Source organism: Gymnoscopelus microlampas (assembly GCF_963454915.1).
Source record: "Gymnoscopelus microlampas genome assembly, chromosome: 22".
NCBI classification, from domain to species: Eukaryota; Metazoa; Chordata; class Actinopteri; order Myctophiformes; family Myctophidae; genus Gymnoscopelus; species Gymnoscopelus microlampas.
In genome coordinates, this window is record NC_139959.1 from 45,168,983 (window position 1) to 45,457,340 (window position 288,358).

At 40.3% G+C, this 288,358-nt stretch overlaps 3 protein-coding genes and 1 pseudogene across 4 annotated transcripts; all 4 read left to right on the plus strand.

The window, feature by feature from the left end:
* Positions 1-13,832: 13,832 nt before the first annotated feature.
* Positions 13,833-67,247, plus strand: LOC311038673 (NACHT, LRR and PYD domains-containing protein 3-like; the record flags this gene model as incomplete). Its single annotated transcript, XM_084048243.1, has 12 exons — positions 13,833-13,896; positions 19,698-19,802; positions 40,410-40,523; positions 41,372-41,485; positions 42,385-42,503; positions 42,601-42,703; positions 44,155-44,252; positions 44,413-46,204; positions 47,888-48,064; positions 48,473-48,622; positions 53,967-54,016; positions 66,712-67,247. The coding sequence occupies exons 1-12, from the start codon at positions 13,871-13,873 to the stop codon at positions 67,245-67,247; spliced, it is 3,384 nt and encodes a 1,127-aa protein (XP_083904369.1). The 5' UTR covers positions 13,833-13,870.
* Positions 67,248-86,290: 19,043 nt separating this feature from the next.
* On the plus strand, positions 86,291-96,417 carry LOC311038674 (H-2 class II histocompatibility antigen, E-S beta chain-like). Its single transcript, XM_084048244.1, has 9 exons — positions 86,291-86,416; positions 86,480-86,563; positions 88,725-88,979; positions 90,110-90,382; positions 92,310-92,526; positions 93,799-93,866; positions 94,545-94,658; positions 95,243-95,299; positions 96,137-96,417. The coding sequence occupies exons 2-8, from the start codon at positions 86,497-86,499 to the stop codon at positions 95,278-95,280; spliced, it is 1,032 nt and encodes a 343-aa protein (XP_083904370.1). The 5' UTR covers positions 86,291-86,416; positions 86,480-86,496; the 3' UTR covers positions 95,281-95,299; positions 96,137-96,417.
* Positions 96,418-98,362: 1,945 nt separating this feature from the next.
* LOC311038675 (zinc finger RNA-binding protein-like) lies at positions 98,363-155,513 on the plus strand (annotated as a pseudogene). Its single transcript has 12 exons — positions 98,363-98,432; positions 99,981-100,118; positions 107,068-107,288; positions 108,307-108,395; positions 112,874-113,056; positions 149,362-149,571; positions 151,400-151,723; positions 153,019-153,203; positions 153,737-153,856; positions 154,125-154,280; positions 154,553-154,712; positions 155,287-155,513. The product of its transcript is annotated as a zinc finger RNA-binding protein-like (transcript).
* Positions 155,514-155,943: 430 nt separating this feature from the next.
* On the plus strand, positions 155,944-206,305 carry LOC311038677 (uncharacterized protein; the record flags this gene model as incomplete). Its single annotated transcript, XM_084048246.1, has 7 exons — positions 155,944-156,031; positions 156,538-156,690; positions 156,956-157,098; positions 157,283-157,419; positions 157,677-157,770; positions 157,864-157,891; positions 206,103-206,305. The coding sequence occupies 7 exons, from the start codon at positions 155,944-155,946 to the stop codon at positions 206,303-206,305; spliced, it is 846 nt and encodes a 281-aa protein (XP_083904372.1).
* Between the last annotated feature and the right edge of the window lie 82,053 nt (positions 206,306-288,358).

Consider the following 288,358-nt stretch of genomic DNA (forward strand, 5'->3'; position numbering starts at 1 on the left):
TACTGGGGTAATGCACAGTGCTACCCCCTACTGGGGGTACTGGGGTAATGCACAGTGCTACCCCCTACTGGGGGTACTGGGGTAATGCACAGTGCTACCCCCTACTGGGGGTACTGGGGTAATGCACAGCGCTACCCCCTACTGGGGGTACTGGGGTAATGCACAGTACTACCCCCTACTGGGGGTACTGGGGTAATGCACAGTGCTACCCCCTACTGGGGGTACTGGGGTAATGCACAGTGCTACCCCCTACTGGGGGTACTGGGGTAAAGCACAGTGCTACCCCCTACTGGGGGTGCTGGGGTAATGCACAGTGCTACCCCCTACTGGGGGTACTGGGGTAATGCACAGCGCTACCCCCTTGATGGGTTTATGTGGTAAAGGAAAGCCCAGAGGGGTCTGAGACTTATAAAGACAGGTATGTGTCTATAAGGGCTGATAGTCAAGTAGAGGAGATTGACTATAAGGAAACATTTTCAAAATGTACATATGATATGTTTGGAGAGTCTTGTGATTTGCCAGGTCCAATTAAAATGCCAGAGGGGAAAAGACAAGAAAAGTGTAAGATGTGTTGTTCTAGGGAGCTATGAACATGTGTTTGAGTGGAGGGTGTTGAGTATTGAACATAATGATGTGTTGTTCTAGGGAGCTATGAACATGTGTTTGAGTGGAGGGTGTTGAGTATTGAACATAATGATGTGTTGTTCTAGGGAGCTATGAACATGTGTTTGAGTGGAGGGTGTTGAGTATTGAACATAATGATGTGTTGTTCTAGGAGCTATGAACATGTGTTTGAGTGGTGGAGGGTGTTGAGTATTGAACATAATGATGTGTTGTTCTAGGGAGCTATGAACATGTGTTTGAGTGGTGGAGGGTGTTGAGTATTGAACATAATGATGTGTTGTTCTAGGGAACTATGAACATGTGTGTGAGTGGAGGGTGTTGAGTATTGAACATAATGATGTGTTGTTCTAGGGAGCTATGAACATGTGTTTGAGTGGAGGGTGTTGAGTATTGAACATAAAGATGTGTTGTTCTAGGGAGCTATGAACATGTGTTTGAGTGGAGGGTGTTGAGTATTGAACATAATGATGCATAAAGCCATGTTATTGTTCGTTGGCTGTCCAAAAATAGCAGATCTCCAAACTCATAGCTATGAGCTTGTGGATCTGCTATTTTGGAAAAAAAAGCTTGTGAAAATGTGTGCCAATCTTTGAATATAATATATATATATACATTTTTAACTCAAATCTTTGCTTCTGTGGGTCCCTGGAACAAAATATTTTCAGATGGGGGTCCGAGGCCAAATACATTATTTTGGGGGTCCTTGACATGAAAAAGTTTGAGAACCATTGATATATATAGTAGCCTAACATAAGTAAAATAATAATTTAAAACAAACTGTTTAGAAGACATTTGTAGAATCCCCCCAAAGCAAAGATTTGAGTAAAAAATGTCCGCTTTAAAAAAATATATGTATTCAAAGATTTGCAAATATTCGCGATTTTTCAAAAATAGCAGATCCACAAGCTCATAGCGCGGCACTCGGTGCCGCGCTATGAGCTTGTAGATCTGCTATTGTTGGATAGCCCAAAGAAATGTGAAAAAGCCAGAGATGTGTTCCTGGTGTAAATGGTTCAGGGATGAATGTTAGTTCCATTCAGATTGAAACAGTGAAGTGTGTCAGTTGTCTGGCACAGAGCCAACTCAATGACTCTGGACTGACAGAGTAAACAGAGACTATAGTTAAAGGCAGAGCAACACTTCATGTATTTACACACTGTATTTACTGGACAATATTCATCTATAAATGTCTAGCATGTAAAACCAGCTACATGCATTATATTCACAATGCTCTGTAAGCATTTCTGAAACAATAACAACAGAAAATAAATGTATGTTGATAATACACGGTAAGTGTCCTTGTATTTATTTCTATGGAGTTTGGGTGAGTTTTTCAAGATGCTCTGAGGTACAGACCATCAGATATTTATTATTATTATCATTATTATTATCATAATAATTATTACCCTTATCATCATGATTATTATTATCAACTCTTGATTTCATTGTATTCACAGCAGAATCAGAGGCGACACGTTGTGATCTTAATGTAGAATGTTTGTTTTGGCTTGTTTTCTCCTAGAATGATTAGGACACACCCACTACATAAATGTCCATACTGATGTCATACTGATGTCATTGAAAAGGTTAAATAATGTCTGATACATGGATCAGGCTCTGGATGATTCTAGCGTACTTTGAGGATGAGAAATACAATGAAAATGAAATGAAATGAAATGACATTAATTCATTAAATTAAGTTGATGTAATTATAGAATACATAATTATTTATTTTTATCATGTTGTTGCTTGATGTTAATGTTTGCTTATGCAAATACAGTATATGTATTGTGTCAGAGACATTTTCCAAACACAGCCTACCGTAGGAGTCTATAAATAATTCCAGTCATAAAACATTGTCATCATCATACAGCAGTTTATTGTTTATTATGTAAAATACATTTGATTTGCATGCATGGGTCTGTTTATAGCAGCTCCTCCTGTGTGTGTGTGTGTGTGTGTGTGTGTGTGTGTGTGTGTGTGTGTGTGTGTGTGTGTGTGTGTGTGTGTGTGTGTGTGTGTGTGTGTGTGTGTGTGTGTGTGTGTGTGTGTCAAATATCATGTTTTATATTTGTGGTGTGTGTATTATCCTCGCCTACTTGCTCTTCAAGGATGTGTCTGTGATGTCAGTAGTGAAGTGGGGATTCTAGGGAAGTGTTTCTTGCCATATGAAGTTGGTGACTCATCCTTGTTCACTCTACCTTGTGACTGTATGAGGGTGCTGACCCATCCTTGTTCACTCTACCTTGTGACACTGCCACATAAAGTGTGTAAAATAATGTATTTCCTGTCCAGGTATGATGAGTATTGAAAGAAAAAATATACACAAGAAACATAACATACTTGGTGATAACAGGGGAATATATTGGTTAAAATATGGTTGAATATTTAACACCTAAATGTAGTGTACGGAAAAAAATGTTTTGTTTTGTGTAATAGTGGAGCGGCTAAATGCTTTTTATTGGCAGAATCTTTCAGTTGATGATAAAAGCGTGAAAATTGGCATGAGCAGTCTCCATGGGTCACTTGACAAGAAAATTGTCCGAGGCAGTTGTAATTTCAAGATGGCGGCCATTTTTCAAGATGGCCGATACCTTAGTGAGCAGTTAAGTGATATGATGGTTTATTTGGTGATACAAGCATGAAAATTGGCATGAATAGTCTCTGTGGGTCACTTGACAATAGGCCACCCACAGCTACTTCACATTTCAACATGGCGGCCATTTTTCAAGATGGCCAACACTTTAGTGGAGCATTTAAGTTATATAATGGTTCATTTGGTGATACAAGCATGAACATTGGCATGAGCAGTCTCTGTGGGTCACTTGACAATAAGCCACCCACAGCTACTTGAAATTTCAAGATGGCGGCCATTTTTCAAGATGGCCACCACCTTAGTGGAGCAGTTAAGCTTAAGATACAAGCATGAAAATTGCCATGAGCCGTCTCAAAAGGTCATTTGACAAGAAACCCCACAACCACCGCTTGAAATTTCAAGATGACTGCCGCCCGCCATGTGGATCTTTAAATGATACCTTTTCTCATAGAAATGTATTGGGTTCCTCAAAAAGCTCTGTCAAGAGAGGTTGTTTGACTGTGTTTTGTCTGACTACTCGCCCACGACCAGTCCAGTTTGGTAAAACCTGTCAGGAGTTGCCTCCCACCGGCATAGCTCTCAGGGTTCACTGAGGTACACAAGCTCCCTTACCACGACAAGGGCGGATTTATTTTTTATTTTTTAACTAACAGCCATTACATGTGTCAAATAAATACTAAGAAATGGGGAAACAAAAAATATGACTAATAAATGAGCACAGTTGTGGTGCTGATTAGCACAGTTGTGGTGCTGAACGGACAGTGCTCCAAAATTATAATTGAGCAATGGCTAATACTGAATGGCAGTAGCCACGGAACCATGACAAACTATACTAAGGAACTAAACTGAAAATATGCTTCACCGTTACGTATGGCAGTGGAAGGCAGTGGAAGCAATGTTACAAAGTAACAACTGAAAATTACACACTAATAGACTGGTGACAAAGTAAAACATGATGCACTGATGTGGCGAGGGGAAGCCGAGCCATAGGCTTACACTTGAAAACACAGAGGACAACGGGGAATAACTCTGGCAAAATAAACATGCAAATAGGTTTTAGCAGGGGCAACTATATAGGCATGTGCAACTGAGTCCATATCTGAAGCACTTACTGTACACCTTCCAGTACATGCCTTGGTGCACCCACATTTGGTCAACTCCCAACAACTCTCCGCAATAGGTGGAAGTGGAGTCCAGAAGACTTTCCACTTCTCGTCCTGTTCCACCCATCCCCAGTCAGATGGGCTTGGCATTTGTGGATGTCGCTTCAATGCCTGTCCCCACACGTATCCAGCCTCATAAGAAGCACGTTTGGCATGCTCTTTGAGTGCTGCTTGAGTTGGTGGGATCAAGTCATAATGTCTTTGCTTTCTGGCAAAGAGATCAAGATGTAGATGCTCTCTTTTGGGCCCTTTCCAGCTCTGTGATGTTGAACCTAAGTTTACAGCTTAAATTATATTTTGCTCTGTTTCTTGTCAATGTGCTTTCTATGCCATCACCTTCATCTAGTCGGGTTAGACTAAGTAAGATAGGTAGAGCATTGATCTTATGAAATAATGGAACATTTCTTGCAATGGTATCATAACCAGTACGATCGTGCTCTCTGTTGAATAAACTCGGCTGAATGAGTTTTTCCTTGGTGACCTGCTGACAAATGAAACATCTGTCCCAGTTAGTTTTCTCAACTGTTATGATGGCTTCTGCCATGTCTGCAGCATAGGCAGAGGCCGAGGGTTTATCCTTTTACCACCTTTTACCAAGCACTTTGATGTATGGGATACAACTAAGTTCGTGCCTTAACCCTACACCTAGTCCGATCGTTCATCCAATGCCATTTAAATCCTGTGCGATCTGTACACCATCCGGTTAACTAAAACCCCATTAACCTTGGCTCGGCTCTCCCGCGCTGGCACAACCTGTCAATTCAGGTGCGGCTATCTAATTGTTTTGGGGTAAATTAGACAGCATTTGGGGTACTAACTTTCAATTAGCTGACATTGAACCCCACTCTGAGTTTAACAGCAGTGATATATCACCAGTGTGCCCTGGTAGTGCGGATATTCACTCTTATCTAATCTATCTATGATCAACAAATCAACACAACTGTATTGTGATGTGTTAAAAGTTGTTCTTTAGCATAATAACAATAATCGTATAATTGTCCTTAATGAAAAAAAACATACATTTCTATGAGAAAATGTATCTTTTGAGGATCCAGGGGGCGGCCATCTTGAAAATAGAAATTTCAAGTGGATGTGAGTGTTTTCTTGTCAAGCAACCCTTAGAAACTGCTCATGCCAATTGTAATGCCTGTATCAACAAATAAACCATTATATAACTTAATTGCTCCACTAAAGTGTTGGCCATCTTGACAAATGGCCGCCATCTTGAAATTTCAAGTAGCTGTGGGTGGCCTATTGTCAAGTGACCCACAGAGACTGCTCATGCCAATTTTCATGCTTGTATCACCAAATAAACCATTATATAACTTAATTGCTCCACTAAAGTGTTGGCCATCTTGAAAAATGGCCGCCATCTTGGAAATTCAAGTAGCTGTGGGTGGTCTATTGTCAAGTGACCCACAGAGACTGCTCATGCCAATTTTCATGCTTGTATCACCAAATAAACCATCATATCACTTAACTGCCCACTAAGGTGTCGGCCATCTTGAAAAATGGCCGCCATCTTGAAATTACAACTGCCTCGGACAATTTTCTTGTCAAGTGACCCGTGGAGACTGCTCATGCCAATTTTCACGCTTTTATCATAAATTGAAAGATCGTAGCACTTAGCTGCTCCGCTATAAGGTGATTATGGCCTTATGATTCATTTTCTGTTGACATGGTTCACCCATAGGGGGAGCTGTGGGGAAAAAGGAACAGGAAGTGAGGTATCAGGAACAGTATAAAAATACAGGAAGTGAGGCGGCCGGGGGTCCCATTTTAGGTATTAAAAAGAGTGTTTGGTGGTGTTTGAGAAAGAGACTCTTGTAAACCTTTAATCAGGAATGAATAAACCAGTGAGCAGTGTGACCGGAGAACTTATGGATCTGAAGGAGAGAAGTTTGGTGGAGGAACATTTCTGAGGGTTTAGCTCTGAAGACAGTCAGAGCTTTTGGACAAAGGAACCCATGTGACCTCCTGACTTGAAGGTTGGGTGAGGATTATATTTTTCCTTTTTATGCAATGCTTTGCCTTTTTATCTGATGACTTTATGGATTATTGGATTCTTGGAAAATAGAAGATCTACAATACTTTTGGATTACTTTTGTGGAACTTTACTTTTTGGAGACATTTTAAAAGAACTTTGTGTTGTGGGACTAAAGATCAGAATTTGATCATTCTTCATTTGTATGTTGAAGTGTACTGATCGTTTAATTTAATTATTATTTTTGTTTGATTAATACTGGGTCAGATAAAATACTGTGTTTAATTTCAAAAGCAACAGTTTTGTTTTATTTGTGGTCTGAAATACAGTTTGTTTACAGTATAAATAATTACTGTAGCAGGTACAGGACCTTTATGTCTTTAATATAACTCAGACTTACAATGTTATGGTTCTGATTGTTTTAGCGTTGCTCATTCCACCATCTTTACAAGTTATACCTCCTTGTAAAGATAACTAATGTTACAGACAGACAGACTAAATAGGGCTTAAGTGGTTAAAGTGAGCTTTAAATTTCTCTAAATATTATAAACTCTCAGGATAGCCTAAGTAGGCCTACAAATATAATTTATGAAAAGGCTACTATAGGCTACAGTGAAGTCGGACTGAATGACTGAAACGTTTTTTCTTTTTTAATTCTCTTGGTGATTATCTGGCACAGTAGTTATGAATTATTAGCAAACTGCACATTTAGACTGAATGTTTCCTTTATCCTCATCTTGCTCTAATGCACGCAACTGTTTCACCAGGTTTTTGTTGTTTCTCATAAGCGTGCATCCGTTGTCTGTCAACAACACAGTATTCTGTGCCTTGACTTCAGTGCACTAACTCTCCCCCACCCGGCCCCCACCCCCTTGCGCTTAAACTACATGCAAAAAGGCTGTTCGCGTGTATCTTTCTCTTCTTGGACGGTGGTTGCTGTGTGCAGATAGGATACTGGCAGCAGCCCTACTGAAGCCAAGCTGTGTTGTTACCATGTATTCTATAGATGTATATACAGATAGGATACTGACAGCCCTACTGAAGCCAAGCTGTGTTGTTACCATGTATTCTATAGATGTATATACAGATAGGATACTGACAGCAGTCCTACTGAAGCCAAGCTGTGTTGTTACCATGTATTCTATAGATGTATATACAGATAGGATACTGACAGCAGTCCTACTGAAGCCAAGCTGTGTTGTTACCATGTATTCTATAGATGTATATACAGATAGGATACTGACAGTCATACTGAAGACAACAAGCTGTGTTTCTTACTGTGTATTGTTACGACCCTGGGGTCTTTGTACCATATATGGACATAGGAACGTAGGTCTGTATTATCTTCTTTTCCCTGGTGTGAGGTGATCTGCTGACAGTGATGTGTGACAGGTGTGTGAGCTGAGGGAGTGGGTACAAACACACTTGTCCGTTTGCTGGCGGAAAACGGGTCGCTACGAAACGGAAGCTCTTGTTCCGGATCCGGCAATTTTGTTATGTATACAAATGTGTTGCGGAAACAGGATGTGCTTTTTCCGGACCGGATCGCGTCCGTTTTATCCGTTTTTTTTTAACATGGGAGTGGATGGGACTTCCGGCCGTTCGTTCCGTCGCGAACGGACATGTCTGTTTGTACCCAGTGAGTGAGTGAATGAGTGAATGAGTGAGAAAGTAGGCGGGGACCAGGATGTGATTGGTCCCAGGCTGGTGTGGGAGGAGGATAAAAGGTCAGCTCTGCTCAGTGCCAGGTGTCCCTCCTCTTCACTCCCAGGACCATAGACATATACAGGTAGACGCCTCCTACGGCTCTGAGGCATTGGTATCACGGGGGCCATTTTAGCGTAGGAAGGCTTCCCTGAAGCTTCCGCGTGTGTCACAGAAGGGGGCGTTCGGTAGGCCAATCAGAGGCAAGTGGGGGCGGGACAACTAGATTCTGACAGGTCTTAGAAAAGACGCACTGTGATTGGCCAGTAGTCAACACGCTGTGAGCGCTGTGATTGGCCAGTAGTCACTTTGAGCGTCTGTTTTCCTACGCTAGAATGGCGGCCGCGATACCAATTGCTCCAACGAACTGCAGAGGCCAATGAGGTATCTAGGTTTCTAATCTCTATGCCCAGGACTGCCAGCAACCAACACCACACACTTTATGTTCTGTGTGTTTCATCCCTGAACGTATGATGTGATTTAAACAACCAACACCTCACACTTTATGTCCTCTGTGTGTTTCATCCCTGAACATATGATGTGACTTAAACAACCAACACCTCACACTTTATGTTCTCTGTGTTTCATCCCTGAACGTATGATGTGATTTAAACAACCAACACCACACACTTTATGTTCTCTGTGTTTCATCCCTGAACATATGATGTGATTGAAACAACCAACACCACACACTTTATGTTCTCTGTGTTTCATCCCTGAACGTATGATGATGTGATTGAAACAGCCGGGTTGTGGTAAGGGTGGGGGGGGGGGTCATTGTTTTGGGTTCCCTTTTTGCTTGTGTTTTGAGGAGTAGAAGTTAGGTTAGTGATTGTGTTTGTCTTTGTTACGTTGGGTAGTTCTAGTTAAGGGTTTATTGTTTAGTTTATTATATCGTAACAATTCACCCACCCTGAAGAAATACAATAAAAAACCCATTGTATGGCTGAAGCCTTGCTTGCTGGTGGTTCCTTAGGACATTTCTTCTCAAAGTGGGGTCCGGGGACCCCCAGGGGTACTTGAGGGGGTTCCAGGGGGTCCCCAGCTATATAATGGACAGGAACTAAATGGACCCTTATGGGTCTGTAACTCTGAGAGTGTACAAATGGAACCAAATGGACCCTATCGGGTCCATTTGTACACTCTCAGAACACAGTTAAATGAAAATTGATTTTACAATATGAATTGGGGTCCCAGAGGTATAAATGCCATTAAATGGGGGTCCGTAGCCCTAATGCATGTCAAACTGGGGGTCCTTGAAATTGAAATGGTTGAGAATCACTGCCAGAGTCCCGTAAAAACCTTTTCTTATTGGAGAACTTATATTTTTCAAATGGGGGTCCGCGGGGTAATAAGTGTCAATTTGGGGGTCCTTGACATGAAAAAGTTTGAGGACAACTGCCTTAGGAGGTTTGAAGAGGGGTTTCATGTCATCATGTTGAACCTCAGTTCCTCTAGACTGAGGCCGTAACAGTAAGTGAGGAGTGAGGATGCATTTTGTACATTCACTTGTAAACCTGTTCTGTAAAGTAGACATGTGGGTACTTGAATCATGAATTGAGGGGGGGGGGGGGGGGGTGCATGGACAGCTGTACTGTACCTGTGTGTGTGTGAAAAATAATACTGTGGTGTCTCGTGAAGCCACCAGTGCATCCCTGGTTATAGCTATAATGTCCAAATAGAGAATATATCTATCCACACCTGAACAATGCTTATAGGTTACTTTGATCCACGTAGAGACTGAAGTGTTCTAATCTGCTGATTGCTGCTTAAAGGATGACTTCACCCATTTTCAACCTATCTTCATATAATAGGTCCTCACTAATGCTCAAGATAAAATGTTTTTAAAGAAAAATCTACTCGGTCTGTGTCTTCAGAATCCCGTCTACCAGTGACATCATCGATGGGGAATCCAAGCTAATAGAAACAGCTGGCTCTCTATTCCTGGAAAGTTGCAATGCAATAATAGAAGCCATTGTTCTCGCGTTAATACAAATCTATATAGAAAATGTGAAATCTTGCCCAACGATGTCACTGGTAGACAGGTTTCTGTCCACAGCCCTCCTATGAGACACAGACCAAGTAGAAAAATTAGTGAGGACCAATTATATGAAGATAGGTACAAAATGGGTGAAGTCGTCCTTTAAGCAGCAGAGCACTCCTGTTGCTGTGCACAAACTGCTGTCATTGCATGCTATATTAACACATTTTGCTGGAACCCCCGGGGTGTCAGCGCCATCTAAGCTTGCACATTCCTGCCTCTGTTTTTGATGGAAAGAGCGCTTTGAAGGAGCCATGCTTCGTCTTGTGGTTTTGTATAACATTATATTCCTTACAAGCGGGCAGCCAACACTTTATAGCACGACAACACAACAGCTTTTCATTGACACACAGGTTAGATGTAAGATGAACACATCATTTCCTCTCCATTCCTCTTTAACATTGAACCAATACACTCAGTAAGTCACATTTTAACACAAACATCATTTTACCACCATATGTCTCCCTACTGACTGTTTATTCTATTCTCTGAGAACATGTTCTATTCCTACTGATTCATGTACAGTGACACTGAAAGGCAGAGACTGTAATATAACTCAGATTAACAACAGTGTGTTTTTATATTCCTGTAATTATTAACCTCATGCCATGCAGCCTTCATTTTATTACACAAGAATGTTAACACAGTCCTAAAGCTATATAGGTGTCTGTCAACAACGTCATTATTTTAACTAGAAAATAAGAACCCTTTGGACGTTTGGCCTCTAGCTGTGAAACTGGTTCTTTTAACCCTTTAAGACCGGGAACGCATCTGTGTGTCATTTTTAGATTTCAGCTATAGCCATTATCTTATACTTTGGGATATGCAAAAATAGCAGATCTCGAGCTTGTAGATCTGCTATTTTTTGGGAAAATGTGTGGAAATCTTTGAATATCTATTTTTTAAAGCGAACATTTGTAACTGTCAAATGTCTTGATTTTTCTGATAAAAGGATTGTTTCTACATCAGTGGTTCTCAAACTTTTTCACGTCAAAATGATATGAATTTTGCCGCGGACCCCCATCTCAAAATATGTTGTTCCAGGGACCCCCACCAGAAGAAAGACTTAAACATGTTCGTTTTAAAAAATATCTATATATATATTCAAAGATTTGCACAAATTGTCCATGATTTACAAAAAATAGCAGATCTACAAGCTCGTAGCGTGGCACCGAGTGCCACGCTACGAGCTTGTAGATCTGCTATTTTTTGTAGATCTGCTATTTTTGAATAGCCACATAAATCTAAAGATGACACCTGACAGATGCGTTCCCGGTCTTAAACGGTTAAATATTCAATGACTCTCAAATAAGACTTTTTTAAAAATCATATTAAATTATTTTATTGCTTCTACTACTGGACCTAATGTTATACTTTTATCAGAACTGTGTGGTTAAAACATGGAGATGGTGACAACATGATGATGCTCTTCCTGTTGATGTTCTGGTCAGTCCAGTTTAAGAGGTTGTGTTTATTTTAACAGTGGTGGAAAGTCCCCTCCTGACTTTAATATGTACTTTAGTTTTTATCCAAGCACATGACTTCCACTCTGCTACATTTTAATATTGTACTTTTGACTCCAATACTTTACTAGAAAGGGACTCTTTGGACCCAATTACTAAATATACATGAAACACTTGAGCCCTATTTCAAATATAGTGAAAATAGACAATCTACAAGCTCACAAGGTGTCAGAGTGTGACACGTTGTGAGATTGTAGATCTGCTATTTTCACTTTTTTTAAATAATTTTCAATACTGCATTTATATTAAAAAGAGAAAGTCCTTCATAATTTGTACTTTTGAATACTTTGAGTATTTGCTTGAACTGTGTATACTTTGTCCACCAGTGTTTTTTAATAAGCATTTTAAATGCTTAGTCATTACTATGAGTGACGTTGTGTTTAGAGCTATTTCTTCACAACAAAATCACTTCATTGTACAGAACGCTGCACTTAGGCTTTATAAACTAAAACCAGTAGAAGAGAACATGAACTGTGTTTGGTGGTGTGTTATATTGAGATAGTTTTTAATCCCTATTTTTAATTGTATTCCCTGTTTCTTTCTTTTTTTCTCTCAGTATAATTATATCAGAAATGTGAATTCTGTGACCGGGGTGGTTTACCAGGCTAGCATAATGTGTTTTCCATCACATGTTCACAACACTTTTTAATTCAAACTTTATTCCACAACTGATGTATTTGATCATTTTATACTCTCAAGAATATAAAACAAATAGCAGAAATAGCAGATGTAGTGTTGAATCACGATACCTTGTGAGCTTGTAGATCTCTGCTATTTTTCGATTTAGAAAAAATATAATGATGTTTCAATATGGAAACGGTTATGATGATTATGCCAAATAATTGTGATTAGGTGATGATCTAATAATTGTGATTAGGTGATGATCTAATAATTGTGATTAGGTGATGATCTAATAATTGTGATTAGGTGATGATCTAATAATTGTGATTAGGTGATGATCTAATAATTGTGATTAGGTGATGATCTAATAATTGTGATTAGGTGATGATCTAATAATTGTAACAAGCCTAGGTGTGAGATGACTTTCTGAGAAAGTCCAGAGTACAAGAACGTACAGGGAATTGTCCTGGGAATCAGAAACTAGATCCTCTTTAAAGAGTATTAAGTGTCACAATGGTGGACTACCAGTTTAAGGACTCTGATTATGAAACACATAACATGATCTCTCTCTCTCTCTCTCTCTCTCTCTCTCTCTCTCTCTCTCTCTCTCTCTCTCTCTCTCTCTCTCTCTCTCTCTCTCTCTCTCTCTCTCTCTCTCTCTCTCTCTCTGGGTCAGTGGTTCTCAAACGTATTCATGTCAAGGACCACCAAATAAATATGTATTTGGTCAGACCCCCATTTGAAAACATTTTGTACCAGGGACCCCCATAAGAGAAGGTTTGTGTTACACATTTTACACATTTGACAAAATGTGACAAGATTTTCAAGACGTATCTGAACATTTCAAAAATGTCAGATCTACAAGCTCACACATCACATTGTGACACGATGTGAACTTGTAGATCTGCTATTTTCAAATAGCTGAAGTAGAAAATAGGGTTAAAGGGGTTATGCTTATTTTGCTGCTATAGGGGACCCCTTGGAACCCCCTCAATGACCTCTGGGGGTCCCTGGACCCCACTTTGAGAACCACTGCTTTAGGAAAACAAAAGTAAGATACAGCAGCAATAGCAGGTTTTACCGATTTGTTCACGACTTAGATTTTGATGTAAAATTGTCCTTTTGTCTGTGTCTGAACTCAGTTATGACAGTGAGGTCACATGACTGTCAGTGTGTTTCAATGTCTCTGAGGAGACAATACACTAAGTGAACGTGAACCTTTACTCACAACAAACCGTTTGACAGAGTTATCACACAATAAATCAAACAATCATAAAGGTTTACAACTACTTAGATTACACTCCTACGCTCTCTCTCTCTCTCTCTCTCTCTCTCTCTCTCTCTCTCTCTCTCTCTCTCTCTCTCTCTCTCTCTCGTCATTCAGTTCTTACGTACGCATCAGAAGGTTGACTGAGTCTTTGTTAAAGTTAAAGTATAGAGAACAAACCTTCACCTTGGTGTCAGATTATATTCAACATGGAGAGGTATTGCTACTTAACTATTTACTTGACAATCTACTACAGTCTATTATTACAATTACTATTAACAATGTTGTCATTCAACAGACGCTGTTATCCAGAGTGATCTATAAAGTACAAGATCCCAGTAAGCAGCATGGATCCTAGTCAACCAACAACTGGGTAAGTGGACCATGAAATAAAGTGATAATAAAACTAGAAAAAGTGCTCCTCGGAGCACAGGTCTCCGCCAGGTCAGGTAGGTTATTGTGGCCTCCTGGTGGCGCTATAATAGGCCAATGTGAAAAGGGTGGCATTTCTTCTTAGGCCTTTCAATGGGACACTGCATTCATGATTTGAGGCATTTTGTTCCAAAAATGTGTTTTGCTAAATTAGACCTGCTGGTGGCGCTATAGAGGCCAATGTGAATGTGAAAAGGGGGGCATTTCTTCCTCGGCCTAGTGGGAATTTGCATGCAAACTTTCACGGAAATTGCACACTGCATTCATGTTTTGAGGCATTTTGTTTAAAACTGACCAATCCTGCAAACTTTGGAAGCCACTGTAAGCCAAATAGGATGGAATATGAAATATCGGACAGATCCATCAGAATCACATGACTATGGAGATGCAGTGTACCAATTTGCGTGTTTTTTGGACAGAATCTGAAGGAATAATCACCTAAAATGTATTTTACATAAGTCGGCCCCCTGGTGGCGCTGTAAAAAGCAGATGTGAAAAATGCAGTCCAATGTTTTTCCTTGGCCTCTAGGGAGTGTGCGTGCAAAGTTTTACGCAGATCGGTGCAGTTATAGTTAAAAATGCAAATCGGCCAGTTATAGCGCCACCATGAGGCTGATTTGAAAATGTTCAAGTGGCATTTCTTCCTCGGCCTAGTGGGAATGTGCGTGTGCAATTTTATGGAAATGGCAAGCTGCGTTCATGATTGGAGGCAGTTTGTTCAAAACGGACCAATCCTGCAAACTTTGGAAGCCAACCTTAGCCAATGAGGATGCATTATGGGAAATCGGACAGATCCGGGTTGATCACATGACTATAGAGATACTGTGTACCGATTTGCATGACTTTTGGTTAAAAGCTGTAGGTGTAATGGGAAAAAATGGGTTTTGCACAAATCGGCCTCCTGGTGGCGCTATAACAGGCTCATGTGAAAAATGTGGGGCAGAGGTTCTGAATTGGCATCCAGGGAGTGTGTGTGCACAGTTTCGCAGCGACCGGGCCAACGGTGCCGGAGATTAGCTGGTAACACACAGACAGGACACACGGACACACACACGGACGGAAGGACGGACGGAGGGTAAAATATACTCTCTCGCCATGCCTTTCGGCCTGGCGGAGACAATAAGTGTGTGCTACAAAGTCATTTACTATACAGATATAAAACTAGAGTACGTTTGAAGCTGATGTACCTGTAATCAGTGCAGCATCTTAAATGAGCCTGTTGTCTGTTTCTGAATCAGGGGTTGGAGACACACACTAGAAGAAAAATATTAATTAATCAAATGAATTCATACATTCATAAATGTATTACATTATTATCATTATTATTATTAATATTTTTGTATTTGGACCCCCACAATTATATGTATTTGGCCGTGGACCCACATCTCAAAAATATTTTGTCCCCCCCCAGAAGCAAAGATTTGAGTTACAAATGTACGCTTTAAAAATATATACAGTATATTCAAAGATTTTTACACATTTTAAAGATTTTTCAAAAATAGCAGATCTACAAGCTCATAGCGCGGCACAGCCCAAGTATTACATAATGGTTCAAGTGGTTACACAGATGTGTTCCCGGTCTTAATGGGTTAAACAACACATGTAGCCCCTTATCACTAAAAATAATACATGTCGATGGAGACATGTTTTCAATATGTAGTTAAATGATTTGACCTCTTGTCTAGCATCAGGGTCTTGAGCTCTGCAGTGTTGTTAGTGGACAACACTGAGAGATCTCAAGACCCTGATGCTAGACAGGAGGGTACAGAGGACAGTTATTCAGCTGTTGGTGTTGTCTAGTCTGCTCTCTCACATCACATTGCACCTCTTGAAACAAGGACTAACATTAAATGTTAGCTCTCAAACCCTTTTCATGTCAACAACCCCCAAATGAATACGCATGTGGACACAGACCCCCTTCTGAAGATATTTTGTGCCAGGGACACGATACAAGATTTGTGTTGTTAAAATGTTTCAAAAATATTTATAATTTTTCATGATTTTGTGAAAATAGCTGATGTATATATATATAGGGATAAAGTGGTTAAACTGACTGATGCCGCATTAACTACTTTTGCCGGGGACCCCCTGGAACCTTCTTGAGGACCCCTGGGGGTCCCCGGACCCCACCTTGAGAACCACTGGTCTATAGGAACACAGTTGGCTGAGTTCAGAGGACAGAAGCCAGGCAGGGAGGATGATGTGTGTTGCTTTACTGCTCTAGTGACTCCTACTGGATGGAGAGGCTCTTGAGCCAGTAGATACAACAGCAGTGGAAACACAGACATGTGTGAGGAAGTTAACTGATATAGTGACACAACTAAAGAGTTAAAACATAATCAGTGTTAAGTTTGAATGTGTCATATGTGTAGAGTATATTCATCGTTGATTTGGTTAACATAAACTTAACCCCCCCTCCCTCCCCAGGTTGTAAGCATGTCTAAAGAGGACAGGGGGAGTGTTTCTCTGCAGTTTATTGTAGATTATAATGCTAGTTAATGTACAACATTTAATAGACACTAAAACCACCTGACCTCTAATGTCTCTGTCATTAAGTTGTATTGTCCTGATATCATTCTGATGTTGTTAGACTTTGATACTGAATGTTTAAACAGCTCATAAAATCATAAAGTCTAGCTGTGTAATTTAACAAAACACTTTATTCTTACTATTACACATTACAGTACATCTGAAAACAAAGTTACTTACACCCTCAGACACAGCATATGTAACCAATGTGCTGACTGACATTATGTTCCCCTAAGACAGTGGTTCTCAAAGTGGGGGTCCCCAGGGGTCCTTGAGGGGGTTCCAGGGGTCCTTGAGGGGGTTCCAGGGGATGCTTGGCTAAATTAATGAGCATGCATAACAATTGTTGTAACCACTTTAACCATATATACTGTACATAGACCGATCTACTGTTTGCCAGACCCGGCTTACATGAGGCTTTGTACCTGTTTTCTCCATACATGGGCAAAAAACAGGTTTTGCCCCCTTTGCCCTTAGGCCCCAGCCATAAAAGTCTGTCCCCCTTCCGTCCATACATGGGCATACACCGTGACGTAGTGCTGGGTCTGGCAGAACCAGGTCTCCTGGTCTTGTTTCAAAAGATCATGAAAATGTTTTAAACCGATTTATTTAAAAATAAACATGTTTTTTATTAACATTTTTGCATAACAACACAAATATTGTATGGGCTGAAATATCATCTTTTCAGATGGGGGTTCACGGCCAAATACATATTAAATTGTGGGTCCTTGACATGAAAAGGTTTGAGAACCACTGCCAACAACAATAATAATAATGAGAATAAGAAGAATAAGAAATATAACTTTATTTATAGCACCTTCCAGAAACAAGTTAAACAGTGCTTTACAGTAAACAGATATAAAAGTGAGTAAAATCACAGGTTAAGATAAACAATAAAAGTTACAACAAGTCATCAGTTAAGAAAAAGCTATACGATAGAAGTGAGTTTTAAGAAGAGATGTAAAAGAGGACTTCTGCCTGAGATCCTCAGACAGGGAGTTCCACAGCAGAGGAGACCACACAGCAAACACCCTTTAGTGACAAGCTGAGACTTTGAACCATCAGTAAGGTCTGCTGGAGGATCTCAGACAGCAGCCACTAGGCTCATAGGGACTTAAAAGATCACTGATATGGCAAGAACCTGACCATTGAAAACAAGCAGTAAAATCTTAAAAATCTATTCTAAAACTCACAGGTAACCAGTGAAGGGCAGGAAGGGCTGGTGTAATGTAAATGGTAAAATGGTGCATTTATATAGCGCTTCTATCCGAAGCGCTTTACATTGATTGTGCCATTAACCCATTCACACACACATTCATACACCGATGGCGGAGGAAACCATGCAAGGCACCAACCTGCTCATCGGGAGCAATTAGGGGTTCAGCGTCTTAATCGTAATGTGTTCAGTTATCTTAGTGTGTGTCAAAAGCCTGGCAGCAGCGTTTGTATCAGTTGCAGTGTGTATGTCACTTATTGATACCAGAATAAAGTGCAGGACAATAGTCAAGTCTGGAGGAGATAAAAACATGGATGATAAGGAATGGTCTGACGTTGGCTAGCTGTCTCCTTTGGGCAAAGCAGGATTAAAATAGAATGGATATAATGCTATATAATCATAATATTTCCTTGGTAATATGTCCTTGGTATTATGTAGAATGTGAAGAATGTATACATATATATATCCGTTAACCGTTTAAACCTTACATACTGAGGACCCTCAGGGGTCTGTCCTTGACCCCCTCATGTTGTCCCTCCACACTAAATCTCTTTGGTGAAAACAGCAGATCTGCTATAGCCCAATGTTCACCTATTATAACATGTTCAGAATAGGGATGTTACTGTGTATGTATATGGTTAAGTTGGGTATCAGAACACTGCAGTTGTTTCTTTGTCCTGACTAAATAATCTTTAATTGTATGAATTATGTTCTTAGTTATTTGACCTCAGCTCAAATAACTAAATAACGGCCAATAACACGTTTTCATCTTAAAACAAGCTGTTCAAATGCGAACAGCTTGTTTTAAGATTAAAACGTGTTATTGGCCGTTATTTAGTTTTTATTATACAACCTATAAACTGCCTTTGTGTACCAGTTTGTTTTGTTTTTTAATCGTCCTCCTGGTGGGGGCTCCTCACTGGCAGGTGAGCCAATAGGATACAACAGCAGTCACAGAAATGTGTGAGGAATGTATTGAAATAATGACACAATTGTTTTGTTTAAGAGTAAAAATAAATATTGTCCAAGAATAAAACAGTGGGTTAATAAAGTGTGAATGTACGTGTAGAGCAGAGGAGGACAGACTGATGATGGAGAGGACCACTAAATGTCCACCCTCCCTCCAGGGACCACATTGTGTATTATGTTCACTGTCACTCACTGTCAACACCATCATTCACCCATAATAGTCACAATGTAGAGATATTAACACATTTGATTATTATTATTTTTTCAAATCACACATAAATATGGAGCAGCTAAACATGATACATGTTCAATATAAATTAAGTTAATTGATAAAGTGACAAAACTAAGGATTAAAATAAAATAAACAATGGGCCAAAAACAGAAAGTTTGAATGTGTCATATTTATACAGTACATTACATTACACATTGATAAGGTTACGGTAACCCCCCATGTTGAATGTTCATTATAAATGCATATTTATTCTATGTAAACATGTCTAAAAAGGACAGGCAGTGTTTCTCTGTAGTTTACTGTAGATTATAATAGTTAATGTACAACATTTAATAGACACTAAAACCACCTGACCTCTATGTCTCTGTCTTTGTGTTGTGTTGACCTGATATGATCCTGAATGACGTTGTTAGACTTTGATACTGAACAACATGTTTAAACAGCTCATAAAATCATAAAGTGTAACCTTTAGTTGTACAATTTTAAAAACCTACAGTTAACCTTTTAAACCCTAAATACTTCTAGGACCAGGCATCCATAGGGGTCTGTCCTTGACCCACTCATTTCCCCCTCCTCACCATATTTGTAGGAGTAGTGAAAACGTTGTTTTGAAGAAAATACAAAATGGAGGAACATTTAGTTAGGTAGAAATCTGTGTGCGACAGTACGTCTGAAATCAAATATGACTAATGATAATTCATTTAACAACCTACTGTACATGTTGTGTATCCTACAGTATTTTAAATATAACTGGATCCATAAATATAATGTTTCATCTTGCTTATCATCCTGTCAGGGTTCATCAGCAGAGACCAGAGTCTCCTGTACCCAGCTGTGTGTCCACCAAGTCCAACGATGGACAGATTGACTTCAAAGATGGACACCACTCTACTGATCACAGGTCTGACTATTCATTATGATGCATTGTTTCTCTCTCAAAACATCACATCTAATAACCAGAGCTGTGTGTGTGTGTGTGTGTGTGTGTGTGTGTGTGTGTGTGTGTGTGTGTGTGTGTGTGTGTGTGTGTGTGTGTGTGTGTGTGTGTGTGTGTGTGTGTGTGTGTGTGTGTGTGTGTGTGTGTGTGTGTGTGTGTGTGTGTGTGTGTTAAATCATTTTATTGATCTCCTGCATGTCATTCATTCTGTTATGTCCCGTCTTTTATCTGTGTGAAATAGTTTGAATTAAAAGAAGTGTTGTGAACACTTGATGGAGGATGCATTGTAACATGGTGTGAGCTTGTAGATCTTGTAGATCTGCTCTAGCATAATGTTCATTTATCACATGCCCAGAATAGGGATGCTATGCTATGTGGTTAAGTTGGATAGCAGAACAGCTCAGTTGTTTGTCCTCCTGACTCCTAATCTCATATTATGAATTCTGTTCTTAATTATTTGACCAACAGCTTGTTGAAGGGACATGAAACCCCAGGCTGATGTTGTTGTTTGTTTTCCACCTCAGGTTAAACACTACAGCAGGGTCAAAACATTAAAAACATGGCATAACACTGACCTTATAGCACAGTGATGTAAGCACACAGCTGAAATTAGTTTGGTGCAGCTGTGTTGCTTACTAGTCTGCCATGTTTTTAATCTACTGTACTGTAACCTTAACTGGGTTTCATGCCCCTTTAAATTGAATATTTATTATATATTGTTATTTAGTTTATCCACCTATAAATTGCCTTTGTTTGCCAGTTTGTTTTATTTTTGAAACTTATCAAAAAAATCACACCCTGTGTGAAGGTAGCGGCGCCTTAGATACATTTTATCATCGATATGTGTTTATAATGTGTTTATAGCCATGTGTCACGTGAAGCTTGACCAATCACTTTGTTGACGGGTCTGACCAATCAGAGGGTTGACGGGTCTGACCAATCAGAGCGTTGACGGGTCTGACCAATCAGAGCGTTGACGGGTCTGACCAATCAGAGCGTTGACGGTGAACACGGACAAAGTCCGGTATAGAGCAGGATCCTGCTTTTAGCGCCGCTAAAAATAAAAGCCCTGTTTTTACAACATGGCCGTAGGCTAAACAGTGTAGAACAGGCTTTGTCTGGCGCTTCGTCCTCCTGGTGGGGGCTCCTCACTGGCAGGTGAGCCAATAGGATACAACAGCAATGCAGCGCAGAAATGTGTGGGGAATGTATTGACATTATGCCAACATTTCTTTTATAATAAAACAATGGGTTAAGACAGAGTGTATGAGTAGAGCAGAGGAGGACAAACTGTGATGATGGAGAGGGTCACTAAATGTCCTCCCTCACTACAGAGACCATATTGAGTATCTGCACTCTCACCAGTAGTACACTGTAAACCACATTACTCAAATTGCCCAGAATAGTCACAATGTAGGGATATTCAAAAAATATTATTCAGTGTAAGATTTTATTTTTATGTATTCCTTTTTTCAAATTTCATTTAGTAATATTAAATGTATGAACAAATACATTGGACCTAAAAAAAATACAAAGAACTGTAACTGTAACTGTTTGGAATTGAAACAGCTGAAATAATAATATATCAGTATTGACCCGTAGGCATCATTAAGTTAACCCATTAAGACCGGTAAAGTATCTGTGTCATTTTAGATTTGAGCAAAAAAATGTATACTTTGGCTATTCAAAAATAGCAGCTACTGTATACAAGCTCATAGTGCGTCACTTTGTGCCGCGCTACAAGCTTGTAGATCTGCTATTTTTGAAAGATCATGATTATGGTCATATGAGCTGTTTAAACATGATCAGTATCAAAGTCTAACAACATCAGAATGATATCAGGCCAACATTATAGAGGTCAGGTGGTTTTAGTGTCTATTAAACATTAACTATTATTATAATCTACAGTAAACCTCTTTAGACACGTTTACAACCTGTTAGAATAAATACACATTTATAATAACCATTCAACATGTTTTATCTGCTTCATATTTATGTTTATTTTTCATCAATCTTTTTCAATGTGGAATATATTGTCTAAAACCATAGATGGGCAACATGCAGACCCCACCTTAACACTTAACACATGCAGACCCCACCTTAACACTTAACACATGCAGACCCCACCTTAACACTTAACACATGCAGACCCCACCTTAACACTTAACACATGCAGACCCACCTTAACACTTAACACATGCAGACCCCACCTTAACACTTAACACATGCAGACCCCACCTTAACACTTAACACATGCAGACCCACCTTAACACTTAACACATGCAGACCCCACCTTAACACTTAACACATGCAGACCCCACCTTAACACTTAACACATGCAGACCCACCTTAACACTTAACACATGCAGACCCCACCTTAACACTTAACACATGCAGACCCCACCTTAACACTTAACACATGCAGACCCCACCTTAACACTTAACACATGCAGACCCACCTTAACACTTAACACATGCAGACCCCACCTTAACACTTAACACATGCAGACCCCACCTTAACACTTAACACATGCAGACCCCACCTTAACACTTAACACATGCAGACCCCACCTTAACACTTAACACATGCAGACCCCACCTTAACACTTAACACATGCAGACCCCACCTTAACACTTAACACATGCAGACCCCACCTTAACACTTAACACATGCAGACCCCACCTTAACACTTAACACATGCAGACCCACCTTAACACTTAACACATGCAGACCCCACCTTAACACTTAACACATGCAGACCCCACCTTAACACTTAACACATGCAGACCCCACCTTAACACTTAACACTTAACACATGCAGACCCACCTTAACACTTAACACATGCAGACCCCACCTTAACACTTGCGTGACTAAGCGGCCAATCTGACCGATTTTGAGAAACCCGGACATTCTATAGCTCATTGTTAGCTTGTTAGATTGTATAGGCCATCCTACTATCCTACTATAATTCTAGTAACCTCTGTAGTGGTGAGTACGTGAGTGAAGCTACCCGGTTCTCCTCACTGGCTGGACCAATTGCTCTGATTTTGCACACAGCCATTAACCATTACCATCTGAACGCAACTGTGAAGCCCGTTTTTCAATTTCATCAAATCTCAGCTTCTTATTAGCGTTTTTGTGTCAAACACTGTCGCCATGGTTACGGGGCTGCCCAGCTATGGGACGAACTGCCTCCCGGGTTGCCAGATCATGTGCGCATATCCCCCCACGGATGCGCTGCACCGACCGGGTATGGTCTAGTTGTTCTATAGTTAATGGATCATTTGGCCAAGCGACTTCTCTCCTTTAGGCCTAATACTAATAATGACATAAAAATGACATAAATCTAACCTCTAAATGTTGTATTTCATCTGACCAATGTGCTCTGCTTCCCAGCCTCGCTCACTCACAGTGTTGCCATGTCTGCTCATTATAAGCGACTTTGGGCTTGTTTTTCTATGACGTCTTTCTATGAAGACACGTTGTGAGCTTGTAGATCGTCAATTTTCAAGTTGGATGCAGCTCATTTTCTCATCTTTCACCAAAAATAGCAGATCTACAAGCTCACAACACAACATTTGCTTGTAGATCTGCTAAAGCCAAATGTTTGCCTATTATCACATGCCCAGAATGGGGATGTTACATGCTTAAAGGAGAAGTTCACCCCCCAAAAATACCTATTTTCTATCAATTGCACACCCCATGAAGCCTTGAATTAATTAATAAATATTAATTTTAGTTTCTGTGGCATTCCTAAGCCAAGAACTTGATACCCGGGTGTATTTCCGGTAGGAGACACAAATAATCTACTTTGTGTCTCCTACCGGATACATTAGCCGGTAGGAGACGGGAATTCAATTATTAGCTTAGGAATGTGACAAAAACTAAAAAGAATCCATGGATTCAAGGCTTCATGGGGTGTGCAATTGATGGAAAATACATTTTTTTGGGTGAACTACTCCTTTAAGTTGGGTACCAGAACAGTATACTGTTGTTTGTCCTTATCTCATTTATGAATGACCTCAGCTGTATTAGAACAGCTTGTTTTAAGTTGAATATTTGTGTTAATAGTTTTTTTAGTTCATATACACCTATAAACTGCCTTTGATTTCAGTTTTTTTTTTTTAAACTTATCAAAACAATAAAACTGCTATTTGTATGACATGGCAGTTGGGCCAAGCAGTCTAGAACTGTGTGTGTGTGTGTGTGTGTGTGTGTGTGTGTGTGTGTGTGTGTGTGTGTGTGTGTGTGTGTGTGTGTGTGTGTGTGTGTGTGTGTGTGTGTGTGTGTGTGTGTGTGTGTGTGTGTGTGTGTGTGTGTGTGTTACGCATAACAACTAATACACACACAGGATTGGAAAATTAATAAGTGTGTATATGTGACCCTGGAACATGAACCCCCGGATTACTGTTTAAAGCAGGGGTCTTCAACAGGGGGTCCGGGACCCCTAGGGGATCCTCAGAGCTACTATAGGGATTTAGTTTTTTTACATTAACCACTTGAACACTAGAATTCATTTTCTGAGGGGAACATTAGCCGAAAATAGCAGATCTACAAGCTCACAACACCTCGCGCTGCGAGGCGTGGAGAGCTTGTAGATCGGCTATTTTTGGCAAAGAGGCTATAGGTGTAGAGGGAAAAAAAGACTAAGTCAAAAAATACTTGAATCTGAAACAATATAAAGTAGGGGGTCCCTGCTCCTGCTTCATCTCTCTCTCAGCTAGGGGGTCCTTGGCCTGAAAACGTTGAAGACCCCTGGTTTAAAGTTCAATGTGTTCATTGTAGCGAGAACTCTGGTCTCAGTTTGAGATCATGTTCAAGAACCACTGAGGCTCTAAAGCAGAGAAATGACATTAAAATACAATACAATGTTGTTATAGTAATACTATTAATTTGATCTGTACTGCTACATCTGTGCTGCCACATCTACTCTAGTTTGATGGTCAAATCAAATGTTTCACGTCAGCAATAATAACATCATTACATGTTTAGACCTCTGATTTTATTGTGTCTGTTTCAATTGTGACAAAAAGGTCCTGTGAATCAACGTCCCGCCCCTCTGGCCCCTCCCCAAACAAAAGCCATGTTCTGCCAGGCAGGGTGGGGCCGAGGATCAGCAGTCTCATCAAGCAACTCACCACAGGTCAGAAGAGCTGTGACTCCACCCCATCCCTCCATGAAGAGGCCTCTCTCCCCTTCAGGCGGTGAGTCAGTTGGTGAAACATGTTAATATGCTGTTGACCAGTCATCAGTTTGTCTAGTATGTGAATCTGGATGTGACCAGAGATGCCACAACACTGTTGTCCGTGCTACCCTGCCAGCCAGCCCTTTATACGGCTGTGTGACAAGCCCACACTGGACCCTGAATGAGGGATGGTCAATGCGGCTCACCCTGCCACTGCTGCCACTAAATTCACTGATGTTTAAAACCTATGTATTTGTTACAGAGCAAGTAAACATACATGAAATGACCATAAAGCCATTAGAAATGCTTAAAATAATATTCAAATAACCTTTTTTTCCTGCATTTCTTTCCCTCTACACCAAATCTTTCACCAAACATAGCAGATCTACAGGCTCACAACACACCGTTTGCTTGTAGATCTGCCTATCACATGCCCAGAATAGGAATGCTACGTGCTTAAGTTGGATAGCAGAACAGTACGGTTGTTTGTCCTAATCTCATTTTATGAGAAGGGAGCCGACTTTGGATCTGGATTCCTCTGTTAGAAAACATGTTGGGGGGATTTCAGAACCCTGTAGGGTTGTTACGAAAACTCAAGCAAAAACTAGAAAAAGTGCTCCTCGGAGCACAGGTCTCCGCCATGTCAGGTATGTTATTGTGGCCTCCTGGTGGCGCTATAATAGGCCAATGTGAGTAGGGTGGCATTTGTTCTTAGGCCTTTCAATCGGACACTGCATTCATGATTTGAGGCATTTTGTTTGAAAAATGTATTTTGCTAAATTAGACCTGCTGGTGGCGCTATAACAGGCCAATGTGAAAAGGGTGTCATTTCTTCCTCTGCCTAGTGGGAATGTGTGCGCAAAATTGGACAGAAATCTTATGCTGCGTTGATGATTTGAGGCATTTTGTTCAAAACAAACCAATCCTGCAAACTTTGGAATCCAATCTTAGCCAATCAGGATGGAAAATGGAAAATCGGACAAGTCTGTGTTGATCACATGACTATGTGTTGTTGCATATTTGGGCTTGCTTCCACATGTTTTATTTCTTATTTAAACCAACAGTGGTTCTCAAATAGTTTCATGTCATGGACCCCTTAGCTCTGGTCCATAGTGTTAGAAGGAGTTCTCCAACTCCTTATAACGCTATGGACCAGAGCTAATGGACCCCAAAGATGCATTGGCTATTTTCAAATAGGCGATGTATAGGTTTAAAGGTATTGTAGGCAACATTAAGCCTAAATTTAAAAAAATATTTATTTATATATATTTTGCATTTTTTCCCCTCTATCAGCCACTATATAATGATGCTGGGGTGTTTTCCTGCATTGAAACACAGCCCTCTTTCTGAAAACCGTATTTTCCCTGTATTGTTTGTTTGTGCAGTTCGTTTGATGCTTCCATAGACTTCCATAGAGTCACACGGACACGCACGGATGCGCACATGCGTGCGTTAATTTACGTCCCGGACAAACATAAACAATAGGGAAAATACGGATTTCAGAAAGAGGCCTGTGTTTCAATGCAGGAAAACACCCCAGCATCATTATATAGTGGCTGACAGAGGGGAAAAAATGCAAACAATATATATATAAATATTTTTTTAAATTTAGGCTTAATGTTGCATACAACACCTTTAAAGTGCTCATGTTGTGGTCTATAGTTGCTTTTCATAGACCCGTTTTCATAGACCCACTTGGTTGCTTATTTCTCTCACAAAAGCTGGCAACACTGACCGTACACTTCAGGGTCTAAATCAGTGGATCTCAACCTGTGGGTTGGGATCCCCAGGGGGGTCCCCACATGTTTTTTGGGTGGTCCCCAGATGACAGTAAAGTGACAGTTTAAGGACTTTTAAGACCTTTAAAAAAAAAAAAGAAGGAAAAGAAAACAGACCATTACTGCATCACAAGTAATCAACAAACTATACTATTAAAAAAATAAAAAAAATAAAAACTATACTATTTAAAACTGCCCAGGACGAATGTCCTGACCCTTCGTGGTGCCCAGTGCTTGGGGGGGGGGCTGATGCAGTGTTTTTTCGCCGTTTATTATTCTTTTTTTACGTTGTTTGGTGCCCCCCCACAAGGTTGGTGCCCTGTCTTTTGGATTACTTTTGGAGAACCCGCAACGCAAAATAGAAAGAAAAAGAGTTTGTTAATGTGTATGTTGTATGTTGAAGTGTACTGCTCGTTTAATTGAATTGAATTATTATTTTGTTTGATTAATATTGGGTCAGATAAAATACTGCATTTAATTTCAAAAGCAACAGTTTTGTGTTTTATTTTTGGTCTGAAATACAGTTTGTTTAAAGTATAAATAATTACTGCTGCAGGTTCTGCATTAATGAGTACTTTTACTTTTGGTACTTTAAGTACATTTTGATGCCAATACTTTTGTACTTTTACTTGTAACAGAGTATGTATACATTGCCGTATTGATACTTTTACTTAAGTAAAAAAAAAACAGAGTACTTTTTTCCACCACTGCATTCATGTCATGAATTAAAATCATTTGAGAAATCAGAGCAAAACATACAGATGACAAACTGCACAAAATACACACAGTTATACATTTACTAACCACTACGGCCATGTTGTCTTTAATGTTAATGATTAATTAAAACCATAACAGTGCTTCAGTCTGTCTGCTGGCTGCTGCTCTGATGTCACAATCACCACTATAACACACACACACACACACACACACACACACACACACGCACACACACACACACACACACACTGAGCAATATCTCTTTATCAGTCCATCTTGTTGGCCATAGTGTTCATGTTGTACAAATACTAAAGAACAGGGAAAACTGTTGAGCCCTTCATTGTCCTTTGGTCAAGGTTGACTGCAGGTGCGTTGGTCTCAAAAACATGAAGGAAAACCGTCAGAAAAATACTCACTCACTGTATAAACATAAAGGAAAACACCTTAGACATACTTAAGACAATATAATGTCTTTATTTTAAATGCTCATAATGCGCTCTGTGCTCATAGTGAGGTCTGAATTTAAATAAGCAAACGTTTCACTCCTGGGACCTTCATCAGTGCTATCTGAAGTCAGTGCACCCTGATAACACTGATGAAGGTCCCAGGAGAGAAACCTTTGCTCACCCTTCACTATGAGCACAGAGCACATTATGATTATTTAAAACTAGAAAATGTGCTCCTCGGAGCACAGGTCTCCGCCAGTACTGTTCCTGATTAATCCTGTCTTACCTATTTATATTACATATTGTCACGTGTCACTTGACCAATGTTAGCTTGGCTGATGGAAGCTCACTTCAAAAAATATAAATGATTTTTTGAAGTGCGTCATCTATTTATAGGTTTTTATTTCATCATGCGTCTCGCTAGCCAATCAATGCATTGGTGACAACATATTGTCACGTGTCACGTGAAGCTTGACCAATGTTAGCTTGGCTGAGACGAACACACACACGGAAGGACGGAGACGAAAACATACTCACCACCACACTGGCGGAGACAATAAATAGGAGTTTTCCTTAATGTGTATGCAGTGAGTGAGTCTTTGTCTGCCAGTTTTCCTTTATGTTGTACAAGTACCAAATACACCCCACCATCTGTGTGTCCATACTGTAGGTGTGGTGGTCTTTAAATGAGGTGTGGTCTGGTGTGTGTCCATACTGTAGGTGTGGTGGTCTTTAAATGAGGTGTGGTCTGGTGTCTGTCCATACTGTAGGTGTGGTGGTCTATAAATGAGGTGTGGTCTGGTGTGTGTTCATAGTGTAGGTGTGGTGGTCTTTAAATGAGGTGTGGTCTGGTGTCTGTCCATACTGTAGGTGTGGTGGTCTTTAAATGAGGTGTGGTCTGGTGTGTGTTCATACTGTAGGTGTGGTGGTCTTTAAATGAGGTGTGGTCTGGTGTGTGTCCATACTGTAGGTGTGGTGGTCTTTAAATGAGGTGTGGTCTGGTGTGTGTCCATACTGTAGGTGTGGTGGTCTTTAAATGAGGTGTGGTCTGGTGTGTGTCCTTACTGTAGGTGTGGTGGTCTTTAAATGAGGTGTGGTCTGGTGTGTGTTCATACTGTAGGTGTGTTGGTCTTTAAATGAGGTGTGGTCTGGTGTGTGTTCATACTGTAGGTGTGTTGGTCTTTAAATGAGGTGTGGTCTGGTGTGTGTTCATACTGTAGGTGTGGTGGTCTTTAAATGAGGTGTGGTCTGGTGTGTGTTCATACTGTAGGTGTGTTGGTCTTTAAATGAGGTGTGGTCTGGTGTGTGTTCATACTGTAGGTGTGGGGGTCTTTAAATGAGGTGTGGTCTGGTGTGTGTTCATACTGTAGGTGTGGGGGTCTTTAAATGAGGTGTGGTCTGGTGTGTGTCCATACTGTAGGTGTGGTGGTCTTTAAATGAGGTGTGGTCTGGTGTGTGTCCATACTGTAGGTGTGGGGGTCTTTAAATGAGGTGTGGTCTGGTGTGTGTTCATACTGTAGGTGTGGTGGTCTTTAAATGAGGTGTGGTCTGGTGTGTGTTCATACTGTAGGTGTGTTGGTCTTTAAATGAGGTGTGGTCTGGTGTGTGTTCATACTGTAGGTGTGGGGGTCTTTAAATGAGGTGTGGTCTGGTGTGTGTTCATACTGTAGGTGTGGGGGTCTTTAAATGAGGTGTGGTCTGGTGTGTGTCCATACTGTAGGTGTGGTGGTCTTTAAATGAGGTGTGGTCTGGTGTGTGTCCATACTGTAGGTGTGGTGGTCTTTAAATGAGGTGTGGTCTGGTGTGTGTTCATACTGTAGGTGTGGGGGTCTTTAAATGAGGTGTGGTCTGGTGTGTGTCCATACTGTAGGTGTGGGGGTCTTTAAATGAGGTGTGGTCTGGTGTCTGTCCATACTGTAGGTGTGGTGGTCTTTAAATGAGGTGTGGTCTGGTGTGTGTTCATACTGTAGGTGTGTTGGTCTTTAAATGAGGTGTGGTCTGGTGTGTGTCCATACTGTAGGTGTGGTGGTCTTTAAATGAGGTGTGGTCTGGTGTGTGTTCATACTGTAGGTGTGTTGGTCTTTAAATGAGGTGTGGTCTGGTGTGTGTTCATACTGTAGGTGTGGTGGTCTTTAAATGAGGTGTGGTCTGGTGTGTGTTCATACTGTAGGTGTGTTGGTCTTTAAATGAGGTGTGGTCTGGTGTGTGTTCATACTGTAGGTGTGGGGGTCTTTAAATGAGGTGTGGTCTGGTGTGTGTTCATACTGTAGGTGTGGGGGTCTTTAAATGAGGTGTGGTCTGGTGTGTGTCCATACTGTAGGTGTGGTGGTCTTTAAATGAGGTGTGGTCTGGTGTGTGTTCATACTGTAGGTGTGGGGGTCTTTAAATGAGGTGTGGTCTGGTGTGTGTCCATACTGTAGGTGTGGGGGTCTTTAAATGAGGTGTGGTCTGGTGTCTGTCCATACTGTAGGTGTGTTGGTCTTTAAATGAGGTGTGGTCTGGTGTGTGTCCATACTGTAGGTGTGGGGGTCTTTAAATGAGGTGTGGTCTGGTGTGTGTCCATACTGTAGGTGTGGTGGTCTTTAAATGAGGTGTGGTCTGGTGTGTGTCCATACTGTAGGTGTGGTGGTCTTTAAATTAGGTGTGGTCTGGTGTGTGTTCATACTGTAGGTGTGTTGGTCTTTAAATGAGGTGTGGTCTGGTGTGTGTTCATACTGTAGGTGTGGGGGTCTTTAAATGAGGTGTGGTCTGGTGTGTGTTCATACTGTAGGTGTGTTGGTCTTTAAATGAGGTGTGGTCTGGTGTGTGTTCATACTGTAGGTGTGGTGGTCTTTAAATGAGGTGTGGTCTGGTGTGTGTTCATACTGTAGGTGTGGTGGTCTTTAAATGAGGTGTGGTCTGGTGTGTGTTCATACTGTAGGTGTGTTGGTCTTTAAATGAGGTGTGGTCTGGTGTGTGTTCATACTGTAGGTGTGGGGGTCTTTAAATGAGGTGTGGTCTGGTGTGTGTTCATACTGTAGGTGTGGGGGTCTTTAAATGAGGTGTGGTCTGGTGTGTGTCCATACTGTAGGTGTGGTGGTCTTTAAATGAGGTGTGGTCTGGTGTGTGTCCATACTGTAGGTGTGGGGGTCTTTAAATGAGGTGTGGTCTGGTGTGTGTTCATACTGTAGGTGTGGGGGTCTTTAAATGAGGTGTGGTCTGGTGTGTGTTCATACTGTAGGTGTGGGGGTCTTTAAATGAGGTGTGGTCTGGTGTGTGTTCATACTGTAGGTGTGGGGGTCTTTAAATGAGGTGTGGTCTGGTGTGTGTTCATACTGTAGGTGTGTTGGTCTTTAAATGAGGTGTGGTCTGGTGTGTGTTCATACTGTAGGTGTGGTGGTCTTTAAATGAGGTGTGGTCTGGTGTGTGTTCATACTGTAGGTGTGGTGGTCTTTAAATGAGGTGTGGTCTGGTGTGTGTTCATACTGTAGGTGTGTTGGTCTTTAAATGAGGTGTGGTCTGGTGTGTGTTCATACTGTAGGTGTGGGGGTCTTTAAATGAGGTGTGGTCTGGTGTGTGTTCATACTGTAGGTGTGGGGGTCTTTAAATGAGGTGTGGTCTGGTGTGTGTCCATACTGTAGGTGTGGTGGTCTTTAAATGAGGTGTGGTCTGGTGTGTGTCCATACTGTAGGTGTGGGGGTCTTTAAATGAGGTGTGGTCTGGTGTGTGTTCATACTGTAGGTGTGGGGGTCTTTAAATGAGGTGTGGTCTGGTGTGTGTTCATACTGTAGGTGTGGGGGTCTTTAAATGAGGTGTGGTCTGGTGTGTGTTCATACTGTAGGTGTGGGGGTCTTTAAATGAGGTGTGGTCTGGTGTGTGTTCATACTGTAGGTGTGGGGATCTTTAAATGAGGTGTGGTCTGGTGTGTGTTCATACTGTAGGTGTGGGGGTCTTTAAATGAGGTGTGGTCTGGTGTGTGTCCATACTGTAGGTGTGGGGATCTTTAAATGAGGTGTGGTCTGGTGTGTGTCCATACTGTAGGTGTGGGGGTCTTTAAATGAGGTGTGGTCTGGTGTGTCCATACTGTAGGTGTGGTGGTCTTTAAATGAGGTGTGGTCTGGTGTGTGTCCATACTGTAGGTGTGGGGGTCTTTAAATGAGGTGTGGTCTGGTGTGTGTTCATACTGTAGGTGTGGGGGTCTTTAAATGAGGTGTGGTCTGGTGTGTGTTCATACTGTAGGTGTGGGGGTCTTTAAATGAGGTGTGGTCTGGTGTGTGTCCATACTGTAGGTGTGGGGGTCTTTAAATGAGGTGTGGTCTGGTACATTGTTGCAGCATTGCTATCTTAAATGGAGTGAGAAAAGTCACAAAGTGATTACACCTTAAAGCAGCTTTTACCTCATCTACAGTCTAGTGCCGTCCCCCAGGACATCATTTCTCTGCTCTGGTGACTGTGACTGTGACTGTGACTATGACTATGACTATGACTATGACTATGACTGTGACTGTGACTGTGACTATGACTATGACTATGACTATGACTATCACTGTGACTGTGACTGTGACTATAGCGTGGGGCAGCAGTGGCTCAGGGGTAGAGTGGCCGGGTAGAGTGAACTGGAAACCACAAGGTTCCCAGTTCGATCCCGGGCTGGAGGGCTACCCCAGAGTTAGTGTAGTAGTGTCCTTGAGCAAGACGCTGAACCCCTAATTGCTCCTGTTGAGCAGGTTGGTGCCTTGCATGGTTTCCTCCTCCATCGGTGTATGAATGTGTGTGTGAAAGGATGTATATGGCCGACTTTAAGGATCTAAGAGTGCATTAGATCAGTGAATCTCAAACGTTTTTGACTCGGACACCCCTGTAAATAACTTTGTTCATCCACACCACCCCTGAATGACGTGGTTAATTTTTAGAACTTTATGTCATATTATGCTACATAAATATGTGAACCTTTCCCCCACGAGGACAACTTGAGAGAATAATCTGTTTCCATTAAGACAGGTTGACGTTTAACTACTTGAACCCCAGCATCCCTATTCTGGGGGGGGGGACATTCGTCAAAAATGGCAGATCTACAAGCTCACAGCTGCTATATTGGCAAAAGAGATTTGATGTAGATGGGGAAAAAAACTTAACAAGTACAGTGCAAGTCAAGTCTGTTTAAGTATCAAGGGTTTAAGTGGTTAAACTGATATTGTAAGTGATACTGATACATTCTAAATATCACAGTATTCTAACATATATGTAAGAATCTGTTGACCAATGACAACATCCTTCAACATGTGATACATAAATCCACAGAATACATTGTCTGTGTTCTACCTAGAGGTGATTTAATACCAAATACAAGTACAGATGTGCCACTTCAAAACTTCACATGTCCTGCCATCGGCAAAACAGTAAATTTTCAGGGGATTCCCAGGGCAATAAGAGGGACAAAAAAGGGCATTTAAAATGCTGAATTATTTTGAAATCTATGATTCCCTTTGCTGCCACAAGGGGTAGCAAGTTTACAAGTTCTCTCTCTCTCTCTATAATGATCATTTTGATCATTTTGTCCTTGTTCCCTTGTATTATTTTTCTTATTCTGAATATGTATTATTATTTAGTGTCAGAGACAGACAGACAGACAGACAGACGCAAGCAGACAGACAGACAGACAGACAGACAGACAGGGGGCAGGCAGGCAGACAGACAGACAGACAGACAGACAGACAGGGCAGACAAGAGGGGGCAGACAGACAGAGGGGTCAGACAGACAGACAGACAGACAGACAGACAGACAGACAGACAGACAGACAGACAGACAGACAGACAGACAGACAGACAGACAGACAGACAGACAGACAGACAGACAGACAGACAGACAGACAGACAGACAGACAGACAGACAAGACAGGGCAGACAGACAGGGCAGGCAGACAGACAAAGAGGGGGGGGGGGGGGGGGTCAGGCTTTCAGACTTTCAGTAGTCAACTCTTTGGGGGGCTTTTGATATGTAAAGTTGCTTCAGCCATTCAGCTCTTGAACAGAGTGTGAATGAGGAAATCAAAATTACCTCTTCATGACACTGGCCACCTAACTGCAAATTGCAACACAAGATTTTTACATTTGTTGAATCTAGGGTTGCAATACCTCCCATAGGCAGCCAATGCAAAAAAAGGGGTTTGCTATCTGATTGTATTAAACAACGTTAAACTCACCAACATTGCGGCTCTATGGAAAGCTTGAATTATCCTCTTTCTATCTGCAAGTGTTTGTTTCCTAAAAATCCACTGTAGAGATTTTATGGGAGGTATTGCAACCCTAGATTCGTCAAATTAAAAAACAATCTAGTGTTGCAATTTGCGGCTACTGGCCACCTATAATATTAGGGAAGTCAGAATCAGTTTTACCTTTTATTTTACAACAAACAGGGCAGAATATACATGTGACTGCTAAGCAGTCACAGGTATTATAACAAACTTACTGTAGCAACATGTAATAATGTTATAAGTCGTTTGGCCAAGGTCCTCCCGAAGATTGTAGAAAATAATGGAGGGCATAGTGGAATGTGAGACCAGAAAGTTGCCTTAAAACATGCCAATGTTCTTTCTCATGACAACACTATACTGATACTGCATAGTTTGAACTGATACTGTTGTTTTAATATTTTGTACATAATATGGTCCATGTAAGGAGGGACAGGAATACTTTTTTTTTTTCACCTGTTAATCATCATTACTGTTGTTGCTGCCCTTACAATACCTGTAACTGCTTTTTTTGTTACAGTACATGTCTATTCTGCCCTGTTTGTTGTAAAATAAAAGGTCAAACTGATTATGACTTGCCTTACTTATGAAAAATGGGATGAAAATGGGAAACTAATGATGAACAATAATAACCTTTGTTTCTTGTTGTTAAAGGGGAATACCACCCATTTTCAACTTTGAACTATGTCATTAATATACCTTAGAGTTGTTGTGTGGAAATAAAAATGTATTGTGGGGTCATCACATCACAGTGACACCATTAAGATGTACTCTGCAAGCCAAAGAGAATCTTCTCCTTATTTTTATTTATTTTTCTTCATTGACAAAACATCAACAATACAAATACAATACAACTCTACACAACTGGTAACATTGTTAAGAGAAATGTACTCTCTTCTCTTTGTTAAGGGACACTAGCTTAGCTGCTGCCAGTAGATCACAAAGGCTGTGCAGGTAGACCAGGTAGCGCGCGCGTGTGTGTGTGTGTGTGTGTGTGTGTGTGTGTGTGTGTGTGTGACAGACAGACTGTAGGGGGGAAGGGAACCTGCTAGCAAAACCGGTTATGTTAATGATATACTGTGTAGCCTACACTACAGTATTCCAAATAAGCTGAGGAACTCTGCTATCAGGTTCCCCTCCCCCCTACAGTACCTCTGTTCCCACCACACGGTGGAACCACACGTTACTGCCGGACCCCTGGCAGTAACTCTGAGGACCCTCTAGGGGTCTCGGACCTCCTGCCGAAGACCCCTGATTTAAGTCATTCTCTCTCTCTCTCTCTCTCTCTCTCTCTCTCTCTCTCTCTCTCTCTCTCTCTCTCTCTCTCTCTCTCTCTCTCTCTCCGCAGCCAATGACAACAGCAGTTGTAGCAATGCAACGTGTTGTGAGCTTGTAGATCTGCCACTATTCTGAGTTTGTTGAATATTGCCCCTGAATACCCTTACAATAATACAAGTAAAATTAACACTGAAACTAATTTCAAAAACCTCAACTAAAACTAGGCCTTTTCACAAACTAAAAACTAAACTAGCAAATCCACTTAAAAATCTAATGAAAACCAACTGCAAAATAAAGGTGTGCTTGGGTGTGTGTGTGGGGGTAGGGCGCAACTCCGCTCCTGAGTCCATTGTGATGACGTGAAGTTTGGCTGGAGACAGACAAAAGACCCTGGCCACGGTGTTAAACCAGTTAATTTGCATGTCAGGAGAAGAACAGTGTTCCTCTCCTCTCCTCTCCTCTTCTCTCCTCTATATCATTGGTTCTCAAAGTGGGGTCCGGGGACCCCCAGGGGTCCTTGAGGGAGTTCCAGGGGGTCCCCAGCTAAATGATAGATTAGGCACCAAATGGACCCTTATGGGTCTGTAACTCTGAGAGTGTACAAATGGAACCAAATGGACCCGTTGGGGTCCATTTGGTTCCATTTGTACACTCTCAGAGTTAAATTGACATAGATTTTACATTATAAATCTAAAAGGTAAATCTCCCCTCTCTGTCTGTCTGTCTGACCCCCCCCCCCCCTCTCTCCCTGTGTCTCCCTTTCTCTCTCAATCCCTGTCTGTCTGTCTGTCTGCCTGTCTGTCTGACCCCCCCCCTCTCTCTCCCTGTGTCTCCCTTTCTCTCTCAATCCCTGTCTGTCTGTCTGTCTGTCTGTCTGTCTGTCTGTCTGTCTGTCTGCCCCCCCCCTCTCTCTGTCTGTCTCCCTTTCTCTCTCAATCCCTGTCTGTCTGTCTGTCTGTCTGTCTGTCTGTCTGTCTGTCTGTCTGTCTGTCTGTCTGTCTGTCTGTCTGTCTGTCTGTCTGCCCCCCCCCCCTCTCTCTGTCTGTCTCCCTTTCTCTCTCAATCCCTGTCTGTCTGTCTGTCTGTCTGTCTGCCCCCCCCCCCCTCTCTCTGTCTGTCTCCCTTTCTCTCTCAATCCCTGTCTGTCTGTCTGTCTGTCTGTCTGTCTGTCTGTCTGTCTGTCTGTCTGTCTGTCTGTCTGTCTGTCTGTCTGTCTGTCTGTCTGTCTCTGTCTGTCTATCTGGTCTGTCCCCACATCTCTCTCTCTCTCTTTTAGTTAGTGTTCACCCATTCTCTGAACATGAGCACCTCTGCTGGTAGTGTCGAGGAGTGACAATGTCTTTTCAGGGGCAAAACAGTGCAGTTTCAAGGGCAAAACAGGGAAGAAACAGGGCACTTTCAGGCCACTTTCAGGGAAAGAACAGTAACGTGTGAAGTTTTGAAGTGGCACATCTGTATGTCAACTTTGATGATTATTACTCGGGCTCCACTTATGTATGTCCACACAAAGGAGAGCATACAAGGACACACATAGTATAGGTGCAGTAAGGTTACATTCACAACATCATGGCATATATCTTCATGATATAATAAGCATGTCACTCAGTACACTATGGGTTTAAGTAACAGTGTCTCCGCCATATGGCGGCTGCCAATTATAGCAGAGACAGAACAATACTTTTCCAGCCTTTTTGCCTCCTTTATGGGCATCCTAAGTTGTTGAAACCCTCTAACAACCAGTCTGTGGGTATAATGTCCTAGGCTGCTGAATATTAAGACAAAGAGTGTGCACCTATAGCCCAGCTCTGAGATGGTATGCATGATTGGTATTTAATGATCTTGGTCATAAAGGTTTCCTCTAGGATAGGGTCAAAGGTTCAGGCTATCTCTAATACAGACTGTCACGGGGCAGCCCGTGCTCTATACATAGACACACTAAGAGGGAAGTGACTATTTGTAGCATGTGATTGTTACCTGTATTCATTCAATGTAGAAATAACACACTGACTTCAGGGCTTCAAACTTTATGTTTTATTAAACACCGTTTATTGGAACCAAGCTGAAATGTTTGTTGGTCACCTGGTCTTTCCTCTGCAGTAGTGGCACCCCTCTGAATCTGACATGGAACTGCCCAAACAGAGCAGGGTCAGTCCATTTGGTTTAAGAAGGCGTGGAACGTGCCAAGTGCTGTAGAGGAGGAGGGGTGTTTGACGATGTTGATGAGCAAAGTGTTTTTATGTCTTTTGAAGTAAATTCAAACCCAAAAATGGTGTTTAGTTTAAAGTACAACATCTATTTATGTGGTAGGTTATTTATTCATCAGATAGTTGTAAGCTTGTAGATAATTGCTAATGTTGAGGTTAATTGTTTCTGTGCTTGTGGTAGATCCACTCCCTGTTTAAGAGAGGCTGTAAGGGACAGTCAGTTAGTTGAACTTGGCAAGCAAAGTGTTAACAGCCTTGAGACAGAGCTGCCAGGGCCCTTAGTTAAGGGATATCCTTTTTGTTCACTCACTGTATGGTGTGTTGTCTTTAGTTGTGCTTTAAGTCTATTTGTCCAAGTCTTATCTTTATTTAATTTAAAAAGTCTTCACTGTTGATTTGCTGCATGGAACTGTTCCTGGAGGTTTGACAAAAATAAAACTCATCAATCGCTGTGGTCAACCTTTACACAGACCCTTCATCAACTACAAGAACATGTGGATTATTAGCTGTCAACGATTTAAAGATGTCAGGGTTCCTGTCCGTGTCACAAAAGTAGCAAAAATTACAGTGTGTCTATGCAGAGTGACCGGTCTAAAGGAATACCTCTTAACTTCAGTAATGAACCTGGACCTCCAGACACAAAGTAAGATCACTGATCTCTGTGAACTTCATCTGGAAAGATACAAAGAATGTCTTGTATCTGCTCACAGATGTAGACTGTAGTAGAGGATCTCACTGTCAGCTGTTATCTTTAATTCAGTGATTTGTAGTTTGTGTTGGATATAGAATAGCCCTAAACCGTACGAAAGTAAAAGTCTTAATGACTTGAGTAGAAGTAAAAGTATCTAGTGAAATAGATACTGATATACAAACCTGATTTAGAGTTATAATAAACTCTATATACTTTCTTCCCCTCTACAACAAATCTCTTTGCCGAAAATAGCCGATCTACAAGCAGAACATGTCATGGCGTGAGCTAGTAGATCTGCTATTTTTGCTGAATGTTCACCCACATGTGGATAAATAATCAGAATGAAATAGAAGCCATTGGTCTTGCATCAATACAAAATAAAATCATGAATTAAAATAATTTGAGAAATCAAAGTAAAACATACAGATGACAAACTGCACAAAATACACACAAAGTTATACATTTACTAACCACTACGGCCATGTTGTCTTTAATGTTAATGATTAATTAAAACCATAACAGTGCTCCAGCCTGTCTGCTGGCTGCTGCTGCTCTGATGTCACAATCACCACTTTATCTCACACACACACACACACACACACACACACACACACACACACACACACACACACACACACACACACACACACACACACACACAGTGTCTATAATGATGATAACATTGTCACGGTGGTCTGTTAGTTCTGTAGATGAAGATTAGTCTTCTCATCATGTCAGTTAGCTCTGGTCCATAGCGTTAGAAGGAGTTCTCCTCAACACTATGTGACTTTTCGGTCATTGCTCGCATATCGTCGGTAGCACAGCCTCTTGACTGGAGTAACAATAAATAAAACACTTCTGCTTGTCAGTAGAACAATTCCATTGACCAGATCTGTAGGGGGCGCAGTGGAGTAACTACAAATTCCGTCCACTGAATTATTTTCTATCTGGCCAAAAAGTGTATTTTAGACGGGATGTGGGGGGCTCAGAGTGTCCCACCAAGGAAAGTAGGTTTTCAACATCTTAAAATCATCTTTGTTTTGGTGTGTAGTGAAAGTGTATTCTTTATTTTTACTACAGTCGAGAGACTGTGCTTCCGGCGGTATGCGGCAATGGCCGAAAAGTCACATAGTGTTGAGGAGAACTCCTTCTAATGCTATAGTTTGTGTGAGTTTTTAATTAGTTGTAATGTGGAGATTAAAAACTCTGGCTAGGCTTGTGTTAGTGATGGGAACTAGTTGTTATCAAACTCCACTGAGCAGAGATCATGTTCTGGTTTTGTAGTATGAACAGGTTATGATGGTTTTAATAGTGTTTATTTTCAGTCATTAATAAACTCATCACACTGTCTAAAGTACATGAGATAGATTTATGTTGATTCAAGGTTGTCAGACTGATTCATTGATAGATAACTAATAGACTTTTAACACATTATTATCTCTAATGTTGTCTCAATGTGACCTCAAAGGTCATAGTTCAAGTTTAGACAGAAGTGAAATATGTGAGGAGTTTAGAGAGACATTATGTTGACTATTTGACCAATGACAACATCCTTTAATATTTAATACATGTATAACTATCTGTGGTTGTGGTAACACACACACACACACACACACACACACACACACACACACACACACACACACACACACACACACACACACACACACACACACACACACACACACACACACACACACACACATACACCTGTTAGTGTCACGCAAAAGTAGGAAGATGGTAGATCTACAAGCTCACAATTTCTTGCATCACAATGCTTTGTGAGCTTGTAGATCTGCTACTTTCTTTTAAAATGTCACACCTATTATGACATGTCCAAATGGAGGCCAGGTTCACAGTGGTTATATATGTCTCTAGATTATATCAATATTTAACCAATAAGAAGAGCACAAATCAATCATCAATCAAATTGAAATAATAATGATGTTCTATTGTCATCCCTACAGTAATGTATCAACACACATCATGGTCAGTGTATGATAATTAAATACATTTTTTTTTTAAAAATTATGATTCCAGAAGTGTTTACCACAGACCAGAGTCTCCAACACACAGCTGTGTATCTATGCAGAGTGACCGGTCTAAAGGAGAAAATCCTAACTTCAGTAATGAACCTGGACCTCCAGACACAAAGTAAGATCACTGATCTCTGTGAACTTCATCTGGAAAGACACAAAGAATGTCTTGTATCTGCTCACAGATGTAGACAGTAGTAGAGGATCTCACTGTCAGCTGTAGTGATCTTTGATTCAGTCATTCTTAGGTTGTCTTGGACATAGAGTAGCCCTAAACTGTACTCAAGTAAAAGTATTGTTACTTTAAAATACTAAAGGCCTGAGTAGATGTAAAAGCATCTAGTGAAAATATACTCAAGTACTGACTTCCTTTATATAAACTGATGTATTGTTTAACATACACTCTATATACTTAGTTGACTGGAGTTCCGCAGGGCTCTCTACTTGGTCCGTACATTTATTCCCCTCTAGACTAAATCACTTTGCCCAAAATAGCCGATCTACAAGCTCTCAACGTCATGGAGTGAGCTTATAGGTCTGCTAATTTTGCTGAATGTTCACACAGATGTGATTTAAATATTCAAGAAGAATGTTTGAAATCTGAACCTTTGAACACCAAACCTTTCAACCGATGATGTCACTGGTAGGCAGGTGTCTGAACTGTCCACAGCCCTCCTCTGTTTATTTATTAACTATTCACAGTTGTTTTCTCTAAACTATATACACATGACATCAAATGAACCATGTTAATTAATGTTCGTCATTAAAACCAAACTCAGTATAGAAAGATGTTTCTGCACCACGATCGCTGCACTTCTGAAATGTTCCCTGTGGACGTTGAAGTGTTTTATACTTCAGAGTGAAGAGTTCATATAAGAGATGTTTGACTAGAAGTGTGTGTGGATTCCACATGGATTGTATGATTATATAATAAAGTAAATGATGTCCATCCTATCTTTCTATCAGGGTTGATCAGCACAGATCAGGGTCTCCTGTACCCAGCTGTGTCTCCATGAAGAGTGACTGGTCCATGTTTAAACCTATTAACTTCAAAGATGAACACCACTCTACTGATCACAGGTCAGAATGTAAAACACACAGAAAACACATGATTTAGTTGTTATCAAACTGTACTGAGCACAGATCATGAGGTATATAATGTTATAGCTCTTAATACTTTAGTTTTGTAGCATGAACAGGTTATGATGGTTTTAATAGAGTTTATTTACAGTTATTAATAAACTCATCACACTCTCCAAAGTACATGAGATAGATTTAATTTGATTCGAGGTTGTCAGACTGATTCATTGATAGCGGATAAGGAATACACGTTCAGCCTATTATTATCTCTAGTGTTGCCTCACTGTGACCTCAAAGGTCATAGTTCAAGTTTAGACAGAAGTGAAATATGTGAGGAGTTTAGAGAGACAATATGTTGATTATTTTACCAATGACAACATCCTTCAATATTTTATAATACATTGTCTGTGTTCTACCTAGAGGTGATTTAATACCAAATAAAGGTTTGTCCACTTCAATGATTATGAGTCAGGCTCCACTAGATAGAACTGTGTCATAATGAACTGTATGTATTACCATCTGTGGTTGATGTAATTATAACACACACACACACACACACACACACACACACACACACACACACACACACACACACACACACACACACACACACACACACACACACACACACACACACACACACACACACACACTCACTCACTCACTCACTCACTCACTCACTCACTCACTCACTCACTCACTCACTCACTCACTCACTCACTCACTCACTCACTCACTCACTCACTCACTCACTCACTCACTATACAAGCAGAAATCCCGCTAGTTACACCTAGTCTATTATAATAATAATGATGTTCTATTGTCAGCCCTACAGTAATGCATCAACACACATCCTGTTCAGTGTTTGATAATTGAATAAACTTTTGTTTTTATTCCAGAAGTGTTTACCACAGACCAGAGTCTCCAACACCCAGCTGTTTGTCTATGCAGAGTGACCGGTCTAAAGGAATGCCGCCTGCCGGCTTCAGTAATGAACCTGGACCTCCAGACACAAAGTAAGATCAATGATCTCTGTGAACCCCCCCCCCCCCCTTGACATGTATGGCCTTCCTTTTGCCCTCAAAATATCAAGCCAGGTGTCCTGTGATTGACAGCGTCGCAGAGCCACGGTGGCCCTGCTGACCGCCTACAAGCCAACACCAAGGCATTCCAATCCCTTCTCTGCAAGATCACCATAGACCCCCCCTCCTCCCCCAAGTGTCATCATTCAACTCAGGTTGTCTTCCACACAAGCTATCATAATGAGCAGAAAATGTTACTTTGCCTGCTCATAACCTAGGTTACCAGGACTCTAAGTCTAAAGTCAGAGGAAGAGAATCCTTGAAAGGAACCTCAACCATCTTTCCTCCAGAGAGGAGCTGGTAGTTCACCTGTCAACTAGACCAGTGGTTCCTCCAGAGAGGAGCTGGTAGTTCACCTGTCAACTAGACCAGTGGTTCCTCCAGAGAGGAGCTGGTAGTTCACCTGTCATCTAGACCAGTGGTTCCTCCAGAGAGGAGCTGGTAGTTCACCTGTCATCTAGACCAGTGGTTCCTCCAGAGAGGAGCTGGTAGTTCACCTGTCATCTAGACCAGTGGTTCCTCCAGAGAGGAGCTGGTAGTTCACCTGTCAGTCAGACCAGTGGTTCCTCCAGAGAGGAGCTGGTAGTTCACCTGTCATCTAGACCAGTGGTTCCTCCAGAGAGGAGCTGGTAGTTCACCTGTCATCTAGACCAGTGGTTCCTCCAGAGAGGAGCTGGTAGTTCACCTGTCAGCTAGACCAGTGGTTCCTCGAGAGAGGAGCTGGTAGTTCACCTGTCAGCTAGACCAGTGGTTCCTCCAGAGAGGAGCTGGTAGTTCACCTGTCATCTAGACCAGTGGTTCCTCCAGAGAGGAGCTGGTAGTTCACCTGTCAGTCAGACCAGTGGTTCCCAAACCTTTTAGCTCAAGACCCAAAAGAGAAATTAGACGTTTGCCCGGGACCCAAACTAGTGGAAATAGCAGATCTACAAGCTCACAATGCATCGCGTTGCGTCACGTCACGAGCTTGTAGATTATTATTATGTTTTGTATTATTTGATTTTCTGGTTTTATTTATGAAATACTTTAGAAAAATGTTGACATTGTTTTTTATTGATGAAAAGTATTGTTTTTGTTTAAACTTTTTAAATCGTTTGAAAAAATATATATTTTAAAAATAGGATATTAACTTGCGACCCATAACATTTGGTCCGTGAACCAAACATGGGTCCTGACCTCTGTTTGGGAAACAGTGAGCTAATGTGACTAATGTGTTACTAATGTGACCACAACAGACCACAACTACTACTTCTGTACTCTCTCTCTCTATGTCCACAAACACAAAACGTCAAGAATTTGGCAGAATTCTAACAATAAGCAATGAAAAGAACAAACAGGGGGACTTAAAATGTCTGGAGATTATAGGATTGTGTTACATTGTTATAACTTACAGACCAATACACAACACTATGTATGTCTTTACATGTCAAACAAAAAGTGCACAATAATATATTGAAGGGAGAATTATGAATGTATAATTCCATGACTGAGTGGACCCTATTATTGTATACTTACCAACAGCAAACAGTACAGAAATATCCTTATTTCAATCAATAATATTGTCCTAATAAATGCTGTTCATCTCCACAGAGAGAGTTGTGTTGTGACTGAGCAGTCCAGGTGTTCAGGAGAGACATTCACAACCACACCTGGACTGAAGACATCCAGTCAAACCAGCAGTGGACAAAGTAAGACTGGACATAATTTATACAATACTATTTTCCTGGCTGTTTATTCATTCCTAAAGGACGATTCAACACATTGATAATTTGAGTACACAGCTGTAAGAATGTAAAGTTATAAATGAAGCTGAATGTTTAAAATGTCTTCATTGTCTTCTCATAACAGATGTCAGTGTGCAGGAGCATTTAAAGGATTATAAGATCAGTTTGAACAGTCTTGATTGTGTGACAGAACACATCACTGAAGAGACAGGAACCTCCCTCACTGACATCTACACAGAGCTCTACGTCACAGTGGGGGAGAGTGAAGGGGTTAATAACCAACATGAGGTGTGGCAGATAGAGACACTTTCCAAGAAGAAGACCCTCCATGACAAACCAATCAACTGCTGTGACATCTTTAAACCCCTCCTCCTTGGCAGAGACACACCCATCAGAAGAGTTCTGACCAAAGGCATCGCTGGCATTGGAAAAACATTCTCTGTGCGTAAGTTCACTCTGGACTGGGCAAAGGGTTTGGAAAATCAAGATGTCATTCTCCTGGTTCCCTTCTCATTCCGGGAGCTGAACTTGGTCAGAGATGAGCAGCACAGTCTTCTCACACTGATCCATGTTTTCCACCCAACATTAAAGAAGGTCACAGCAGAGCAGCTCGCTGTCTGGAAGGTTGGCTTCATCTTTGATGGTCTAGATGAAAGCAGGTTTTCACTGTACTTCCGCAACAATGACATCATTTCTGATGTCACAGTGACATCATCAGTGGACGTGTTGTTGACAAACCTCATCGAGGGGAATCTGCTCCCATTGGCTGTCATCTGGATAACTACCAGACCAGCAGCAGCCAATCAGATCCCTCCTGCATGTGTTGACATGGTGACAGAAGTACGAGGGTTCACAGACCCCCAGAAGGAGAAGTTCTTCATGAAGAGATTCAGTGATGAGAAGCTGGCCAGCAGAATCATCTCACACATGAAGACATCAAAGAGCATCCACATCATGTGTCACATCCCAGTCTTCTGTTGTATCACTGCTACCGTTCTGGAGGACATGTTGAAGACAGACGAGACAGGACAGCTGCCCAAGACCCTGACTCAGATGTACAGCCGCTTCCTGTTGGTCCAGACAAACAGGAAGAAGCAGAAGTATGATGAGTCTCATAAACTGAATCAACAGCAGCTCATGGAGATGGACAGGGAAGTCCTTCTGAAGCTGGGCAGGCTGGCGTTTGAACATCTGCAGAAAAGTAGCATCATGTTCTACCAAGAAGACCTGAAGGAGTGTGGTCTTGATGTGAAAGAAGCCTCGCTGTACTCAGGAGTGTGCACAGAGATCTTCAAGAGAGAGAGTGTGCTCTTCCAGAAAACAGTCTACAGCTTTGTTCATCTGAGCATCCAGGAGTTTCTTGCTGCAGTCTACCTGTTCAACCGTTTCACACAGAAGCACATGGAGGTCCTGAAGACATTCCTGAAAGATGATCATTACAACAGTGACAGTTCCCTCTCTGACTTCCTGAAGGCTGCTATGACACAAACCCTGCAGAGTAAAAGCGGTCACCTGGACCTGTTTGTCCGCTTCCTTCATGGTCTCTCACTGGAGTCCAACCAGAGTCTGTTAGGAGGCCTGCTGGGTCAGACGGAGAACAGTCCAGAGGAGATCCAGAGAGCCATCAACAACCTGAAAGAGATGAATTCTTCGAAATTCTCTCCAGACAGATGTATCAACATCTTCCACTGTCTGATGGAGATGAACGACCCCTCAGTAAGTCAGGGAATCCGACAATACCTGGAGTCAGAGAGCAGATCAGGGAAGAAACTCTCTGAGACCCAGTGTTCAGCTCTGGCCACCATGCTGCTGATGTCAGAGAAGGTTCTGGAGGTGTTGGACCTGGACAAATACAACACAAATGAGAGGGGGCGATGGAGACTGATCCCAGCCGTGAGGAACTGCACAACAGCCAGGTTAGTAGTCATGTGAATATCAACATGTTAGAACAGCTTTCACTTATATACTACATGCATTTGTTCATTCATTCAAAAATAATACAAGGTTATAAACACATGTTTGCACATGCACATGCACATGCACATGCACGCACAAGCACGCACAAGCACACACAAGCACACACACACACACACACACACACACACACACACACACACACACACACACACACACACACACACACACACACACACACACACACACACACACACACACACACACACACACACAAGCACACACACACACACACACACACACACACACACACACACACACACACACACACACACACACACACACAGGCTGCGGACCCCCACCTGAATACATTGTGTGCCAGGGACCCCCACTAAACATTTGTTTTAAAAAAATATTCCAAATCTGATATATTTTTTAAAGATTCTTTGACAATAGCCGATCTACAAGCTCACATGTGTCACATCGTTGCACTTTGTGAGCTTGTAGATGTAGATCTTCTATTTTCAAATAGCTGATGTATATAAGGTTAAAGTGGTTAAACTAATTTTGATGATACATTTATGAACATGAAATACAATGCTGGGGACCTAGGACCCCTGAGGGTCCTCACACCCCACTTTGAGGGGTCTTTTCGTGTGTGTGTGTGTGTGTGTTTGTGTGTGTGTGTGTGTGTGTGTGTGTGTGTGTGTGTGTGTGTGTGTGTGTGTGTGTGTGTGTGTGTGAACACAGACACACAGCGAGGTCGGTGACTTGTAGAATTCCTTTAGATTGTCTCATTGAAACAGTTGACAGTGATTGACATGCCAGTGTGTGTCATGGTGGCAGTGAAAGGTTGACAGGTGTACCAACAGTCAAACCAAGGAGAGCATTAGTGAAGGTGTACAGAGGATGCTCTTTGAAACAATGAGCTTATGGTCATTACTTAGGTTTACTCACTTTAATGACGAATTACCAAGTTCCAAGTGATCTGCTATTTTCACAGTATTTATCTGTGGAACCGGTCAAACTAAATATAAATCCTTAACTTCTACAATTCCAAGTGCTTGTCAGGGTGGGGGTCCTCAGTTCAAATATGGGTGTTTTGTTTTTGGGGGGGTCGCGGCCTGAAAAGTAGAGCAGATATACAAGCTCATAGCGTGGCATCGAGTGCCGCGCTATGAGCTTGTAGATCTGCTATTTTTTGAAAAATTGTGAAAATGTGTGCAAATCTTTGAAAACATACAGTATTTTTTTAAGTGAACATTTGTAACTCAAATCTTTGCTTTTAGGGGATTCTACAAATATCTTCTAAATCCTAACAGTTTTTTGAACAAAAATGTATATTGCTATAGTGGTTCTCAAATCTTTATCATGTCAAGGACCCCCAAAATGATATGTATTTGTATATATGTACAAATACATATAGAAGCAAAGAGTTACAAACGTTTGCTTTAAATATATATATGTTCAAAGATTTGCACACATTTATAAGATTGTTCTAAAATAGCAGATCTACAAGCTCTCAGCGCTGCACTCAGTGCTATTTTTGAATAGCCAATGTATAAATTAATGGTTTAAGTGGTTACACAGATGTGTTCTCGGTCTTAATGGGTTAACTTCCTTGACAGTGAACTTGGCTGATCTGTTTTGATCATTTCTGATTTTACATTAATCTGTCATTACAGACTTGTTGGCTGTGACCTCCAGAAGAGAGAAATTGAAGTTGTGGCTTCAGCTCTCAGTTCTAATCCATCCCATCTAAGACACCTGGACTTAAGTTATATAAGTTATAACCCCTGGCTGAAGCTGGATCTGCTGTGTGATGCACTGAAGAATCCTCATTGTACACTGGAAACTCTACGGTCAGATTAATTTACAAAACTTATTTTCATAATTTATTCATCATGTGAGTATACTATGAATATTGTGGTGATGCTTTATTTGTAGAGTGTGAATAAGGTTGATATCATAGTGACACACTTTGACTAGAATAATGATAAGGTATAGTGACTACAGTACGTGTTACAATTACATTTGAGATACATTCACCCTTTCTTTCTTTCTTTCTTTCGTTCTTTCATTCTTTTGTTTTTTCGTTCTTTCGTTCTTTCGTTCTTTCGTTCTTTCATTCTTTCTTTCTTTCTTTCTTTCTTTCTTTCTTTCTTTCTGATTGGATTTCTACATCCAGACCAGGTCCTTTAATATGTGGCTGTAAGCAGGTTTTATTTATAGCAGACATTCAAACTTCTGGTGTTTTATGTTTCATTTAGACTGATGAACTGCTGGTTGTCAGAGAGAAGCTGTGAAGCTCTGGCCTCAGCTATCAGCTCTAATCCTTCTCATTTGAGAGAACTAGACTTGACCTTCAACCTTCTGCCGGAATCTGTTCTGATGAACTTCTCTGGATTGGAAACTCTCAAGTGAGTAGACTTGGACTGTGTTCATGTTGGTTAGTGCAGCCATTCCATTGTGTCATGTTCAAATGACTGGTAGGCATTCTGAATCCATAACATCCATTGTTCAAGTCTTTTTTATTAAGGCGAGGACAATGGGATCTATTATTGCATTGCAACTTTCCACGAATACAAAGTCTGCAGTTTCTATTAGCTTGGATTCCCCATCGATGATGTCACTGGTAGACGGGTTTCTGAACTGTCTACAGCCCTCCTCTGAGACACAGACTGATTAGAAAAAATTGTACCTTTATATCATGTGCATTAGTATTACTAGAAGTTCGGCCGGCTTCGCCGGCCTCACATCTAGCGTCCACGCCCACGTAGCGTCCACGCCCACGTAGCGCCCACGTCCACGTAGAGACCACTTGGCAGCGCCGATCACTGGCGTAGCGTCATGAGGGCTAGTGGGGCCATGGCCCGGTCAGTGAAGATTTGCCAGGAAAATGAATTCTGCTCCGACAACAATAGACACAGCCGGCGGCCGCCAGTGACGTTACTGAAGTGATACATTGGCTGGGCCATTCACACCTTTTACAAAGCTAAAGCTGGCTACTCCTGCCTATCAATGGTCCAAGTGTGACCTGTAAAGTAGCCTATCGTAGTCTGTAGGACACATAAGCATGTCCTAAGAGGAGTCCAAAAGAGAATGGATCCTGGGAGTCATGAATTAAATTACAGAGGTGAGTAAATAACTACATGTGCTCAAGTACTGCACTTTACTGGATATCTATATATCTATCTATCTATTTATCTATCTATCTATCTATCTATCTGTCTATCTCTCTATCTCTATCTCTATCTCTGTGTATCTCTCTCTCTATATATATATATACATATCTAAATGGCGAAATGGCTGGGGGGAAATGGGCAATATATTGTTATTTAATATTGTTATTTTATTATGAGTATTAATAAGTTATGATGATTAATTATATCATATGATTATAATATTTGATTAAGATATATGATCTTATAATAATCATGGGGCATGTATAATCATTATCGAATAAGCAAATAATAATACAATGAGTCATCATACATTTTTTCGGTGGCGGGTGTTATACAGAAATGTGGGACCCTGTACAGTCTGGTGAAAGTGGCCGCTGTGTGTGTGTGTGTGTTTGCGACGTGCGTGTGTCACACACCTACCAACGGAGACGTTGTGTATTGAAGTAATGTTTCGGTGTTGGTGGCGGGTGTTATAGGGGAATGTGTGACCCTGTAGAATCAGGTCAAAATGGCGGTGTGTTTTTGTGAGGCGCGTGTGTGCGCGCGCGTACACACACACACACACACACACACACACACACACACACACACACACACACACACACACACACACACACACACAGACACACACACAAAGGAATGTGTGTGGAAATGGCGGCTGTTTTTGTGTGTTTGCACAACAGTGCATGTGGACACAGGAATGGTGAGTTGGACGCGTCTTTTAATGATCAGAACACGCACAGTGCTGCACACACACACACACACACACACACACACACACACACACACACACACACACACACACACACACACACACACACAGAGACACACACGCACGTTGAAGTTATTTGCGTGTGCGCGCGCACACACACACACGCACACACACCTACCAACGCAGGCGTCGTGTATTGTAGTGATGTTTCGGTTTGGGTGGAGGGTGTTATGGAAATGTGTGACCCTGTACAATCTGGTGAAAGTGGCGGCCGTGTGTTTTTGCGATGCGTGTGTGTGCGCGCGTACACACACACACACACACACACACACACACACACACACACACACACACACACACACACACACACACACACACACACACACACGCACACACACACAGGAATGTGTGTGGAGATGGGCGCTGTTTGTGTGTGTTTGTGACAACAGTGCGTGTGGACACACGAATGGTGAGGTGGAGGCGTCTTTTAATAATGAGAGCGCACACACACACACACACACACACACACACACACACACACACACACACACACACACACACACACACACACACGTTGAAGTAATGTCTTAGCAAGTGAAAGAAATAACAAAGTAATTACCTGTTGTTGCTGCTGCTGCAGCTGCGCGAGCCACACGAAGTCGCGTAGCGTTGCATGTGCGTTGGGCCAGGTTGTTTTTTTTTGGTCCCATGGCTGCGTGCACAGTTTGGTGTGGTAAAGTTTTGTGTAGACGCGCAAGGCGTTCGTCGCTGCGACTGACTGATGGCTCCAGCCATAGATAGATGTAAACACTACAGCAAGCTCTCTGCGATGCCATTGTCTGGAAACTGCTCTTAGCGTGACAGGACCAATGAGAGTGAGCGCTTTCGTTGTTGCTAAGATACGGTGCATGGCACACGGCGTCTCTACCCCATAGCTCGTAGATCTCTCACACATGATTGGCGTAGGCTGCGTTGCCAGGTCTGACTTTGTGTCTAAGCAATGGTCGGCTTGTTTTTGCGCGCCTTTGGGCTCGTTCGCATAGTGCGCACGGCAGCGCTTGTTTAGCGTACGTCAGCGCGACGTGGCAACGGACGTGGCAACGTGAAAGGTGATTGGCTGGTGAAAAGAAAGACCCGGACGTGAATTTTGTGTTGGCGAAGTGATTTGCATAAGTATTGGAGCATAATGCGTTTGATATTAATTGTACATCCTGCAAGTACAGTGATGGGATGCGAAGCAGCTGGTTTGACAGGCAGAATATTGAGGAATTTTGGGGGAAAATGTGGAGTTAGTTGGGCCATGTGTCTGCTTGGCCATTGAGGCGATACACTCGTGTACACTCCATGACTGTGGCCGTCAATTATGGTAGCAAGATATGAAGAAAATGGGTGAAGTCGTCCTTTAAGCCCTAATATATTCTTCACTTTATGACTGTCCTGTAAAAGCAGTGAAAATGCCTGATGTACAAGACAAGCTCACAACACGTTCCATCACCTATTTACAAACTTAAAATAATAACTATGGATCCATTGGAACACAGGTTATTCTTTACATGTCCTGAAGAGTCACCGTTTTGTGCTAAATCCATCATATTTATTTTATTCATATTTATTCATACATATTTACTATAATCATGTTAAGAGTTCATTAATGCGTAATGTCTGTGCCATATAAAGTGCATCAAGTTTAAACTTCATCATTCTCAGCTCAAAATATATGGTGAGGAAAGTAATTCATAATTTCAATTGATATATGTAGTTAATATGTACACTACAAATGAATAATGGTAGATTTATGGCAGATACTTTTAATTGAACCGTACAATTGTATTTAAGGTATATTCTATCATAATACATGTAAGCTGTAGTTTGGCATCAATTTAAAATATTTAGAGGAGTCAGTACCCTAGTATCCCTCTTCTAGGCGTGTCTTGATATGTGAATATTCTGAGAAGATTGACAACCATTCAGTGAGAATATAGCAGATCTACAAGATCAAATAGCAGATCTATCTGGAGAACACATAGACGGTCCCCTCCCACTCATTTCATGACAGTTGCTCATCCAGCACATACTGCTGCAGTTCCATTTGAATGTCCTCAATTTAACATTGTATGACCACAGCCTGCTGGTCAGTACCATGTGAAGAAATAACATTACTCTATATAAATCTAAAAACAAGAAGTGTTTCTAACTCCTCTCCTCCAAGCCAGGTGGCAGTGAGTTTGTCCAGACGGGCTGCCTGGTGAAGATAATGGTAGCAGAAACACTGTAGTGTCAGGTAGTGGAGACGTTGTGTTAGACCAGGGGTGTCGAACTCATTTTGGGGTCCGGGCCACATTGGTCAAATGGTGACTTGATGTGGGCAGAAACCAGTTGCGGACGCGCATGTGCGCTCACACGCATTCAGTTATACAGCATTGTTTTTCAGTCTGTTGTCTCAGTCACTGCTACTAACTACAGTATATCACCTTTAAAAACATGTTATTATGAAGAAGAATAGCTACTTTAATTATTGACATTAAAAACAAAATGCAATTTGTAAGGAGCATTTAATCCAGAAACGCATGTGTCTTAAAAAAAAAAATATATATATATATATATATATATATATATATATATATATATATAGACATAAAACATTTAGAGAACCACATATTATAGCAGGATTTAGAAGACATTTGTGAAGACTTGCACACATTTCCATGATTTTTCAAAAATAGCAGATCTACAAGCTCATAGTGTGGCACTCAGTGCTGCACTATGAGCTTGTATATCTGCTATTTTTGAATAGCTAAATGAATCTTAAAATGACAGATGCTTTCCCAGATTGAATGTTAAATAGCTCTGAGCTCAAGAGAGAGAGATGAGACACACGCACGCACGCACGCACGCACGCACGCACGCACACACACACACACACACACACACACACACACACACACACACACACACACACACACACACACACACACACACACACACACACAGACAGAGAACATGTCCGTGCTAGGCTGACTTCTGCGTGAGGATCAAAGAGTATAGCCATTACTACTCGACTAGCAGTTGAATAGACTGTTAACGAGCCAATCAGCCAGAACATTCCACAGCTGTGAAGAGACAATAGCGGGCCATCAGAGGTACTCGCTGTAGCGAGTGGTGGAGGGGGGAGAGCTGCTTGGACGCAATTTAAAGTGCGACTCTATGTCTGTTACATGACTGACTCCCTCGCCACTCAACGGTCCTTCTGGTCGATCGACACGGTCACGACTTTTTTCTGTTCTGGCCCCACAGTGGTGGAATGAACTTCCCACTGATGTCAGGACAGCAGAGTCACTGCCCATCTTTCGCCGCAGGCTGAAAACCCACCTCTTCAGGAAACACTATCCTTCCTCTTTGCCTGGCCTACTTGTTGTTAACTAGTTGTACGAACTCTTGTTTTATTTTTGTATTGTTTTATTGGATCTTGTTTAGTCGATTATTTGTTTTAGCTCGTGCTCATTTGATTTTGCCATTTTTGTCTCATCTGTTTAAGAAAGTAGGTAGCTGATATATTGCACTTTTACCTTAGCGCTAGGTATACTCTTGGTTGCTTGTTTTTGCAGGAAATGTACTTAAAACTTCTGGTGATTAGTAGTTTTCGTTCCCTACCTATGTTGAATACACTTATTGTAAGTCGCTTTGGATAAAAGTGTCTGCTAAATGACTGTAATGTAATGTAATGTAGTATCAATTTACTATTTTTAAAAGTATTTTGCGGGCCGCCATGGACCTTTAAGCGGGCCGCAAAACGCCTGCGGGCCGCCAGTTTGACAACCCTGTGTTAGACAGTCAGACATTGATGCATTGTTGTTCTACTTCCTACAGTGTGAAACATGGAGGAGAACTCTGGACAAATCCTCAACTCCTTAAAAGATGTGAGTATCTGTCTGTCTGTGTGTCTGTGTGTCTGTGTGTCTGTGTGTCTGTGTGTCTGTCTGCCTGCCTGCCTGCCTGTCTGTCTGTCTGTCTGTCTGTCTGTCTGTCTGTCTGTCTGTCTGTCTGTCTGTCTGTCTGTCTGTCTGTCTGTGTCAGTATGCCATATTGACATGTTCTACACTGTTTTATACTCTGTTGGCCCCTCCCTCCCTGGATGCTGTCCTGAAAACTCTTCAGTAGAGCTTCTAGTGAATTCAGGTGGTTTCTCTGCTCTTGGTCTGGTCCTTAACACCAGCTGATGCTTGTTTACGAAACACTCCTAGGTCTCCCTACCTGCCACACATTCTGCATGTTTGGGTCTTTTTATGCCTTTATTGATAGTACAGTAGGTAGACAGGAAACGGGGAGAGAGAGATGGGAAGTGACACGCAGCAAAAGGCTCGAATCAGCGACGCGTTGTCAGGCTACATTAGAGCCTAGGTGCCCGGAGCGCTAGGCCAACGGTCCGGTCTGGTTCGATGTGTATTTTTTACATTAACCACTTGAATCCTAGCATCTCTATTGTGGAGAACCTTAGCCAAAAATAGCCGATCTACAAGCTCACAGCGTTGTGAGCTTGTAGATCGGCTATTTTCGGCAAAGAGGTTTGGTGTGTACACTGTTAACCCAGACTTTATTTCAACTAAAAAAAAAAAGTACAATGTACATAGACTATTTAAGTTTTATTGCATTACTAAAAAAAAATAAGTATATTCTACTCAACATTTAATAGTAATGCAATGTGTAAAAAACTTTGAGTTCAAATGCATTAAAACATTTGAGTGTAAAGTCTGTAAAACTTAAATTGACTAAGTTGTCAAGACCACACCCCTTTTTGACGCAATGATTGATGGGAAGAAGACAGCTGGGAAGTTTTTTGGCAGCCATTACACAAACACATGCTGCTTGAGTAGTCAGAGTCTCAGAGAAGTTGGACAGTATAGTTTGTTTTAGACATTTTTTATCTGTTCACAAAGGTTTTATCTGTTTACCTTTCTCACTTGAGGAGGTTTGGGAACACGTTGTGTACCATTTCAACCAAATACAAGCGGGTGCTTTCTAACGTGCGTCAGGGTGCAGGCCAACAAACATCACAGAAGAGCCAGGGGCTGCTACCATATATTCTGGTGAGTACTGTAACTTTAAACACTAAATATTACTACATTTGGCTAATTAAATAATGTACTGGTAGATATCTCAATAAAGATACGATAGTCTGTAGCCTCCCTTAAATAAATGAAAGCATAGGTTTTTATTTAATGCATAGGCTTAATGAAGTGTTTTTAAAAAATGGATTTTTATTAATTCCACCATGCCATTTTTCCATTTTAATTGGGCCAGGGAGCAGATAAAGGCTATTTCCTAATCAACCTTACCTAAAAAGAAAGGAGAAGAAAAATACCATTACTTCATCAAGTAATCAACAAATATATAAAAATAGGTGAAACATTGGCCAAATTGTCAAATAATATGAGAAAGAGGCAATTAAAAAAAAAAAAAGCCAATCTACAAGCTTGTAGATCTGCTATTTTCACAATATTCATCTGTGGAACTGAGTCAAATAAAATTGAATGCCAACATTCCAAGTGCATGTCAGGGTAGGGGGTCCCCAGTTCAAATATGATTATTTTTGGGGTCCTGGCCTGAAAAGCCTACACAAAATTGCCAGGTAGCCTAGCTGAAGTAAGCCTACAGTCAGCTCTTAAAGGAGTAGTTCACCCCAAAAAATATATAATATTTTTTCAATCAATTACACAACACTGAAGCCTTGAATTCATGGAGATGTATTTGTCACATTATGTAAAAGTACTGATTATGCACAATATCCCATTTCACCTGTTTACAAATTAATGTATACAAATCAGTTGAAAATAGCAGATGTACAGTACATGTACTTAGTTACTTTCCACCACTGTTAAATACAGAATAGATATTGTAGTTATTAATTATAGCAGTTCCCTCATTTGTTCTTTTTTTGTGTTGTGTTGCAGGTCACAGGAAGATGCTTTGGAAGTGTAAGTATTGCCCTTTTAACTGTGACAAGAGAGCACAGCTTTTTAAACATTATAGGCTAAAACATGGAAGTTATGCAAGAACCGAACCAATTCCTTGCTTACATCAGGAATGTCTATGTACATTTAAATCACTCAATGCACTAAAAGTGCACTTATCCCGGCTTCACAGCAAACCTCCAGATCAGCAACCATGTTTAGATGTTCCAGTTAAGTTTTCCTGCCTCTCATGTGATTTTTCTGAGTCTTGTTCTGAGACTGAATACTTTGCTCACCTGTATAATGCACACTTAAAAGTTAACCATAAAGTCAGGTGCCCTTATAAGGACTGTGACTATGAATGCAGTGTCCACAGCACTTTCAAAGCACACAAGAGTAGAAAACACAGGGAACAGAACTGGAAGATGTTTAATATAGCCATAATTGGTTGTGATTATGTTAGCAATGACAGTGACGCTGAACAAGATCAGCTGTCAAATGATGATGATGATATGGAGAAATTAGAAGAGGTGAGTGAAGAGGCTAGTGAGAAAGAACTTTGTGATTTAGAAAACCAGCTTACGCACAACCTAGCATCACTTCTGTTAAAGATGCATGCAGTTCTGCACATACCAGAGAGTTCTGTGCAAGAAATAGTACAACAGCTTTGTCAATTCAATAAGCTGTCAGAGCCACTTCTGCATAACAGAGTGAAGGCTGTCTTGAAGACATATTATCCAGACATGGATGAAACCATTGTGAGAGAGGTTACTAGTGCTGTGTCAGAAAGTAACATGATAGCATTGTGTGCTAAAGCAGGACCCCTAGGAACTACTAAAAAGAGAGCAGCCTATGTACGCAGAGAGTTTCCACTGGTAAACCCATTAGAATTTGTTGTGAAAAAAGGGAAAAAAACAGTTGCGTATGTCCCCATTATTCCCATGCTCCAGAAGTTGCTTAACAAAAGTGACGTGTTGAACAAAGCCATGTCAGAAAAAGTCCAAGTGCAAGAGGAATACAGATCATATGAAGATGGCCAGTACTTTAAAGAAAACACTCTTCTTGCAACGGATGAGTTCACAATTGCTCTGGGCCTTTACATTGATGACTTTGAAGTTGCCAATCCTTTAGGGACATCAAGGGTGAAACATAAGATGTGTGCAGTATACTGGGTCATTCTGAACATACCTGCAAAATACAGGTCAACCCTCAACTCAATCCAACTTGCTCTACTGTGTAATACATCCACAGTCAAAGATTGTGGTGGTTATGACAAAGTTCTGCAACCACTTATCTATGATCTAAAGTTATTGGAGCAGGACGGTGTTTACCTGGAGAAACTAGGTGCAAGTGTAAAAGGCACAGTCTTATTTGTTGCTGCTGATAATCTTGGTGCTCACTCTCTTGCAGGATTCTTAGAGAGCTTTTCGAAAGTTGACAAGTTCTGCAGATTCTGTCTGGCAAGCAAGTGTGACGCTCTGGATCATCAACAAGAGGTATGTGATGGATTCTTCACACTCAGAGACAAAGAGTCCCATGATAGGCAGGTGCAGGAGGTTAAAGAGGACCCAGCATTGAGGCAGAGTTATGGTGTGAAAGGAGCATGTCCATTAACTGAGAATTTGGAGCACTTTCATGTGGTCACTGGTTACCCTCCTGACATTTTACACGATCTCTTGGAAGGCATTGTTCCATATGAGCTATCTCTGTGTCTTACAGACCTGATACGCAAGAGGTATTTCACACTAGGAACGCTAAATCAGGCCATCAGGTGCTTTAATTACACATTTACTGACAAAACAGACAGACCTCAGATTATTGCAAAGGGATTTTCCAAAAAAGGGACTATTGGTGGAAATGGCCATGAGAATTGGTGTCTCATAAGGCTCCTTCCATTTTTTATTGGTCACTGTGTCCCTGAGGGTGACAACACTTGGGAAATTCTCATGCTTCTCAAAGACATTGTTGAGCTAGCTGTTACACCAAGGCACACAGAAGAGACAGTGCATTTCCTGGACAGTAAGATCACAGAGCACAGGCAGCTGCTGCAGTCAACGTTTCCTGATTACAAATTAAAGCCAAAGCATCACTTTGTGGAACATTACCCAGAACTTATAAGGAAATTTGGCCCTCTGTCTGAGGTGTGGACGTTTCGTTTCGAAGGGAAACACAAATTTTTCAAAAGGGCAATACGCAATGCTCAAAATTTCAAAAATGTTGCCATGACACTTGCTAACAAGCACCAGAAAGCAGCCAGTTACCATCTTGACTCTAACTCATATTTCAGACCATCAGTTGAGATGACGAAAGTTACCCCGGTTTTGCTTGCCTCATTCCCTTTGAATGTTCAGAGAGTAATTGCTCAAAACATTACAAATCCAGGGTCAGTTCTTGATGTGTCATCTGTCTGTGTAGATGGAGTCAAGTATCAACCAAGTATGATAGTCTCTACTGGCTCATGCGCAGGTCTCCCTGATTTTGTCCAGATTGAAAAGATTGTTGCAGCTAACACAGAAATTATGTTTGTCTGCAAAAAAATGACTGCCTGGTACTTTGAGCATTTAAGATCTTACCAACTTATCGACAGTCATCTGCCCTGTGTAGTGAATATGTCAGAGTTGAATGATGTTTTCCCATTATCTGCATACACGGTCCAACAAGAACTTATGGTAACACTGAGACGATTTGTTATATGCTAAATCACCCTTTTCATGTCAAGGACCCCTACCCAAATGTGTACCAGGGACCCCCAGAAGAGATTTGTGTAATTTATTTTGTAAATGATTGAAATATTTAGATCTATAAGCCAATCTAGAAGCTCAGAATGCAAAATGTGAATATCCTAAATATAAAATGGGGCTAAAATGGTTAAACTGAGTGTGCTGTTATTTTAACTAATTTTGCTAGACTCCACCTTAAGAAACCCTGTGCTAAATTACTTTTTTTTTTCCCCACCGCAGATGGCTGTACAACAGAAATTAACCATGAGGGTCATACTCTCGGCGGGAGATATACGGAAGCTGACAATGACGCCACGACCTGGCACACTTGAAGATTTAATTGGCTGGCTCAAAAACACTCTCCAAGCAAACTACAACTTCTCCTTACTATATGAAGACCCTGATTGGGACAACAAACTGTGTAACCTCAACGATCTCGCTGAGCTCCCAGAGAAGCCAACCATCCAAGTCATCCCTGTAATTGAGCTGGTACCAATACCAACAACCACTGAAGAACCTAACTTAGATACTTCTAGTGACACAATCATCCTGCAGGCAGACACAAGCAGCCAGGAAGACACAAGCAGCCAGGAAGACACAGAGATCCTGTCCAACTCCTCTCTAGGTAGAAGGTCAGACTGGCCAGAGGTATTTGAGATTCCCGATTTTGGTGTTGATGTTGATTATAGACTCAATCAAGGTAACCTGATGTATATGAGGGATCAAACCCACCTCAAAGTGACAAAAGAGCTCAAACATAATATTCTGGATAAACTGGCTCAGACCATGTATGCATTTACTCCATACCCCTCCAAGAGTGATCGTGTGGCCGTTGCTAAAGCCTTAATAGAGAAACACCCGTGTCTTGCCCAACGATCTGCACGCATTGGCTGGAAAGGATGGCAGAGCAGTCTGTTTTGGAAGATGGGAAATTATAGACAGAAAATGCGACAGATGGGTCGACTTGATGTCTCTGTCAATGGTGGTAAACGTGGAAGAGATGGTGATGTTGACCGTGAACCTCCCAACAAAGGCATCAAGAAGGCAAGGAAAGGGGAGCTAAATTTCCTGCCTCAATATCCAGAGGGGTTGGATGACCACAAAATGGAAGAAGCTCGTCAGGCTCTCCTCAATGAAGTGATGAAGACGAAACCAAGTGGACCCTTCGTTAAGAAACAGATGGACCTGACCTTTGCTTTTAGAAGAAAAGAAATAGTCACAGAAACGCCTGCTATCAGCCAGATGGTACAGCGATGGCCAGCTCTTTTCACAGAAAGCCAGGTAAGTTTTGAATATTTACAAAATAGGACTTTGTAGCCTTGTTTTCAAAATTTAATGTTCAATAATGCATTTATGCATGGCACACAATACATTTCTGTTGATAATTATATTTTTTTGCTTGTGCCAATTTACGGATCATCATGTAGCTGAGGGTCACAGTTTTTGATTATTTGACCATGGGCTTATATGATGTTTGCTCTGTTTCAGATTTGGTGCGAGTTCAACAGGGTGGTGGGGAAAAATCTCCGTGACCTTTTCTTTGGAGCGCTTGACCAGTTGTCCCCAAGGCTGATTGACCTTTTCAGGAAGAAGAAAGGTGTCACCGGACAACGTCTGTGTGAGCTTTTACTTCAGACCAAGGTGAGTTGTCTGCACTACTTCCTCTTCCCTTGATCTCTGTTCCTCTACTTTCCCTTTTCATTTGCAAACTTTTTTCTTCTCATGTCATCTATTCTCATATCTCTCTCTATCATTTCCCCCTTTAATTGTTTTTTTATTCATCTGTATCCTTTTCTCATATCCTGTCTTCTCCCGCCGTCTCTGCTTAGCTCTATTCTTGTTTCATCTCTTTGCCTCTATCCTCTGCCTTTCTGACCTACTCATGTACTATCCAGTCCTGAAAATATGCAGTGAATTTGGGGTAAGTTCATATAAACATATTTGAAGGTTAATATACTTGTGTTATATCCGCTGTCTTCCAGACCACAGAGCCAACAGATGTCAGGTCCGTCTGTCTCCGGGGGTTGCCAGTCATCTTAGGGGACGATCCTGCTGTCTTCTTCAAGACTTGCTCCGTAAGTAACTTAATTTGTTTTAAATGTTGCAGGTGTATATATCAGGGTTTCGGCTAGACAATTTGGGGGCCGGCCACCATGGCCGACAGGATTATATTTTATCGGCCAAAGAATACTTTTATCGGCCATCTTATAATTAACGTCGCATGCGTGTTTGCAGATACATGCACCAAATCTGATCATTACACCTCATTACGTTAGCCCTGCACTTCTCGAAAATAAATGACACTGATATAGATTTTCATTATCTGTTCCTTAGATGCCAAGTTATAGAACCATATTTGATGCACAGTTTTGATACAAGTATGGTACTTGTAATGTACAGATCCAAATATGGCATTAATCCTTTTAAGAATTACTTTAGTGCAGGTTTATATTGTGCAATTCTTTACATTATTGCGACCTTAGGTCGCACTTACTACAGAAAGCTGCTCCAGGTGTCCGTCCGTCGCTCCGTCACTCCGTCACACACGTCACACTTTTGCCCTGCTCATATCTCCGCACCCATTGCCCCGATCCATGCCACATTTTGCACACACACTCCTTACCTGCCAAACTACACCCTCCAAGGACCCCCGGAGCTCCAGGGACCCCCAGCTGCCTCGGGGACCCCCAAGTGTAAAAAATGAGCACATGTGGACAAATTACCAAATGACCACCCCAACGGGGCTGCTCACGGGGCATTCCCGGGGACCACCCACTCCTGGTGCTCCAGAACGGATGCAAAAGTGGTGGCGCCCCCAGTGGAAGACCCCCTGCCACTGCAGCTCACATAAAATGCCGTAACTCGGGGGCTTGCCCCCCACAAACAATCCCTCCTTTCCCCTATAAACACACTCTCTCTCCCACACCACACACACACACACCAACAGCTCTTGCCTGCACACCTTTGCTTTTGGTCTGCCATTGCCCACACAACTAGGAACCAATCGCCGTTACAGCCCTCTTCTGTATACATGTGACCTACGGTCGCTTATCTCCCGATTAGGGAGTCTTACTGGTATATTTTCACAGCATTATCTAATGGTATGATTATACCCTGTCCTTGTCCATTTATTTCTTTCTGTGTTAGGATGTAAGTGAGATGTCCCTGTACAGTGAGACACCAGTGGGAATCCTCTGCATCGATCCAGAAAGCCCGCAGCTCAACCCATCCAAAGTCGGGATCATCTTGGAAGGGAGTATGGTGATGGAGGTGGCCAACCTGCCTCAGGCCGTCTGTCTTCTTTTCGGTCTGATTTATGCCCTGCACCTTGACTACCCGAAGCGCATGAAAAATACATGCAACTTCATACAAAAGGTAATGCTCAACTTGGGTAGAAGTGAGCTGCCACCCAAGGTTCGAAGCTTGCAAGATCAGCTGGAAGCATAAAACATGGGTTCAAAACTAACCACTTCATGTCTGTAGCAGTAGAATACTTTTGCACTTTTAGAGCAACATGAAGTGAACTGGCACCCCCGTACATTTGAATCACTCAATGCACTAAAAGTGCACTTATCCCGGCTTCACACCAAACTTCCAGATCAGCAACCATGTTTAGATGTTCCAGTTAAGTTTTCCTACCTCATGTGATTTTTCTGAGTCTTGTTCTGAGACTGAATACTTTGCTCACCTGTATAATGCACACTTAAAAGTTAACCATAAAGTCAGGTGCCCTTATAAGGACTGTGACTATGAATGCAGTGTCCACAGCACTTTCAAAGCACACAAGAGTAGAAAACACAGGGAACAGAACTGGAAGATGTTTAATATATAGCCATAATTGGTTGTGATTATGTTAGCAATGACAGTGACGCTGAACAAGATCAGCTGTCAAATGATGTTGATGATGATATGGAGAAATTAGAAGAGGTGAGTGAAGAGGCTAGTGAGAAAGAACTTTGTGATTTAGAAAACCAGCTTACGCACAACCTAGCATCACTTCTGTTAAAGATGCACGCAGTTCTGCACATACCAGAGAGTTCTGTGCAAGAAATAGTACAACAGCTTTGTCAATTCAATAAGCTGTCAGAGCCACTTCTGCATAACAGAGTGAAGGCTGTCTTGAAGACATATTATCCAGACATGGATGAAACCATTGTGAAAGAGGTTACTAGTCCTGTGTCAGAAAGTAACATGATAGCATTGTGTGCTAAAGCAGGACCCCTAGGAACTACTAAAAAGAGAGCAGCCTATGTATGCAGAGAGTTTCCACTGGTAAACCCACTAGAATTTGTTGTGAAAAAGGGGGAAAAAACAGTTGCGTATGTCCCCATTATTCCCATGCACAAAAGTGACGTGTTGAACAAAGCCATGTCAGAAAAAGTGCAAGAGGAATACAGAAATCAACACTAATCAACTTGAAGAATTGCTCTGATTTAATGTTTTTGTTTTGTTTCCTTAGTTTTCCTTTTGGTGTTTTTCCAATTACCTTCAAAGAGTTATGCAAAGATCAGCTGACAGTATAAAAGGGGTTCAAATAGTTCATAACTAAGCACTTTATCTTCAGCCTTAAGTGTTATTCAAAGATCAGCTGACAATGTAAAGGCTTGTAAATAGTTCTAAACAAAGCACTTTATCTTTAGCAGTAGTATACTGTTAAACTTTTAGAATGTTTGCTGTACTGTTTACGGTGTGCTTTATTTTATATTCTGTATACACAAAGTACACACAAAGTAAATGCTCATACAGTGTGGTACATACACATTGATTAGAGTACAATATGACAATCCAGAATGCATCAAAGTAACCCAAACCAATTTGACATGTTATCCAATAAGTCTGTATGTGTGTGTACTATTTGTGCATGACTTATTCATGTAGGCTGCAGCATACTGTATGTGTATAAAACATTTTTTGTATTTTGTGTACATTTTGCCTTAAGCTTGTTCCATTAATGTTCGTCCATTTGAAGTCACCTGTTCTGTTGAGCACCATTTAAACAGAGTGTAACATATTGCTGCTGTCGGGCAGAAACCTTGTATGCCCATATCATCATCATCTTTAATCACACATCGGCACTGTGAGCTTGTACAGCTATTTTCAATATTTTAAAATGTGCTCTTACTATTTTAAAGTTTTGGACAAATGAGGCTTCCAACCGACAGCAACAATATCAAACCATGGAGTGTGATTCATTGAAATATTGACCATAATACTGTTCAGATGTTTAAGCACTATACGTGCATTTTGTTCAACAGCACAATGATGTCATGTTTTATGTGAAAATGTAATGTCCTAACCCAGGACATGAAGGGCAGATGTTTTTTTGCCATGCACTGTTAAAACGTTAAAAAAAATGCTGGAAGTTGTTGAAGTTGGGGGGAGGGGGTAAGCTGAACATTTTGAAACCAAAGTTCAATGGTTGAAATAAACAAAGTCAATGTCATATTGTGTATTTGCTTATTTTATTTAAGATGCTAAGTGGAGTAATGTTTTGAATAATTAACTTTGCATTCTTAGTTATTAGTACAAAGGTTTTTTAAGTTCAAATAACTTTGCAACTTAGTGCATTGAACTTAACATTCTTAGTTATTAGTACAACGATTTTTAAGTTAAAATAACTTTGCAACTTAGTGCATTGAACTTAACATTCTTAGTTATTAGTACAAAGGTTTTTAAGTTAAAATAACTTTTCAACTTAGTGCATTGAACTTAACATTCTTAGTTATTAGTACAAAGGTTTTTAAGTTAAGTCAACTTGGCATTTAGTTTATACAACTTAAATGCTTCAAGTGCAGGAAACATATTTTTTTTGAGTTGAATATGACTCAAGTTTTTCAATCACATAACTCAACTGTTTTAGATGCAACCAGTTTCCTAAATTTTTTTAAGTTTATTGAACTTCTCCGGGTTAACAGTGTAGAGGGGCAAAAAAGCAGATCAAGTACAGAGCCAAAGGTGTAGTTTACTAAGTGTTGACGGTGTAAGTGGTTAAATGACTGAAAACACACATGAACATGAATCCAACATTGATGGATAAAGCAAGTTTATGAAGATATCTATAATCTATGAACAAGTTTAATCTGCAACACAATGTTATATAATATGTAGTGAGGGGTCCCTGCTTCATCTCTCTCTCAGCTAAGGGGTCCTTAGCCTGAAATGAAAGTGATGTCATAGGTCAGGTGTGATGTCATAGGTCATGTGTGATGTCATAGGTCATGTGTGATGTCATAGGTCATTATGTGCAGAGATGCGTCCTGATTGAAATCATTTTAAGAAAGGACACATCGAACAAACCATTGTTTTGTCCACAGGACACATTCTACTACTTTATCCTGACATGTTCTGAACACATTCAGCTCTTACAATGCAGGAGATTCATTACAACATTTACACTGAATGTTAATAATTCAGCTCCACCCACGTTCAGAGACAATGCCAACAATATTATACTCAGAGCTAAACGTGTGTGTGTGTGTGTGTGTGTGTGTGTGTGTGTGTGTGTGTGTGTGTGTGTGTGTGTGTGTGTGTGTGTGTGTGTGTGTGTGTGTGTGTGTGTGTGTGTGTGTGTGTGTGCGTGCACAGCAAAGCCTAAACTTAATGTAAATTAACTTTCTTCGTCAAAGTTCAATAAATCCCCATAATAACAATGAAGAGTTAATCCTACTTGATGTGATGGTGGATTGCACTGGTTTATACACAGAGCTCACAACGTTGTGTTGTTCAAAAAAATAATTCCAGCGCAACAGCTCAAACAAGTTCCCCATAGAAGCAGGAATTTATAACATATATGATTATTTTGGGGGGCATCCTAGCTGTTCAAATATGATTATTTTGGGTGGTCCCTAGCTTTTCAAATATGATTATTTTGGGGGGTCCCCTAGCTGTTCAAATATGATTATTTTGGGGGGTTCACTAGCTGTTCAAATATGATTATTTTGGGGGGTCCCCTAGCTGTTCAAATATGATTATTTTGGGGGGTCGTGGCTTGAAAACTTTGTGAACCCATGGTGTAAGAGAGGCTTAACCCATTAAGACCAGGAACACATCTGTGTCATTTTAAAATGTCTCTGGCTATTCAAAAATAGCAGATCTACAAGCTTGTAGATCTGCTATTTTTGCTAATCTGTGCTTCTGGGGGTCCCTGGAACAACATATTTTGAGATGGGGGTCCGCGGCCAAATACATATCATTCTGGGGGTCCTTGACATGAAAAGGTTTTGTTCCAGGGACCCCCAGGAGCAAAGATTTGAGTTAAAAATGTAGTTTATAAAGATATATATATTCAAAGATTTGCACACATTTTCAGGTAAAAAAATAAATGCAGATCTACAAGCTCATAGTGCTGCACTCGGTGCCGCGCTATGAGCTTCTAGATCTGCCATTTTTTGGATAGCCAAAGTATAAAATGACACAGATGTGTTCCCGGTCTTAAAGGCTTAAAGGGATAGTTCACCCAAAACATAAGTTATTTTCTATGGATTAGTCACCACATGGAGACTTGAATTCATGGATCCGTTTTAGTTTTTGTCTCATTCCTAAGACAATAATATGATGACGAGCAGTGGGTTCCGGTAGGAGACACAAAGAGTCTCCTTTGTGTCAACTACCGGTTGACTAATCTATAGACATGAAGTCATTGTCAGGAAGAAACCTCCTATCTCCTTATTTATACTTTATATTTTTTTTTGTGGAAATTAATACATCATACTACAAATTCACAAAAAAAGTAGCAAAAGCAGCAGATCTACAAGCTCACAAGGCACCACGTTGTGAGCTTGTAGATCTGCTATTTTTTTGCCTGTGCACGGGTCTTATGAATATTAAACTAATGTAAAGGTCTGTCTGTCTAACTTGTCTGTCGGTCGGTCTCTCTCTCTCTCTCTCTCTCTCTCTCTCTCTCTCTCTCTCTCTCTCTCTCTCTCTCTCTCTCTCATATATCAGATCTCCATCCTCTCACACTGGACCCAAACACAGCAAACAGAAACCTCTGTCTGTCTGAGGACAACAGGAAGGTGACAAAGGGGGAGGAGCTTCAGTCGTACCCTGATCATCCTGACAGATTTGATGATATGTTACAGGTTCTGTGTACAGAGGGTCTGACTGGACGCTATTACTGGGAGGTAGAGTGGAGTGGAAGGGTTAGGATAGGAGTGACTTACAGAGGGATCAACAGGAGAGGAGATAGTAGTGTGCTTGGATTCAATGACAAGTCCTGGTGTCTGCTCTGTTGGGGAGGAGACCGTTACAGAGTCTCACATCACAATAGTAGGCTGACTGAGCTCCCTGTCAGTCCTTCTGGCTGCAACAGAGTAGCAGTGTATCTAGACTGGCCAGCAGGGACTGTGTCTTTCTATCAACAGTCCTCTGACTCACTGACACACATTTACACCATCCAGTCCTCGTTCACTGAACCTCTCTACCCTGGATTTAGGCTTGACTCCTCTTCCTCCTCAGTGTGTCTTTGTGAGGACAGATAATGTCTCTGATGATGAGTTGACTCAACCAATAGGGTTAGGGTGTGTGTGTGTGTGTGTGTGTGTGTGTGTGTGTGTGTGTGTGTGTGTGTGTGTGTGTGTGTGTGTGTGTGTGTGTGTGTGTGTGTGTGTGTGTGTGTGTGTGTGTGTGTGTGTGTGTGTGTGTGTGTGTGTGCGCATATGCGTGCGCGTGCGCGCACTCTGGTGGAAAGTAACTAAGTACATTTACTTAAGTACTGTACTGTTTTTCAATACTTTACATTACACAACACACAACCTGTTTAATGAAAATAGTTTGTATTTATTTATTGTTTACAAATTATTATTCTTTAGTGTTTTTTTCCCTTAAATTAACCCCTACTTGATCATACTACAACGTCACACAAAAGCATCAAAAGCAGCAGATCTACAAGCTAGAAACAGGGCGTGAAGCGACACGTTTCTATCTTGTAGATCTGCTGCTTTTGATGCTTTTGAATGTGAATGGTGAAAAGTAAGAGTTTTGGAACATATGAGGTTTCCACCCGACAGAGACGATATACATTACTTTCTCTGTTTTGTCAATTCAGATTCAAGCAATTCAAGCAGAATCATTTTAATGATACTATTTAGAAAATACTCAAGTATAAGTGTTTGTATGTTTATAATAGCTCTACTGTACTACATACCGTCAGTGGTGTAAAGTAACTAAGTACATTTACTCAAGTACTGTACTTAAGTATAATTTTCAGGTACTTTTACTTTACTGGAATATTTCCTATTTCAGTACTTTTACTTCTACTCCACTACATCTCAGAGGCAAATATTATACTTTTTACTCCACTACAATTATTTGAAAACTTTAGTTACTAGTTACATTATAGATTTTGATTATTATCACAAAACACACATTAACCACTTCAGTCCTATATACATTTGGGCCATTTGAAAATAGCAGATCTACAAGCTCACAATGTGTCGCGATGCGATGAGTTTTTGAAAACTTGAAATGGGACATTCTGCATAATGTGTACTTTCTACTTTTGGTATTTTAAGTACATTTTGATACCAATACTTTTGATCTTGTGCTCAAGTAAATTTGCGGATTTTTACTTGTAATGGAGTATTTATGCATTGCAGTATTGATATTTTTACTTAAGTAAAACATATGAGTACTTTTTCCACCACTGGCTGCATGCGGCTAGCCACGCTGGTGTGTGTGTGTGTGTGTGTGTGTGTGTGTGTGTGTGTGTGTGTGTGTGTGTGTGTGTGTGTGTGTGTGTGTGTGTGTGTGTGTGTGTGTGTGTGTGTGTGTGTGTGTGTGTGTGTGTGTGTGTGTGTGTGTGTGTGTGTGTTTGTGCGCGTACAAGAACAACCATCCAGAGTCAGAGACAGTGTAATGTGAGTGTACAGTATCACAGTGATACTACTATCCAACATGAGGCTAGTCAGTCTAATGAGACCAGAGGACATATTCACGGGGTTCAGGAGGAGAGCGCACAGTGCTACCCCCTACTGGGGGTACTGGGGTAATGCACAGCGCTACCCCCTACTGGGGGTACTGGGGTAATGCACAGCGCTACCCCCTACTGGGGGTACTGGGGTAATGCACAGCGCTACCCCCTACTGGGGGTACTGGGGTAATGCACAGTGCTACCCCCTACTGGGGGTACTGGGGTAATGCACAGTGCTACCCCCTACTGGGGTACTGGGGTAATGCACAGTGCTACCCCAGTAGAGAAATGAAAGCTCCAGGATATTTAAAAGAGTTTCATTACAAAGATAAATGTGAGGAAGAAAATGAGGATGTAGATTATTTCTACAGGGTTGCTCATGGTGTACCAAGAACCCACACAGAGGCTATGGGCTCCAAACAGTCAAAACGTTGGACTGAGACAATGCAGGAGGAGATGAACAAACTGACAGAGAATAAACCAGCAGTGGGGGGGGGGGGGGTTTGTGGTAAAGGAAAGCCCAGAGGGGTCTGAGACTTATATAAAGACACGTATGTGGCTATAAGGGCTAATAGTCAAGTAGAGGGAATTGACTGTTTGGAGAGTCATGTGATTTGCCAGGTCCAATTAAAATGCCAGAGGGGAAAATAGATTATTATTTTTTGTTGTTCTAGGGAGCTATGAACATGTGTTTGAGGGGAGGGTGTTCAGTATTGAACATAATGATGTGTTGTACTAGGGAGCTATGAACATGTGTTTGAGTGGAGGGTGTTGAGTATTGAACATAATGATGTGTTGTTCTAGGGAACTATGAACATGTGTTTGAGTGGAGGGTGTTGAGTATTGAACATAATGATGTGTTGTTCTAGGGAACTATGAACATGTGTTTGAGTGGAGGGTGTTGAGTATTGAACATAATGATGCATAAAGCCATGTTATTGTTCTTTGGCTGTTCAAAAAATAGCAGATCTACAAACTCATAGCTATGAGCTTGTGGATCTGCTATTTTGGAAAAAAAAGCTCGTGAAAATGTGTGCCAATCTTTGAATATAATATATATATATATATATATATATATATATATATATATATATATATATATATATATATATATATATATATATATATATATATATATATATACATATATATATATATATATATATATATATATATATATATATATATATATATATATATATATATATATATATATATATATATATATATATATATATATATATATATATATATATATATATATATGTATATATATATATATGTATATATATATATATATATATATATATATGTATATATATATATATATATATATATATATATATGTATATATATATATATATATACATATATATATATATATATATATATATATATACATATTTAACTCAAATCTTTGCTTTTGTGGGTCCCTGGAGCAAAATATTTTCAGATGGGGGTCCGCAGCCAAATACATTATTTTGGGGGTCCTTGACATGAAGAAGTTTGAGAACCATTGATTTCTCTATATACGATATTACGTACTCTATACGTAATATCGTATATAGAGAAATCTATATATACTATTGTATATCGTATATACTCTATACGATATTGATATAGTAACATGAGTAAAAAATACATTTAAAACAAACTGTTTAGAAGCCATTTGTAGAATCCCCCAAAAGCAAAGATTTGAGTAAAAAAATGTCCGCTTTAAATATATATATATATATTCAAAGATTCGCACATTTTCGCGATTTTTCAAAAATAGCAGATCCACAAGCTCATAGCGCGGCACTCGGTGCCGCGCTATTAGCTTGTAGATCTGCTATTTTTGGATAGCCCAAAGAAATGTCAAAATGCCACAGATTGTGTCCCGGTGTAAATGTGTTCAGGGATGAATGTTAGTTCCATTCAGATTGAAACAGTGAAGTGTGTCAGTTGTCTGGCACAGAGCCAACTCAATGACTCTGGACTGACAGAGTAAACAGAGACTATAGTTAAAGGCAGAGCAACACTTCATGTATTTACACACTGTATTTACTGGACAACATTCATCTATAAATGTCTAGCATGTAAAACCAGCTACATGCATTATATTCACAATGCTCTGTAAGCATTTCTGAAACAATAACAACAGAAAAATATAGCTGCAAGCAGCGATAATATGGGGCCAGGAGAGAGAAAGAGAAATGATAATTCCTTTAACAGGTCAGTTCATGAAAGTCCTTGCGGTCTTGTTTCCAATGAGTGCCTGTGAGCAATTAGGGGTTAAGAGTCTTGCTCAGGGACAAATTTCATTTCATCGACACATTTGCTGACCTGGCCTGGAATCGTACATGGGGCAACCAGAGTCTCTGGCTCCCTAGGCGGGCTCACTAACCACTCAGCTATGGCCACCCCTCAGAGAGAGAGAGAGAGAGAGAGAGAGAGAGAGAGAGAGAGAGAGAGAGAGAGAGAGAGAGAGAGAGAGAGAGAGAGAGAGAGAGAGAGAGAGAGAGAGAGAGAGAGAGAGAGAGAGAGAGAGAGAGAGAGAGAGAGAGAGAGAGAGAGAGAGAGAGAGAGAGAGAGAGAGAGAGAGAGAGAGAGAGAGAGAGAGAGAGAGAGAGAGAGAGAGACAAATGGAATAGATTGAAGAGAGAGACAAATGGAATAGATTGAAGAGACATAGAGAGAGACAAATGGAATAGATTGAAGAGACAGAGAGAGAGAGACATGGAAACGGAATAGATTGAAGAGAAAGACATGGAATAGATTGAAGAGAGAGAGAGAGAGACAAATGGAATAGATTGAAGAGACAGAGAGAGAGAGACATGGAAACGGAATAGATTGAAGAGAAAGACATGGAATAGATTGAAGAGAGAGAGAGAGAGCGCCATGGAAACGGAATAGATTGAGTCATGTTTTTTGCATTTCAACTTAAATGAGTCTGCATCAAGTGAGGCTTGAACCGGCAACCTTACGGTCATGAAGCACTCTTAGGTAGCTGCAACACTACCTATAGTGCTATATCTTTGTCAAGGCTGATATTGTCTGTTGAGGATCACAAACTCTTGCCTTCTGTCATGACCCAAGCCCCTGTTTCACTAACACTAAGATCACTCGTTCACAAACCATTTACCAATGAAGAAATTGTACATCTCCTCAGAACCAAAATTAGTGAAAGTAGCCGATCTACAAGCTCACAAACCATTAAAAGTTGTCAGATTGTACATTGGCTATTTTCACAATGAAGTATGTTATACATTGAAAAAACATACTCTCATTGCTATCTGAAAAGTTGTGAGATTGTAGATCAGCTGTATGTAAAAAACACTCAATTAAGTATTTCATGTTATCTTTAACAATTGCAGATGTATTCATTGATAGTCATGTTGTGTGAAATGCAACTTAGATGAAGTCTGCACCAAGTGAGGCTTGAACTGGTGACCTTCAGGCTGTGGGGCACACATTTAAGCGAGAAGCCACCAACAGACAAGAACCTGTGAACCTGATCACACAGATCATACTAACCTGACGCTACCAGATCCAAACAGCTTGCTCCACACATTGTTTCACAGCTTATTTGGATCTGGGATCTCGGGAGCCAATTCGATGACGGGGCTGTTCCTTTTTTTCAAGATACTTGGTAGATGATTGGATGGGACCGTCTATCTATCACCGTGTGGGCGTGCAAACACAACCAATCATATCGATGTGTCTACGTGACGTATGGTCGTCGCGACACCAGGAAGTCAACACCGTAGTCCAGTATTTCACCACAACAAGAACGCTCAAGAAGTTGCTAAAAAAAGTTATCATGGAGGTCGGAGATTTTTGCCGATTTTGTAACACGAATCTGCGCATAAAAGGTATTTTAACGGGTACAAGGAAGATATTTGATAAGCCTAAGCCTGCAAACGAAACAAGTATTAACGAACGCCTGATAGCGTTAGGTTTAACGCTGTTTAAAGACTCCTCCGTATCGTGTCTGATGTAGGTCATGTCTTCGCTTGTTTCAAAGAATGGAAGACGATTTTTCCATTTTAAGGCGATGGGAAAAAGAGGACAAAGACAGAAGACCTCCAGAAACGGCTACCGCTACAGCAGAAACACCGACGTCACCTGAGGCATCCTGCCTGTGGTCACCAAACTCTCCTCTCAGCGTTAAAGCGTTTTACTCTTGAGTCTGAGTCAGTCAATAATATAGCCTTACAGTCTTTCAACATGTCCACGATACACTTTAGATAACGTATATCTCATTGTGCTATAAAAGTCTGTGCAATAACTGCTGCCAAGTAGTCAAAAATGTTGCAATAATTCACTGTTGCTGTTCATCAATGACTGGACCAAGTGCATCTTTATTTTTCTCATTACTTTCAAACACAGAAAATATGTATCTCGAATTTGCACTGTTTAACAAAGGGTACTTGAAAGGGATATGAGAGTGTACATAGCTGGGACCCTATTGAATATAGGCTATGCATGTTGTATTGTTTTTATAATCCTGTTATATATATATATTATGATTTTCCCCTACCTGAGTATGCGCAACTATAGCATTTAGTTGTTTTTTCTATAAATAAATATTTTAATTTGCCTCACTTGTTCATGTTTACTTTCTAAAACAACATCATAACATGTTTGTACAGTATCAAAGTTGGATCCCATGTGTAAAATGGCAAACTGATCAATGCCTCTAGCCTAATGATTTGAAACAATCAATTTTAACATGGGGGGGGGGGAGCAGGGATTAAGAGTCATCATGCATAGTGAAAAGGGTGACATACAGTACCAGGACAGATGTAAAACAATGATGTACTTATTTTGTGATAAAAGGTTATCAATGTAAAAGTGATATATTTGCATACCTGGAAAAGAAACACCAGATTTTTTGCAGCGACAAACTTTTAATCACTTGCTTATGTTCAAATTACATACAAAACCATTTTAATTATGAGCATTCAGTCAACTAAATATTCCACAGCTTTAATTGACAACCAATGTGAGTCTTATAAGAGCCTTTAATGGCCAACTGCTTATTCGTCAGACGATTCTGAGCTGCTGTGCTGTGTAAGTCCTCATCATCTTCATCAAAATACCCTGTATAATCGATGTCTGGCTCAGTGAAGCTATCCTCTTGAGAAGAAGGCTCTACATCCTCAATGTCAAGACTTTAAGATAGGTGAACACTCTCCCAACTAACTTCAGTGTTAGCAATAGATTATGATGGGAGACATTGATAGACCCTTATCTTTGACCTCCTTTACTACCCAGTCCATACAGTTCAAGTTATCAGCAGGAACCCTGTTTGGGCTAACAGTCACGAGAGTTGCCTCCTCCATATTCAGCATCCTGGTCACACGGCCTCTGTTCTTGTTATCAGCAGATGCTGTCAACGCTAAAACAGGTAAACCTGAAAGACAATAAGTGCACATATATCAGCAAACAAGCATTAATGAAGAACTGTTGTAGGCTACACTTTCTATAGTGGTATAAAGGGGAAATAATTAGGTTATTTATGTTATCGGGTAGCTTCAGGTAAAGACTGACATTTCCACATATCATACTGTATTTTCTTTACATGACAAATAACTACACTTGGACAGCAACACCCAGTCCCCTGGTTGAAAGAAAAATAAATCCTACATTGAGTCTAGGTAGCAGCAATAGTAACGTGCATAGTTGCATTACAACAATACAGTTACAGTAAGATCTGTGTTTAACATTTGGTCTGTTTGTGTGTGTTAGCTTATTGTTTATAATATAATGTTTGACCTAAATAAAACATAAATGTTACAACACTTCGTCTTTGAACTACTGTAACCGTATTTAGAAACACGCTGCTCTGTTTTGTTTTACAGTTTAACATTACAGTGTATGTGTAGTGTAACAATTACACTATACAGCCATTTCACGGCGTTTAGCTTACCATTTGTATGCGACGTGAACTTCATCGACGACAATGCCCAGTAGGTTTTCACGATACACTTGTGAGGAAAGCATATCACGCCATTTATCTTCCAGTAACCACGTCTCCGGGCTACCAAAGACCAGCTGACATCGGCCGTCGAGGATGTCGGTGTGTGCTGCATTATCTACGAGTTGCCCAGCATAGAGTCCCAGATTCGTAGCCTCTTTGATTTGATCTGCTACGAGGGCAGTCAAAGGAGACGATCAATATAGGCTTCGGCTTCGTCCCCAGTTCTATCGCTACCAGTGGAGCTAGTTGGTAAATTAAACTCTTGCCGAAGCCAGTCGGGAGGAGAGCAAAAACATCTTTTCCACGCAGAAAAGCCTTCAGTGCCAAACTTTGCTCTTCTTTCAAAGAAGAAATATTGTCCAGTTGAGAAATAACTAATGTTATTGCAGCATCTATCGTCATATCGGTGTTGCTCATGGTAGCGGCCATGTTGACTAGTGAAGAAACTACAAAACAACAGACGCTTCTATATGGCGTCACATCCGTTTTGACCCAGATCACGCCCTTAGCTCACGCTGATTGGTCCGTACCGGGAGCGGTACGGTGTTAGCTCAACCCCTTGAGCGATCTCAGATGTAGCTGTCTTGAGGAACCTGGTTACTCAATACCGCCACCTCTGGCAGGGTCAGGTTAAGATCATACAGTTTCACGCAAATAGCTGAAAAATCCTGGGTTTAAGTGTTTTTCAAACTGCTCAAGATTGCGGACAATCTAAGGGCGGTGCTTACTGGTCAACGTGATAGATGTGTTCCTCATTAGTCAAGGCACATGTGTAAGCAGGTCTAATGGCTGTCGGCCAAACGAGGCATGACTTTTGCCTGTTTAAAGTTTCAATTTTCAAAAAATTGCTATAGCGCCCCCGTTTGACCAATTGGAGTAAGATTGGTTTCAGTGATATTTGGAATGGCCCTTTACATTTCTGCAAAGTTTCAAAGAATGGTAAGTCTGCATGTATGTGTTAGGGGCAGATGAATAATTGTCATAAAACTGCAATATTCATTGGCTCATTAAAGCTTCATTTTTTCACTTATGGAAGATATTTTGCAAACGTTTTTTGGTATAGGTCCAAAGTTCATGTGTAAAAAGTTTCGTGCAGATTACTCAAAAATCCCAGGAGGAGATAGGTTTTAACTGTTTTTCATATAATTCCAAATGGTGGGAGATCTAAAGGTCAGAGGTCAAAAGTCAGAGGGTGAAAGTTGTTCAGCATGAGGAGACGCATGTGTGCATCGAAGTTTCATGGCTGTAGGTCAAACACGGCATGAGTTGTACCTGTTCAAAGTTGGCATTTTTCAATTGAGTGCTATAGCGCCACCTTTTGACGAAAGATTGTGAGAATTATTTCTTGATCGTTTTTCATGACCATCTATCATATGGCCGAGTTTCATAAAAAGCGACTGCACGGTTCAGCCAGAACTGCCAAAAGTGGCAGAAGAAGAAGAAACGGAATAATGCGAATAACAATATGGGTCCATGCTGGAAGCCTGGCCCCATAATAAATGTATATTGATAATATACAGTAAGTGTCCTTGTATTTATTTCTATGGAGTTTGGGTGAGTTTATCAAGATGCTCTGAGGTACAGACACTCAGCTATTTATTATCATTATCATTATTATTATCATAATAATTATTACCCTTATCATCATAATTATTATTATCAACTCTTGATTTCATTGTATTTACAGCAGAATCAGAGGTGACACGTTGTGATCTTGATGTAGAATGTTTGTTTTGGCTTGTTTTCTCCTAGAATGATTAGGACACACCCACTACATAAATGTCCATACTGATGTCATACTGATGTCATACTGATGTCATTGAAAAGGTTAAATAATGTCTGATACATGGGTCAGGCTCTGGATGATTCTACTGTACTTTAAGGATGACAAATACAATGAGAAACATTTCATTCATTAGTTTGAGATGTGGAAAACATGCATAATGACTTTATTCACTGAGGATGAGGATGAGAAATACAATGAAAATGAAATTAAATTAATTAATTAATTAAATTAAGTTGATGTAATTATACTTTTATCATATTTTTGCTTGATATTAATGTTTGCTTAATGCAAATACAGTATATGTATTGTGTCAGAGACATTTTCCAAACACAGCCTACCTTAAGAGTCTATAAATAATTCCAGTCATAAAACATTGTCATCATCATACAGCAGTTTATTGTTTATTATGTAAAATACATTTGATTTGCATGCATGGGTCTGTTTAGAGCAGCTCCTCCTGTGTGTGTGTGTGTGTGTGTGTGTGTGTGTGTGTGTGTGTGTGTGTGTGTGTGTGTGTGTGTGTGTGTGTGTGTGTGTGTGTGTGTGTGTGTGTGTGTGCGCGTGTGTCAAATATCATGTTTTATATTTGTGTGTGTATTATCCTCGCCTACTTGCTCTTCAAGGATGTGTCCGTGATGTCAGTAGGGAAGTGTTTCCTGCCATATGAAGGTGCTGACTGATCCTTGTTCACTCTACCTTGTGACTCTATGAGGGTGCTGACCCATCCTTTTTCACTATACCTTGTGACTGTATGAGGGTGCTGACCCATCCTTGTTCACTCTACCTTGTGACACTGCCACATAAAGTGTGTGAAATAATGTATTTCCTGTCCAGGTATGATGAGTATTGAAAGAAAAAGATACACAAGAAACATAACATACTTGGTGATAAGAGGGGAATATATTGGTTAAAATATGGTTGAATATTTAACACCTAAATGTAGTGTACGGAAAACATGTTTTGTTTTGTGTAAGGTGATTATGGCCTTATGATTAATTTTCTGTTGACATGGTTCACCCATAGAGGGAGCTGTGGGAAAAAAAGCAGCACATGTAGGAAAAGTTCCACAGGAAGTGAGGTATCAGGAACAGTATAAAAGTACAGGAAGTGAGGCGGCCGGGGTTCCATTTTAGGTATTAAAAAAGAGTGTTTGTTGGTGTTTGAGAAAGAGAGTCTTGTAAACCTTTAATCAGGAATTGATAAACCAGTGAGCAGTGTGACCGGAGAACTTATGGATCTGAAGGAGAGAAGTTTGGTGGAGGAACATTTCTGAGGGTTTAGTTCTGAAGACAGTCAGAGCTTTTGGACAAAGGAACCCATGTGACCTCCTGACTTGAAGGTTGGGTGAGGATTATATTTTTCCTTTTAATGCAATGCTTTGCCTTTTTATCTGATGACTTTATGGATTATTGGATTCTTGGAAAATAGAATATCTACAATACTTTTGGATTACTTTTGGGGAAACTTTACTTTTTGGAGACATTTTAAAATAACTTTGTGTTGTGGGACTAAAGATCAGAGTTTGATCATTCTTCATTTGTATGTTGAAGTTTACTGATCGTTTAATTAAATTATTATTTTTGTTTGATTAATACTGGGTCAGATAAAATACTGCGTTTAATTTCAAAAGCAACAGTTTTGTGTTTTTTTTTGGTCTGAAATACAGTTTGTTTACAGTATAAATAATTACTGTAGCAGGTACAGGACCTTTATTTATTTAATATAACTCAGACATACAATGTTATGGTTCTGATTGTTTTAGTGTTGCTCATTCCACCATCTTTACAAGTTATACCTCCTTGTAAAGATAACTAATGTTACAGACAGACAGACAGACAGAATAGGTCTTAAGTGGTTAAAGTGAACTTCATAACTATATATATTGTTAAATAAAGCTGCTATCTTGACACAGCTTCATGTTACTCACCTGGACGTGTCTTTTATAAGTCATTAAAGCACATTGTGCAATAGAAAAGTCAACAGGTAAATGTATCTTTATGTTTTACCTGAATGAGACACAGATCAGCCTCTAAATAATCTGATGTAAAGGCTTTGATATTTATTACATGTTTTCCTGTCTGTCATCTAAATGATGAAGATCAGACAGACAGTATGTCTGTCATCTAAATGATGAAGATCAGACAGACAGCATGTCTGTCATCTAAATGATGAAGATCAGACAGACAGCATGTCTGTCATCTAAATGATGAAGATCAGACAGACAGTATGTCTGTCATCTAAATGATGAAGATCAGACAGACAGTATGTCTGTCATCTAAATGATGAAGATCAGACAGACAGTATGTCTGTCATCTAAATGATGAAGATCAGACAGACAGTATGTCTGTCATCTAAATGATGAAGATCAGACAGACAGTATGTCTGTCTGATCTAAATGATGAAGATCAGACAGACAGTATGTCTGTCATCTAAATGATGAAGATCAGACAGACAGTATGTCTGTCATCTAAATGATGAAGATCAGACAGACAGTATGTCTGTCTGTTTTGCTTGTGTTTTGAGGAGTAGAAGTTAGGTTAGTGATTGTGTTTGTCTTTGTTACGTTGGGTAGTTCTAGTTAAGGGTTTATTGTTTAGTTTATTATATCGTAACAATTCACCCACCCTGAAGAAATACAATAAAAAGCCCATTGTATGGCTGAGGCCTTGCTTGCTGGTGGTTCCTTATGACATTTGTTCTCAAAGTGGGGTCCGAGGACCCCCAGGGGTACTTGAGGGGGTTCCAGGGGGTCCCCAGCTATATAATGGACAGGAACCAAATGGACCCTTATGGGTCTGTAACTCTGAGAGTGTACAAATGGAACCAAATGGACCCTATCGGGTCCATTTGGTTCCATTTGTACCCTCTCAGAACACAGTTGAATTAACATTGATTTTACAATATGAATTGGGGTCCCAGAGGTATAAATGCCATTAAATGGGGGTCCGTAGCCCTAATGCATGTCAAACTGGGGGTCCTTGAAATTGAAATGGTTGAGAATCACTGCCAGAGAGCCGTAAAAACCTTCTCTTATTGGAGAACTTATATTTTCAAATGGGGGTCCGCGGGGTAATAAGTGTCAATTTGGGGGTCCTTGACATGAAAAAGTTTGAGGACAACTGCCTTAGGAGGTTTGAAGAGGGGTTTCATGTCATCATGTTGAACCTCAGTTCCTCTAGACTGAGGCCGTAACAGTAAGTGAGGAGTGAGGATGCATTTTGCACATTCGCTTGTAAACCTGTTCTGTAAAGTAGACATGTGGGGGGGGGGGGGGGGGGGGTGCATGGACAGCTGTACTGTACCTGTGTGTGAAAAAGAATACTGCGTGGTGTCGCGTGAACGACCAGTACATCCCTGGTTATAGCTATAATGTCCAAATAGAGAATATATCTATCACCACCTGAACAATGCTTATAGGTTACTTTGATCCACGTAGAGAGTGAAGTGTTCTAATCTGCTGATTGCTGCTTAAAGGACGACTTCACCCATTTTCAACCTATCTTCATATAATTGGTCCTCATTAATGCTCATGATAAAATGGTAAAAAAAAAATCTACTGTCTGCGTCTCACACGAGGGCTGTGGACAGTTCAGAATCCCGTCTACCAGTGACATCATCGATGGGGAATCCAAGCTAATAGAAACTGCTGGCTTTCTATTCCTGGAAAGTTGCAATGCAATAATAGAAGCCATTGTTCTCGCGTTGATAAAAAAAAAGTACCATTTTATCATGAGTTTACTAGTGAGGACCAATTATATGAAGATAGGTTGAAAATGGGTGAAGTCATCCTTTAAGCAGCAGAGTGACTCCTGTTGCTGTGCACAAACTGCTGTCGGTGTAATCTAAGCTTGCACATTCCATGAGCGCTTTGAAGGAGCCTTGCTTCGTCTTGTGGTTCTGTATAACGTTATATTCTCACCGGCTTCGAATGCTATCAATGCATTGAATGGGAGATTATCACGTTTTATCAGACCATTGAATGGGCGAGTAGGTGAGGAGTAGGCGATACACAGACCTACACGCGATTTGTCAGACCATTCATTGGGCGTAATCAGGAGCTACTGACCTACTTTGGAGGCGGAGCAGTCCTCACAACAATATTTACGATTTTGTGCCTATCGGTACATAACTCCAACGGCGCTGAGTAGGCTCAGGCGAGCGTCACACTGAGTAGGCTGAGTAGGCTCCAGCTCGCCTGAGACTGCGCGCCTCCGTCATGGTCCCAAACCAAAACAACCAAAACCAAAACCCAAACTGAACTATTTAAGTCATCTCCGTTGGTAGGTCAGTATGTCTTGATAACACCCAATGAATGGTCTGATAAATGGTGGGTAGGTAAGTAGGTCGCCTACTTCGCCCATTCAATGGTCTAATAAAAGGTGATAATGTCCCATTCAATGGTCTAATAAAAGGTGATAATGTCCCATTCAATGGTCTAATAAAAGGTGATAATGTCCCATTCAATGCATTGATAGCATCCCAATCAGGTGCTCTGGCACCGGTCTCCTAGATGTTCCGGAGGCTAGCTCAAAAAGGCATGGGGAAGCAGCTTTTTGCTGCTATGGTCCTAGCCTCTGGAACAGCCTGCCTGAGGCCCTGCGGCTCACCCAATCAGTCCACATTTTTAAAAGAAATCTTAAGACACACCTGTTTAGTATTGCTTTTACCTAGGTGTCTGCATTAATCCAGCTTTCTATGCATGTGTTTGTATATATATGTGTATATATATGTGTATATATATATATGTGTGTACATATATGTGTATGTATATGTATATGTTTTGCTTTGCTTTATTATTATTATTGTTTATTATTTTCTTGTTTTTCTTCTCTAAACGTTTTCTTTTTTTTCTTCCTTTTTTTTGCTGTCTTCCTCCGGGTTTTTAATCTTTATTTTTAAACCTATTCTGTGAAGCACATTGAACTGCACTTGATGTATGAAACGTGCTATATGAATAAACTTTGATTGATTGATTGAAGATCAAGCCACTAACATGTCAGTGATGTGCCTGCTTATGGTGTTATCAGACAGGGGCACTGTATCCAGCTCCTTGGCCAATTTATCACCATGCATAATCCGACTCATAACTATAGCAGAGGGTTTAATAAGGATTTCCCCAATCTTTTTTGTCAATGCAATTAAGTATGCAACCTCATATGATGCCATTTGGGCTTTGGCCGATATTTTAGTTTGTTTTGTCATGGTCTCCTTTTAGCCGAGCAACGCTCGTTCTTTTCGGCGAAATAATTCCACTGGTTTATCAGCATACTCTGCATGATTAGTTGTTAAATGTCGTAGCATTTTTGTAGGCTTCATGCTTTCATGTGCAAGCAAATCATTACAAACTAGAAAATGTGCTCCTCGGAGCACAAGTCTCCGCCAGCAAATATTGGAATTTATTCCAAGATTGGAACTTTGATGATAGTGTGTACGTCAGATGGCACATTGACTGCATTACCGTGGATTGCCTTTTGTCTGCCTCTTGGCAAGCCAACAAGTTTCATGAAGGCAATACGTTGACTTACCAACCTTTCCTCTAACGGGTGCAAATCCTGCAGTTCTCGGGGTATGGCGTCCAGTAATAAGTTGTTAGCCCAAGCCTGTGGAGGGAGTTTCCCCATTTTAATGGAGCGATGACATGTACAGTATCTATTGCAAGGGGCAAGTCTTAGATATTTACGATGAGGCCGACAAAATGGCCAGAGTGGCGCTGTTTTACCCTGCGCCGACCTGCGGTGTCAGAAAGAATTTATTTTAACGCAAGTGAATGGGTTTTTGGACAAACTTTAGACTAGATTGTCTTACTGTAATAAAAATTGTCATAAATTCTATATGCTTCCAGTCGCTAGTTTAAAGTCTCCTTTCAATCATCAGGATATGCGTTTTGCTAAATTATGGTCCTATTTATTATAAAATTGACGATAAAGTAGGCTATTCTCTAGGAGGGGCGGGATGATTTGATTGACAAGCTACACAACCAATAGCATTCATTCCCAGCCCCCCGCTCTTGATTGACAAGCTACCCAACCAATAATGGTCTGGTCTCATTCTGACGCGTATTGAAAGATGGCGGACCTACAGTCTTGGAACAATCGGCTTCATTTTCGGTCTGTAGAAAGCAGCGGAGTGGGTTTGTCCATCTCATTTATACAGTCTATTGTTGCTGTGTACTTTGCAGGTTTTAACGTTCACAGGAGAAACAGACATAATTGGGTCCACTTTCTGACATCTTCTTTAAGAATGCGGCACCAGCTTCATCAGCTTGAACGTCTTCTTGTTCTTTAGCTGTTCTGTAGCATCTCTTCTTATTGGTGGTCTTTGTCTCTGTTTCTTAGCTTTGGCTCTTTGTCTCTGTTTCTTAGCTTTGGCTTTCTGCTGTCGGCATTGCGCCTTTGCTTCTTCATGAGGTTTCAGACGATAATTTCCTGCTTCTTCAGTTTGCGTAATGAGAGTTAGTAGCATTGTGTGATCTCAGCTGTGATCTCAGCTGTAATCTCAGTTTGTACTGGAAAGTGCTGTTCCTGACTGTTCCTGAGCACAAGTCTCCGCCAGCAGCAGAGATTGGAGAGATCTGCTAATATCTCCTGACTAAATGTTAGCTTGGCTGATGGCACTGATGTCACTTCGAAACATGCAATGCAATGTTTCGAAGTGATTCACCTATTTATAGGTATGTATTTTGTCATGCGTCTCGCTACCCAATCAAAGCACACCCTTTCAACATATTGTCACGTGTCACGTGAAGCTTGACCAATGTTAGCTTGGTGGAACCAACGAAAATCAAACGAAAACATACTCTCCACCATGCCTTCGGCCTGGCGGAGACAACTAGAAAAAGTGCTCCTCGGAGCACAGGTCTCCCCCAGGTCAGGTAGATTATTGTGGCCTCCTGGTGGCGCTATAATAGGCCAATGTGAAAAGGGTGGCATTTCTTCTTAGGCCTTGCACGACAATCGGACACTGCATTTGAGGCATTTTGTTCCAAAAATGTGGTTTGCTAAATTAGACCTGCTGGTGGCGCTATAACAGGCCAATGTGAAATGGGTGGCATTTCTTCATGGGCCTAATGGGAATCTCTATGGAAAATGTTATGGAAATCGCATGCTGCGTTCATGATTTGAGGCATTTTGTTCAAAATGAACCAATCCTGCAAACTTTGGAAGCCAATTTTAGCCAATCAGGATGGAAAATGGAAAATCAGACAGATCCGTGTTGATCACATGGCTATAGAGATACTGTGTAAGGATTTGCGGTCTTTTTGGACAAAATCTGTAGGAGTAATAGCAAAAAATGTGTTTTGCAAAAGTCGGCCTCATGGTGGCGCTATGACAGTGGGGCAGAGGTTCTGCTGTGGCATCCAAGGAGTGTGTGTGCACAGTTTCACAGCGACAGGGCCAATGGTGGTGGAAATTTAGCTGCTCGCAGACAGAAGGACGGACACATGGACGGACGGACGGACGGACGGACGGACGGACGGACGGACGGACGGTAAAACATACTCTCTCGCCATGCCTTCGGCCTGGTGGAGACAATAACACATTGGGGCTGTTGTTCTTTTTGGTTGTATGTAAATCCATATGTGATATAGTCCTCTCGATAGACTATTTTCCTCTCTGAGGAAGACTGGACAGGCTGCTGTCCTTTTCTTGTCTTTTTGGAGGAAAGCTTGTCAGGGGGATGCTTCTCCTTTGTTTTATCCACACCCCGGTCTCCTCCCTGGGGTGTGCTCTCTTCTGTTGGGCCCCCGTCAGAGGTTGATGCAGGGCTGGGGCTGTTTGACGGTGGAATTGTTTCGCCACTCTCCTCTTGTGGCTTCTCTTTATCTTTGGCCGGTATTAACCAACGTTTCATTTTTATAACAACTATGCTGGATTAAAGCCTTTTGATTTGTGTTTATTGCACAAAATCACTCCACAACACCACAACGTGAGCTGACCTCCGCCCTCGCTCTCTGTGCCTTGCAGCTGTGGCACAACACCACAACGTGAGCTGACCTCCGCCCTCGCTCTCTGTGCCTTGCAGCTGTGGCACAACACCACAACGTGAGCTGACCTCCGCACTCGCTCTCTGTGCCTTGTAGCTGTGGCACAACACCACAACGTGAGCTGACCTCCGCCCTCGCTCTCTGTGCCTTGTAGCTGTGGCACAACACCACAACGTGAGCTGACCTCCGCCCTCGCTCTCTGTGCCTTGCAGCTGTGGCACAACACCACAACGTGAGCTGACCTCCGCACTCGCTCTCTGTGCCTTGCAGCTGTGGCACAACACCACAACGTGAGCTGACCTCCGCACTCGCTCTCTGTGCCTTGCAGCTGTGGCACAACACCACAACGTGAGCTGACCTCCGCACTCGCTCTCTGTGCCTTGTAGCTGTGGCACAACACCACAACGTGAGCTGACCTCCGCCCTCGCTCTCTGTGCCTTGCAGCTGTGGCACAACACCACAACGTGAGCTGACCTCCGCCCTCGCTCTCTGTGCCTTGCAGCTGTGGCACAACACCACAACGTGAGCTGACCTCCGCCCTCGCTCTCTGTGCCTTGCAGCTGTGGCACAACACCACAACGTGAGCTGACCTCCGCACTCGCTCTCTGTGCCTTGTAGCTGTGGCACAACACCACAACGTGAGCTGACCTCCGCCCTCGCTCTCTGTGCCTTGCAGCTGTGGCACAACACCACAACGTGAGCTGACCTCCGCCCTCGCTCTCTGTGCCTTGCAGCTGTGGCACAACACCACAACGTGAGCTGACCTCCGCCCTCGCTCTCTGTGCCTTGCAGCTGTGGCACAACACTACAACGTGAGCTGACCTCCGCCCTCGCTCTCTGTGCCTTGCAGCTGTGGCCTGTCGCTCCGTAATGACCTCACAGGTTGCGTGCGTGGGCGGAGAGAAAGACAACAGGACTTTTTTTCCTTTCATGTTGATTCCACACATTCTACATTGCATCATTTTAAACCGTACATGCTTTATTTACCCCTTAACAATTATGGTTAAAATATACTATTTCAGTGTAAAATATTTGTAATTACCAAAAATAATTTCGCGACCCCACGGTCGGTGTCCCGCGACCCCAACTTTGGGAACCCCTGCTCTAGTAACTGGTGATGCTTAATAAAATAATTCTGATTGGTTGCTGAGTGAATCAGGATGTGAAATTAAAGTTTGTGGAGTTCCCAGCGAGAAGCTTCACACACACACACACACACACACACACACACACACACACACACACACACACACACACACACACACGCACACCTACCTCTCATGTGACAGTTTGATCACATGACCAGTGTGTTTTTAAAGACATTTGATGGTTTCAGCAGTGAGATGTAATGAGGCTTAAATTGATGTTTAGTGAACATGAACAGCATTTTACACACACACACACACACACACACACACACACACACACACACACACACACACACACACACACACACACACACACACACACACACACAACAAATGACCCCAAAAATATACATAAATCTACATAAATCTACATACATTTACATATTGAAGACAGCATTTTATGTTGATGGTTTTGAGGGAAAGTTATTTAACTTGACTCCAATGAATTAGTATTATTTAATATTTACCATTAGAGTACATATACCTGCAATTCATATTCCATCCATATGTACTCAAATGCAGTGATGGAAAGTTACTAAGTACATTTACTTAAGTACTGTGCTCAAGTACAATTTTGAGGTGTTTTTTACTTTACTGGAGTATTTCCAGTTTTCAGTACTTTTACTTCTACTCCACTACATCTCTTTCTGTCTTTCTTTCTTTCTATCTGTCTGTCTTTCTTTCTTTCTCTCTGTCTTTATTTCATTCTAACATTGTTTTTCTTCAAAATTCACCACCATCGTCTTGCCGGAAACAGATGATGTAACATCATATCTTTAATCTGATTGGCTGATGTGTCTAAACTACAGAACGAGTCCTCCTTCATTCTCTTTCAGACTCCAGAACTTCTCTTGAGGTAAACATCTGTTTATTCTGAGGTGTTTATTCTGATGTCTTTATTCTCATCTATTAAATTCAGTTCAGTTTTGATCAGTGATGATGAAGATTACAGCCACCCTCCTCATCCTCTCCTCTGTACTTCATGTCAAAGCGATCCCAGGAAGTAAGTACATTACATTTATGTTATTATATAATATATACATTTATATCTACTGTTGTTATATAAAACCAAATATGAACAATGCACAATACAAACAAATGACCTGTGACGCACGCACGCACGCACGCACGCACGCACACACACACACACACACACACACACACACACACACACACACACACACACACACACACACACACACACACACACACACACACACACACACACACACCACACACACACTTATACATAAATCTACATAAATATACATAAATATACATCTTAAAGACAGCATTATATATTCATGGTTTTGAGGGAAATTAATTTAACTTGACTCCAATGAATTAGTATTATTTAATATTGACCATTAGAGTACATATACCTGCATTCCATATTCCATCCGTATTATTGTCTCCGCCAGTATGGTGGAGAGTATGTTTTCGTCTCCGTCCGTCCGTGTGTGTGTCCGTCTCAGCCAAGCTAACATTGGTCAAGCTTCACGTGACACTTGACAATATGTTGTCACCAATGCTTTGATTGGTTAGCGAGACGCATGATGAAATAAAAACCTATAAATAGCACCACGCACTTCAAAAAATCATTTATATTTTTTGAAGTGAGCTTCCATCACTGTGATGACCAGTGTTGTTTCTACATATGAATGGGGTGTGATTTTCTGTCTCCGCCAGGAGAGTTTTACCCTCCGTGTGTGTGTCCGTCTCAGCCAAGCTAACATTGGTCAAGTGACACGTGACAATATGTCATATAAATAGGTAAGACAGGATTAATCAGGAACAGTACTGGCGGAGACCTGTGCTCCGAGGAGCACATTTTCTAGTTAAATTATTATTTAATCACTTCAATATGAAGTGATGAACTTAAACATTTAACCTTCTAATCATGTGTCATCTGAAAGCTTTTGATTAATTACAACATTTTACTTTTATAAACATATTTCTGTCTTTCTTTCATTCTAACATTGTTTTTCTTCTAAATTCACCACCATCGTCTTCCCGGAAACAGATGATGTAACATCATATCTTTAATCTGATTGGCTGATTCCTCTAAATAACGAGTCCTCCTTCATTCTCTTTCAGACTCCAGAACTTCTCTTGAGGTAAACATCTGTTTATTCTGATGTGTTTATTCTGATGTGTTTATTCTGATGTGTTTATTCTGATGTGTATATTCTGATGTGTTTATTCTGATGTGTATATTCTGATGTGTTTATTCTGATGTGTTTATTCTGATGTGTTTATTCTGATGTGTTTATTCTGATGTGTTTATTCTGGTGTTTATTCTGATGTATTTATTCTCATCTATTAAATTCAGTTCAGTTTTGATCAGTGTTGATGAAGATTACAGCCACCCTCCTCATCCTCTCCTCTGTACTTCATGTCAAAGCGATCCCAGGAAGTAAGTACATTATATTTATGTAATTATGTTATTATTATATTAATCTACTCTTATTATATAAACAAGACCAGGAGACCTGATTGTGCCAGACCTAAGCCGGTGTTGTGTGAAGTCGTGTGAAGTCTAATTCTGAAATCTTTGTGTCTTACGTTATATACCAACCGTATTTATACTTGTGACATAATAGTGATGTCATCACGACTAGTCTGTGCCTATTTATTCATGCATAAGAAACTTAACCACAACCAGACATACCATGTGGCAAATTGGTGACAAAGGCTCGTGTAGGCCATACCTTTCAGGTCTGGCAAATATGCATTCATAGATGTACACTTGTTATATAAAATACATGCATATTTGTATTGTTATTTTTATATTATTAAAGCGTACAGTATATTTAGAGAGAGAGAGAGGGAGAGGGAGAGAGACAGAAAGAGGGTAGATTATCACTAACTAACACACACACACACACACACACACACACACACACACACACACACACACACACACACACACACACACACACTGCTGATTCTATATGAATCACTTTCGTTATATTATGAATATCCTGACATAAATCATTATGAATGTGTTATAATATTATAAAAACATTTTAATCTGCTGAATAAAATGTTTGACAGGAAGATATTTATAATATTCACCTTTAGAACCAAACATGACTGTTTAACATGATGATGATGATGATGATTGCTGTTTGAATGTATTTTAATCTTTGTTTTATCTACAGTGTTTCATGAACACATTCAACTCACTGGCTGTTCAGACACAGTTAAAGACTCATATAAAGAGTGGATGCAGGGACTGGATGGTGAAGTGATGTTCTATACAGACTACAACAAAGGGAAGGTGATGGAGCCTCAGCCTCCGTTTGTAGATCCAATCACCCGCCGAGGAGTTTATGAAGTAGCTTTGAATGATCAGGCGTGGTGCGAAGGCAACCTGGACAACATCCTCACTGCCTTGAAGAAACCACCAGTGAAAGGTACATGAATACTATGAATACAATAGTTATTAACTAAAACGGTTGAATATATTTAACATGAAGGATGATGTTTAACCCATTCAGTCCAGGAACACATATCTGTCATTTTAGATTTCTTTGGCTGTTCAAAAATAGCAGATCTACAAGCTCATAGCGCGGCACCGAGTGCCGCGCTATGAGCTTGTAGATCTGCTATTTTTAGAAGAAAAAAAAAACATGAAAAAACTTTGAGAACCACTGATATTATAGCAACTTTATTTTTTTAGCAAAAATATATTTTTGAACTGTTAGGATTTAGAAGACATTGTAGAATCCCCAGAAGCAAAGCATTGAGTGCAAATGTTTGCTTTAAAATATGTATATATTCATAGATTTGCGCAAACTTTTATGATTTTTCGGAAATAGCAGATCTACAAGCTCATAGCGCGGCACTGAGTGCTGCGCTATGAGCTTGTAGATCTGCTATTTTTGAAAGGCCAAAGAAATACAAAAATCACACAGATTACTCACAGTGTGTGGGCTGATAGCAGTGGTGGAAAGTAGTAGATTTAATTAAGTACTGTAGGCTACTAAGTACATTCTGAGGTATTTGTACGCTACTTGAGTATTTCCAGTTGTCAATACTTTTACTTCTACTCCACTACATCTCTGATACTACATTCCTTAGTAGATTTTGATTATTATTACAAAACATACATTAACCACTTCAGCCCTATATACATTTTGGCCATTTTAAAATCTACAAGCTAATCAGATCTACAAGCTCACAATGTGTCGTGATGCGACGCATTGTGAGCTTGTAGATCTGCTGCACAATGAGTAGGCTACTTTTACTTTTACTTGTAACAGAGTATTTCCATATTCCAGAATTGATACTTTTACTGAAGTAAGACATTTGAGTACTTTCTCCACCACCACTGCTAGTAACCCCGCCTGCCTCCTATTACTCTGTGGCACACACACACACACACACACACACACACACACACACACACACACACACACACACACACACACACACACACACACACACACACACATTCCGATGGGGGGTAGTTAGCCTAGTGTTGATATTATACAGATGATAATAAAACTGAACATTAATGACATTTTTAATTGTGTATTTCCAGATGGATATGTGTTCTATCAGGCTAACCACTGTGTGTTTAACTCCAGTGAGCTGAAGGACATACAGTACATACAGTCATATAATTTCGATGGTGATGAGCTGGTCAGGTGGGACAGTAGAGTAGATCAGTTTGTTGGATACACTGAGTTTGGTGTGAATAACGCAGAGAGCTGGAATAAAGATCCTGGACAACTGGATGAGGCGAGATCAGCACGAGTGACATTCTGCAAACACAACACTGAGCTCTACTACTCCTCTGTTCTGAACAAGAGAGGTGAGCTGATCTCAGAGCAGCACTCAACACTCATCACCTCATAAACTATAACATGACATCATAATAAATCATTCTATTCAGAGATGATTAATGGTGTTAATATTGATCTGATAATGATTATAAAACATTCCTTAACCCATTCAATCCAGGGACGCATCTGTCATTTTACATTTATTTGGCTATTCAAAAATAGCAGATCTACAAGCTCATAGCGCGGCACCGAATGCCGCGCTATGAGCTTGTAGATATGCTATTTTTGAAGAATCGTGAACATTTGTGCAATCTTTGAATATATATTTTTTAAAGTGAACATTTGTAACTTAAATCTTTGCTTCTGGGGGTCCCTGGATCAAGATAGTAGATTTATTTTTGCTTTAAACTATATATATTTAAAGATTTTCACACATTCTCACGATTTAAAAAAATCACTCATAGTGCAGCACTCGGTGCCGCACTATGAGCGATTGTAGATCTTGTAGATCTGCTATTTTTGAATAGCCAAAGAAATGTAAAATGACACAGATATGTTCCTGTTCCTGGGTTAATATTCTGAGAAACATTTCAGATCCTCTTAACCCTTTAAAACCGGGAACGCATCTGTGTCATTTTAACATTTCTTTGGCTATTAAAAAATAACAGATCTACAAGCTCATTGCACAGCAACGAGTGCCGCGCTATGAGCTTTTGAATATATTCTACAAACAGTTTTTTTAAATTTGCTATATCAGTGGTGCTCCAACTGTTCCATGTCAAATACAGATCAGAGTTAAAAATGTCCGCTTTATAACTTATATATATATTCAAAGATTTGCCCACATTTTCAAGATTGTTCAAAACATAGCAGATCTACAAGATACAAGCTTGTAGATCTGCTATTTTTGAACAGCCAAAGAAATGTAAAAATGACAGAGATGCGTTCCCGGTCTTAATGGGTTAAACACTTAAGCCTGATTTATACTGTATCCTAACACGCTGTCACACAGTGGAAATAGCAGATCTACAAGCTCACAACATGTGGTGTCACCATGGTACAGCCAGTATAAATGAAACATATAGATCTATTTCTATACATATAATGACCTTCCTAAAATAGAGACACCAGGATGAATGTTTTTAAATGAACTTTAAAAAGAACCATGCAGGATAGAACACACCTCTATACACTTCATTTACCCTGGTTTTATATTTAATTATTGTCTTTACTAGTTTGTTTTCTATGTTTTTAATGACTTTAGTCATATTTTACAGGATTATGTGTTTTGTTTGTTTCTACTCTTGTTCATTTGAACTATTTTCATTAAATGATATTGCTTGGTATTGTTGTTTATATAAAGCACTGTGTAACTGTGAATGATTTAATATGTTTAAATGACATTATATAAATGCATTCTATGTTGTAGAAAACTGTAGACTATTGTAGAATCTAGAGTATTCTATGAAACGTTCTCTGGTGCCATCTGGTGGCCAAACACTGACATTTATCAGACGCTCTTAATCCAGAGTGATTTACAGTAAACAAGGAAAACACAAGGTAATACATCAAATACATAGAAATAGTAATCTAGAATCATAGGTAAACCAAGAACCTATCATCAGTCTAAACACTATAATATCAAACAAATACAGAATCTGTAAATGTAAACCAACAAACTACAATGAACATGACATCTGTCTGAATGCTATGGAAGGGGTTGTATCAGGCTTGAAGATATGGGGGGGGGGGGGGGGGGTCATACCTTTGGTTGCTTTGTAGGCAAAACGTGAACATTTTGACTGGTTGAAGATCAAACGTGTTGTGGCTTTCTGGATCATTTGAATCTCATTTATACAATTATTAATGATAATGACATTTTCCTATGACTGGTATATGCTAATAATAATAATAATAATTATTATTATTACACTAATCATCATGTTATTTATCCAGTGGAGCCCAAAGTGAGGCTGAAGTCAGAGACTCCCCCTCGTCGTGGAAAACACACTCACATGCTGAGGTGCAGCAGCTACGACTTCTATCCTAAAGTGATCCTGGTGACCTGGTGGAGAGGTCAAGAACCTTTGACCTCTGGTCTCTCCTATGCCGATGATCTGTCTGATGGAGACTGGTACTACCAGTACCACTCCTACCTGGAGTACACACCCAGGTACACACCTAACAGACACCTATACATAGAAATACACACCTCTACTGGTACTACCAGTACCACTCCTACCTGGAGTACACACCCAGGTACACACCTAACAGACACCTATACATAGAAATACACACCTCTGCTGGTACTACCAGTACCACTCCTACCTGGAGTACACACCCAGGCACACACCTAACAGACACCTATGCATAGAAATACACACCTCTACTGGTACTACCAGTACCACTCCTACCTGGAGTACACACCCAGGTACACACCTAACAGACACCTATGCATAGAAATACACACCTCTACTGGTACTACCAGTACCACTCCTACCTGGAGTACACACCCAGGTACACACCTAACAGACACCTATACATAGAAATACACACCTCTACTGGTACTACCAGTACCACTCCTACCTGGAGTACACACCCAGGTACACACCTAACAGACACCTATACATAGAAATACACACCTAATAGACACCTATACATATTCTTTCAAAATAAAACACGTGTTACTGACTTGCTGAAAATGGCCCATTAATTGGTAGTCTAATGTTAAGTCTCCCCCCCCCCCCCACACACACACACATACCCACACACACACACACACACACACACACACCCACACAGACACACAGTCTGTGTCCACTCCAGACACACACACGCAGCAAGCTCGTCGTCGTGCACGCATGACGAAAGCACAAGGAGACCCGCTATAACATGTGTATCTCGTTACTAAGTTTCTTCTGCCTCTTGCTATTTCCTATTTTCCTGCAATGGGGAGGAAATAGTGGAATACACAATAAACACTAGAGCGGAGGAGAGCCCAGCGGGGCATTCACACTCCTACACAAAAATAGTCCAAAATAGTTCAATGTGTTGAATCGTGGTGTGTTTCAGCGTGTAGATCGTCTACTTTCTCAATCTGTCCTAATGTTAGTGTTAATTAACAGCTGCTCACTCACTGCCAGACCGGACGGGGAGGAGGGGCCGCTTCAGCTCTGAGCAGATCCACATGGACACACATTCTACTTGAGGACGCACGCCATGATTATTTTAGACGGAGAAAATATCAGTATAAGCTTATCTTATTGCCTATAACGTGTGTGTGTGTGTGTGTGTGTGTGGTGTGTGTTGTGTGTTGTGTGTTGTGTGTGTGTGTGTGTGTGTGTGTGTGTGTGTGTGTGTGTGTGTGTGTGTGTGTGTGTGTGTGTGTGTGTGTGTGTGTGTGTGTGTGTGTGTGTGTGTGTGTGTGTGTGTGTGTGTGTTACAGATCAGGAGAGAAGATCACATGCATGGTGGAACATCCCAGCCTGACCGCGCCTATCAAGATGGACTGGGGTCAGTTACTGTAATCTACTGTACTCTACTACAACATAACTAGAAATAAAAATCAATACAAATACATTAAAACATCCTGAAAAAAAAAAAGTAACCATTCTAATAAGAAGGTCATGACAGGATCCTCACCTACTTAGAGCTTAAGTGTGTTGTCTAGATGAGGTCCATCATCTTAGTTTACTAATGTCTGCAGATACAAAGACATTTATAGAATTTACAGAATGTATAGAATGTCCACATCATGGTCAGAAGCTGCTGGAATGAAGGGGCTGAAAGTGACTGTAAAGTATGAGAACAGTCCTGAGAGATGGAACTGGTCTTATATAAATGTTGCATTAATATCAATGGTAATGGTCTAGTGGTTAGAGTGTCTGTCTAAGATGGGGAAATCTGGGTTCGATCCCCGGTTGGGTCGTACCAAAGACTATCAAAGTGGGACCCAATGCCTCCCTGCTTGGTACTACTTGCTTGGGGGGGTAAGTCCCTGTGACTAGAGTCACATCAAGGGTTGGGTTGGGGTGTTTTAATCTACTCTAATGGCATAATATAATTATATTATATATATAAATATATATATATATATATATATATATATATATATATATATATATATATATATAACGTATGTAATGTAATTCATATAATATAATATAATTCATATAATATTTGTGTTGACAGATTTCTCCATGCCAGAGTCAGTGAAGAACAAGGTGGCCATGGGAGCATCAGGTCTGGTTCTGGGTCTGGTCTCGTTCCTGTCTGGATTCATCTACTCCCAGTGGAAGAAACGAGGTGATTAGCATGTTATGTTTAATTAACATGTTTATTACATGTTTAATTAACATGTTTAATCAACATGTTTATCATGTTTCATTAATTATTATACTACCAGTGGAAGAAATGAGGTGATTAACATGTTTAATTAACATGTTTAATTAACATATTTAATCAACATGTTTAATTAACATGTTTAATTAACATATTTAATCAACATGTTTAATGAACATGTTTCGTTAACATGTTTCATTCATTATTATACTACCGGTGGAATAAATGAGGTCATCAGAATATTAACTGGTTTATATTGGTTTAGAACCTGAACCGGTTTAGACCAGTTTAGACGACCTAGTTAGAGGTCAAAGTGTGTTCTATGTTGTCACATTTAGCTTTAATACATCAGTGTTACGTTTAGTCCTAAATAAGAGTCAAATGTTCACATTAGTTCTGATGCAACATGTGACCCTGATGACTGAACCCTAATGTTGTGTTGTTGTGTTATTGTGTGTACATTAATGCATTTTATGGAGAAATACACACAATACACATAGGATTTATTTGTGTGTGTGTTTTAACTGTCTCTCTTCTTCTTCTATCAGGTCGTATTCTGGTGCCGACAACCAATGACGATCTTTAGACTCCTCCCACACACCCAGGTTCACTTCCTCTTTCTTTTAACTATGTTTTTTTGTAAATATAAAACTATAAAACATACACAAAACAACATGCTTGTGTAAGAAGTGAAACAACTAGCCTGGTAAAACATCCCGGTCGCGTGAATTCACATTATCATGTGTCTTCTGCTTCATTTCGTATAAGAATTAATCTAATAATCAAATTGAATAATTAAATGATTTGTTGTATCAGACAACACTGGGGGGGTTTGGAGTTTGGACCATTCAGCCTGCAGGAGTTTAGATCCCATAGCCTGAGAGGACGTTCAGGTGATTCAGTCAGGAAGTGAAGAGACGACACAATGCAGCAAAACTCTGAACCAATCATTTGAACTAAACATTTAACTGAACTGAACCCAATGATTCAGTTCATTGAACACAACATTTCAGTGAACTGAACCCAATGATTCAGTTCATTGAAAACACTGATCATTCCATCATCAGGATCAAAGACAGAACCTTGTGGTCCAAAGGAGAGTGTTCTACCAACTGAGCTGCCCTTCCTACTAAGATACACTATTGACAAAGTATCTGTCAAATGTTGTTTGAATGGACTGAGTTGTTTCTACTGTGATGGTTACTGTAGTTGCAGTTTTAACTAGTTTACTAATAACTTGTTCATGATCTATTAACTATTTATAGCATGGTTTTAAATGATTACACCTTTAACCATTAACAAACATTTAACAAGTCATGCATAACACATTAACTAATCATTTGGGAATTATTTACTATTATAAGAGAAGGTTATTCTAAAGTGTTAACATGTTCACACAGTTAATACATTCTGATTCTTATTGCTTTATTGTCTTTTCACAGAACACCTGGGTGTGTTTTCAGAGAAGCAGAGAGTCATCGCTGCCCCTGGTGGAGAGAGGATGAAATACATGTGTGTCCATTCAGCTTTTAAATACTATAGGTTATATAGTAAAGGGTTAAATGTTAGGTTTATAGACATAGTTTCTGTGAGGTTAAAGGTCAGGGTTTAGGGTTAAGGTTAGGTTTATAGACATAGTGTTTGTGAGGTTAAAGGTCAGGGTTTAGGGTTAAGGTTAGGTTTATAGACATAGTTTCTGTGAGGTTAAAGGTCAGGGTTTAGTCGCCACACCAAAGGAAGAGGGAGTCCTAATTAGTGTGGGCGGTTCATCACATGACTTTGTATAGTTTCTGTTGTCAGAAAACCCAAACATAATAGAGTACAGGAGTCGGGATGTCACTCGTTAATCCCCTGGTTCGTAAAGTCATTTCTCTATGGAGAATAACAATGGGTCATCTTAGAATCGTCTCGTATAAGAATTGTGGTCCAAAAAGAAACAAACTGTCTCGGCGATATTGTCAGGGAGGAGGTTCTGTATCGTTTATGATAGTCAGTCACTTATATTTGATACACACACACACACACACACACACACACACACACACACACACACACACACACACACACACACACACACACACACACACACACACACACACACACATACACACGTTCGGAGTGCAAAAGTTGGTGTTTTCGCCTATTGTAAGCAGTTTAGGGGCAATATTGAAGTGCAGGTGGGTGTGGGGACGCGTTTGTGAGCTTTTAGATCGGCTGTTTTCCAAGAGGCAATGTATATGTGTGAAGGCGCTTCGTTTGGCCTTCTTTTGATAGACCCTGTTGCTTGTAGGGCTCGCTTCGTTGTAGGGCTCGCTTGGTTTGGCCTTGTTTTTATAGACCTTGCTGCTAGTTTCTCGCGCGAAACCTGGCAACCCATTGTCTCCCATTGTTTGACACATAAATGCTAATAATAAGCTGAGATTTGATGAAATTGAAATAAGGGCTTCACAGTTGAGTTAAGATGGTAATGGTCAATGGCTGTGTGCAAATTCAGATCAATTTCTCCAGCCACTGAGGAGAACCGGGCGCAAATGTTTGCTCTCAGAAGTTTGTCAAATTATAGGAGGATATCCATCTGAATGGAAGTCAGTCAGACATGTTTGTGAAAAAGGTTTTATTATTTTATTTTATAATTGACCATAAGTCATTTATTATGTAATAATTTATAATGTGTGATAATTAATGTGTTACGATCATTATGACATCACTGTTTCCCTGTGATGGGTGGACCTGGTCCCTCTAGGTTGGTCTGAGGTGATGGGTGGACCTGGTCCCTCTAGGGTGGTCTGAGGTGATGGGTGGACCTGGTCCGTCTAGGGTGGTCTGAGGTGATGGGTGGACCTGAGAGTCTCTAGGTTGGTCCATGGTTATGTACCAAGGTAAATTAGACAATGGTGGGCTCCCACAGTCTATAGGACATTAATGGGAAACACTGATGACATACAATCATTTATATTAAAGTAATACAATGCAGGTCCACAAATAACGATTTTTAGCAGCCTCTGCTGGTCATTACCGTCACTGCAGGCCGTTCGTTTATTCCTGCATTACCCAGAATTCCATTTGTTTTCACCGGACGACGGAAGCGTTTCAAAAAGTGTTCTTTTAATTGTTTTATACTATCTGTGGATCGTTTCTCTTAGCCAGTGGAGCTTTAGTTACCGTGAGCTGTGTTTTCTTTTGCTGTTGTTTTTCGATCTTCAAATCCTACAATCTCTTAAAAACAGCGTGAGATTCCTATTTGTTATTAGCCCGGCAGTTCCTGGCCAAACAGGAAACTGATGCAATTACGTTTTCCGGCCGGATGATGTCATTTTCGCGGGAATGACTACCCTAGCCACCGTTTCAATATAAAATAGTTTATCAAAGGCTTTCGGGGGTGAAATTCATGGAGTGGGTGTTGTGAAACTTTTGCCACTCACAAAAGATATACAATTTAACTTTAGTTTTGTTGAAAAAGTGACCTAGTATTACTTTAAGTAATGATTTATATGTAATACTTTATATGTAATCATGAGCAGGGGAGCAGATCTCATTACAATTTAGGAGGGAACCACAAACAAGGAATCTTCTCATAATATCACCAACATAGATTAATGCTAGGATTTGAAACAAACTAATAATTAAATATGGATTTTAAATGATATCATTTACTTTATTGGAGGAACATGTCAGACACGTCCCCTCCTTCCCCCCTGGGATCTGAGCCCCTGATCATGAATGGTTTGAAGTTCAGATGTTAGATTTTGGCTTTAATTTGCTTGGTTTGAATGGAATGTCACAATATCAATAAAGGAATAAGGAACATAATTGGGCCTCACGTTTTCTTACATTTCACTCATACAGTATTTTCTCTTAACTGTCTGTTAAGAGAAAATACAAGAGAAGCCAACCTCCACATTCACCACATGTGTTTTCCCCCAGGTGTGCTGAACCATGTGTCCTTTCCATGTCCTACCTGAAGAGGCAGCGTTCAAGATCATTGTCTTTACTGAACTCTCCTGAACTTCAATACAGCGTTTTATGTTGAAACAATTGTCCTCTTAATCATTAAGACCGAGAAAGTATTTTAGATTTTAACCACAAGAACCATTATCTTATACTTTGGCTATTAAAAAATAGCAGATCTACAAGCTCGAGTAATTTTTGGAAAAAACATGAGGATTTGTGCAAATCTTTGAATTCATATTTTTTAAAGCAAACATTTGTAACTCAAATCTTTTCCTCTGAGGATTTTACAAATGTACAAACATTTTCTACAAAATGATATGTATTTGGCCACGGACCCCCATCTCAAAATATGTTGTTCCAGGGACCCCCATCTCAAAATATGTTGTTCCAGGGACCCCCAACTCAAAATATGTTGTTCCAGGGACCCCCATCTCAAAATATGTTGTTCCAGGGACCCCCAAAAGCAAAGATTTGACTTAAAAATGTTAAGAAAATATACATATTCAGAGATTTGCACAAATTTTCAAGATTTTTCAAAAATAGCCAAAGTATAAAATAATGGTTAAAGTGGTTACACAGATAGGTTCCTGGTTTTAATGGGTTAATCCGTGCCGTACGCTGCATCTCTAGTAAAGGCTTGATACTTAGTTGTGTGTGGTGTCACGCAGCGGAAATGGCAGATCTACAAGCTCACAACGTGTCTCAGCACGATGCGCTGTGAGCTTGTAGATCGGCTATTTTCGGTGCACGACACCACGCACAACGAAGCATAATCAAGACAAGACAAACCCGGCTGCACACATGTCCAGACCAGAGGTCCATCTTCATCTGAGAAAACTAAGTATTATATAGACTACTGTTCATTTATATCTTATGTGTCAAGTAGGTGTCTCTCTCTCTCTCTCTCTCTCTCTCTCTCTCTCTCTCTCTTTCTCTTTCTCTTTCTCTTTCTCTTTCTCTTTCTCTTTCTCTCTTTCTCTTTCTCTTTCTTTCTCTCTCTCTCTCTTTTTCTCTCTCTCTCTCTCTCTCTCTCTCTCTCTCTCTCTCTCTCTCTCTCTCTCTCTCTCTCTCTCTCTCTCTCTCTCTCAGGCAGAAGGCCCCCACCCGCCTCTGATCTGATCACAGCAGCAGGTCTGTACATATACATAAACAAGGTCACAGGTCATGAGTAGGGTTCAGATTTCATATGCTAATTAAATGTGGATTAAATGTTATTTTAAAAACACAGTATTTTCTCTCAAATGCATGTTAACACTTACATAATTGCTTTTTTTTTTAACAAATGTGATCAACATGATTATGAATATGTGTGTGTTTTGTGTTTTTATTATTCAGTCAGATCCAGACCCAGTCACCCTGTGTCACCTGGAAACCCCTCCCCCACTGTGTCACCTGGAAACCCCTCCCCCACTGTGTCACCTGGAAACCCCTCCCCCACTGTGTCACCTGGGAACCCCTCCCCCACTGACGTTAGTACAAACACATGTTATTAATGTGTTATTAACACTTATACACATGATATTAACACTATGAACATAAGCATGTTTTATAATATGATATATTATACATAATATATACATTATACTTTATATTAATGAGATTAATGTTGTTCTCAGGTAGCCTATGAGAACTATCCTCCAGACTCCACCTACCAGACTCTCAATCCACACACCATGCATGACAACACAACCTACTCTACTGTTACACCTACACACACACACACACACACACACACACACACACACACACACACACACACACGAACACACACACACACACACACACACACGAACACGAACACGAACACACACACACACACACACACACACACACACACACACACACACACACACACACACACACACACACACACACACGGATTATAATAAAGAAAAACATCACATGGATACAACTGGGACGTATCATCAGTGTTGTAGCCTGGGGTCATCGGGTGTTTCGAGTCTCGCAACAACGTACACCCTCACCCAGGTGACCCAGCCAGGGTTGATCAAGCCCCGACTTACGTCCCAGTAGCACCCACGGTCAGTCCTATAGGGAAAGACAGGGCCACTCAGTCCGCTTCTCCGGAAGTACTCTGCCGTGACTCAGGTTGACATGGGTACCCAAGACATGGAAATGTGTGGAGTGCAGAAAACAAGTAGTATTGCAGTAACGTTTCTAATAGTAAACATGGCCAAACACAATCAATAATCAAAGAATATGTCTGATTTTTACACCTATGTTACCAGCGTGCAAGACGATGACCTGATAACATAACAGAAAAACTGAAAAAAATATATCTACAGAATATTAACCTTCTGTGTACATGAGATTGTTATTGGACTGTCATGACTCATAAATTATTACCAGATTAAATTATTAAAAAGCAAAGAAAAGCCATATATTTCACTGCCACCTGTTTTTTTGTTTTATTAGTTGCACAATGAAACAAATGAACGGCAGCCAATGATACAAAACGACATCATTCAAATGTGTGATGTACATTGCTGTGCTACACAATGTTACTGAAACCCATGCTATTCTGAAGGGACAACAGATGGATAAATGTTGCACAGAGCACAGCAAACTCTGACCATCTTGTCAAGAGATGTAGGCTCTCGCTCTCCTGGAGTTGCAGTCTGGTAGAGATAGAGATGGGTAATGTGCTTTGTAATATGGTGTACTTGTCCCTCACAAGATCAATGACCCGTTCTACATGGATCCGAACTGTTGCTCAGTCCCCTCGTTGTCTCAAGTTCACATTGGGTGCAGTTGCCTTTTCCCTTTAGTGAAGTCAGTTATTTTGAGATGAGCACCGTGTTAAGGCCAGGGAGTGTATCATACCATATCCCACTATGACAATGAATATTAATTTTCATTATGTCTTGTGCTGTCATGCAACAGTTTTGTAAGATCTATCATTGCACAAACTAATATGTCAATACAATGGTAATCATATTGACAGATTGATTGATATAGTGTCTCTATGAAACAATAATGTAATTAAAAAAAACAGACACAGTCACTACTTGAGGTGCATTGCTATGCACAATGATAATGTAACTGATGTTAACCATGACTCCTAATGATTTGTTTCTTAGTTTTACCCATTTTGGGTTATTTATATGGCATTGGGTTATTTTTGGTTATTTTTGTACCCAACAGCATGTATATTATTTGTTTACCTACATTGCCTTTGGGCACAATCCACTTTTACAATGTGTAGTTCATTTGACTGAAAGAAACTACTATAATGGCGGCCGTGAGCGGTGAACGCACGGCGCGTCTGTCTATTGGTTGAACCCTACGTCTGACGTCACTGACTGTATCCGGAAGTGTTTTAGCGCACCTTCCAGCGTAATATTGGCCCAATTCCAAACTCTGCCCTAAGCCCTCAAGCCCTGCACCATCATTAGCTTAAGGTAAGTCAGCTGGAAAGTGTCTGAGTGTGGGAGGGTTTAAGGGCTCCAAAAGGGTACAAAAGCAATGGAACAGCCCTTTGTGACGTCCCACGTTACCTTGATGACAGATGACAACGTTGCCGTGACAACAAAAGATGCGACTGACATTTGCCTCCCTGGGCCGCGACCGGTCTCAGTAGCGGGGGGCGGAGGCGGGGGTGGGGAGACGTCCCCTTTTAACTCTATGGGAGACGTGCATTAAACTTTAAAGGTAACATGCTGTCTAACTATAATAAATATCCAGTTGCCACTACTTTTGCGTTTGAAACTTAGAATTTCTCTAAATATTATAAACTTTTATATTAAAATATTATAAAAAAGAGACATTGTATCATGAGTGCAACAGCTATCGATACAGTAAGTAAATCATTATATGATAGCCTTAGGAGTAACTTTATATTTTTGGGACTTGTTGTTATTTTGCACAACAACTTTGTACAAATATAAAATAGGGTTGATTAAAGTGTTTAATACATTTATTTGATAATACAAATTCTATTACAATTTTTCCTTTAGTAATAAAATAAATAATAAATAAAAATAATCCCTCAAAAACCTGCTTTTTGAAGGTTCTCAAACGTTCAACTGAACTTCTTTTTATTTTTTTATTCTATTTTCCTCACTAATGAACCCTGGCCTGATGCCATGACATGAATCCCCTCACTAGGTGTTGGGCTGCCGACCCTCAGGCTCGAGTTCGATTCCCGCCGTGGTCACGTTTTTCCAACAACTACAGACAACTTCTTTTTGGCTAATAAAGTATAGTTTTGGACCGGACCGTGACGGAGGGGCGCAGTCTCAAGCGAACTTGATATACTTTAGTACCCGGACCCGTTGTGAGCTTGTAGATCTGCTATTTTCTAATGATTTGTATACATTTTACGCATTTGAAAACTTAAAATGTGACATTCTGCCTAATTACTACTTTTACTTCTGGTACTTTAAGTATATTTTGATGCCGATACTTTTGTACTTTTACTCAAGTAAATTTTCATTACCAGACTTGTACTTGTAACAGAGTGTTTCTACAATTGCAGTATTGATATAATTGATTCATTGATATTCATTGTTAAATAAATATTACAATGTATGTCTATTATTATTATTATTATTATTATTATTATTATTATTGCTGTTATATATTTCGCTAACTTCTTCTCTTTAACTTTTAAATTAGTGAAATGACGTTTGCATTGAAAACAAATGTATCTATTTTTGGTTCGTGCGCATGTGCGTGCTTGTAATTGTGTGTGTGTGTGTGTGTGTGTGTGTGTGTGTGTGTGTGTGTGTGTGTGTGTGTGTGTGTGTGTGTGTGTGTGTGTGTGTGTGTGTGTGTGTGTGTGGGGGGGGGGGGGGGGGGGGGGGGGAGGGGGCGGGGCTTGTGTCGTGTTCGTGTCGTGTTTGTGTGTGTACGTCATAGAGTTGTTTGGGTGCGTGCGCATGTGCGTGCGTGTAACAGCGTGTGTGTGTGTGGGCGGGTGGGTCTGTGCTTGCGTACACGCGAGAGGGCATTCCCGGGGATGCCCTCTTGCATGTACGCATGTCTGCTTGTCAGACCAATCACAGCCCTTGTTGTTTTGTCCCTCTCCTTAAATCCACCGTTACCGCAGAGCTCGGCTCATTTCTCAAGGTTTACAGCGGATGCTAGGTCGCTCGATACTAGGTCTCTCCGGTCGATGATAGATTACTATTGGAAACGGTTCTACTTGATTTCGGTTCATATATCACTGATCTACTTTCATTTCGTCTTCTTTTGTCTGAGGTGAGTAATATTACTTGATATATCCTTTTTTCCCGCCTTTATTACTTTATTTTTATTTTCTCCCGCCTTTTTTGGACTACATGAACGTTCAAATTTCAAATATAAAGTTTTTACCCCATGGCCACGGATGTTATAATTATGTACGGGCCCTCAGAAGTAGCCGTATATTCCGTATTGTTCAATAAAAACGCATCGTAATCCGATCGGTGGCCATTTGCTCATAGCTGGCACACTCTATCAGAGTGCAGTACACCTACCAACCGATGGGTAATGCAGTTGAAAGCATGGCGGACATGCTGAGAAAATGGCCACCGATCGGATTAAAATGCTTTTTATTGAACAATACTGAAGATGCAGTTACTTCTGAGGGCTCGAACAGAATTGTCACATCCGTGGCCGTTAGGTGAGAACTTTATATTTGAAATGTGAACGTTTATGTACATGTACGGGCCTTAAATGAATTAAGAGCAAACGCCAGGCTACGTTTGTTTCAGGCCCCAGGACTCTGTTGGTTTGTTTTCATAAACAGCCTCTGAAAACTGGGTTAAAAACAACCTAGGCTAACCAGTGCTAACGGCTATAAACGTATGCCTACAACCGCATGGCAGTGACGTTTTAAATGATTACATTATCAACAGTATTGCTATCATGTTTATGTATTTACCAGGGACACAGTGCACATTAATCAATATGTTGGTTTTCACATCCGTGTAATGAACCAGAGTTAGCCAGAAGCTAGCTTTCATCTGTAGTCCCTGAGCAGGCTGTTAAAAGTGCTGATATAACTCATTGGTTCTCAAAGTGGGGTCCGGGGACCCCCAGGGGTACTTAGTTGAGGGGGTTCCAGGGGGTCCCCAGCTAAATGATGGATAGGAACCAAATGGACCCTTATGGGTCTGTAACTCTGAGAGTGTCCAAATGGACCCTAACGGTTCCATTTGGACACTCTCAGAGTTAAATTAACATTGATTTTACAATATAAATTGGGGTCCCAGAGATATAAATGCCATTAAATGGGGGTCAATAGCCTAATGGATGTCAAACTGGGGGTCCTTTGAAGTTAAAATGGTTGAGAATCACTGCTAGAGAGCCGTAAAAACCTTCTCTTATGGGGGGTCCCTGGCTTATCTTTTCAAATGGGGGTCCGTGGGGTAATAAGCGTCTATTTGGGGGTCCTTGACATGAAAAAGTTTGAGAACCACTGGTATAGAGTAACACGAGTTTAACGCTAGAAGGAGATGCTGTTGTAATGTGACTGTTTTACTAGCAGTAAATAGACATTCATTTGACGCACTGTTTGGTTCAACAAGTGTTTATCTGCACCGAGCATTGTACTGGGTTGACTAATGTTAGAGGACGACGTGGCTTTGCGGTTGTTTTCATTAACCTGGTTGCTTGTTTCTCTGAACCTGGCAGCTGCCATGTCCGCTTATTGTAAGCGGACGGTCGCGCTTCTTTTTGGGGCTTGTTTTGGGGTTGAAAAGGACCGTAATGAGAGTAGACGGTACACGGTCGGTCGTACCGTGTCGGTCGCGCATGCGCGCCACTCTCAATTGTATATTAGGATCATCATATTTATGATTATGTGCCCACGTTTGCCTCTAAATTGTGGAGAAACTGTCGATGCGGAACCAAACTGTCAAGCAATTGTTTCCGCCCAGACGCGTTTCACTGTTGCACAATAACAAAGTTATTGAGCGTGCGAGCAGTGGTGGAAAAAGTAATCAAATTCTTTACTTAAGTAAAAAGTACCAATACTGCAATATAAAAATACTCTGTTACAAGTAAAAGTCCAGAATTCAAAATTGACTTGAGTAAAAGTACAACAGTATTGGCATCAGAATGTACTTAAAGTATCAAAAGTAAAAGTACTAAATATTTGAAAATAGCAGATCTACAAGCTCACAACACGTCGCAGCGTTGTGAGCTTGTAGATCTGCTATTTTCAAATAGACTATGTATAAAATAAGGCTAAAGTGGTTCAGGTATGTTTTATAATATAATAATGTATATCTTAAAAGTAACTAGTAACTAAAGTTTTCAAATAATTGTAGTGGAGTAAAAGTACAATATTTGCCTCTGAGATGTAGTGGAGTAGAAGTAAAAGTATTGTAAATTGGAAATTGACATGCATTAGAGGCTACAGACCCCCATTTAATGGCATTTCTATCACTTGGACCGCAATTTATATTGTAAAATCTATGTCAATTTAACACTCTCAGAGTTACAGACCCATAAGGGTCCATTTGGTGCCTAAGCTATCATTTAGCTGGGGACCCCCTGGAACTCCCTCAATGACCCCTGGGGGTCCCCGGACCCCACTTTGAGAACCAATGCGTTAGAGCAGTGGTTCCCAAACCTTTTAGCTCGAGACCCCAAATAAATCTTATGTCTCCCCGTGACCCAAACTAGTGAAAATAGCCGATCTACAAGCTCACAAGATGCGACATGTTGCGAGCTTGTAGATCTGCTATTTTCACAAATTCTTAAAAGTACTTTTCCCCCTCTAATTAATGGATTTTTAAATGTATTTGTATGCTTTCGAAAACAAGTTTTTTTGTTGGGAATGTTTTGATAATCTTTTGAAATAATAAAAAAAATGAGGAAGTTAGGAAACACAAAATAAACATATTTACTCGCGTGACCCATGGTGAATGGTCATGGTGAAGAAAAGTCCTCCTAGAGTTGTCATCTCCAGTTTGGTGTGCATTAGGCCAGTGGTGCTCAAACTTTTTTGAATTTCAATGACCCCTCATAACTCTGAGAGTGTACAAATGGAACCAAATGGACCCGTACGGGTCCATTTGGTTCCATTTGCACACTCTCAAAAGTTCCAGACCTGTACGTGTCCATTTGGAACCACCTCAAGGAACACTGCATTAGGGTCCATTTGCTTCCATTTGTACAAAAAAAGGTCAATCTATCAGTGTGGTTCTCACAACGCTTGTATACTCGGCTACTTTTGAAAATGTTTCACAATGACCCGACCACAACAAACATTTATTTCTTAAAACATCAAAGAGTCACGGCACACTCATGGCTGCTGATGCCAAACCAGTTTATTAAGGACAAGAGAACAACAAAAACATGTGTTGTTTATATCCCACATGGTTTTTGGATAATGGATATGTTTTGTGTTTTGTGCAACCTTAAAAAAAAAAAGTCATCGTTTTGTACTATTCTCTATTTCCCCACATAGCCCCCAAACCAGCGTACACGCAATGTCTGACGCCGTACACCCAGACCCAGCAGACGCGCCAGGTGACTGCCTTCAAACCGGCCACGCCCAGCCACGCCACCTCCACCTTCTCCATCTACCCGGTGTTGTCCACCGTGCAGCCCGTACCCTCTGCTGGAGCGTCCGTAGTGCCGTCGTACTCCCAGAGTTGACCTACAGCACCAACGCTGTCACATATTCTGGTAAGGAAATGCCCGGCCCGTCACCCACACATACAAGTTACCCACACGCTAAACCCAAACGTAGTCGAGCAATATAGTAGAATGTGAGCTGCAGAAACACATTTAATTGATCTGGGTGCCATCGTTATAATAACCCATTAAAACCGGGAAAGCATCTGTCATTTTAGATTTTAGCTGTATAGCAAAACACGTTTTAAGAACACTTAAAAGATCTCTCAATAAATGTTCAAAAATAGCAGATGTACAATCTCACAGTCATCACTTCGTGCCGCGCTGCGAGCTTGTACATCTGCTATTTTTGAATCATTTGAATAGATGCAACGTGTTCATTACTTTGCAACGTTCCCCATACATAGGCTGTCGCTCGTATTCGCTTGCGCAAAATTCACTTCAGTCGAAACATAATTATTCAACGTACGCGAGTTGTGTCGCATCGGGCGTAGATGCAGAATCTTGTCACTCAAAACACAGTTTAGCAAGACTGCACATTTTAGAATGGAGGAGGAAGCCAAAAGTTCCCATTGTTAAACACTGACGCATTTGATTTCTTTCTGAGATGCTGTGGATTGTAGACTTAGAATACGCTCTATGCACAGCAGCCATATTATCACTTCTTTCATAGGTGTTAGTTACCAATGATACTAATGAAGGCTCTGTTCCATTTAGTGTAGCACAGTGGTTTCCCACGACCCCCATAACTCTGAGAGTGTACACATTTACATACATTTGTACACTCTCAGAGTTACACACCTGCAAGGGGCCATTTGGAAGCCCATGAGGGTCCCTGGACCCCAACTGTAAACCCACAGAGTGTTTCTTGTGAGCCAACATGCACAATATCAGCACCCTGACTCTGTTTGACCAGAATGGAACAGAGCCTTCATTATTTAGTATCATTGGTAACACCTGTGAATGTCTTCCTACTATGGCTGCTGTGAATAGAGCCTATTGGTATCTTTAGAAAATATATTTTATTGAAATGCATTTCTTCATCACTGCCCCTATTCCTGCTCCATAGGTACGTCTTACTCGGGCTACGAGGCTGCCGTGTACTCTGCTGCCTCCACATATTACCAGCAGCAACAGCAGCAGCAACAGAAGCAGGCGGTGGCCGCGGTAGCCGCTACAGCAGCGTGGACGGGCAGCACCTTCACCAAGAAGCCGCCCTTCCAGAGCAAGCAGCTCAGGCCTAAGCAGCCGCCCAAACCCCCTCAGATCCACTACTGTGACGTGTGTAAGATCAGCTGTGCAGGCCCGCAGGTGAGCACACTCACACTTGTCTCTGTAGTCCTTGGTCTTTGAAGCCTAAAGACTGGTGGGGATCACTTTGAACCTCGCCTCCCTATTTTGGGCATGTTGTTATAGACCAAAAACAAACCTGATCTACAAGCTTGTTTGAGTACCTTGAAAAGCTGTATATCAATTCTACATTTACACTGATCAAATTAGTTTAACAAACTTTGCAGGTTTGTCCGACTTAATACGTGATTAGATTTTATGCTGAAACGCCATGCTTGGCTTGCATTATACGTCCTACATTTGAAGCAAATGGTGTCTCAAATGAAGGAATAGTAACCCCCCTTCCTCTCCAACCAGACATACAAGGAGCACCTGGAGGGCCAGAAGCACAAGAAGAAGGAAGCGGCTCTCAAGGTGTCTCAGAGCAGCAGTAGCAGCAGCAGCAGTGGAGGAACCAGCAGCTCTGCCCGCGGCGTCCAGAACCAGCTCCGCTGTGAGCTGTGTGACGTCTCCTGCACCGGAGCCGACGCTTACGCCGCTCATATCCGTGGGGCCAAGCATCAGAAGGTAATGTATTTATTTTATGCTACCATGTATTACCATCATGTGTCACTTGCTCGCATAGATCAGTTCTTTTTGACCCCCGGTTCAAATATTATTTTGGCGGCCCCCCCAGTAAAAATATGATTATTTTGGGGGGGTCGCAGCCTGAAAAGGTTGAGAACCAGTGTATTAGGATATAATGTACTCACACACACTTTCTTTTACACATAGCTTAAAATTTGCCACATTTTGTTTAATGTTCAGATAATTTGAATGTAGCTATAAGTATAACCCTTGGAGATAAACCCTAACCCTAACCCACAATACAAGGTCTACTAAACTACCTAACCTAACCTTACCTAAACCCTAACCCTAACCCACAATACAAGGTCTACTAAACTACCTAACATTACCTAAACCCTAACCCACAATACAAGGTCTACTAAACTACCTAACCTAACCTAAACCCTAACCCTAACCCACAATACAAGGTCTACTAAACTACCTAACCTAACCTTACCTAAACCCTAACCCTAACCCACAATACAAGGTCTACTAAACTACCTAACCTAACCTAAACCCTAACCCTGACCCACAATACAAGGTCTACTAAACTACGTAACCTTACCTTACCTAAACCCTAACCCTAACCCACAATACAAGGTCTACTAAACTACCTAACATTACCTAAACCCTAACCCACAATACAAGGTCTACTAAACTACCTAACCTAACCTAAACCCTAACCCTAACCCACAATACAAGGTCTACTAAACTACCTAACCTAACGTTACCTAAACCCTAACCCTAACCCACAATACAAGGTCTACTAAACTACCTAACCTAACCTAAACCCTAACCCTGACCCACAATACAAGGTCTACTAAACTACCTAACCTTACCTTACCTAAACCCTAACCCTAACCCACAATACAAGGTCTACTAAACTACCTAACCTAACCTTACCTAAACGCTAACCCACAATACAAGGTCTACTAAACTACCTAACCTTACCTTTACCTAAACCCTAACCCACAATACAAGGTCTACTAAACTACCTAACCTAACCTTACCTAAACCCTAACCCACAATACAAGGTCTACTAAACTACCTAACCTTACCTTACCTAAACCCTAACCCACAATACAAGGTCTACTAAACTACCTAACCTTACCTTACCTAAACCCTAACCCACAATACAAGGTCTACTAAACTACCTAACCTTACCTTACCTAAACCCTAACCCACAATACAAGGTCTACTAAACTACCTAACCTTACCTTACCTAAACCCTAACCCACAATACAAGGTCTACTAAACTACCTAACCTTACCTTACCTAAACCCTAACCCACAATACAAGGTCTACTAAACTACCTAACCTTACCTTACCTAAACCCTAACCCACAATACAAGTTCTACTAAACTACCTAACCTTACTTTACCTAAACCCTAACCCACAATACAAGGTCTACTAAACTACCTAACCTTACCTTACCTAAACCCTAACCCACAATACAAGCTCTACTAAACTACCTAACCTAACCTTACCTAAACCCTAACCCACAATACAAGGTCTACTAAACTACCTAACCTTACCTTACCTAAACCCTAACCCACAATACAAGGTCTACTTAACTACCCAACCTAACCTTACCTAAACCCTAACCCTAACCCACAATACAAGGTCTACTAAACTACCTTACCTAAACCCTAACCCTAACCCACAATACAAGGTCTACTAAACTACCTAACCTAACCTAAACCCTAACCCTAACCCACAATACAATGTCTACTAAACTACCTAACCTAACCTTACCTAAACCCTAACCCACAATACAAGGTCTACTAAACTACCTAACCTACCTAAACCCTAACCCACAATACAAGGTCTACTAAACTACCTTACCTTACCTAAACCCTAACCCACAATACAAGGTCTACTAAACTACCTAACCTTACCTTACCTAAACCCTAACCCACAATACAAGGTCTACTAAACTACCTAACCTTACCTAAACCCTAACCCACAATACAAGGTCTACTAAACTACCTAACCTAACCTTACCTAAACCCTAACCCTAACCCACAATACAAGGTCTACTAAACTACCTAACCTAACCTTACCTAAACCCTAACCCATAATACAAGGTCTACTAAACTACCTAACCTTACCTTACCTAAACCCTAACCCACAATACAAGCTCTACTAAACTACCTAACCTAACCTTACCTAAACCCTAACCCTAACCCACAATACAAGGTCTACTAAACTACCTAACCTTACCTTACCTAAACCCTAACCCACAATACAAGGTCTACTAAACTACCTAACCTTACCTTACCTAAACCCTAACCCACAATACAAGCTCTACTAAACTACCTAACCTTACCTTACCTAAACCCTAACCCACAATACAAGGTCTACTAAACTACCTAACCTAACCTTACCTAAACCCTAACCCATAATACAAGGTCTACTAAACTACCTAACCTTACCTTACCTAAACCCTAACCCTAACCCACAATACAAGGTCTACTAAACTACCTAACCTAACCTTACCTAAACCCTAACCCTAACCCACAATACAAGGTCTACTAAACTACCTAACCTTACCTAAACCCTAACCCACAATACAAGGTCTACTAAACTACCTAACCTTACCTTACCTAAACCCTAACCCACAATACAAGGTCTACTCAACTACCTAACCTAACCTTACCTAAACCCTAACCCACAATACAAGGTCTACTAAACTACCTAACCTAACCTTACCTAAACCCTAACCCACAATACAAGGTCTACTAAACTACCTAACCTAACCTTACCTAAACCCTAACCCACAATACAAGGTCTGCTAAACTACCTAACCTTACCTTACCTAAACCCTAACCCACAATACAAAGTCTACTAAACTACCTAACCTAACCTTACCTAAACCCTAACCCACAATACAAGGTCTACTAAACTACCTAACCTTACCTTACCTAAACCCTAACCCACAATACAAGGTCTACTAAACTACCTAACCTTACCTTACCTAAACCCTAACCCACAATACAAGGTCTACTAAACTACCTAACCTTACCTTACCTAAACCCTAACCCACAATACAATGTCTACTAAACTACCTAACCTTACCTTACCTAAACCCTAACCCACAATACAAGGTCTACTAAACTACCTAACCTTACCTTACCTAAACCCTAACCCACAATACAAGGTCTACTAAACTACCTAACCTAACCTTACCTAAACCCTAACCCACAATACAAGGTCTACTAAACTACCTAACCTTACCTTACCTAAACCCTAACCCACAATACAAGGTCTACTAAACTACCTAACCTTACCTTACCTAAACCCTAACCCACAATACAAGGTCTACTAAACTACCTAACCTAACCTTACCTAAACCCTAACCCACAATACAAGGTCTACTAAACTACCTAACCTTACCTTACCTAAACCCTAACCCACAATACAAGGTCTACTAAACTACCTAACCTTACCTTACCTAAACCCTAACCCACAATACAAGGTCTACTAAACTACCTAACCTAACCTTACCTAAACCCTAACCCACAATACAAGGTCTACTAAACTACCTAACCTTACCTTACCTAAACCCTAACCCACAATACAAGGTCTACTAAACTACCTAACCTTACCGGTTATTAGGGTTAGGGTTAGGGTTATATTACCTTGCATTTCTTCATCACTGCCCCTATTCCTGCTCCATAGGTACGTCTTACTCGGGCTACGAGGCTGCCGTGTACTCTGCTGCCTCCACATATTACCAGCAGCAACAGCAGCAGCAACAGAAGCAGGCGGTGGCCGCGGTAGCCGCTACAGCAGCGTGGACGGGCAGCACCTTCACCAAGAAGCCGCCCTTCCAGAGCAAGCAGCTCAGGCCTAAGCAGCCGCCCAAACCCCCTCAGATCCACTACTGTGACGTGTGTAAGATCAGCTGTGCAGGCCCGCAGGTGAGCACACTCACACTTGTCTCTGTAGTCCTTGGTCTTTGAAGCCTAAAGACTGGTGGGGATCACTTTGAACCTCGCCTCCCTATTTTGGGCATGTTGTTATAGACCAAAAACAAACCTGATCTACAAGCTTGTTTGAGTACCTTGAAAAGCTGTATATCAATTCTACATTTACACTGATCAAATTAGTTTAACAAACTTTGCAGGTTTGTCCGACTTAATACGTGATTAGATTTTATGCTGAAACGCCATGCTTGGCTTGCATTATACGTCCTACATTTGAAGCAAATGGTGTCTCAAATGAAGGAATAGTAACCCCCCTTCCTCTCCAACCAGACATACAAGGAGCACCTGGAGGGCCAGAAGCACAAGAAGAAGGAAGCGGCTCTCAAGGTGTCTCAGAGCAGCAGTAGCAGCAGCAGCAGTAGAAGAACCAGCAGCTCTGCCCGCGGCGTCCAGAACCAGCTCCGCTGTGAGCTGTGTGACGTCTCCTGCACCGGAGCCGACGCTTACGCCGCTCATATCCGTGGGGCCAAGCATCAGAAGGTAATGTATTTATTTTATGCTACCATGTATTACCATCATGTGTCACTTGCTCGCATAGATCAGTTCTTTTTGACCCCCGGTTCAAATATTATTTTGGCGGCCCCCCCAGTAAAAATATGATTATTTTGGGGGGGTCGCAGCCTGAAAAGGTTGAGAACCAGTGTATTAGGATATAATGTACTCACACACACTTTCTTTTACACATAGCTTAAAATTTGCCACATTTTGTTTAATGTTCAGATAATTTGAATGTAGCTATAAGTATAACCCTTGGAGATAAACCCTAACCCTAACCCACAATACAAGGTCTACTAAACTACCTAACCTAACCTTACCTAAACCCTAACCCTAACCCACAATACAAGGTCTACTAAACTACCTAACATTACCTAAACCCTAACCCACAATACAAGGTCTACTAAACTACCTAACCTAACCTAAACCCTAACCCTAACCCACAATACAAGGTCTACTAAACTACCTAACCTAACCTTACCTAAACCCTAACCCTAACCCACAATACAAGGTCTACTAAACTACCTAACCTAACCTAAACCCTAACCCTGACCCACAATACAAGGTCTACTAAACTACGTAACCTTACCTTACCTAAACCCTAACCCTAACCCACAATACAAGGTCTACTAAACTACCTAACATTACCTAAACCCTAACCCACAATACAAGGTCTACTAAACTACCTAACCTAACCTAAACCCTAACCCTAACCCACAATACAAGGTCTACTAAACTACCTAACCTAACCTTACCTAAACCCTAACCCTAACCCACAATACAAGGTCTACTAAACTACCTAACCTAACCTAAACCCTAACCCTGACCCACAATACAAGGTCTACTAAACTACCTAACCTAACCTAAACCCTAACCCTAACCCACAATACAAGGTCTACTAAACTACCTAACCTAACCTTACCTAAACCCTAACCCACAATACAAGGTCTACTAAACTACCTAACCTAACCTTACCTAAACCCTAACCCACAATACAAGGTCTACTAAACTACCTAACCTTACCTTACCTAAACCCTAACCCACAATACAAGGTCTACTAAACTACCTAACCTTACCTTACCTAAACCCTAACCCACAATACAAGGTCTACTAAACTACCTAACCTTACCTTACCTAAACCCTAACCCACAATACAAGGTCTACTAAACTACCTAACCTTACCTTACCTAAACCCTAACCCACAATACAAGGTCTACTAAACTACCTAACCTTACCTTACCTAAACCCTAACCCACAATACAAGGTCTACTAAACTACCTAACCTTACCTTACCTAAACCCTAACCCACAATACAAGTTCTACTAAACTACCTAACCTTACTTTACCTAAACCCTAACCCACAATACAAGGTCTACTAAACTACCTAACCTAACCTTACCTAAACCCTAACCCACAATACAAGCTCTACTAAACTACCTAACCTTACCTTACCTAAACCCTAACCCACAATACAAGGTCTACTAAACTACCTAACCTTACCTTACCTAAACCCTAACCCACAATACAAGCTCTACTAAACTACCTAACCTTACCTTACCTAAACCCTAACCCACAATACAAGCTCTACTAAACTACCTAACCTAACCTTACCTAAACCCTAACCCACAATACAAGGTCTACTAAACTACCTAACCTTACCTTACCTAAACCCTAACCCACAATACAAGGTCTACTTAACTACCCAACCTAACCTTACCTAAACCCTAACCCTAACCCACAATACAAGGTCTACTAAACTACCTTACCTAAACCCTAACCCTAACCCACAATACAAGGTCTACTAAACTACCTAACCTAACCTAAACCCTAACCCACAATACAAGGTCTACTAAACTACCTAACCTAACCTTACCTAAACCCTAACCCACAATACAAGGTCTACTAAACTACCTAACCTACCTAAACCCTAACCCACAATACAAGGTCTACTAAACTACCTACCTAAACCCTAACCCACAATACAAGGTCTACTAAACTACCTAACCTAACCTTACCTAAACCCTAACCCACAATACAAGGTCTACTAAACTACCTAACCTAACCTTACCTAAACCCTAACCCACAATACAAGGTCTACTAAACTACCTACCTAAACCCTAACCCACAATACAAGGTCTACTAAACTACCTAACCTAACCTTACCTAAACCCTAACCCACAATACAAGGTCTACTAAACTACCTAACCTAACCTTACCTAAACCCTAACCCACAATACAAGGTCTACTAAACTACCTAACCTTACCTTACCTAAACCCTAACCCCAACCCACAATACAAGGTCTACTAAACTACCTAACCTAACCTTACCTAAACCCTAACCCATAATACAAGGTCTACTAAACTACCTAACCTTACCTTTACCTAAACCCTAACCCACAATACAAGGTCTACTAAACTACCTAACCTTACCTTACCTAAACCCTAACCCTAACCCACAATACAAGGTCTACTAAACTACCTAACCTAACCTTACCTAAACCCTAACCCACAATACAAGGTCTACTAAACTACCTAACCTTACCTTACCTAAACCCTAACCCACAATACAAGGTCTACTAAACTACCTAACCTTACCTTACCTAAACCCTAACCCACAATACAAGGTCTACTAAACTACCTAACCTTACCTTACCTAAACCCTAACCCACAATACAAGCTCTACTAAACTACCTAACCTTACCTTACCTAAACCCTAACCCACAATACAAGGTCTACTAAACTACCTAACCTTACCTTACCTAAACCCTAACCCTAACCCACAATACAAGGTCTACTAAACTACCTAACCTAACCTTACCTAAACCCTAACCCACAATACAAGGTCTACTAAACTACCTAACCTAACCTTACCTAAACCCTAACCCACAATACAAGGTCTACTAAACCACCTAACCTTACCTTACCTAAACCCTAACCCACAATACAAGGTCTACTAAACTACCTAACCTTACCTTACCTAAACCCTAACCCACAATACAAGGTCTACTAAACTACCTAACCTTACCTTACCTAAACCCTAACCCACAATACAAGGTCTACTAAACTACCTAACCTAACCTTACCTAAACTCTAACCCACAATACAAGGTCTACTAAACTACCTAACCTTACCTTACCTAAACCCTAACCCACAATACAAGGTCTACTAAACTACCTAACCTAACCTTACCTAAACCCTAACCCACAATACAAGGTCTACTAAACGACCTAACCTTACCTTACCTAAACCTTAACCCACAATACAAGGTCTACTAAACTACCTAACCTTACCTTACCTAAACCCTAACCCACAATACAAGGTCTACTAAACTACCTAACCTAACCTTACCTAAACCCTAACCCACAATACAAGGTCTGCTAAACTACCTAACCTTACCTTACCTAAACCCTAACCCACAATACAAAGTCTACTAAACTACCTAACCTAACCTAACCTTACCTAAACCCTAACCCACAATACAAGGTCTACTAAACTACCTAACCTTACCTTACCTAAACCCTAACCCACAATACAAGGTCTACTAAACTACCTAACCTTACCTTACCTAAACCCTAACCCACAATACAAGGTCTACTAAACTACCTAACCTTACCTTACCTAAACCCTAACCCACAATACAATGTCTACTAAACTACCTAACCTTACCTTACCTAAACCCTAACCCACAATACAAGGTCTACTAAACTACCTAACCTTACCTTACCTAAACCCTAACCCACAATACAAGGTCTACTAAACTACCTAACCTAACCTTACCTAAACCCTAACCCACAATACAAGGTCTACTAAACTACCTAACCTTACCTTACCTAAACCCTAACCCACAATACAAGGTCTACTAAACTACCTAACCTAACCTTACCTAAACCCTAACCCACAATACAAGGTCTACTAAACCACCTAACCTTACCTTACCTAAACCCTAACCCACAATACAAGGTCTACTAAACTACCTAACCTTACCTTACCTAAACCCTAACCCACAATACAAGGTCTACTAAACTACCTAACCTTACCTTACCTAAACCCTAACCCACAATACAAGGTCTACTAAACTACCTAACCTAACCTTACCTAAACCCTAACCCACAATACAAGGTCTACTAAACTACCTAACCTTACCTTACCTAAACCCTAACCCACAATACAAGGTCTACTAAACTACCTAACCTTACCTTACCTAAACCCTAACCCACAATACAAGGTCTACTAAACTACCTAACCTAACCTTACCTAAACCCTAACCCACAATACAAGGTCTACTAAACGACCTAACCTTACCTTACCTAAACCCTAACCCACAATACAAGGTCTGCTAAACTACCTAACCTTACCTTACCTAAACCCTAACCCACAATACAAAGTCTACTAAACTACCTAACCTAACCTAACCTTACCTAAACCCTAACCCACAATACAAGGTCTACTAAACTACCTAACCTTACCTTACCTAAACCCTAACCCACAATACAAGGTCTACTAAACTACCTAACCTTACCTTACCTAAACCCTAACCCACAATACAAGGTCTACTAAACTACCTAACCTTACCTTACCTAAACCCTAACCCACAATACAATGTCTACTAAACTACCTAACCTTACCTTACCTAAACCCTAACCCACAATACAAGGTCTACTAAACTACCTAACCTAACCTTACCTAAACCCTAACCCACTATACAAGGTCTACTAAACTACCTAACCTTACCTTACCTAAACCCTAACCCACAATACAAGGTCTACTAAACTACCTAACCTTACCTTACCTAAACCCTAACCCACAATACAAGGTCTACTAAACTACCTAACCTAACCTTACCTAAACCCTAACCCACAATACAAGGTCTACTAAACTACCTAACCTTACCTTACCTAAACCCTAACCCACAATACAAGGTCTACTAAACTACCTTACCTTACCTAAACCCTAACCCACAATACAAGGTCTACTAAACTACCTAACCTTACCTTACCTAAACCCTAACCCACAATACAATGTCTACTAAACTACCTAACCTTACCTTACCTAAACCCTAACCCACAATACAAGGTCTACTAAACTACCTAACCTTACCTTACCTAAACCCTAACCCACAATACAAGGTCTACTAAACTACCTAACCTAACCTTACCTAAACCCTAACCCGCAATACAAGGTCTACTAAACTACCTAACCTTACCTTACCTAAACCCTAACCCACAATACAAGGTCTACTAAACTACCTAACCTTACCTTACCTAAACCCTAACCCACAATACAAGGTCTACTAAACTACCTAACCTTACCTTACCTAAACCCTAACCCACAATACAAGGTCTACTAAACTACCTAACCTTACCTTACCTAAACCCTAACCCACAATACAAGGTCTACTAAACTACCTAACCTAACCTTACCTAAACCCTAACCCACAATACAAGGTCTACTAAACTACCTAACCTTACCTTACCTAAACCCTAACCCACAATACAAGGTCTACTAAACTACCTAACCTAACCTTACCTAAACCCTAACCCACAATACAAGGTCTACTAAACTACCTAACCTTACCTTACCTAAACCCTAACCCACAATACAAGGTCTACTAAACTACCTAACCTAACCTTACCTAAACCCTAACCCACAATACAAGGTCTACTAAACTACCTAACCTAATCTTACCTAAACCCTAACCCACAATACAAGGTCTACTAAACTACCTAACCTTACCTTACCTAAACCCTAACCCACAATACAAGGTCTACTAAACTACCTAACCTTACCTAAACCCTAGCCCACAATACAAGGTCTACTAAACTACCTAACCTTACCTTACCTAAACCCTAACCCACAATACAAGGTCTACTAAACTACCTAACCTAACCTTACCTAAACCCTAACCCACAATACAATGTCTACTAAACTACCTAACCTTACCTTACCTAAACCCTAACCCACAATACAAGGTCTACTAAACTACCTAACCTTACCTTACCTAAACCCTAACCCACAATACAAGGTCTACTAAACTACCTAACCTAACCTTACCTAAACCCTAACCCACAATACAAGGTCTACTAAACTACCTAACCTTACCTAAACCCTAACCCACAATACAAGGTCTACTAAACGACCTAACCTTACCTAAACCTTAACCCACAATACAAGGTCTACTAAACTACCTAACCTAACCTTACCTAAACCCTAACCCACAATACAAGGTCTACTAAACTACCTAACCTAACCTTACCTAAACCCTAACCCACAATACAAGGTCTACTAAACTACCTAACCTTACCTAAACCCTAGCCCACAATACAAGGTCTACTAAACTACCTAACCTTACCTTACCTAAACCCTAACCCACAATACAAGGTCTACTAAACTACCTAACCTAACCTTACCTAAACCCTAACCCACAATACAAGGTCTACTAAACTACCTAACCTTACCTTACCTAAACCCTAACCCACAATACAAGGTCTACTAAACTACCTAACCTTACCTTACCTAAACCCTAACCCACAATACAAGGTCTACTAAACTACCTAACCTTACCTAAACCCTAACCCACAATACAAGGTCTACTAAACTACCTAACCTTACCTAAACCCTAACCCACAATACAAGGTCTACTAAACTACCTAACCTGACCTTACCTAAACCCTAACCCACAATACAAGGTCTACTAAACTACCTAACCTTACCTTACCTAAACCCTAACCCACAATACAAGGTCTATTAAACTACCTAACCTAACCTTACCTAAACCCTAACCCACAATACAAGCTCTACTAAACTGCCTAACCTAACCTTACCTAAACCCTAACCCACAATACAAGGTCTACTAAGCTACCTAACCTAACCTTACCTAAACCCTAACCCACAATACAAGGTCTACTAAACTACCTAACCTTACCTTACCTTACCTAAACCCTAACCCACAATACAAGGTCTACTAAACTACCTAACCTAACCTTACCTAAACCCTAACCCACAATACAAGGTCTACTAAAATACCTAACCTAACCTTACCTAAACCCTAACCCACAATACAAGGTCTACTAAACTACCTAACCTTACCTTACCTAAACCCTAACCCACAATACAAGGTCTACTAAACTACCTAACCTAACCTTACCTAAACCCTAACCCACAATACAAGGTCTACTAAACTACCTAACCTTACCTTACCTAAACCCTAACCCACAATACAAGGTCTACTAAACTACCTAACCTTACCTTACCTAAACCCTAACCCACAATACAAGCTCTACTAAGCTACCTAACCTAACCTTACCTAAACCCTAACCCACAATACAAGGTCTACTAAACTACCTAACCTTACCTTACCTAAACCCTAACCCACAATACAAGGTCTACTAAACTACCTAAGCTTACCTTACCTAAACCCTAACCCACAATACAAGGTCTACTAAACTACCTAACCTTACCTTACCTAAACCCTAACCCACAATACAAGGTCTACTAAACTACCTAACCTTACCTTACCTAAACCCTAACCCACAATACAAGGTCTACTAAACTACCTAACCCACAATACATGGTCTACTAAACTATCTAACCTAACCTTACCTAAACCCTAACCCACAATACAAGGTCTACTAAACTACCTAACCTTACCTTACCTAAACCCTAACCCACAATACAAGGTCTACTAAGCTACCTAACCTAACCTTACCTAAACCCTAACCCACAATACAAGGTCTACTAAACTACCTAACCTTACCTTACCTTACCTAAACCCTAACCCACAATACAAGGTCTACTAAACTACCTAACCTAACCTTACCTAAACCCTAACCCACAATACAAGGTCTACTAAAATACCTAACCTAACCTTACCTAAACCCTAACCCACAATACAAGGTCTACTAAACTACCTAACCTTACCTTACCTAAACCCTAACCCACAATACAAGGTCTACTAAACTACCTAACCTAACCTTACCTAAACCCTAACCCACAATACAAGGTCTACTAAACTACCTAACCTTACCTTACCTAAACCCTAACCCACAATACAAGGTCTACTAAACTACCTAACCTTACCTTACCTAAACCCTAACCCACAATACAAGGTCTACTAAACTACCTAACCTTACCTAAACCCTAACCCACAATACAAGCTCTACTAAGCTACCTAACCTAACCTTACCTAAACCCTAACCCACAATACAAGGTCTACTAAACTACCTAACCTTACCTTACCTAAACCCTAACCCACAATACAAGGTCTACTAAACTACCTAAGCTTACCTTACCTAAACCCTAACCCACAATACAAGCTCTACTAAGCTACCTAACCTAACCTTACCTAAACCCTAACCCACAATACAAGGTCTACTAACCTACCTAACCTAACCTTACCTAAACCCTAACCCACAATACAAGGTCTACTAAACTACCTAACCTTACCTTACCTAAACCCTAACCCACAATACAAGGTCTACTAAACTACCTAACCTTACCTTACCTAAACCCTAACCCACAATACAAGGTCTACTAAACTACCTAACCTTACCTTACCTAAACCCTAACCCACAATACAAGGTCTACTAAACTACCTAACCTTACCTAAACCCTAACCCACAATACAAGGTCTACTAAACTACCTAACCTTACCTTACCTAAACCCTAACCCACAATACAAGGTCTACTAAGCTACCTAACCTAACCTTACCTAAACCCTAACCCACAATACAAGGTCTACTAAACTACCTAACCTTACCTTACCTAAACCCTAACCCACAATACAAGGTCTACTAAACTACCTAAGCTTACCTTACCTAAACCCTAACCCACAATACAAGGTCTACTAAACTACCTAACCTTACCTTACCTAAACCCTAACCCACAATACAAGGTCTACTAAACTACCTAACCTTACCTTACCTAAACCCTAACCCACAATACAAGGTCTACTAAACTACCTAACCTTACCTTACCTAAACCCTAACCCACAATACAAGGTCTACTAAACTACCTAACCTTACCTTACCTAAACCCTAACCCACAATACAAGGTCTACTAAACTACCTAACCTTACCTAAACCCTAACCCACAATACAAGGTCTACTAAACTACCTAACCTTACCTTACCTAAACCCTAACCCACAATACAAGGTCTACTAAGCTACCTAACCTAACCTTACCTAAACCCTAACCCACAATACAAGGTCTACTAAACTACCTAACCTTACCTTACCTAAACCCTAACCCACAATACAAGGTCTACTAAACTACCTAACCTTACCTTACCTAAACCCTAACCCACAATACAAGGTCTACTAAGCTACCTAACCTAACCTTACCTAAACCCTAACCCACAATACAAGGTCTACTAAACTACCTAACCTTACCTTACCTTACCTAAACCCTAACCCACAATACAAGGTCTACTAAACTACCTAACCTAACCTTACCTAAACCCTAACCCACAATACAAGGTCTACTAAACTACCTAACCTTACCTTACCTAAACCCTAACCCACAATACAAGGTCTACTAAACTACCTAAGCTTACCTTACCTAAACCCTAACCCACAATACAAGGTCTACTAAACTACCTAACCTTACCTTACCTAAACCCTAACCCACAATACAAGGTCTACTAAACTACCTAACCTTACCTTACCTAAACCCTAACCCACAATACAAGGTCTACTAAACTACCTAACCTTACCTTACCTAAACCCTAACCCACAATACAAGGTCTACTAAACTACCTAACCTTACCTTACCTAAACCCTAACCCACAATACAAGGTCTACTAAACTACCTAACCTTACCTAAACCCTAACCCACAATACAAGGTCTACTAAACTACCTAACCTTACCTTACCTAAACCCTAACCCACAATACAAGGTCTACTAAGCTACCTAACCTAACCTTACCTAAACCCTAACCCACAATACAAGGTCTACTAAACTACCTAACCTTACCTTACCTAAACCCTAACCCACAATACAAGGTCTACTAAACTACCTAAGCTTACCTTACCTAAACCCTAACCCACAATACAAGGTCTACTAAACTACCTAACCTTACCTTACCTAAACCTTAACCCACAATACAAGGTCTACTAAACTACCTAACCTTACCTTACCTAAACCCTAACCCACAATACAAGGTCTACTAAACTACCTAACCTTACCTTACCTAAACCCTAACCCACAATACAAGGTCTACTAAACTACCTAACCTTACCTTACCTAAACCCTAACCCACAATACAAGGTCTACTAAACTACCTAACCCACAATACAAGGTCTACTAAACTACCTAACCTAACCTTACCTAAACCCTAACCCACAATACAAGGTCTACTAAACTACCTAACCTTACCTTACCTAAACCCTAACCCACAATACAAGGTCTACTAAGCTACCTAACCTAACCTTACCTAAACCCTAACCCACAATACAAGGTCTACTAAACTACCTAACCTTACCTTACCTTACCTAAACCCTAACCCACAATACAAGGTCTACTAAACTACCTAACCTAACCTTACCTAAACCCTAACCCACAATACAAGGTCTACTAAAATACCTAACCTAACCTTACCTAAACCCTAACCCACAATACAAGGTCTACTAAACTACCTAACCTTACCTTACCTAAACCCTAACCCACAATACAAGGTCTACTAAACTACCTAACCTAACCTTACCTAAACCCTAACCCACAATACAAGGTCTACTAAACTACCTAACCTTACCTTACCTAAACCCTAACCCACAATACAAGGTCTACTAAACTACCTAACCTTACCTTACCTAAACCCTAACCCACAATACAAGGTCTACTAAACTACCTAACCTTACCTAAACCCTAACCCACAATACAAGCTCTACTAAGCTACCTAACCTAACCTTACCTAAACCCTAACCCACAATACAAGGTCTACTAAACTACCTAACCTTACCTTACCTAAACCCTAACCCACAATACAAGGTCTACTAAACTACCTAAGCTTACCTTACCTAAACCCTAACCCACAATACAAGCTCTACTAAGCTACCTAACCTAACCTTACCTAAACCCTAACCCACAATACAAGGTCTACTAACCTACCTAACCTAACCTTACCTAAACCCTAACCCACAATACAAGGTCTACTAAACTACCTAACCTTACCTTACCTAAACCCTAACCCACAATACAAGGTCTACTAAACTACCTAACCTTACCTTACCTAAACCCTAACCCACAATACAAGGTCTACTAAACTACCTAACCTTACCTTACCTAAACCCTAACCCACAATACAAGGTCTACTAAACTACCTAACCTTACCTAAACCCTAACCCACAATACAAGGTCTACTAAACTACCTAACCTTACCTTACCTAAACCCTAACCCACAATACAAGGTCTACTAAGCTACCTAACCTAACCTTACCTAAACCCTAACCCACAATACAAGGTCTACTAAACTACCTAACCTTACCTTACCTAAACCCTAACCCACAATACAAGGTCTACTAAACTACCTAAGCTTACCTTACCTAAACCCTAACCCACAATACAAGGTCTACTAAACTACCTAACCTTACCTTACCTAAACCCTAACCCACAATACAAGGTCTACTAAACTACCTAACCTTACCTTACCTAAACCCTAACCCACAATACAAGGTCTACTAAACTACCTAACCTTACCTTACCTAAACCCTAACCCACAATACAAGGTCTACTAAACTACCTAACCTTACCTTACCTAAACCCTAACCCACAATACAAGGTCTACTAAACTACCTAACCTTACCTAAACCCTAACCCACAATACAAGGTCTACTAAACTACCTAACCTTACCTTACCTAAACCCTAACCCACAATACAAGGTCTACTAAGCTACCTAACCTAACCTTACCTAAACCCTAACCCACAATACAAGGTCTACTAAACTACCTAACCTTACCTTACCTAAACCCTAACCCACAATACAAGGTCTACTAAACTACCTAACCTTACCTTACCTAAACCCTAACCCACAATACAAGGTCTACTAAGCTACCTAACCTAACCTTACCTAAACCCTAACCCACAATACAAGGTCTACTAAACTACCTAACCTTACCTTACCTTACCTAAACCCTAACCCACAATACAAGGTCTACTAAACTACCTAACCTAACCTTACCTAAACCCTAACCCACAATACAAGGTCTACTAAACTACCTAACCTTACCTTACCTAAACCCTAACCCACAATACAAGGTCTACTAAACTACCTAAGCTTACCTTACCTAAACCCTAACCCACAATACAAGGTCTACTAAACTACCTAACCTTACCTTACCTAAACCCTAACCCACAATACAAGGTCTACTAAACTACCTAACCTTACCTTACCTAAACCCTAACCCACAATACAAGGTCTACTAAACTACCTAACCTTACCTTACCTAAACCCTAACCCACAATACAAGGTCTACTAAACTACCTAACCTTACCTTACCTAAACCCTAACCCACAATACAAGGTCTACTAAACTACCTAACCTTACCTAAACCCTAACCCACAATACAAGGTCTACTAAACTACCTAACCTTACCTTACCTAAACCCTAACCCACAATACAAGGTCTACTAAGCTACCTAACCTAACCTTACCTAAACCCTAACCCACAATACAAGGTCTACTAAACTACCTAACCTTACCTTACCTAAACCCTAACCCACAATACAAGGTCTACTAAACTACCTAAGCTTACCTTACCTAAACCCTAACCCACAATACAAGGTCTACTAAACTACCTAACCTTACCTTACCTAAACCTTAACCCACAATACAAGGTCTACTAAACTACCTAACCTTACCTTACCTAAACCCTAACCCACAATACAAGGTCTACTAAACTACCTAACCTTACCTTACCTAAACCCTAACCCACAATACAAGGTCTACTAAACTACCTAACCTTACCTTACCTAAACCCTAACCCACAATACAAGGTCTACTAAACTACCTAACCTTACCTAAACCCTAACCCACAATACAAGGTCTACTAAACTACCTAACCTTACCTTACCTAAACCCTAACCCACAATACAAGGTCTACTAAGCTACCTAACCTAACCTTACCTAAACCCTAACCCACAATACAAGGTCTACTAAACTACCTAACCTTACCTTACCTAAACCCTAACCCACAATACAAGGTCTACTAAACTACCTAACCTTACCTTACCTAAACCCTAACCCACAATACAAGGTCTACTAAGCTACCTAACCTAACCTTACCTAAACCCTAACCCACAATACAAGGTCTACTAAACTACCTAACCTTACCTTACCTTACCTAAACCCTAACCCACAATACAAGGTCTACTAAACTACCTAACCTAACCTTACCTAAACCCTAACCCACAATACAAGGTCTACTAAAATACCTAACCTAACCTTACCTAAACCCTAACCCACAATACAAGGTCTACTAAACTACCTAACCTTACCTTACCTAAACCCTAACCCACAATACAAGGTCTACTAAACTACCTAACCTAACCTTACCTAAACCCTAACCCACAATACAAGGTCTACTAAACTACCTAACCTGACCTTACCTAAACCCTAACCCACAATACAAGGTCTACTAAACTACCTAACCTTACCTTACCTAAACCCTAACCCACAATACAAGCTCTACTAAGCTACCTAACCTAACCTTACCTAAACCCTAACCCACAATACAAGGTCTACTAAACTACCTAACCTTACCTTACCTTACCTAAACCCTAACCCACAATACAAGGTCTACTAAACTACCTAACCTAACCTTACCTAAACCCTAACCCACAATACAAGGTCTACTAAAATACCTAACCTAACCTTACCTAAACCCTAACCCACAATACAAGGTCTACTAAACTACCTAACCTTACCTTACCTAAACCCTAACCCACAATACAAGGTCTACTAAACTACCTAACCTAACTTTACCTAAACCCTAACCCACAATACAAGGTCTACTAAACTACCTAACCTTACCTTACCTAAACCCTAACCCACAATACAAGGTCTACTAAACTACCTAACCTTACCTTACCTAAACCCTAACCCACAATACAAGCTCTACTAAGCTACCTAACCTAACCTTACCTAAACCCTAACCCACAATACAAGGTCTACTAAACTACCTAACCTTACCTTACCTAAACCCTAACCCACAATACAAGGTCTACTAAACTACCTAAGCTTACCTTACCTAAACCCTAACCCACAATACAAGGTCTACTAAACTACCTAACCTTACCTTACCTAAACCCTAACCCACAATACAAGGTCTACTAAACTACCTAACCTTACCTTACCTAAACCCTAACCCACAATACAAGGTCTACTAAACTACCTAACCTTACCTAAACCCTAACCCACAATACAAGGTCTACTAAACTACCTAACCTTACCTTACCTAAACCCTAACCCACAATACAAGGTCTACTAAGCTACCTAACCTAACCTTACCTAAACCCTAACCCACAATACAAGGTCTACTAAACTACCTAACCTTACCTTACCTAAACCCTAACCCACAATACAAGGTCTACTAAACTACCTAAGCTTACCTTACCTAAACCCTAACCCACAATACAAGGTCTACTAAACTACCTAACCTTACCTTACCTAAACCCTAACCCACAATACAAGGTCTACTAAACTACCTAACCTTACCTTACCTAAACCCTAACCCACAATACAAGGTCTACTAAACTACCTAACCTTACCTTACCTAAACCCTAACCCACAATACAAGGTCTACTAAACTACCTAACCTTACCTTACCTAAACCCTAACCCACAATACAAGGTCTACTAAACTACCTAACCTTACCTTACCTAAACCCTAACCCACAATACAAGGTCTACTAAGCTACCTAACCTAACCTTACCTAAACCCTAACCCACAATACAAGGTCTACTAAACTACCTAACCTTACCTTACCTAAACCCTAACCCACAATACAAGGTCTACTAAACTACCTAACCTTACCTTACCTAAACCCTAACCCACAATACAAGGTCTACTAAGCTACCTAACCTAACCTTACCTAAACCCTAACCCACAATACAAGGTCTACTAAACTACCTAACCTTACCTTACCTTACCTAAACCCTAACCCACAATACAAGGTCTACTAAACTACCTAACCTAACCTTACCTAAACCCTAACCCACAATACAAGGTCTACTAAACTACCTAACCTTACCTTACCTAAACCCTAACCCACAATACAAGGTCTACTAAACTACCTAAGCTTACCTTACCTAAACCCTAACCCACAATACAAGGTCTACTAAACTACCTAACCTTACCTTACCTAAACCCTAACCCACAATACAAGGTCTACTAAACTACCTAACCTTACCTTACCTAAACCCTAACCCACAATACAAGGTCTACTAAACTACCTAACCTTACCTTACCTAAACCCTAACCCACAATACAAGGTCTACTAAACTACCTAACCTTACCTTACCTAAACCCTAACCCACAATACAAGGTCTACTAAACTACCTAACCTTACCTAAACCCTAACCCACAATACAAGGTCTACTAAACTACCTAACCTTACCTTACCTAAACCCTAACCCACAATACAAGGTCTACTAAGCTACCTAACCTAACCTTACCTAAACCCTAACCCACAATACAAGGTCTACTAAACTACCTAACCTTACCTTACCTAAACCCTAACCCACAATACAAGGTCTACTAAACTACCTAAGCTTACCTTACCTAAACCCTAACCCACAATACAAGGTCTACTAAACTACCTAACCTTACCTTACCTAAACCTTAACCCACAATACAAGGTCTACTAAACTACCTAACCTTACCTTACCTAAACCCTAACCCACAATACAAGGTCTACTAAACTACCTAACCTTACCTTACCTAAACCCTAACCCACAATACAAGGTCTACTAAACTACCTAACCTTACCTTACCTAAACCCTAACCCACAATACAAGGTCTACTAAACTACCTAACCTTACCTAAACCCTAACCCACAATACAAGGTCTACTAAACTACCTAACCTTACCTTACCTAAACCCTAACCCACAATACAAGGTCTACTAAGCTACCTAACCTAACCTTACCTAAACCCTAACCCACAATACAAGGTCTACTAAACTACCTAACCTTACCTTACCTAAACCCTAACCCACAATACAAGGTCTACTAAACTACCTAACCTTACCTTACCTAAACCCTAACCCACAATACAAGGTCTACTAAGCTACCTAACCTAACCTTACCTAAACCCTAACCCACAATACAAGGTCTACTAAACTACCTAACCTTACCTTACCTTACCTAAACCCTAACCCACAATACAAGGTCTACTAAACTACCTAACCTAACCTTACCTAAACCCTAACCCACAATACAAGGTCTACTAAAATACCTAACCTAACCTTACCTAAACCCTAACCCACAATACAAGGTCTACTAAACTACCTAACCTTACCTTACCTAAACCCTAACCCACAATACAAGGTCTACTAAACTACCTAACCTAACCTTACCTAAACCCTAACCCACAATACAAGGTCTACTAAACTACCTAACCTGACCTTACCTAAACCCTAACCCACAATACAAGGTCTACTAAACTACCTAACCTTACCTTACCTAAACCCTAACCCACAATACAAGGTCTACTAAACTACCTAACCTTACCTTACCTTACCTAAACCCTAACCCACAATACAAGGTCTACTAAAATACCTAACCTAACCTTACCTAAACCCTAACCCACAATACAAGGTCTACTAAACTACCTAAACTTACCTTACCTAAACCCTAACCCACAATACAAGGTCTACTAAACTACCTAACCTAACTTTACCTAAACCCTAACCCACAATACAAGGTCTACTAAACTACCTAACCTAACTTTACCTAAACCCTAACCCACAATACAAGGTCTACTAAACTACCTAACCTTACTTTACCTAAACCCTAACCCACAATACAAGGTCTACTAAACTACCTAACCTTACCTTACCTAAACCCTAACCCACAATACAAGCTCTACTAAGCTACCTAACCTAACCTTACCTAAACCCTAACCCACAATACAAGGTCTACTAAACTACCTAACCTTACCTTACCTAAACCCTAACCCACAATACAAGGTCTACTAAACTACCTAAGCTTACCTTACCTAAACCCTAACCCACAATACAAGGTCTACTAAACTACCTAACCTTACCTTACCTAAACCCTAACCCACAATACAAGGTCTACTAAACTACCTAACCTTACCTTACCTAAACCCTAACCCACAATACAAGGTCTACTAAACTACCTAACCCACAATACAAGGTCTACTAAACTACCTAACCTAACCTTACCTAAACCCTAACCCACAATACAAGGTCTACTAAACTACCTAACCTTACCTTACCTAAACCCTAACCCACAATACAAGGTCTACTAAACTACCTAACCTTACCTTACCTAAACCCTAACCCACAATACAAGGTCTACTAAACTACCTAACCTTACCTAAACCCTAACCCACAATACAAGGTCTACTAAACTACCTTACCTTACCTAAACCCTAACCCACGATACAAGGTCTACTAAACTACCTAACCTTACCTTACCTAAACCCTAACCCACAATACAAGGTCTACTAAACTACCTAACCTTACCTTACCTAAACCCTAACCCACAATACAATGTCTACTAAACTACCTAACCTTACCTAAACCCTAACCCACAATACAAGGTCTACTAAACTACCTAACCTTACCTTACCTAAACCCTAACCCACAATACAAGGTCTACTAAACTACCTAACCTTACCTAAACCCTAACCCACAATACAAGGTCTACTAAACTACCTAACCTTACCTTACCTAAACCCTAACCCACAATACAAGGTCTACTAAGCTACCTAACCTAACCTTACCTAAACCCTAACCCACAATACAAGGTCTACTAAACTACCTAACCTTACCTTACCTAAACCCTAACCCACAATACAAGGTCTACTAAACTACCTAACCTTACCTAAACCCTAACCCACAATACAAGGTCTACTAAACTACCTAACCTTACCTTACCTAAACCCTAACCCACAATACAAGGTCTACTAAACTACCTAACCTAACCTTACCTAAACCCTAACCCACAATACAAGGTCTACTAAACTACCTAACCTTACCTTACCTAAACCCTAACCCACAATACAAGGTCTACTAAACTACCTAACCTAACCTTACCTAAACCCTAACCCACAATACAAGGTCTACTAAACTACCTAACCTAACCTTACCTAAACCCTAACCCACAATACAAGGTCTACTAAACTACCTAACCTTACCTTACCTAAACCCTAACCCACGATACAAGGTCTACTAAACTACCTAACCTTACCTTACCTAAACCCTAACCCACAATACAAGTTCTACTAAACTACCTAACCTTACCTTACCTAAACCCTAACCCACGATACAAGGTCTACTAAACTACCTTACCTTACCTAAACCCTAACCCACGATACAAGGTCTACTAAACTACCTAACCTTACCTTACCTAAACCCTAACCCACAATACAAGGTCTACTAAACTACCTAACCTTACCTTACCTAAACCCTAACCCACAATACAAGTTCTACTAAACTACCTAACCTTACCTTACCTAAACCCTAACCCACAATACAAGGTCTACTAAACTACCTTACCTTACCTAAACCCTAACCCACGATACAAGGTCTACTAAACTACCTAACCTTACCTTACCTAAACCCTAACCCACAATACAATGTCTACTAAACTACCTAACCTTACCTTACCTAAACCCTAACCCACAATACAAGGTCTACTAAACTACCTTACCTTACCTAAACCCTAACCCACGATACAAGGTCTACTAAACTACCTAACCTTACCTTACCTAAACCCTAACCCACAATACAAGGTCTACTAAACTACCTAACCTTACCTTACCTAAACCCTAACCCACAATACAATGTCTACTAAACTACCTAACCTTACCTTACCTAAACCCTAACCCACAATACAAGGTCTACTAAACTACCTAACCTTACCTTACCTAAACCCTAACCCACAATACAAGGTCTACTAAACTACCTAACCTTACCTAAACCCTAACCCACAATACAAGGTCTACTAAACTACCTTACCTTACCTAAACCCTAACCCACGATACAAGGTCTACTAAACTACCTAACCTTACCTTACCTAAACCCTAACCCTCAATACAAGGTCTACTAAACTACCTAACCTTACCTTACCTAAACCCTAACCCACAATACAATGTCTACTAAACTACCTAACCTTACCTAAACCCTAACCCACAATACAAGGTCTACTAAACTACCTAACCTTACCTTACCTAAACCCTAACCCACAATACAAGGTCTACTAAACTACCTAACCTTACCTTACCTAAACCCTAACCCACAATACAAGGTCTACTAAACTACCTAACCTTACCTTACCTAAACCCTAACCCACAATACAAGGTCTACTAAGCTACCTAACCTTACCTTACCTAAACCCTAACCCACAATACAAGGTCTACTAAACTACCTAACCTAACCTTACCTAAACCCTAACCCACAATACAAGGTCTACTAAACTACCTAACCTTACCTTACCTAAACCCTAACCCACAATACAAGGTCTACTAAGCTACCTAACCTAACCTTACCTAAACCCTAACCCACAATACAAGGTCTACTAAACTACCTAACCTTACCTTACCTAAACCCTAACCCACAATACAAGGTCTACTAAGCTACCTAACCTAACCTTACCTAAACCCTAACCCACAATACAAGGTCTACTAAGCTACCTAACCTTACCTTACCTAAACCCTAACCCACAATACAAGGTCTACTAAACTACCTAACCTTACCTTACCTAAACCCTAACCCACAATACAAGGTCTACTAAACTACCTAACCTTACCTTACCTAAACCCTAACCCACAATACAAGGTCTACTAAACTACCTAACCTTACCTTACCTAAACCCTAACCCACAATACAAGGTCTACTAAGCTACCTAACCTAACCTTACCTAAACCCTAACCCACAATACAAGGTCTACTAAGCTACCTAACCTTACCTTACCTAAACCCTAACCCACAATACAAGGTCTACTAAACTACCTAACCTAACCTTACCTAAACCCTAACCCACAATACAAGGTCTACTAAACTACCTAACCTTACCTTACCTAAACCCTAACCCACAATACAAGGTCTACTAAACTACCTAACCTTACCTTACCTAAACCCTAACCCACAATACAAGGTCTACTAAGCTACCTAACCTAACCTTACCTAAACCCTAACCCACAATACAAGGTCTACTAAACTACCTAACCTTACCTTACCTAAACCCTAACCCACAATACAAGGTCTACTAAACTACCTAACCTTACCTTACCTAAACCCTAACCCACAATACAAGGTCTACTAAACTACCTAACCTTACCTTACCTAAACCCTAAACCACAATACAAGGTCTACTAAACTACCTAACCTTACCTAAACCCTAACCCACAATACAAGGTCTACTAAACTACCTTACCTTACCTAAACCCTAACCCACGATACAAGGTCTACTAAACTACCTAACCTTACCTTACCTAAACCCTAACCCACAATACAAGGTCTACTAAACTACCTAACCTTACCTTACCTAAACCCTAACCCACAATACAATGTCTACTAAACTACCTAACCTTACCTAAACCCTAACCCACAATACAAGGTCTACTAAACTACCTAACCTTACCTTACCTAAACCCTAACCCACAATACAAGGTCTACTAAACTACCTAACCTTACCTTACCTTACCTAAACCCTAACCCACAATACAAGGTCTACTAAACTACCTAACCTTACCTTACCTAAACCCTAACCCACAATACAAGGTCTACTAAACTACCTAACCTTACCTAAACCCTAACCCACAATACAAGGTCTACTAAACTACCTAACCCTACCTTACCTAAACCCTAACCCACAATACAAGGTCTACTAAACTACCTAACCTTACCTTACCTAAACCCTAACCCACAATACAAGGTCTACTAAACTACCTAACCTTACCTTACCTTACCTAAACCCTAACCCACAATACAAGGTCTACTAAACTACCTAACCTTACCTTACCTAAACCCTAACCCACAATACAAGGTCTACTAAACTACCTAACCTTACCTTACCTAAACCCTAACCCACAATACAATGTCTACTAAACTACCTAACCTTACCTAAACCCTAACCCACAATACAAGGTCTACTAAACTACCTAACCTTACCTTACCTAAACCCTAACCCACAATACAAGGTCTACTAAACTACCTAACCTTACCTTACCTTACCTAAACCCTAACCCACAATACAAGGTCTACTAAACTACCTAACCTTACCTTACCTAAACCCTAACCCACAATACAAGCTCTACTAAGCTACCTAACCTAACCTTACCTAAACCCTAACCCACAATACAAGGTCTACTAAACTACCTAACCTTACCTTACCTAAACCCTAACCCACAATACAAGGTCTACTAAACTACCTAACCTTACCTTACCTAAACCCTAACCCACAATACAAGGTCTACTAAACTACCTAAGCTTACCTTACCTAAACCCTAACCCACAATACAAGGTCTACTAAACTACCTAACCTTACCTTACCTAAACCCTAACCCACGATACAAGGTCTACTAAACTACCTAACCTTACCTTACCTAAACCCTAACCCACAATACAAGGTCTACTAAACTACCTAACCTTACCTTACCTAAACCCTAACCCACAATACAATGTCTACTAAACTACCTAACCTTACCTAAACCCTAACTCACAATACAAGGTCTACTAAACTACCTAACCTTACCTTACCTAAACCCTAACCCACAATACAAGGTCTACTAAACTACCTAACCTTACCTTACCTTACCTAAACCCTAACCCACAATACAAGGTCTACTAAACTACCTAACCTTACCTTACCTAAACCCTAACCCACAATACAAGCTCTACTAAGCTACCTAACCTAACCTTACCTAAACCCTAACCCACAATACAAGGTCTACTAAACTACCTAACCTTACCTTACCTAAACCCTAACCCACAATACAAGGTCTACTAAACTACCTAAGCTTACCTTACCTAAACCCTAACCCACAATACAAGGTCTACTAAACTACCTAACCTTACCTTACCTAAACCCTAACCCACAATACAAGGTCTACTAAACTACCTAACCTTACCTTACCTAAACCCTAACCCACAATACAAGGTCTACTAAACTACCTAACCCACAATACAAGGTCTACTAAACTACCTAACCTAACCTTACCTAAACCCTAACCCACAATACAAGGTCTACTAAACTACCTAACCTTACCTTACCTAAACCCTAACCCACAATACAAGGTCTACTAAGCTACCTAACCTAACCTTACCTAAACCCTAACCCACAATACAAGGTCTACTAAACTACCTAACCTTACCTTACCTTACCTAAACCCTAACCCACAATACAAGGTCTACTAAACTACCTAACCTAACCTTACCTAAACCCTAACCCACAATACAAGGTCTACTAAACTACCTTACCTTACCTAAACCCTAACCCACGATACAAGGTCTACTAAACTACCTAACCTTACCTTACCTAAACCCTAACCCACAATACAAGGTCTACTAAACTACCTAACCTTACCTTACCTAAACCCTAACCCATAATACAAGGTCTACTAAACTACCTAACCTTACCTAAACCCTAACCCATAATACAAGGTCTACTAAACTACCTAACCTTACCTTACCTAAACCCTAACCCACAATACAAGGTCTACTAAACTACCTAACCTTACCTTACCTTACCTAAACCCTAACCCACAATACAAGGTCTACTAAACTACCTAACCTTACCTTACCTAAACCCTAACCCACGATACAAGGTCTACTAAACTACCTAACCTAACCTTACCTAAACCCTAACCCACAATACAAGGTCTACTAAACTACCTAACCTTACCTTACCTAAACCCTAACCCACAATACAAGGTCTACTAAACTACCTTACCTTACCTAAACCCTAACCCACGATACAAGGTCTACTAAACTACCTAACCTTACCTTACCTAAACCCTAACCCACAATACAAGGTCTACTAAACTACCTAACCTAACCTTACCTAAACCCTAACCCACAATACAAGGTCTACTAAACTACCTAACCTTACCTTACCTAAACCCTAACCCACAATACAAGGTCTACTAAACTACCTAACCTTACCTTACCTAAACCCTAACCCACAATACAAGGTCTACTAAACTACCTAACCTTACCTAAACCCTAACCCACAATACAAGGTCTACTAAACTACCTTACCTTACCTAAACCCTAACCCACAATACAAGGTCTACTAAACTACCTTACCTTACCTTACCTAAACCCTAACCCACAATACAAGGTCTACTAAACTACCTAACCTTACCTAAACCCTAACCCACAATACAAGGTCTACTAAACTACCTTACCTTACCTAAACCCTAACCCACAATACAAGGTCTACTAAACTACCTAACCTTACCTTACCTAAACCCTAACCCACAATACAAGGTCTACTAAACTACCTAACCTTACCTTACCTAAACCCTAACCCACAATACAAGGTCTACTAAACTACCTAACCTTACCTAAACCCTAACCCACAATACAAGGTCTACTAAACTACCTTACCTTACCTTACCTAAACCCTAACCCACAATACAAGGTCTACTAAACTACCTAACCTTACCTAAACCCTAACCCACAATACAAGGTCTACTAAACTACCTTACCTTACCTAAACCCTAACCCACAATACAAGGTCTACTAAACTACCTAACCTTACCTTACCTAAACCCTAACCCACAATACAAGGTCTACTAAACTACCTAACCTTACCTTACCTAAACCCTAACCCACAATACAAGGTCTACTAAACTACCTAACCTTACCTAAACCCTAACCCACAATACAAGCTCTACTAAGCTACCTAACCTAACCTTACCTAAACCCTAACCCACAATACAAGGTCTACTAAACTACCTAACCTTACCTTACCTAAACCCTAACCCACAATACAAGGTCTACTAAGCTACCTAACCTTACCTAAACCCTAACCCACAATACAATGTCTACTAAACTACCTAACACCTAAACCCTAACCCATAATACAAGGTCTACTAAACTACCTAACCTTACCTTACCTAAACCCTAACCCACAATACAAGGTCTACTAAACTACCTAACCTTACCTTACCTTACCTAAACCCTAACCCACAATACAAGGTCTACTAAACTACCTAACCTTACCTTACCTAAACCCTAACCCACAATACAATGTCTACTAAACTACCTAACCTTACCTAAACCCTAACCCACAATACAAGGTCTACTAAACTACCTAACCTTACCTTACCTAAACCCTAACCCACAATACAAGGTCTACTAAACTACCTAACCTTACCTTACCTTACCTAAACCCTAACCCACAATACAAGGTCTACTAAACTACCTAACCTAACCTTACCTAAACCCTAACCCACAATACAAGGTCTACTAAACTACCTAACCTTACCTTACCTAAACCCTAACCCACAATACAAGGTCTACTAAACTACCTAACCTTACCTTACCTAAACCCTAACCCACAATACAATGTCTACTAAACTACCTAACCTTACCTTACCTAAACCCTAACCCACAATACAAGGTCTACTAAACTACCTAACCTTACCTTACCTAAACCCTAACCCACAATACAAGGTCTACTAAACTACCTAACCTAACCTTACCTAAACCCTAACCCACAATACAAGGTCTACTAAACTACCTAACCTTACCTTACCTAAACCCTAACCCACAATACAAGGTCTACTAAACTACCTAACCTTACCTTACCTAAACCCTAACCCACAATACAATGTCTACTAAACTACCTAACCTTACCTTACCTAAACCCTAACCCACAATACAAGGTCTACTAAACTACCTAACCTTACCTTACCTAAACCCTAACCCACAATACAAGGTCTACTAAACTACCTAACCTTACCTTACCTAAACCCTAACCCACAATACAATGTCTACTAAACTACCTAACCTTACCTAAACCCTAACCCACAATACAAGGTCTACTAAACTACCTAACCTAACCTTACCTAAACCCTAACCCACAATACAAGGTCTACTAAACTACCTTACCTTACCTAAACCCTAACCCACGATACAAGGTCTACTAAACTACCTAACCTTACCTTACCTAAACCCTAACCCACAATACAAGGTCTACTAAACTACCTAACCTTACCTTACCTAAACCCTAACCCACAATACAAGCTCTACTAAACTACCTAACCTTACCTTACCTAAACCCTAACCCACAATACAAGCTCTACTAAACTACCTAACCTTACCTTACCTAAACCCTAGCCCACAATACAATGTCTACTAAACTACCTAACCTTACCTAAACCCTAACCCACAATACAAGGTCTACTAAACTACCTAACCTTACCTTACCTAAACCCTAACCCACAATACAAGGTCTACTAAACTACCTAACCTAACCTTACCTAAACCCTAACCCACAATACAAGGTCTACTAAACTACCTAACCTTACCTTACCTAAACCCTAAACCACAATACAAGGTCTACTAAACTACTTAACCTTACCTTACCTAAACCCTAACCCACGATACAAGGTCTACTAAACTACCTAACCTTACCTTACCTAAACCCTAACCCACAATACAAGGTCTACTAAACTACCTAACCTTACCTTACCTAAACCCTAACCCACAATACAATGTCTACTAAACTACCTAACCTTACCTTACCTAAACCCTAACCCACAATACAAGGTCTACTAAACTACCTAACCTTACCTTACCTAAACCCTAACCCACAATACAAGGTCTACTAAACTACCTAACCTTACCTTACCTAAACCCTAACCCACAATACAAGGTCTACTAAACTACCTTACCTTACCTAAACCCTAACCCACGATACAAGGTCTACTAAACTACCTAACCTTACCTTACCTAAACCCTAACCCACAATACAAGGTCTACTAAACTACCTAACCTTACCTTACCTAAACCCTAACCCACAATACAATGTCTACTAAACTACCTAACCTTACCTAAACCCTAACCCACAATACAAGGTCTACTAAACTACCTAACCTTACCTTACCTAAACCCTAACCCACAATACAAGGTCTACTAAACTACCTAACCTTACCTTACCGACCTAAACCCTAACCCACAATACAAGGTCTACTAAACTACCTAACCTTACCTTACCTAAACCCTAAACCACAATACAAGGTCTACTAAACTACCTAACCTTACCTAAACCCTAACCCACAATACAAGGTCTACTAAACTACCTAACCTTACCTTACCTAAACCCTAACCCACAATACAAGGTCTACTAAACTACCTAACCTTACCTTACCTAAACCCTAACCCACAATACAATGTCTACTAAACTACCTAACCTTACCTAAACCCTAACCCACAATACAAGGTCTACTAAACTACCTAACCTTACCTTACCTAAACCCTAACCCACAATACAAGGTCTACTAAACTACCTAACCTTACCTTACCTTACCTAAACCCTAACCCACAATACAAGGTCTACTAAACTACCTAACCTAACCTTACCTAAACCCTAACCCACAATACAAGGTCTACTAAACTACCTAACCTTACCTTACCTAAACCCTAAAACACAATACAAGGTCTACTAAACTACTTAACCTTACCTTACCTAAACCCTAACCCACAATACAAGGTCTACTAAACTACCTAACCTAACCTTACCTAAACCCTAACCCACAATACAAGGTCTACTAAACTACCTTACCTTACCTAAACCCTAACCCACGATACAAGGTCTACTAAACTACCTAACCTTACCTTACCTAAACCCTAACCCACAATACAAGGTCTACTAAACTACCTAACCTTACCTTACCTAAACCCTAACCCACAATACAATGTCTACTAAACTACCTAACCTTACCTAAACCCTAACCCACAATACAAGGTCTACTAAACTACCTAACCTTACCTTACCTAAACCCTAACCCACAATACAAGGTCTACTAAACTACCTAACCTTACCTTACCTTACCTAAACCCTAACCCACAATACAAGGTCTACTAAACTACCTAACCTTACCTTACCTAAACCCTAACCCACAATACAAGGTCTACTAAACTGCCTAACCTTACCTTACCTAAACCCTAACCCACAATACAAGGTCTACTAAACTACCTAACCTTACCTAAACCCTAACCCACAATACAAGGTCTACTAAACTACCTTACCTAAACCCTAACCCACAATACAAGGTCTACTAAACTACCTAACCTTACCTTACCTAAACCCTAACCCACAATACAAGGTCTACTAAACTACCTAACCTTACCTTACCTAAACCCTAACCCACAATACAAGGTCTACTAAACTACCTAACCTTACCTTACCTAAACCCTAACCCATAATACAAGGTCTACTAAACTACCTAACCTTACCTAAACCCTAACCCATAATACAAGGTCTACTAAACTACCTAACCTTACCTTACCTAAACCCTAACCCACAATACAAGGTCTACTAAACTACCTAACCTTACCTTACCTTACCTAAACCCTAACCCACAATACAAGGTCTACTAAACTACCTAACCTTACCTAAACCCTAACCCACAATACAAGGTCTACTAAACTACCTTACCTTACCTAAACCCTAACCCACGATACAAGGTCTACTAAACTACCTAACCTTACCTTACCTAAACCCTAACCCACAATACAAGGTCTACTAAACTACCTAACCTAACCTTACCTAAACCCTAACCCACAATACAAGGTCTACTAAACTACCTAACCTTACCTTACCTAAACCCTAACCCACAATACAAGGTCTACTAAACTACCTAACCTTACCTTACCTAAACCCTAACCCACAATACAAGGTCTACTAAACTACCTAACCTTACCTAAACCCTAACCCACAATACAAGGTCTACTAAACTACCTTACCTTACCTAAACCCTAACCCACAATACAAGGTCTACTAAACTACCTTACCTTACCTTACCTAAACCCTAACCCACAATACAAGGTCTACTAAACTACCTAACCTTACCTAAACCCTAACCCACAATACAAGGTCTACTAAACTACCTTACCTTACCTAACCCCTAACCCACAATACAAGGTCTACTAAACTACCTAACCTTACCTTACCTAAACCCTAACCCACAATACAAGGTCTACTAAACTACCTAACCTTACCTTACCTAAACCCTAACCCACAATACAAGGTCTACTAAACTACCTAACCTTACCTAAACCCTAACCCACAATACAAGGTCTACTAAACTACCTTACCTTACCTTACCTAAACCCTAACCCACAATACAAGGTCTACTAAACTACCTAACCTTACCTAAACCCTAACCCACAATACAAGGTCTACTAAACTACCTTACCTTACCTAAACCCTAACCCACAATACAAGGTCTACTAAACTACCTAACCTTACCTTACCTAAACCCTAACCCACAATACAAGGTCTACTAAACTACCTAACCTTACCTTACCTAAACCCTAACCCACAATACAAGGTCTACTAAACTACCTAACCTTACCTAAACCCTAACCCACAATACAAGCTCTACTAAGCTACCTAACCTAACCTTACCTAAACCCTAACCCACAATACAAGGTCTACTAAACTACCTAACCTTACCTTACCTAAACCCTAACCCACAATACAAGGTCTACTAAGCTACCTAACCTTACCTAAACCCTAACCCACAATACAATGTCTACTAAACTACCTAACACCTAAACCCTAACCCACAATACAAGGTCTACTAAACTACCTAACCTTACCTTACCTAAACCCTAACCCACAATACAAGGTCTACTAAACTACCTAACCTTACCTTACCTTACCTAAACCCTAACCCACAATACAAGGTCTACTAAACTACCTAACCTTACCTTACCTAAACCCTAACCCACAATACAATGTCTACTAAACTACCTAACCTTACCTAAACCCTAACCCACAATACAAGGTCTACTAAACTACCTAACCTTACCTTACCTAAACCCTAACCCACAATACAAGGTCTACTAAACTACCTAACCTTACCTTACCTTACCTAAACCCTAACCCACAATACAAGGTCTACTAAACTACCTAACCTAACCTTACCTAAACCCTAACCCACAATACAAGGTCTACTAAACTACCTAACCTTACCTTACCTAAACCCTAACCCACAATACAAGGTCTACTAAACTACCTAACCTTACCTTACCTAAACCCTAACCCACAATACAATGTCTACTAAACTACCTAACCTTACCTTACCTAAACCCTAACCCACAATACAAGGTCTACTAAACTACCTAACCTTACCTTACCTAAACCCTAACCCACAATACAAGGTCTACTAAACTACCTAACCTAACCTTACCTAAACCCTAACCCACAATACAAGGTCTACTAAACTACCTAACCTTACCTTACCTAAACCCTAACCCACAATACAAGGTCTACTAAACTACCTAACCTTACCTTACCTAAACCCTAACCCACAATACAATGTCTACTAAACTACCTAACCTTACCTTACCTAAACCCTAACCCACAATACAAGGTCTACTAAACTACCTAACCTTACCTTACCTAAACCCTAACCCACAATACAAGGTCTACTAAACTACCTAACCTTACCTTACCTAAACCCTAACCCACAATACAATGTCTACTAAACTACCTAACCTTACCTAAACCCTAACCCACAATACAAGGTCTACTAAACTACCTAACCTAACCTTACCTAAACCCTAACCCACAATACAAGGTCTACTAAACTACCTTACCTTACCTAAACCCTAACCCACGATACAAGGTCTACTAAACTACCTAACCTTACCTTACCTAAACCCTAACCCACAATACAAGGTCTACTAAACTACCTAACCTTACCTTACCTAAACCCTAACCCACAATACAAGCTCTACTAAACTACCTAACCTTACCTTACCTAAACCCTAACCCACAATACAAGCTCTACTAAACTACCTAACCTTACCTTACCTAAACCCTAACCCACAATACAATGTCTACTAAACTACCTAACCTTACCTAAACCCTAACCCACAATACAAGGTCTACTAAACTACCTAACCTTACCTTACCTAAACCCTAACCCACAATACAAGGTCTACTAAACTACCTAACCTTACCTTACCTTACCTAAACCCTAACCCACAATACAAGGTCTACTAAACTACCTAACCTTACCTTACCTAAACCCTAAACCACAATACAAGGTCTACTAAACTACCTAACCTTACCTAAACCCTAACCCACAATACAAGGTCTACTAAACTACCTTACCTTACCTAAACCCTAACCCACGATACAAGGTCTACTAAACTACCTAACCTTACCTTACCTAAACCCTAACCCACAATACAAGGTCTACTAAACTACCTAACCTTACCTTACCTTACCTAAACCCTAACCCACAATACAAGGTCTACTAAACTACCTAACCTAACCTTACCTAAACCCTAACCCACAATACAAGGTCTACTAAACTACCTAACCTTACCTTACCTAAACCCTAAACCACAATACAAGGTCTACTAAACTACATAACCTTACCTTACCTAAACCCTAACCCACAATACAAGGTCTACTAAACTACCTAACCTTACCTTACCTAAACCCTAACCCACAATACAAGGTCTACTAAACTACCTAACCTTACCTTACCTAAACCCTAACCCACAATACAATGTCTACTAAACTACCTAACCTTACCTTACCTAAACCCTAACCCACAATACAAGGTCTACTAAACTACCTAACCTTACCTTACCTAAACCCTAACCCACAATACAAGGTCTACTAAACTACCTAACCTTACCTTACCTAAACCCTAACCCACAATACAAGGTCTACTAAACTACCTTACCTTACCTAAACCCTAACCCACGATACAAGGTCTACTAAACTACCTAACCTTACCTTACCTAAACCCTAACCCACAATACAAGGTCTACTAAACTACCTAACCTTACCTTACCTAAACCCTAAACCACAATACAAGGTCTACTAAACTACCTAACCTTACCTAAACCCTAACCCACAATACAAGGTCTACTAAACTACCTTACCTTACCTAAACCCTAACCCACGATACAAGGTCTACTAAACTACCTAACCTTACCTTACCTAAACCCTAACCCACAATACAAGGTCTACTAAACTACCTAACCTTACCTTACCTTACCTAAACCCTAACCCACAATACAAGGTCTACTAAACTACCTAACCTAACCTTACCTAAACCCTAACCCACAATACAAGGTCTACTAAACTACCTAACCTTACCTTACCTAAACCCTAAACCACAATACAAGGTCTACTAAACTACATAACCTTACCTTACCTAAACCCTAACCCACAATACAAGGTCTACTAAACTACCTAACCTTACCTTACCTAAACCCTAACCCACAATACAAGGTCTACTAAACTACCTAACCTTACCTTACCTAAACCCTAACCCACAATACAATGTCTACTAAACTACCTAACCTTACCTTACCTAAACCCTAACCCACAATACAAGGTCTACTAAACTACCTAACCTTACCTTACCTAAACCCTAACCCACAATACAAGGTCTACTAAACTACCTAACCTTACCTTACCTAAACCCTAACCCACAATACAAGGTCTACTAAACTACCTTACCTTACCTAAACCCTAACCCACGATACAAGGTCTACTAAACTACCTAACCTTACCTTACCTAAACCCTAACCCACAATACAAGGTCTACTAAACTACCTAACCTTACCTTACCGACCTAAACCCTAACCCACAATACAAGGTCTACTAAACTACCTTACCTTACCTAAACCCTAACCCACGATACAAGGTCTACTAAACTACCTAACCTTACCTTACCTAAACCCTAACCCACAATACAAGGTCTACTAAACTACCTAACCTTACCTTACCTAAACCCTAACCCACAATACAATGTCTACTAAACTACCTAACCTTACCTAAACCCTAACCCACAATACAAGGTCTACTAAACTACCTAACCTTACCTTACCTAAACCCTAACCCACAATACAAGGTCTACTAAACTACCTAACCTTACCTTACCGACCTAAACCCTAACCCACAATACAAGGTCTACTAAACTACCTAACCTTACCTTACCTAAACCCTAAACCACAATACAAGGTCTACTAAACTACCTAACCTTACCTAAACCCTAACCCACAATACAAGGTCTACTAAACTACCTAACCTTACCTTACCTAAACCCTAACCCACAATACAAGGTCTACTAAACTACCTAACCTTACCTTACCTAAACCCTAACCCACAATACAATGTCTACTAAACTACCTAACCTTACCTAAACCCTAACCCACAATACAAGGTCTACTAAACTACCTAACCTTACCTTACCTAAACCCTAACCCACAATACAAGGTCTACTAAACTACCTAACCTTACCTTACCTTACCTAAACCCTAACCCACAATACAAGGTCTACTAAACTACCTAACCTAACCTTACCTAAACCCTAACCCACAATACAAGGTCTACTAAACTACCTAACCTTACCTTACCTAAACCCTAAAACACAATACAAGGTCTACTAAACTACTTAACCTTACCTTACCTAAACCCTAACCCACAATACAAGGTCTACTAAACTACCTAACCTAACCTTACCTAAACCCTAACCCACAATACAAGGTCTACTAAACTACCTTACCTTACCTAAACCCTAACCCACGATACAAGGTCTACTAAACTACCTAACCTTACCTTACCTAAACCCTAACCCACAATACAAGGTCTACTAAACTACCTAACCTTACCTTACCTAAACCCTAACCCACAATACAATGTCTACTAAACTACCTAACCTTACCTAAACCCTAACCCACAATACAAGGTCTACTAAACTACCTAACCTTACCTTACCTAAACCCTAACCCACAATACAAGGTCTACTAAACTACCTAACCTTACCTTACCTTACCTAAACCCTAACCCACAATACAAGGTCTACTAAACTACCTAACCTTACCTTACCTAAACCCTAACCCACAATACAAGGTCTACTAAACTGCCTAACCTTACCTTACCTAAACCCTAACCCACAATACAAGGTCTACTAAACTACCTAACCTTACCTAAACCCTAACCCACAATACAAGGTCTACTAAACTACCTTACCTAAACCCTAACCCACAATACAAGGTCTACTAAACTACCTAACCTTACCTTACCTAAACCCTAACCCACAATACAAGGTCTACTAAACTACCTAACCTAACCTTACCTAAACCCTAACCCACAATACAAGGTCTACTAAACTACCTAACCTTACCTTACCTAAACCCTAACCCACAATACAAGGTCTACTAAACTACCTAACCTTACCTTACCTAAACCCTAACCCACAATACAAGGTCTACTAAACTACCTAACCTTACCTTACTTAAACCCTAACCCACAATACAAGGTCTACTAAACTACCTAACCTAACCTTACTTAAACCCTAACCCACAATACAAGGTCTACTAAACTACCTAACCCACAATACAAGGTCTACTAAACTACCTAACCTTACCTTACCTAAACCCTAACCCACAATACAAGGTCTACTAAACTACCTAACCTTACCTTACCTAAACCATAACCCACAATACAAGGTCTACTAAACTACCTAACCTTACCTTACCTAAACCCTAACCCACAATACAAGGTCTACTAAACTACCTAACCTTACCTTACCTAAACCCTAACCCACAATACAAGGTCTACTAAACTACCTAACCTTACCTTACCTAAACCCTAACCCACAATACAAGCTCTACTAAACTACCTAACCTAACCTTACCTAAACCCTAACCCACAATACAAGGTCTACTAAACTACCTAACCTTACCTTACCTAAACCCTAACCCACAATACAAGGTCTACTAAACTACCTAACCTAACCTTACCTAAACCCTAACCCACAATACAAGGTCTACTAAACTACCTAACCTAACCTTACCTAAACCCTAACCCACAATACAAGGTCTACTAAACTACCTAACCTTACCTTACCTAAACCCTAACCCACAATACAAGGTCTACTAAACTACCTAACCTAACCTTACCTAAACCCTAACCCACAATACAAGGTCTACTAAACTACCTAACCTTACCTAAACCCTAACCCACAATACAAGGTCTACTAAACTACCTAACCTTACCTTACCTAAACCCTAACCCACAATACAAGGTCTACTAAACTACCTAACCTAACCTTACCTAAACCCTAACCCACAATACAAGGTCTACTAAACTACCTAACCTTACCTTACCTAACCCTAACCCACAATACAAGGTCTACTAAACTACCTAACCTTACCTTACCTAAACCCTAACCCACAATACAAGGTCTACTAAACTACCTAACCTTACCTTACCTAAACCCTAACCCACAATACAAGGTCTACTAAACTACCTAACCTTACCTTACCTAAACCCTAACCCACAATACAAGGTCTACTAAACTACCTAACCTAAACTTACCTAAACCCTAACCCACAATACAAGGTCTACTAAACTACCTAACCTTACCTTACCTAAACCCTAACCCACAATACAAGGTCTACTAAACTACCTAACCTTACCTTACCTAAACCCTAACCCACAATACAAGGTCTACTAAACTACCTAACCTAACCTTACCTAAACCCTAACCCACAATACAAGGTCTACTAAACTACCTAACCTTACCTAAACCCTAACCCACAATACAAGGTCTACTAAACTACCTAACCTTACCTTACCTAAACCCTAACCCACAATACAAGGTCTACTAAACTACCTAACCTTACCTAAACCCTAACCCACAATACAAGGTCTACTAAACTACCTAACCTTACCTTACCTAAACCCTAACCCACAATACAAGGTCTACTAAACTACCTAACCTAACCTTACCTAAACCCTAACCCTAACCCACAATACAAGGTCTACTAAACTACCTAACCTTACCTTACCTAAACCCTAACCCACAATACAAGGTCTACTAAACTACCTAACCTTACCTTACCTAAACCCTAACCCACAATACAAGGTCTACTAAACTACCTAACCTTACCTTACCTAAACCCCCTCAGATCCACTACTGTGACGTGTGTAAGATCAGCTGTGCAGGCCCGCAGGTGAGCACACTCACACTTGTCTCTGTAGTCCTTGGTCTTTGAAGCCTAAAGACTGGTGGGATCACTTTGAACCTCGCCTCCCTATTTTGGGCATGTTGTTATAGACCAAAAACAAACCTGATCTACAAGCTTGTTTGAGTACCTTGAAAAGCTGTATATCAATTCTACATTTACACCGATCAAATTAGTTTAACAAACTTTGCAGGTTTGTCCGACTTAATACATGATTAGATTTTATGCTTAAACGCCATGCTTGGCTTGCATTATACGTTCTACATTTGAAGCAAATGGTGTCTCAAATGAAGGAATAGTAACCCCCCTTCCTCTCCAACCAGACATACAAGGAGCACCTGGAGGGCCAGAAGCACAAGAAGAAGGAAGCGGCTCTCAAGGTGTCTCAGAGCAGCAGTAGCAGCAGCAGCAGTGGAGGAACCAGCAGCTCTGCCCGCGGCGTCCAGAACCAGCTCCGCTGTGAGCTGTGTGACGTCTCCTGCACCGGAGCCGACGCTTACGCCGCTCATATCCGTGGGGCCAAGCATCAGAAGGTAATGTATTTATTTTATGCTACCATGTATTACCATCATGTGTCACTTGCTCGCATAGATCAGTTCTTTTTGACCAGCGACACCATTTTACCTATGGATTAGGCTTAACCACGTAAGCACTAATTTGCACTTTGGGATATAAGCTCACAGCTTGTCTTATGAAGTTTTATACATTGACGATTTTTCAAAATTTGAGAACTTTGATAAACATGTTTTTTAAGTCTTTAAACCTTTGCCTATAATGGCATGCCCAAAATGGGTAAGCCAGGATTAATGTGGTTAACTACATTAATCTACAATCTTTCAACGTGTCGCACTGTGAGATTGTAGATATTTGTTAAGGGGTAAAAAAGGAGGGGGCCCATTATAGACCCCTGGCTGACACCGATAAGCACATTATTTAGGAACATAATGGATTGTAAACGGTCACAAAAGATATTAACCCTCATTCAATATACACACGCCCACATACAGGCAGGCTTACTGGACGTTGTGTATCTGTCTCTATACTGTGTATATTTGGCACAGATGTATGCATATATGACCGGTACGCAAGTTCTATGCTTGGTTCAGGTGTTTGGAAGGACAAAAAAAACAGAACATGTTTGCATATCTGGTTTAATAAAGACATAAGCCAATCCTTTTACAGCTTCATAAGTCATATGGGGAACATTAGCTTTGACGTGTTTTGGCAATTAAAGCAAAGATGTCAACATGTGTGTTCCCAAATATGAGATTTATGATATGAGAGCATTGGCCGTACTGACGCACGCTGGAATGATTACCAACGTTTGTCTGTGACTGTGTTGTGGTATTAAATCATGCTGCAGTGTTTTTAGATCTTACCACAATACTGATATTCAGCACGATGTACAATTTATTTTTTTAAATTTCAATTGAAAAGAAAAGGGGCAATCCTTCTTGAAGGTAAAGCCTTTATTGAATAGCTATAATTTCATTTTAGAAAAAAAAAACATGTGTCCACCTACAGAACTCGGCCTTTATGAATTGAATACGCAGGACCACAATGGAAACAAGCCCTCAGGGATTTTTGTGTTATCCTTTTAGCATTATTGTGTAGGCCTTACTGTGCCTCTGTACTTTTTGCAAACTGCTGATAAAGAATTCAATCAATCAATGCCACACGGCAATTTGCATGATGCTCAAGCAATGGCTGAACATGGCTTGCTATCATGCTGCCTAGGATGGCAAATAAACAGTGATATGTTGGATGGATGGATAGGCTTTTAGTTTAGTGGTGTTAGTTAACAAAATTCAGTGTGGTAAACATACATGTCGTTACAATACACAATGTCATTTAGAACATTGGTTCTCAAAGTGGGGTCCGGGGACCCCCAGGGGTCCTTGAGGGAGTTCCAGGGGGTCCCCAGCTAAATGATAGATTAGGCACCAAATGGACCCTTATGGGTCTGTAACTCTGAGAGTGTACAAATGGAACCAAATGGACCCTAACGGGTCCATTTGGTTCCATTTGTACACTCTCAGAGTTAAATTGACATAGATTTTACAATATAAATTGCGGTCCAAGTGATAGAAATGCCATTAAATGGGGGTCTGTAGCCCTAATGCATGTCAAACTGGGGGTCCTTGAAATTAAAATGGTTGAGAATCACTGCTAGAGCCGTAAAAAATCTTCTCTTATGGGGGTCCCTGGTATATCTTTTGAAATGGGGGTCCGCGGGCTAATAAATGTCAATTTGGGGGTCCTTGGCATGAAAAAGTTTGAGAACCACTGATTTAGAAAAGGGTTTGAACAGCTGCTTTTTACAACAAACCCTCAAACGTGTTGCTCTGCTCCGTTCCCCAGGTGGTGAAGCTTCACACCAAGCTGGGGAAACCCATCCCTTCCACGGAGCCCAGCGTGGTCACCCAGACCTCCTCCTCCACCACGGCCGCCCCCAGTAAGACCCCCTCCTCTGGCCTGGGCAGCTCCAGCACCACCTCTTCGTCCCTGTCCATGGGCACCTCCTCCTCCAATGCTTCTGCCTCCTCCACCCACAACTCCTCCTACCTGAAGCCGGTCAACATAGTGAGCGGTGGCGGGGGGGGGGGGCGCTCGGCAACAGTCTGTCGTCTGCCAACTCCACCGCCCCCGTCAAGAAGGCCTCCGCCCCCAAGATCAACTTTGTCGGTCAGTAGGTCCCCTTTGAATTTTGACGTCTCCTGGCGGTATTTGACAATGACTTCATTCTTCACCTTGTTGCCATTATGTTTTTGCTGTATTCCTGTTTGATTAGTATAGCTCTTTATTTAACCAGTTCAACCACATGAATCCTAGCGTCCCTATTCGGGGCTTGTCGTAATAGGCCAACATTCAGTGAAAACAAAAATCGTCTCACTACACGTCACGAGGCGTTGTGTGAGCTTGTAGATCGGCAGAGATTGATGAGTGATAGAAAAGGAAGGGGCCAATTACAGACCCCTTGCACACCCATCTAAGTATATAGGGTTTAAGTCATTGAACCCCTATGTACTTATCACACAATGAGTAAAGAAAACGACTTCCATTTTCATTTTAAAAATGATAAAACTTTTTTTTTTTTTTTACAATTTGCACCTATAATGACGTGCCCAAAATAGGGACACCAGGTTGAAAGTGGTTCAAACACTCATCACTAATAAAGAGTGAAGCTGGTTTCATAGAGCGTGCTTTGCACTCAAAGGCTACATGCCAATGTCTGGATAAGTCTCTGCCAACTTGTGTAGTGATGGACGGCGACCGGGCGTGCGTTTCCAAATCTGACATTTCTTGAAGTTCTGTGCCTTGTAGAATAACAAGTGTATAACCTAGTTTAACCATGCAGTCAAATGGCCAAAAGTTCACTCCTGGCCCTTGCAAATGGAAACGGTCATTGTTTTCCTTTTTTTTTTTAATTATTGTGATTTATTGCATTTGTATGCTGTCCATTAGTCAAAGCATCTGTGGACTAGTGACTCCTCAGTAAAATGTAAAATGGAATGTCACAGTTTTAAGTAAACCAATACTAAGAATCTTTGAATGGGATTGTGTGTTAATAGTGATGTTTTGTTTGTTTTTGCATGATCAAAATTTTGATTTGCAAATTCTTATCGGTTAATCAATTCATTTTTTGTGTGTATTTACGATTAGAGGTTGGGTGTTCACTAATGTCTATGGTAAGTTTACGGTAACTTTTGATTGAAAAATAAGGCCCTACTACAAATAATAACTTCTCTAGCTGTGGTCTTTTGGAGCAGTAAGGATGAAGTCATTAGTAGACACAATTTCGGGTTTTATCGTATTTGTTGGCTGTTCACTTCATCCAATGCCATCTGCAAACTCACAACACCTTGCATCGCCTATTTTCGCCACTAAATAGGCAATTTATGAAATATTGGAAGAGGGTTTGTGCCCAATAGCAATGGTCTGAGACTAAAGAACCCTACCTCCCCCTTCGCCCCTTGCAGGAGGAAACAAACTGCAGACCACGGCGAAAGCGGATGAGATGAAGGCGGCGGAGATATCCAAGCCAACGCCACCCTCCATGGCTGCCCCAGAGACCAAGAATGATATCTCTGATTGGCTGTCTGCGGCGGCGCTAGCTGCACTGCAGAACGACGTGCAGCCTGTTGGACACGACTACGTTGAAGAGGTATTCTGACAGTTCACTTGGGTGTTGCTTGCCAAAAATAACTGATCTACATGCTAACACGACACATTGTTAGCTTGTAGATCAGTTATTTTTGTGAGTATAAATTATATTGTGAAATTTTCCTTGGCAAAAAAGTATGCACAACTGCAGCAGCCCAAATAGGGAGACAGCTGTTTTTTGTTTAACAAACCCCACTGGCCATGAACCAGAGGGGAAGGCCAGTGCTGTGGATGTGGGGATGTAATCGTTCTATATTGCACTCCATCAAACACAAGTATAAAAGAGTTAAAATGAAGACTGGCTCTGAGTCTGCCGTACAATTGTATTTTTACGGCGTTGCTCGGCCATACCCTACCTGTCTATGAGAGGGTCTGTGTGTCACAAACCACAGGACCGATCAGTGCTAAACTTTGCATGCACGCTACACAGAATTAGCTCCACATTGGAGCCATGCTGTTGGATCCTATAAGAGTTCAAGTTAAAAACCACTGCTATAGAGGGAATTGAACATTTTGTGTTACCCATCTCCTTAGGTCCGCAACGATGAAGGCAAAGTCATCCGCTTCCACTGCAAGCTGTGTGAATGCAGTTTCAACCATCCCAACGCGAAGGAGATGCATCTGAAGGGAAGGAGGCATCGACTGCAGTACAAGGTTGGTACATTTTCATAGGTGCAGGCACAAGTGTTATTATGCCTAATGTATTATCTTTGGCTGATGTCGCTTGCTGATAAGAACTGATCTTCAAGTCATGTTTTAGCTGGGACAACGTTATTTTTAGCATGACAGGTTTTTAGACCGAAGCGAGTAATCTACACGACCCAGGACACTAGACTGAACTATTTTGAATGGTTAAACAATAAGTCATAAGTTGATCATGCCGTCATCTGTCCTGACATTTCCTCTTCACCTGGTCTTTTAGAAAAAGGTGAACCCTTACCTTCAGGCGGAGTTGAAGCCTAGCATCCGTGCCCGTAAGATTCAGGAGGAGAAGATGAGGAAGCAGATGCAGAAAGAAGAGTTCTGGAGGAGGAGAGAGGAAGAGGAGCGCTGGATAATGGAAATGAGGTACGATGAGGTCTTTGATGACCAGCTGATGTTTTTATGTATTTTTAACTTGCGTCTCCATTCTGGGGAAAACATCTGCCGAAAATAGTGCAGATGTATTTTCCACGGAGATTTGACGTAGAGGGGAAAACGGGAGGGAACCAAGTATAGACCGCTGGGTGATCCCAGTCGACTAAGTATATAGGGTTTAAGTGGTTCATCAGTGGACATTATCCATGTCTAATCTGCTGAACTCCCAGGTCACTGTTTTTTTTTCTTCCCCAAACTGCTGAAACTTTCCAGGAAGAAGAGCACCACTGGGATGACAGACGCCGTATGCCCGACGGAGGCTATCCTCAGGGGCCCCCTGGGCCGCCCGGTCTCTTGGGGGTCCGGCCTGGCATGCCCATCCCTCAGCCTCAGGGACCTGTGGTAGGTCCTGGGTCTTCTGAATTTTTGGGCGGTGTAGCCGTCCCTATATGTGAGGTTGGGACATTGACATTTGCTGAACTGTGATTGGCCACCCATTGTACCCCCCAAACCCTGCACTGTGATTGGCCACCCATTGTACACCCCTTCCACCCACAATGGGTGGCCCCTGGACACCCCCGCTGACTCTATTCAGCACTGTGATTGGCTAGCGAGACACATGATGAAATTAATAACCTATAAATAGGACTATGCACTTTAAAAATAACGTTTTTTTTTAAGTGAGCTTCCACCACTGTGATGACCACACCTCCCACTTCACACTGGGTGTGATTTTTTGGGGCGGTGTAGCCGCCCCCTATAAGTGAGTTTTGGACACCGACCAAAACATTTGTGTACCCCCTAACCCTTCCATTGTTAATGCAAATCGATACTTTTTTCATATCAGCTAATCACATTACAGCTAGTGTCATCACCACTAACTGTAATGTGATTGGCTGACTTTGCAAATTCAGGACTGTGATTGGCTAGCGAAACACATGACACATGTGCAGCCCTATGAATAGCAGTATGGACTTTAAAAAAAGTCATTTCTCCTTTTTGAGTAGTGAGTCATGTTGTGATGACCACACACCGCCCACTTCACACTGGGTGTGATTTTTACTATGCAGCCATTTATCCCTCAGAGGATGAACTCCAAGCTATCCAGAAGATTGTGTCCATCACAGAACGTGCCCTCAGACTGGTGTCGGACATCATCACTGACCAGGACAAAGACAAGGGCAAGGAAGAGGACAAGGAGAAGGAGAAGAAAGAAGTCGCTAAAGACAGGTGAGGCATCTGAGAGAGCTCAACATCTCTTTGTCTCCTCGTGTTTCTGTGTTTAAACTTCAAACATAAAATATACTTAAAGTACTAGAATGTTTGAAAAATAGCAGATCTACAAGCTCATGAGCTTGTAGATCTGCTATTTTCAAGTAGCATATTTATACCGTAGGGCTAAAATGGCTTTCAAATAATTGTAGTGGAGTACAATATTTGCCTCTGAGATGTAGTGGAGTAAAAGTAAAGTACAAATAAAAAGTGGAGTAAAGTACAAATACCTCAAAATTGTACTTAAGTACAGTACTTAAGTAAATGTACTTTGTTACTTTACACCACTGCTAGATAGCCTGCCTGTAGATATTGTTTTTGTAATAGTTTCTAATTGTAACACTCCTCATACTGCATGAGTTGTAACATTATTATGTTTTCTCCATCAAAGCATGCATGCTGTACGTGTGAAACATCTTGACCGGCAGAAATACATCTGCTTTGAGGGACCACTGTCTTTTACATCATTTCTGGAGTGTGGTGAGTGAAACATTGTTCCACAGCATGCCCTATGCCATTGATGGTGTACAAATGATTGGGGTCCATTTGGTTCCATTTTTACACTGTCTTAACATTGATTTTACAATATAAATTGGGGTCCCAGAGATAGACATGCCATTAAATGGGGGTCCATTAAAAGGGTTGAGAATCACTGCTAGAGCCGTAAAAGTCTTCTTATTATGGGGGTCCCTGGCATATCTTTTCAAATGGGGGTCTGTGGGCTAATTGTCAATTTGGGGGGTCCTTGACATGAATAATTGAGAACCACTGACATATGCAACAACATGCTGGGTGTACAGTACAAGGCACAATCCATTTTATTTAGGATAGAGTGATTCAATGTCTTCAGTAGGGCTGTCAATCTTCCTCATATGATTGAATTTTCTGTGGCTATTTTAATCCATTTTTATGACACATTAATACAAATTAAACCAATTGCACAACAGATTTATCAATAAGCTTGTGCAATCTTGTTTTGTCTTCAGTTGCCAAGAAATTTGAAATTCCTAGTACCTCAGACTTAAAAGTCTATGATGACTTGAACACTGAAGTTGACGAGGAGGCGTTTCAGTTTTTTATAAAGAAACCAGACCTTGGTGTGTTGGAGATTTGTTCACCCCAAGACCCAAATCCTGAAGGTGAGTTCTGTTGCTTATCAACATGGAGCCTTATAGCCTCATCCATACAGTCCTGGCTGACCTAAAATGTCACACAGGTATATTTTTGTACTTTGAAATGATCTTTGTTTCTATACGCCCAATGTAAGTAAAAGAGAGAAAGTGTCTGAGGAAGAACTTTGTTGGTGTGTGGATCCTTCCGTATCTAATGTGAGCTTTTTACATTACATTGCCACAAACATTCCTCTCTTGCTAATCACACTTGTTATGTCAACATTATTGCTAGATTCAGTGAGCCCCTCTGCAAGCAATTCCATTGCCAGCAGCAGCAGCTCCTTTCTCAGCTCTGGTGCAGACAATGACGGGGACTCGGATGACACCATCAGTCCTGCTCCAAGAAACAGAGCTGACCTGACTCGTCTCGCTCAGGTAAGCTTTGCTTTTTTTGGGTGGGGGGGCGGTCATGGTTTACATTTTTGTCACCTTAAATATACTTGGCCACCAAATGTAGTAGCCTGTAGGACCAGTGCTTTAAAATATTACTGTACTATTATATTACTGTACTATTACTATCCCTGTGTTTCCCCTCCCTTTTTCTTTTACTTCCACTTAGATGGTTGAAAAAATTCTGAAGGACAGACCTGGCGGAGAGAGGATCCTTACCGAGTATGCTCGGACAAAAAGCCTAACGGATACCAGAAGACGCGACATGGTGAAGATATTGGTTGCACACATGGCAAGTGAACATGGGTATGTTGTCATCTAAAAATTATGCACCCAATACACAATTTTGGTTGTACTTGGTGCAGGCCAAAATCCTCCTTTTTGCAGAAGGCAGCGGCACAACAATACTTTTGTTTGGATCTCATACGTGTGTGTGTGTGTGTGTGTGTGTGTGTGTGTGTGTGTGTGTGTGTGTGTGTGTGTGTGTGTGTGTGTGTGTGTGTGTGTGTGTGTGTGTGTGTGTGTGGTGTGTGTGTGTGTGTGTGTGTGTGTGTGTACTGTAGGACGAGTCCTTCAAGGCGTGTTAAAGAGGACTATGCACAGGGCATCACTGCCTTATTCCCATACCTGGCCGATTCCCAGGGAAATTTGGGCTATGTAAGTACATAAAACACCAGTCTAACGCACATTTACACATGCTCATTAAAACCAAATGACACTTTTCCCCCCTCTTTTCTTCTTGTGTTTTAGGAACAGTATTACAGTCCAGTAGATGGGAGTGGGTTTCTGGCATGGCGAGTGAAATCACTTCAAAAAGATGCATCAGAGGGACAAAAAAAAGAGTTCAGCCACTGACGGGTGTGTGATTTTGATTGTAGTTAGAATTTAAGGGGGAAGTCACATGTTCTCACACACACACACACACACACACACACACACACACACACACACACACACACACACACACACACACACACACACCTTATAGTAAATGCATATCACTGGAAAGTATTGCAGCAGTATATGTGTTTTTTTTTTCTCTTTTTTTTTCTTGGACTGAGTGAGTAATACTTTTTGCAACACAGTGGACTGGTGCTGCTAATTTGAGGTTTCTGGTCGGCTCCGCAGCTTTTATTTAAATCACTTTTCTCTCTGCTGCTTTAATTTAAATCACATTTCTGGTTGGCTCCGTTGCCTTATTTTAAATCACCTTTCCTTTATTATCATTGTTATTTTCATTTTCTTCTGTGTCTTATTAACCTAAAATTGTACAATCATCTATTATCTGTGTAGGTTTGACAGTAGAATATTTATACATCTTTTTTTTGCCGAATGACTGAGTGTATAATAATTCACTTAATTTATTTTAAATCACCTTTCTTTTATTATAATAATAACTCACTTAATTTAATTTAAATTACCTTTTATTATTATTATTATCTTCATTTTCTTCTGTGTCTTATTAATCTACATAAAATGGTACCATCATTTAACTACCTGTGTAGGTTTGACAGTAGAATATCTTTTTGTTTCTTTTCCTTTTTGCGGTAGATTGAGTGAATAATATGTAGCCACTTACACCAGAAACTTTTTTCAACAACGCTTTATTTTAAATCACTCTTCTGATCGGCTCCGTTGCTTTAATTAAATATATTTTCCTTTATTATCATTATTATTATCACTTTCTACTGTGGTTTTTTTTATTTATATATAAAGTGTGCCAACATTTAGTATCTGTGGAGTTTTTTTTTTTTTTTACGGAACGTCTTTTTTCTTTTTTTACTCTCTTTGTTTGTCGGATGGCTGAGTGTGTGGGCCTAATATGTATCCACTTACACCAGAAACATTTTGTAACATAGTGCATTGGTTCTCAAAGTGGGGTCCGGGGACCCCCAGGGGCACTTGAGGGGGTTCCAGGGGGTCCCTAGCTAAATGATGAATAGTTAGGAACCACAAATTTACACTCTCAGAGTGAAATTAACATTGATTTTACAATATAAATTGGGGTCCCAGAGATAGAAATGCCATTAAATGGGGGTCCGTAGCCTAATGCATGTCAAACTGGGGGTCCTTGAAATTAAAATGGTTGAGAATCACTGCTAGAGCTGTAAAAATCATCTCTTATGGGGGTCCCTGGCTTATCTTTTCAAATGGGGGTCCTAAAACCCCCATTTGACTAATGGGGGTTTTAGGACCCCCATTAGTGCTAAAAAATGTCAATTTGGGGGTCCTTGACATGAAAACGTTTGAGAACCACTGACATAGTGGACTGGTACTGCTGCTAACTTGTTGTTTCGGGTCAGCCTCGTTGCTTTAATTCAAATTGCTTTAATTTAAAATGCTCCTTGCTGGGAGCCGCTGCTTTAAATTAAATTTCCTTTTCTTTTACTATCATTATTATTATCACTTTTTTTCTGTGTTTATTAATCTACACATACATTCTGTCATTATTAATTATTTGTGTAGTTTGGACAATAGGCTTGAATAGTTCTTTTGCCGACTGACTGACTGACTGAGTGACTGATATCTAACCACAAACACATCAGAAAATGTTTGGTGAAATACTGGACTGGCGCTTTAACTCGCCGTCTCTGATCGTCTTTGCTGTTTTAATTTAAATCATTTTTTCTTCATTATTATTAGACTACTGTCACTATGATTATTACCAGGTCTAGTATTACTTTTATCACTTCTTCTCTGCGTTTATCAATCTATAAATTAGGCCTTTTTAAAAAAAATAATGCTGTGTACTTCTGGCAGTGGAATATAGTATTTGACATCGTATCTCTATTAAAACAAAATATGCCTGTGAGGCTTCAATTTCCAGAAGCCTATATATGGCGAGGCGCGCATTATTAGAGCCGCTACATATTCGACATATAATATGAACCAAATGGACCCTAACGGGTCCATTTGGTTCCATTTGTACACTCTCAGAGTTACATTAACATTGATTTTATAATAAAAATCAATGACGACAATCTGTCCAATCACGTCACCACACGGGCACTCCCAGCAATGGGAACTAAGGCTCATTCAAATGACTCCATACCAGTCTATGCTCCATACTGGGGTTTACAGCTTAAATTTGGATAGACAGTGCCACGCAGTGGACAGAATACTACATTGCACTTAAGGTTTATGTTTTAGCTTTGTAGAAGAGAGAAGTGGCTGCCTTTTAAACTAGTTTGGTCTCCCTTTTTTTTTCTTCTCTCTTCTGCCGTATTACTATTATCTTTATTATTATTATTATTACTATTATTTAGTCCTTTTTATTTTATTTTCCTTTTGTAATACAGTCATCATTTGACTTCCTTCCCCCTTATGTATTAAAAGGGTGTTCATCTACTTTATAAGTAATAAAGAGTGCCGCGCTACCGAGTGCCGTGCTATGAGCTTGTAGATCTGCTATTTAAAAAAAAAAAAAAATCTTATAAAGCGAACAATAACTCAAATCTTTGCTTCTGGGGGTCCATGTAAGTGTCTTCTGGTCTGTGGAATGTAAAATAAGAGCACTGTTGGCCTATAACGTGCTGTTTTCACTAAAAATATAAAATAACAAGTGTTAAAGGTAGGGTAAGTGATTTTCTTTTGTTAAAATAAGTGTTAAATAGCTCTATATTCTGATAGTACTCATTGCTATAGACTGTTTGTTCAGTAACATGAGTCTCCATGTCTCTCCAGCTCTTTATTAAACAGAAAATGCCTTTTCAGGTCAGGATATCAGGATATAGAACTCAGGATAGAGATTAAACAAGTGAAATTGGAAGTGATGACACAAAGAAATGAGAATGTAAAATTGGAACTGGAACACTATAAAAATGAAGCTGATAGATGGGTACTCTCCTGATTGGCTGAAATGGTGTCACCTACCTGGAAATTTATTTTCTGTATATCAAAGAGCTGGAGAGACAGAGAGAGCCCTGTTACTGAACAAACACTTTATAGCAATGATTACTATCAGAATATAGAGCTTTAACCCATAACAAAACCCTTTTTGTTTTAACCAAAAAAATATCACTTACCCTACCTTTAGAGGGTTCCTGTCATCTGCATCAGGAGAGTTTCTATACTGCCTCAGCAGCAGGAACCTCAGCTGTAACACATACCAGCAAGTGTAAGTATTGAGCTGGAGACTTCTTCCATCTGTATACCCTTTGACTGAATTTTCCCACCTGGGGCTATCATCTGATGTATTTCACATTTCATCTCCCATAATGGGGTGTTTGGGTGAAAAGCATAGTTAAGTCACAATGTTTTGAATTTCTTTTCTTTTTTCTCGTGAGTAAAAAGTCATATAGTGAAGTTGAATTGAGTCCAAAGTAATGGGTAGTGTGGAAGAGAGCTGAAGAAGCGATAGGTAGGGTGGAACTGATGGAGTCAGGGGTGATTTGTGAAAGAAGGGTTCCAGCTAGAGTGAGAGGGAAGATGTGTACGGCTTGGAAATGGTGGCACTGATGAAAAGACAGGAGGCGGAACTAGAGGTGGCAAAATTGAGGATGCCAATGATTACATTGGAGGATTAGCCCAGGTTAGAAGGTTTTGGGATAAAGCAAGAGAGGCGAGGTTTGGATGTTTGTTTGGATATATACGGAGGAGGGATGAGAGGTATATTGGGAGAAGGATGCTGAAGATGGAGCTGCCAGGCAAGAGGAGAAGAGGTAGACCAAAGATGAAGTTTATGCATGCGGAGGGAGACGACATGCAGGTGGCTAGAGTGACCAAGGAAGATGCCGAAAACAGAAGCAGATGGAAACAGATGATGTGGCGCACCCTGATGGGAATTGGCCGGAAAAAAAGAAAGAAGTGAAAACAAGTATTTTTCATTGTATTTTGATTTGATCCACAGATTGCAGGAGTTTAGCCATCAGTTCGACAACATGACCTCACATCAGCAGCAAGTGGTCCTGACGGCACTAATAATCCCTTTCCTGTCCCGACCACAGTCAGGACTAACTGCAATCTATCTATCTATTTTTACAATCTATTAAAATGTTATATTTTTTACAGGAAATATATTGACTGTATTTCCAGACACCTTTCAATGCCTTAATGTTTCATTCTGATCTGTCCCCTTCAGACCGAGGCCGTGTGTCCAACAGCAGTGTTTACTGGTTGGAGAACAACTTTGGTGCATTCTCAGGTCTTGTGTCTGTCAGTGAATTCCTGAATCTAAACCCAGGCTTCTCCCCTGTAAGACTTTAAAGTTGTTACATTACATAACAATGATGAATTATTAACTCCAAGAGATAATTACTTTTTAAATATAAAATAAAGTCCAGTGGTGGTGATCACGTTTTTCTTGACTTTCTTTCCATCTAGCTGGAGGCTGTAAGGCTCCTGTCTCCAAAGCAGAGTGCAGAATTTGTGGTGTTGCCTCTTCTTCCTGAGAAAGACGTTGTCATCCACGCAGTGTTTGACTATCTGACCGAATCTCCAAAGGAGAGAGGATTGGCTGAGTTTGTGTCCCACCTTGTTATGTTCTCTGGAAAGGTAAAAACTGTGAAGTAATGATAGTAATATAAACGGTAACTATGCACATTTGGTTTAAAATCACAAACTCTTTTTGTCATTTTTCAGGGTGAAATTTCCTGCTTGTCGTACAAAATAATGTAAGTTATCTATCAGTATATTTTTGTTTTTTGAAGACCAAGTAGAAATAATTTAAATCATTATTTTTGGCCTATGTTAACCCCAACTTGTTGGGTCTCAGTTTCACCAGACTGGACCTGGCCATGTTTACTCTTCCACCGAGTGTAGCATCATCCATCACATACAACAAGCTGACTTTGCTTCATCAAATTCCACCAGGTGAGATCTTCGACTGTATGTACCTGAGTTAAAAGTGATGTATCACTGTGCTGTTATGTTCACATGTTATTAGCAGTGGTTTTGTTTTTCCCATTGCATTTTTAAAATCAACAAAACGTTTTCTGTCTATACTTAGGCTGCATTATCTACAGTGGAGAGGTAGGTACCTGAAATGATATTCACATTTTAAAGTCTAATTGACTAAATGTCACCAAATTAAAAACATTTCACTCTTTTTTTCTTTCCCAAGTGCAATGTTACTTCAGCAAATGGTAAGTGTATAGTAGTTTTGATTCATTGTTACGAATTGTAATGTGATTTATTTTCATAATGAATTAATTAATTAATGTTTTCACAGAAACAGACATTTGTGTTGGAATTAACAGGTGAGTGTTGTGAGGCAATGCTTACAATATCTCAAATATATTTAATGAACAAACTTTTCGTTTTGCAACTCAAGAAACATTTGATATGTTTTCCTTTTCGGCTACCAAAGCACTGCACTACAGCTCCTCCTCAACAACGGACAGATGAATGGACGTTTTTGTGACTTTGGCATTGAAGAATACACGTGTGCTTCAGTAAGCCACTTAAGTCTCTCACATTGAACGCAACAGTTATCATTTTCCAATTTTTACTTCATTAAAGGTTTCCTGTTTTTTCTGTTCTGCTTTGTCCATTATCTCCACCCAGGTGTCCATGTTGACAGCACAGGATCTGGCAGCAGTGATGAAGTGTAACCAGTCCCCCAGCTCCACTGGTTCCAGACCAGTCTGGAAGCTGTTCCTCTCTAAGACCTCTGGGGTGTTGGATGCAGCTCTGGATCTTCTTGCCAACACGGTACAAAAAGTAGCTCTAACCAGACACTGAAAACAACTTTTATGGTGAAGACAGAATGAACAATCTCTAAAACGAATTAAAAGTAACACATCTGAATTCTGAAATTATTTAAATTTAAAGCTCATGTTTTTAATAATCTTAAAAAGATTTCCTAATGAAAAAAAAATGCTAATAAAAATTCCCTATTCACTGTCAGGCAAACAGTCTATCAAGATTTGAAAGAATATCTCTATTATAGAGCCAGAATCTTTATCTACTATTCCATACATTAAATATCCTCACGTAATATTAATGCAAATTTAATAATATTAAATATTGACCCATGTAATCCTTCTCCTAGTCCATGACCATGACTGGTCCATCAGCGTCTGTGGTTCTGGATGTGATTGGAGAGATGAGAGTGGCAATTCTGACTGCTGGATTTCCATAGACTTTTCTGTGCACCTTCATTCTTCCTGGGGGATGATTTTGATTTTGATGACTCCGTTGCCTTTTCTCTAGCTTCACCAATAAGCTAAGAAATAAGTATTTCTCATTCTGTGTTTGATTCACCAGTTTGAAGGAGTTTAGCCATCAGTTTGACAACATGACCTCACAGCAGCAGCATTTGGGCCTGAAGGAACTAATCCTCCCTTTCCTCTCCCGACCACAGCCAGGTACTGACTAACTGCAATATCTCAATAACAGTTTGGCTCTCATTTTCAAATGTATTTGCTAAATAAATATATTCCCATTCTATTCTCAATTAGAATGGGATATCTTTACTGGAAAATGTTTTGACTGGTATTTGCAGCCATTTTCCGTTTGAATGCCTTAATACTTTGTTCTGATCTGTCCCCTACAACAGCAGTGCTTACTGGCTGCAGAACAACTTTGGGCCATTCTCAGCCCTTGTGTCTGTCAGAGAATTCCTGAATCTCAACCCAGGCTTCTCCCCTGTAAGACTTCATCGCTGCCACATAAAAAAAAACCTCTAAAGAATGATTAGACCAAATAGTTACCTTATTATTATCAAATAAAATCCAGTGGTGGTGATAATCTTTTCTTGACTGTCTTTCTGTCCAGCTGGAGGCTGTAAGGCTCCTGTCTCCAAAGCAGAGTGCAGAACTTGTGGTGTTGCCTCTTCCTGCTGAGAAAGACGTTGTCATCAACGCAGTGTTTGACTCCCTGACTACATCTCCAACTGGATTGGCTGAGTTTGTGTCCCACCTTGTTATGTTCTCTGGAACGGTAAAAAACATAAAGTAAAGATAATAGAAAATGTAACCATGCACATTAAGGTTTGAAATGACAACATATTTTTGCCACCTTTCAGGGAAACATTTCCTGCTCATCATACCAAATAATGTAAGTAGATCCATCAATATATAGTATTATGGTTTTTGAAGACAGGTAGATGTGATTTCATTCGTTATTATTGGCTGATGTTAACCCCTGACTTGTTGGGTCTCAGTTTCACCAGACTGGACCAGGCCATGCCTACTCTTCCTCAGAGTGTGGCATCATCCATCGCATACGTGAAGCTAACTTTAGCTCATCACGTTCCACCAGGTGAGATCTTCTATCTACATGACGTAAACATTGCCGTTACATTTACATTTTATTTGTGTTGGTTATTTTGCTTTTCCATGGTGTTTTAGAAATGAACAAAATCCTAATATCTGCACTTTTCTTTTCTTAGGCTGCATCATATACAGTGGAGAGGTAGTTTTCAAATAATTGTAGTGGAGTAACAGTACAATATTTGCCTCTGAGATGTAAGTAAAAGTATAGACAATTGGAAATACTCCAGTAAAGTAAAAGTACCTTCTAATTGTACTTAAGTACAGTACTTTAGTAAATGTACTTAGTTCCTTTACACCACTGGATATTTCATACCAGTGTATTGAAGGATATTTCTTTCTCTTCCACAGGGAAGTCATGTGGCTCTGCTGGGGAAATCTCCAACGGTCAGTTTGTGTACACCGGATCAAAGTTTGGAGACTCTGCTACAGGTGTCTGTGATGAAGGGTAAGAACATTATAAATATATATAATAAGAACTAGGGCTGGGAATCGATTAAAAACATTTATCAAATTAATTAGAGGCTTTGTAATGAATTAATCACAATTAATCACATTTTAATCGCATATCAATATTTTACTTGAGAACAGGGAAAGGCAATTTTTTCATACGTCTTTTAAGTACATGTAAAAAAATAAAAGGCTTAAAAATACTAAAAAGAAGGAAAAACGTTGCGACGCTGAGGAGCGTGTACAGAAGCAGCCTTCCCCCTCCATTGGCGCTCCCATATAATGGGAATTCAATACCCATATAACAATGAATTCAATACCCATATAACAATGAATTCAATACCCATATAACAATGAATTCAATACCCATATAACAATGAATTCAATACCCATACTTCTAGCTTCACATGTGTACTTTTTATAGAATGTCATATCAGAAGACCGAGCATCGCAGTGTAAAGAATAGTTCTACCCTTCCATTCAGAGCTCTGTCTTGAAGGAGCAATGTCTGTCCCGGATAGCGCAAGCTCTGAAGCTCATATCCACCTCTGACTGAAAGGAGCCTTGCCTTTAGGGACAGTGTGTCAATAGGATTAATCTGTTGATTTGTTCTATCTTTAATCGAGTGTTGATTCCAAGTTCCTTGGAATCTATAAGCGAATAATACTTCCCCTCCCTACCGGCGTCTATAAGGTTTATGTGGCATCACTGACTGTACTCTTGCCTTGAAGACGGTCCGTGTCCGCCGGGATATGGCTCTTGTCTGGAAGGGTATAACTATTCTCTATTCTCTACGCTGCAAGGGTCTGTCTTCTGATGTGACAATTCTATAAAAAGCGCAAATGTGACGCTAGACTTCTGGTCATTAAATGTGTGCAATTATAATGCTCGGAGGAGGTTGGCCCCCAGACGTGCGGCACGCAAGCCTACCGAACTACTGGTGCCCACGAACCAGCCCCCAACTATGGGACAAATAGTACCACTGCCTAGTCTCGGAGGAGGTTGGCCCCCGGACGTGCGGCACGCAAGCCTACCGAACTACTGGTGCCCACGAACCAGCCCCCAACTATGGGTTAAATAGTACCATTGCCTAGTCTCGGAGGAGGTTGGCCCCCAGACGTGCGGCACGCAAGCCTACCGAACTACTGGTGCCCACGAACCAGCCCCCAACTATGGGTTAAATAGTACCACTGCCTAGTCTCGGAGGAGGTTGGCCCCCAGACGTGCGGCACGCAAGCCTACCGAACTACTGGTGCCCACGAACCAGCCCCCAACTATGGGACAAATAGTACCACTGCCTAGTCTCGGAGGAGGTTGGCCCCCGGACGTGCGGCACGCAAGCCTACCAAACCTACTGGTGCCCACAAACCAGCCCCCAACTATGGGTTAAATAGTACCACTGCCTAGTCTCGGAGGAGGTTGGCCCCCGGACGTGCGGCACGCAAGCCTACCGAACTACTGGTGCCCACGAACCAGCCCCCAACTATGGGACAAATAGTACCACTGCCTAGTCTCGGAGGAGGTTGGCCCCCGGACGTGCGGCACGCAAGCCTACCGAACTACTGGTGCCCACGAACCAGCCCCCAACTATGGGTTAAATAGTACCACTGCCTAGTCTCGGAGGAGGTTGGCCCCCGGACGTGCGGCACGCAAGCCTACCGAACTACTGGTGCCCACGAACCAGCCCCCAACTATGGGACAAATAGTACCACTGCCTAGTCTCGGAGGAGTTTGGCCCCCGGACGTGCGGCACGCAAGCCTACCGAACTACTGGTGCCCACGAACCAGCCCCCAACTATGGGTTAAATAGTACCACTGCCTAGTCTCGGAGGATGTTGGCCCCCGGACGTGCGGCACGCAAGCCTACCGAACTACTGGTGCCCCAGCTGCACTGGTTCCAGACCAGTCTGGAAGCTGTTCCTCTCCAAGGCCTTTGGGGTGTTGGATGCAGCTCTTGATCTTCTAGCCAACACGGTACAAAAACTAGATCTAACCAGACACTGAAATAAACTGAAACTAAACTGCTAAGTGTTATGGCAAAGATAGAATGACCAATCACTGAAACTAATTAAAATGAACAATGATGACTGAGTTAGTACATCTCAGACCTACACATAATTACAGTCTATGTTTATAATTAGTAATTAAAAAATGCACCAATGCAAAATAAAAATAAAAAATCAATTATTTCTGCCCAGAAGCTGTTATTTGTCCACATAAAGTCCACCCAGGTTTGGAATGAAAGTTCTCTATGAGCTCACCAAATGAGCTCACACGTAATGCACATTTAAATGAAATATTGACCCATGTAATCCTTCCCCTAGTCCATGACGATGACTGGTCCATCGGCGTCTGCGGTTCTGGATGTGATTGGAGAGCTGAGAGTGTCGATTCTGACTGATGAACAGTTGAGGGTCAGTGATGTCATTGGGAAGTGGTTCTCTGGACGTTTGAGAGGGTTCCTGTCATCTGCATCAGGAGAGTTTCTATACTGCCTCAGCAGCAGGAACCTCAGCTGTAACACATACCAGCAAGTGTAAGTATTGAGCTGGAGACTTCGGTCATCTGTATACCCTTTGACTGAATTTTCCCACCTGGGGCTATCATCTTTATGTGGATGTATTTCACATTTCATCTCCCATAATGGGGTGTTTGGGTGAAAAGCATAGTTAAGTCACAATGTTTTCAATTTATTTTCTTTTTTCTCGTGAGTAAAAAGTCATATAGTGAAGTTGAATTGAGTCCAAAGTAATGGGTAGTGTGGAAGAGAGCTGAAGAAGCGATAGGTAGGGTGGAACTGATGGAGTCAGGGGTGATTTGTGAGAGAAGGGTTCCAGAGTGAGAGGGAAGATGTGTACGGCTTGGAAATGGTGGCACTGATGAAAAGACAGGAGGCGGAACTAGAGGTGGCAAAATTGAGGATGCCAATGATTACATTGGAGGATTAGCCCAGGTTAGAAGGTTTTGGGATAAAGCAAGAGAGGCGAGGTTTGGATGTTTGTTTGGATATGTATGGAGGAGGGATGAGAGGTATATTGGGAGAAGGATGCTGAAGATGGAGCTGCCAGGCAAGAGGAGAAGAGGTAGACCAAAGATGAAGTTTATGAATGCGGAGGGAGACGACATGCAGGTGGCTAGAGTGACCAAGGAAGATGCCGAAAACAGAAGCAGATGGAAACAGATGATGTGGCGCACCCTGATGGGAATTGGCCGAAAAAAAAAGAAAGAAGTGAAAACAAGTATTTTTCATTGTATTTTGATTTGATCCACAGATTGCAGGAGTTTAGCCATCAGTTCGACAACATGACCTCACATCAGCAGCAAGTGGTCCTGACGGCACTAATAATCCCTTTCCTGTCCCGACCACAGTCAGGACTAACTGCAATCTATCTATCTATTTTTACAATCTATTAAAATGTTATATTTTTTACAGGAAATATATTGACTGTATTTCCAGACACCTTTCAATGCCTTAATGTTTCATTCTGATCTGTCCCCTTCAGACCGAGGCCGTGTGTCCAACAGCAGTGTTTACTGGTTGGAGAACAACTTTGGTGCATTCTCAGGTCTTGTGTCTGTCAGTGAATTCCTGAATCTAAACCCAGGCTTCTCCCCTGTAAGACTTTAAAGTTGTTACATTACATAACAATGATGAATTATTAACTCCAAGAGATAATTACTTTTTAAATATAAAATAAAGTCCAGTGGTGGTGATCACGTTTTTCTTGACTTTCTTTCCATCTAGCTGGAGGCTGTAAGGCTCCTGTCTCCAAAGCAGAGTGCAGAATTTGTGGTGTTGCCTCTTCTTCCTGAGAAAGACGTTGTCATCCACGCAGTGTTTGACTATCTGACCGAATCTCCAAAGGAGAGAGGATTGGCTGAGTTTGTGTCCCACCTTGTTATGTTCTCTGGAAAGGTAAAAACTGTGAAGTAATGATAGTAATATAAACGGTAACTATGCACATTTGGTTTAAAATCACAAACTCTTTTTGTCATTTTTCAGGGTGAAATTTCCTGCTTGTCGTACAAAATAATGTAAGTTATCTATCAGTATATTTTGTTTTTTGAAGACCAAGTAGAAATAATTTAAATCATTATTTTTGGCCTATGTTAACCCCAACTTGTTGGGTCTCAGTTTCACCAGACTGGACCTGGCCATGTTTACTCTTCCACCGAGTGTAGCATCATCCATCACATACAACAAGCTGACTTTGCTTCATCAAATTCCACCAGGTGAGATCTTCGACTGTATGTACCTGAGTTAAAAGTGATGTATCACTGTGCTGTTATGTTCACATGTTATTAGCAGTGGTTATGTTTTTCCCATTGCATTTTTAAAATCAACAAAACGTTTTCTGTCTATACTTAGGCTGCATTATCTACAGTGGAGAGGTAGGTACCTGAAATGATATTCACATTTTAAAGTCTAATTGACTAAATGTCACCAAATTAAAAACATTTCACTCTTTCTTTCTTTCCCAAGTGCAATGTTACTTCAGCAAATGGTAAGTGTATAGTAGTTTTGATTCATTGTTACGAATTGTAATGTGATTTATTTTCATAATGAATTAATTAATTAATGTTTTCACAGAAACAGACATTTGTGTTGGAATTAACAGGTGAGTGTTGTGAGGCAATGCTTACAATATCTCAAATATATTTAATGAACAAACTTTTCGTTTTGCAACTCAAGAAACATTTGATATGTTTTCCTTTTCGGCTACCAAAGCACTGCACTACAGCTCCTCCTCAACAACGGACAGATGAATGGACGTTTTTGTGACTTTGGCATTGAAGAATACACGTGTGCTTCAGTAAGCCACTTAAGTCTCTCACATTGAACGCAACAGTTATCATTTTCCAATTTTTACTTCATTAAAGGTTTCCTGTTTTTTCTGTTCTGCTTTGTCCATTATCTCCACCCAGGTGTCCATGTTGACAGCACAGGATCTGGCAGCAGTGATGAAGTGTAACCAGTCCCCCAGCTCCACTGGTTCCAGACCAGTCTGGAAGCTGTTCCTCTCTAAGACCTCTGGGGTGTTGGATGCAGCTCTGGATCTTCTTGCCAACACGGTACAAAAAGTAGCTCTAACCAGACACTGAAAACAACTTTTATGGTGAAGACAGAATGAACAATCTCTAAAACGAATTAAAAGTAACACATCTGAATTCTGAAATTATTTAAATTTAAAGCTCATGTTTTTAATAATCTTAAAAAGATTTCCTAATGAAAAAAAAATGCTAATAAAAATTCCCTATTCACTGTCAGGCAAACAGTCTATCAAGATTTGAAAGAATATCTCTATTATAGAGCCAGAATCTTTATCTACTATTCCATACATTAAATATCCTCACGTAATATTAATGCAAATTTAATAATATTAAATATTGACCCATGTAATCCTTCTCCTAGTCCATGACCATGACTGGTCCATCAGCGTCTGTGGTTCTGGATGTGATTGGAGAGATGAGAGTGGCAATTCTGACTGCTGGATTTCCATAGACTTTTCTGTGCACCTTCATTCTTCCTGGGGGATGATTTTGATTTTGATGACTCCGTTGCCTTTTCTCTAGCTTCACCAATAAGCTAAGAAATAAGTATTTCTCATTCTGTGTTTGATTCACCAGTTTGAAGGAGTTTAGCCATCAGTTTGACAACATGACCTCACAGCAGCAGCATTTGGGCCTGAAGGAACTAATCCTCCCTTTCCTCTCCCGACCACAGCCAGGTACTGACTAACTGCAATATCTCAATAACAGTTTGGCTCTCATTTTCAAATGTATTTGCTAAATAAATATATTCCCATTCTATTCTCAATTAGAATGGGATATCTTTACTGGAAAATGTTTTGACTGGTATTTGCAGCCATTTTCCGTTTGAATGCCTTAATACTTTGTTCTGATCTGTCCCCTACAACAGCAGTGCTTACTGGCTGCAGAACAACTTTGGGCCATTCTCAGCCCTTGTGTCTGTCAGAGAATTCCTGAATCTCAACCCAGGCTTCTCCCCTGTAAGACTTCATCGCTGCCACATAAAAAAAACCTCTAAAGAATGATTAGACCAAATAGTTACCTTATTATTATCAAATAAAATCCAGTGGTGGTGATAATCTTTTCTTGACTGTCTTTCTGTCCAGCTGGAGGCTGTAAGGCTCCTGTCTCCAAAGCAGAGTGCAGAACTTGTGGTGTTGCCTCTTCCTGCTGAGAAAGACGTTGTCATCAACGCAGTGTTTGACTCCCTGACTACATCTCCAACTGGATTGGCTGAGTTTGTGTCCCACCTTGTTATGTTCTCTGGAACGGTAAAAAACATAAAGTAAAGATAATAGAAAATGTAACCATGCACATTAAGGTTTGAAATGACAACATATTTTTGCCACCTTTCAGGGAAACATTTCCTGCTCATCATACCAAATAATGTAAGTAGATCCATCAATATATAGTATTATGGTTTTTGAAGACAGGTAGATGTGATTTCATTCGTTATTATTGGCTGATGTTAACCCCTGACTTGTTGGGTCTCAGTTTCACCAGACTGGACCAGGCCATGCCTACTCTTCCTCAGAGTGTGGCATCATCCATCGCATACGTGAAGCTAACTTTAGCTCATCACGTTCCACCAGGTGAGATCTTCTATCTACATGACGTAAACATTGCCGTTACATTTACATTTTATTTGTGTTGGTTATTTTGCTTTTCCATGGTGTTTTAGAAATGAACAAAATCCTAATATCTGCACTTTTCTTTTCTTAGGCTGCATCATATACAGTGGAGAGGTAGTTTTCAAATAATTGTAGTGGAGTAACAGTACAATATTTGCCTCTGAGATGTAAGTAAAAGTATAGACAATTGGAAATACTCCAGTAAAGTAAAAGTACCTTCTAATTGTACTTAAGTACAGTACTTTAGTAAATGTACTTAGTTCCTTTACACCACTGGATATTTCATACCAGTGTATTGAAGGATATTTCTTTCTCTTCCACAGGGAAGTCATGTGGCTCTGCTGGGGAAATCTCCAACGGTCAGTTTGTGTACACCGGATCAAAGTTTGGAGACTCTGCTACAGGTGTCTGTGATGAAGGGTAAGAACATTATAAATATATATAATAAGAACTAGGGCTGGGAATCGATTAAAAACATTTATCAAATTAATTAGAGGCTTTGTAATGAATTAATCACAATTAATCACATTTTAATCGCATATCAATATTTTACTTGAGAACAGGGAAAGGCAATTTTTTCATACGTCTTTTAAGTACATGTAAAAAAATAAAAGGCTTAAAAATACTAAAAAGAAGGAAAAACGTTGCGACGCTGAGGAGCGTGTACAGAAGCAGCCTTCCCCCTCCATTGGCGCTCCCATATAATGGGAATTCAATACCCATATAACAATGAATTCAATACCCATATAACAATGAATTCAATACCCATATAACAATGAATTCAATACCCATACTTCTAGCTTCACATGTGTACTTTTTATAGAATGTCATATCAGAAGACCGAGCATCGCAGTGTAAAGAATAGTTCTACCCTTCCATTCAGAGCTCTGTCTTGAAGGAGCAATGTCTGTCCCGGATAGCGCAAGCTCTGAAGCTCATATCCACCTCTGACTGAAAGGAGCCTTGCCTTTAGGGACAGTGTGTCAATAGGATTAATCTGTTGATTCGTTCTATCTTTAATCGAGTGTTGATTCCAAGTTCCTTGGAATCTATAAGCGAATAATACTTCCCCTCCCTACCGGCGTCTATAAGGTTTATGTGGCATCACTGACTGTACTCTTGCCTTGAAGACGGTCCGTGTCCGCCGGGATATGGCTCTTGTCTGGAAGGGTATAACTATTCTCTATTCTCTACGCTGCAAGGGTCTGTCTTCTGATGTGACAATTCTATAAAAAGCGCAAATGTGACGCTAGACTTCTGGTCATTAAATTTGTGCAATTATAATGCTCGGAGCAGGTTGGCCCCCAGACGTGCGGCACGCAAGCCTACCGAACTACTGGTGCCCACGAACCAGCCCCCAACTATGGGACAAATAGTACCACTGCCTAGTCTCGGAGGAGGTTGGCCCCCGGACGTGCGGCACGCAAGCCTACCGAACCTACTGGTGCCCACAAACCAGCCCCCAACTATGGGTTAAATAGTACCACTGCCTAGTCTCGGAGGAGGTTGGCCCCCGGACGTGCGGCACGCAAGCCTACCGAACTACTGGTGCCCACGAACCAGCCCCCAACTATGGGACAAATAGTACCACTGCCTAGTCTCGGAGGAGGTTGGCCCCCGGACGTGCGGCACGCAAGCCTACCGAACTACTGGTGCCCACGAACCAGCCCCCAACTATGGGACAAATAGTACCACTGCCTAGTCTCGGAGGAGGTTGGCCCCCGGACGTGCGGCACGCAAGCCTACCGAACCTACTGGTGCCCACAAACCAGCCCCCAACTATGGGTTAAATAGTACCACTGCCTAGTCTCGGAGGAGGTTGGCCCCCGGACGTGCGGCACGCAAGCCTACCGAACCTACTGGTGCCCACAAACCAGCCCCCAACTATGGGTTAAATAGTACCACTGCCTAGTCTCGGAGGAGGTTGGCCCCCGGACGTGCGGCACGCAAGCCTACCGAACTACTGGTGCCCACGAACCAGCCCCCAACTATGGGACAAATAGTACCACTGCCTAGTCTCGGAGGAGGTTGGCCCCCGGACGTGCGGCACGCAAGCCTACCGAACTACTGGTGCCCACGAACCAGCCCCCAACTATGGGTTAAATAGTACCACTGCCTAGTCTCGGAGGAGGTTGGCCCCCGGACGTGCGGCACGCAAGCCTACCGAACTACTGGTGCCCACGAACCAGCCCCCAACTATGGGACAAATAGTACCACTGCCTAGTCTCGGAGGAGTTTGGCCCCCGGACGTGCGGCACGCAAGCCTACCGAACTACTGGTGCCCACGAACCAGCCCCCAACTATGGGTTAAATAGTACCACTGCCTAGTCTCGGAGGATGTTGGCCCCCGGACGTGCGGCACGCAAGCCTACCGAACTACTGGTGCCCCAGCTGCACTGGTTCCAGACCAGTCTGGAAGCTGTTCCTCTCCAAGGCCTTTGGGGTGTTGGATGCAGCTCTTGATCTTCTAGCCAACACGGTACAAAAACTAGATCTAACCAGACACTGAAATAAACTGAAACTAAACTGCTAAGTGTTATGGCAAAGATAGAATGACCAATCACTGAAACTAATTAAAATGAACAATGATGACTGAGTTAGTACATCTCAGACCTACACATAATTACAGTCTATGTTTATAATTAGTAATTATAAAATGCACCAATGCAAAATAAAAATAAAAAATCAATTATTTCTGCCCAGAAGCTGTTATTTGTCCACATAAAGTCCACCCAGGTTTGGAATGAAAGTTCTCTATGAGCTCACCAAATGAGCTCACACGTAATGCACATTTAAATGAAATATTGACCCATGTAATCCTTCCCCTAGTCCATGACGATGACTGGTCCATCGGCGTCTGCGGTTCTGGATGTGATTGGAGAGCTGAGAGTGTCGATTCTGACTGATGAACAGTTGAGGGTCAGTGATGTCATTGGGAAGTGGTTCTCTGGACGTTTGAGAGGGTTCCTGTCATCTGCATCAGGAGAGTTTCTATACTGCCTCAGCAGCAGGAACCTCAGCTGTAACACATACCAGCAAGTGTAAGTATTGAGCTGGAGACTTCGGTCATCTGTATACCCTTTGACTGAATTTTCCCACCTGGGGCTATCATCTTTATGTGGATGTATTTCACATTTCATCTCCCATAATGGGGTGTTTGGGTGAAAAGCATAGTTAAGTCACAATGTTTTGAATTTCTTTTCTTTTTTCTCGTGAGTAAAAAGTCATATAGTGAAGTTGAATTGAGTCCAAAGTAATGGGTAGTGTGGAAGAGAGCTGAAGAAGCGATAGGTAGGGTGGAACTGATGGAGTCAGGGGTGATTTGTGAGAGAAGGGTTCCAGCTAGAGTGAGAGGGAAGATGTGTACGGCTTGGAAATGGTGGCACTGATGAAAAGACAGGAGGCGGAACTAGAGGTGGCAAAATTGAGGATGCCAATGATTACATTGGAGGATTAGCCCAGGTTAGAAGGTTTTGGGATAAAGCAAGAGAGGCGAGGTTTGGATGTTTGTTTGGATATATACGGAGGAGGGATGAGAGGTATATTGGGAGAAGGATGCTGAAGATGGAGCTGCCAGGCAAGAGGAGAAGAGGTAGACCAAAGATGAAGTTTATGAATGCGGAGGGAGACGACATGCAGGTGGCTAGAGTGACCAAGGAAGATGCCGAAAACAGAAGCAGATGGAAACAGATGATGTGGCGCACCCTGATGGGAATTGGCCGAAAAAAAAGAAAGAAGTGAAAACAAGTATTTTTCATTGTATTTTGATTTGATCCACAGATTGCAGGAGTTTAGCCATCAGTTCGACAACATGACCTCACATCAGCAGCAAGTGGTCCTGACGGAACTAATAATCCCTTTCCTGTCCCGACCACAGTCAGGACTAACTGCAATCTATCTATCTATTTTTACAATCTATTAAAATGTTATATTTTTTACAGGAAATATATTGACTGTATTTCCAGACACCTTTCAATGCCTTAATGTTTCATTCTGATCTGTCCCCTTCAGACCGAGGCCGTGTGTCCAACAGCAGTGTTTACTGGTTGGAGAACAACTTTGGTGCATTCTCAGGTCTTGTGTCTGTCAGTGAATTCCTGAATCTAAACCCAGGCTTCTCCCCTGTAAGACTTTAAAGTTGTTACATTACAAAGCAATGATGAATTATTAACTCCAAGAGATAATTACTTTTTAAATATAAAATAAAGTCCAGTGGTGCTGATCACGTTTTTCTTGACTTTCTTTCCATCTAGCTGGAGGCTGTAAGGCTCCTGTCTCCAAAGCAGAGTGCAGAAATTGTGGTGTTGCCTCTTCTTCCTGAGAAAGACGTTGTCATCCACGCAGTGTTTGACTATCTGACCGAATCTCCAAAGGAGAGAGGATTGGCTGAGTTTGTGTCCCACCTTGTTATGTTCTCTGGAAAGGTAAAAACTGTGAAGTAATGATAGTAATATAAACGGTAACTATGCACATTTGGTTTAAAATCACAAACTCTTTTTGTCATTTTTCAGGGTGAAATTTCCTGCTTGTCGTACAAAATAATGTAAGTTATCTATCAGTATATTTTGTTTTTTGAAGACCAAGTAGAAATAATTTAAATCATTATTTTTGGCCTATGTTAACCCCAACTTGTTGGGTCTCAGTTTCACCAGACTGGACCTGGCCATGTTTACTCTTCCACCGAGTGTAGCATCATCCATCACATACAACAAGCTGACTTTGCTTCATCAAATTCCACCAGGTGAGATCTTCGACTGTATGTACCTGAGTTAAAAGTGATGTATCACTGTGCTGTTATGTTCACATGTTATTAGCAGTGGTTATGTTTTTCCCATTGCATTTTTAAAATCAACAAAACGTTTTCTGTCTATACTTAGGCTGCATTATCTACAGTGGAGAGGTAGGTACCTGAAATGATATTCACATTTTAAAGTCTAATTGACTAAATGTCACCAAATTAAAAACATTTCACTCTTTCTTTCTTTCCCAAGTGCAATGTTACTTCAGGAAATGGTAAGTGTATAGTAGTTTTGATTCATTGTTACGAATTGTAATGTGATTTATTTTCATAATGAATTAATTAATTAATGTTTTCACAGAAACAGACATTTGTGTTGGAATTAACAGGTGAGTGTTCTGAGGCAATGCTTACAATATCTCAAATATATTTAATGAACAAACTTTTCGTTTTGCAACTCAAGAAACATTTGATATGTTTTCCTTTTCGGCTACCAAAGCACTGCACTACAGCTCCTCCTCAACAACGGACAGATGAATGGACGTTTTTGTGACTTTGGCATTGAAGAATACACGTGTGCTTCAGTAAGCCACTTAAGTCTCTCACATTGAACGCAACAGTTATCATTTTCCAATTTTTACTTCATTAAAGGTTTCCTGTTTTTTCTGTTCTGCTTTGTCCATTATCTCCACCCAGGTGTCCATGTTGACAGCACAGGATCTGGCAGCAGTGATGAAGTGTAACCAGTCCCCCAGCTCCACTGGTTCCAGACCAGTCTGGAAGCTTTTCCTCTCTAAGACCTCTGGGGTTTTGGATGCAGCTCTGGATCTTCTTGCCAACACGGTACAAAAAGTAGCTCTAACCAGACACTGAAAACAACTTTTATGGTAAAGACAGAATGAACAATCTCTAAAACGAATTAAAAGTAACACATCTGAATTCTGAAATTATTTAAATTTAAAGCTCATGTTTTTAATAATCTTAAAAAGATTTCCTAATGAAAAAAAATGCTAATAAAAATTCCCTATTCACTGTCAGGCAAACAGTCTATCAAGATTTGAAAGAATATCTCTATTATAGAGCCAGAATCTTTATCTACTATTCCATACATTAAATATCCTCACGTAATATTAATGCAAATTTAATAATATTAAATATTGACCCATGTAATCCTTCTCCTAGTCCATGACCATGACTGGTCCATCAGCGTCTGTGGTTCTGGATGTGATTGGAGAGATGAGAGTGGCAATTCTGACTGCTGGATTTCCATAGACTTTTCTGTGCACCTTCATTCTTCCTGGGGGATGATTTTGATTTTGATGACTCCGTTGCCTTTTCTCTAGCTTCACCAATAAGCTAAGAAATAAGTATTTCTCATTCTGTGTTTGATTCACCAGTTTGAAGGAGTTTAGCCATCAGTTTGACAACATGACCTCACAGCAGCAGCATTTGTGCCTGAAGGAACTAATCCTCCCTTTCCTCTCCCGACCACAGCCAGGTACTGACTAACTGCAATATCTCAATAACAGTTTGGCTCTCATTTTCAAATGTATTTGCTAAATAAATATATTCCCATTCTATTCTCAATTAGAATGGGATATCTTTACTAGAAAATGTTTTGACTGGTATTTGCAGCCATTTTTCTGTTTGAATGCCTTAATACTTTGTTCTGATCTGTCCCCTACAACAGCAGTGCTTACTGGCTGCAGAACAACTTTGGGCCATTCTCAGCCCTTGTGTCTGTCAGAGAATTCCTGAATCTCAACCCAGGCTTCTCCCCTGTAAGACTTCATCGCTGCCACATAAAAAAAACCTCTAAAGAATGATTAGACCAAATAGTTACCTTATTATTATCAAATAAAATCCAGTGGTGGTGATAATCTTTTCTTGACTGTCTTTCTGTCCAGCTGGAGGCTGTAAGGCTCCTGTCTCCAAAGCAGAGTGCAGAACTTGTGGTGTTGCCTCTTCCTGCTGAGAAAGACGTTGTCATCAACGCAGTGTTTGACTCCCTGACTGCATCTCCAACTGGATTGGCTGAGTTTGTGTCCCACCTTGTTATGTTCTCTGGAACGGTAAAAAACATAAAGTAAAGATAATAGAAAATGTAACCATGCACATTAAGGTTTGAAATGACAACATATTTTTGCCACTTTTCAGGGAAACATTTCCTGCTCATCATACCAAATAATGTAAGTAGATCCATCAATATATAGTATTATGGTTTTTGAGGACAGGTAGATGTGATTTCATTCGTTATTATTGGCTGATGTTAACCCCTGACTTGTTGGGTCTCAGTTTCACCAGACTGGACCAGGCCATGCCTACTCTTCCTCAGAGTGTGGCATCATCCATCGCATACGTGAAGCTAACTTTAGCTCATCACGTTCCACCAGGTGAGATCTTCTATCTACATGACGTAAACATTGCCGTTACATTTACATTTTATTTGTATTGGTTATTTTGCTTTTCCATGGTGTTTTAGAAATGAACAAAATCCTAATATCTGCACTTTTCTTTTCTTAGGCTGCATCATATACAGTGGAGAGGTAGTTTTCAAATAATTGTAGTGGAGTAACAGTACAATATTTGCCTCTGAGATGTAAGTAAAAGTATAGACAATTGGAAATACTCCAGTAAAGTAAAAGTACCTTCTAATTGTTCTTAAGTACAGTACTTTAGTAAATGTACTTAGTTCCTTTACACCACTGGATATTTCATACCAGTGTATTGAAGGATATTTCTTTCTCTTCCACAGGGAAGTCATGTGGCTCTGCTGGGGAAATCTCCAACGGTCAGTTTGTGTACACCGGATCAAAGTTTGGAGACTCTGCTACAGGTGTCTGTGATGAAGGGTAAGAACATTATAAATATATATAATAAGAACTAGGGCTGGGACTCGATTAAAAACATTTATCAAATTAATTAGAGGCTTTGTAATGAATTAATCGAAATGAATCACATTTTAATCGCATATCAATATTTTACTTGAGAACAGGGAAAGGCAATTTTTTCATACGTCTTTTAAGTACATGTAAAAAAATAAAAGGCTTAAAAATACTAAAAAGAAGGAAAAACGTTGCGACGCTGAGGAGCGTGTACAGAAGCAGCCTTCCCCCTCCATTGGCGCTCCCATATAATGGGAATTCAATACCCATATAACAATGGATTCAATACCCATATAACAATGAATTCAATACCCATATAACAATGAATTCAATACCCATATAACAATGAATTCAATACCCATACTTCTAGCTTCACATGTGTACTTTTTATAGAATGTCATATCAGAAGACCGAGCATCGCAGTGTAAAGAATAGTTCTACCCTTCCATTCAGAGCTCTGTCTTGAAGGAGCAATGTCTGTCCCGGATAGCGCAAGCTCTGAAGCTCATATCCACCTCTGACTGAAAGGAGTCTTGCCTTTAGGGACAGTGTGTCAATAGGATTAATCTGTTGATTCGTTCTATCTTTAATCGAGTGTTGATTCCAAGTTCCTTGGAATCTATAAGCGAATAATACTTCCCCTCCCTACCGGCGTCTATAAGGTTTATGTGGCATCACTGACTGTACTCTTGCCTTGAAGACGGTCCGTGTCCGCCGGGATATGGCTCTTGTCTGGAAGGGTATAACTATTCTCTATTCTCTACGCTGCAAGGGTCTGTCTTCTGATGTGACAATTCTATAAAAAGCGCAAATGTGACGCTAGACTTCTGGTCATTAAATTTGTGCAATTATAATGCTCGGAGGAGGTTGGCCCCCAGACGTGCGGCACGCAAGCCTACCGAACTACTGGTGCCCACGAACCAGCCCCCAACTATGGGACAAATAGTACCACTGCCTAGTCTCGGAGGAGGTTGGCCCCCGGACGTGCGGCACGCAAGCCTACCGAACTACTGGTGCCCACGAACCAGCCCCCAACTATGGGTTAAATAGTACCACTGCCTAGTCTCGGAGGAGGTTGGCCCCCAGACGTGCGGCACGCAAGCCTACCGAACTACTGGTGCCCACGAACCAGCCCCCAACTATGGGTTAAATAGTACCACTGCCTAGTCTCGGAGGAGGTTGGCCCCCGGACGTGCGCCACGCAAGCCTACCGAACTACTGGTGCCCACGAACCAGCCCCCAACTATGGGACAAATAGTACCACGGCCTAGTCTCGGAGGAGGTTGGCCCCCGGACGTGCGGCACGCAAGCCTACCGAACTACTGGTGCCCACGAACCAGCCCCCAACTATGGGACAAATAGTACCACTGCCTAGTCTCGGAGGAGGTTGGCCCCCGGACGTGCGGCACGCAAGCCTACCGAACTACTGGTGCCCACGAACCAGCCCCCAACTATGGGTTAAATAGTACCACTGCCTAGTCTCGGAGGAGGTTGGCCCCCGGACGTGCGGCACGCAAGCCTACCGAACTACTGGTGCCCACGAACCAGCCCCCAACTATGGGACAAATAGTACCACTGCCTAGTCTCGGAGGAGGTTGCCCCCCGGACGTACGGCACGCAAGCTTACCGAACTACTGGTGCCCACGAACCAGCCCCCAACTATGGGTAAAATAGTACCACTGCCTAGTCTCGGAGGATGTTGGCCCCCGGACGTGCGGCACGCAAGCCTACCGAACTACTGGTGCCCCAGCTGCACTGGTTCCAGACCAGTCTGGAAGCTGTTCCTCTCCAAGGCCTCTGGGGTGTTGGATGCAGCTCTTGATCTTCTAGCCAACACGGTACAAAAACTAGATCTAACCAGACACTGAAATAAACTGAAACTAAACTGCTAAGTGTTATGGCAAAGATAGAATGACCAATCACTGAAACTAATTAAAATGAACAATGATGACTGAGTTAGTACATCTCAGACCTACACATAATTACAGTCTATGTTTATAATTAGTAATTATAAAATGCACCAATGCAAAATAAAAATAAAATATCAATTATTTCTGCCCAGAAGCTGTTATTTGTCCACATAAAGTCCACCCAGGTTTGGAATGAAAGTTCTCTATGAGCTCACACGTAATGCACATTTAAATGAAATATTGACCCATGTAATCCTTCCCCTAGTCCATGACGATGACTGGTCCATCGGCGTCTGCGGTTCTGGATGTGATTGGAGAGCTGAGAGTGTCGATTCTGACTGATGAACAGTTGAGGGTCAGTGATGTCATTGGGAAGTGGTTCTCTGGACGTTTGAGAGGGTTCCTGTCATCTGCATCAGGAGAGTTTCTATACTGCCTCAGCAGCAGGAACCTCAGCTGTAACACATACCAGCAAGTGTAAGTATTGAGCTGGAGACTTCGGTCATCTGTATACCCTTTGACTGAATTTTCCCACCTGGGGCTATCATCTTTATGTGGATGTATTTCACATTTCATCTCCCATAATGGGGTGTTTGGGTGAAAAGCATAGTTAAGTCACAATGTTTTCAATTTATTTTCTTTTTTCTCGTGAGTAAAAAGTCATATAGTGAAGTTGAATTGAGTCCAAAGTAATGGGTAGTGTGGAAGAGAGCTGAAGAAGCGATAGGTAGGGTCGAACTGATGGAGTCAGGGGTGATTTGTGAGAGAAGGGTTCCAGAGTGAGAGGGAAGATGTGTACGGCTTGGAAATGGTGGCACTGATGAAAAGACAGGAGGCGGAACTAGAGGTGGCAAAATTGAGGATGCCAATGATTACATTGGAGGATTAGCCCAGGTTAGAAGGTTTTGGGATAAAGCAAGAGAGGCGAGGTTTGGATGTTTGTTTGGATATGTATGGAGGAGGGATGAGAGGTATATTGGGAGAAGGATGCTGAAGATGGAGCTGCCAGGCAAGAGGAGAAGAGGTAGACCAAAGATGAAGTTTATGAATGCGGAGGGAGACGACATGCAGGTGGCTAGAGTGACCAAGGAAGATGCCGAAAACAGAAGCAGATGGAAACAGATGATGTGGCGCACCCTGATGGGAATTGGCCGAAAAAAAAGAAAGAAGTGAAAACAAGTATTTATGGGGCCAGGCTTCCAGCATGGACCCATATTGTTATTCGCATTATTCCGTTTCTTCTTCTGCCACTTTTGGCAGTTCTGGCTGAACCGTGCAGTCGCTTTTTATGAAACTCGGCCATATGATAGATGGTCATGAAAAACGATCAAGAAATAATTCTCACAATCTTTCGTCAAAAGGTGGCGCTATAGCACTCAATTGAAAAATGACAACTTTGAACAGGTACAACTCATGCCGTGTTTGACCTACAGCCATGAAACTTCGATGCACACATGCGTCTCCTCATGCTGAACAACTTTCACACTCTGACTTTTGACCTCTGACCTTTAGATCTCCCACCATTTGGAATTATATGAAAAACAGTTAAAACCTATCTCCTCCTGGGATTTTTGAGTAATCTGCACGAAACTTTTTACACATGAACTTTGGACCTATACCAAAAAACGTTTGCAAAATATCTTCCATAAGTGAAAAAATGAAGCTTTAATGAGCCAATGAATATTGCAGTTTTATGACAATTATTCATCTGCCCCTAACACATACATGCAGACTTACCATTCTTTGAAACTTTGCAGAAATGTAAAGGGCCATTCCAAATATCACTGAAACCAATCTTACTCCAATTGGTCAAACGGGGGCGCTATAGCAATTTTTTGAAAATTGAAACTTTAAACAGGCAAAAGTCATGCCTCGTTTGGCCGACAGCCATTAGACCTGCTTACACATGTGCCTTGACTAATGAGGAACACATCTATCACGTTGACCAGTAAGCACCGCCCTTAGATTGTCCGCAATCTTGAGCAGTTTGAAAAACACTTAAACCCAGGATTTTTCAGCTATTTGCGTGAAACTGTATCATCATTGTGATCTCCTTTCACAGGTTCTTGTCTGTTGGTGGCTTCTCGCTTAAATGTGTGCCCCACAACCTGAAGGTCACCAGTGCAAGCCTCACTTGGTGCAGACTTCATCTGAGTTGCATTTCACACAACATGACTATCAATGAATACATCTGCAATTGTTAAAGATAACATGAAATACTTAATTGAGTGTTTTTTACATACAGCTGATCTACAATCTCACAACTTTTCAGATAGCAATGAGAGTATGTTTTTTCAATGTATAACATACTTCATTGTGAAAATAGCCAATGTACAATCTGACAACTTTTAATGGTTTGTGAGCTTGTAGATCGGCTACTTTCACTAATTTTGGTTCTGAGGAGATGTACAATTTCTTCAATGGTAAATGGTTTGTGAACGAGTGATCTTAGTGTTAGTGAAACAGGGGCTTGGGTCATGACAGAAGGCAAGAGTTTGTGATCCTCAACAGACAATATCAGCCTGGACAAAGATATAGCACTATAGGTAGTGTTGCAGCTACCTAAGAGTGCTTCATGACCGTAAGGTTGCCGGTTCAAGCCTCACTTGATGCAGACTCATTTAAGTTGAAATGCAAAAAACATGACTCAATCTATTCCGTTTCCATGGCGCTCTCTCTCTCTCTCTTCAATCTATTCCATTTCCATGTCTTTCTCTTCAATCTATTCCGTTTCCATGTCTCTCTCTCTGTCTCTTCAATCTATTCCATTTGTCTCTCTCTATGTCTCTTCAATCTATTCCGTATCTATCTATCTATCTCTATCTCTATCTCTATCTCTCTCTCTCTCTCTCTCTCTCTCTCTCTCTCTCTCTCTCTCTCTCTCTCTCTCTCTCTCTCTCTCTCTGAGGGGTGGCCATAGCTGAGTGGTTAGTGAGCCCGCCTAGGGAGCCAGAGACTCTGGTTGCCCCAGGTACGATTCCAGGCCAGGTCAGCAAATGTGTCGATGAAATGAAATTTGTCCCTGAGCAAGACTCTTAACCCCTAATTGCTCACAGGCACTCATTGGAAACAAGACCGCAAGGACTTTCATGAACTGACCTGTTAAAGGAATTATCATTTCTCTCTCCTGGCCCCATATTATCGCTGCTTGCAGCTATATTTTTCATTGTATTTTGATTTGATCCACAGATTGCAGGAGTTTAGCCATCAGTTCGACAACATGACCTCACATCAGCAGCAAGTGGTCCTGACGGCACTAATAATCCCTTTCCTGTCCCGACCACAGTCAGGACTAACTGCAATCTATCTATCTATTTTTACAATCTATTAAAATGTTATATTTTTTACAGGAAATATATTGACTGTATTTCCAGACACCTTTCAATGCCTTAATGTTTCATTCTGATCTGTCCCCTTCAGACCGAGGCCGTGTGTCCAACAGCAGTGTTTACTGGTTGGAGAACAACTTTGGTGCATTCTCAGGTCTTGTGTCTGTCAGTGAATTCCTGAATCTAAACCCAGGCTTCTCCCCTGTAAGACTTTAAAGTTGTTACATTACATAACAATGATGAATTATTAACTCCAAGAGATAATTACTTTTTAAATATAAAATAAAGTCCAGTGGTGGTGATCACGTTTTTCTTGACTTTCTTTCCATCTAGCTGGAGGCTGTAAGGCTCCTGTCTCCAAAGCAGAGTGCAGAATTTGTGGTGTTGCCTCTTCTTCCTGAGAAAGACGTTGTCATCCACGCAGTGTTTGACTATCTGACCGAATCTCCAAAGGAGAGAGGATTGGCTGAGTTTGTGTCCCACCTTGTTATGTTCTCTGGAAAGGTAAAAACTGTGAAGTAATGATAGTAATATAAACGGTAACTATGCACATTTGGTTTAAAATCACAAACTCTTTTTGTCATTTTTCAGGGTGAAATTTCCTGCTTGTCGTACAAAATAATGTAAGTTATCTATCAGTATATTTTGTTTTTTGAAGACCAAGTAGAAATAATTTAAATCATTATTTTTGGCCTATGTTAACCCCAACTTGTTGGGTCTCAGTTTCACCAGACTGGACCTGGCCATGTTTACTCTTCCACCGAGTGTAGCATCATCCATCACATACAACAAGCTGACTTTGCTTCATCAAATTCCACCAGGTGAGATCTTCGACTGTATGTACCTGAGTTAAAAGTGATGTATCACTGTGCTGTTATGTTCACATGTTATTAGCAGTGGTTATGTTTTTCCCATTGCATTTTTAAAATCAACAAAACTTTTTCTGTCTATACTTAGGCTGCATTATCTACAGTGGAGAGGTAGGTACCTGAAATGATATTCACATTTTAAAGTCTAATTGACTAAATGTCACCAAATTAAAAACATTTCACTCTTTCTTTCTTTCCCAAGTGCAATGTTACTTCAGCAAATGGTAAGTGTATAGTAGTTTTGATTCATTGTTACGAATTGTAATGTGATTTATTTTCAAAATGAATTAATTAATTAATGTTTTCACAGAAACAGACATTTGTGTTGGAATTAACAGGTGAGTGTTCTGAGGCAATGCTTACAATATCTCAAATATATTTAATGAACAAACTTTTCGTTTTGCAACTCAAGAAACATTTGATATGTTTTCCTTTTCGGCTACCAAAGCACTGCACTACAGCTCCTCCTCAACAACGGACAGATGAATGGACGTTTTTGTGACTTTGGCATTGAAGAATACACGTGTGCTTCAGTAAGCCACTTAAGTCTCTCACATTGAACGCAACAGTTATCATTTTCCAATTTTTACTTCATTAAAGGTTTCCTGTTTTTTTCTGTTCTGCTTTGTCCATTATCTCCACCCAGGTGTCCATGTTGACAGCACAGGATCTGGCAGCAGTGATGAAGTGTAACCAGTCCCCCAGCTCCACTGGTTCCAGACCAGTCTGGAAGCTGTTCCTCTCTAAGACCTCTGGGGTGTTGGATGCAGCTCTGGATCTTCTTGCCAACACGGTACAAAAAGTAGCTCTAACCAGACACTGAAAACAACTTTTATGGTGAAGACAGAATGAACAATCTCTAAAACGAATTAAAAGTAACACATCTGAATTCTGAAATTATTTAAATTTAAAGCTCATGTTTTTAATAATCTTAAAAAGATTTCCTAATGAAAAAAAAATGCTAATAAAAATTCCCTATTCACTGTCAGGCAAACAGTCTATCAAGATTTGAAAGAATATTAAATATTGACCCATGTAATCCTTCTCCTAGTCCATGACCATGACTGGTCCATCAGCGTCTGTGGTTCTGGATGTGATTGGAGAGATGAGAGTGGCAATTCTGACTGCTGGATTTCCATAGACTTTTCTGTGCACCTTCATTCTTCCTGGGGGATGATTTTGATTTTGATGACTCCGTTGTCTTTTCTCTAGCTTCACCAATAAGCTAAGAAATAAGTATTTCTCATTCTGTGTTTGATTCACCAGTTTGAAGGAGTTTAGCCATCAGTTTGACAACATGACCTCACAGCAGCAGCATTTGGGCCTGAAGGAACTAATCCTCCCTTTCCTCTCCCGACCACAGCCAGGTACTGACTAACTGCAATATCTCAATAACAGTTTGGCTCTCATTTTCAAATGTATTTGCTAAATAAATATATTCCCATTCTATTCTCAATTAGAATGGGATATCTTTACTGGAAAATGTTTTGACTGGTATTTGCAGCCATTTTTCCGTTTGAATGCCGTTTGAATTCCGTTTGAATGCCTTAATACTTTGTTCTGATCTGTCCCCTACAACAGCAGTGCTTACTGGCTGCAGAACAACTTTGGGCCATTCTCAGCCCTTGTGTCTGTCAGAGAATTCCTGAATCTCAACCCAGGCTTCTCCCCTGTAAGACTTCATCGCTGCCACATAAAAAAAAAACCTCCAAAGAATGATTAGACCAAATAGTTACCTTATTATTATCAAATAAAATCCAGTGGTGGTGATAATCTTTTCTTGACTGTCTTTCTGTCCAGCTGGAGGCTGTAAGGCTCCTGTCTCCAAAGCAGAGTGCAGAACTTGTGGTGTTGCCTCTTCCTGCTGAGAAAGACGTTGTCATCAACGCAGTGTTTGACTCCCTGACTACATCTCCAACTGGATTGCTGAGTTTGTGTCCCACCTTGTTATGTTCTCTGGAACGGTAAAAAACATAAAGTAAAGATAATAGAAAATGTAACCATGCACATTAAGGTTTGAAATGACAACATATTTTTGCCACCTTTCAGGTAAACATTTCCTGCTCATCATACCAAATAATGTAAGTAGATCCATCAATATATAGTATTATGGTTTTTGAAGACAGGTAGATGTGATTTCATTCGTTATTATTGGCTGATGTTAACCCCTGACTTGTTGGGTCTCAGTTTCACCAGACTGGACCAGGCCATGCCTACTCTTCCTCAGAGTGTGGCATCATCCATCGCATACGTGAAGCTAACTTTAGCTCATCACGTTCCACCAGGTGAGATCTTCTATCTACATGACGTAAACATTGCCGTTACATTTACATTTTATTTGTGTTGGTTATTTTGCTTTTCCATGGTGTTTTAGAAATGAACAAAATCCTAATATCTGCACTTTTCTTTTCTTAGGCTGCATCATATACAGTGGAGAGGTAGTTTTCAAATAATTGTAGTGGAGTAACAGTACAATATTTGCCTCTGAGATGTAAGTAAAAGTATAGACAATTGGAAATACTCCAGTAAAGTAAAAGTACCTTCTAATTGTACTTAAGTACAGTACTTTAGTAAATGTACTTAGTTCCTTTACACCACTGGATATTTCATACCAGTGTATTGAAGGATATTTCTTTCTCTTCCACAGGGAAGTCATGTGGCTCTGCTGGGGAAATCTCCAACGGTCAGTTTGTGTACACCGGATCAAAGTTTGGAGACTCTGCTACAGGTGTCTGTGATGAAGGGTAAGAACATTATAAATATATATAATAAGAACTAGGGCTGGGAATCGATTAAAAACATTTATCAAATTAATTAGAGGCTTTGTAATGAATTAATCACAATTAATCACATTTTAATCGCATATCAATATTTTACTTGAAAACAGGGAAAGGCAATTTTTTCATACGTCTTTTAAGTACATGTAAAAAAATAAAAGGCTTAAAAATACTAAAAAGAAGGAAAAACGTTGCGACGCTGAGGAGCGTGTACAGAAGCAGCCTTCCCCCTCCATTGGCGCTCCCATATAATGGGAATTCAATACCCATATAACAATGAATTCAATACCCATATAACAATGAATTCAATACCCATATAACAATGAATTCAATACCCATACAACAATGAATTCAATACCCATATAACAATGAATTCAATACCCATATAACAATGAATTCAATACCCATACTTCTAGCTTCACATGTGTACTTTTTATAGAATGTCATATCAGAAGACCGAGCATCGCAGTGTAAAGAATAGTTCTACCCTTCCATTCAGAGCTCTGTCTTGAAGGAGCAATGTCTGTCCCGGATAGCGCAAGCTCTGAAGCTCAAATCCACCTCTGACTGAAAGGAGCCTTGCCTTTAGGGACAGTGTGTCAATAGGATTAATCTGTTGATTCGTTCTATCTTTAATCGAGTGTTGATTCCAAGTTCCTTGGAATCTATAAGCGAATAATACTTCCCCTCCCTACCGGCGTCTATAAGGTTTATGTGGCATCACTGACTGTACTCTTGCCTTGAAGACGGTCCGTGTCCGCCGGGATATGGCTCTTGTCTGGAAGGGTATAACTATTCTCTATTCTCTACGCTGCAAGGGTCTGTCTTCTGATGTGACAATTCTATAAAAAGCGCAAATGTGACGCTAGACTTCTGGTCATTAAATTTGTGCAATTATAATGCTCGGAGGAGGTTGGCCCCCAGACGTGCGGCACGCAAGCCTACCGAACTACTGGTGCCCACGAACCAGCCCCCAACTATGGGACAAATAGTACCACTGCCTAGTCTCGGAGGAGGTTGGCCCCCGGACGTGCGGCACGCAAGCCTACCGAACTACTGGTGCCCACGAACCAGCCCCCAACTATGGGTTAAATAGTACCACTGCCTAGTCTCGGAGGAGGTTGGCCCCCAGACGTGCGGCACGCAAGCCTACCGAACTACTGGTGCCCACGAACCAGCCCCCAACTATGGGTTAAATAGTACCACTGCCTAGTCTCGGAGGAGGTTGGCCCCCGGACGTGCGGCACGCAAGCCTACCGAACTACTGGTGCCCACGAACCAGCCCCCAACTATGGGACAAATAGTACCACGGCCTAGTCTCGGAGGAGGTTGGCCCCCGGACGTGCGGCACGCAAGCCTACCGAACTACTGGTGCCCACGAACCAGCCCCCAACTATGGGACAAATAGTACCACTGCCTAGTCTCGGAGGAGGTTGGCCCCCGGACGTGCGGCACGCAAGCCTACCGAACTACTGGTGCCCGCGAACCAGCCCCCAACTATGGGTTAAATAGTACCACTGCCTAGTCTCGGAGGAGGTTGGCCCCCGGACGTGCGGCACGCAAGCCTACCGAACTACTGGTGCCCACGAACCAGCCCCCAACTATGGGACAAATAGTACCACTGCCTAGTCTCGGAGGAGGTTGGCCCCCGGACGTGCGGCACGCAAGCCTACCGAACTACTGGTGCCCACGAACCAGCCCCCAACTATGGGTTAAATAGTACCACTGCCTAGTCTCGGAGGAGGTTGGCCCCCGGACGTGCGGCACGCAAGCCTACCGAACTACTGGTGCCCACGAACCAGCCCCCAACTATGGGACAAATAGTACCACTGCCTAGTCTCGGAGGAGGTTGCCCCCCGGACGTACGGCACGCAAGCCTACCGAACTACTGGTGCCCACGAACCAGCCCCCAACTATGGGTAAAATAGTACCACTGCCTAGTCTCGGAGGATGTTGGCCCCCGGACGTGCGGCACGCAAGCCTACCGAACTACTGGTGCCCCAGCTGCACTGGTTCCAGACCAGTCTGGAAGCTGTTCCTCTCCAAGGCCTCTGGGGTGTTGGATGCAGCTCTTGATCTTCTAGCCAACACGGTACAAAAACTAGATCTAACCAGACACTGAAATAAAATGAAACTAAACTGCTAAGTGTTATGGCAAAGATAGAATGACCAATCACTGAAACTAATTAAAATGAACAATGATGACTGAGTTAGTACATCTCAGACCTACACATAATTACAGTCTATGTTTATAATTAGTAATTATAAAATGCACCAATGCAAAATAAAAAATAAAAAATCAATTATTTCTGCCCAGAAGCTGTTATTTGTCCACATAAAGTCCACCCAGGTTTGGAATGAAAGTTCTCTATGAGCTCACCAAATGAGCTCACACGTAATGCACATTTAAATGAAATATTGACCCATGTAATCCTTCCCCTAGTCCATGACGATGACTGGTCCATCGGCGTCTGCGGTTCTGGATGTGATTGGAGAGCTGAGAGTGTCGATTCTGACTGATGAACAGTTGAGGGTCAGTGATGTCATTGGGAAGTGGTTCTCTGGACGTTTGAGAGGGTTCCTGTCATCTGCATCAGGAGAGTTTCTATACTGCCTCAGCAGCAGGAACCTCAGCTGTAACACATACCAGCAAGTGTAAGTATTGAGCTGGAGACTTCGGTCATCTGTATACCCTTTGACTGAATTTTCCCACCTGGGGCTATCATCTTTATGTGGATGTATTTCACATTTCATCTCCCATAATGGGGTGTTTGGGTGAAAAGCATAGTTAAGTCACAATGTTTTCAATTTATTTTCTTTTTTCTCGTGAGTAAAAAGTCATATAGTGAAGTTGAATTGAGTCCAAAGTAATGGGTAGTGTGGAAGAGAGCTGAAGAAGTGATAGGTAGGGTGGAACTGATGGAGTCAGGGGTGATTTGTGAGAGAAGGGTTCCAGAGTGAGAGGGAAGATGTGTACGGCTTGGAAATGGTGGCACTGATGAAAAGACAGGAGGCGGAACTAGAGGTGGCAAAATTGAGGATGCCAATGATTACATTGGAGGATTAGCCCAGGTTAGAAGGTTTTGGGATAAAGCAAGAGAGGCGAGGTTTGGATGTTTGTTTGGATATGTACGGAGGAGGGATGAGAGGTATATTGGGAGAAGGATGCTGAAGATGGAGCTGCCAGGCAAGAGGAGAAGAGGTAGACCAAAGATGAAGTTTATGAATGCGGAGGGAGACGACATGCAGGTGGCTAGAGTGACCAAGGAAGATGCCGAAAACAGAAGCAGATGGAAACAGATGATGTGGCGCACCCTGATGGGAATTGGCCGAAAAAAAAGAAAGAAGTGAAAACAAGTATTTTTCATTGTATTTTGATTTGATCCACAGATTGCAGGAGTTTAGCCATCAGTTCGACAACATGACCTCACATCAGCAGCAAGTGGTCCTGACGGCACTAATAATCCCTTTCCTGTCCCGACCACAGTCAGGACTAACTGCAATCTATCTATCTATTTTTACAATCTATTAAAATGTTATATTTTTTACAGGAAATATATTGACTGTATTTCCAGACACCTTTCAATGCCTTAATGTTTCATTCTGATCTGTCCCCTTCAGACCGAGGCCGTGTGTCCAACAGCAGTGTTTACTGGTTGGAGAACAACTTTGGTGCATTCTCAGGTCTTGTGTCTGTCAGTGAATTCCTGAATCTAAACCCAGGCTTCTCCCCTGTAAGACTTTAAAGTTGTTACATTACATAACAATGATGAATTATTAACTCCAAGAGATAATTACTTTTTAAATATAAAATAAAGTCCAGTGGTGGTGATCACGTTTTTCTTGACTTTCTTTCCATCTAGCTGGAGGCTGTAAGGCTCCTGTCTCCAAAGCAGAGTGCAGAATTTGTGGTGTTGCCTCTTCTTCCTGAGAAAGACGTTGTCATCCACTCAGTGTTTGACTATCTGACCGAATCTCCAAAGGAGAGAGGATTGGCCGAGTTTGTGTCCCACCTTGTTATGTTCTCTGGAAAGGTAAAAACTGTGAAGTAATGATAGTAATATAAACGGTAACTATGCACATTTGGTTTAAAATCACAAACTCTTTTTGTCATTTTTCAGGGTGAAATTTCCTGCTTGTCGTACAAAATAATGTAAGTTATCTATCAGTATATTTTGTTTTTTGAAGACCAAGTAGAAATAATTTAAATCATTATTTTTGGCCTATGTTAACCCCAACTTGTTGGGTCTCAGTTTCACCAGACTGGACCTGGCCATGTTTACTCTTCCACCGAGTGTAGCATCATCCATCACATACAACAAGCTGACTTTGCTTCATCAAATTCCACCAGGTGAGATCTTCGACTGTATGTACCTGAGTTAAAAGTGATGTATCACTGTGCTGTTATGTTCACATGTTATTAGCAGTGGTTATGTTTTTCCCATTGCATTTTTAAAATCAACAAAACTTTTTCTGTCTATACTTAGGCTGCATTATCTACAGTGGAGAGGTAGGTACCTGAAATGATATTCACATTTTAAAGTCTAATTGACTAAATGTCACCAAATTAAAAACATTTCACTCTTTCTTTCTTTCCCAAGTGCAATGTTACTTCAGCAAATGGTAAGTGTATAGTAGTTTTGATTCATTGTTACGAATTGTAATGTGATTTATTTTCAAAATGAATTAATTAATTAATGTTTTCACAGAAACAGACATTTGTGTTGGAATTAACAGGTGAGTGTTCTGAGGCAATGCTTACAATATCTCAAATATATTTAATGAACAAACTTTTCGTTTTGCAACTCAAGAAACATTTGATATGTTTTCCTTTTCGGCTACCAAAGCACTGCACTACAGCTCCTCCTCAACAACGGACAGATGAATGGACGTTTTTGTGACTTTGGCATTGAAGAATACACGTGTGCTTCAGTAAGCCACTTAAGTCTCTCACATTGAACGCAACAGTTATCATTTTCCAATTTTTACTTCATTAAAGGTTTCCTGTTTTTTTCTGTTCTGCTTTGTCCATTATCTCCACCCAGGTGTCCATGTTGACAGCACAGGATCTGGCAGCAGTGATGAAGTGTAACTAGTCCCCCAGCTCCACTGGTTCCAGACCAGTCTGGAAGCTGTTCCTCTCTAAGACCTCTGGGGTGTTGGATGCAGCTCTGGATCTTCTTGCCAACACGGTACAAAAAGTAGCTCTAACCAGACACTGAAAACAACTTTTATGGTGAAGACAGAATGAACAATCTCTAAAACGAATTAAAAGTAACACATCTGAATTCTGAAATTATTTAAATTTAAAGCTCATGTTTTTAATAATCTTAAAAAGATTTCCTAATGAAAAAAAAATGCTAATAAAAATTCCCTATTCACTGTCAGGCAAACAGTCTATCAAGATTTGAAAGAATATCTCTATTATAGAGCCAGAATCTTTATCTACTATTCCATACATTAAATATCCTCACGTAATATTAATGCAAATTTAATAATATTAAATATTGACCCATGTAATCCTTCTCCTAGTCCATGACCATGACTGGTCCATCAGCGTCTGTGGTTCTGGATGTGATTGGAGAGATGAGAGTGGCAATTCTGACTGCTGGATTTCCATAGACTTTTCTGTGCACCTTCATTCTTCCTGGGGGATGATTTTGATTTTGATGACTCCGTTGCCTTTTCTCTAGCTTCACCAATAAGCTAAGAAATAAGTATTTCTCATTCTGTGTTTGATTCACCAGTTTGAAGGAGTTTAGCCATCAGTTTGACAACATGACCTCACAGCAGCAGCATTTGGGCCTGAAGGAACTAATCCTCCCTTTCCTCTCCCGACCACAGCCAGGTACTGACTAACTGCAATATCTCAATAACAGTTTGGCTCTCATTTTCAAATGTATTTGCTAAATAAATATATTCCCATTCTATTCTCAATTAGAATGGGATATCTTTACTGGAAAATGTTTTGACTGGTATTTGCAGCCATTTTTCCGTTTGAATGCCTTAATACTTTGTTCTGATCTGTCCCCTACAACAGCAGTGCTTACTGGCTGCAGAACAACTTTGGGCCATTCTCAGCCCTTGTGTCTGTCAGAGAATTCCTGAATCTCAACCCAGGCTTCTCCCCTGTAAGACTTCATCGCTGCCACATAAAAAAAAACCTCTAAAGAATGATTAGACCAAATAGTTACCTTATTATTATCAAATAAAATCCAGTGGTGGTGATAATCTTTTCTTGACTGTCTTTCTGTCCAGCTGGAGGCTGTAAGGCTCCTGTCTCCAAAGCAGAGTGCAGAACTTGTGGTGTTGCCTCTTCCTGCTGAGAAAGACGTTGTCATCAACGCAGTGTTTGACTCCCTGACTACATCTCCAACTGGATTGGCTGAGTTTGTGTCCCACCTTGTTATGTTCTCTGGAACGGTAAAAAACATAAAGTAAAGATAATAGAAAATGTAACCATGCACATTAAGGTTTGAAATGACAACATATTTTTGCCACCTTTCAGGTAAACATTTCCTGCTCATCATACCAAATAATGTAAGTAGATCCATCAATATATAGTATTATGGTTTTTGAAGACAGGTAGATGTGATTTCATTCGTTATTATTGGCTGATGTTAACCCCTGACTTGTTGGGTCTCAGTTTCACCAGACTGGACCAGGCCATGCCTACTCTTCCTCAGAGTGTGGCATCATCCATCGCATACGTGAAGCTAACTTTAGCTCATCACGTTCCACCAGGTGAGATCTTCTATCTACATGACGTAAACATTGCCGTTACATTTACATTTTATTTGTGTTGGTTATTTTGCTTTTCCATGGTGTTTTAGAAATGAACAAAATCCTAATATCTGCACTTTTCTTTTCTTAGGCTGCATCATATACAGTGGAGAGGTAGTTTTCAAATAATTGTAGTGGAGTAACAGTACAATATTTGCCTCTGAGATGTAAGTAAAAGTATAGACAATTGGAAATACTCCAGTAAAGTAAAAGTACCTTCTAATTGTACTTAAGTACAGTACTTTAGTAAATGTACTTAGTTCCTTTACACCACTGGATATTTCATACCAGTGTATTGAAGGATATTTCTTTCTCTTCCACAGGGAAGTCATGTGGCTCTGCTGGGGAAATCTCCAACGGTCAGTTTGTGTACACCGGATCAAAGTTTGGAGACTCTGCTACAGGTGTCTGTGATGAAGGGTAAGAACATTATAAATATATATAATAAGAACTAGGGCTGGGAATCGATTAAAAACATTTATCAAATTAATTAGAGGCTTTGTAATGAATTAATCACAATTAATCACATTTTAATCGCATATCAATATTTTACTTGAGAACAGGGAAAGGCAATGTTTTCATACGTCTTTTAAGTACATGTAAAAAAATAAAAGGCTTAAAAATACTAAAAAGAAGGAAAAACGTTGCGACGCTGAGGAGCGTGTACAGAAGCAGCCTTCCCCCTCCATTGGCGCTCCCATATAATGGGAATTCAATACCCATATAACAATGAATTCAATACCCATATAACAATGAATTCAATACCCATATAACAATGAATTCAATACCCATACTTCTAGCTTCACATGTGTACTTTTTATAGAATGTCATATCAGAAGACCGAGCATCGCAGTGTAAAGAATAGTTCTACCCTTCCATTCAGAGCTCTGTCTTGAAGGAGCAATGTCTGTCCCGGATAGCGCAAGCTCTGAAGCTCAAATCCACCTCTGACTGAAAGGAGCCTTGCCTTTAGGGACAGTGTGTCAATAGGATTAATCTGTTGATTCGTTCTATCTTTAATCGAGTGTTGATTCCAAGTTCCTTGGAATCTATAAGCGAATAATACTTCCCCTCCCTACCGGCGTCTATAAGGTTTATGTGGCATCACTGACTGTACTCTTGCCTTGAAGACGGTCCGTGTCCGCCGGGATATGGCTCTTGTCTGGAAGGGTATAACTATTCTCTATTCTCTACGCTGCAAGGGTCTGTCTTCTGATGTGACAATTCTATAAAAAGCGCAAATGTGACGCTAGACTTCTGGTCATTAAATTTGTGCAATTATAATGCTCGGAGGAGGTTGGCCCCCAGACGTGCGGCACGCAAGCCTACCGAACTACTGGTGCCCACGAACCAGCCCCCAACTATGGGACAAATAGTACCACTGCCTAGTCTCGGAGGAGGTTGGCCCCCGGACGTGCTGCACGCAAGCCTACCGAACTACTGGTGCCCACGAACCAGCCCCCAACTATGGGTTAAATAGTACCACTGCCTAGTCTCGGAGGAGGTTGGCCCCCGGACGTGCGGCACGCAAGCCTACCGAACTACTGGTGCCCACGAACCAGCCCCCAACTATGGGACAAATAGTACCACGGCCTAGTCTCGGAGGAGGTTGGCCCCCGGACGTGCGGCACGCAAGCCTACCGAACTACTGGTGCCCACGAACCAGCCCCCAACTATGGGACAAATAGTACCACTGCCTAGTCTCGGAGGAGGTTGGCCCCCGGACGTGCGGCACGCAAGCCTACCGAACTACTGGTGCCCACGAACCAGCCCCCAACTATGGGTTAAATAGTACCACTGCCTAGTCTCGGAGGAGGTTGGCCCCCGGACGTGCGGCACGCAAGCCTACCGAACTACTGGTGCCCACGAACCAGCCCCCAACTATGGGACAAATAGTACCACTGCCTAGTCTCGGAGGAGGTTGCCCCCCGGACGTACGGCACGCAAGCCTACCGAACTACTGGTGCCCACGAACCAGCCCCCAACTATGGGTAAAATAGTACCACTGCCTAGTCTCGGAGGATGTTGGCCCCCGGACGTGCGGCACGCAAGCCTACCGAACTACTGGTGCCCCAGCTGCACTGGTTCCAGACCAGTCTGGAAGCTGTTCCTCTCCAAGGCCTCTGGGGTGTTGGATGCAGCTCTTGATCTTCTAGCCAACACGGTACAAAAACTAGATCTAACCAGACACTGAAATAAAATGAAACTAAACTGCTAAGTGTTATGGCAAAGATAGAATGACCAATCACTGAAACTAATTAAAATGAACAATGATGACTGAGTTAGTACATCTCAGACCTACACATAATTACAGTCTATGTTTATAATTAGTAATTATAAAATGCACCAATGCAAAATAAAAATAAAAAATCAATTATTTCTGCCCAGAAGCTGTTATTTGTCCACATAAAGTCCACCCAGGTTTGGAATGAAAGTTCTCTTTGAGCTCACCAAATGAGCTCACACGTAATGCACATTTAAATGAAATATTGACCCATGTAATCCTTCCCCTAGTCCATGACGATGACTGGTCCATCGGCGTCTGCGGTTCTGGATGTGATTGGAGAGCTGAGAGTGTCGATTCTGACTGATGAACAGTTGAGGGTCAGTGATGTCATTGGGAAGTGGTTCTCTGGACGTTTGAGAGGGTTCCTGTCATCTGCATCAGGAGAGTTTCTATACTGCCTCAGCAGCAGGAACCTCAGCTGTAACACATACCAGCAAGTGTAAGTATTGAGCTGGAGACTTCGGTCATCTGTATACCCTTTGACTGAATTTTCCCACCTGGGGCTATCATCTTTATGTGGATGTATTTCACATTTCATCTCCCATAATGGGGTGTTTGGGTGAAAAGCATAGTTAAGTCACAATGTTTTCAATTTATTTTCTTTTTTCTCGTGAGTAAAAAGTCATATAGTGAAGTTGAATTGAGTCCAAAGTAATGGGTAGTGTGGAAGAGAGCTGAAGAAGCGATAGGTAGGGTGGAACTGATGGAGTCAGGGGTGATTTGTGAGAGAAGGGTTCCAGAGTGAGAGGGAAGATGTGTACGGCTTGGAAATGGTGGCACTGATGAAAAGACAGGAGGCGGAACTAGAGGTGGCAAAATTGAGGATGCCAATGATTACATTGGAGGATTAGCCCAGGTTAGAAGGTTTTGGGATAAAGCAAGAGAGGCGAGGTTTGGATGTTTGTTTGGATATGTACGGAGGAGGGATGAGAGGTATATTGGGAGAAGGATGCTGAAGATGGAGCTGCCAGGCAAGAGGAGAAGAGGTAGACCAAAGATGAAGTTTATGAATGCGGAGGGAGACGACATGCAGGTGGCTAGAGTGACCAAGGAAGATGCCGAAAACAGAAGCAGATGGAAACAGATGATGTGGCGCACCCTGATGGGAATTGGCCGAAAAAAAAGAAAGAAGTGAAAACAAGTATTTTTCATTGTATTTTGATTTGATCCACAGATTGCAGGAGTTTAGCCATCAGTTCGACAACATGACCTCACATCAGCAGCAAGTGGTCCTGACGGAACTAATAATCCCTTTCCTGTCCCGACCACAGTCAGGACTAACTGCAATCTATCTATCTATTTTTACAATCTATTAAAATGTTATATTTTTTACAGGAAATATATTGACTGTATTTCCAGACACCTTTCAATGCCTTAATGTTTCATTCTGATCTGTCCCCTTCAGACCGAGGCCGTGTGTCCAACAGCAGTGTTTACTGGTTGGAGAACAACTTTGGTGCATTCTCAGGTCTTGTGTCTGTCAGTGAATTCCTGAATCTAAACCCAGGCTCCCTGTAAGACTTTAAAGTTGTTACATTACAAAGCAATGATGAATTATTAACTCCAAGAGATAATTACTTTTTAAATATAAAATAAAGTCCAGTGGTGGTGATCACGTTTTTCTTGACTTTCTTTCCATCTAGCTGGAGGCTGTAAGGCTCCTGTCTCCAAAGCAGAGTGCAGAATATGTGGTGTTGCCTCTTCTTCTTGAGAAAGGCGTTGTCATCCACGCAATGTTTGACTATCTGTCCGAATCTCCAAAGGAGAGAGGATTGGCCGAGTTTGTGTCCCACCTTGTTATGTTCTCTGGAAAGGTAAAAACTGTGAAGTAATGATAGTAATATAAACTGTAACTATGCACATTTGGTTTAAAATCACAAACTCTTTTTGTCATTTTTCAGGGTGAAATTTCCTGCTTGTCGTACAAAATAATGTAAGTTATCTATCAGTATATTTTGTTTTTTGAAGACCAAGTAGAAATAATTTAAATCATTATTTTTGGCCTATGTTAACCCCAACTTGTTGGGTCTCAGTTTCACCAGACTGGACCTGGCCATGTTTACTCTTCCACCGAGTGTAGCATCATCCATCACATACAACAAGCTGACTTTGCTTCATCAAATTCCACCAGGTGAGATCTTCGACTGTATCTACCTGAGTTAAAAGTGATGTATCACTATGCTGTTATGTTCACATGTTATTAGCAGTGGTTATGTTTTTCCCATTGCATTTCAAAAATCAACAAAACTTTTTCTGTCTATACTTAGGCTGCAATCATGTACAGTGGAGAGGTAGGTACCTGAAATGATATTCACTTTTTAAAGTCTAATTGACTAAATGTCACCAAATTAAAAACATTTCACTCTTTCTTTCTTTCCCAAGTGCAATGTTACTTCAGCAAATGGTAAGTGTATAGTAGTTTTGATTCATTTTTATGAATTTTATTTTGATTTATTTTGTTAATGAATGAATTAATTAATATTTTCACAGAAACAGACATTTGTGTTGGAATTAACAGGTGAGTGTTCTGAGGCAATGCCTACAATATCTCAAATATATTTAATGAACAAACTTTTCGTTTTGCAACTCAAGAAACATTTGATATGTTTTCCTTTTCGGCTACCAAAGCACTGCACTACAGCTCCTCCTCAACAACGGACAGATGAATGGACGTTTTTGTGACTTTGGCATTGAAGAATACACGTGTGCTTCAGTAAGCCACTTAAGTCTCTCACATTGAACGCAACAGTTATCATTTTCCAATTTTTACTTCATTAAAGGTTTCCTGTTTTTTCTGTTCTGCTTTGTCCATTATCTCCAGCCACGTGTCCATGTTGACAGCACAGGATCTGGCAGCAGTGATGAAGTGTAACCAGTCCCCCAGCTCCACTGGTTCCAGACCAGTCTGGAAGCTGTTCCTCTCTAAGACCTCTGGGGTGTTGGATGCAGCTCTGGATCTTCTTGCCAACATGGTACAAAAAGTAGCTCTAACCAGACACTGAAAACAACTTTTATGGTGAAGACAGAATGAACAATCTCTAAAACGAATTAAAAGTAACATATCTGAATTCTGAAATTATTTAAATTTAAAGCTCATGTTTTTAATAATCTTAAAAAGATTTGCTAATGAAAAAAAATGCTAATAAAAATTCCCTATTCACTGTCAGGCAAACAGTCTATCAAGATTTGAAAGAATATCTCTATTATAGAGCCAGAATCTTTATCTACTATTCCATACATTAAATATCCTCACGTAATATTAATGCAAATTTAATAATATTAAATATTGACCCATGTAATCCTTCCCCTAGTCCATGACCATGACTGGTCCATCAGCGTCTGTGGTTCTGGATGTGATTGGAGAGATGAGAGTGGCAATTCTGACTGCTGGATTTCCATAGACTTTTCTGTGCACCTTCATGGGGGATGATTTTGATTTTGATGACTCCGTTGCCTTTTCTCTAGCTTCACCAATAAGCTAAGAAATAAGTATTTCTCATTCTGTGTTTGATTCACCAGTTTGAAGGAGTTTAGCCATCAGTTTGACAACATGACCTCACAGCAGCAGCATTTGGGCCTGAAGGAACTAATCCTCCCTTTCCTCTCCCGACCACAGCCAGGTACTGACTAACTGCAATATCTCAATAACATTTTGGTTGTCATTTTCAAATGTATTTGCTAAATAAATATATTCCCATTCTATTCTCAATTAGAATGGGATATCTTTACTGGAAAATGTTTTGACTGGTATTTGCAGCCATTTTTCTGTTTGAATGCCTTAATACTTTGTTCTGATCTGTCCCCTACAACAGCAGTGCTTACTGGCTGCAGAACAACTTTGGGCCATTCTCAGCCCTTGTGTCTGTCAGAGAATTCCTGAATCTCAACCCAGGCTTCTCCCCTGTAAGACTTCATCGCTGCCACATAAAAAAAACTCTAAAGAATGATTAGACCAAATAGTTACCTTATTATTATCAAATAAAATCCAGTGGTGGTGATAATCTTTTCTTGACTGTCTTTCTGTCCAGCTGGAGGCTGTAAGGCTCCTGTCTCCGAAGCAGAGTGCAGAACTTGTGGTGTTGCCTCTTCCTGCTGAGAAAGACGTTGTCATCAACGCAGTGTTTGACTCCCTGACTGCATCTCCAACTGGATTGGCTGAGTTTGTGTCCCACCTTGTTATGTTCTCTGGAACGATAAAAAACATAAAGTAAAGATAATAGAAAATGTAACCATGCACATTAAGGTTTGAAATGACAACATATTTTTGCCAGTAAAGTAAAAGTAAAGACAATTGGAAATACTCCAGTAAAGTAAAAGTACCTTCTAATTGTACTTAAGTACAGTACTTTAGTAAAAGTACTTTACACCACTGGATATTTCATACCAGTGTATGAAGGATATTTCTTTCTCTTCCACAGGGAAGTCATGTGGCTCTGCTGGGGAAATCTCCAACGGTCAATTTGTGTACACCGGATCAAAGTTTGGAGACTCTGCTACAGGTGTCTGTGATGAAGGGTAAGAACATTATAAATATATATAATAAGAACTAGGGCTGGGAATCGATTAAAAACATTTATCAAATTAATTAGAGGCTTTGTAATGAATTAATCACAATTAATCACATTTTAATCGCATATCAATATTTTACTTGAGAACAGGGAAAGGCAATTTTTTCATACGTCTTTTAAGTAAATGTAAAAAAATAAAAGGCTTGAAAATACTAAAAGAAGGAAAAACGTAGCGACGCTGAGGAGGAATATCCAAAGTATAAAAGGTCATAATTATTATTGTGATGCTATATTAACACATTTTGCTGGGGACCCCCTGGAACCCCCTCCAGTACAACTGGGGGTCCCCGGACCCCACTTTGAGAACCAACGGCTTATGGGCTATGATGGGATGCCACCGGCGAACTGCAGAGCCTATTTCCAAGAGCTGGCTGGTGCAGATTTCTCCGTCTTCTCCAGTGCTCTCAGCTACAAACGTACTGCTCTGTTAAAAAATGCCAGGACTTGCCTGGTGAGTTGAGAGTAACCAGTAACCACCGGACCCACACAAATGAAACTATTACTGATAATGACAGTCAAATACACTGACATTGGGTCTCAGGGAGAACAAAGTACAGATGATCTTCAAACCTTCACATTATAACTAACATTATATCGGTATACAGGACAATATAGATAGCTTACAATCCAATTTCAATGCTGTGATACTAATAGTTCTGATGCCATTATTTTCATGAATGAAACGAAACCTTTAACCACTTCATTGACCAGAGTCCCCCAGGGGTCTATTTTAGGCCGCCTATTTTCTTCCCTGTACACAAAATCGATCTATGAGCTTGTAGATCTGCTATTTTCACAGATTTCATGTGCTTAAGTTTATTCATATTTTTTTCCCCTTTTTTTCTGTCTTAGGGTATAACAACCACAACCTTGACAGAGGATAACATCAGTTTTGGGTAACATGTGCTGTAAGATTGGTGCGGCTTATATTACGAATTCTCACTCATCCATCCTGGAGAATCTAAAGAACTGCCCAAATATCAACACAAATCGAGCGGCTGCCATGGAAACCCTCCTGTTGTCAGGGACAACGACATACGGGTAAGCAACGACAAGCACAGTTCAGTTATTAGCAGTGGTGGAAAAAGTATTCAAACTTTTTACTTACAATAAATAAAAGTATCAATACAGCAATGTAGAAACACTCTGTTACAAGTAAAAGTCCGGTAATCATAATTGACTTGAGTAAAAGTACAAAAGTATTGGCATCAAAATATACTTAAAGTACCAAAAGTAGTTCAAGTACTCATTATGCAGAATGTTTTTCAAGTCTATAAAATGCACAAAAATATTTTGAAAATAGCAGATCTACAAGCTCACAATGCGTTGCATCGCGACGCATTGTGAACTTGTTGATCAGCTATTTTCAAATAGGCGAAATGTATATAGGGCTGAAGTGGTTTTGTAATAATAATCAAAATCTACAAAGTAACTTGTGGCTAAAGTTTTCAAATAATAATGATTTATTATTTATATTTGCCTCTGAGATGTAGTGGAGTAGAAGTAAAAGTAAATATAAAATTGGAAATACTCCAGTAAAGTAAAAAATACCTCAGAATTGTACTTATGTACAGTACTTGAGTACATGCACTTAGTTAATTTACACCACTGATAATAAAATGCCCAAAATAGGGTCACCAGTCTGCCTGTGGGATTTAAAAATATTGAATAAGTGAAAAGTATCAACAAGAGCATACGACAAACAACTACATGGGATCCAATGGACAACAGGTTATTTTCCCCATTTGCTGAAAAGTAACCTCCGACAATCTGAACGTTGATGATGTTTTTTGTTTTTCAATGACAACTGAAATACCGTATTAAATGTTTTTGTGCACCCAGAGATCCTGCAACATGGAATAAAGACACTTTGAACAACCTGGGTATTCTGCCACTGTACTTATCATCGACCTTCTACGATAAGTTTGATAAAGTGAGTAATAGATTGCCTTGGCTCTGTTAAAGGGATAGTTCACCCAAAAAAATACTTTATTTCTATCGATTAGTCAACCCATGGAGACGCATTCCTAAGCCAATAATTTGATGACCAGCGGTTCCGGTAGGAGACACAAAAGAGACTCTTTGTGTCTCCTACCGGAACCGCTGCCGGTCATCAAATGCCACTCCTATGAATTCAAGTCTCCATGGGGTGACTAATCGATAGGAAAAAAATGTCATTTTCGGGGTGAACTATCCCTTTAACATAATTTCCACTTTTCTGTTGCTTCGTGCATTTGGTCATGTCTGTCTGTTTGTCCATCACTTTTATTGAGATTGGCGTTTTCATTTTGCCCTAGCAGAAAACTAAGTGACAGTTCCTGAAGGCATTCCTTAAAGTCCTTAGGCGGGATGGAGTGAAGAGGTGGAAGAAGAGGAGAATGAAGAAAGCCATCAGGCATTCCATTAGGAACAGCAGGACAAAACCATGTCCTGCTGTCATCTCTCAGTGGAGTCAGTGGTTCCCAAACGTTTTGGCTCGAGACCAAAAGGATAAATGTGATGTCTCCCTGGGAACATAGCTTATTTACAAACGCACAACGTTGTGCACTTGTAGATGTAGATACGCTATGTTCACTACTTCTTAAAAGTATTATACATTTATGGAATTTCTTAAATTGTTTTCTTTTATTTATGACATTCCTTTGAAAGATGTTAGATTTTTCTTTTAATGTATGATTTTTCTTTCTTTTCACAATCTTTTGAAATATATATTTTTTTATTCATGTAGGAAATGAAAAATATATATATTTACTCGCGCCCCATGAAAATGCGTCCGCTCCTGACCCACTGTTGGGGAAACCCTTAGGGCGTTTCCGTGGGGTCCCTGGTCCCTGGACCCCACTTTGCGAACCACTGTCTTGGTGCATTTGTTTCCTTTGGTGACCTAACATACTGTAACCACTTTAAACCTGCCGTCCCTGTTTTGGGCTTGTCATCATAGGGGAGACATTTGTAAAATAATTTCAAGAAACGTTAAATAGCAAAAATAGCAGATCTGCAAGGTCACACGACCTGTATGAGCTTGTAGATCTGCTATTTTCGTAATTTTCTTTTTGTATAAAACCACTCATCCCATTAAACGCAGGAATTGCGTGTCTGTGTAAACCACTTAAACCATTCTTTTATACTTTGGATATTCAAAAATAGCAGATATAAAAGCTATGAGCTATTTTTGAAAAATCGTGAACATTTTAGCAAATCTTTGAATATACATATTTTTAAAGCATATTTTTTTTACTCAAATCTTTGCATCTGGGGGTCCCTGGAACAAAACATTTTCAGATGGGGGTCGGCAGCCAAATACATATAATTTTGGGGGTCCTTGACATGAAAAGGTTTGAGAACCACTGACATAGTAACATACGTTTTTCATAAAACTGTTAGGATTTAGAAGACGTTTTGTAGAATCGGAACCTCAGGCCTTAATGGGTTAAGCCAAAGGCCTTGGGCAGGTGGTTAACAACACCCACAATGTGTGTAACAAGCTGTCCTTCCCTGCCTCTTCTGCTCTGTCACAGCGACTGAATGCACGGTGGGACAAATCACACAGGTGACGATCGGCGACGAGACCTTCCCCTTCGACTACGACGACGAGACACAGTTCAACTCTTGCCTCAGCGCGACGACTGTGAAACACAACCTGGCCGCCATCTTGGACAAAGTGGACCAAGAGGAGTACGCCAGCATTGTTCTCACCAAGCTGCAAGAGGTGGGTCACTGAATATGAAGCAACATCCCCCCAAATGGACCAGTAAAGGTCCATGTTTTAGATTGTCTGAGTTCAATTAACCACTTTCAACCTGGCGTGCCTATTTTGGGCATGTCATTACAGGCAAAACTTAAAGGTAGGGTAAGTGATTTACTTTTGTTAAAATAAGTGTGAAATAGCTCTATATTCTGATAGTAATCATTGCTATAGAGTGTTTGTTCAGTAAAATGAGTCTCTATGTCTCTCCAGCTCTTTATTAAACAGAAAATGCATTTTCAGTACTCTCTCCTGATTGGCTTAAATGTTGTCACCTACCTGAAAATGTACATAATTCTGTTTACTAAAGAGCTGGAGAGACCCCTGTGACCAAACAAATGCTCTGTAGCAATTATTACTATCAGAATATAGTATGACGTTTTAACAAAACAAAAAAAAACATCATTTACCCTACCTTTAAAGATCTGCTAGATATTTTTGAAAATAGCACTACAGAATATATAATAAGGCTTAAGTGGTCAACAATTGGTATTTTCTTGTGCGCCTGGCTTATTTCATCCAATTAAATGATAACTTCATGAAGACATTTGGAAAGTCTGTTTCCAATGTATTTTGCATTGTATTCTTGCATGTGAGGCTGTTGTCCTTTTACCATAATATTTAATATTGTCTGACCACATTACCACCAAGATAAAAGTCTTGTAAACGTATTGCATGAATGAACAGGTATCGCAAATAAAGTGATTCCAGTTGCAGGTGTCCCGTCTAATATGTCTCTATCACTAATATGTCTCTATCCACTAATATGTCTCTATCCACAACGTCAGGCCTATGTCAGTGAGTCGTTCATCCCAGAATAGAAAGTCCAGGAGCTGGGGCCTGCGTCACGCAACGCCACTACTGATGACATCAGCATGTGGAACATCACACAGATTGACACACTGTGTTCTTTAATGGACTCTTCAGATGGGGAGTGGGATTCAGCTCTGGTAAGTATACAAATGATCTTTGATTGATTGATGGTGTTATTGACAAATATACATGGGGGCGGCAGTGGCTCAGGAGGTAGAGCGTCTGTCTGTTTGTCTGTCTGTCTGTCTGTTTGTCTGTCTGTCTGTCTGGCTGGCTGGCTGGCAGGCAGTGTAATCAGTGTAAAAGTGAGAAAACATAATGCGTTGTGATTATATTTACACGTTTTTGCATGTGTGTTCGTAAATGTGTGCAGCGCAGTGGTGGAAAAAGTACTCAAATTGTTTACTTAAGTAAAAGTAACAGTACTGCAATATAAAAATACTCCGTTACAAGTAAAAGTCCAGAATTCAAAATGTACTTGAGTAAAAGTACAAAAGTATTGGCATCAAAATGTACTTAAAGTACCAAAAGTAAAAGTACAAAATATTTGAAAATAGCAGATCTACAAGCTCACAACGCGTCGCATCGCGAAGTTCATGTGTAAAGAGTTTTGTGCAAAGTACTCAAAAATCCCAGGAGGAGATAGATTTTAACTATTGCAGTTTTATGAAAATTATTCATCTGCCCCTAACACATACATGCAGACTCACAGAACTGTACTTAAGTACAATTTTGAGGTATGTTGGGGCCAACAAGGCCGTGGCCCGGTCTGTAAACCCTGCTTGCCCCTGTGTAGGGGCAACATCCGCCAGGGGAAAAAAGCAAAAAATCAACATAACAACATTAGCAGCCCCTCACCCTATTCTGTTGTAGCCAACCACGGCAAGTCGCCTTTGTTTTCAAAGGAGGCTCATTTGCAATCGGGGAATAGAGGGTATGCGCATGCTTAAAGTGAATGGCACATGGAGTGGCAAAGCGACATGCAAAGTGAGTTTAACATTGTTTAATGTTGTGTAATGCAATCAGATATGACTTTTCTGTTTGGATGCATGGGCTGTCAAGGCCAGAAAGTATTTTTTTGACACTCAGTAGGCATTCCTGCATAACTTCCGGGTTTGATAAAACCTGTGATCAGTGTTGCCATGTCTGCTTATTATAAGTGACTTTGGGCTTGTTTGTTTGCAAAGTGGCTCATAAATAGTGGTGGTTGTCGTTTTCTGGGCTTGTTTCTAAACTGTAGTTGCTTATTTGGGCTTCCTTTCTAAATGTTATTTAAACCAGTGGTTCTCAAACATTTTCATATCAAAGACCCCCAAATTAATATTAATATGTATTTGACCACGGACCCCCATCTGATAGCAGTATTTGATATCCCTTTGAGATTTATTTTAAAATGGCAGACTTTTTTTAATGTATAACTCAAGACGCTGGTATGGAACTCCTGGTTTACTAGGATGGGGTTCAATTCCCTGCGGTGTTTGCTGATTGCAGGTTGCTGTAGTCTGTTACGTTCCTTATGAAACTACTGTATCAAACTGCCATAACAAACTACCGTATCAAACTACCATCAGGTACTACCAGGAACGGCGTACCTGACGTTCCTGGAACTACCAGTTCCAGGGATTAGTCATGTCCAGAGTTTCGGTAGTGACCCAATGGTGAAAAAATACATTTCAATGTTACGGACCAAAAAAAGTGTCACTAAAAAATACTACCCATCAACTATAAATTGCCTGAAACGTACTCCTAACAGGTTTTTGGGGGACGATTTTGGACTCCACACTTAGTGATTTTTTCGGATTAAACTTTGTCACTACCGAAACGAAAGTTAAACCGAAAAAAACACTAAGTGTAACCACTTAGTAAATTTATTTTTTCACCATTGGGTCACTACCGAAACGAAAGTTTGTCACTACCGAAACGAAAGTTAAATCCGAAAAAAACACTAAGTGTAACCACTTAGTAAATGTATTTTTTCACCATTGGGTCACTACCGAAACGAAAAGTTTGTCACTACCGAAACGAAAGTTAAATCCGAAAAAAAAACTAAGTGTAACCACTTAGTACATTTATTTTTTCACCATTGGGTCACTACCGAAACGAAAGTTAAACCGAAAAAACACTAAGTGTAACCACTTAGTAAATTTATTTTTTCAACATTGGGTCACTACCAAAACGAAAGTTAAATCCGAAAAAAACACTAAGTGTAACCACTTAGTAAATTTATTTTTTCAACATTGGGTCACTACCGAAACGAAAGTTAAATCCAAAAAAAAAATCACTAAGTGTTACCACTTAGTAAATTTATTTTTGGTAGCACTTCACAATAATGACCCGTTATAAAGCATCTATAAACGTTTATAAGTAGTTTGTAGACTATTAACAAATCATTAACAACCTGTTTATTGACATTTGTAAATGATTACTAAAACCTTTATAACTACGGTTACAAATCATCTATAAAGGTATTAGTAACTATTCATGAATAAGCCATGTATAATACATCTGTAAATGATTATTAAATAATTTGTAACTGATGTTACATAATATATACAAGCTATTGGTAGCTTGTTCATGTTTAACATATGCTTTGTTAAACATTCCTAAAGTATCTATAAATCCTTAGTACATGTTATTATGTGCCCTATAGTAAAGTGAAGACAGTTCATCATTTACAACTGTCTGTTAATGTGTTTGATCATGTTTAACATGCTTTGTAAAACATTCCTAAAATATCTATAAATCCTTTGTACATGTTATTATGTGCCCTACAGTAAAGTGAAGACAGTTCATCATTTATGACTGTCTGTTAATGTGGACTTTCTCCTTACCTGTTGCAAACTACCTGGCTTTCATGAATGCAGACACCTAACAATTACTAGAATTATCATTCATGTTAAGCAAATGATGCGTAAGACATTAAAGAGTATGTAAACCATTTGTGGTGTTAGGGACCAAAAAAGTCACTACAAAGTACTACCAATCAACTCTAAATTGCCAGGTTTTTGGGGGGACGATTTTGGCCTCCACACTTAGTGATTATTTCGGATTTAACTTTCGTTTCGGTGGTGACCAACTTTCGTTTCGGTAGTTTGATTACAAAATGTAAGTTGTGTAAAAAATAATCTGACTATACTAAGTTGTTATTTGTTTGTTTAAGTCAGGCTATACTCTACTCAGAGTCATAAGTTTACAAAATGTACTAAAGTACAGTGAACGTCTGTGCGGTTTGTCTTCATCACTGAAAATAACGTACATGTAAACTGATGTCATGTGCAGTTGGGGTGAAGAAACACAACCATTTCACTCCTAATAATACCTATTTGATTTGACATCCTGACTTGCTGCTGTAGCTGAGGCTTGAACCTGTTACCTGCGGCTCACTAGTCAGTGACTCTATCCATTCACCTACAGCTGTTTCCTTGGAATCTGCGGTTCTGAAACGTTTTGTTGTCAACCCCCCAAATTGACATGTATTTGGGCAGTGGACCCCAATGTGAAAAGATGTAGTGTCAGGGCCCCCCATGAAAAAGATTTATATTTATGCTGTAACAATTTTTTTTTAAGTTATTTGTCTTGTTTGTTGTTCAAGTCAAAGCACAAGGAAGGCTGTACTTGTCAGCCATCTGTTAGCTCAATGGGTTGAGACGCAGTATTCATGATCCAGAGGCCATGAGTTCAAATCCCATCCATGTCTTTCCTATGATTCTTTCCTTTGCAGACTGGCTTCCAGAAGATCAACTGAAAACTACCAGGAAGGCTGTACTTGTCAGCCATCTGTTAGCTCAATGGGTTGAGACGCAGTATTCATGATCCAGAGGCCATGAGTTCAAATCCCATTGATGTCTTTCCTATGATTCTTTCCTTTGCAGACTGGCTTCCAGAAGATAAACTGAAAACTACCAGGAAGGCTGTACTTGTCTGCCATCTGTTAGCTCAATGGGTTGAGACGCAGTATACATGATCCAGAGGCCATGAGTTCAAATCCCACTGAGGTCTTTCCTGTGATGCTTTCCTTTGCAGACTGGCTTCCAGAAGATCAAGTTAAAACCACCAGGAAACCTGTAACTCTCAGCCAACAGCATAGCTCAACTGGTAGAGCGTCTGTCCAATAACATGACTTGACTTGACTTTAGTGGGTTCGATTCCCACTCGAGTCAAGTGTCCCCGGTAACTTGGGACAACCGATAAATTGACTGATATCCTTTGTGATGCTTCCTTTGCAGACTAACTTCTAGAAAAACAAGTCAAAAGCACCAGGAAACCTGTAACTCTCAACCAACAGCATAGCTCAACTGGTAGAGCGTCTGTCCAATAACATGACTTGACTTGACTTGAGTGGGTTTGATTCCCACTCGAGTCAAGTCTCTGTCCAATAACATGACTTGACTGATATCCTTTGTGATGCTTCCTTTGCAGACTAACTTCTAGAAAAACAAGTCAAAAGCACCAGGAAACCTGTAACTCTCAACCAACAGCATAGCTCAACTGGTAGAGCGTCTGTCCAATAACATGACTTGACTTGAGTGGGTTAGATTCCCACTCAAGTCAAGTCTCTGTCCAATAACATGACTTGACTTGACTTTAGTGGGTTCGATTCCCACTCAAGTCAAGTCAAGTCATGTTATTGGACAGACGCTCTACCAGTTGAGCTATGCTGTTGGTTGAGATACAGGTTTCCTGGTGCTTTTGACTTGTTTTTCTAGAAGTTAGTCTGCAAAGGAAGCATCACAAAGGATATCAGTCAATTTATCGGTTGTCCCAAGTTACCGGGGACACTTGACTCGAGTGGGAATCGAACCCACTAAAGTCAAGTCAAGTCATGTTATTGGACAGACGCTCTACCAGTTGAGCTATGCTGTTGGCTGAGAGTTACAGGGTTCCTGGTGGTTTTAACTTGATCTTCTGGAAGCCAGTCTGCAAAGGAAAGCATCACAGGAAAGACCTCAGTGGGATTTGAACTCATGGCCTCTGGATCATGTATACTGCATCTCAACCCATTGAGCTAACACACTGAGCCATCAGCTGGCTTGCTATGGAAGGTCTTCATTCCTCTTTGTGGAACAACACACAACAATACAAACAAACAAAAAAAGAAGATCTTTACAGCATATTATTTTTGTCTATGGTTTGTTGTGCTGTTGCTTCTGAATGTTTAATGAACCCCAATGGAAACAAGCCTTTGGCTTTTCTGTCATTATCTAATTGGCCTTCACTCTTTAGCATGGCACAGTGGCCCACTGGATAAAGAGCCTGCTTAAGAAACAAAAGGTTAGGAGTTCGATTCTTAACCCTGACATTGTGTGAAAATAAACACATTTGGAATAAATATATATATTTTTAAGTTCTAAATATAAATCTTTTTCATGGGGGGCCCTGACACTACATCTTTTCACATTGAGGTCCACTGCCAAATACATGTTAATTTGGGGGGCCCTTGACAACAAAATGTTTTAGAACCACAGATCTAAGTAGAGCTGTAGCTGAATGGTTAGTGTGACTGCCTGGTGAGCCGAAGGTAACAGGTTCAAGGCTCGGCCACTGCAGTTGGCACAGTCCTTCAATTCCCTACAAGACCATAGCAATGATTAGATCAGAATATAGAGCTTTAACTTAAGAAGTGGGGGTTGATTCGTGGTTCCATTCTTGACCCTGACATTGTGTGAAAATAAATATATATATTCTTTTAAAGTTTTAGACATAAATCTTTTTCATGGGGGGCCCTGACACTGCATCTTTTCACATTGAGGTCCACTGCCAAATACATGTCAATTTGGGGGGTCCTTGACAACAAAATGTTTTAGAACCACAGATCTAATTAGAGCTGTACGTGAATGGTTAGTGTGACTACCTGGTGAGCCGTAGGTTACAGGTTCAAGGCTCGGCCACTGCAGTTGGCACAGTCCGTCGATTCCCTACAAGACCATAGCACTGATTAGATCAGAAAGCCAGAATATAGAACTTCAACTTAAAAAGGGGGTTGTGATTTAACCAAAAATGATTATTTAACACCTTTCAAATAACCCATTACGCACAGAGCTGAGAAGTATACATCTGGATACAGTGTCTTCATATACATTCACATTGAAGTAATCTTTAAAGATACCTTTTTTTTAGGTAAGTTAAAAAGTTAAAGCTCTACATTGTGATACATACTAAAGGTTGATGCCAGTATAATACATGAAACTATTCAATGTGAGAGTTCAAATATAAATGCCAACACAATGAGCAGGGCACAGTGGGGAATTGAACCCCATCCCAGTAAACCAGGAGCTCCATTCCTGTGCCTTCGTTTTGTGTTTTTTTAGGTGTTCTTTTTTTCGCAAATGTAACCAAATGGACCCTTGCCGACAGTGGTGGATAAAGTACTATTTATTTTATTATTTTTTACTTAAAGGAGAATTTTGGACCAAAGCTTTATTACCTTTTCTATGATGTTATGATATCTTAGGATGAATGGTACAGTAGAAAAATGTCATAACTCCACCCCTGGTCCGCCACAGCTTAAAAAGGTGCGCGGATAGGCCTTAGGTTAGATCAAATATTTTAAGAGTTTTTTTTTTTTTTGTGAGAGATCTGACGTTCATAGTGACAGAACACTGTGCAAAAAAACAACAACAAAAAACAGAAGTCTCGCTAGACGAGATTTCAATCTCGTCTAGCGAGACTTCTGTTTTTTTTCTACTTATTAACTTTCGTTTCGGTAGGGACAAACTTTCGTTTCGGTAGTGACCCAATGGTGAAAAAAGAAAATGTACTAAGTCCAGAGCTCGATGAATGTTAGGGACCAAAAAAAATGTCACTACAAAGTACTACCAATCAACTCTAAATTGCCTGAAACGTACTCCTAACAGGTTTTTGGGGGAACAATTTTTTTTTGACACAATGGTGTCACTACCGAAACGAAAAAAAAAATACTAAGTCCAGAGCTCGATGAATGTTAGGGACCAAAAAAAAAGTCACTACCAATAAACTTTAAATTGCCTGAAACGTACTCCTGACAGGTTTTTGGGGGAACAATTTTTTTTTTGACACAATGGTGTCACTACCGAAACGAAAAAAAAATTACTAAGTCCAGAGCTCGATGAATGTTAGGGACCAAAAAAAAAGTCACTACCAATCAACTTTAAATTGCCTGAAACGTACTCCTAACAGGTTTTTGGGTGAACAATTTTTTTTTTGACACAATGGTGTCACTACCGCCACTACTTTCAGCTCATTTGCATTACAACATACCATTTGTTTATCGCAAATGAAATTGTAATCTCATAAAACTTTTAGTAACCAGGTTAAAGTTAAAAAGATGGCATTACTTGGGTGAGGTCTTTACTTAAATTTGTCAAATCTGTCCCAGCAGAGTGATTGAGGTCGCCCACATGCTGCCTCAGTGCCTGCAGTTCTGGAACTGAAACATTTCACAAATCATTAGCAGATCAAGGGTATTGAGCTCATACCATACCTATGACATGGACTGTCACGTGCTGTCGCTCCACCCTGAGTTTGAAGTGCTGTCCGTCAAGTGTAGGCCACCTGGTTGTGCCTGAGCTCATAGGAGGCACAACCAGTGGGAGGCTATCAGCACCTGGGGGAGTGTAAAATAATTTGGGCATCAATTATTTTCAGTTGGTCATGAATTAATATAGCTGCTGCAGGATGCATTAAACCTTAATGCATCCTGCTAAGTCACCCCTTAATGATTAAGTGGTGACTTAACGGTTTCACATGGGGCATCTTTGTATGTGTGCTGTAGCCACATACCATTTTCATTCAGCTGAATGGCGTTGGTTGTCTTGCTGAGCTGGGTGAGCTCGGTCAGGATGGTCATCGACGAGGGTGGGATCTCGCCCACACAGCTGGTCCTAGACACGCAAGAGGACAACGTGAAATCCCCAGTGTTCATTCAATTTGTACACCAACTTGTGACCAGGAGATTATTTTTGGGAACTTGGGCGTGGGAGAATATGTAGTTGAGCTCGTTGGCCATGTCAGCTTTTTTTTCTTCACGAAGTGCAACTACACACTTGAACAACACTCAACAGGTCTTCAAGTTGCCCCTTGGTTAGTCGCCTAAGTAGCCTAAGCTTCAAAATGATGATATGTCTTCACATGTGGAGGTGGAGGATGGAGGATGGAGGATGACGGGCAGAAAAAGCGCTAGTATATCCTAGGATATACTCACTTCTGAACTGCACAATGCTCCGAGTGTACTCCTAACAGGTTTTTGGGGGGACGATTTTTTCCACAATTACTGATTTTTTCGGATTTAACTTTAGTTTCGGTAGGGACAAACTTCCGTTTCGGTAGTGACCCAATGGTGAAAAAAGAAAATGTACTAAGTCCAGAGCTCGATGAATTTTAGGGACCAAAAAAAATGTCACTACAAAACACTACCAATCAACTCTAAATTGCCTGAAACGTACTCCTAACAGGTTTTTGGGGGGACGATTTTGGCCTCCACACTTGGTGATTTTTTCGGATTTAACTTTCGTTTCGGTAGTGACCCAATGGTGAAAAAGAAAATGTACTAAGTCCAGAGCTCGATGAATGTTAGGGACCAAAAAAAAAGTCACTACCAATCAACTTTAAATTGCCTGAAACGTACTCCTAACAGGTTTTTGGGGGATTTTTTTTTTTTGACACAATGGTGTCACTACCGAAACGAAAAAAAAAATTACTAAGTCCAGAGCTCGATGAATGTTAGGGACCCAAAAAAATGTCACTACCAATCAACTTTAAATTGCCTGAAACGTACTCCTAATAGGTTTTTGGGGGAACAATTTTTTTTTGACACAATGGTGTCACTACCGAAACGAAAAAAAAATTACTAAGTCCAGAGCTCGATGAATGTTAGGGACCAAAAAAAAAGTCACTACCAATCAACTTTAAATTGCCTGAAACGTACTCCTAACAGGTTTTTGGGGGAACAATTTTTTTTTTGACACAATGGTGTCACTACCGAAACGAAAAAAAAATTAATAAGTCCAGAGCTCGATGAATGTTAGGGACCAAAAAAAAAGTCACTACCAATCAACTTTAAATTGCCTGAAACGTACTCCTAACAGGTTTTTGGGGGAACATTTTTTTTTTGACACAATGGTGTCACTACCGAAACGAAAAAAAAAATTACTAAGTCCAGAGCTCGATGAATGTTAGGGACCAAAAAAAAAAGTCACTACCAATCAACTTTAAATTGCCTGAAACGTACTCCTAACAGGTTTTTGGGGGAACAATTTTTTTTTTGACACAATGGTGTCACTACCGAAACGAAAAAAAAATTACTAAGTCCAGAGCTCGATGAATGTTAGGGACCAAAAAAAAAGTCACTACCAATCAACTTTAAATTGCCTGAAACGTACTCCTAACAGGTTTTTGGGGGAACATTTTTTTTTTTGACACAATGGTGTCACTACCGAAACGAAAAAAAAATGACTAAGTCCAGAGCTCGATGAATGTTAGGGACCAAAAAAAAAGTCACTACCAATCAACTTTAAATTGCCTGAAACGTACTCCTAACAGGTTTTTGGGGGAACAATTTTTTTTTTGACACAATGGTGTCACTACCGAAACGAAAAAAAAAAAAACTAAGTCCAGAGCTCGATGAATGTTAGGGACCAAAAAAAAAGTCACTACCAATCAACTTTAAATTGCCTGAAACGTACTCCTAACAGGTTTTTGGGGGAACCATTTTTTTTTTTTTACACAATGGTGTCACTAACGAAACGAAAAAAAAAATGACTAAGTCCAGAGCTCGATGAATGTTAGGGACCAAAAAAAAAGTCACTACCAATCAACTTTAAATTGCCTGAAACGTACTCCTGACAGGTTTTTGGGGGAACAAATTTTTTTTTGACACAATGGTGTCACTACCGAAACGAAAAAAAATTTACTAAGTCCAGAGCTCGATGAATGTTAGGGACCAAAAAAAAAGTCACTACCAATCAACTTTAAATTGCCTGAAACGTACTCCTAACAGGTTTTTGGGTGAAAAAATTTTTTTTTGACACAATGGTGTCACTACCGCCACTACTTTCAGCTCATTTGCATTACAACATACCATTTGTTTATCGCAAATGAAATTGTAATCTCATAAAACTTTTAGTAACCAGGTTAAAGTTAAAAAGATGGCATTACTTGGGTGAGGTCTTTACTTAAATTTGTCAAATCTGTCCCAGCAGAGTGATTGAGGTCGCCCACATGCTGCCTCAGTGCCTGCAGTTCTGGAACTGAAACATTTCACAAATCATTAGCAGATCAAGGGTATTGAGCTCATACCATACCTATGACATGGACTGTCACATGCTGTCGCTCCACCCTGAGTTTGAAGTGCTGTCCGTCAAGTGTAGGCCACCTGGTTGTGCCTGAGCTCATAGGAGGCACAACCAGTGGGAGGCTATCAGCACCTGGGGGAGTGTAAAATAATTTGGGCATCAATTATTTTCAGTTGGTCATGAATTAATATAGCTGCTGCAGGATGCATTAAACCTTAATGCATCCTGCTAAGTCACCCCTTAATGATTAAGTGGTGACTTAACGGTTTCACATGGGGCATCTTTGTATGTGTGCTGTAGCCACATACCATTTTCATTCAGCTGAATGGCGTTGGTTGTCTTGCTGAGCTGGGTGAGCTCGGTCAGGATGGTCATCGACGAGGGTGGGATCTCGCCCACACAGCTGGTCCTAGACACGCAAGAGGACAACGTGAAATCCCCAGTGTTCATTCAATTTGTACACCAACTTGTGACCAGGAGATTATTTTTGGGAACTTGGGCGTGGGAGAATATGTAGTTGAGCTCGTTGGCCATGTCAGCTTTTTTTTCTTCACGAAGTGCAACTACACACTTGAACAACACTCAACAGGTCTTCAAGTTGCCCCTTGGTTAGTCGCCTAAGTAGCCTAAGCTTCAAAATGATGATATGTCTTCACATGTGGAGGTGGAGGATGGAGGATGGAGGATGACGGGCAGAAAAAGCGCTAGTATATCCTAGGATATACTCACTTCTGAACTGCACAATGCTCCGAGTGTACTCCTAACAGGTTTTTGGGGGGACGATTTTTTCCACAATTACTGATTTTTTCGGATTTAACTTTAGTTTCGGTAGGGACAAACTTCCGTTTCGGTAGTGACCCAATGGTGAAAAAAGAAAATGTACTAAGTCCAGAGCTCGATGAATTTTAGGGACCAAAAAAAATGTCACTACAAAACACTACCAATCAACTCTAAATTGCCTGAAACGTACTCCTAACAGGTTTTTGGGGGGACGATTTTGGCCTCCACACTTGGTGATTTTTTCGGATTTAACTTTCGTTTCGGTAGTGACCCAATGGTGAAAAAAGAAAATGTACTAAGTCCAGAGCTCGATGAATGTTAGGGACCAAAAAAAAAGTCACTACCAATCAACTTTAAATTGCCTGAAACGTACTCCTAACAGGTTTTTGGGGGATTTTTTTTTTTTGACACAATGGTGTCACTACCGAAACGAAAAAAAGAATTACTAAGTCCAGAGCTCGATGAATGTTAGGGACCCAAAAAAATGTCACTACCAATCAACTTTAAATTGCCTGAAACGTACTCCTAATAGGTTTTTGGGGGAACAATTTTTTTTTGACACAATGGTGTCACTACCGAAACGAAAAAAAAATTACTAAGTCCAGAGCTCGATGAATGTTAGGGACCAAAAAAAAAGTCACTACCAATAAACTTTAAATTGCCTGAAACGTACTGCTAACAGGTTTTTGGGGGAACAATTTTTTTTTTTGGCCTCCACACTTATTGATTTTTTCGGATTTAACTTCGTTTCGGTAGTGACACAATGGTGTCACTACCGAAACGAAAAAAAAATTACTAAGTCCAGAGCTCGATGAATGTTAGGGACCAAAAAAAAAGTCACTACCAATCAACTTTAAATTGCCTGAAACGTACTCCTAACAGGTTTTTGGGGGAACAATTTTTTTTTTGACACAATGGTGTCACTACCGAAACGAAAAAAAAATTAATAAGTCCAGAGCTCGATGAATGTTAGGGACCCAAAAAAATGTCACTACCAATCAACTTTAAATTGCCTGAAACGTACTCCTAATAGGTTTTTGGGGGAACAATTTTTTTTTGACACAATGGTGTCACTACCGAAACGAAAAAAAAATTACTAAGTCCAGAGCTCGATGAATGTTAGGGACCAAAAAAAAAGTCACTACCAATAAACTTTAAATTGCCTGAAACGTACTGCTAACAGGTTTTTGGGGGAACAATTTTTTTTTTTGGCCTCCACACTTATTGATTTTTTCGGATTTAACTTCGTTTTGGTAGTGACACAATGGTGTCACTACCGAAACGAAAAAAAAATTACTAAGTCCAGAGCTCGATGAATGTTAGGGACCAAAAAAAAAGTCACTACCAATCAACTTTAAATTGCCTGAAACGTACTCCTAACAGGTTTTTGGGGGAACATTTTTTTTTTGACACAATGGTGTCACTACCGAAACGAAAAAAAAATTACTAAGTCCAGAGCTCGATGAATGTTAGGGACCAAAAAAAATAGTCACTACCAATCAACTTTAAATTGCCTGAAACGTACTCCTAACAGGTTTTTGGGGGAACAATTTTTTTTTTGACACAATGGTGTCACTACCGAAACGAAAAAAAAAATACTAAGTCCAGAGCTCGATGAATGTTATGGACCAAAAAAAAAGTCACTACCAATCAACTTTAAATTGCCTGAAACGTACTCCTAATAGGTTTTTGGGGGAACTTTTTTTTTTTGACACAATGGTGTCACTACCGAAACGAAAAAAAAATTAATAAGTCCAGAGCTCGATGAATGTTAGGGACCAAAAAAAAAGTCACTACCAATCAACTTTAAATTGCCTGAAACGTACTCCTAACAGGTTTTTGGGGGAACATTTTTTTTTTGACACAATGGTGTCACTACCGAAACGAAAAAAAAATTACTAAGTCCAGAGCTCGATGAATGTTAGGGACCAAAAAAAAAAGTCACTACCAATCAACTTTAAATTGCCTGAAACGTACTCCTAACAGGTTTTTGGGGGAACAATTTTTTTTTTGACACAATGGTGTCACTACCGAAACGAAAAAAAAATTACTAAGTCCAGAGCTCGATGAATGTTAGGGACCAAAAAAAAAGTCACTACCAATCAACTTTAAATTGCCTGAAACGTACTCCTAACAGGTTTTTTGGGGAACATTTTTTTTTTGACACAATGGTGTCACTACCGAAACGAAAAAAAAATGACTAAGTCCAGAGCTCGATGAATGTTAGGGACCAAAAAAAAAGTCACTACCAATCAACTTTAAATTGCCTGAAACTTACTCCTAACAGGTTTTTGGGGGAACAATTTTTTTTTGACACAATGGTGTCACTACCGAAACGAAAAAAAAATGACTAAGTCCAGAGCTCGATGAATGTTATGGACCAAAAAAAAAGTCACTACCAATCAACTTTAAATTGCCTGAAACGTACTCCTAACAGGTTTTTGGGGGAACATTTTTTTTTTTGACACAATGGTGTCACTACCGAAACGAAAAAAAAAATACTAAGTCCAGAGCTCGATGAATGTTATGGACCAAAAAAAAAGTCACTACCAATCAACTTTAAATTGCCTGAAACGTACTCCTAATAGGTTTTTGGGGGAACTTTTTTTTTTTGACACAATGGTGTCACTACCGAAACGAAAAAAAAATTAATAAGTCCAGAGCTCGATGAATGTTAGGGACCAAAAAAAAAGTCACTACCAATCAACTTTAAATTGCCTGAAACGTACTCCTAACAGGTTTTTGGGGGAACATTTTTTTTTTGACACAATGGTGTCACTACCGAAACGAAAAAAAAATTACTAAGTCCAGAGCTCGATGAATGTTAGGGACCAAAAAAAAAAGTCACTACCAATCAACTTTAAATTGCCTGAAACGTACTCCTAACAGGTTTTTGGGGGAACAATTTTTTTTTTGACACAATGGTGTCACTACCGAAACGAAAAAAAAATTACTAAGTCCAGAGCTCGATGAATGTTAGGGACCAAAAAAAAAGTCACTACCAATCAACTTTAAATTGCCTGAAACGTACTCCTAACAGGTTTTTTGGGGAACATTTTTTTTTTGACACAATGGTGTCACTACCGAAACGAAAAAAAAATGACTAAGTCCAGAGCTCGATGAATGTTAGGGACCAAAAAAAAAGTCACTACCAATCAACTTTAAATTGCCTGAAACTTACTCCTAACAGGTTTTTGGGGGAACAATTTTTTTTTGACACAATGGTGTCACTACCGAAACGAAAAAAAAATGACTAAGTCCAGAGCTCGATGAATGTTATGGACCAAAAAAAAAGTCACTACCAATCAACTTTAAATTGCCTGAAACGTACTCCTAACAGGTTTTTGGGGGAACATTTTTTTTTTTGACACAATGGTGTCACTACCGAAACGAAAAAAAAAAGACTAAGTCCAGAGCTCGATGAATGTTAGGGACCAAAAAAAAGTCACTACCAATCAACTTTAAATTGCCTGAAACGTACTCCTAACAGGTTTTTGGGGGAACATTTTTTTTTTGACACAATGGTGTCACTACCGAAACGAAAAAAAAATGACTAAGTCCAGAGCTCGATGAATGTTAGGGACCAAAAAAAAAGTCACTACCAATCAACTTTAAATTGCCTGAAACGTACTCCTAACAGGTTTTTGGGGGAACATTTTTTTTTTTGACACAATGGTGTCACTACCGAAACGAAAAAAAAAAGACTAAGTCCAGAGCTCGATGAATGTTAGGGACCAAAAAAAAGTCACTACCAATCAACTTTAAATTGCCTGAAACGTACTCCTAACAGGTTTTTGGGGGAACATTTTTTTTTTGACACAATGGTGTCACTACCGAAACGAAAAAAAAATGACTAAGTCCAGAGCTCGATGAATGTTAGGGACCAAAAAAAAAGTCACTACCAATCAACTTTAAATTGCCTGAAACGTACTCCTAACAGGTTTTTGGGGGAACAATTTTTTTTTTGACACAATGGTGTCACTACCGAAACGAAAAAAAAAAAAACTAAGTCCAGAGCTCGATGAATGTTAGGGACCAAAAAAAAAGTCACTACCAATCAACTTTAAATTGCCTGAAACGTACTCCTAACAGGTTTTTGGGGGAACCATTTTTTTTTTTACACAATGGTGTCACTAACGAAACGAAAAAAAAAATGACTAAGTCCAGAGCTCGATGAATGTTAGGGACCAAAAAAAAAGTCACTACCAATCAACTTTAAATTGCCTGAAACGTACTCCTAACAGGTTTTTGGGGGAACATTTTTTTTTTGACACAATGGTGTCACTACCGAAACGAAAAAAAAATGACTAAGTCCAGAGCTCGATGAATGTTAGGGACCAAAAAAAAAGTCACTACCAATCAACTTTAAATTGCCTGAAACGTACTCCTAACAGGTTTTTGGGGGAACATTTTTTTTTTTTGACACAATGGTGTCACTACCGAAACGAAAAAAAAAAGACTAAGTCCAGAGCTCGATGAATGTTAGGGACCAAAAAAAAGTCACTACCAATCAACTTTAAATTGCCTGAAACGTACTCCTAACAGGTTTTTGGGGGAACATTTTTTTTTTGACACAATGGTGTCACTACCGAAACGAAAAAAAAATGACTAAGTCCAGAGCTCGATGAATGTTAGGGACCAAAAAAAAAATCACTACCAATCAACTTTAAATTGCCTGAAACGTACTCCTAACAGGTTTTTGGGGGAACAATTTTTTTTTTGACACAATGGTGTCACTACCGAAACGAAAAAAAAAAAACTAAGTCCAGAGCTCGATGAATGTTAGGGACCAAAAAAAAAGTCACTACCAATCAACTTTAAATTGCCTGAAACGTACTCCTAACAGGTTTTTGGGGGAACCATTTTTTTTTTGACACAATGGTGTCACTACCGAAACGAAAAAAAAATTACTAAGTCCAGAGCTCGATGAATGTTAGGGACCAAAAAAAAAGTCACTACCAATCAACTTTAAATTGCCTGAAACGTACTCCTAACAGGTTTTTGGGGGAACACATTTTTTTTTGACACAATGGTGTCACTACCGAAACGAAAAAAAAATGACTAAGTCCAGAGCTCGATGAATGTTAGGGACCAAAAAAAAAGTCACTACCAATCAACTTTAAATTGCCTGAAACGTACTCCTAACAGGTTTTTGGGGGAACAATTTTTTTTTTGACACAATGGTGTCACTACCGCCACTATTTTCAGCTCTTTTGCATTACAACATACCATTTGTTTATCGCAAATGAAATTGTAATCTCATAAAACTTTTAGTAACCAGGTTAAAGTTAAAAAGATGGCATTACTTGGGTGAGGTCTTTACTTAAATTTGTCAAATCTGTCCCAGCAGAGTGATTGAGGTCGCCCACATGCTGCCTCAGTGCCTGCAGTTCTGGAACTGAAACATTTCACAAATCATTAGCAGATCAAGGGTATTGAGCTCATACCATACCTATGACATGGACTGTCAGGTGCTGTCGCTCCACCCTGAGTTTGAAGTGCTGTCCGTCAAGTGTAGGCCACCTGGTTGTGCCTGAGCTCATAGGAGGGCAGGTGGGAAGCTATCAGCACCTGGGGGAGTGTAAAATAATTTGGGCATCAATTATTTTCAGTTGGTCATGAATTAATATAGCTGCTGCAGGATGCATTAAACCTTAATGCATCCTGCTAAGTCACCCCTTAATGATTAACACATCGACTGCCTAGATCGAGTTAACTCGATAATAGTAATCCAGCGCTCGACTGCCTAGATCGAGTTATCTCGATATTAGGTATTTTCATTGGTTTCATCTGTGATCGCGCGGGTCTGTTTACTTTTCATCATCACTTTCGTTTTCCGCCTACGTCACACTCACCCGAAGCCGGATGTAAAAAAAAAAATTTGTTTCCGGGTCACATCGTTTTTCTCCGGTCATTTTCGTCCAGAATAGAGAAAACCCCTTTTTTGGACACGCTATAAAATACAAAGGGAAAGCTCCCCTTTTATTTTCTTTGGTCCGGGTGACGATCAGGCATCGTCGTCGTGTATCACATCGTATCACAAGCCGATCAGAGATTGTCGAAGACAATCACATCCGGTTCATGTTGTTTTGACTGTTTGAGCCTGGAGGGAGGGGGGGGGCGAGTCAGCGAGTCATCGAGGGTGTCATTTTGCTGCGCTCTGCTGGTCGATCGTCGTATGTGTTCAAAACCATGGCCTGAGAAACTTAAATGCATTTAAATGCAGAAAATAGAGAAAACAAAAAAACACGCAAATCGCTGGCAGCCAAGGGGGTAAATTTGGAATAAACTCTGGCAGTCAATGTGTTAAGTGGTGACTTAACGGTTTCACATGGGGCATCTTTGTATGTGTGCTGTAGCCACATACCATTTTCATTCAGCTGAATGGCGTTGGTCGTCTTGCTGAGCTGGGTGAGCTCGGTCAGGATGGTCATCGACGAGGGTGGGATCTCGCCCACACAGCTGGTCCTAGACATGCAAGAGGACAACGATCACAGTCAAATCCCCAGTGTTCATTCAATTTGTACACCAACTTGTGACCAGGAGATTATTTTTGGGAACTTGGGCGTGGGAGAATATGTAGTTGAGCTCGTTGGCCATGTCAGCTTTTTTTTCTTCACGAAGTGCAAATACACACTTGAACAACACTCAACAGGTCTTCAAGTTGCCCCTTGGTTAGTCGCCTAAGTAGCCTAAGCTTCAAAATGATGATATGTGAAGGGTGGAGGATGACAGGCAGAAATAAGCGCTAGTATATCCTAGGATATACTCACTTCTGAACTGCACAATGCTCCGAGTGTACTCCTAACAGGTTTTTGGGGGGACGATTTTTTCCACACTTAGTGATTTTTTCGGATTTAACTTTCGTTTCGGTAGTGACCCAATGGTGAAAAAAGAAAATGTACGAAGTCCAGAGCTCGATGAATGTTAGGGACCAAAAAAAATAGTCACTACCAATCAACTTTAAATTGCCTGAAACGTACTGCTAACAGGTTTTTGGGGGAACATTTTTTTTTTTTACACAATGGTGTCACTAACGAAACGAAAAAAAAATGACTAAGTCCAGAGCTCGATGAATGTTAGGGACCAAAAAAAAAGTCACTACCAATCAACTTTAAATTGGCTGAAACTTACTCCTAACAGGTTTTTGGGGGAACAATTTTTTTTTTACACAATGGTGTCACTACCGAAACGAAAAAAAAAAAAACTAAGTCCAGAGCTCGATGAATGTTAGGGACCAAAAAAAAAGTCACTACCAATCAACTTTAAATTGCCTGAAACGTACTCCTAACAGGTTTTTGGGGGAACCATTTTTTTTTTTGACACAATGGTGTCACTACCGAAACGAAAAACAAATGACTAAGTCCAGAGCTCGATGAATGTTAGGGACCAAAAAAAAAAGTCACTACCAATCAACTTTAAATTGCCTGAAACGTACTCCTAACAGGTTTTTGGGGGAACAATTTTTTTTTTGACACAATGGTGTCACTACCGAAACGAAAAAAAAATTACTAAGTCCAGAGCTCGATGAATGTTAGGGACCAAAAAAAAAGTCACTACCAATCAACTTTAAATTGCCTGAAACGTACTCCTAACAGGTTTTTTGGGGAACATTTTTTTTTTGACACAATGGTGTCACTACCGGAACGAAAAAAAAATGACTAAGTCCAGAGCTCGATGAATGTTAGGGACCAAAAAAAAAGTCACTACCAATCAACTTTAAATTGCCTGAAACTTACTCCTAACAGGTTTTTGGGGGAACAATTTTTTTTTGACACAATGGTGTCACTACCGAAACGAAAAAAAAATGACTAAGTCCAGAGCTCGATGAATGTTATGGACCAAAAAAAGAAGTCACTACCAATCAACTTTAAATTGCCTGAAACGTACTCCTAACAGGTTTTTGGGGGAACATTTTTTTTTTTGACACAATGGTGTCACTACCGAAACGAAAAAAAAAAGACTAAGTCCAGAGCTCGATGAATGTTAGGGACCAAAAAAAAGTCACTACCAATCAACTTTAAATTGCCTGAAACGTACTCCTAACAGGTTTTTGGGGGAACATTTTTTTTTTGACACAATGGTGTCACTACCGAAACGAAAAAAAAATGACTAAGTCCAGAGCTCGATGAATGTTAGGGACCAAAAAAAAAGTCACTACCAATCAACTTTAAATTGCCTGAAACGTACTCCTAACAGGTTTTTGGGGGAACATTTTTTTTTTTGACACAATGGTGTCACTACCGAAACGAAAAAAAAAAGACTAAGTCCAGAGCTCGATGAATGTTAGGGACCAAAAAAAAGTCACTACCAATCAACTTTAAATTGCCTGAAACGTACTCCTAACAGGTTTTTGGGGGAACATTTTTTTTTTGACACAATGGTGTCACTACCGAAACGAAAAAAAAATGACTAAGTCCAGAGCTCGATGAATGTTAGGGACCAAAAAAAAAGTCACTACCAATCAACTTTAAATTGCCTGAAACGTACTCCTAACAGGTTTTTGGGGGAACAATTTTTTTTTTGACACAATGGTGTCACTACCGAAACGAAAAAAAAAAAAACTAAGTCCAGAGCTCGATGAATGTTAGGGACCAAAAAAAAAGTCACTACCAATCAACTTTAAATTGCCTGAAACGTACTCCTAACAGGTTTTTGGGGGAACCATTTTTTTTTTTACACAATGGTGTCACTAACGAAACGAAAAAAAAAATGACTAAGTCCAGAGCTCGATGAATGTTAGGGACCAAAAAAAAAGTCACTACCAATCAACTTTAAATTGCCTGAAACGTACTCCTGACAGGTTTTTGGGGGAACAAATTTTTTTTTGACACAATGGTGTCACTACCGAAACGAAAAAAAAATTACTAAGTCCAGAGCTCGATGAATGTTAGGGACCAAAAAAAAAGTCACTACCAATCAACTTTAAATTGCCTGAAACGTACTCCTAACAGGTTTTTGGGTGAACAATTTTTTTTTTGACACAATGGTGTCACTACCGCCACTACTTTCAGCTCATTTGCATTACAACATACCATTTGTTTATCGCAAATGAAATTGTAATCTCATAAAACTTTTAGTAACCAGGTTAAAGTTAAAAAGATGGCATTACTTGGGTGAGGTCTTTACTTAAATTTGTCAAATCTGTCCCAGCAGAGTGATTGAGGTCGCCCACATGCTGCCTCAGTGCCTGCAGTTCTGGAACTGAAACATTTCACAAATCATTAGCAGATCAAGGGTATTGAGCTCATACCATACCTATGACATGGACTGTCAGGTGCTGTCGCTCCACCCTGAGTTTGAAGTGCTGTCCGTCAAGTGTAGGCCACCTGGTTGTGCCTGAGCTCATAGGAGGGCAGGTGGGAGGCTATCAGCACCTGGGGGAGTGTAAAATAATTTGGGCATCAATTATTTTCAGTTGGTCATGAATTAATATAGCTGCTGCAGGATGCATTAAACCTTAATGCATCCTGCTAAGTCACCCCTTAATGATTAAGTGGTGACTTAACGGTTTCACATGGGGCATCTTTGTATGTGTGCTGTAGCCACATACCATTTTCATTCAGCTGAATGGCGTTGGTCGTCTTGCTGAGCTGGGTGAGCTCGGTCAGGATGGTCATCGACGAGGGTGGGATCTCGCCCACACAGCTGGTCCTAGACATGCAAGAGGACAACGATCACAGTCAAATCCCCAGTGTTCATTCAATTTGTACACCAACTTGTGACCAGGAGATTATTTTTGGGAACTTGGGCGTGGGAGAATATGTAGTTGAGCTCGTTGGCCATGTCAGCTTTTTTTTCTTCACGAAGTGCAAATACACACTTGAACAACACTCAACAGGTCTTCAAGTTGCCCCTTGGTTAGTCGCCTAAGTAGCCTAAGCTTCAAAATGATGATATGTGAAGGGTGGAGGATGACAGGCAGAAATAAGCGCTAGTATATCCTAGGATATACTCACTTCTGAACTGCACAATGCTCCGAGTGTACTCCTAACAGGTTTTTGGGGGGACGATTTTTTCCACACTTAGTGATTTTTTCGGATTTAACTTTCGTTTCGGTAGTGACCCAATGGTGAAAAAAGAAAATGTACGAAGTCCAGAGCTCGATGAATGTTAGGGACCAAAAAAAATAGTCACTACCAATCAACTTTAAATTGCCTGAAACGTACTGCTAACAGGTTTTTGGGGGAACATTTTTTTTTTTTACACAATGGTGTCACTAACGAAACGAAAAAAAAATGACTAAGTCCAGAGCTCGATGAATGTTAGGGACCAAAAAAAAAGTCACTACCAATCAACTTTAAATTGGCTGAAACTTACTCCTAACAGGTTTTTGGGGGAACAATTTTTTTTTGACACAATGGTGTCACTACCGAAACGAAAAAAAAATGACTAAGTCCAGAGCTCGATGAATGTTATGGACCAAAAAAAAAGTCACTACCAATCAACTTTAAATTGCCTGAAACGTACTCCTAACAGGTTTTTGGGGGAACATTTTTTTTTTTGACACAATGGTGTCACTACCGAAACGAAAAAAAAAAGACTAAGTCCAGAGCTCGATGAATGTTAGGGACCAAAAAAAAGTCACTACCAATCAACTTTAAATTGCCTGAAACGTACTCCTAACAGGTTTTTGGGGGAACATTTTTTTTTTGACACAATGGTGTCACTACCGAAACGAAAAAAAAATGACTAAGTCCAGAGCTCGATGAATGTTAGGGACCAAAAAAAAAGTCACTACCAATCAACTTTAAATTGCCTGAAACGTACTCCTAACAGGTTTTTGGGGGAACATTTTTTTTTTTTGACACAATGGTGTCACTACCGAAACGAAAAAAAAAAGACTAAGTCCAGAGCTCGATGAATGTTAGGGACCAAAAAAAAGTCACTACCAATCAACTTTAAATTGCCTGAAACGTACTCCTAACAGGTTTTTGGGGGAACATTTTTTTTTTGACACAATGGTGTCACTACCGAAACGAAAAAAAAATGACTAAGTCCAGAGCTCGATGAATGTTAGGGACCAAAAAAAAAGTCACTACCAATCAACTTTAAATTGCCTGAAACGTACTCCTAACAGGTTTTTGGGGGAACAATTTTTTTTTTGACACAATGGTGTCACTACCGAAACGAAAAAAAAAAAACTAAGTCCAGAGCTCGATGAATGTTAGGGACCAAAAAAAAAGTCACTACCAATCAACTTTAAATTGCCTGAAACGTACTCCTAACAGGTTTTTGGGGGAACCATTTTTTTTTTGACACAATGGTGTCACTACCGAAACGAAAAAAAAATTACTAAGTCCAGAGCTCGATGAATGTTAGGGACCAAAAAAAAAGTCACTACCAATCAACTTTAAATTGCCTGAAACGTACTCCTAACAGGTTTTTGGGGGAACACATTTTTTTTTGACACAATGGTGTCACTACCGAAACGAAAAAAAAATGACTAAGTCCAGAGCTCGATGAATGTTAGGGACCAAAAAAAAAGTCACTACCAATCAACTTTAAATTGCCTGAAACGTACTCCTAACAGGTTTTTGGGGGAACAATTTTTTTTTTGACACAATGGTGTCACTACCGCCACTATTTTCAGCTCTTTTGCATTACAACATACCATTTGTTTATCGCAAATGAAATTGTAATCTCATAAAACTTTTAGTAACCAGGTTAAAGTTAAAAAGATGGCATTACTTGGGTGAGGTCTTTACTTAAATTTGTCAAATCTGTCCCAGCAGAGTGATTGAGGTCGCCCACATGCTGCCTCAGTGCCTGCAGTTCTGGAACTGAAACATTTCACAAATCATTAGCAGATCAAGGGTATTGAGCTCATACCATACCTATGACATGGACTGTCAGGTGCTGTCGCTCCACCCTGAGTTTGAAGTGCTGTCCGTCAAGTGTAGGCCACCTGGTTGTGCCTGAGCTCATAGGAGGGCAGGTGGGAGGCTATCAGCACCTGGGGGAGTGTAAAATAATTTGGGCATCAATTATTTTCAGTTGGTCATGAATTAATATAGCTGCTGCAGGATGCATTAAACCTTAATGCATCCTGCTAAGTCACCCCTTAATGATTAACACATCGACTGCCTAGATCGAGTTAACTCGATAATAGTAATCCAGCGCTCGACTGCCTAGATCGAGTTATCTCGATATTAGGTATTTTCATTGGTTTCATCTGTGATCGCGCGGGTCTGTTTACTTTTCATCATCACTTTCGTTTTCCGCCTACGTCACACTCACCCGAAGCCGGATGTAAAAAAAAAAATTTGTTTCCGGGTCACATCGTTTTTCTCCGGTCATTTTCGTCCAGAATAGAGAAAACCCCTTTTTTGGACACGCTATAAAATACAAAGGGAAAGCTCCCCTTTTATTTTCTTTGGTCCGGGTGACGATCAGGCATCGTCGTCGTGTATCACATCGTATCACAAGCCGATCAGAGATTGTCGAAGACAATCACATCCGGTTCATGTTGTTTTGACTGTTTGAGCCTGGAGGGAGGGGGGGGGCGAGTCAGCGAGTCATCGAGGGTGTCATTTTGCTGCGCTCTGCTGGTCGATCGTCGTATGTGTTCAAAACCATGGCCTGAGAAACTTAAATGCATTTAAATGCAGAAAATAGAGAAAACAAAAAAACACGCAAATCGCTGGCAGCCAAGGGGGTAAATTTGGAATAAACTCTGGCAGTCAATGTGTTAAGTGGTGACTTAACGGTTTCACATGGGGCATCTTTGTATGTGTGCTGTAGCCACATACCATTTTCATTCAGCTGAATGGCGTTGGTCGTCTTGCTGAGCTGGGTGAGCTCGGTCAGGATGGTCATCGACGAGGGTGGGATCTCGCCCACACAGCTGGTCCTAGACATGCAAGAGGACAACGATCACAGTCAAATCCCCAGTGTTCATTCAATTTGTACACCAACTTGTGACCAGGAGATTATTTTTGGGAACTTGGGCGTGGGAGAATATGTAGTTGAGCTCGTTGGCCATGTCAGCTTTTTTTTCTTCACGAAGTGCAAATACACACTTGAACAACACTCAACAGGTCTTCAAGTTGCCCCTTGGTTAGTCGCCTAAGTAGCCTAAGCTTCAAAATGATGATATGTGAAGGGTGGAGGATGACAGGCAGAAATAAGCGCTAGTATATCCTAGGATATACTCACTTCTGAACTGCACAATGCTCCGAGTGTACTCCTAACAGGTTTTTGGGGGGACGATTTTTTCCACACTTAGTGATTTTTTCGGATTTAACTTTCGTTTCGGTAGTGACCCAATGGTGAAAAAAGAAAATGTACGAAGTCCAGAGCTCGATGAATGTTAGGGACCAAAAAAAATAGTCACTACCAATCAACTTTAAATTGCCTGAAACGTACTGCTAACAGGTTTTTGGGGGAACATTTTTTTTTTTTACACAATGGTGTCACTAACGAAACGAAAAAAAAATGACTAAGTCCAGAGCTCGATGAATGTTAGGGACCAAAAAAAAGTCACTACCAATCAACTTTAAATTGCCTGAAACGTACTCCTAACAGGTTTTTGGGGGAACATTTTTTTTTTGACACAATGGTGTCACTACCGAAACGAAAAAAAAATGACTAAGTCCAGAGCTCGATGAATGTTAGGGACCAAAAAAAAAGTCACTACCAATCAACTTTAAATTGCCTGAAACGTACTCCTAACAGGTTTTTGGGGGAACAATTTTTTTTTTGACACAATGGTGTCACTACCGAAACGAAAAAAAAAAAACTAAGTCCAGAGCTCGATGAATGTTAGGGACCAAAAAAAAAGTCACTACCAATCAACTTTAAATTGCCTGAAACGTACTCCTAACAGGTTTTTGGGGGAACCATTTTTTTTTTGACACAATGGTGTCACTACCGAAACGAAAAAAAAATTACTAAGTCCAGAGCTCGATGAATGTTAGGGACCAAAAAAAAAGTCACTACCAATCAACTTTAAATTGCCTGAAACGTACTCCTAACAGGTTTTTGGGGGAACACATTTTTTTTTGACACAATGGTGTCACTACCGAAACGAAAAAAAAATGACTAAGTCCAGAGCTCGATGAATGTTAGGGACCAAAAAAAAAGTCACTACCAATCAACTTTAAATTGCCTGAAACGTACTCCTAACAGGTTTTTGGGGGAACAATTTTTTTTTTGACACAATGGTGTCACTACCGCCACTATTTTCAGCTCTTTTGCATTACAACATACCATTTGTTTATCGCAAATGAAATTGTAATCTCATAAAACTTTTAGTAACCAGGTTAAAGTTAAAAAGATGGCATTACTTGGGTGAGGTCTTTACTTAAATTTGTCAAATCTGTCCCAGCAGAGTGATTGAGGTCGCCCACATGCTGCCTCAGTGCCTGCAGTTCTGGAACTGAAACATTTCACAAATCATTAGCAGATCAAGGGTATTGAGCTCATACCATACCTATGACATGGACTGTCAGGTGCTGTCGCTCCACCCTGAGTTTGAAGTGCTGTCCGTCAAGTGTAGGCCACCTGGTTGTGCCTGAGCTCATAGGAGGGCAGGTGGGAGGCTATCAGCACCTGGGGGAGTGTAAAATAATTTGGGCATCAATTATTTTCAGTTGGTCATGAATTAATATAGCTGCTGCAGGATGCATTAAACCTTAATGCATCCTGCTAAGTCACCCCTTAATGATTAACACATCGACTGCCTAGATCGAGTTAACTCGATAATAGTAATCCAGCGCTCGACTGCCTAGATCGAGTTATCTCGATATTAGGTATTTTCATTGGTTTCATCTGTGATCGCGCGGGTCTGTTTACTTTTCATCATCACTTTCGTTTTCCGCCTACGTCACACTCACCCGAAGCCGGATGTAAAAAAAAAAATTTGTTTCCGGGTCACATCGTTTTTCTCCGGTCATTTTCGTCCAGAATAGAGAAAACCCCTTTTTTGGACACGCTATAAAATACAAAGGGAAAGCTCCCCTTTTATTTTCTTTGGTCCGGGTGACGATCAGGCATCGTCGTCGTGTATCACATCGTATCACAAGCCGATCAGAGATTGTCGAAGACAATCACATCCGGTTCATGTTGTTTTGACTGTTTGAGCCTGGAGGGAGGGGGGGGGCGAGTCAGCGAGTCATCGAGGGTGTCATTTTGCTGCGCTCTGCTGGTCGATCGTCGTATGTGTTCAAAACCATGGCCTGAGAAACTTAAATGCATTTAAATGCAGAAAATAGAGAAAACAAAAAAACACGCAAATCGCTGGCAGCCAAGGGGGTAAATTTGGAATAAACTCTGGCAGTCAATGTGTTAAGTGGTGACTTAACGGTTTCACATGGGGCATCTTTGTATGTGTGCTGTAGCCACATACCATTTTCATTCAGCTGAATGGCGTTGGTCGTCTTGCTGAGCTGGGTGAGCTCGGTCAGGATGGTCATCGACGAGGGTGGGATCTCGCCCACACAGCTGGTCCTAGACATGCAAGAGGACAACGATCACAGTCAAATCCCCAGTGTTCATTCAATTTGTACACCAACTTGTGACCAGGAGATTATTTTTGGGAACTTGGGCGTGGGAGAATATGTAGTTGAGCTCGTTGGCCATGTCAGCTTTTTTTTCTTCACGAAGTGCAAATACACACTTGAACAACACTCAACAGGTCTTCAAGTTGCCCCTTGGTTAGTCGCCTAAGTAGCCTAAGCTTCAAAATGATGATATGTGAAGGGTGGAGGATGACAGGCAGAAATAAGCGCTAGTATATCCTAGGATATACTCACTTCTGAACTGCACAATGCTCCGAGTGTACTCCTAACAGGTTTTTGGGGGGACGATTTTTTCCACACTTAGTGATTTTTTCGGATTTAACTTTCGTTTCGGTAGTGACCCAATGGTGAAAAAAGAAAATGTACGAAGTCCAGAGCTCGATGAATGTTAGGGACCAAAAAAAATAGTCACTACCAATCAACTTTAAATTGCCTGAAACGTACTGCTAACAGGTTTTTGGGGGAACATTTTTTTTTTTTACACAATGGTGTCACTAACGAAACGAAAAAAAAATGACTAAGTCCAGAGCTCGATGAATGTTAGGGACCAAAAAAAAAGTCACTACCAATCAACTTTAAATTGGCTGAAACTTACTCCTAACAGGTTTTTGGGGGAACAATTTTTTTTTTACACAATGGTGTCACTACCGAAACGAAAAAAAAAAAAACTAAGTCCAGAGCTCGATGAATGTTAGGGACCAAAAAAAAAGTCACTACCAATCAACTTTAAATTGCCTGAAACGTACTCCTAACAGGTTTTTGGGGGAACCATTTTTTTTTTTTACACAATGGTGTCACTAACGAAACGAAAAAAAAATGACTAAGTCCAGAGCTCGATGAATGTTATGGACCAAAAAAAAAGTCACTACCAATCAACCTTAAATTGCCTGAAACGTACTCCTAACAGGTTTTTGGGGGAACATTTTTTTTTTTGACACAATGGTGTCACTACCAAAACGAAAAAAAAAAGACTAAGTCCAGAGCTCGATGAATGTTAGGGACCAAAAAAAAGTCACTACCAATCAACTTTAAATTGCCTGAAACGTACTCCTAACAGGTTTTTGGGGGAACTTTTTTTTTTTGACACAATGGTGTCACTACCGAAACGAAAAAAAAATGACTAAGTCCAGAGCTCGATGAATGTTAGGGACCAAAAAAAAAGTCACTACCAATCAACTTTAAATTGCCTGAAACGTACTCCTAACAGGTTTTTGGGGGAACATTTTTTTTTTTGACACAATGGTGTCACTACCGAAATGAAAAAAAAAAAAACTAAGTCCAGAGCTCGATGAATGTTAGGGACCAAAAAAAAAGTCACTACCAATCAACTTTAAATTGCCTGAAACGTACTCCTAACAGGTTTTTGGGGGAACCATTTTTTTTTTGACACAATGGTGTCACTACCGAAACGAAAAAAAAATTACTAAGTCCAGAGCTCGATGAATGTTAGGGACCAAAAAAAAAGTCACTACCAATCAACTTTAAATTGCCTGAAACGTACTCCTAACAGGTTTTTGGGGGAACACATTTTTTTTTGACACAATGGTGTCACTACCGAAACGAAAAAAAAATGACTAAGTCCAGAGCTCGATGAATGTTAGGGACCAAAAAAAAAGTCACTACCAATCAACTTTAAATTGCCTGAAACGTACTCCTAACAGGTTTTTGGGGGAACAATTTTTTTTTTGACACAATGGTGTCACTACCGCCACTATTTTCAGCTCTTTTGCATTACAACATACCATTTGTTTATCGCAAATGAAATTGTAATCTCATAAAACTTTTAGTAACCAGGTTAAAGTTAAAAAGATGGCATTACTTGGGTGAGGTCTTTACTTAAATTTGTCAAATCTGTCCCAGCAGAGTGATTGAGGTCGCCCACATGCTGCCTCAGTGCCTGCAGTTCTGGAACTGAAACATTTCACAAATCATTAGCAGATCAAGGGTATTGAGCTCATACCATACCTATGACATGGACTGTCAGGTGCTGTCGCTCCACCCTGAGTTTGAAGTGCTGTCCGTCAAGTGTAGGCCACCTGGTTGTGCCTGAGCTCATAGGAGGGCAGGTGGGAGGCTATCAGCACCTGGGGGAGTGTAAAATAATTTGGGCATCAATTATTTTCAGTTGGTCATGAATTAATATAGCTGCTGCAGGATGCATTAAACCTTAATGCATCCTGCTAAGTCACCCCTTAATGATTAAGTGGTGACTTAACGGTTTCACATGGGGCATCTTTGTATGTGTGCTGTAGCCACATACCATTTTCATTCAGCTGAATGGCGTTGGTCGTCTTGCTGAGCTGGGTGAGCTCGGTCAGGATGGTCATCGACGAGGGTGGGATCTCGCCCACACAGCTGGTCCTAGACATGCAAGAGGACAACGATCACAGTCAAATCCCCAGTGTTCATTCAATTTGTACACCAACTTGTGACCAGGAGATTATTTTTGGGAACTTGGGCGTGGGAGAATATGTAGTTGAGCTCGTTGGCCATGTCAGCTTTTTTTTCTTCACGAAGTGCAAATACACACTTGAACAACACTCAACAGGTCTTCAAGTTACCCCTTGGTTAGTCGCCTAAGTAGCCTAAGCTTCAAAATGATGATATGTGAAGGGTGGAGGATGACAGGCAGAAATAAGCGCTAGTATATCCTAGGATATACTCACTTCTGAACTGCACAATGCTCCGAGTGTACTCCTAACAGGTTTTTGGGGGGACGATTTTTTCCACACTTAGTGATTTTTTCGGATTTAACTTTCGTTTCGGTAGTGACCCAATGGTGAAAAAAGAAAATGTACGAAGTCCAGAGCTCGATGAATGTTAGGGACCAAAAAAAATAGTCACTACCAATCAACTTTAAATTGCCTGAAACGTACTGCTAACAGGTTTTTGGGGGAACATTTTTTTTTTTTACACAATGGTGTCACTAACGAAACGAAAAAAAAATGACTAAGTCCAGAGCTCGATGAATGTTAGGGACCAAAAAAAAAGTCACTACCAATCAACTTTAAATTGGCTGAAACTTACTCCTAACAGGTTTTTGGGGGAACAATTTTTTTTTTACACAATGGTGTCACTACCGAAACGAAAAAAAAATGACTAAGTCCAGAGCTCGATGAATGTTATGGACCAAAAAAAAAGTCACTACCAATCAACTTTAAATTGCCTGAAACGTACTCCTAACAGGTTTTTGGGGGAACATTTTTTTTTTTGACACAATGGTGTCACTACCGAAACGAAAAAAAAAAGACTAAGTCCAGAGCTCGATGAATGTTAGGGACCAAAAAAAAGTCACTACCAATCAACTTTAAATTGCCTGAAACGTACTCCTAACAGGTTTTTGGGGGAACATTTTTTTTTTGACACAATGGTGTCACTACCGAAACGAAAAAAACATGACTAAGTCCAGAGCTCGATGAATGTTAGGGACCAAAAAAAAAGTCACTACCAATCAACTTTAAATTGCCTGAAACGTACTCCTAACAGGTTTTTGGGGGAACAATTTTTTTTTTGACACAATGGTGTCACTACCGAAACGAAAAAAAAAAAACTAAGTCCAGAGCTCGATGAATGTTAGGGACCAAAAAAAAAGTCACTACCAATCAACTTTAAATTGCCTGAAACGTACTCCTAACAGGTTTTTGGGGGAACCATTTTTTTTTTGACACAATGGTGTCACTACCGAAACGAAAAAAAAATTACTAAGTCCAGAGCTCGATGAATGTTAGGGACCAAAAAAAAAGTCACTACCAATCAACTTTAAATTGCCTGAAACGTACTCCTAACAGGTTTTTGGGGGAACACATTTTTTTTTGACACAATGGTGTCACTACCGAAACGAAAAAAAAAAAACTAAGTCCAGAGCTCGATGAATGTTAGGGACCAAAAAAAAAGTCACTACCAATCAACTTTAAATTGCCTGAAACGTACTCCTAACAGGTTTTTGGGGGAACCATTTTTTTTTTGACACAATGGTGTCACTACCGAAACGAAAAAAAAATTACTAAGTCCAGAGCTCGATGAATGTTAGGGACCAAAAAAAAAGTCACTACCAATCAACTTTAAATTGCCTGAAACGTACTCCTAACAGGTTTTTGGGGGAACAATTTTATTTTTGACACAATGGTGTCACTACCGCCACTATTTTCAGCTCTTTTGCATTACAACATACCATTTGTTTATCGCAAATGAAATTGTAATCTCATAAAACTTTTAGTAACCAGGTTAAAGTTAAAAAGATGGCATTACTTGGGTGAGGTCTTTACTTAAATTTGTCAAATCTGTCCCAGCAGAGTGATTGAGGTCGCCCACATGCTGCCTCAGTGCCTGCAGTTCTGGAACTGAAACATTTCACAAATCATTAGCAGATCAAGGGTATTGAGCTCATACCATACCTATGACATGGACTGTCAGGTGCTGTCGCTCCACCCTGAGTTTGAAGTGCTGTCCGTCAAGTGTAGGCCACCTGGTTGTGCCTGAGCTCATAGGAGGGCAGGTGGGAGGCTATCAGCACCTGGGGGAGTGTAAAATAATTTGGGCATCAATTATTTTCAGTTGGTCATGAATTAATATAGCTGCTGCAGGATGCATTAAACCTTAATGCATCCTGCTAAGTCACCCCTTAATGATTAAGTGGTGACTTAACGGTTTCACATGGGGCATCTTTGTATGTGTGCTGTAGCCACATACCATTTTCATTCAGCTGAATGGCGTTGGTCGTCTTGCTGAGCTGGGTGAGCTCGGTCAGGATGGTCATCGACGAGGGTGGGATCTCGCCCACACAGCTGGTCCTAGACATGCAAGAGGACAACGATCACAGTCAAATCCCCAGTGTTCATTCAATTTGTACACCAACTTGTGACCAGGAGATTATTTTTGGGAACTTGGGCGTGGGAGAATATGTAGTTGAGCTCGTTGGCCATGTCAGCTTTTTTTTCTTCACGAAGTGCAAATACACACTTGAACAACACTCAACAGGTCTTCAAGTTGCCCCTTGGTTAGTCGCCTAAGTAGCCTAAGCTTCAAAATGATGATATGTGAAGGGTGGAGGATGACAGGCAGAAATAAGCGCTAGTATATCCTAGGATATACTCACTTCTGAACTGCACAATGCTCCGAGTGTACTCCTAACAGGTTTTTGGGGGGACGATTTTTTCCACACTTAGTGATTTTTTCGGATTTAACTTTCGTTTCGGTAGTGACCCAATGGTGAAAAAAGAAAATGTACGAAGTCCAGAGCTCGATGAATGTTAGGGACCAAAAAAAATAGTCACTACCAATCAACTTTAAATTGCCTGAAACGTACTGCTAACAGGTTTTTGGGGGAACATTTTTTTTTTTTACACAATGGTGTCACTAACGAAACGAAAAAAAAATGACTAAGTCCAGAGCTCGATGAATGTTAGGGACCAAAAAAAAAGTCACTACCAATCAACTTTAAATTGGCTGAAACTTACTCCTAACAGGTTTTTGGGGGAACAATTTTTTTTTTACACAATGGTGTCACTACCGAAACGAAAAAAAAATGACTAAGTCCAGAGCTCGATGAATGTTATGGACCAAAAAAAAAGTCACTACCAATCAACTTTAAATTGCCTGAAACGTACTCCTAACAGGTTTTTGGGGGAACAATTTTTATTTTGACACAATGGTGTCACTACCGAAACGAAAAAAAAATTACTAAGTCCAGAGCTCGATGAATGTTAGGGACCAAAAAAAAAGTCACTACCAATCAACTTTAAATTGCCTGAAACGTACTCCTAACAGGTTTTTGGGGGAACATTTTTTTTTTTGACACAATGGTGTCACTACCGAAACGAAAAAAAAAAGACTAAGTCCAGAGCTCGATGAATGTTAGGGACCAAAAAAAAGTCACTACCAATCAACTTTAAATTGCCTGAAACGTACTCCTAACAGGTTTTTGGGGGAACATTTTTTTTTTGACACAATGGTGTCACTACCGAAACGGAAAAAAAATGACTAAGTCCAGAGCTCGATGAATGTTAGGGACCAAAAAAAAAGTCACTACCAATCAACTTTAAATTGCCTGAAACGTACTCCTAACAGGTTTTTGGGGGAACATTTTTTTTTTTGACACAATGGTGTCACTACCGAAACGAAAAAAAAAAGACTAAGTCCAGAGCTCGATGAATGTTAGGGACCAAAAAAAAGTCACTACCAATCAACTTTAAATTGCCTGAAACGTACTCCTAACAGGTTTTTGGGGGAACATTTTTTTTTTTGACACAATGGTGTCACTACCGAAACGAAAAAAAAATGACTAAGTCCAGAGCTCGATGAATGTTAGGGACCAAAAAAAAAGTCACTACCAATCAACTTTAAATTGCCTGAAACGTACTCCTAACAGGTTTTTGGGGGAACAATTTTTTTTTGACACAATGGTGTCACTACCGAAACGAAAAAAAAAAAAACTAAGTCCAGAGCTCGATGAATGTTAGGGACCAAAAAAAAAGTCACTACCAATCAACTTTAAATTGCCTGAAACGTACTCCTAACAGGTTTTTGGGGGAACCATTTTTTTTTTTTACACAATGGTGTCACTAACGAAACGAAAAAAAAAATGACTAAGTCCAGAGCTCGATGAATGTTAGGGACCAAAAAAAAAGTCACTACCAATCAACTTTAAATTGCCTGAAACGTACTCCTGACAGGTTTTTGGGGGAACAAATTTTTTTTTGACACAATGGTGTCACTACCGAAACGAAAAAAAATTTACTAAGTCCAGAGCTCGATGAATGTTAGGGACCAAAAAAAAAGTCACTACCAATCAACTTTAAATTGCCTGAAACGTACTCCTAACAGGTTTTTGGGTGAAAATTTTTTTTTTTGACACAATGGTGTCACTACCGCCACTACTTTCAGCTCATTTGCATTACAACATACCATTTGTTTATCGCAAATGAAATTGTAATCTCATAAAACTTTTAGTAACCAGGTTAAAGTTAAAAAGATGGCATTACTTGGGTGAGGTCTTTACTTAAATTTGTCAAATCTGTCCCAGCAGAGTGATTGAGGTCGCCCACATGCTGCCTCAGTGCCTGCAGTTCTGGAACTGAAACATTTCACAAATCATTAGCAGATCAAGGGTATTGAGCTCATACCATACCTATGACATGGACTGTCACGTGCTGTCGCTCCACCCTGAGTTTGAAGTGCTGTCCGTCAAGTGTAGGCCACCTGGTTGTGCCTGAGCTCATAGGAGGCACAACCAGTGGGAGGCTATCAGCACCTGGGGGAGTGTAAAATAATTTGGGCATCAATTATTTTCAGTTGGTCATGAATTAATATAGCTGCTGCAGGATGCATTAAACCTTAATGCATCCTGCTAAGTCACCCCTTAATGATTAAGTGGTGACTTAACGGTTTCACATGGGGCATCTTTGTATGTGTGCTGTAGCCACATACCATTTTCATTCAGCTGAATGGCGTTGGTTGTCTTGCTGAGCTGGGTGAGCTCGGTCAGGATGGTCATCGACGAGGGTGGGATCTCGCCCACACAGCTGGTCCTAGACACGCAAGAGGACAACGTGAAATCCCCAGTGTTCATTCAATTTGTACACCAACTTGTGACCAGGAGATTATTTTTGGGAACTTGGGCGTGGGAGAATATGTAGTTGAGCTCGTTGGCCATGTCAGCTTTTTTTTCTTCACGAAGTGCAACTACACACTTGAACAACACTCAACAGGTCTTCAAGTTGCCCCTTGGTTAGTCGCCTAAGTAGCCTAAGCTTCAAAATGATGATATGTCTTCACATGTGGAGGTGGAGGATGGAGGATGGAGGATGACGGGCAGAAAAAGCGCTAGTATATCCTAGGATATACTCACTTCTGAACTGCACAATGCTCCGAGTGTACTCCTAACAGGTTTTTGGGGGGACGATTTTTTCCACAATTACTGATTTTTTCGGATTTAACTTTAGTTTCGGTAGGGACAAACTTCCGTTTCGGTAGTGACCCAATGGTGAAAAAATAAAATGTACTAAGTCCAGAGCTCGATGAATGTTAGGGACCAAAAAAAATGTCACTACAAAACACTACCAATCAACTCTAAATTGCCTGAAACGTACTCCTAACAGGTTTTTGGGGGGACGATTTTGGCCTCCACACTTGGTGATTTTTTCGGATTTAACTTTCGTTTCGGTAGTGACCCAATGGTGAAAAAAGAAAATGTACTAAGTCCAGAGCTCGATGAATGTTAGGGACCAAAAAAAAAGTCACTACCAATCAACTTTAAATTGCCTGAAACGTACTCCTAACAGGTTTTTGGGGGATTTTTTTTTTTTGACACAATGGTGTCACTACCGCCACTACTTTCAGCTCATTTGCATTACAACATACCATTTGTTTATCGCAAATGAAATTGTAATCTCATAAAACTTTTAGTAACCAGGTTAAAGTTAAAAAGATGGCATTACTTGGGTGAGGTCTTTACTTAAATTTGTCAAATCTGTCCCAGCAGAGTGATTGAGGTCGCCCACATGCTGCCTCAGTGCCTGCAGTTCTGGAACTGAAACATTTCACAAATCATTAGCAGATCAAGGGTATTGAGCTCATACCATACCTATGACATGGACTGTCACGTGCTGTCGCTCCACCCTGAGTTTGAAGTGCTGTCCGTCAAGTGTAGGCCACCTGGTTGTGCCTGAGCTCATAGGAGGCACAACCAGTGGGAGGCTATCAGCACCTGGGGGAGTGTAAAATAATTTGGGCATCAATTATTTTCAGTTGGTCATGAATTAATATAGCTGCTGCAGGATGCATTAAACCTTAATGCATCCTGCTAAGTCACCCCTTAATGATTAAGTGGTGACTTAACGGTTTCACATGGGGCATCTTTGTATGTGTGCTGTAGCCACATACCATTTTCATTCAGCTGAATGGCGTTGGTTGTCTTGCTGAGCTGGGTGAGCTCGGTCAGGATGGTCATCGACGAGGGTGGGATCTCGCCCACACAGCTGGTCCTAGACACGCAAGAGGACAACGTGAAATCCCCAGTGTTCATTCAATTTGTACACCAACTTGTGACCAGGAGATTATTTTTGGGAACTTGGGCGTGGGAGAATATGTAGTTGAGCTCGTTGGCCATGTCAGCTTTTTTTTCTTCACGAAGTGCAACTACACACTTGAACAACACTCAACAGGTCTTCAAGTTGCCCCTTGGTTAGTCGCCTAAGTAGCCTAAGCTTCAAAATGATGATATGTCTTCACATGTGGAGGTGGAGGATGGAGGATGGAGGATGACGGGCAGAAAAAGCGCTAGTATATCCTAGGATATACTCACTTCTGAACTGCACAATGCTCCGAGTGTACTCCTAACAGGTTTTTGGGGGGACGATTTTTTCCACAATTACTGATTTTTTCGGATTTAACTTTAGTTTCGGTAGGGACAAACTTCCGTTTCAGGAGTGACCCAATGGTGAAAAAATAAAATGTACTAAGTCCAGAGCTCGATGAATGTTAGGGACCAAAAAAAATGTCACTACAAAACACTACCAATCAACTCTAAATTGCCTGAAACGTACTCCTAACAGGTTTTTGGGGGGACGATTTTGGCCTCCACACTTGGTGATTTTTTCGGATTTAACTTTCGTTTCGGTAGTGACCCAATGGTGAAAAAAGAAAATGTACTAAGTCCAGAGCTCGATGAATGTTAGGGACCAAAAAAAAAGTCACTACCAATCAACTTTAAATTGCCTGAAACGTACTCCTAACAGGTTTTTGGGGGATTTTTTTTTTTGACACAATGGTGTCACTACCGAAACGAAAAAAAAAATTACTAAGTCCAGAGCTCGATGAATGTTAGGGACCCAAAAAAATGTCACTACCAATCAACTTTAAATTGCCTGAAACGTACTCCTAATAGGTTTTTGGGGGAACAATTTTTTTTTGACACAATGGTGTCACTACCGAAACGAAAAAAAAATTACTAAGTCCAGAGCTCGATGAATGTTAGGGACCAAAAAAAAAGTCACTACCAATAAACTTTAAATTGCCTGAAACGTACTCCTAACAGGTTTTTGGGGGAACAATTTTATTTTTGACACAATGGTGTCACTACCGCCACTATTTTCAGCTCTTTTGCATTACAACATACCATTTGTTTATCGCAAATGAAATTGTAATCTCATAAAACTTTTAGTAACCAGGTTAAAGTTAAAAAGATGGCATTACTTGGGTGAGGTCTTTACTTAAATTTGTCAAATCTGTCCCAGCAGAGTGATTGAGGTCGCCCACATGCTGCCTCAGTGCCTGCAGTTCTGGAACTGAAACATTTCACAAATCATTAGCAGATCAAGGGTATTGAGCTCATACCATACCTATGACATGGACTGTCAGGTGCTGTCGCTCCACCCTGAGTTTGAAGTGCTGTCCGTCAAGTGTAGGCCACCTGGTTGTGCCTGAGCTCATAGGAGGGCAGGTGGGAGGCTATCAGCACCTGGGGGAGTGTAAAATAATTTGGGCATCAATTATTTTCAGTTGGTCATGAATTAATATAGCTGCTGCAGGATGCATTAAACCTTAATGCATCCTGCTAAGTCACCCCTTAATGATTAAGTGGTGACTTAACGGTTTCACATGGGGCATCTTTGTATGTGTGCTGTAGCCACATACCATTTTCATTCAGCTGAATGGCGTTGGTCGTCTTGCTGAGCTGGGTGAGCTCGGTCAGGATGGTCATCGACGAGGGTGGGATCTCGCCCACACAGCTGGTCCTAGACATGCAAGAGGACAACGATCACAGTCAAATCCCCAGTGTTCATTCAATTTGTACACCAACTTGTGACCAGGAGATTATTTTTGGGAACTTGGGCGTGGGAGAATATGTAGTTGAGCTCGTTGGCCATGTCAGCTTTTTTTTCTTCACGAAGTGCAAATACACACTTGAACAACACTCAACAGGTCTTCAAGTTGCCCCTTGGTTAGTCGCCTAAGTAGCCTAAGCTTCAAAATGATGATATGTGAAGGGTGGAGGATGACAGGCAGAAATAAGCGCTAGTATATCCTAGGATATACTCACTTCTGAACTGCACAATGCTCCGAGTGTACTCCTAACAGGTTTTTGGGGGGACGATTTTTTCCACACTTAGTGATTTTTTCGGATTTAACTTTCGTTTCGGTAGTGACCCAATGGTGAAAAAAGAAAATGTACGAAGTCCAGAGCTCGATGAATGTTAGGGACCAAAAAAAATAGTCACTACCAATCAACTTTAAATTGCCTGAAACGTACTGCTAACAGGTTTTTGGGGGAACATTTTTTTTTTTTACACAATGGTGTCACTAACGAAACGAAAAAAAAATGACTAAGTCCAGAGCTCGATGAATGTTAGGGACCAAAAAAAAAGTCACTACCAATCAACTTTAAATTGGCTGAAACTTACTCCTAACAGGTTTTTGGGGGAACAATTTTTTTTTTACACAATGGTGTCACTACCGAAACGAAAAAAAAAATGACTAAGTCCAGAGCTCGATGAATGTTATGGACCAAAAAAAAAGTCACTACCAATCAACTTTAAATTGCCTGAAACGTACTCCTAACAGGTTTTTGGGGGAACAATTTTTATTTTGACACAATGGTGTCACTACCGAAACGAAAAAAAAATTACTAAGTCCAGAGCTCGATGAATGTTAGGGACCAAAAAAAAAGTCACTACCAATCAACTTTAAATTGCCTGAAACGTACTCCTAACAGGTTTTTGGGGGAACATTTTTTTTTTTGACACAATGGTGTCACTACCGAAACGAAAAAAAAAAGACTAAGTCCAGAGCTCGATGAATGTTAGGGACCAAAAAAAGGTCACTACCAATCAACTTTAAATTGCCTGAAACGTACTCCTAACAGGTTTTTGGGGGAACATTTTTTTTTTGACACAATGGTGTCACTACCGAAACGGAAAAAAAATGACTAAGTCCAGAGCTCGATGAATGTTAGGGACCAAAAAAAAAGTCACTACCAATCAACTTTAAATTGCCTGAAACGTACTCCTAACAGGTTTTTGGGGGAACATTTTTTTTTTTGACACAATGGTGTCACTACCGAAACGAAAAAAAAAAGACTAAGTCCAGAGCTCGATGAATGTTAGGGACCAAAAAAAAGTCACTACCAATCAACTTTAAATTGCCTGAAACGTACTCCTAACAGGTTTTTGGGGGAACATTTTTTTTTTTGACACAATGGTGTCACTACCGAAACGAAAAAAAAATGACTAAGTCCAGAGCTCGATGAATGTTAGGGACCAAAAAAAAAGTCACTACCAATCAACTTTAAATTGCCTGAAACGTACTCCTAACAGGTTTTTGGGGGAACAATTTTTTTTTTGACACAATGGTGTCACTACCGAAACGAAAAAAAAAAAAACTAAGTCCAGAGCTCGATGAATGTTAGGGACCAAAAAAAAAGTCACTACCAATCAACTTTAAATTGCCTGAAACGTACTCCTAACAGGTTTTTGGGGGAACCATTTTTTTTTTTTACACAATGGTGTCACTAACGAAACGAAAAAAAAAATGACTAAGTCCAGAGCTCGATGAATGTTAGGGACCAAAAAAAAAGTCACTACCAATCAACTGTAAATTGCCTGAAACGTACTCCTGACAGGTTTTTGGGGGAACAAATTTTTTTTTGACACAATGGTGTCACTACCGAAACGAAAAAAAATTTACTAAGTCCAGAGCTCGATGAATGTTAGGGACCAAAAAAAAAGTCACTACCAATCAACTTTAAATTGCCTGAAACGTACTCCTAACAGGTTTTTGGGTGAAAATTTTTTTTTTTGACACAATGGTGTCACTACCGCCACTACTTTCAGCTCATTTGCATTACAACATACCATTTGTTTATCGCAAATGAAATTGTAATCTCATAAAACTTTTAGTAACCAGGTTAAAGTTAAAAAGATGGCATTACTTGGGTGAGGTCTTTACTTAAATTTGTCAAATCTGTCCCAGCAGAGTGATTGAGGTCGCCCACATGCTGCCTCAGTGCCTGCAGTTCTGGAACTGAAACATTTCACAAATCATTAGCAGATCAAGGGTATTGAGCTCATACCATACCTATGACATGGACTGTCACGTGCTGTCGCTCCACCCTGAGTTTGAAGTGCTGTCCGTCAAGTGTAGGCCACCTGGTTGTGCCTGAGCTCATAGGAGGCACAACCAGTGGGAGGCTATCAGCACCTGGGGGAGTGTAAAATAATTTGGGCATCAATTATTTTCAGTTGGTCATGAATTAATATAGCTGCTGCAGGATGCATTAAACCTTAATGCATCCTGCTAAGTCACCCCTTAATGATTAAGTGGTGACTTAACGGTTTCACATGGGGCATCTTTGTATGTGTGCTGTAGCCACATACCATTTTCATTCAGCTGAATGGCGTTGGTTGTCTTGCTGAGCTGGGTGAGCTCGGTCAGGATGGTCATCGACGAGGGTGGGATCTCGCCCACACAGCTGGTCCTAGACACGCAAGAGGACAACGTGAAATCCCCAGTGTTCATTCAATTTGTACACCAACTTGTGACCAGGAGATTATTTTTGGGAACTTGGGCGTGGGAGAATATGTAGTTGAGCTCGTTGGCCATGTCAGCTTTTTTTTCTTCACGAAGTGCAACTACACACTTGAACAACACTCAACAGGTCTTCAAGTTGCCCCTTGGTTAGTCGCCTAAGTAGCCTAAGCTTCAAAATGATGATATGTCTTCACATGTGGAGGTGGAGGATGGAGGATGGAGGATGACGGGCAGAAAAAGCGCTAGTATATCCTAGGATATACTCACTTCTGAACTGCACAATGCTCCGAGTGTACTCCTAACAGGTTTTTGGGGGGACGATTTTTTCCACAATTACTGATTTTTTCGGATTTAACTTTAGTTTCGGTAGGGACAAACTTCCGTTTCGGTAGTGACCCAATGGTGAAAAAATAAAATGTACTAAGTCCAGAGCTCGATGAATGTTAGGGACCAAAAAAAATGTCACTACAAAACACTACCAATCAACTCTAAATTGCCTGAAACGTACTCCTAACAGGTTTTTGGGGGGACGATTTTGGCCTCCACACTTGGTGATTTTTTCGGATTTAACTTTCGTTTCGGTAGTGACCCAATGGTGAAAAAAGAAAATGTACTAAGTCCAGAGCTCGATGAATGTTAGGGACCAAAAAAAAAGTCACTACCAATCAACTTTAAATTGCCTGAAACGTACTCCTAACAGGTTTTTGGGGGATTTTTTTTTTTTGACACAATGGTGTCACTACCGAAACGAAAAAAAAATTACTAAGTCCAGAGCTCGATGAATGTTAGGGACCAAAAAAAAAGTCACTACCAATCAACTTTAAATTGCCTGAAACGTACTCCTAACAGGTTTTTGGGGGAACATTTTTTTTTTGACACAATGGTGTCACTACCGAAACGAAAAAAAAATTACTAAGTCCAGAGCTCGATGAATGTTAGGGACCAAAAAAAATAGTCACTACCAATCAACTTTAAATTGCCTGAAACGTACTCCTAACAGGTTTTTGGGGGAACAATTTTTTTTTTGACACAATGGTGTCACTACCGAAACGAAAAAAAAATTACTAAGTCCAGAGCTCGATGAATGTTATGGACCAAAAAAAAAGTCACTACCAATCAACTTTAAATTGCCTGAAACGTACTCCTAATAGGTTTTTGGGGAACTTTTTTTTTTTGACACAATGGTGTCACTACCGAAACGAAAAAAAAATTAATAAGTCCAGAGCTCGATGAATGTTAGGGACCAAAAAAAAAGTCACTACCAATCAACTTTAAATTGCCTGAAACGTACTCCTAACAGGTTTTTGGGGGAACATTTTTTTTTTGACACAATGGTGTCACTACCGAAACGAAAAAAAAAATTACTAAGTCCAGAGCTCGATGAATGTTAGGGACCAAAAAAAAAAGTCACTACCAATCAACTTTAAATTGCCTGAAACGTACTCCTAACAGGTTTTTGGGGGAACAATTTTTTTTTTGACACAATGGTGTCACTACCGAAACGAAAAAAAAATTACTAAGTCCAGAGCTCGATGAATGTTAGGGACCAAAAAAAAAGTCACTACCAATCAACTTTAAATTGCCTGAAACGTACTCCTAACAGGTTTTTTGGGGAACATTTTTTTTTTGACACAATGGTGTCACTACCGAAACGAAAAAAAAATGACTAAGTCCAGAGCTCGATGAATGTTAGGGACCAAAAAAAAAGTCACTACCAATCAACTTTAAATTGCCTGAAACTTACTCCTAACAGGTTTTTGGGGGAACAATTTTTTTTTGACACAATGGTGTCACTACCGAAACGAAAAAAAAATGACTAAGTCCAGAGCTCGATGAATGTTATGGACCAAAAAAAAAGTCACTACCAATCAACTTTAAATTGCCTGAAACGTACTCCTAACAGGTTTTTGGGGGAACATTTTTTTTTTTGACACAATGGTGTCACTACCGAAACGAAAAAAAAAAGACTAAGTCCAGAGCTCGATGAATGTTAGGGACCAAAAAAAAGTCACTACCAATCAACTTTAAATTGCCTGAAACGTACTCCTAACAGGTTTTTGGGGGAACATTTTTTTTTTGACACAATGGTGTCACTACCGAAACGAAAAAAAAATGACTAAGTCCAGAGCTCGATGAATGTTAGGGACCAAAAAAAAAGTCACTACCAATCAACTTTAAATTGCCTGAAACGTACTCCTAACAGGTTTTTGGGGGAACATTTTTTTTTTTGACACAATGGTGTCACTACCGAAACGAAAAAAAAAAGACTAAGTCCAGAGCTCGATGAATGTTAGGGACCAAAAAAAAGTCACTACCAATCAACTTTAAATTGCCTGAAACGTACTCCTAACAGGTTTTTGGGGGAACATTTTTTTTTTGACACAATGGTGTCACTACCGAAACGAAAAAAAAATGACTAAGTCCAGAGCTCGATGAATGTTAGGGACCAAAAAAAAAGTCACTACCAATCAACTTTAAATTGCCTGAAACGTACTCCTAACAGGTTTTTGGGGGAACCATTTTTTTTTTTACACAATGGTGTCACTAACGAAACGAAAAAAAAAATGACTAAGTCCAGAGCTCGATGAATGTTAGGGACCAAAAAAAAAGTCACTACCAATCAACTTTAAATTGCCTGAAACGTACTCCTGACAGGTTTTTGGGGGAACAAATTTTTTTTTGACACAATGGTGTCACTACCGAAACGAAAAAAAAATTACTAAGTCCAGAGCTCGATGAATGTTAGGGACCAAAAAAAAAGTCACTACCAATCAACTTTAAATTGCCTGAAACGTACTCCTAACAGGTTTTTGGGTGAACAATTTTTTTTTTGACACAATGGTGTCACTACCGCCACTACTTTCAGCTCATTTGCATTACAACATACCATTTGTTTATCGCAAATGAAATTGTAATCTCATAAAACTTTTAGTAACCAGGTTAAAGTTAAAAAGATGGCATTACTTGGGTGAGGTCTTTACTTAAATTTGTCAAATCTGTCCCAGCAGAGTGATTGAGGTCGCCCACATGCTGCCTCAGTGCCTGCAGTTCTGGAACTGAAACATTTCACAAATCATTAGCAGATCAAGGGTATTGAGCTCATACCATACCTATGACATGGACTGTCAGGTGCTGTCGCTCCACCCTGAGTTTGAAGTGCTGTCCGTCAAGTGTAGGCCACCTGGTTGTGCCTGAGCTCATAGGAGGGCAGGTGGGAGGCTATCAGCACCTGGGGGAGTGTAAAATAATTTGGGCATCAATTATTTTCAGTTGGTCATGAATTAATATAGCTGCTGCAGGATGCATTAAACCTTAATGCATCCTGCTAAGTCACCCCTTAATGATTAAGTGGTGACTTAACGGTTTCACATGGGGCATCTTTGTATGTGTGCTGTAGCCACATACCATTTTCATTCAGCTGAATGGCGTTGGTCGTCTTGCTGAGCTGGGTGAGCTCGGTCAGGATGGTCATCGACGAGGGTGGGATCTCGCCCACACAGCTGGTCCTAGACATGCAAGAGGACAACGATCACAGTCAAATCCCCAGTGTTCATTCAATTTGTACACCAACTTGTGACCAGGAGATTCTTTTTGGGAACTTGGGCGTGGGAGAATATGTAGTTGAGCTCGTTGGCCATGTCAGCTTTTTTTTCTTCACGAAGTGCAAATACACACTTGAACAACACTCAACAGGTCTTCAAGTTGCCCCTTGGTTAGTCGCCTAAGTAGCCTAAGCTTCAAAATGATGATATGTGAAGGGTGGAGGATGACAGGCAGAAATAAGCGCTAGTATATCCTAGGATATACTCACTTCTGAACTGCACAATGCTCCGAGTGTACTCCTAACAGGTTTTTGGGGGGACGATTTTTTCCACACTTAGTGATTTTTTCGGATTTAACTTTCGTTTCGGTAGTGACCCAATGGTGAAAAAAGAAAATGTACGAAGTCCAGAGCTCGATGAATGTTAGGGACCAAAAAAAATAGTCACTACCAATCAACTTTAAATTGCCTGAAACGTACTGCTAACAGGTTTTTGGGGGAACATTTTTTTTTTTTACACAATGGTGTCACTAACGAAACGAAAAAAAAATGACTAAGTCCAGAGCTCGATGAATGTTAGGGACCAAAAAAAAAGTCACTACCAATCAACTTTAAATTGGCTGAAACTTACTCCTAACAGGTTTTTGGGGGAACAATTTTTTTTTTACACAATGGTGTCACTACCGAAACGAAAAAAAAATGACTAAGTCCAGAGCTCGATGAATGTTATGGACCAAAAAAAAAGTCACTACCAATCAACTTTAAATTGCCTGAAACGTACTCCTAACAGGTTTTTGGGGGAACATTTTTTTTTTTGACACAATGGTGTCACTACCGAAACGAAAAAAAAAAGACTAAGTCCAGAGCTCGATGAATGTTAGGGACCAAAAAAAAGTCACTACCAATCAACTTTAAATTGCCTGAAACGTACTCCTAACAGGTTTTTGGGGGAACATTTTTTTTTTGACACAATGGTGTCACTACCGAAACGAAAAAAAAATGACTAAGTCCAGAGCTCGATGAATGTTAGGGACCAAAAAAAAAGTCACTACCAATCAACTTTAAATTGCCTGAAACGTACTCCTAACAGGTTTTTGGGGGAACATTTTTTTTTTTTGACACAATGGTGTCACTACCGAAACGAAAAAAAAAAGACTAAGTCCAGAGCTCGATGAATGTTAGGGACCAAAAAAAAGTCACTACCAATCAACTTTAAATTGCCTGAAACGTACTCCTAACAGGTTTTTGGGGGAACATTTTTTTTTTGACACAATGGTGTCACTACCGAAACGAAAAAAAAATGACTAAGTCCAGAGCTCGATGAATGTTAGGGACCAAAAAAAAAGTCACTACCAATCAACTTTAAATTGCCTGAAACGTACTCCTAACAGGTTTTTGGGGGAACATTTTTTTTTTTTGACACAATGGTGTCACTACCGAAACGAAAAAAAAAAGACTAAGTCCAGAGCTCGATGAATGTTAGGGACCAAAAAAAAGTCACTACCAATCAACTTTAAATTGCCTGAAACGTACTCCTAACAGGTTTTTGGGGGAACATTTTTTTTTTGACACAATGGTGTCACTACCGAAACGAAAAAAAAATGACTAAGTCCAGAGCTCGATGAATGTTAGGGACCAAAAAAAAAGTCACTACCAATCAACTTTAAATTGCCTGAAACGTACTCCTAACAGGTTTTTGGGGGAACAATTTTTTTTTTGACACAATGGTGTCACTACCGAAACGAAAAAAAAAAAACTAAGTCCAGAGCTCGATGAATGTTAGGGACCAAAAAAAAAGTCACTACCAATCAACTTTAAATTGCCTGAAACGTACTCCTAACAGGTTTTTGGGGGAACCATTTTTTTTTTGACACAATGGTGTCACTACCGAAACGAAAAAAAAATTACTAAGTCCAGAGCTCGATGAATGTTAGGGACCAAAAAAAAAGTCACTACCAATCAACTTTAAATTGCCTGAAACGTACTCCTAACAGGTTTTTGGGGGAACACATTTTTTTTTGACACAATGGTGTCACTACCGAAACGAAAAAAAAATGACTAAGTCCAGAGCTCGATGAATGTTAGGGACCAAAAAAAAAGTCACTACCAATCAACTTTAAATTGCCTGAAACGTACTCCTAACAGGTTTTTGGGGGAACAATTTTTTTTTTGACACAATGGTGTCACTACCGCCACTATTTTCAGCTCTTTTGCATTACAACATACCATTTGTTTATCGCAAATGAAATTGTAATCTCATAAAACTTTTAGTAACCAGGTTAAAGTTAAAAAGATGGCATTACTTGGGTGAGGTCTTTACTTAAATTTGTCAAATCTGTCCCAGCAGAGTGATTGAGGTCGCCCACATGCTGCCTCAGTGCCTGCAGTTCTGGAACTGAAACATTTCACAAATCATTAGCAGATCAAGGGTATTGAGCTCATACCATACCTATGACATGGACTGTCAGGTGCTGTCGCTCCACCCTGAGTTTGAAGTGCTGTCCGTCAAGTGTAGGCCACCTGGTTGTGCCTGAGCTCATAGGAGGGCAGGTGGGAGGCTATCAGCACCTGGGGGAGTGTAAAATAATTTGGGCATCAATTATTTTCAGTTGGTCATGAATTAATATAGCTGCTGCAGGATGCATTAAACCTTAATGCATCCTGCTAAGTCACCCCTTAATGATTAAGTGGTGACTTAACGGTTTCACATGGGGCATCTTTGTATGTGTGCTGTAGCCACATACCATTTTCATTCAGCTGAATGGCGTTGGTCGTCTTGCTGAGCTGGGTGAGCTCGGTCAGGATGGTCATCGACGAGGGTGGGATCTCGCCCACACAGCTGGTCCTAGACATGCAAGAGGACAACGATCACAGTCAAATCCCCAGTGTTCATTCAATTTGTACACCAACTTGTGACCAGGAGATTATTTTTGGGAACTTGGGCGTGGGAGAATATGTAGTTGAGCTCGTTGGCCATGTCAGCTTTTTTTTCTTCACGAAGTGCAAATACACACTTGAACAACACTCAACAGGTCTTCAAGTTGCCCCTTGGTTAGTCGCCTAAGTAGCCTAAGCTTCAAAATGATGATATGTGAAGGGTGGAGGATGACAGGCAGAAATAAGCGCTAGTATATCCTAGGATATACTCACTTCTGAACTGCACAATGCTCCGAGTGTACTCCTAACAGGTTTTTGGGGGGACGATTTTTTCCACACTTAGTGATTTTTTCGGATTTAACTTTCGTTTCGGTAGTGACCCAATGGTGAAAAAAGAAAATGTACGAAGTACAGAGCTCGATGAATGTTAGGGACCAAAAAAAATAGTCACTACCAATCAACTTTAAATTGCCTGAAACGTACTGCTAACAGGTTTTTGGGGGAACATTTTTTTTTTTTACACAATGGTGTCACTAACGAAACGAAAAAAAAAATGACTAAGTCCAGAGCTCGATGAATGTTAGGGACCAAAAAAAAAGTCACTACCAATCAACTTTAAATTGGCTGAAACTTACTCCTAACAGGTTTTTGGGGGAACAATTTTTTTTTTACACAATGGTGTCACTACCGAAACGAAAAAAAAATGACTAAGTCCAGAGCTCGATGAATGTTATGGACCAAAAAAAAAGTCACTACCAATCAACTTTAAATTGCCTGAAACGTACTCCTAACAGGTTTTTGGGGGAACATTTTTTTTTTTGACACAATGGTGTCACTACCGAAACGAAAAAAAAAAGACTAAGTCCAGAGCTCGATGAATGTTAGGGACCAAAAAAAAGTCACTACCAATCAACTTTAAATTGCCTGAAACGTACTCCTAACAGGTTTTTGGGGGAACATTTTTTTTTTGACACAATGGTGTCACTACCGAAACGAAAAAAAATTGACTAAGTCCAGAGCTCGATGAATGTTAGGGACCAAAAAAAAAGTCACTACCAATCAACTTTAAATTGCCTGAAACGTACTCCTAACAGGTTTTTGGGGGAACATTTTTTTTTTTTGACACAATGGTGTCACTACCGAAACGAAAAAAAAAATACTAAGTCCAGAGCTCGATGAATGTTAGGGACCAAAAAAAAGTCACTACCAATCAACTTTAAATTGCCTGAAACGTACTCCTAACAGGTTTTTGGGGGAACATTTTTTTTTTGACACAATGGTGTCATTACCGAAACAAAAAAAAAATGACTAAGTCCAGAGCTCGATGAATGTTAGGGACCAAAAAAAAAGTCACTACCAATCAACTTTAAATTGCCTGAAACGTACTCCTAACAGGTTTTTGGGGGAACCATTTTTTTTTTGACACAATGGTGTCACTACCGAAACGAAAAAAAAATTACTAAGTCCAGAGCTCGATGAATGTTAGGGACCAAAAAAAAAGTCACTACCAATCAACTTTAAATTGCCTGAAACGTACTCCTAACAGGTTTTTGGGGGAACAATTTTTTTTTTGACACAATGGTGTCACTACCGCCACTATTTTCAGCTCTTTTGCATTACAACATACCATTTGTTTATCGCAAATGAAATTGTAATCTCATAAAACTTTTAGTAACCAGGTTAAAGTTAAAAAGATGGCATTACTTGGGTGAGGTCTTTACTTAAATTTGTCAAATCTGTCCCAGCAGAGTGATTGAGGTCGCCCACATGCTGCCTCAGTGCCTGCAGTTCTGGAACTGAAACATTTCACAAATCATTAGCAGATCAAGGGTATTGAGCTCATACCATACCTATGACATGGACTGTCAGGTGCTGTCGCTCCACCCTGAGTTTGAAGTGCTGTCCGTCAAGTGTAGGCCACCTGGTTGTGCCTGAGCTCATAGGAGGGCAGGTGGGAGGCTATCAGCACCTGGGGGAGTGTAAAATAATTTGGGCATCAATTATTTTCAGTTGGTCATGAATTAATATAGCTGCTGCAGGATGCATTAAACCTTAATGCATCCTGCTAAGTCACCCCTTAATGATTAAGTGGTGACTTAACGGTTTCACATGGGGCATCTTTGTATGTGTGCTGTAGCCACATACCATTTTCATTCAGCTGAATGGCGTTGGTCGTCTTGCTGAGCTGGGTGAGCTCGGTCAGGATGGTCATCGACGAGGGTGGGATCTCGCCCACACAGCTGGTCCTAGACATGCAAGAGGACAACGATCACAGTCAAATCCCCAGTGTTCATTCAATTTGTACACCAACTTGTGACCAGGAGATTATTTTTGGGAACTTGGGCGTGGGAGAATATGTAGTTGAGCTCGTTGGCCATGTCAGCTTTTTTTTCTTCACGAAGTGCAAATACACACTTGAACAACACTCAACAGGTCTTCAAGTTGCCCCTTGGTTAGTCGCCTAAGTAGCCTAAGCTTCAAAATGATGATATGTGAAGGGTGGAGGATGACAGGCAGAAATAAGCGCTAGTATATCCTAGGATATACTCACTTCTGAACTGCACAATGCTCCGAGTGTACTCCTAACAGGTTTTTGGGGGGACGATTTTTTCCACACTTAGTGATTTTTTCGGATTTAACTTTCGTTTCGGTAGTGACCCAATGGTGAAAAAAGAAAATGTACGAAGTCCAGAGCTCGATGAATGTTAGGGACCAAAAAAAATAGTCACTACCAATCAACTTTAAATTGCCTGAAACGTACTGCTAACAGGTTTTTGGGGGAACATTTTTTTTTTTTACACAATGGTGTCACTAACGAAACGAAAAAAAAATGACTAAGTCCAGAGCTCGATGAATGTTAGGGACCAAAAAAAAAGTCACTACCAATCAACTTTAAATTGGCTGAAACTTACTCCTAACAGGTTTTTGGGGGAACAATTTTTTTTTTACACAATGGTGTCACTACCGAAACGAAAAAAAAATGACTAAGTCCAGAGCTCGATGAATGTTATGGACCAAAAAAAAAGTCACTACCAATCAACTTTAAATTGCCTGAAACGTACTCCTAACAGGTTTTTGGGGGAACATTTTTTTTTTTGACACAATGGTGTCACTACCGAAACGAAAAAAAAAAGACTAAGTCCAGAGCTCGATGAATGTTAGGGACCAAAAAAAAGTCACTACCAATCAACTTTAAATTGCCTGAAACGTACTCCTAACAGGTTTTTGGGGGAACATTTTTTTTTTGACACAATGGTGTCACTACCGAAACGAAAAAAAAATGACTAAGTCCAGAGCTCGATGAATGTTAGGGACCAAAAAAAAAGTCACTACCAATCAACTTTAAATTGCCTGAAACGTACTCCTAACAGGTTTTTGGGGGAACATTTTTTTTTTTGACACAATGGTGTCACTACCGAAACGAAAAAAAAAAGACTAAGTCCAGAGCTCGATGAATGTTAGGGACCAAAAAAAAGTCACTACCAATCAACTTTAAATTGCCTGAAACGTACTCCTAACAGGTTTTTGGGGGAACATTTTTTTTTTGACACAATGGTGTCACTACCGAAACGAAAAAAAAATGACTAAGTCCAGAGCTCGATGAATGTTAGGGACCAAAAAAAAAGTCACTACCAATCAACTTTAAATTGCCTGAAACGTACTCCTAACAGGTTTTTGGGGGAACATTTTTTTTTTTGACACAATGGTGTCACTACCGAAACGAAAAAAAAAAGACTAAGTCCAGAGCTCGATGAATGTTAGGGACCAAAAAAAAGTCACTACCAATCAACTTTAAATTGCCTGAAACGTACTCCTAACAGGTTTTTGGGGGAACATTTTTTTTTTGACACAATGGTGTAACTACCGAAACGAAAAAAAAATGACTAAGTCCAGAGCTCGATGAATGTTAGGGACCAAAAAAAAAGTCACTACCAATCAACTTTAAATTGCCTGAAACGTACTCCTAACAGGTTTTTGGGGGAACAATTTTTTTTTTGACACAATGGTGTCACTACCGAAACGAAAAAAAAAAAAACTAAGTCCAGAGCTCGATGAATGTTAGGGACCAAAAAAAAAGTCACTACCAATCAACTTTAAATTGCCTGAAACGTACTCCTAACAGGTTTTTGGGGGAACCATTTTTTTTTTTTACACAATGGTGTCACTAACGAAACGAAAAAAAAATGACTAAGTCCAGAGCTCGATGAATGTTAGGGACCAAAAAAAAAGTCACTACCAATCAACTTTAAATTGGCTGAAACTTACTCCTAACAGGTTTTTGGGGGAACAATTTTTTTTTTACACAATGGTGTCACTACCGAAACGAAAAAAAAATGACTAAGTCCAGAGCTCGATGAATGTTATGGACCAAAAAAAAAGTCACTACCAATCAACTTTAAATTGCCTGAAACGTACTCCTAACAGGTTTTTGGGGGAACATTTTTTTTTTTGACACAATGGTGTCACTACCGAAACGAAAAAAAAAAAGACTAAGTCCAGAGCTCGATGAATGTTAGGGACCAAAAAAAAGTCACTACCAATCAACTTTAAATTGCCTGAAACGTACTCCTAACAGGTTTTTGGGGGAACATTTTTTTTTTGACACAATGGTGTCACTACCGAAACGAAAAAAAAATGACTAAGTCCAGAGCTCGATGAATGTTAGGGACCAAAAAAAAAGTCACTACCAATCAACTTTAAATTGCCTGAAACGTACTCCTAACAGGTTTTTGGGGGAACATTTTTTTTTTTGACACAATGGTGTCACTACCGAAACGAAAAAAAAAAGACTAAGTCCAGAGCTCGATGAATGTTAGGGACCAAAAAAAAGTCACTACCAATCAACTTTAAATTGCCTGAAACGTACTCCTAACAGGTTTTTGGGGGAACATTTTTTTTTTGACACAATGGTGTCACTACCGAAACGAAAAAAAAATGACTAAGTCCAGAGCTCGATGAATGTTAGGGACCAAAAAAAAAGTCACTACCAATCAACTTTAAATTGCCTGAAACGTACTCCTAACAGGTTTTTGGGGGAACATTTTTTTTTTTGACACAATGGTGTCACTACCGAAACGAAAAAAAAAAGACTAAGTCCAGAGCTCGATGAATGTTAGGGACCAAAAAAAAGTCACTACCAATCAACTTTAAATTGCCTGAAACGTACTCCTAACAGGTTTTTGGGGGAACATTTTTTTTTTGACACAATGGTGTCACTACCGAAACGAAAAAAAAATGACTAAGTCCAGAGCTCGATGAATGTTAGGGACCAAAAAAAAAGTCACTACCAATCAACTTTAAATTGCCTGAAACGTACTCCTAACAGGTTTTTGGGGGAACAATTTTTTTTTTGACACAATGGTGTCACTACCGAAACGAAAAACAAATGACTAAGTCCAGAGCTCGATGAATGTTATGGACCAAAAAAAAAGTCACTACCAATCAACCTTAAATTGCCTGAAACGTACTCCTAACAGGTTTTTGGGGGAACATATTTTTTTTTTACACAATGGTGTCACTACCAAAACGAAAAAAAAAAGACTAAGTCCAGAGCTCGATGAATGTTAGGGACCAAAAAAAAGTCACTACCAATCAACTTTAAATTGCCTGAAACGTACTCCTAACAGGTTTTTGGGGGAACATTTTTTTTTTGACACAATGGTGTCACTACCGAAACGAAAAAAAAATGACTAAGTCCAGAGCTCGATGAATGTTAGGGACCAAAAAAAAAGTCACTACCAATCAACTTTAAATTGCCTGAAACGTACTCCTAACAGGTTTTTGGGGGAACAATTTTTTTTTTGACACAATGGTGTCACTACCGAAACGAAAAACAAATGACTAAGTCCAGAGCTCGATGAATGTTATGGACCAAAAAAAAAGTCACTACCAATCAACCTTAAATTGCCTGAAACGTACTCCTAACAGGTTTTTGGGGGAACATATTTTTTTTTTACACAATGGTGTCACTACCAAAACGAAAAAAAAAAGACTAAGTCCAGAGCTCGATGAATGTTAGGGACCAAAAAAAAGTCACTACCAATCAACTTTAAATTGCCTGAAACGTACTCCTAACAGGTTTTTGGGGGAACTTTTTTTTTTTGACACAATGGTGTCACTACCGAAACGAAAAAAAAATGACTAAGTCCAGAGCTCGATGAATGTTAGGGACCAAAAAAAATGTCACTACAAAGTACTACCAATCAACTCTAAATTGCCTGAAACGTACTCCTAACAGGTTTTTGGGGGAACATTTTTTTTTTTGACACAATGGTGTCACTACCGAAACGAAAAAAAAATGACTAAGTCCAGAGCTCGATGAATGTTAGGGACAAAAAAAAAAAGTCACAACCAATCAACTTTAAATTGCCTGAAACGTACTCCTAACAGGTTTTTGGGGGAACATTTTTTTTTTTTACACAATGGTGTCACTAACGAAACGAAAAAAAAATGACTAAGTCCAGAGCTCGATGAATGTTAGGGACCAAAAAAAAAGTCACTACCAATCAACTTTAAATTGCCTGAAACGTACTCCTAACAGGTTTTTGGGGGAACATTTTTTTTTTTGACACAATGGTGTCACTACCGAAACGAAAAAAAAATGACTAAGTCCAGAGCTCGATGAATGTTAGGGACCAAAAAAAAAGTCACTACCAATCAACTTTAAATTGCCTGAAACGTACTCCTAACAGGTTTTTGGGGGAACATTTTTTTTTTTGACACAATGGTGTCACTACCGAAACGAAAAAAAAAAGACTAAGTCCAGAGCTCGATGAATGTTAGGGACCAAAAAAAAGTCACTACCAATCAACTTTAAATTGCCTGAAACGTACTCCTAACAGGTTTTTGGGGGAACATTTTTTTTTTGACACAATGGTGTCACTACCGAAACGAAAAAAAAATGACTAAGTCCAGAGCTCGATGAATGTTAGGGACCAAAAAAAAAGTCACTACCAATCAACTTTAAATTGCCTGAAACGTACTCCTAACAGGTTTTTGGGGGAACCATTTTTTTTTTTTACACAATGGTGTCACTAACGAAACGAAAAAAAAATGACTAAGTCCAGAGCTCGATGAATGTTAGGGACCAAAAAAAAAGTCACTACCAATCAACTTTAAATTGGCTGAAACTTACTCCTAACAGGTTTTTGGGGGAACAATTTTTTTTTTACACAATGGTGTCACTACCGAAACGAAAAAAAAATGACTAAGTCCAGAGCTCGATGAATGTTATGGACCAAAAAAAAAGTCACTACCAATCAACTTTAAATTGCCTGAAACGTACTCCTAACAGGTTTTTGGGGGAACATTTTTTTTTTTGACACAATGGTGTCACTACCGAAACGAAAAAAAAAAGACTAAGTCCAGAGCTCGATGAATGTTAGGGACCAAAAAAAAGTCACTACCAATCAACTTTAAATTGCCTGAAACGTACTCCTAACAGGTTTTTGGGGGAACATTTTTTTTTTGACACAATGGTGTCACTACCGAAACGAAAAAAAAATGACTAAGTCCAGAGCTCGATGAATGTTAGGGACCAAAAAAAAAGTCACTACCAATCAACTTTAAATTGCCTGAAACGTACTCCTAACAGGTTTTTGGGGGAACATTTTTTTTTTTGACACAATGGTGTCACTACCGAAACGAAAAAAAAAAGACTAAGTCCAGAGCTCGATGAATGTTAGGGACCAAAAAAAAGTCACTACCAATCAACTTTAAATTGCCTGAAACGTACTCCTAACAGGTTTTTGGGGGAACATTTTTTTTTTGACACAATGGTGTCACTACCGAAACGAAAAAAAAATGACTAAGTCCAGAGCTCGATGAATGTTAGGGACCAAAAAAAAAGTCACTACCAATCAACTTTAAATTGCCTGAAACGTACTCCTAACAGGTTTTTGGGGGAACATTTTTTTTTTTGACACAATGGTGTCACTACCGAAACGAAAAAAAAAAGACTAAGTCCAGAGCTCGATGAATGTTAGGGACCAAAAAAAAGTCACTACCAATCAACTTTAAATTGCCTGAAACGTACTCCTAACAGGTTTTTGGGGGAACATTTTTTTTTTGACACAATGGTGTCACTACCGAAACGAAAAAAAAATGACTAAGTCCAGAGCTCGATGAATGTTAGGGACCAAAAAAAAAGTCACTACCAATCAACTTTAAATTGCCTGAAACGTACTCCTAACAGGTTTTTGGGGGAACAATTTTTTTTTTGACACAATGGTGTCACTACCGAAACGAAAAACAAATGACTAAGTCCAGAGCTCGATGAATGTTATGGACCAAAAAAAAAGTCACTACCAATCAACCTTAAATTGCCTGAAACGTACTCCTAACAGGTTTTTGGGGGAACATATTTTTTTTTTACACAATGGTGTCACTACCAAAACGAAAAAAAAAAGACTAAGTCCAGAGCTCGATGAATGTTAGGGACCAAAAAAAAGTCACTACCAATCAACTTTAAATTGCCTGAAACGTACTCCTAACAGGTTTTTGGGGGAACTTTTTTTTTTTGACACAATGGTGTCACTACCGAAACGAAAAAAAAATGACTAAGTCCAGAGCTCGATGAATGTTAGGGACCAAAAAAAATGTCACTACAAAGTACTACCAATCAACTCTAAATTGCCTGAAACGTACTCCTAACAGGTTTTTGGGGGAACATTTTTTTTTTTGACACAATGGTGTCACTACCGAAACGAAAAAAAAATGACTAAGTCCAGAGCTCGATGAATGTTAGGGACAAAAAAAAAAAGTCACAACCAATCAACTTTAAATTGCCTGAAACGTACTCCTAACAGGTTTTTGGGGGAACATTTTTTTTTTTTACACAATGGTGTCACTAACGAAACGAAAAAAAAATGACTAAGTCCAGAGCTCGATGAATGTTAGGGACCAAAAAAAAAGTCACTACCAATCAACTTTAAATTGCCTGAAACGTACTCCTAACAGGTTTTTGGGGGAACATTTTTTTTTTTGACACAATGGTGTCACTACCGAAACGAAAAAAAAATGACTAAGTCCAGAGCTCGATGAATGTTAGGGACCAAAAAAAAAGTCACTACCAATCAACTTTAAATTGCCTGAAACGTACTCCTAACAGGTTTTTGGGGGAACATTTTTTTTTTTGACACAATGGTGTCACTACCGAAACGAAAAAAAAAAGACTAAGTCCAGAGCTCGATGAATGTTAGGGACCAAAAAAAAGTCACTACCAATCAACTTTAAATTGCCTGAAACGTACTCCTAACAGGTTTTTGGGGGAACATTTTTTTTTTGACACAATGGTGTCACTACCGAAACGAAAAAAAAATGACTAAGTCCAGAGCTCGATGAATGTTAGGGACCAAAAAAAAAGTCACTACCAATCAACTTTAAATTGCCTGAAACGTACTCCTAACAGGTTTTTGGGGGAACAATTTTTTTTTTGACACAATGGTGTCACTACCGAAACGAAAAAAAAAAAAACTAAGTCCAGAGCTCGATGAATGTTAGGGACCAAAAAAAATGTCACTACAAAGTACTACCAATCAACTCTAAATTGCCTGAAACGTACTCCTAACAGGTTTTTGGGGGAACATTTTTTTTTTTGACACAATGGTGTCACTACCGAAACGAAAAAAAAATGACTAAGTCCAGAGCTCGATGAATGTTAGGGACAAAAAAAAAAAGTCACTACCAATCAACTTTAAATTGCCTGAAACGTACTCCTAACAGGTTTTTGGGGGAACATTTTTTTTTTTTACACAATGGTGTCACTACCGAAACGAAAAAAAAATGACTAAGTCCAGAGCTCGATGAATGTTAGGGACCAAAAAAAAAGTCACTACCAATCAACTTTAAATTGCCTGAAACGTACTCCTAACAGGTTTTTGGGGGAACAATTTTTTTTTTGACACAATGGTGTCACTACCGCCACTATTTTCAGCTCTTTTGCATTACAACATACCATTTGTTTATCGCAAATGAAATTGTAATCTCATAAAACTTTTAGTAACCAGGTTAAAGTTAAAAAGATGGCATTACTTGGGTGAGGTCTTTACTTAAATTTGTCAAATCTGTCCCAGCAGAGTGATTGAGGTCGCCCACATGCTGCCTCAGTGCCTGCAGTTCTGGAACTGAAACATTTCACAAATCATTAGCAGATCAAGGGTATTGAGCTCATACCATACCTATGACATGGACTGTCAGGTGCTGTCGCTCCACCCTGAGTTTGAAGTGCTGTCCGTCAAGTGTAGGCCACCTGGTTGTGCCTGAGCTCATAGGAGGGCAGGTGGGAGGCTATCAGCACCTGGGGGAGTGTAAAATAATTTGGGCATCAATTATTTTCAGTTGGTCATGAATTAATATAGCTGCTGCAGGATGCATTAAACCTTAATGCATCCTGCTAAGTCACCCCTTAATGATTAAGTGGTGACTTAACGGTTTCACATGGGGCATCTTTGTATGTGTGCTGTAGCCACATACCATTTTCATTCAGCTGAATGGCGTTGGTCGTCTTGCTGAGCTGGGTGAGCTCGGTCAGGATGGTCATCGACGAGGGTGGGATCTCGCCCACACAGCTGGTCCTAGACATGCAAGAGGACAACGATCACAGTCAAATCCCCAGTGTTCATTCAATTTGTACACCAACTTGTGACCAGGAGATTATTTTTGGGAACTTGGGCGTGGGAGAATATGTAGTTGAGCTCGTTGGCCATGTCAGCTTTTTTTTCTTCACGAAGTGCAAATACACACTTGAACAACACTCAACAGGTCTTCAAGTTGCCCCTTGGTTAGTCGCCTAAGTAGCCTAAGCTTCAAAATGATGATATGTGAAGGGTGGAGGATGACAGGCAGAAATAAGCGCTAGTATATCCTAGGATATACTCACTTCTGAACTGCACAATGCTCCGAGTGTACTCCTAACAGGTTTTTGGGGGGACGATTTTTTCCACACTTAGTGATTTTTTCGGATTTAACTTTCGTTTCGGTAGTGACCCAATGGTGAAAAAAGAAAATGTACGAAGTCCAGAGCTCGATGAATGTTAGGGACCAAAAAAAATAGTCACTACCAATCAACTTTAAATTGCCTGAAACGTACTGCTAACAGGTTTTTGGGGGAACATTTTTTTTTTTTACACAATGGTGTCACTAACGAAACGAAAAAAAAATGACTAAGTCCAGAGCTCGATGAATGTTAGGGACCAAAAAAAAAGTCACTACCAATCAACTTTAAATTGGCTGAAACTTACTCCTAACAGGTTTTTGGGGGAACAATTTTTTTTTGACACAATGGTGTCACTACCGAAACGAAAAAAAAATGACTAAGTCCAGAGCTCGATGAATGTTATGGACCAAAAAAAAAGTCACTACCAATCAACTTTAAATTGCCTGAAACGTACTCCTAACAGGTTTTTGGGGGAACATTTTTTTTTTTGACACAATGGTGTCACTACCGAAACGAAAAAAAAAAGACTAAGTCCAGAGCTCGATGAATGTTAGGGACCAAAAAAAAGTCACTACCAATCAACTTTAAATTGCCTGAAACGTACTCCTAACAGGTTTTTGGGGGAACATTTTTTTTTTGACACAATGGTGTCACTACCGAAACGAAAAAAAAATGACTAAGTCCAGAGCTCGATGAATGTTAGGGACCAAAAAAAAAGTCACTACCAATCAACTTTAAATTGCCTGAAACGTACTCCTAACAGGTTTTTGGGGGAACATTTTTTTTTTGACACAATGGTGTCATTACCGAAACGAAAAAAAAATGACTAAGTCCAGAGCTCGATGAATGTTAGGGACCAAAAAAAAAGTCACTACCAATCAACTTTAAATTGCCTGAAACGTACTCCTAACAGGTTTTTGGGGGAACATTTTTTTTTTTGACACAATGGTGTCACTACCGAAATGAAAAAAAAAAAAACTAAGTCCAGAGCTCGATGAATGTTAGGGACCAAAAAAAAAGTCACTACCAATCAACTTTAAATTGCCTGAAACGTACTCCTAACAGGTTTTTGGGGGAACCATTTTTTTTTTGACACAATGGTGTCACTACCGAAACGAAAAAAAAATTACTAAGTCCAGAGCTCGATGAATGTTAGGGACCAAAAAAAAAGTCACTACCAATCAACTTTAAATTGCCTGAAACGTACTCCTAACAGGTTTTTGGGGGAACACATTTTTTTTTGACACAATGGTGTCACTACCGAAACGAAAAAAAAATGACTAAGTCCAGAGCTCGATGAATGTTAGGGACCAAAAAAAAAGTCACTACCAATCAACTTTAAATTGCCTGAAACGTACTCCTAACAGGTTTTTGGGGGAACAATTTTTTTTTTGACACAATGGTGTCACTACCGCCACTATTTTCAGCTCTTTTGCATTACAACATACCATTTGTTTATCGCAAATGAAATTGTAATCTCATAAAACTTTTAGTAACCAGGTTAAAGTTAAAAAGATGGCATTACTTGGGTGAGGTCTTTACTTAAATTTGTCAAATCTGTCCCAGCAGAGTGATTGAGGTCGCCCACATGCTGCCTCAGTGCCTGCAGTTCTGGAACTGAAACATTTCACAAATCATTAGCAGATCAAGGGTATTGAGCTCATACCATACCTATGACATGGACTGTCAGGTGCTGTCGCTCCACCCTGAGTTTGAAGTGCTGTCCGTCAAGTGTAGGCCACCTGGTTGTGCCTGAGCTCATAGGAGGGCAGGTGGGAGGCTATCAGCACCTGGGGGAGTGTAAAATAATTTGGGCATCAATTATTTTCAGTTGGTCATGAATTAATATAGCTGCTGCAGGATGCATTAAACCTTAATGCATCCTGCTAAGTCACCCCTTAATGATTAAGTGGTGACTTAACGGTTTCACATGGGGCATCTTTGTATGTGTGCTGTAGCCACATACCATTTTCATTCAGCTGAATGGCGTTGGTCGTCTTGCTGAGCTGGGTGAGCTCGGTCAGGATGGTCATCGACGAGGGTGGGATCTCGCCCACACAGCTGGTCCTAGACATGCAAGAGGACAACGATCACAGTCAAATCCCCAGTGTTCATTCAATTTGTACACCAACTTGTGACCAGGAGATTATTTTTGGGAACTTGGGCGTGGGAGAATATGTAGTTGAGCTCGTTGGCCATGTCAGCTTTTTTTTCTTCACGAAGTGCAAATACACACTTGAACAACACTCAACAGGTCTTCAAGTTGCCCCTTGGTTAGTCGCCTAAGTAGCCTAAGCTTCAAAATGATGATATGTGAAGGGTGGAGGATGACAGGCAGAAATAAGCGCTAGTATATCCTAGGATATACTCACTTCTGAACTGCACAATGCTCCGAGTGTACTCCTAACAGGTTTTTGGGGGGACGATTTTTTCCACACTTAGTGATTTTTTCGGATTTAACTTTCGTTTCGGTAGTGACCCAATGGTGAAAAAAGAAAATGTACGAAGTCCAGAGCTCGATGAATGTTAGGGACCAAAAAAAATAGTCACTACCAATCAACTTTAAATTGCCTGAAACGTACTGCTAACAGGTTTTTGGGGGAACATTTTTTTTTTTTACACAATGGTGTCACTAACGAAACGAAAAAAAAATGACTAAGTCCAGAGCTCGATGAATGTTAGGGACCAAAAAAAAAGTCACTACCAATCAACTTTAAATTGGCTGAAACTTACTCCTAACAGGTTTTTGGGGGAACAATTTTTTTTTGACACAATGGTGTCACTACCGAAACGAAAAAAAAATGACTAAGTCCAGAGCTCGATGAATGTTATGGACCAAAAAAAAAGTCACTACCAATCAACTTTAAATTGCCTGAAACGTACTCCTAACAGGTTTTTGGGGGAACATTTTTTTTTTTGACACAATGGTGTCACTACCGAAACGAAAAAAAAAAGACTAAGTCCAGAGCTCGATGAATGTTAGGGACCAAAAAAAAGTCACTACCAATCAACTTTAAATTGCCTGAAACGTACTCCTAACAGGTTTTTGGGGGAACATTTTTTTTTTGACACAATGGTGTCACTACCGAAACGAAAAAAAAATGACTAAGTCCAGAGCTCGATGAATGTTAGGGACCAAAAAAAAAGTCACTACCAATCAACTTTAAATTGCCTGAAACGTACTCCTAACAGGTTTTTGGGGGAACATTTTTTTTTTGACACAATGGTGTCATTACCGAAACGAAAAAAAAATGACTAAGTCCAGAGCTCGATGAATGTTAGGGACCAAAAAAAAAGTCACTACCAATCAACTTTAAATTGCCTGAAACGTACTCCTAACAGGTTTTTGGGGGAACATTTTTTTTTTTGACACAATGGTGTCACTACCGAAATGAAAAAAAAAAAAACTAAGTCCAGAGCTCGATGAATGTTAGGGACCAAAAAAAAAGTCACTACCAATCAACTTTAAATTGCCTGAAACGTACTCCTAACAGGTTTTTGGGGGAACCATTTTTTTTTTGACACAATGGTGTCACTACCGAAACGAAAAAAAAATTACTAAGTCCAGAGCTCGATGAATGTTAGGGACCAAAAAAAAAGTCACTACCAATCAACTTTAAATTGCCTGAAACGTACTCCTAACAGGTTTTTGGGGGAACACATTTTTTTTTGACACAATGGTGTCACTACCGAAACGAAAAAAAAATGACTAAGTCCAGAGCTCGATGAATGTTAGGGACCAAAAAAAAAGTCACTACCAATCAACTTTAAATTGCCTGAAACGTACTCCTAACAGGTTTTTGGGGGAACAATTTTTTTTTTGACACAATGGTGTCACTACCGCCACTATTTTCAGCTCTTTTGCATTACAACATACCATTTGTTTATCGCAAATGAAATTGTAATCTCATAAAACTTTTAGTAACCAGGTTAAAGTTAAAAAGATGGCATTACTTGGGTGAGGTCTTTACTTAAATTTGTCAAATCTGTCCCAGCAGAGTGATTGAGGTCGCCCACATGCTGCCTCAGTGCCTGCAGTTCTGGAACTGAAACATTTCACAAATCATTAGCAGATCAAGGGTATTGAGCTCATACCATACCTATGACATGGACTGTCAGGTGCTGTCGCTCCACCCTGAGTTTGAAGTGCTGTCCGTCAAGTGTAGGCCACCTGGTTGTGCCTGAGCTCATAGGAGGGCAGGTGGGAGGCTATCAGCACCTGGGGGAGTGTAAAATAATTTGGGCATCAATTATTTTCAGTTGGTCATGAATTAATATAGCTGCTGCAGGATGCATTAAACCTTAATGCATCCTGCTAAGTCACCCCTTAATGATTAAGTGGTGACTTAACGGTTTCACATGGGGCATCTTTGTATGTGTGCTGTAGCCACATACCATTTTCATTCAGCTGAATGGCGTTGGTCGTCTTGCTGAGCTGGGTGAGCTCGGTCAGGATGGTCATCGACGAGGGTGGGATCTCGCCCACACAGCTGGTCCTAGACATGCAAGAGGACAACGATCACAGTCAAATCCCCAGTGTTCATTCAATTTGTACACCAACTTGTGACCAGGAGATTATTTTTGGGAACTTGGGCGTGGGAGAATATGTAGTTGAGCTCGTTGGCCATGTCAGCTTTTTTTTCTTCACGAAGTGCAAATACACACTTGAACAACACTCAACAGGTCTTCAAGTTGCCCCTTGGTTAGTCGCCTAAGTAGCCTAAGCTTCAAAATGATGATATGTGAAGGGTGGAGGATGACAGGCAGAAATAAGCGCTAGTATATCCTAGGATATACTCACTTCTGAACTGCACAATGCTCCGAGTGTACTCCTAACAGGTTTTTGGGGGGACGATTTTTTCCACACTTAGTGATTTTTTCGGATTTAACTTTCGTTTCGGTAGTGACCCAATGGTGAAAAAAGAAAATGTACGAAGTCCAGAGCTCGATGAATGTTAGGGACCAAAAAAAATAGTCACTACCAATCAACTTTAAATTGCCTGAAACGTACTGCTAACAGGTTTTTGGGGGAACATTTTTTTTTTTTACACAATGGTGTCACTAACGAAACGAAAAAAAAATGACTAAGTCCAGAGCTCGATGAATGTTAGGGACCAAAAAAAAAGTCACTACCAATCAACTTTAAATTGGCTGAAACTTACTCCTAACAGGTTTTTGGGGGAACAATTTTTTTTTTACACAATGGTGTCACTACCGAAACGAAAAAAAAATGACTAAGTCCAGAGCTCGATGAATGTTATGGACCAAAAAAAAAGTCACTACCAATCAACTTTAAATTGCCTGAAACGTACTCCTAACAGGTTTTTGGGGGAACATTTTTTTTTTTGACACAATGGTGTCACTACCGAAACGAAAAAAAAAAGACTAAGTCCAGAGCTCGATGAATGTTAGGGACCAAAAAAAAGTCACTACCAATCAACTTTAAATTGCCTGAAACGTACTCCTAACAGGTTTTTGGGGGAACATTTTTTTTTTGACACAATGGTGTCACTACCGAAACGAAAAAAAAATGACTAAGTCCAGAGCTCGATGAATGTTAGGGACCAAAAAAAAAGTCACTACCAATCAACTTTAAATTGCCTGAAACGTACTCCTAACAGGTTTTTGGGGGAACATTTTTTTTTTTGACACAATGGTGTCACTACCGAAACGAAAAAAAAAAGACTAAGTCCAGAGCTCGATGAATGTTAGGGACCAAAAAAAAGTCACTACCAATCAACTTTAAATTGCCTGAAACGTACTCCTAACAGGTTTTTGGGGGAACATTTTTTTTTTGACACAATGGTGTCACTACCGAAACGAAAAAAAAATGACTAAGTCCAGAGCTCGATGAATGTTAGGGACCAAAAAAAAAGTCACTACCAATCAACTTTAAATTGCCTGAAACGTACTCCTAACAGGTTTTTGGGGGAACATTTTTTTTTTTGACACAATGGTGTCACTACCGAAATGAAAAAAAAAAAAACTAAGTCCAGAGCTCGATGAATGTTAGGGACCAAAAAAAAAGTCACTACCAATCAACTTTAAATTGCCTGAAACGTACTCCTAACAGGTTTTTGGGGGAACCATTTTTTTTTTGACACAATGGTGTCACTACCGAAACGAAAAAAAAATTACTAAGTCCAGAGCTCGATGAATGTTAGGGACCAAAAAAAAAGTCACTACCAATCAACTTTAAATTGCCTGAAACGTACTCCTAACAGGTTTTTGGGGGAACACATTTTTTTTTGACACAATGGTGTCACTACCGAAACGAAAAAAAAATGACTAAGTCCAGAGCTCGATGAATGTTAGGGACCAAAAAAAAAGTCACTACCAATCAACTTTAAATTGCCTGAAACGTACTCCTAACAGGTTTTTGGGGGAACAATTTTTTTTTTGACACAATGGTGTCACTACCGCCACTATTTTCAGCTCTTTTGCATTACAACATACCATTTGTTTATCGCAAATGAAATTGTAATCTCATAAAACTTTTAGTAACCAGGTTAAAGTTAAAAAGATGGCATTACTTGGGTGAGGTCTTTACTTAAATTTGTCAAATCTGTCCCAGCAGAGTGATTGAGGTCGCCCACATGCTGCCTCAGTGCCTGCAGTTCTGGAACTGAAACATTTCACAAATCATTAGCAGATCAAGGGTATTGAGCTCATACCATACCTATGACATGGACTGTCAGGTGCTGTCGCTCCACCCTGAGTTTGAAGTGCTGTCCGTCAAGTGTAGGCCACCTGGTTGTGCCTGAGCTCATAGGAGGGCAGGTGGGAGGCTATCAGCACCTGGGGGAGTGTAAAATAATTTGGGCATCAATTATTTTCAGTTGGTCATGAATTAATATAGCTGCTGCAGGATGCATTAAACCTTAATGCATCCTGCTAAGTCACCCCTTAATGATTAAGTGGTGACTTAACGGTTTCACATGGGGCATCTTTGTATGTGTGCTGTAGCCACATACCATTTTCATTCAGCTGAATGGCGTTGGTCGTCTTGCTGAGCTGGGTGAGCTCGGTCAGGATGGTCATCGACGAGGGTGGGATCTCGCCCACACAGCTGGTCCTAGACATGCAAGAGGACAACGATCACAGTCAAATCCCCAGTGTTCATTCAATTTGTACACCAACTTGTGACCAGGAGATTATTTTTGGGAACTTGGGCGTGGGAGAATATGTAGTTGAGCTCGTTGGCCATGTCAGCTTTTTTTTCTTCACGAAGTGCAAATACACACTTGAACAACACTCAACAGGTCTTCAAGTTGCCCCTTGGTTAGTCGCCTAAGTAGCCTAAGCTTCAAAATGATGATATGTGAAGGGTGGAGGATGACAGGCAGAAATAAGCGCTAGTATATCCTAGGATATACTCACTTCTGAACTGCACAATGCTCCGAGTGTACTCCTAACAGGTTTTTGGGGGGACGATTTTTTCCACACTTAGTGATTTTTTCGGATTTAACTTTCGTTTCGGTAGTGACCCAATGGTGAAAAAAGAAAATGTACGAAGTCCAGAGCTCGATGAATGTTAGGGACCAAAAAAAATAGTCACTACCAATCAACTTTAAATTGCCTGAAACGTACTGCTAACAGGTTTTTGGGGGAACATTTTTTTTTTTGACACAATGGTGTCACTACCGAAACGAAAAAAAAATGACTAAGTCCAGAGCTCGATGAATGTTAGGGACCAAAAAAAAAGTCACTACCAATCAACTTTAAATTGGCTGAAACTTACTCCTAACAGGTTTTTGGGGGAACAATTTTTTTTTTACACAATGGTGTCACTACCGAAACGAAAAAAAAATGACTAAGTCCAGAGCTCGATGAATGTTATGGACCAAAAAAAAAGTCACTACCAATCAACTTTAAATTGCCTGAAACGTACTCCTAACAGGTTTTTGGGGGAACATTTTTTTTTTTGACACAATGGTGTCACTACCGAAACGAAAAAAAAAAGACTAAGTCCAGAGCTCGATGAATGTTAGGGACCAAAAAAAAGTCACTACCAATCAACTTTAAATTGCCTGAAACGTACTCCTAACAGGTTTTTGGGGGAACATTTTTTTTTTGACACAATGGTGTCACTACCGAAACGAAAAAAAAATGACTAAGTCCAGAGCTCGATGAATGTTAGGGACCAAAAAAAAAGTCACTACCAATCAACTTTAAATTGCCTGAAACGTACTCCTAACAGGTTTTTGGGGGAACATTTTTTTTTTTGACACAATGGTGTCACTACCGAAACGAAAAAAAAAAGACTAAGTCCAGAGCTCGATGAATGTTAGGGACCAAAAAAAAGTCACTACCAATCAACTTTAAATTGCCTGAAACGTACTCCTAACAGGTTTTTGGGGGAACATTTTTTTTTTGACACAATGGTGTCACTACCGAAACGAAAAAAAAATGACTAAGTCCAGAGCTCGATGAATGTTAGGGACCAAAAAAAAAGTCACTACCAATCAACTTTAAATTGCCTGAAACGTACTCCTAACAGGTTTTTGGGGGAACATTTTTTTTTTTGACACAATGGTGTCACTACCGAAACGAAAAAAAAAAGACTAAGTCCAGAGCTCGATGAATGTTAGGGACCAAAAAAAAGTCACTACCAATCAACTTTAAATTGCCTGAAACGTACTCCTAACAGGTTTTTGGGGGAACATTTTTTTTTTGACACAATGGTGTCACTACCGAAACGAAAAAAAAATGACTAAGTCCAGAGCTCGATGAATGTTAGGGACCAAAAAAAAAGTCACTACCAATCAACTTTAAATTGCCTGAAACGTACTCCTAACAGGTTTTTGGGGGAACAATTTTTTTTTTGACACAATGGTGTCACTACCGAAACGAAAAAAAAAAAAACTAAGTCCAGAGCTCGATGAATGTTAGGGACCAAAAAAAAAGTCACTACCAATCAACTTTAAATTGCCTGAAACGTACTCCTAACAGGTTTTTGGGGGAACCATTTTTTTTTTTTACACAATGGTGTCACTAACGAAACGAAAAAAAAATGACTAAGTCCAGAGCTCGATGAATGTTAGGGACCAAAAAAAAAGTCACTACCAATCAACTTTAAATTGGCTGAAACTTACTCCTAACAGGTTTTTGGGGGAACAATTTTTTTTTGACACAATGGTGTCACTACCGAAACGAAAAACAAATGACTAAGTCCAGAGCTCGATGAATGTTATGGACCAAAAAAAAAGTCACTACCAATCAACCTTAAATTGCCTGAAACGTACTCCTAACAGGTTTTTGGGGGAACATTTTTTTTTTTTACACAATGGTGTCACTACCAAAACGAAAAAAAAAAGACTAAGTCCAGAGCTCGATGAATGTTAGGGACCAAAAAAAAGTCACTACCAATCAACTTTAAATTGCCTGAAACGTACTCCTAACAGGTTTTTGGGGGAACTTTTTTTTTTTGACACAATGGTGTCACTACCGAAACGAAAAAAAAATGACTAAGTCCAGAGCTCGATGAATGTTAGGGACCAAAAAAAATGTCACTACAAAGTACTACCAATCAACTCTAAATTGCCTGAAACGTACTCCTAACAGGTTTTTGGGGGAACATTTTTTTTTTGACACAATGGTGTCACTACCGAAACGAAAAAAAAATGACTAAGTCCAGAGCTCGATGAATGTTAGGGACAAAAAAAAAAAGTCACAACCAATCAACTTTAAATTGCCTGAAACGTACTCCTAACAGGTTTTTGGGGGAACATTTTTTTTTTTTACACAATGGTGTCACTAACGAAACGAAAAACAAATGACTAAGTCCAGAGCTCGATGAATGTTATGGACCAAAAAAAAAGTCACTACCAATCAACCTTAAATTGCCTGAAACGTACTCCTAACAGGTTTTTGGGGGAACATTTTTTTTTTTTACACAATGGTGTCACTACCAAAACGAAAAAAAAAAGACTAAGTCCAGAGCTCGATGAATGTTAGGGACCAAAAAAAAGTCACTACCAATCAACTTTAAATTGCCTGAAACGTACTCCTAACAGGTTTTTGGGGGAACTTTTTTTTTTTGACACAATGGTGTCACTACCGAAACGAAAAAAAAATGACTAAGTCCAGAGCTCGATGAATGTTAGGGACCAAAAAAAATGTCACTACAAAGTACTACCAATCAACTCTAAATTGCCTGAAACGTACTCCTAACAGGTTTTTGGGGGAACATTTTTTTTTTTGACACAATGGTGTCACTACCAAAACGAAAAAAAAATGACTAAGTCCAGAGCTCGATGAATGTTAGGGACAAAAAAAAAAAGTCACAACCAATCAACTTTAAATTGCCTGAAACGTACTCCTAACAGGTTTTTGGGGGAACATTTTTTTTTTTTACACAATGGTGTCACTAACGAAACGAAAAAAAAATGACTAAGTCCAGAGCTCGATGAATGTTAGGGACCAAAAAAAAAGTCACTACCAATCAACTTTAAATTGCCTGAAACGTACTCCTAACAGGTTTTTGGGGGAACATTTTTTTTTTTGACACAATGGTGTCACTACCGAAACGAAAAAAAAATGACTAAGTCCAGAGCTCGATGAATGTTAGGGACCAAAAAAAAAGTCACTACCAATCAACTTTAAATTGCCTGAAACGTACTCCTAACAGGTTTTTGGGGGAACATTTTTTTTTTTGACACAATGGTGTCACTACCGAAACGAAAAAAAAAAGACTAAGTCCAGAGCTCGATGAATGTTAGGGACCAAAAAAAAGTCACTACCAATCAACTTTAAATTGCCTGAAACGTACTCCTAACAGGTTTTTGGGGGAACATTTTTTTTTTGACACAATGGTGTCACTACCGAAACGAAAAAAAAATGACTAAGTCCAGAGCTCGATGAATGTTAGGGACCAAAAAAAAAGTCACTACCAATCAACTTTAAATTGCCTGAAACGTACTCCTAACAGGTTTTTGGGGGAACAATTTTTTTTTTGACACAATGGTGTCACTACCGAAACGAAAAAAAAAAAAACTAAGTCCAGAGCTCGATGAATGTTAGGGACCAAAAAAAATGTCACTACAAAGTACTACCAATCAACTCTAAATTGCCTGAAACGTACTCCTAACAGGTTTTTGGGGGAACATTTTTTTTTTTGACACAATGGTGTCACTACCGAAACGAAAAAAAAATGACTAAGTCCAGAGCTCGATGAATGTTAGGGACAAAAAAAAAAAGTCACAACCAATCAACTTTAAATTGCCTGAAACGTACTCCTAACAGGTTTTTGGGGGAACATTTTTTTTTTTTACACAATGGTGTCACTAACGAAACGAAAAAAAAATGACTAAGTCCAGAGCTCGATGAATGTTAGGGACCAAAAAAAAAGTCACTACCAATCAACTTTAAATTGCCTGAAACGTACTCCTAACAGGTTTTTGGGGGAACATTTTTTTTTTTGACACAATGGTGTCACTACCGAAACGAAAAAAAAATGACTAAGTCCAGAGCTCGATGAATGTTAGGGACCAAAAAAAAAGTCACTACCAATCAACTTTAAATTGCCTGAAACGTACTCCTAACAGGTTTTTGGGGGAACATTTTTTTTTTTGACACAATGGTGTCACTACCGAAACGAAAAAAAAAAGACTAAGTCCAGAGCTCGATGAATGTTAGGGACCAAAAAAAAGTCACTACCAATCAACTTTAAATTGCCTGAAACGTACTCCTAACAGGTTTTTGGGGGAACATTTTTTTTTTGACACAATGGTGTCACTACCGAAACGAAAAAAAAATGACTAAGTCCAGAGCTCGATGAATGTTAGGGACCAAAAAAAAAGTCACTACCAATCAACTTTAAATTGCCTGAAACGTACTCCTAACAGGTTTTTGGGGGAACAATTTTTTTTTTGACACAATGGTGTCACTACCGAAACGAAAAAAAAAAAAACTAAGTCCAGAGCTCGATGAATGTTAGGGACCAAAAAAAATGTCACTACAAAGTACTACCAATCAACTCTAAATTGCCTGAAACGTACTCCTAACAGGTTTTTGGGGGAACATTTTTTTTTTTGACACAATGGTGTCACTACCGAAACGAAAAAAAAATGACTAAGTCCAGAGCTCGATGAATGTTAGGGACAAAAAAAAAAAGTCACTACCAATCAACTTTAAATTGCCTGAAACGTACTCCTAACAGGTTTTTGGGGGAACATTTTTTTTTTTTACACAATGGTGTCACTACCGAAACGAAAAAAAAATGACTAAGTCCAGAGCTCGATGAATGTTAGGGACCAAAAAAAAAGTCACTACCAATCAACTTTAAATTGCCTGAAACGTACTCCTAACAGGTTTTTGGGGGAACATTTTTTTTTTTGACACAATGGTGTCACTACCGAAACGAAAAAAAAAAAAACTAAGTCCAGAGCTCGATGAATGTTAGGGACCAAAAAAAAAGTCACTACCAATCAACTTTAAATTGCCTGAAACGTACTCCTAACAGGTTTTTGGGGGAACCATTTTTTTTTTGACACAATGGTGTCACTACCGAAACGAAAAAAAAATTACTAAGTCCAGAGCTCGATGAATGTTAGGGACCAAAAAAAAAGTCACTACCAATCAACTTTAAATTGCCTGAAACGTACTCCTAACAGGTTTTTGGGGGAACACATTTTTTTTTGACACAATGGTGTCACTACCGAAACGAAAAAAAAATGACTAAGTGCAGAGCTCGATGAATGTTAGGGACCAAAAAAAAAGTCACTACCAATCAACTTTAAATTGCCTGAAACGTACTCCTAACAGGTTTTTGGGGGAACAATTTTTTTTTTGACACAATGGTGTCACTACCGCCACTATTTTCAGCTCTTTTGCATTACAACATACCATTTGTTTATCGCAAATGAAATTGTAATCTCATAAAACTTTTAGTAACCAGGTTAAAGTTAAAAAGATGGCATTACTTGGGTGAGGTCTTTACTTAAATTTGTCAAATCTGTCCCAGCAGAGTGATTGAGGTCGCCCACATGCTGCCTCAGTGCCTGCAGTTCTGGAACTGAAACATTTCACAAATCATTAGCAGATCAAGGGTATTGAGCTCATACCATACCTATGACATGGACTGTCAGGTGCTGTCGCTCCACCCTGAGTTTGAAGTGCTGTCCGTCAAGTGTAGGCCACCTGGTTGTGCCTGAGCTCATAGGAGGGCAGGTGGGAGGATATCAGCACATGGGGGAGTGTAAAATAATTTGGGCATCAATTATTTTCAGTTGGTCATGAATTAATATAGCTGCTGCAGGATGCATTAAACCTTAATGCATCCTGCTAAGTCACCCCTTAATGATTAAGTGGTGACTTAACGGTTTCACATGGGGCATCTTTGTATGTGTGCTGTAGCCACATACCATTTTCATTCAGCTGAATGGCGTTGGTCGTCTTGCTGAGCTGGGTGAGCTCGGTCAGGATGGTCATCGACGAGGGTGGGATCTCGCCCACACAGCTGGTCCTAGACATGCAAGAGGACAACGATCACAGTCAAATCCCCAGTGTTCATTCAATTTGTACACCAACTTGTGACCAGGAGATTATTTTTGGGAACTTGGGCGTGGGAGAATATGTAGTTGAGCTCGTTGGCCATGTCAGCTTTTTTTTCTTCACGAAGTGCAAATACACACTTGAACAACACTCAACAGGTCTTCAAGTTGCCCCTTGGTTAGTCGCCTAAGTAGCCTAAGCTTCAAAATGATGATATGTGAAGGGTGGAGGATGACGGGCAGAAAAAGCGCTAGTATATCCTAGGATATACTCACTTCTGAACTGCACAATGCTCCGAGTGTACTCCTAACAGGTTTTTGGGGGGACGATTTTTTCCACACTTAGTGATTTTTTCGGATTTAACTTTCGTTTCGGTAGTGACCCAATGGTGAAAAAAGAAAATGTACTAAGTCCAGAGCTCGATGAATGTTAGGGACCAAAAAAAATGTCACTACAAAGTACTACCAATCAACTCTAAATTGCCTGAAACGTACTCCTAACAGGTTTTTGGGGGAACAATTTTTTTTTTGACACAATGGTGTCACTACCGAAACGAAAAAAAAAATGACTAAGTCCAGAGCTCGATGAATGTTAGGGACCAAAAAAAAAAGTCTCTACCAATCAACTTTAAATTGCCTGAAACGTACTCCTAACAGGTTTTTGGGGGAACATTTTTTTTTTTGACACAATGGTGTCACTACCGCCACTACTTTCAGCTCATTTGCATTACAACATACCATTTGTTTATCGCAAATGAAATTGTAATCTCATAAAACTTTTAGTAACCAGGTTAAAGTTAAAAAGATGGCATTACTTGGGTGAGGTCTTTACTTAAATTTGTCAAATCTGTCCCAGCAGAGTGATTGAGGTCGCCCACATGCTGCCTCAGTGCCTGCAGTTCTGGAACTGAAACATTTCACAAATCATTAGCAGATCAAGGGTATTGAGCTCATACCATACCTATGACATGGACTGTCAGGTGCTGTCGCTCCACCCTGAGTTTGAAGTGCTGTCCGTCAAGTGTAGGCCACCTGGTTATGCCTGAGCTCATAGGAGGGCAGGTAAGAGGCTATCAGCACCTGGGGGAGTGTAAAATAATTTGGGCATCAATTATTTTCAGTTGGTCATGAATTAATATAGCTGCTGCAGGATGCATTAAACCTTAATGCATCCTGCTAAGTCACCCCTTAATGATTAAGTGGTGACTTAACGGTTTCACATGGGGCATCTTTGTATGTGTGCTGTAGCCACATACCATTTTCATTCAGCTGAATGGCGTTGGTCGTCTTGCTGAGCTGGGTGAGCTCGGTCAGGATGGTCATCGACGAGGGTGGGATCTCGCCCACACAGCTGGTCCTAGACACGCAAGAGGACAACGTAAAATCCCCAGTGTTCATTCAATTTGTACACCAACTTGTGACCAGGAGATTATTTTTGGGAACTTGGGCGTGGGAGAATATGTAGTTGAGCTCGTTGGCCATGTCAGCTTTTTTTTCTTCACGAAGTGCAAATACACACTTGAACAACACTCAACAGGTCTTCAAGTTGCCCCTTGGTTAGTCGCCTAAGTAGCCTAAGCTTCAAAATGATGATATGTGAAGGGTGGAGGATGACAGGCAGAAAAAGCGCTAGTATATCCTAGGATATACTCACTTCTGAACTGCACAATGCTCCGAGTGTACTCCTAACAGGTTTTTGGGGGGACGATTTTTTCCACACTTAGTTAATTTTTCGGATTTAACTTTCGTTTCGGTAGTGACCCAATGGTGAAAAAAGAAAATGTACGAAGTCCAGAGCTCGATGAATGTTAGGGACCAAAAAAAAAGTCACTACCAATCAACTTTAAATTGCCTGAAACGTACTCCTAACAGGTTTTTGGGGGAACACATTTTTTTTTGACACAATGGTGTCACTACCGAAACGAAAAAAAAAATGACTAAGTCCAGAGCTCGATGAATGTTAGGGACCAAAAAAAAAGTCACTACCAATCAACTTTAAATTGCCTGAAACGTACTCCTAACAGGTTTTTGGGGGAACAATTTTTTTTTTGACACAATGGTGTCACTACCGCCACTATTTTCAGCTCTTTTGCATTACAACATACCATTTGTTTATCGCAAATGAAATTGTAATCTCATAAAACTTTTAGTAACCAGGTTAAAGTTAAAAAGATGGCATTACTTGGGTGAGGTCTTTACTTAAATTTGTCAAATCTGTCCCAGCAGAGTGATTGAGGTCGCCCACATGCTGCCTCAGTGCCTGCAGTTCTGGAACTGAAACATTTCACAAATCATTAGCAGATCAAGGGTATTGAGCTCATACCATACCTATGACATGGACTGTCAGGTGCTGTCGCTCCACCCTGAGTTTGAAGTGCTGTCCGTCAAGTGTAGGCCACCTGGTTGTGCCTGAGCTCATAGGAGGGCAGGTGGGAGGATATCAGCACATGGGGGAGTGTAAAATAATTTGGGCATCAATTATTTTCAGTTGGTCATGAATTAATATAGCTGCTGCAGGATGCATTAAACCTTAATGCATCCTGCTAAGTCACCCCTTAATGATTAAGTGGTGACTTAACGGTTTCACATGGGGCATCTTTGTATGTGTGCTGTAGCCACATACCATTTTCATTCAGCTGAATGGCGTTGGTCGTCTTGCTGAGCTGGGTGAGCTCGGTCAGGATGGTCATCGACGAGGGTGGGATCTCGCCCACACAGCTGGTCCTAGACATGCAAGAGGACAACGATCACAGTCAAATCCCCAGTGTTCATTCAATTTGTACACCAACTTGTGACCAGGAGATTATTTTTGGGAACTTGGGCGTGGGAGAATATGTAGTTGAGCTCGTTGGCCATGTCAGCTTTTTTTTCTTCACGAAGTGCAAATACACACTTGAACAACACTCAACAGGTCTTCAAGTTGCCCCTTGGTTAGTCGCCTAAGTAGCCTAAGCTTCAAAATGATGATATGTGAAGGGTGGAGGATGACGGGCAGAAAAAGCGCTAGTATATCCTAGGATATACTCACTTCTGAACTGCACAATGCTCCGAGTGTACTCCTAACAGGTTTTTGGGGGGACGATTTTTTCCACACTTAGTGATTTTTTCGGATTTAACTTTCGTTTCGGTAGTGACCCAATGGTGAAAAAAGAAAATGTACTAAGTCCAGAGCTCGATGAATGTTAGGGACCAAAAAAAATGTCACTACAAAGTACTACCAATCAACTCTAAATTGCCTGAAACGTACTCCTAACAGGTTTTTGGGGGAACAATTTTTTTTTTGACACAATGGTGTCACTACCGAAACGAAAAAAAAAATGACTAAGTCCAGAGCTCGATGAATGTTAGGGACCAAAAAAAAAAGTCTCTACCAATCAACTTTAAATTGCCTGAAACGTACTCCTAACAGGTTTTTGGGGGAACATTTTTTTTTTTGACACAATGGTGTCACTACCGCCACTACTTTCAGCTCATTTGCATTACAACATACCATTTGTTTATCGCAAATGAAATTGTAATCTCATAAAACTTTTAGTAACCAGGTTAAAGTTAAAAAGATGGCATTACTTGGGTGAGGTCTTTACTTAAATTTGTCAAATCTGTCCCAGCAGAGTGATTGAGGTCGCCCACATGCTGCCTCAGTGCCTGCAGTTCTGGAACTGAAACATTTCACAAATCATTAGCAGATCAAGGGTATTGAGCTCATACCATACCTATGACATGGACTGTCAGGTGCTGTCGCTCCACCCTGAGTTTGAAGTGCTGTCCGTCAAGTGTAGGCCACCTGGTTATGCCTGAGCTCATAGGAGGGCAGGTAAGAGGCTATCAGCACCTGGGGGAGTGTAAAATAATTTGGGCATCAATTATTTTCAGTTGGTCATGAATTAATATAGCTGCTGCAGGATGCATTAAACCTTAATGCATCCTGCTAAGTCACCCCTTAATGATTAAGTGGTGACTTAACGGTTTCACATGGGGCATCTTTGTATGTGTGCTGTAGCCACATACCATTTTCATTCAGCTGAATGGCGTTGGTCGTCTTGCTGAGCTGGGTGAGCTCGGTCAGGATGGTCATCGACGAGGGTGGGATCTCGCCCACACAGCTGGTCCTAGACACGCAAGAGGACAACGTAAAATCCCCAGTGTTCATTCAATTTGTACACCAACTTGTGACCAGGAGATTATTTTTGGGAACTTGGGCGTGGGAGAATATGTAGTTGAGCTCGTTGGCCATGTCAGCTTTTTTTTCTTCACGAAGTGCAAATACACACTTGAACAACACTCAACAGGTCTTCAAGTTGCCCCTTGGTTAGTCGCCTAAGTAGCCTAAGCTTCAAAATGATGATATGTGAAGGGTGGAGGATGACAGGCAGAAAAAGCGCTAGTATATCCTAGGATATACTCACTTCTGAACTGCACAATGCTCCGAGTGTACTCCTAACAGGTTTTTGGGGGGACGATTTTTTCCACAAATAGTTAATTTTTCGGATTTAACTTTCGTTTCGGTAGTGACCCAATGGTGAAAAAAGAAAATGTACGAAGTCCAGAGCTCGATGAATGTTAGGGACCAAAAAAAATGTCACTACAAAGTACTACCAATCAACTCTAAATTGCCTGAAACGTACTCCTAACAGGTTTTTGGGGGAACATTTTTTTTTTTGACACAATGGTGTCACTACCGAAACGAAAAAAAAATGACTAAGTCCAGAGCTCGATGAATGTTAGGGACAAAAAAAAAAAGTCACAACCAATCAACTTTAAATTGCCTGAAACGTACTCCTAACAGGTTTTTGGGGGAACATTTTTTTTTTTTACACAATGGTGTCACTAACGAAACGAAAAAAAAATGACTAAGTCCAGAGCTCGATGAATGTTAGGGACCAAAAAAAAAGTCACTACCAATCAACTTTAAATTGCCTGAAACGTACTCCTAACAGGTTTTTGGGGGAACATTTTTTTTTTTGACACAATGGTGTCACTACCGAAACGAAAAAAAAATGACTAAGTCCAGAGCTCGATGAATGTTAGGGACCAAAAAAAAAGTCACTACCAATCAACTTTAAATTGCCTGAAACGTACTCCTAACAGGTTTTTGGGGGAACATTTTTTTTTTTGACACAATGGTGTCACTACCGAAACGAAAAAAAAAAAGACTAAGTCCAGAGCTCGATGAATGTTAGGGACCAAAAAAAAGTCACTACCAATCAACTTTAAATTGCCTGAAACGTACTCCTAACAGGTTTTTGGGGGAACATTTTTTTTTTGACACAATGGTGTCACTACCGAAACGAAAAAAAAATGACTAAGTCCAGAGCTCGATGAATGTTAGGGACCAAAAAAAAAGTCACTACCAATCAACTTTAAATTGCCTGAAACGTACTCCTAACAGGTTTTTGGGGGAACAATTTTTTTTTTGACACAATGGTGTCACTACCGAAACGAAAAAAAAAAAAACTAAGTCCAGAGCTCGATGAATGTTAGGGACCAAAAAAAATGTCACTACAAAGTACTACCAATCAACTCTAAATTGCCTGAAACGTACTCCTAACAGGTTTTTGGGGGAACATTTTTTTTTTTGACACAATGGTGTCACTACCGAAACGAAAAAAAAATGACTAAGTCCAGAGCTCGATGAATGTTAGGGACAAAAAAAAAAAGTCACTACCAATCAACTTTAAATTGCCTGAAACGTACTCCTAACAGGTTTTTGGGGGAACATTTTTTTTTTTTACACAATGGTGTCACTAACGAAACGAAAAAAAAAAGACTAAGTCCAGAGCTCGATGAATGTTAGGGACCAAAAAAAAAGTCACTACCAATCAACTTTAAATTGCCTGAAACGTACTCCTAACAGGTTTTTGGGGGAACAATTTTTTTTTTGACACAATGGTGTCACTACCGAAACGAAAAAAAAATGACTAAGTCCAGAGCTCGATGAATGTTAGGGACCAAAAAAAAAGTCACTACCAATCAACTTTAAATTGCCTGAAACGTACTCCTAACAGGTTTTTGGGGGAACATTTTTTTTTTTGACACAATGGTGTCACTACCGAAACGAAAAAAAAAAGACTAAGTCCAGAGCTCGATGAATGTTAGGGACCAAAAAAAAGTCACTACCAATCAACTTTAAATTGCCTGAAACGTACTCCTAACAGGTTTTTGGGGGAACAATTTTTTTTTGACACAATGGTGTCACTACCGAAACGAAAAAAAAATGACTAAGTCCAGAGCTCGATGAATGTTAGGGACCAAAAAAAAAGTCACTACCAATCAACTTTAAATTGCCTGAAACGTACTCCTAACAGGTTTTTGGGGGAACAAATTTTTTTTTGACACAATGGTGTCACTACCGAAACGAAAAAAAAAAAAACTAAGTCCAGAGCTCGATGAATGTTAGGGACCAAAAAAAATGTCACTACAAAGTACTACCAATCAACTCTAAATTGCCTGAAACGTACTCCTAACAGGTTTTTGGGGGAACCATTTTTTTTTTTTACACAATGGTGTCACTAACGAAACGAAAAAAAAATGACTAAGTCCAGAGCTCGATGAATGTTAGGGACCAAAAAAAAAGTCACTACCAATCAACTTTAAATTGGCTGAAACTTACTCCTAACAGGTTTTTGGGGGAACAATTTTTTTTTGACACAATGGTGTCACTACCGAAACGAAAAACAAATGACTAAGTCCAGAGCTCGATGAATGTTATGGACCAAAAAAAAAGTCACTACCAATCAACCTTAAATTGCCTGAAACGTACTCCTAACAGGTTTTTGGGGGAACATTTTTTTTTTTTACACAATGGTGTCACTACCAAAACGAAAAAAAAAAGACTAAGTCCAGAGCTCGATGAATGTTAGGGACCAAAAAAAAGTCACTACCAATCAACTTTAAATTGCCTGAAACGTACTCCTAACAGGTTTTTGGGGGAACTTTTTTTTTTTGACACAATGGTGTCACTACCGAAACGAAAAAAAAATGACTAAGTCCAGAGCTCGATGAATGTTAGGGACCAAAAAAAATGTCACTACAAAGTACTACCAATCAACTCTAAATTGCCTGAAACGTACTCCTAACAGGTTTTTGGGGGAACATTTTTTTTTTTGACACAATGGTGTCACTACCGAAACGAAAAAAAAATGACTAAGTCCAGAGCTCGATGAATGTTAGGGACAAAAAAAAAAAGTCACAACCAATCAACTTTAAATTGCCTGAAACGTACTCCTAACAGGTTTTTGGGGGAACATTTTTTTTTTTTACACAATGGTGTCACTAACGAAACGAAAAACAAATGACTAAGTCCAGAGCTCGATGAATGTTATGGACCAAAAAAAAAGTCACTACCAATCAACCTTAAATTGCCTGAAACGTACTCCTAACAGGTTTTTGGGGGAACATTTTTTTTTTTTACACAATGGTGTCACTACCAAAACGAAAAAAAAAAGACTAAGTCCAGAGCTCGATGAATGTTAGGGACCAAAAAAAAGTCACTACCAATCAACTTTAAATTGCCTGAAACGTACTCCTAACAGGTTTTTGGGGGAACTTTTTTTTTTTGACACAATGGTGTCACTACCGAAACGAAAAAAAAATGACTAAGTCCAGAGCTCGATGAATGTTAGGGACCAAAAAAAATGTCACTACAAAGTACTACCAATCAACTCTAAATTGCCTGAAACGTACTCCTAACAGGTTTTTGGGGGAACATTTTTTTTTTTGACACAATGGTGTCACTACCGAAACGAAAAAAAAATGACTAAGTCCAGAGCTCGATGAATGTTAGGGACAAAAAAAAAAAGTCACAACCAATCAACTTTAAATTGCCTGAAACGTACTCCTAACAGGTTTTTGGGGGAACATTTTTTTTTTTTACACAATGGTGTCACTAACGAAACGAAAAAAAAATGACTAAGTCCAGAGCTCGATGAATGTTAGGGACCAAAAAAAAAGTCACTACCAATCAACTTTAAATTGCCTGAAACGTACTCCTAACAGGTTTTTGGGGGAACATTTTTTTTTTTGACACAATGGTGTCACTACCGAAACGAAAAAAAAATGACTAAGTCCAGAGCTCGATGAATGTTAGGGACCAAAAAAAAAGTCACTACCAATCAACTTTAAATTGCCTGAAACGTACTCCTAACAGGTTTTTGGGGGAACATTTTTTTTTTTGACACAATGGTGTCACTACCGAAACGAAAAAAAAAAGACTAAGTCCAGAGCTCGATGAATGTTAGGGACCAAAAAAAAGTCACTACCAATCAACTTTAAATTGCCTGAAACGTACTCCTAACAGGTTTTTGGGGGAACATTTTTTTTTTGACACAATGGTGTCACTACCGAAACGAAAAAAAAATGACTAAGTCCAGAGCTCGATGAATGTTAGGGACCAAAAAAAAAGTCACTACCAATCAACTTTAAATTGCCTGAAACGTACTCCTAACAGGTTTTTGGGGGAACAATTTTTTTTTTGACACAATGGTGTCACTACCGAAACGAAAAAAAAAAAAACTAAGTCCAGAGCTCGATGAATGTTAGGGACCAAAAAAAATGTCACTACAAAGTACTACCAATCAACTCTAAATTGCCTGAAACGTACTCCTAACAGGTTTTTGGGGGAACATTTTTTTTTTTGACACAATGGTGTCACTACCGAAACGAAAAAAAAATGACTAAGTCCAGAGCTCGATGAATGTTAGGGACAAAAAAAAAAAGTCACTACCAATCAACTTTAAATTGCCTGAAACGTACTCCTAACAGGTTTTTGGGGGAACATTTTTTTTTTTTACACAATGGTGTCACTACCGAAACGAAAAAAAAATGACTAAGTCCAGAGCTCGATGAATGTTAGGGACCAAAAAAAAAGTCACTACCAATCAACTTTAAATTGCCTGAAACGTACTCCTAACAGGTTTTTGGGGGAACATTTTTTTTTTTGACACAATGGTGTCACTACCGAAACGAAAAAAAAAAAAACTAAGTCCAGAGCTCGATGAATGTTAGGGACCAAAAAAAAAGTCACTACCAATCAACTTTAAATTGCCTGAAACGTACTCCTAACAGGTTTTTGGGGGAACCATTTTTTTTTTGACACAATGGTGTCACTACCGAAACGAAAAAAAAATTACTAAGTCCAGAGCTCGATGAATGTTAGGGACCAAAAAAAAAGTCACTACCAATCAACTTTAAATTGCCTGAAACGTACTCCTAACAGGTTTTTGGGGGAACACATTTTTTTTTGACACAATGGTGTCACTACCGAAACGAAAAAAAAAAGACTAAGTGCAGAGCTCGATGAATGTTAGGGACCAAAAAAAAAGTCACTACCAATCAACTTTAAATTGCCTGAAACGTACTCCTAACAGGTTTTTGGGGGAACAATTTTTTTTTTGACACAATGGTGTCACTACCGCCACTATTTTCAGCTCTTTTGCATTACAACATACCATTTGTTTATCGCAAATGAAATTGTAATCTCATAAAACTTTTAGTAACCAGGTTAAAGTTAAAAAGATGGCATTACTTGGGTGAGGTCTTTACTTAAATTTGTCAAATCTGTCCCAGCAGAGTGATTGAGGTCGCCCACATGCTGCCTCAGTGCCTGCAGTTCTGGAACTGAAACATTTCACAAATCATTAGCAGATCAAGGGTATTGAGCTCATACCATACCTATGACATGGACTGTCAGGTGCTGTCGCTCCACCCTGAGTTTGAAGTGCTGTCCGTCAAGTGTAGGCCACCTGGTTGTGCCTGAGCTCATAGGAGGGCAGGTGGGAGGATATCAGCACATGGGGGAGTGTAAAATAATTTGGGCATCAATTATTTTCAGTTGGTCATGAATTAATATAGCTGCTGCAGGATGCATTAAACCTTAATGCATCCTGCTAAGTCACCCCTTAATGATTAAGTGGTGACTTAACGGTTTCACATGGGGCATCTTTGTATGTGTGCTGTAGCCACATACCATTTTCATTCAGCTGAATGGCGTTGGTCGTCTTGCTGAGCTGGGTGAGCTCGGTCAGGATGGTCATCGACGAGGGTGGGATCTCGCCCACACAGCTGGTCCTAGACATGCAAGAGGACAACGATCACAGTCAAATCCCCAGTGTTCATTCAATTTGTACACCAACTTGTGACCAGGAGATTATTTTTGGGAACTTGGGCGTGGGAGAATATGTAGTTGAGCTCGTTGGCCATGTCAGCTTTTTTTTCTTCACGAAGTGCAAATACACACTTGAACAACACTCAACAGGTCTTCAAGTTGCCCCTTGGTTAG

Excerpts from the sequence above, each read along its gene's own strand:
- LOC311038674 (XM_084048244.1), top strand. The coding sequence starts at position 86,497 with ATGATGAAGATTACAGCCACCCTCCTCATCCTCTCCTCTGTACTTCAT. Across the intron at positions 88,980-90,109 it reads GAAGAAACCACCAGTGAAAG|ATGGATATGTGTTCTATCAG; the intron begins GTACATGAATAC and ends GTGTATTTCCAG. Across the intron at positions 92,527-93,798 it reads TACCTGGAGTACACACCCAG|ATCAGGAGAGAAGATCACAT; the intron begins GTACACACCTAA and ends TGTGTGTTACAG.